This window comes from Camellia sinensis, chromosome 15, assembly GCF_055761805.1.
Source record: "Camellia sinensis isolate YWXY chromosome 15, ASM5576180v1, whole genome shotgun sequence".
NCBI lineage: Eukaryota > Viridiplantae > Streptophyta > Magnoliopsida > Ericales > Theaceae > Camellia > Camellia sinensis.
Window position 1 is genome coordinate 142539230 of NC_138975.1, and position 288358 is coordinate 142827587.

The 288358-nt window shown below is 35.7% G+C and overlaps 10 protein-coding genes across 24 annotated transcripts; 7 read left to right on the forward strand and 3 right to left on the reverse strand.

Annotated features, from left to right (window-relative positions):
* Nucleotides 1-5150: 5150 nt before the first annotated feature.
* Nucleotides 5151-16364, reverse strand: LOC114280806 (uncharacterized). 5 transcript variants are annotated; one of them, XM_082909438.1, is made up of 13 exons: nt 16093-16364; nt 15903-15969; nt 15179-15266; nt 14911-15060; nt 14520-14651; nt 11802-11952; nt 11689-11727; nt 11540-11614; nt 9645-9704; nt 7439-8841; nt 7249-7339; nt 6348-6469; nt 5151-5402 (listed from the first exon to the last, which is right to left on the reverse strand). In XM_082909438.1, exons 1-10 carry the CDS (start codon nt 16234-16236, stop codon nt 8725-8727), a joined length of 1023 nt encoding a protein of 340 aa, XP_082765564.1. In that variant the 5' UTR covers nt 16237-16364; the 3' UTR covers nt 5151-5402; nt 6348-6469; nt 7249-7339; nt 7439-8724. The 5 variants fall into 5 exon arrangements, with proteins under 5 accessions (XP_082765564.1, XP_028078994.2, XP_028078996.2 ...); XM_028223193.2 differs by having other exon boundaries at nt 8777-8841; nt 11802-11955; nt 16093-16302; XM_028223195.2 differs by having other exon boundaries at nt 5151-5761; nt 8777-8841; nt 11802-11955; nt 16093-16302.
* A 4167-nt stretch (nt 16365-20531) lies between these two features.
* On the reverse strand, nt 20532-27383 carry LOC145788699 (homeobox-leucine zipper protein HDG11-like). Its single transcript, XM_082909439.1, has 10 exons — nt 26852-27383; nt 26252-26369; nt 25800-25988; nt 24714-25199; nt 24404-24505; nt 23846-24079; nt 23114-23294; nt 22241-22509; nt 21764-21853; nt 20532-20956 (listed from the first exon to the last, which is right to left on the reverse strand). Exons 1-10 carry the CDS (start codon nt 26977-26979, stop codon nt 20546-20548), a joined length of 2208 nt encoding a protein of 735 aa, XP_082765565.1. The 5' UTR covers nt 26980-27383; the 3' UTR covers nt 20532-20545.
* Nucleotides 27384-49922: 22539 nt separating this feature from the next.
* On the forward strand, nt 49923-68100 carry LOC145813667 (dehydrogenase/reductase SDR family member FEY-like). Of its 2 annotated transcripts, XR_014356867.1 has the most exons (9): nt 49936-50309; nt 52129-52249; nt 52733-52850; nt 54286-54422; nt 61169-61270; nt 63270-63362; nt 66377-66449; nt 66686-66886; nt 67535-68100. XR_014356867.1 is itself a non-coding variant. In XM_082909440.1 (8 exons), the coding sequence occupies exons 1-8, from the start codon at nt 50044-50046 to the stop codon at nt 67795-67797; spliced, it is 1173 nt and encodes a 390-aa protein (XP_082765566.1). In that variant the 5' UTR covers nt 49923-50043; the 3' UTR covers nt 67798-68100. The 2 variants fall into 2 exon arrangements, 1 of the variants encoding a protein (XP_082765566.1); XM_082909440.1 differs by lacking the exon at nt 66686-66886 and having other exon boundaries at nt 49923-50309.
* Nucleotides 68101-94935: 26835 nt separating this feature from the next.
* On the forward strand, nt 94936-190587 carry LOC114280810 (putative cyclic nucleotide-gated ion channel 20, chloroplastic). 9 transcript variants are annotated; one of them, XR_014356870.1, is made up of 14 exons: nt 94941-95399; nt 97943-98459; nt 99999-100190; nt 101774-101872; nt 104378-104515; nt 106668-106916; nt 134765-135022; nt 136412-136557; nt 147006-147083; nt 163846-163975; nt 165599-165845; nt 171826-172026; nt 188350-188512; nt 190208-190587. XR_014356870.1 is itself a non-coding variant. In XM_028223200.2 (13 exons), exons 2-13 carry the CDS (start codon nt 97959-97961, stop codon nt 190332-190334), a joined length of 2328 nt encoding a protein of 775 aa, XP_028079001.2. In that variant the 5' UTR covers nt 94936-95399; nt 97943-97958; the 3' UTR covers nt 190335-190587. The 9 variants fall into 9 exon arrangements, 6 of the variants coding, with proteins under 6 accessions (XP_028079001.2, XP_028079005.2, XP_028079006.2 ...); XR_014356868.1 differs by lacking the exon at nt 171826-172026 and adding an exon at nt 176635-176765; XM_028223200.2 differs by lacking the exon at nt 171826-172026 and having other exon boundaries at nt 94936-95399.
* A 14303-nt stretch (nt 190588-204890) lies between these two features.
* On the forward strand, nt 204891-221701 carry LOC114280812 (uncharacterized). Its single transcript, XM_028223209.2, has 8 exons — nt 204891-205304; nt 205874-207124; nt 208774-210139; nt 213309-213588; nt 217563-217670; nt 217757-218035; nt 220120-220263; nt 221135-221701. Exons 2-8 carry the CDS (start codon nt 205927-205929, stop codon nt 221321-221323), a joined length of 3564 nt encoding a protein of 1187 aa, XP_028079010.1. The 5' UTR covers nt 204891-205304; nt 205874-205926; the 3' UTR covers nt 221324-221701.
* A 5161-nt stretch (nt 221702-226862) lies between these two features.
* LOC145813720 (uncharacterized) lies at nt 226863-229502 on the forward strand. The gene is made up of 2 exons (XM_082909612.1): nt 226863-227097; nt 228718-229502. Exons 1-2 carry the CDS (start codon nt 226914-226916, stop codon nt 229314-229316), a joined length of 783 nt encoding a protein of 260 aa, XP_082765738.1. The 5' UTR covers nt 226863-226913; the 3' UTR covers nt 229317-229502.
* A 2742-nt stretch (nt 229503-232244) lies between these two features.
* Nucleotides 232245-237774, forward strand: LOC145813721 (uncharacterized). Its single transcript, XM_082909613.1, has 8 exons — nt 232245-232419; nt 233087-233151; nt 233271-233313; nt 233404-233552; nt 234374-234505; nt 234587-234755; nt 235488-235714; nt 237393-237774. The coding sequence occupies exons 1-6, from the start codon at nt 232378-232380 to the stop codon at nt 234654-234656; spliced, it is 501 nt and encodes a 166-aa protein (XP_082765739.1). The 5' UTR covers nt 232245-232377; the 3' UTR covers nt 234657-234755; nt 235488-235714; nt 237393-237774.
* A 12641-nt stretch (nt 237775-250415) lies between these two features.
* On the reverse strand, nt 250416-264110 carry LOC114280616 (putative ADP-ribosylation factor GTPase-activating protein AGD15). 2 transcript variants are annotated; one of them, XM_082909443.1, is made up of 9 exons: nt 263516-264110; nt 262062-262120; nt 261051-261141; nt 260638-260692; nt 256090-256180; nt 255790-255988; nt 251931-252108; nt 251663-251758; nt 250416-250858 (listed from the first exon to the last, which is right to left on the reverse strand). In XM_082909443.1, coding segments are annotated over exons 1-8 (726 nt in total). In that variant the 5' UTR covers nt 263567-264110; the 3' UTR covers nt 250416-250858; nt 251663-251756. The 2 variants fall into 2 exon arrangements, with proteins under 2 accessions (XP_082765569.1, XP_082765570.1); XM_082909444.1 differs by lacking the exon at nt 260638-260692 and having other exon boundaries at nt 261051-261163; nt 263516-263890.
* Nucleotides 264111-271111: 7001 nt separating this feature from the next.
* Nucleotides 271112-275387, forward strand: LOC114280814 (F-box protein At5g49610). Its single transcript, XM_028223213.2, has 2 exons — nt 271112-271267; nt 273915-275387. Exon 2 carries the CDS (start codon nt 273918-273920, stop codon nt 275064-275066), a length of 1149 nt encoding a protein of 382 aa, XP_028079014.1. The 5' UTR covers nt 271112-271267; nt 273915-273917; the 3' UTR covers nt 275067-275387.
* A 2084-nt stretch (nt 275388-277471) lies between these two features.
* Nucleotides 277472-285044, forward strand: LOC145789360 (uncharacterized). Its single transcript, XM_082909445.1, has 7 exons — nt 277472-277647; nt 277775-277893; nt 278046-278116; nt 283142-283190; nt 283275-284093; nt 284255-284541; nt 284661-285044. The coding sequence occupies exons 2-5, from the start codon at nt 277845-277847 to the stop codon at nt 283400-283402; spliced, it is 297 nt and encodes a 98-aa protein (XP_082765571.1). The 5' UTR covers nt 277472-277647; nt 277775-277844; the 3' UTR covers nt 283403-284093; nt 284255-284541; nt 284661-285044.
* The last annotated feature ends 3314 nt before the right edge of the window (nt 285045-288358 follow it).

Sequence of the window (288358 nt, forward strand, 5' to 3'; positions counted from 1 at the left end):
GTAATCCTAAGTCCGTTGGAGCTAGGCTTCTATTGGGACTAGGATTATGTTGGCTATAAAAGAGAGGCACCCTCATGGGTCTAAGGTATGTCATTTATGCTTTTGATAATCTGGCTAGTGAGTTAAGAACTATTGGTTATCTTTAAGAGATATTGAGTACTGACTTGATCGTCGGAGTACCCCCGGGTGGACGAGCCACCGTCAGAAACTCTTCTTTCTGTTGCAGGTCGTTCGGGCTTAACCTATTTTGCCGGTGTTCTCCAGTTGAGTACTAAGTTGGCAGTGTGGTCGAAAATTGACACACACAACATCAATAGTTTATGAGGTCCATTTATATGTTTTTATAAGGGGCAAAGTGATACTTATCAATTATTTAGGAAGTCTGTTTATACACTTTTATAGTTGAGAGGGTCAAAATGATATTTTTTAATAATTTAGAATGCTTCATGTAAATAACCATTTTATAATAATGCGTCACATTATTTATAAAATGACACTAAATTATTTCTTGAAAATTAATAAAATCAATTAAAATCATATTAGAATGCCATTTGTATTTTTTTGAGGAAATCATAAAGCAAATATATTGATAGAACAGAGAAAAATAGCAAGTTCAATACAACATATCAAAAGAACCATCAGCAAACAAGAAGGGAAACAAAAATATAAAGCAACAACCTACATAACCACCAGTCACAGCAGAAAGATCCTGTAAAGAAATCAAAACAAACACATTCCAAAAGATAGAAAAAAAATAAACACAAGATAGAAATGACTAGGTCAAAGGGCTCTGCGACAAGATGGTTGAAAAAGACTTGGGTTACTGATACTATCTTCAATCTGAGGCTTTTTCTCGCGCTTGCCTTGACCTTGATCATAGGGTTGATGGGGTTCCATAATAGTTGCCATATCATTTGACCCCACATAACAATTTCTCGGGGCTTGGATACACTGGGAACTCCCCACACGAAACTAGAAAACTCGTTTAGAGACCTGTTCTTGTGGTGGCTCGTCATGAACACCCACAACTAAGAAGTGTTGTTCAGACATGGGAATATCTGTTATAGGCTGTGATAATGATTCAAAGATACTAAAGTGGGGTGCATCAAGCTGCTCCTTTGGATTATGAACATCTGACATGTCAACTTGTCCATCTAATAGGGAAATCTCTTGTGTTTGAACCTTGACAACTGACAAACTTTGTCAATAACTCAAATGAACCAGTAACTGTAAGGTTGCGACGCAAGGACTTCTACTCCCACTACATTTCGCATACTAGGGAGGTTAGGGATCCGACTTTAGTCAGTGTTATATTTGTACAATGTTAATAGAGTATCTCAAATATAGATGAATTGATTTTAATAAAAATGTATTAAATTTTGTAAATAATATCTTATATTAATTGTTTTTGGGCACTCGGTCCATAAATCCAAATATTAATTTCGTTTGGCTAAAGGTTCAAACGCTGAAATATTTTGTCCAAAAGGACAAGTTTAAGCAAAATGACTAAAATGACCATATATATATAAGGGGTATACACAGTGCTTTCTGTCAAACTCCTCTCTCTCCTCCTTTCTCTCTTTATCTTCGATCAGGAAAACCCTCTATCCCTCTCTTTCTCTACACTTCTTCATCAATCCACTGGCAATGAAGACACCAATCAACTCTGTCTCCATCGTCGATATGATCACCACCAACGTCCCTTACCATCCTCCGCGATCTCTCTCTTTTGTTCTCCTATCTTTCTTTTCCACTTCTCTCTCAAATCATTTCTCAAAACCCTAGCCAGAGAATAATAGTGGAATTATAGCCCGAGATGGCCATACCAACGGCAGCAAACCCCTCGTGGCGGTGACTTCAGCTGCCGAGATCCAGATGAGGTGGAGGATGGAGACGAACTTATAGAGTCCCTAAACGATCTCTTCTCCAATCCATCTGCTATCATCAAAGGCAAGCTTCAAGTTCTCTCTTTCTCTCTCTCTCTATCCATTTGCACTTTCATTCTCTAGCTTTTGTAGCCACGTCGTCTAGGGTTAGCCGTCAGACTTTGTTTAGAGCACAGTTACCTTATTATAGTTTAAATTAATTTATGCAAATTGATTATTTTATACAAAAACTATAATCTTCACACAGAATCTTAGTATCTTGGTCTAGATTTGAAGCCCTAGCCAAGATCCGACTTTGATCCGCCGCCTCCATCACCACCTTTGAAGATTCAAGCCCAGATCCGACTTCCACATTGTCACTCTCTCCCTCCCTCATCCACTCTTGCTCTCTTTCTTTCTCTCTATCTTGATTTGTATGTCAATATTTTGTTGTTGATTGTTGATTTTTGCTTCTGTTAGGTTTTTATTAGTGATCAGATTGAGCAACTAGGTCTTTAGAATGGACCTTTTGAATTCATTTGTTGTTGTTGTTGTTGTTGTTGTTGAGAATGATGATGATGAAATATATTGCAACAAATAGGGAGAAAGAGAGAGAAGAAAAGATTTGAACAAATAGGGTTTGGTTTGGCTTGGTATTTGTAACAGATAGGTGTTGTTTTGGCTCTATTTCAGCAGATAGAATTTGGTTTGACTTGTTATTTCAACAGATAGAAAAAAAAATTAAAAATGAACAGATAGAATTTTGATAGAGAATTCAGCGAAAAAATTGAACATATAGATTTCAACAGATAAGGAAAATCAAGACAGGTTTTAAACAGATAGAGAAAGAAATCCACAGATTTTAAACAGATAAAGAGCAAAATCCACATTTTCAATACATAGGGGAAAAAAAGTGAACAGATAGGGAAAAAAATTCAACAGATAAATATAAATTTGAACATATAGTCAAAAAAATTTGAGCAGATAGAAAATAATTTGAACATATAGATATAAATTTAAACATATAGTTAATGAAAAGTCAAATAGATAAAATAAAATAAAATAAAAGTCAAGGGGTAAAATTGAAAAAAAAATATTTTTAGGATTTCTCAACAAACTATTTTACAAAATATAGACCTCTCATCAACAAAAAATATCCCTTAGACCTAATGCCTTAGATAATTGATAGAGTGAATTTTTCACCCATTTTCTCTTCTTTTTGGTTTGTTTGTTGTATCTTTTTCTTGTGTTTGATGGACATTTGTTAGTAGGGTGAGTTCTAATAGTAAGTAATATTAGAGCTAGTGTTAAGTAGATGGTCATTTTATGCTGTAAGTAATGTTATATTGTGTGGTATGTAAGTTTAATTTCAATAATAACTAAAAATCAAGATAAAAATCTCTCATTTTTAATTAATGACTAGATTTATTTCTTATTTACATTTAATAGTTGAAAAACGTAATGATATACTAAAAAAAAAGGCTACAAATTTTTTTTATATATAATAATGTCAAATTTATATCTATTCATTTCAAATCAAAAAGTTCCTGAAAATAACTTATTATTTTGATGCATTATTCTAGTGAAATTTTTTTGTTTGTTTGTTTTTTTTTTTTTTTTAATATTTTAAATACAATTTATATGGTGTCTAGCTAAGAGCATCTCCAACTTACTAGACATATAATGCTTGTTAGTCAAAATGCCTAATATGACACATTTTTTTCAACTTCAATGCACTAAATATATGATTAGACATTTTAACTCGACTCACATTCACTAGCTACATGTAACTAGTCTTCAAAACTAGACAAAATATATTTAATCATTAGAATCATTTTCTTCTATCTTTGTTACTAATGTGACATTCTACAAAGTTAATAATATTTGGATGAATAGCAAAAATAAAGAGCATGGTTAGAGTAAAAAACATGAAACAGTTGATAGGCAAAATAAAATGCATACTTTATAGTAATGTTTAGATAAGTAAAATGCCTATTACTGTTGGAGATACTCACGATCTCCCCAAAAAAAAAAAAAAAACAACAACAACAACAACTAATAAAATAATATAATACTTAAAATATCACTAACTTGGTAATCATAGTTGAACCCTCATTCATCGGAGGAGGGCGGAGAGGTGCAAAGAAAGCACAATAGTAGGGATGGCAATTTGAACCCGGCCCGACGGGGACCCGACCCCCCGACTCCGATGAGAATGGTTTTTCCTCAAAAAATACCCCCGCGGGGACGGGGATGGTATTTGAAATTAAATCCCCAAAGTATTTCGGGCCGGGGACGGGAATAGCATTCACAGCCCCGGACCCGACCCGTCTCCGTCCCTGTATCTCCCCCAAAGTGATATTACTGTCCTACCCCTTTATATATACATGTTACATGTATAAACCAAACCTAAAAAACAAACCCAATAGCCTCACACGGCCTGTCATCTCTCTCTCTCTCTCTCTCTCTCTCTCTCTCTAAAAGCCTTCCACCTCCGTCGCTGTCCTCCTCTCTTTCACCGCCGGCGCCGATCTCCCTTTCTCAGCTGTCCTCCTCTCCCTCCTCCTCCGTTGCCCTCGTCTCCCGCCTTCCATCACCGTTGAACTCAAATCTACAAACTCACATATCTCTCATACGTCGATCTCTCATTCGACGATCTCTCATATCTGCAAACTCAGATATTCAAACAGAACTCAGATCCGCCAGGTCCTCTCATTCGACGATCTCTCCCTCCTCCCATCTCACCGAACTCGCCGAACTCACCGATCTCCCTCCTCGCCACCGACACCATCTCTTTGATTTTTCTCTTTTTTAATCTACTGTGTATAATGATGTTGATGATTTTGTTGTTGATCTGTTGTTGATGAGTTGATCTATTTGATGATTTTGTGATCTGCTATTTTTATTTTTTTTTTGGATCGGGGAGTTTTCGGGGTTGGGGAAACCCGATCCCTGTTGGGGAAGGGGATGGGAATGGTGATAGGTTTCCCGTTAGGGATTGGGACCGGGGATGGAGAAATTATCACCGTTGGGGATCGGGGACGAGGAGGGTGATCCCCGGCCCCGCCCCGCTACCATTCCTACACAGTAGTTATCAATTTTATGCACAGAGAGCATTCACAAAATTACTACTACTTTGAGCTTTAAGAAGAGATGAGATATTAACTTGCAATAAATAAAATAAAATAAAATAAAATAAACTTTTCTTAGCTTTTTGCCCTTACTTTTTTTAGGGCCAAACAAACGGGACACATGTTTCTAAGATGTCAAACTGATCAATGAAAAGAAGAAGAAATCAAGATTTTTGGCTTTTCTTTAAGGGAAAAAAAAAAATTAACCACACATACATGGAGTAGTTCACAGCATTACTTTCCACTCAAGCAGGGTATGAAAGATGCAATAAAAGAATATACAATTCTAGACCTTCAAAGAAAAAAAGAAAAAGAAAAAAAGAAAAAGAAAAACAGACAATTCAAGTGAATCTACAGATAGCTTGATCCAGAAGAGAGAGATTGAGAATTATCCGGTTGGCTTAGTCTGCAAGTACAACATAGAAAACAATACGTGAAGCATCAGAGAGTAATTTTAACTTGGACGAGATAGGTCAGATTACAAGAGTTGGACCAACCAACCAAAGCTTAGTTGTCAACCAGAATTCTGCATTAGTGTGTGTATGAACACTTGTATTGTCATCAGTAAGCACAGGTAGACATTGCAATTAAGATAGATTTGAGTGTAGAATAAGCAGGGTAAGGTACAAGTCCTGGGCTTCCCCTTGAAACCTCCTAACAACAGTACTGCTTGAAGATTTTAGCAAGCCAGTGGCAGCTGAAGTCATGCTTTGGCACTGGAGTTAGGACACCACTGAGAAATCAAAGCCCCGGTAACGGAATTGGCTGAGGGAGTAGCAGCAATACAAATGGTATCAGTGAAAGCTGCACTAACGATTGATGGTGTTTATGGTTTTTCAATCAACAATATGGATGCGGGCTCGGTATTTGTGGTGAGAACGGAAACAATAACGGGTGAATGAGATGATGGACATTCTTTCAACTGGTCTCTAATTAATAGATTGTAGTATAATAAAGAGAACTAGGTGCTCCGGGCAAGTTGATTTTGTTCAATTTCTTTGGTTTCTATGAGACCAAAGGCAATTGGTTCCAAGTGATGTCTAATAGCAGCTCCTGTGTATTGAGAACAATATTCCTGCACATTTTGTTTCTCTTCCACAAACTTATGAGAGTATCATTCATACATTTTTCCACCAAGAAAGCTCTGATATTATTTGCAGCAAAAAATATTAGCAGTTTATTTGATTTCTTTTACATTAACCATGATGTATTCAAACTAATACATGGAGTCTGTTAGTTAAATCTAAATGGATATATACACAACCGTGACCAAAGGATTATTGACAACCATTAAACTACTCTATTCACAATTAATTTAAAGAATTGGAGAACTGAAGAATTGGAGAAGTACCTCAAATACCCATTGCTGCTGAAGAACCAAAATGAAGCTCAAGAGTTTTGACTACAATGCTCAAAAGACTAATCTCCTTAGTTGATGTCAGACGGTAACCTATATGTACGGGTGATACGGATCTGAAGACAAAAAATTAATGTATCAAAAACTGAAAAGATTTATCCTTATATCTGCTCTGCAAAAATTAGATAGGTTGATTTACCAAAAGCTAGGTAACTAGATGTTCATGGCTTAAGAGATTACAATGTATCAGGATATATAACCAAGATCACACCATAGTAGAGCTACAACTTGGGTGGGTTCTAAGTCTATCCAAGCTCAGCCCAAAATGTAGTGGGATTTGCCCAAGTTTAGAAGAAGCCCAACCTCTAACCTGAATTGGTTTTCCCAAGCCTGAACTTAATTCGAAGAGCTCAGGTTAGAGCTTGGACAGTCCGAAATCAACACAAAAATTTAATTTCGATTGAGCATTGAGTTGTCCTAAACCAATTTATTTATATGACAACATCCCAAGCCAAGACTGAATCTAGTTTGGATTGGGAAATTTTAGCCCAAGCCCAGACCAAATTTGAAATTATACTGGCCAAAATCTAAAATTGGCAAGCAGAACTTGGGTTGCTAGGCTTAGGCCTGCTGGTGTCAAATCCCTACACCATACCATAGACTAAATAGAGTGAATTAAGGACAACAGTCACATCTCCTTTCTCTCTCTTTTACTTTCAATTGCTTTATGCTAATCATTCACATCAATTATAAGATCCAGGTAAGCCTTGTTCTTTCACCAGGACCAAACATCAGGGAGCATGATAAAAAGCAGGGCTGAAGATTGATACATATACCATTTATACTTCTTTTTTATTTTTTTATTTATGCTAAGGGTCGCAGGATGATATATTACCTGCGCAAATGCGTAAATTGCTCGTAGGATTCTAGCATAATCAGTTCCAAGCATTTGGATGACAACATCAGCCAGAAATGTCCCCCAGAGCCTGTATAAGATACCAATGAATCAAATAGATCATAGATCACATAACCAGAAACAGAAAAGTTAAAAGAAAAACAAAAAAAGACACAAGCTATACACTTACTGGCTGAGCAAAAGATACTGTTCCAACTTATTTTAATCAAAGTGATTCATTCAGCAAAGTCATTTAGATATGAGCTTAATCAGTGTTTACAATTTTTTACACTGAACCCAATACTAAAAGTATCCAAGCAGACTGCAGGTACATCTTATCGCTTTGTGTCACCCAAGTCCTGCAAAAAGATTTTCCAACTGCTTTGTTCAATTTGATCAGCCATTCAAGCAGAATAACCGGTCAGCATTGCTGGGTAATATTAACTTTGCCTATCCTCCCTCTTTAAGGTAGGTAATCTCTAAATCATATTATTTGGCAACACTATAAATAAGCTGCTTATTGGCTTATTTGGGTCACATCGTTGACTTATTTGGGTCATATCACTTCTCTGCTTTTCTACACGCCTTTTTGTAATAAGCAAAAAAGCCAACTTATAAGCCACACCCAAAACAATAAGCCACTTATAAGCCATACCCAAAACACCATAAATATGAGCTTTTGATTCCTCATAAACCTTGGCTGTTAGCAGTTAGGGTTTCAAGATCACCACATATTGTTTGGGTTCACCACCAATATTAACAACAAATTTAGAAGAGATATATCAGTAGAAAGTTTGGTTCATGGAATTTCATCGTTCTAAACCATTGTTCCTTAACAAGAATCTTCCTACTTTTAACATGTAGAAAGAACAACATTGTTAAGACCGAAACCCGGTACCCGGAGGTTCGGCATCGCAACAAGACAATAATTGAAGTCATAACAAATTAATAGTGCAACGAAGTAAAATAAAAAGGGTACCCAAAATTTAATTTAATTAAAATATATACATTGGAGCTTCTATTTAATTACATTGCCAGAACTGGACTATAACTATAAAGTGCCTGGTGCCTACCCCACGCAATGGTCCTGACACGTCACCTGAAAGTGATTAACAGCTATAAGCACATAATACAACTCACCTCAAACTTGATCCTTTACTCTCACTTCGGACTTCGGCTCACTCTATCATATACCCCTCTTTTGTTATTCTTGTGATTTCATTACCATGCAACTCATGAGAAGACCATTACTATGCTGCTATGTTGCACTATGCAGCACACCACGTGGTACCACATGGCACCACGCTTCCCATGAGGTCTCTTGAAAACTATGCACAAGTTCCCTATATTCTACTATGGCCCAGAAAATGTTATAATTACATTTTTTTTTTCTTCAAAGATTTAAGTACATATATTTTGGGGTGTCATAAACACGCTGGAAGCAACTGACACACAAAAACAAGATAAGAAGTAACTTCAAGTTACACATGTAATGTCCCAATAAGTTGCAGTGCATAACAGACAATACATTGGACCAAGTAAAACCATCATGCTCCTGAGCCCCAGATATCGTGCCGCAGCACCTGCAACACCCTATACAAAAAGAAATGGTCTTAGAAATCGTGACAAAGAAGCTGCAATCAGACAACCAATAATATTTAGGCGTCTTTCGAATTTTATATTTGAAATTCATGCACATATTTCATAGGCTTGTACTTTCCAATCAAAGCTGCTGACATAGTCTTCTGATCCTTTTACTTTGATTCAAATTTGAAAATTTTACAACATCGAAACAATTTTTCTAATAGGAAATATTGTGTAAAAACTCGTTCAAATTTTATAATTAAACAATTACCCTAAAATTAATCTTACATGCTTAATTATATAACTTTTATTATTATTATTATTAATTTTTTCCCCCTTATGGTGATTTGGAGGGGGCTATGTTACATGGCATATTTAAATGGGTGAATTCTCATATCGGACACTTAACACTTGGATAAGGAAATGAGATATATGTTTGACATGTGAACATGTGAAGTTGGACACTTGGATATGCACCTAGAAAACATATTCACTAATTCAAGTTCACGATAAAACTATGCACAAAACCCCCAAGTCCATGTAACATAGAGGGGGGATTTTAAGGAACTCTTTTGAAAAATAAAAGACAACAAAAGTGAATCCATAATGAACTGTTATATTGTAATTAATTTATATGATTAGTTTTCCTATAATTGATAATACTGAATTTTCCAATTTGAAAGCTTGTCAAGGATCCACTGCCATGAGTGACTCATTCCAGATGTACTTCCCACAGTTGCAGTTATATATCTCCAAAACTTTAGAAGAACAATAAATGAAAACAAAATCAATATTCATAGAAATAGAATTACCTGTTTTGCCACCAGCAATGCCAATCTGGACTCTAGGTTAACGGCTGCTAATTGACCACCCTTTAAACCAAAACATTACAAGAGACATGTTAAACGTTATAGCCAAGTAGCCTTCTAACATCCCCACTAGTAAGAGGAGAAAAATGTTTGGGAAGATTTTAGAATGAAAATCAAGCATGGTTTTCATGAAAATTGTAATCTATTAAACTAAATGGTAACCATGAGAAAAAAGAAACATTGTCAACATTGCTAAATGTATCAGTCATTTGTTGGAACTATATTACCACTTTCTAAAAACTGCATTACCTCTTAGTGCTTAAACAGTTTGGAGAATTGATTATTACATAATGCACATATGAAGTGTAACATCCTAGGTGCTTCCATTTACATAACATGCATACCATTTATTTTAATGTTGAATGCTTAGAGACAAATTGCTATATAGGGGGTGTTTGGGAAGAAAAAAAATAGCCTAGTTTAGGCTAAAAATCACAAAAAGACAAAATAGGCTAAAATAGCTAATAAGACAAAATATCACATTAAACCTATAATCATTTCACTTTTTCTCTCACAAACATCACATCCAACCACAAAAAAATCCAATCATCTTCCCAAACACAAAAATTTTAGCCTACTAAAATAGCCACTTCCCAAACGAGGCCATAGTTATATGAAGTGTTTGAAAATATGTTGATAACCATTTAACATGATTTAGAAATGTTGTTTCTTGAATAGGATGCACTTATTTTCTTTCTTATGAAATGCCTCTTAACTATGAATTGTCTATATGCCTCTTTGATATGAAGTGCGAAAAAACTTAGAGCCATGAAAGAAAAACTATCATTTTGAATATGATATGCTAACGAAATGGCCTTTGATAGGGCCGCGTGGAGAAGAAGGATTCATATAGCCGACCCCATTTGATGGGACTTAAGGCTTGATTTGGTTTGGTTTGGTTTGGTTTATGCTAAAAGTTGTTTCATTTCCTCAATTAAGGTGCTTAATTGTTTTGGTCTAATGTGCTTGACATTTTTATGTATCGTGTGAAAAACTTAACCGAGATTAGTTGTAAGTGTGATTAGTATGCTTAATCTAAATTAATTAATCCTAATCATAATTAATTAGGCTAATTGAGATTAAAGATTAAACTTAACTTAAACCCCAAGGGGTTGGCTTGGTGGCAAGGCGTTGGGTCTTGGAGGTGTGCTCCCTCTAAGATTCAAGGAGAAAAACCTAACAATTCCTTGGGGCCATCGGACTAGGGAAAACCTGGAATTAACTGTGGTGCATTTGCAGGAAACTCCTTGCCAAGGGCCTATGCACCATGGGGATTCGTCAAGCCTTGATCCAGACAGTCCAGTGCCAATCAAAAAAAAAAAAAGAAGAAGACTAAACCTAGCTTAATTAGTGTTGATATTGATTGACTAAACTAATTATATGATTAATTGGTTAGAGACAAGCACACATCTCGCTTAGGAGTGTGCCACCTCCTACTTGGAGGATAGGCATACAAGACAGAGAGAGATCTGAATTTTGTTGGAAAAGAGAGAAGAGAAGGGAGAAGAAGGAAAGGGGAATACTTGATTTCTTGATCTAGGCTTTTTCTAACTTGATTTAATTTCAAGTACATTTCTACATAATGTATGTCTGACGCTTGGACACGAACCAGCACCCGCACTTGCACTTGCACTTGCACTCGCACCTGATACTTGTATATGAGTCCATGTAACATAGCCTATAATAAACATTCTCACGCTCTTACCAATTTTTGAAAAAACCACCAAATATGGTTTCCAAGATAGTTAATGAAATAAACAGAAATACTGGTTCTATCGCCACATAATATTTCAAGTTATGACCATCCCTCCAGTAAATAGATAATTTCAATAACATACCTTTCTGATAACTTCCTTCTTTATCTGATACTTGGCACCCTCCAAGAACATCCTCCCCAATAATTTCCTTGCTAACTACCGCAACAGCGCAACTGGCTTAGGATTACAAACAAGGAACCAATACAAAGTCAAATAAATCATTGACTTACCAAGTTATATACTTTGCCCAATGTAAGCATCCCACCACCCTACAATACATAGTCATGTCAAATAAATAGAGTACTTTAAATACAACCAAGTTATTATGGTCAAACAAAAGTACCTTTAAGATAATTCTACGAAGCTCTGATGCCCCAACCCTTAAAGCAGCAATAGCTTGCACCTTCCATGGACTGAGTCCAAGTTCTAAACTACCATGGTTGTCAGGATTCTTAGAGCTTTCCCATGAGCTAGGGAAGGTTCCTGATTCATCCCTACTTAAGGTATTAAATTTTTAAGTCATGAAAGTATCTTAAAAAGAAATAACTAAAAAGAAGCAAAAAAATAGATAAAAATAGAGGTAGTATTGATAAGAATCCGTAGGGAGTGATCTGGTTGGGGCATTGCATATGAATGCATAGAAGAAAATGAAGATTAACCGATCTGGGTACAAATGAAAGAAATTTGACAATAAGCGAGGTTCACCCAACTAACAATAACAAGCTTTTAATTCTTATTTGAATAGTACCTTAGGACATTGGTTGAGAAACTATAAATGCCAGTATGTAATGGGCCAGAAGCATCCAACATAACTACTTAAGTTAGGTGACACCTGACTTACCATTAAAAAAGGGGACCAGGGTAGGTTAGTTACTACTTACTATTATATACCTAAATATGATATACATAAAGGGGGCTTTTGCCTGGATGTTTTAAGGCCTTGGTGGCTGCTCCACTATCCCAGTTCCTTACTTTTTCTCTTCTATGTTCCTTTCTGTTTCTCTTCATTTCTCTACTATGTGCTTCTCTGACTTCCTATCAAGCGCGGATACTTCAAATAGGGTGGCGTATCCGTATCGTATCCGTATCGGATACCGATGCTCCTTGGATACTCGCGGATACGTATCGGATACTTATTAAAAGTATCGGATACTTCTTAATTATTTTTTTATTAATTTTAGAGTATCGGATACTTAATTTTGAAGTATCGGATATTTCAAATCATGTTTACTTGTTTTAAGAAATTAGAATTGTAACATTTCTTGCATAGTAATATAATATAATATAATTGCAAGTATAAATATAAAAATATTTTTCTAATACTTTGTTAAGTTCTTCGATAAGAAGAATATAGTGAGTTAAATAATAGAATTTATCAAACTGATGTATCCTAATTATTTCATGCATGTCCCCTATAACTACATAGAAAGTAAGAATTAACAAGAGAATATAACAATGGTAAAATTAATTATCAATAAATAAATAAGCAAGTAAACTTGAATACAATATTTTTCACTAGTGTCAAAGGAAAAAGCATAGGGACAAATTGTGAATTGTTCTATTATTATAATATAAATATATTAAACTTGATCTTGAAATGAAATATTTGCAAAACCTATTAAAAATTTAAGAAGTAAACAAGCTACTAGCTTAAATTAATACAAATTCTTAAAAGTTAATATTTTGCATTATAAAATTACATTATGATTTCTCAACATTCTTTAGTTTATGTGTAACTCACTGTTAATAATTTTAAAAAATATATTTTTCACAAACGTATCATAGCCGTACCGGTATCCTATTTTTTTAGGTTTTGTCGTATCGCCGTATCCGTATCGTGTCGTATCCGTATCTCGTATCCGTATCTATGCTTCCTAGCTGACTTCATATTCCTGGTCATCTAACTAATATCAACTTGTTATGTTTGAAACTAGAAACTCCTATTCATTCTCACCCGTCCTTGGCCAAGGTCTTCCTTAAGTTATATCCTAACAGATCACACAGGATATTCTCCCTATTTACTTGCCTCACTATACCCAACAATACAATTTAATATTTCTTGGTTACAACAAAAACATATAGTATTGTTAAAGCATAGCAATTCACAAACAAGACAACCATAATGTTCTCAGGTCTAAGAATTACATGCACAACTTTCACGATGAACATCTATTTGACAGTTATGTAAAACTTCATACGACATTCATTAACTTGGTCACATCCAGTGTACACCAACAAGATTGGTTTAGTGTCCTCATATAAATGACTTGAGACTAGCCTCCATTCAACAACAAACATAACATGAACTAGTTTGTACGGATTACTAATGCCTAGTTAGTAATCCTACAACTAGGATCCTTTTAAGAATAAAGCATCGAGATTCTTAACTCTTAAGAGCATATGTTTTCAGCTTTAATTTCATGGCCTTATCAACTAAATTAATAATAACATAGAAAGTAAACATAATAAAAATGAACCTGTCTTTTATTAATTACAAAAACAAGACTACTTAACAAAAGTTTCCCTAATCCAAATCTCCCAAATTGGCTTTTAGAGCATGCCACTAACAAAAACAACCCTGATTTGAGCCCCTAAACCGTTTCCAACAAAGTCCTAACCAAGACCAAACTTTCCCCCCGCCTATTGGCCTTCAATTTAACAAATAAAACCATAAATATCACTTCTTAAGCCTTCCAAAAACTCCAATAATTAAGATTCAGCAACCTGCAACTTTTGCAATCGGACTAATTTACCCTTGATCTTTCTACAAAAACTTAAAATTTATCTTTGTTCCTAAAACCCTAAAGCTAAAATTTCTTCTTACCCTAAACCCCAACACAAATTCAATTGTGGGCAGCCTTAGGCTAAGTTTCTTAAAATTGTCCCCGTCAAGAAATATTTCATTTATCAGTCAGACACTCTAGAAACAGCAGCACCCTAACCATCCAGCTCAAACCCTGTGGGTAATTTTCAATTCTAACTCTCCCTTACCTCTACAAGGTCAAACAGTTAAAAATATCACGACACAAATGATTTTTTTCATGTTGTTGGGGATAACTACCTCGAATATTCCTGCAACAGATGAAGAAAAATCTCTGCTTCTAGGTCTTCTGTTGACAATTTGCTTGAACAAGGTATGTTTAATTTTTCCCTCACTCCAAGCAAGACATTTCTATATGATGGTCTCCAACCCCTACAAGAATACCAAATGAACTAATAAGAAATTTTAAAATTGGATTTTTTACAAGCAATCAGAGGAAGGCCAATGCTTAATCTGTACTTGTCATGAAAACAAGATTTAACAGCTTTAGTGATCAACATCTATAATCCAAAACAATTGTAAATTCATGTTCAGCTTTAGAAGTAGGCATAAATTAATATTAAACTAAATCTGGTAACTAAGCAGTAAATTATTCAATAACCAACCAATCAGTAGCTATTTAACTAACAACCTTAATGTGGACCGAGCATCAGCAGCAAGGAATAAGAATCGCGATTCAAGCATTGCTATGAAATCATCCCGCTCTTCAGCATCTTCTTCAATCATGAAGTAATCAACATCTGTTTGTTTTGTTATTGACTTCAACAAAGGACTGAAGTAACTGAACATAATATTCAAAATGTAGATGCCATCAGAAGTAGAAATACACAAAACAAAGTTGAAAAAAAAAGATTCTGAAGGATCGTTTAAGCAACAAAAGAAGCAAGGATTTTTATCACCTTGGCCCAAATAGAATTCTTTCAAGCTCATACAACTCGGAGTCCGTGGCAAGTTCAAGCACTGACCGAAGTTCAGGATCAAATGTACCTGTAAACTGAATCAGTAAAGGCTATGCTTGGTTGCTGAGGAAAATGAATGAAAATTTTTTTGGTCTCAAATTTCTCAATCTTGAAAACTTTAATTAAAAAAGCAGACCCCAACCCAACTTAAAAGAAGAGAATATGGAGGTGGAAAACTTATTTTCCACACAGTTTCCATTCTATACAATCTTGCCAGATGATTATATTTTACACATGCACAGAATTTACAAAAAAGTTGGGTAGTGATCAAAATGCAGGGAAAACAAAAAAATTGTTGCAAATTTCTAAACCTTAAAAACTTCAATTAAGAGCAGAACCCTACAATACAATTACAGTGGTGCTATACGCACCAATTGGTATGCCAATTAGTATACCAACATATTCTCTTGACATAGTCACTTCAACACGATGACCCCACCCATTATAGAAACTACAAAACACCCAAAACTCTAAAATTATGCCACATGATCAGTTAGTACCTATACCAATTGAAGCATATAACATTATTCATAGAATTATGGCAACACCCTCTCAATAATTGCTTAAAGGTTTCAATGAAACTCAAAATTGGGTGGTCTTTCACTTCTTTTCCAAATATCAAAAAGGCAAAAACGGAATAATTGTGGAGTGTGGAAGTATTAACCTTGGGGTTGTGCAGAAACAGCAGCGTAAGAAGGAGGCACGGGGCGTTTACCAGGTGACCTGAAAATCTGCGAACATATATATACATATATATATATATAATAGTTATATTTAGAGTAATGCTAATACGCTATGGTACACACAAATGTTAGAAATTGGGAATGAAAATTAGGAGAAGGATAGTGAAGTACCAGTAGTGAGTGAGAGATGGGTTTGGTTGTCGGGAAAGAAATTGAGGAGAAAGACAAGGTATTACACTGATGCTGATGATGATGATGATGATGGAGTAGGGTCAGTGACCTAGAATGTATTGTAACTGTGGCAGTAGCAGCCATATTTACCGACTTTTTCGAGGAAGAGAGCTTGCGCTGCACAAAATTCAATACAATACAATTGATTTGGATATAGCTAGCTATGACTAGTCTATATGACAGTAAAGTAAAGTCGGGTTTTTCTTGGTCAGCGGGTCTGGGTTTGGGTCTGTGGGTCTGGGGCTAAAACCCTTGTTTGTACTGCTCAATCCCAAACGACCCAATGGATCCAACCATGTGCCCAGTTTGGCCTAAGTCATTCACTATTAGGGCATTGATTTAGACCCTTTAAAACACTCACTCCCACAATTTCCTCACACACATGCACGTTGGGAATTGGGTGACAAGAAAAAAAAAAAAATTTGACCAATCAAAACTAAAGGGGTCAAGGGGGTCTCAACCTTTATTAGGGTTGTTTGGGGTGTCCTAAATAAATGTACTTTTTGACTTTTTATGAAATATGGGTTGGGTTTGAAATGATGTGATAAAGAAGTGATGTAACTTAAATAAGATGATGTGACTTAAATAGGATAGTGACTTTTTAACTTTTATTATGTAAAATTGATAAATTTTTTACACTTTTATTTTTTTATGTTTTTACCAAATTAATTTTATTATGTGTTTGGATGATGATAGTGGTTATTTTTATTTTCATTAATATAGTTTCTATTTTTTCAAAAGTCAAATATGACGATAACTTTGATATCATTATTAAACCAATCGATTAAATCAAAAAATCCAAAACTAAAAACATTTCATATATTAAATATATCGATTACACATTAAAAGCTTAACAATCACCCATTATATGATCATCATCCAAACACATAATAAAAATTGATTTGGTAAAATAAATAAATAAATAAATAAATAAATGCGTAAAAAAATTATCAATTTTATATAATTTTATCTTTGGAGGGTAGAAATAATTTTTAAAATTTTAAAATTATTTTTTTTGTGACATTTATTTTTATCAAATTAGTTTATATTTTATCAAATTGACGACTTTGCCCTTGAAATTGAGCAATGGTCCTTAATTGTCTTTATTTGGAATAAGATTTAAAATTCAAAATTAAATGTGTCACAATTAAAAAATCAAAGATCAAAATGACACGAGTCCTAAAATTATACTTTATTTCCAACAGTATTTTATATAATTACAACTCACATAAGGAAAAGATTACACAACAGTAATACTCTCAAGGGATCTCTAAAATTTAGATTTACTGCTTGTGTTACTTTTTCAATTTATGAACAATAATTTTTTTTATGTTTTGACATCATTTACAAATGATTAATCACTTCACACATTGATATGTATCTATTGTTTGGATGTTTTCATCATTTTTTTTCTTTTTGAGTTTAGATGTTATATGATTCTTTCTTGGTTAGTTTCGTCTTGAAATTTTTTTATATAGTTGATATTTTAATTTAATTAAGAGTATTTATTTTACAATTTTATAATTCAATATATATATCATATAAAATTATTATATGATAATCCAACTACAACATATTTATATTTAATTTTTTTAATAAATTTTATATAATTTCTGTTTCTACATATTTTTATTTTCCAAATAAATATAAAAGAAAATTAAATAGTTAGAATTGCTTTTAATTTTGTGTTACTAATTCTTCTTCTAATTTAATTATTATTTTTAATATCAAAATAAATATTTATTTTATTATTTTATAATTTTATATATATCATACAAAATTATTATATGATAATTACAATTTTATAATATGATAAAACTAAAATTATCAAAATATACAAATAATTTAACTAAAATTAATATATAAAAGTATTTAAGTAACAGTTTTATAGAACGATAGCGTCAATATTATCAAAATAAATAATTAAAATTATATTTTAATTTTAAATTTTAAATTAAAATTAAAATTAAAATTATTCTTTTATAACAAACATTGTCCCGTCAAATATTTTTTGAAAAAAAATAATACATACATTGCACAGATCAACTGTTAGTGAATAATTTATTGTGGGTCATTTTATTTTCAGGACTCCCCTTGCATTTTTGTTTTGATTAGGTTTTGAGAGGCCTATTTTTTATTTTTATTTTGACTGTATTTGATTTTGAATTTTAAATATTAAGCCAGTGTCTTAATTTAATTGTTTTGACAAGTTAGTTTGTTGGCCAAAAAATAAATAAATAAAACATTAAACAAAAAATTTATACACATGAATTATTCATATTTTTTCATATAATTAAAAAATTATTGTAAAAATATATTTTTTTCATCTCATAAAAAAATCACTAAAAAAATCAAACCCTACATCACCCCAATTATCTAAGTGTAAGGATCACTTGGGCCCATTTAGTTGTTTTCTTTTGTTTGAAAATTTATTAATTTTGAAAAATTATTAAGTAATCTCGAATATTACGTGGTCATATTATCTCATTAATTATTATTCATTATATCTCTTTGTATTTCTCAATTACTCAATATAAAAACGTAATGCCTCACCTTCTTTACTAACCATACTATCATGAAACACCACGGGACCGTACTCTCAAAATACTGAATAATTACCATTTGTCGTTACCTATTTTAAACCCAATTGTAGTTGGAGAAATTTTTGAGTGCAAATAGGGTAAGTGTCATGTGATATCTTTCTCTTCTCTCATTGGTTGAGATAGCAGGGGTTATATTTATGTGTTGGGTGATGGAAAAATAACATGGGAAGTCATGATATTTGTGATTGGTTGAAGACATCATGTAATCCTATCTGCACCCAAGAATTTTTCCAATTGTTGAGCCTATTGCTGAAATTTTACAAGTCCAATGTACAAATGGCGAACAAGTAAATGTTAGAAATTCCTAAAGTATCATTCTTAAATTAAATTAATCTATAATGATGTAGACTATCCAATGTGAATTATTAATTATTTTAAAAAGACTTAAGGCCCAACCATGTGCCACATCTGAAAGTTCGGATTATTTTAATAAGTGTTGGGGATTCAAGAACAACACATTAAATGGAGAATGTTAGAAGTAATTATTTGACTATCCAGCACCCAAATTTACTTATTGATACGGTTATTAATTATCTTTATAGTTATAACCATAGTTTAGTGTGAATAAATTATCTAAACTGTTTTCAATCTCTGCACATGGTTGATATGTTTGTACACTTATAAAGCATCAAGTACTAGAAAATTTTATGTACTTTGTAGAGAAAGAATCAGATCTAAAAAGACTCTTATTTTACCTTATATCTTGCAGCAGAAAAGTTCAGATTTATTATTGTTGTTCAAATCAAATATGACGTTTGGTTTGTATTTCTGAAAAATTTTTGGGAAATTTTCTCTATAAATAAGTTTTTAAAAGTAATCAAACCAAACAAATTTTCTCAAAAAAAATTCTCAAAACTTGTAAACCAAACAAGTTTTCCAAACAAATCTCTCTCTCACACACATCAAATCAATCACTTTTTCCAAAACTCTCTCTCAAAATAATTTCCCAAAACATCTTTTGAAAAAAACTAAACCAAACAACTTTTCGTACTTTTTATCTCTAAAACACATCTCTCAAACACAAACCAAACATACCATATTCTTGTTTCTTTGCTCATTTCTAAGGCTATTAAAATATCCCACATAACATAAGCCTAAACAAAGGACTGAATAATTTTAGTCTCACACATACTCACACATGAGATAAAAACAAATAGAAATGGAAGTTTATAATTCCATAGTAAATTAACCAAAAAAGAAAAGAAAATAAAAGAAATTAAAAGTCCAGAAACAGAAGTCAATGCCCGAACCATACATTATTCTTGCTGTGAAGAGAAAGGAATTGAAGAGGAGACCAAAAAAAAAAAAAAACCCACAAGAGAAAGCGAACTATGGGAGGGACTCTACGTGATGTCAAGGTTCGAGTCTTATATTTTTCAATTTCTTTCTTCTCTTGGCCCAAAAAGAGAAAGAGTATGGGGGGACTCACAGCAGGAAAGATACGCATGGTGCGTTCTTGACTCCCTCTTTTAAGGGAAAAAATGAAAAAGAAAAAGAAAAAGAAATTTTAAAAAAGGACAAAAAAATTAAAATTAAAATTAAAATTGAGGAGGGTTGAAATTAAGAAGTAAAGTTGGCGTAGATTGCAATGAACCAAACCACCGGTAGCAGTAGGAGGAGCAGTAGCACCAAGCAGCAGTAAGTCAGCTTCAGCAATTGATGATGGAGCATTCAAATTCCCAACTACCCCAAATTGTCCTTCAGTACTTCTCTCTTTTTATTTTTTTATTTTTTTTGAATACTGACCTCTGTGTGGTGTATTAAAAGATGGTTGAGTAGCTGAAGCAGATTCATAAGGAAGTAGTGCAATTCAAGGCAGCTTTAATTTGGTGGACAGTGGTGCCGATAAGATTATTAACAGTTGTAACCGACTCCGGGTTCATCTTGGCAGTTGGCAGGCTACTAACTAGAATTTGAAACACAACAGTAATTAGCGAACCTGCTGATGATGTGCTACGACTCTGTTTGCTGTCACTCGTGGATGCTCCTCCTCCGTCCTGTGATCTGACGGCCATGTCGCATTGACCGTCGGGCATAATGGTGAATCCTGACGGCAGGAGGGGTATGTAGGATGGATCCTCACCGCTCATTGCTATGTTGATGGCGGGTAGGTCCACCGGGCAGTAGACAACCAGGGATCCAGATGAGTCTATGCAGCTCTCTTGGAGAATTAACATGTTGTTCTGGCTTGTGTTGAATGCCTGGTCATGCATGCATGCATTAAATTATCCCATGTGATCATAAAAGAGTGCATATACAGTAATGTTGTGTTTGGTTGGAGGATTTGAGGAGGGATTTGAAAAGGGAAATAGAAAAGATAGGTGAAATGTGAATAAAATATGCCTATATTTTACCCAATTTCACACACATTTTCCTTTTTCCTTTGCAAATCCCTCCCCGAATTCCCCAACCAAACACAGCGTAAGTATTATTCATTAGAGTAATTATTTTTGGCAACATTGATCAAAATAAAAAGATAACGATTTCCCAACAAAGAATTTATACATAAAATTTCACCATAACAATGTTACTGTTACATTTTTAAAATAAGAAATAATTTATTTTAATGGGTCTTTTTGGTCTGAAATTAATGCTATTGTTTTGACAATATTAATCAAATGAAATTTGAAAATTAATTGTAAATTAAAAATATATATATATATATATATATATATTTTTTCATAGATGTGACAAGCACGAATGGAAATTTGAAATTTAAAACATGACACACTAATATAAACTTATGTGAGTAAGAAAATTTTGTAAAATTGGTTAAATTATATAGTATTATTTCAATAAAAATGTCAATAAATAACTTGGGAAGAGAATTCAAGGAACTGAATATATATACATATACCTAACAACACTATATATTTATCTCTGATGTACCTTTAAAAAAAAAAGAAGTAACAACACTATATATATTGGTGAATATATATATATTGAAAAAAAAATATTTTGTTTTTCAATAAAAATTTAGCAAAATCTTAGTGAGAAAAATTAATTACCCTGAGAACAGAGATACAGTTCCCTGGGTGAGACCCATTTGCAATGTGGGCAACCTCCTGGACCGCATTGCCATTGAAGAGAACATCCCACTGCATATAAGATCAAATTAATTGAATAAACACAAATTTAAAGCATCTCACAGTTCCAAATTAAATGTTGGATAAATCAAAATTTTAATCCCTATAATTTGACCCAAATTCACTTCAATTTTTTTGTGGCCTGATAATGAGATTGTGCTATAAATCATGAATTTAACATACGCGTTGAACAAAAAGACCAAATTAAAACAATAAAAGCGAAAACAAATTTTGGACCGTGTTGTCCGGACCCGTAAGACTCACCACAAATTCACTTCCATGGTTCAATCTATTACGCCTACATTATTTTATTATGTCTCCAAAAAAAAAAAATATACAGTCCACATGATGAAATGGAGATAAGTCGAGTCCTACATATAATGTAGGAATTGAATATACCTGAGGTCGAGTACGTTCATCCCTAAAGAAATTGAAAACATTTTGGGGAGAAACAGGGACCCAAATGGTTGTAGCAGCACTGAGGACCACACCACTGGGCTGGCCTGGATCGGTACTCTTGTGAAGGCTGGCTCGGACTTCAACTTCATTTAACCCTGAAAATGTGGTCCACTGGTGACCGTTGGATGGGTTGATGCTCCCACAAAAATTGTTTATCATCCTTTGTGCCAGTTTCATCATGCTTCTCTTTCCATCTGATGATGGAATCACTGCCAAAAAAAATTTATAATTGATTAACCAGCTATATTGAAGGAAGAGTGCTGGTACACTGCACAACTTAAAAACATTTAATGGGTTTCATCATTTTCATCGGTTATCAATGTAATCACAACATATGAGATGATAAATACAACACAAAAAGTGATAGATTAATACGATCATTCTAACATTATTATTATTATTAATAACTTAGAAAAGGTTGCGTGTCTTGATTGTGAAATTAGTAAAATACTATTGTCTTATAATCAACATCATTTTGATTCATAATTAAAACATTATATTGGGTCATAACCAAAACACAATGCCACAATTTAAAAATAAAAATAAAAATAAAACATTTTAAGTCATGATTAATACGCAAGAATGCATAAGTTTCATACTACATTTAGTCACCAAAATATCACTTTAAATCACGGATTTTGTTAAAGAGTGTCATAAAGACAAGATAGTTGGTAAGTATGAAATAATTGTATATTCTTTATGAGAGTACATGATATAAAGAATGTACAATTGTGTTTTAAATTTTGTAAATCAAAGTCTGTAAGACACTATTTATCTATTAACAAATAAATAAATAAGAGTATAAGTACTGACCACCTCCAAGGTCACGAGTAGAATTGCCAGTGACCATGAGGCAAGCAAATCTCTCACACATCCTTTGAAGAGAAGCAAGCCATCTTTCGGCTCCAAATGCCAACCCACTATGAATAAGATCTTTGAAAAGCCTATGTGTTGGTGTTTTGTCTTGTATCTCCACATGTTCCACCCAAGTCACCTGTACTTCCCAAATGCCACGCCAAACATAACAATAATTACTAAACTACAAATTAAAGGACAATTTTTGGATTATGACTCTATACAATAATTTTTTGGTTTAGGAAGTGGTTTTTTTAATATTTTTTTTTTACTAAAATATGAGGTCAAAAAATTGAGTTTGAGAATAATTTTTATGACTTTTTATGAAAAAATGTGCAAAAAAAAGTAAAGAGAATGAGAAGAAAAAACTAAAAGTGTTTGAGAATGGTTTTTATGACTTTCTTTAATTTTTTTGACTAAATTAGTCTATTGCCAAACAATCCCTTAATTTATATGGAAGCCACAATCACAAAATGATTAATGTTGCACACTATAGCTAGTAATAGCAAACTCAAATCAATTACAAGATCAGACAAAGAATACAAATGAAGAGATTAGATTTTACAAAGTTTGCTAGTGCAGTGCACTTTTAAAAATTCTTATCCATCTATATGCATGATTTGTCTGATCCTGTAATTGATTTCTATATTGATAGATTTATTATATTATAAAGTTGGAGAGAGATATAACCTTGGAGTAGCCATTAGGCATATCTTGGATGAAACATCCAGAAGGTAGCTTGTGACATCGATCTTGCAAAGAATGACTAGAAGAAGATAGGGAGGTCTCTTGAATTTGAGGGAGATGATCACATGAGACATTTACTATTGCCCAAGACCCTTGCTCTATTTGCTGACATAAACGTAGCACATAGAATTGCCTTGTTGCTACCAGTGGTGACAGCACCTGCACCTCTTCATACATCTGCATCCATGCCATGCCATGCCATGCATCAATCAGGGACGGACGTATAGGGGGACCAGCGGGGCACATGCTCCCCCTGGATTTGGAATTTGAGACTATGATAACTTAAGTTATATTATCTATGAAAATTTTATGTAAAAATTTCAATGTAACAGTGATGTCTATTCAAATTATAGAGGAAATAATAATTAATAGAATCTAACAATGATAAGTGCATAGAATGCACCGATGTGTTACAAAAGACACCAGTGCATTCTGTGTGTGCATTGTTGTTTTAGTAGAAATCTACTAACTCCATTATATATATGTATGTAAATAATTTACCAGCTGTAAGGAACCACTTTGGCCACCCAACACTCGAGATGATATTACTTCAAGTGTTCTTGCCTTGGAGATGATGGTGGGAAATAGCTCCACCCATTTGTTCTGCAAATTAACACTAAATTAGTCCTCCATCATATTTTATAGACTAATCAAGTATTCTCTGTTCTCAAATTCATTTTCATATTAAATAGTGTCCCAAGGCACTCATTAGCCTTTGCCATAAATTAATTACTGTAGTAAAATAAACATAAAAAAAAAAAAAATTAAAAAAATAAAAGAGGATGAGCAATTAATAAATTAATTAACTAACCGAATCCATAAACATTTCAACCAATGCCAAACCATTCATGATGACAACCCCTGAATCTCTTGATGCTTCAATTCGAACGTTGGGATTCTTATTATTAGCCCTGGGGAAGAGCCTCTCATAAGTATCGAGATTAAGAACATCTTTCCCGTCACTGCTGGACTTTATCCACAAACCATCATTGTTCTGCAAAAGCCTAATAAATTCCTCCATTGCATTCCCAGCAACATCTGCCATCAGGGATTTATCCATCTCCGAAATGTTTATTGCCTGAAATGGCAGGTTTTGAGGTGTTGTCGACGAAGAACTACCCGGTAGATGAAGAAGATCAAGATCAAGATCGAGTGAATGGTGGCCGCCCATCATCGCCTGAGCCCCGAAAGTGGCCATTGATAGATCCAAGGAGGAAATTTGAATTGGCTGCACAGGAGGGAGCTGTGAAACTGGCCTCCCTAGGTACTTGGCCGCAATGCTCGAAACTCTGTCAAGCTGCCACAAACAATTACTCTTTAAAAAAAAAATATATATATATATATATATATTAATAATAACAATTCTAAAGAAAACAAAAATTCAAATGTAACGGGTGGTCTAAGCCTAAAACACAATTAATGATTATTTAAGTAGATGGTTTAAAGCTCAAAACACAATCAATCTTGCAATAATGATTATTGGAGAAATATTGTTGCAGATAATCAAGATTATTATTTTAATCAATATTATCCCTTACAAGTTACACTCCATTTGGATTTAGTGATGTGGGTAGAGAAATATATTATTAATTAATCACCTATTTGAATTACTAAGGATGAGAGAAATAAAAACAAATAGAGTGAAATTTCTCTTAAAACTTACTTTTCAAATCTCTACAAAGAAATGAACAAAATTGGAGACAAATCACCTATTACCTTTTTTATGTCAATATCACAATTTTTTTACTTTTTTTTTTTTTTTTTTTTTTTTTGGTTTTCCTCCAACTTAACCAATTCTCTTTTAATTTAACTAATAATCATTTATTTTACTTACTCTGGATCCCCCAAACAAACTTTAAATTACTAGTTATTAGATTGAAAGGGATAATGAAGTAACCTCTTCCTTCAATTGGGCATTCTCCATTTGCAACTTCTGCTCGTCGAAATATGAATCTTCACTGACAGGAGGACCTCCGCAAGTAGGGCATATCACATTCTTGAGTGCCTCTCTGATTGCTATATTCTCGCAACGAATTCTATCATTTTCTGCCCTCAGTGCACCGTTATCTGCTCTTTCATGTTGAGCCTAATTCGAAACCATTAGAGCCGCATCACATCGATCGGGTGATGATAAGTGAAAAAGAAAAGATAAAACAAATCTAATTATTATGCATTAAAGTCATAAAAAATAAATAAATTAATTAATTAAAAAATGTAATGTAGAAAGAAATGTTACACACGAATGCAAAACATTCATTTGGGAATATTTTGTTAACAGAAATCTTTACTTTCTCAAGCATTCAATGAATTAAAAGTTAATAAATAAATAAATAAAATGTAGGAACATACCTTCATTTGGGTCCTCCTGTTCTGGAACCAGAACTTAATCTGGCGAGGAGCCAAGCCTAGCTCTCTGCTTAACTGCAACCTTTGCTTCTCGTCTGGATGAGGAGAGTCTTTGAATATTCTGGGTGTCAAAAACATTAATCAAAAATATATATAAAAACATTATTAATACTATCAAAGCAAAAGAAGAAAAAAAAAAAAAAAAAAAAAAAGTGAAAAAGAAAAAAAAAGAAAGAGAGATTCCCATTTTGAAAAACGGCATGTTCACATGCATCATCATTTACTAAAAACATAAACAAAGAAACAGAACAAAACTATGTGTGTGCAATCTTTGCTTCTTGTTTTTATCTTGATGAGGAAAGTCAACATTCATTCTTGGTTTCCAGAAACATTAAAAAAATAATAATAATAATACTATTAAAGCAAATCTTTTTAAAGAGAGAGAGGGAGAGAGAGAGAGAGAGAGAGAGGAATGATTCAAAGCTTCCCATTTTGCAAAACAGCCTGCCCATTAACTAAAAACAAAACCCAGACGTCTATTGTGTGTAGATTATCGGATGAGAGAGAGAGAGAGAGAAGAGATCATGAAATATGTGAACTTACGCTTCAAGCTTCTGAATCTGGTAAGCAGTGTGGCGATGGTATCGTTTCTTCCTCCGGTGAGGATCAGAGTCATCGTGGTGGTCTCCGCCGGACCCACCACTCGCTCCGCCGCCGATACCGTACTCCATCGGTGGTGGTGGTGGTGGTGAATAGCTTCAGCAGCAGTATCTCAGGCAAGACTTGTGCCGGTGATTGGGATTGTAATGACATTGGTGGTTAAAGAAGAAGAAGAAGAAGCAAAGAATCTTAGCCGAATCATGGATTCCCATGATATGATATATTGAGTGTATTAATAATACAAATATATCATTTAGTGTTTATTATTACAAAATCACAGGAAAAACAAGAAGAAGAATATATGATCATAAACGACAAGGATTAGATATGGATTTGGTGGGGTGTGGGATTGATTTTGAGAAGCATTGTCTAAAGAAATAACTGATTTCATTTCATTTCAAAGACGAGGCCGTCGTAACGGCTGGAAAGTCGGCATGAATGAATCCAGAGGAGAGAGATATTTGGGTGGGTGGGGGGAAGGGATTGTAAAGGGGGCAATGAATGAAATTTAGGGAGAGGTGGGGGAGTAATTAAGAGAGGCGTTGGGTTGGAAAAGATGGGTACGAACAAGAGAGAGAGAGAGCGCTAATCCAAAGTACCATTCTACCACTGCTCTCTCTCTCTCTCTCTCTCTATATATATATTTATATGATGATGCTCTAGCAACTGAGTGAATGTATGTTTGTTGTAACCGACGGATTTAAAGCCATTTTTGTCTGATTACACGGACAGACGAGAGAGAGAGAGAGAGAGAGAGTGTTTTTAATTGAATTGAATGAATTGCTCAACTCTTTCGAAAAGGAAAAGGAGTCTATTGCTCTCTCTCTCTCTCTCTCTCTCTCTCTCCTCTTTCAACTACTAGTAATGTTTGGAGTTAAAGAGTGTGAACCAGAAGAGAGAGAGAGAGGACAGATGCTCGCTCACACACAGCCAGGTGGACAGAGGGGGCTTTAAAGCAGGAGTAGCTGCCGGAAGTTAATTTTTCGACTGCCGGCGTTGGTGTGGCTCCCGGCTCACTCTCTGTCTATATTAAATTGACTTTATTGTTCCCTCTCTCTCTCTCTTTTTTTCAGCTTGGTACATTTACGTCAGTTGACTTGGTTATTTTGAGTAGATAATTAAGAATTATTTTTTAATTTATTTTGAGTTATTTATTTTTTAAATAATGATAGAGATCTTTTTTTGAGACTCCCGCAACCTTTATATTGATTCATACCCTTCATAATGGGGATCCCCACGTACATGAGTAGGCTCCACACATCATGAATGATGTGAATCACTATAGAGATTGTGAGATCCTTTAAAAATGGAGTCTCATTTATTTTTCTTATTTTTTATATATCTTACATTTTTTTAAGAAAAAATTAAAAAATCAGATTTTAACAATTTTTTAAAAATAATTCTCAATAACAAAAATATCAAGAATTTTAAAAAATTTATTAATATTTTTATTAAATACGTCATTTTGACGTGAGATTCAATCCTAAATAAATCTTTTATCTATATAAGATATTCAATAAAATATTAATAAAATATTTAAATTTTTAACATTAGTCATTAGTAAATCTTCTTTCTTCTCCCTCACTAATAAGGTTTATTTTGACGATTGACCTAAAAGTCAATTTTTTTATTTTTGGTTTTTTTTATTCAAGTCATTTTTTATATATTTTTTAAAAAAATTAAAAAAATCAACTTTTTACTTATTTTCTAAAACAATCCTAAATAATAAATACTCCCTTCATCTTAAAATATTATTTTTTTATTATCTTAAAATATTAATCTTTTTCAAAAATTAAAATAACATGAATTTTTTATTTTATTTTTCTTTTAAATTTATTAATCTTAATATTTTTAAAGTGTAATAATTATACTACTATCAAATGATAGTATCGAAAAGTTAATTTTTTAAATGTAATAATTATACTATAAAAGAAAAAGTTAATTTTTTTAAAAAGACCTAATATTTTAGAATTGAATAACTACGACAAATTATAAATACATCGGGAGATTTGATTAAAATACATAACCTTTGTTTGGGAACTTGGTTTGGGCTAAAATAGCCACAAAAAACAAAATAGGCTATTTTAGCCACAAAAAACAAAACATCAAATCCAACCCATAATCATTACAATCCTCTCTCACAAAAAAAGCCAAAAAAGCCAAAAAGCCAAAAAGCCCTTCCCAAACCAGGCTAAAATAGCCCAGGCTAAAAAAGCCAAAAAGCCAAAAAGCCAACCCACTTCCCAAACGGAGGCATAGTGATCCATGCCCTTCATAATGGGGATCCCTACATACATGAGTAGACCCCACACATCATGAATGATGTGAATCACTATAGAGATTGTGAGGTCCTCTAAAAAGGGAGTCTCATTTATTTTTCTTATATATTATATATTTTACATTTTTTTAAGAAAAAATTAAAAAATCAGATTTTAACAATTTTTTAAAAATAATTCTCAATAACAAAAATATCAAGAATCTTAAAAATTTTATTAATATTTTTATTAAATACGTCATTTTGACATGAGATTCAGTCATAAATAAATCTTATATCTATATAAGATATTCAATAAAATATTAATAAAATATTTAAATTTCTAACATTAGTCATTAGTAAATCTTCTTTCTTCCTCCTCACTAATGAGTCCGGATTCTCGGCCGCCCTACCTGGCAGCCGTTCCCAACAGCCCCCAAAACGACGTCGTTTTGGGGGTTTTTTTGGTTTTTTTTTTTCTTTCTTCTTCCTCGTCCGAACAGAACCAGAGGGGAGGGGAGGGGAGGGGAAGAAGAGAGAGAGAGGGATGGGAGGGGAAGAAGAGAGAGAGGAAGGGAGAAGAAGAGGGAGCCACCGGTGGGCCGGACTGGAGGAGGAGGAGGAGGAGGCGGAGGCGACGGCGGTGCAGCTGCTGCAACGAGCTAGATCGGGCGACGATCGGACGGCTGGCGAGCTCGACGACCTGCGACGGCGAGTCTTCGATGAATCCGGACCCCCTCCCCTCCCCTTCCTCTCTCCCTTCTTCCCCTCCCCTCCCCTCTGGTTCTGCGAAGAAGAAGAAAAGAAAAAAACGAAAAAACCCCCAAAACGACGTCGTTTTGGGGGGCTGTTGGGAACGGCCGCCGAGAAGGGCGGCCGAGGATCCGAATTCCTCACTAATAAGGTTTATTTTGACGATTGACCTAAAAGTCAATTTTTTTATTTTTGGTTTTTTTTTATTCAAGTCATTTTTTATATTTTTTTTAAAAAAATTAAAAAAAAATCAACTTTTTACTTATTTTCTAAAACAATCCTAAATAATAAATACTCCCTTCATCTTAAAATATTATTTTTTTATTATCTTAAAATATTAATCTTTTTCAAAAATTAAAATAACATGAATTTTTTATTTTATTTTTCTTTTAAATTTATTAATCTTAATATTTTTAAAGTGTAATAATTATACTACTATCAAATGATAGTTTCGAAAAGTTAATTTTTTAAATGTAATAATTGTACTATAAAAGAAAAAGTTAATTTTTTAAAAAAGACCTAATATTTTAGAATTGAATAACTACGACAAATTATAAATACATCAGGAGATTTGATTAAAATACATATTTTTTTATAATTTTAGAAATTTTGATACATCCTTGTTAGAATTTGTCATGTAAGAGTATCTCCAACGGTTGAACAAAATTTTCATCAAATTTGAGTAAAAAAAAGGCATTTGGCTCAATCTGATATCAATCACTCCAACGGTATATTGTAACTTTCATCAAAACGTACCAGACGTCCGGGGGGACGACCGGCCGGTCGACCGGAAAGAGCAAAATCTGTACAATTTTGTAATTGAATTTTCAAGCTTGAGGGTCATCCAGGGGGTCGACCCCGGGGTCGATCGGGTGGTCAACCTCCCAGTGTAAAATCTGTACAAAATTTTGCGCAAAATTGGTCATTCGGTAGAGAAAATACAACGGTAATGAATAGTGTTTTGGTGAAAGACCCAGCGCATTCTCAGTTTGGTTAAATTTTTATTTAATTCTCAATTTGATATCAGTTTGGTGAAACCATTGAAGAGAGAAAAAGTGACTTTTTCATCAAATTTCAAATCTGATGCACAATTTGATGCACTGTTGGAGATGGCTTAACAAAGTTTTGACATAAAAAATAAAATTAATAACCATCTTTATATATAATAATAAAATTATCAAAATTATTAATTAAAATATATTGCTGACTTCGTAGAAAACTATTAACTGACTTAACAATTGATTAATAAAAGTGATTATTTATTATGCGATTGCAAATTTTAAGGGGGAAAATGTAACTTTTAAAATCACAATAAATTATTAATATTTTAAGTAAATATTTAAAATATGTTTATAATTTACTCTAATAAATAATAAAATAAAATAAGATATTATTAGTTGCCTATGGAATAGAGCATGTTATGTGTTATTTTTCATCAGTTATAAAACATTATGTTTTCATATTGCCTTCCAAAAATTATTGTGAAAATGACAAATTCTATTATTTAATTCAACCACAATTAAAAAAAAAAAAAAGACACTACATCACAATAACTTCAAAGGTATGCAATAATTGCTCAAAGTAAAACACGTCGACGTAGTTTGATAAATTTATATTTATTTATTTATAAAAATATGTTTGGTATATAAAATTTCAAAAAGATTATTTTGAAAACATGTTAGATGGGTGCCTAAAGGTGAATGCAGATGGTGATTGTGGACAATAAGGTCTCGTTTGTTTTCAGAGGTAGAATGGAAGGGATTGATAGTAAGAGGATTAATAGTGAGGGGATTAAATAAAAGAGAAAATTGGTCTAAGGTCCCTCTTCCACTTTTCATAATGGAAGAGATCCACAAAATTATTTTTTGATGTCTAAGATCCCTAAACATACAACAGAGAAATTTCAGTCCTTTATATTATCTTCATCATCTGACCCACTGCCATCCCCAACAACCCGACTCTCAGTCCTCCTCATCTTCCAATACTTCCCAAAGCTTTATCCAGTGGAGATTCCCCGCCTCGTTCTCCTTCTCTCCTTTCCTCTCATCGCAATCGCATACATCTTCGTCTCCGAAGCCCTCGTGATCCAGGCGCTCATCTTCATCTCCTACGCCGGACTGAAGATCCGCGACATCGAGCTACTTCGTCGACTCCGGACATGTGTTTTGGTGCAGCGTTGATCCAGGTTTGCTTCCGACGGTGCTGGGTTATACTCTATGATATTTTTGATCGGTACTGGTTGCGTCAATAGTATTTCACTTAAGTTCACTTCTAAAGATTCTTCTAGGTGAAGTCGTCTTTGTTGAAGATTACAGTTTATATCTAACACAGTAATTATTTTGTTTGATGAACTTCCAATAAAGATGGATACCCGTATGGAGTCAAGTACTTGGTGTGGTTCTACTTTGTTCTAAGTTACACGTACAGTTCTGTGTATTTGTTCTCTTTTAGCATTTCCAATTATGTTTTGACAAAAAGCAATACATTGACTATTGAAATGTTGGTGTGCTGTTGTACTGGAGGATCTGAATCCTATATTCTTAAGTTCACAAAAATAGAAATTGAAGCCATGTGTAGATTAATGGGAAAAGTGATCTTCTGGTTGAAACTAGAGAAATTCTTTGATTTTTTAACTGAATTTGCTCTGGGTTGAAACCAGAGAAATTCTCTGGTTTTTGAACTCAATCACCAAGTTCTGTTCATAAAAATACAACTTTACTGTAAATAGAGAGAATTTCTCTGGTTTTGAACCAGAGAAATTTGTGGGTTTGTGGGTTTATTAGACATGGGCTTAATTGTAGTTAATAGAGCCAGAGAAATTTGTGAAGTCAAAGAAATTTCCTGGATAGCCATACAAATTTCCTTTCCACAATTTTCTCTGGATTTATTTGGTACTCAGAGAAATTTCAATTTTCTCTGGAGAGAATTTCTTTGGAATTGAAATTTCTCTGGATGTGTATTTGTTCTCTTTTAGCATTTCCAATTATGTTTTGACAAAAAGCAATACATTGACTATTGAAATGTTGGTGTGCTGTTGTACTGGAGGATCTGAATCCTATATTCTTAAGTTCACAAAAATAGAAATTGAAGCCAAGTGTAGATTAATGAGAAAAGTGATCTTCTGGTTGAAACTAGAGAAATTCTTTGATTTTTTAACTGAATTTTCTCTGGGTTGAAACCAGAGAAATTCTCTGGTTTTTGAACTCAATCACCAAGTTCTGTTCATAAAAATACAACTTTACTGTAAATAGAGAGAATTTCTCTGGTTTGTCTGGTTTGAAGAGAATTTCTCTGGTTTTGAACCAGAGAAATTTGTGGGTTTGTGGGTTTGTTAGACATGGGTTTAATTGTAGTTAATAGAGCCAGAGAAATTTGCGAAGTCAAAGAAATTTCCTGGATAGCCATACAAATTTCCTTTCCACAATTTTCTCTGGATTTATTTGGTACTCAGAGAAATTTCAATTTTCTTTGGAGAGAATTTCTTTGGAACTGAAATTTCTCTGGATTTCAATTTTCTCTGGAGAGAATTTCTTTGGGACTGAAATTTCTTTGGATTTCAATTTTCTCTGGAGAGAATTTCTCTGTGACTGAAATTTCTCTGGATCCTGTTAAGGGACCTTAGACATCATGAAAATATTTGATATCCTTTATACTATAAAATCATAATATCAGGGACCTTAAAAAAAATACCCCTAAATAAAATTGTGTTTGTTTTGATGATAGTTGTTAGTGTGGGGATTGTTAAATTATTTTTATATGAAATAATAAAACAAATAAAAAAATACAAAAACATTAAACATTAATGTTTTAAAAAAATGCTCAACATGTAAAAAAAAATTTAAAAAATAAAAATAAAATAAAAAAATTTCAAAAAAAATAAAATAAATAAAATAATATTTTTACTTAACAAAAAATTAAACATTAATGTTCAAAAAAAAATGTCCGACATGTAAAAAATAGTCCGACATGTAAAAAATAAAATAAAAAATAAAAAAATTTTAGTCCGCCGGACTATTTTTCTAATATTAAGTCCTACAGACTTATCCTAATCCCCTCTCGAAGGGGATTCGTAGTCCGAAGGGAATTACGAATCCCTTCTCCATCTCTCAAAACAAACATGATATTAGTGAGTTCTATCTCACTATGAATCTTAATCTTCTCCCTATAACTCAAAACAAACGGACCTAAGAAGTGGTTGATAATTGTCGTAGGCAGGAAATTTGTTTTGCAGTGACCTGAGGTGTGGTTGTCAACAACAGAAAATGGTTTTTAGTTGCCAAAAATAGGGAATTTAGTGGAGATTGGAGGTGGTGGTTGACAATGGTCATGGACAGTGCATAGGAGAAGGTGGAAATGAAAAAATATATATTTTTCAAAATAAGTTAAAACAACTATTTTTTGTTTATTGTAATTTAGGTCAAGTTTGGCATACTTGAAAAAAGATAAAAAGTCAAAAAGTCACTATCATATTTAAGTCATATCATCTTATTTAAATCACATCACCTCTCTAACACATCACTTCAAACCCAACCCAAACCTAACTCATATTTCATAAAAAGTCAAAAAATGTACTTATTTAGATCATCCTAAACAACCTATTAGTAAATTTTGTAAAATATTTCATATAAACAATTATAGGACACCAATGAACTTTGGCTGTCAGTATTCAATTTTTTTTTTTATTTTTTGGTTTAAATATGAACATTATGAAATGGGATCATGTGATTTTCAATTTAATTACAACTTTCTCATTCACTAAGTATATAAGCCCAATCTTGAGGGAGTTGACCTAGTGGGTGTAGTTTGAAATTTTAGAGTGTATTCCTTTCATATGTCAGGTTCAACTTCTATTAGGTGCTATCAATTCTTTGGAATCACGCCCGCAAGCTGCCCGATCCACATAGAGAGAGCGTTTTATATGGATTCTGAAATTAGTCGAGGTACACGCAAATTAACCCAAACCCAGTCATAAAAAAAAATTAAGAAGAAGTGTATATAAGCACTTGTTTTAAATCAATAATGCATGCCCTTAACTTCAAAATAGTATGTCATTTTTTGTTTCCTTAAATTTCTTATAAATTCATATTACTAACTTAAATTGTATGTTCAGCTTCAATTCAATTGCTTCTCAATATGAGAGTATGCTTTTTGGTTTTGAAAATGTAAAGAAAATGTAAGTGAAATATAAGTTCAATTTTTTCTCTATTTTTTTTTTTTTAATTCCTAATTTGAGTGTAATTTAGGCTAGGAGTTACAATGACACTTGGAATGGAATTTAGGGTAATTTACCAACCAATCTCCCTTTCTAGCCTTATTACCTATTAAGTCCTGACTTATTTTTATGTACTATTAAGTCCTTAGTTGCCAATAATACCCTCATTGAATTTATTACTCATTAATTTTCTCAATTTTTATTAACTTCTCTCTCTTGATCTTTTTTTCCAGAACCCTTATTCTTTCTCTCTCCATATCTCATTCTCTCTCTCTCTTTCTAGAAAATATCACCACCGTTGCCATGGCCATGGCCATCCACCCACCACCACCACTACTGTGACAACCCTCATCACTGTTTACTGATAAGACCACTGAGTAGTGCTAATCTATGATTAAGCATGTTAACTGACTAATTGACTGAAATCTTGAACTGATTGATTGAACGCATTAGTTTGAATGCATGTCTATCTGTTTGTCTGCTAAACTATATGTTCATGTGATATGTTTAAACTGCAAATTGAAGGCCTTATCGGCGGCCGAATCTGAAATTGATGGATGTTTTATACTAATTGGAATTTGTGTGATTTTATGCTATGTTTAATTGAAATTTGATTGGGTATGATTAAATTAGATTTAATAATGGTAATTTACAAGAGTTTGACTTATCTACAAATTTGCCACCTAATGGAGTAATCTAGGCTAACCTCTCTTCACCTTATACACTTTTGATACAACATTTCCTTCAGCCTTTTTGAGTGACTAAACCGACTAGAGAGAGAGAGATAGGAGAGATTGATTTCATCTAGGCATTTTGCTTGGAAACTTGAAGAAATTGTAGAGGATTTGTGCAATTGAGCTTATACCCTTGAGTTTAAAGACCTAAGGTTAGAACTCATCTTCTTGGTTGTGAGTTAAGTTGTGCCTTGCATGGTCTATGTTAATTTTGAAGTTTAGAGCCAAGATATGGCTTAATGTGTTGTGTTAAGAGTTTAATTCTTGCATGCATGTGCATATCTTGAAGTTTTGAGGTTGTTTTCATGGGAATTGCTTCATCCATGTCCATCTTTTGACCATAGCCCATGATTTCATCTTGTTTTTGAAAGAATTGGCTCTTAGGAGCATGAATTAGAAGTTTTGAAGTTGGTTAAATTCATGCATGTTGCATGTTCATCATGTTTTTGAATTATTGTTGAATTTGTGTTTAATTAAACTACCTTTGGGCTTTGATTTCTCAAATTGACCTTTGAAACATGTAATATTATGGGTTTTGAAGTGTTTTCTAGAAAATTAGCCCAAGAGGATCGATTTTGGTGCATTAAAATTGAGTTTTGAGCTTGAGATTCAAATTTGGAATTTCCAGATTTTGGACTCACGCTCGAGCGGGGGATTCCACGCTCGAGCGTACCTACTGAATTCATGCAGTCCGCTCGAGCGGGTAAAGTGACGCTCGAGCGTGAAATGCGTGTATCCAGTCCTTTACATGTTTTTACAGTCCGCTCGAGCGGGGGAATGCACGCTTGAGCGAGGACTTGTGTCTCACGCTCGAGCAGGGGTCGAGCGCCTATCGAGTGTGAATTTCGTGCATCCAGTACTTTTGCCATGTTTTACAGTCCGCTCGAGCGAGGAATGTGACGCTCGAGCGAAGCTCATTTGTCTGCATGTCCGCTCGAGCGTAGAAAGCCACGCTCGAGCGAGACCCCTGTTTTCTGAAAATTCTGAAAAGTGTTTTAAAGTGCATATTTGTATCCTCATGCCATCCTAGGCATTCCTAGGCCTAGTTTAAGGCATCTTAATGAGGATATTGATGTAGAACCACACCGAGTCAAGATAGGAATTAAGTTATTATTTCCCAACTGTGTAGCTTAGTGTGTGTTCACTCTGTAACTGTGTAGGGTTGGCATCTGAGGACGCGTACTAGCCTATCTGTAGCCCAAAACTCTGTGAGTAACAGTGTTGTAAAGATATGTTCAATTGAGATTATTTTTTGAACAATGACTGTACTGCTTTATGAAATGACACTGTTTACTGAATGAATGTTTGTCCTATTTGTGAACTATATTCGTGGCATCCATAGCAATTTACTGTTACTGAACTGTTACTGCTACTGTTACAGAGATCTCTGTCGGTTCCTATGTTTGGAACCATTACTGATGGCCATCATTGATTACTCGGTCTGTTAAGACCTACTGTACTGTTTTGCTATCGGATGAACCACGTATGGCTATTATATTTTCTGAATGACTGTTATGGCATGAATTATGAGCCACAAACTGAACGACTGATATACTGATGAATGACTGTTTTTAATACTGAAGGGACATTCATTCTTAACCTCTTTACGCATATGTTATTCATTGGGCTTTAGCTCACTGCTTATATATATATATATATATATATATATATATATATGTAGGTGTACAAGCACCAGACCGTTGCTAGGAGCGTCGGGCTAAGCTCCCGTTTTGTCAAAGCCAACCACCGTGCCTCACTGCGAGGTTCCAAGTTCTTCAAGCTAGGGCTTTTTGGGGTGTTTTAGTTTTCCCCATTTTTTGTATCTGGTTTTGTAACACTGTATAGACTGACATATGTACCCGTACTGTACTGTTATGGTAGGGATTTGCTCCCTAACCTGAACGCCTGTAAATGATGTATGTATGTATGTATGTATGTATGTATGTATGTATGTATGTATGTATATACTGTTTTGTTTCTAAATGTGAATATATATGAAAAGTCTTTTTGCATACAGATTGTCACAGCCCATTGGACACCTTTTAATTACTGTTTTGGCTTTCGCCAGCCCCTGTACACTGTATTACTGTTATTACTGTTAAGCAGGCCTTCAGTAATCTCGGATTACTGGCCGGTTACGGTGCTAAACCCATAGGGGCGGGTTTGGGTCGTGACAACTACCACCACCATAATCATCTATAACTGGGCACCACCACCTTTGCCAGCCATTACCACCACCATCATCTGTAACTGACTACCGCTACCCTTGCCAGCCACTACCACCACCATCATTTACTTTCCATATCTTTTTCTCTCTCTTTCTAGAAAATATCACCACTGTTGCCATGGCCATCCACCACCACCACCACCACCACCACCACCATCACCATCACCATTACCATCACCATCAGCTGTCACTGACCACCACCACCACCTCCACCTTTGCCAGCCACTACCACCACCATCGTTCACCAACTATCTCCACCGTTGTTGATTTATACTTTACCAACTTTGATTCACCGCCATTGTTTACCAACCACCTTCGACATCGCCGATTTATACTATGTTATCGCCGATCTATACTCTGTCCTAGATCTACATTGATCTAGTTATTTTTACTATGAAATCAACTTCAAACAACTATAAGCAACATTGATTCTTCAAATCCTCTTTCTCTCAAACCAAATCTGTTGCAAACAAGGGTTTAATATATCAGTGATAAATTTATCACTGATATATGTCTTTGAATATTGTGTTGATTTGTTACGATGATGATGAGATTTTCTTTTTGTAATTTTTTAACGAACAGTCAATGAGAAATTTATCAACGAATGTGTCTATCAGTGATAACAATTTATCACTGAATATACCTTCGAATCTTTGTGTTGATTTGTGACGATGATAACGATAATTTCTGTTACCCAAAAGACAACCTAAGAGGGGGTGAATTAGATTTTTACAATTAAAAATTAATAATGCCCTACTAAAATTATGACTAGCACAATAGATAAATATAGTTTATGAAATAAAAATAATTAAAATAAGTGTTCTAACAACTATATCAATTAATGATTTTAGCACAGTAAAAATATGAAATATAGTTATTGCAATTTAAATAAAATAAAGAGATAAGGGAGAGAGAGGCAAACAAATTTATAGTGGTTCGGCTTTAACTCGGCCTACGTCCACTCCTCAAGCTTCACTTGATATTTTCCACTATGCTCTAGCTTTACGGGGGTGCTAGCAATCTCTTTACAAATAGAGCAATCCTCTACGGATTTTACACAAACTTTCTAAGTCAAGAATACCGAGTGTACTACACTCTTACAATGTTGAAAAGAATGTGCTTTTGCTTTCACAGAAAGTTAAAAGAATTATCTCTCAAAGATAGATATAAAAATGAAACTCTGGATTTTCTGTAAATCTCATACAGGAAAGATATGTTTAAAGCTATACGTCTTAGTGTATAATTTCTGAAAGAAGATGTAAACAAAAATTGAAGAACACTTCTCAGAGAATTTTTCAGAGAATAGATGTGAATGATTATAGATCAAAGAATATTTTCTAATTTTTTTTGTAACTTGTTTACATTAGAGGCTTTGGTATATATAATGAAACTTATTGCCGTTTATAGCCGTTGTATTCATTTGAATATCTCTCACTCCATCATTACTAATTTGAATATCTTCCACTCCATTATTACTAATTTGAATATCTTCCACTTGAACCTTTTGGCCTGCTGCTGAGCTGGGCTGTTTGAACCTTTGTTTTGGACTGTTTGACCCTCTGATTTAATCAAATATTAAATACATTCTAACAACATTTAGGATAAAAGTTTTAGGTAAGAAATAATGGGACAAAATAAATTTTGATTCTATTTTTCTCTTTTAAATAAATCAAAACATAAAATCATCAAAATAAATATTGATTCTATTTTTCTCTTTCAAATAAATCATTAAAATAAATTTTGATTCTATTTTTTTCTTTCAAATAAATCATCAAAATAAATTCTGATTCTATTTTTCTCTTCCAAATAAATTAAAAACATAATTAAATAAATCATCAAAATAAATAAGTTTAACAATCTCTCCCCTTTTGATGATGGCACACAATGATGTTTTGATTTGATTTGGGACTAATAAAAGCTCCCCCTAAAGTCATGCTCCCTGAATTCATTTTTAAATACACAGATTAGCACATGTGTAATAAATAAGCTTTAATTAGAGACATGATATGAGACTAAGATATCAAACTATAAATACATAATCATCAGATTAGTTTTCAAATAATACCATAATTTGAAAATAATACCATAATACATAACATCATAACAAAATAATACCATAGTACATAACATCATATTATTTCTTCCCCTGTGACATTATCAAAAGGAAATCATGGGGCAGAATCTGGAGGAGGAGGAGGAAAATGATAGTGATAAATGGCATCTATACAATTCAAAACATATATATATATATATATATATATATATACGATTCGCGCACCTCTCTCTTTTCTGTCGAAATCGCATCGGACACGCGTCCTCGCTTTTGCGTCAGCCGACCGACAAAGCGAGACGGGTCAATCAACGGCCTCGGTTCTCTCTCCCTCTTGTCTTCTTTTCCTCCGCCTTCTTCTTAATCACTCTCTTCTCCTTCTTCTTTTTCATTCGCTTCCATCTCTTTCTTCTTCTACGAGAGAGAGATAGAACAGAGAGACTGAGCAGAACAGAAAGACTGCCAAAAATAACCCTCATGTTGATTACATCTCTCTCTTCTTCTTCATGGTCTCGTCTCATCCCCTTACTCTATTTTCGGACCTAAATGATCCTGTAAGTGCTGCTGGGTCGAGTGCCCTGGCTCCTACTCTTCCCAACCTTCCTATGAGGTCAATTAAGCAAATAATGGCAGCTCAATCAGACATTGAAGCGAATCATTTCACACTGACGTCATGTATGGAGACGGTGACTGCAGTCACAAAATTGGCGCACCGACTGTAGAACAGGACGAGTGAGCTCCACCAGGTCAACGGCCAACTCTCGCTGCTCCAGCGCATGTACAAGGATTTGCAAGCAGAGATTTGCGCACTAAAGACCGAAAATAAAGAGCTTAAATGGAAGAACACCTCCATGGCCTGATTTGGAACAACATCGTTCTTGGCCTTTGATAGTCAGCGGGGAGTCGTCGCTCTCGATGAAAGCACGGGGGCAGGGCCGTCAAAGGCCTCCCAAGGTGATAAAAAGAGGAAGAAAACGGTGCAAGAAGCGAGTAAGTAAGATCGGCGTAAAGCCGTGAAAAAAATAAAGGTTTTTTTTTTAATGTAAATATGTTTATTTTGATTGGCATTTGGCCGTAAAAAAAATGAATGGTGTTTTTTTTTTAATGTAAATATTTGTATTTTGATTTGTTTTTGTTTTTATGTTTAAGTACTGAAAAATAAAATTAAAAAATAGAAAAAAATAAGAAAGTTAAGCCCAAACAAAAAATAATAATGAGAAAAAAAATAAAATAAAATAAATTATGTCTAATAGCAAAATAAAATAATACCAGCAGAAGTTAAACTTAATAGGACGTTGGTGTTGCTGGAATGGTAATGCAAAAAAAATGCCATGAGGGTTTAAAAAAAATCAATGTATGCAAAGTTAATTTTACCTCAAGATGCAAAATTCAAAAAAAAATTACACAGTTGAGAATAGCAAACTGTTAAGAAGAATAAATGCATGAAGGACTTGAGAGCATTCAACTGATATAAATGTTTCCATATCAATGTAGCAATACACATATATCATTTTAACAAAAATTCAAGTTTCACAGTCATAACAAAACTTTTTAAGTAGAAATCGACGTTCCAAGCTCGCCACGAATAAAATTGAAACGATCCTCGCTTAGATATTTTGTGAAAATATCCGCCAATTGCTTGCCGGTGTTTACAAATTCAAGTATAATATCCCCTTTTTGAACATGATCTCTTAAAAAATGATGTCGAATTTCAATATGTTTTATTCGTGAGTGTTGAACCGGATTTTTACTTAAATTGATTGCACTAGTATTATCACATTTAATAGAGATATGATCATAATACAAATCAAAGTCCTCCAATTATTGTTTCATCCAAAGTATTTGGGCACAACAACTTCCGGAAGCTATATATTTAGTTTCGACCGTTGATAAAGCAACAAAATTTTGTTTTTGCTAAACCAAGATACTAATGAGTTACCAAGAAAGTAACAAGTGCCACTGGTGCTTTTTCTATCAAGATTGAATCTGGTAAAGTCAGCATTTGAGTAACTAATTAAATCAAACGCAACACCTTTAGGATAAAATACTCCCAAATTTTGAGTGCCAACAAGATATCTAAAAATTCTTTTAACAGCACTGAGATGTGATTCCTTAGGATTTGATTGATATCTAGCACACATACAAACACTAAACATAATATCGGGTCTACTTGCAGTTAAACAAAAAAATGAGCCAATCATACCTCGATATTTTTTTTGATCAATGGACTTACCTTTTTCATCCTTGTCTAACTTAATGGATGTGCTCATAGGTGTTCCAGCTATTTTTGAGTCATACATACCAAACTTTTTAAGTAGTTCTTTTGTGTACTTAGCTTGGTTGATAAAAATTTCTTCCTTACATTGTTTGATTTGAAACCCAATGAAATAATTTAGCTCCCCCATCATGCTCATCTCAAACTCACCTTGCATACACTTAGCAAATTCCTTACACAGGGTTTCATTAGTAGCACCAAATATAATGTCATCCATATATATTTGCACAATAAGTAAATTATCATTTTTAGTTTTAACAAAAAGTATTGTGTCAATCGTTCATCTAGAAAAATTATTTTCAATCAAAAATTTACTTAATCGTTCATACCATGCACAAGGTGCTTGTTTCAAAATATATAAAGCTTTTGATAGTTTAAAAACATGATTTGGAAAAGTATGATCTTCAAAACCTAAGGGTTGTTTAACATAAACTTCCTTATTTATAAAACCATTAAGAAAGACACTTTTTTACATCCATTTGATAAATTTTGAAATCTCTAAAACATGCAAATGCAAGTAACATGCGAATGGCTTCTAATCTACCAACCGGAGCAAAGGTTTCATCGAAATCAATACCTTTTTCTTGATTGTATCCTTGTGCAACAAGTCTAGCCTTGTTTCTTATAATTGTGTCGGATTCATCAAGTTTATTTCGAAAAATCCATTTGGTATCGATAATGGTATGATCTTTAGGTTTTGGCACAAATTTCCACATTTTATTTCTCTCAAATTGGTTAAACTTTTCATGTATAGCTATCATCCAATATCGAATTCGGCTTCTTGAAGGTTTTTAGGCTCAATCTGTGAGAGAAAAAACAAGTTACTACAAATATTTCTAAGTGAAGAGCGAGTTTCAATACCTTTTATAGGGTCACCTAAGATTAAATCCTTAGGGTAATTATAAACAAACTTCCATTCTCTTGGCAAATCATCATTGTTTTCTCCTTCTTATTGAGGTGAGATAATAGGTTGTTCAATCTCTTTATTCAACTTACATCGTTAGTTCTCTTCTTTGTAGATACTTGAATCTTGCACATTTGATTCCAAATCTATATTATCATTAACAATATGCTTTTGAGCGGAGATGTTAGTTTCATCAAATGCCACATGTATAGATTTTTCCACAACAAGAGTTCTTTTATTAAAAACACAATAAGCTTTGCTAGTTAAGGAATAGCCAATAAAAATTGCTTTATCAGATTTTGAATCAAATTTATCTAAGTTATCCTTACCATTATTATGCACAAAATATTTACAACAAAAAACATGCAAGTGACTAATGTTGGGCTTTCTATCATGCCAAAGTTCATAAGGAGTTTTTTTGAGAATAGGTCTAATTAATGCATGATTTAAAATACAACATGCGGTGTGAACGACTTCGGCCCAAAAATATTTAGGAATATTATTTTTGCAAAGCATTGTCCTACTCATCTCTTCTAAAGTTCTATTCTTCTTTTCTACTACACCATTTTGTTGAGGGATTCTAGGTGCTAAAAAATTATGTCCAATATCATGCTCATCACAAAACAATTCAAATTTCTCATTTTCAAGTTCTCTACCATGGTCGGTTCGAATATTAGTAATAAGAAAGTCTTTTTCATTTTGAATTCTACGACAGAGTATTGTGAAAGAAAAAAATGTTTCATCTTTGTGTGCTAAAAACATAACCCATGTGAATCTTGAATAATTATCAACAATAACAAGACAATAATGTTTACTACCTGGACTAGATGTCCTTGAGGGACCAAATAAATCCATATACAATAGTTGTAAAGGTCTAGCTGTGAAAATATGAGATTTTGATTTAAATGATGTTTTAGTTTGTTTTCCTTGTTGACAAGTACTACAAAGATGATCTTTTCCAAATTTAATTTATGGAAGTCCAATGACCAAATCCTTTCTCAAAAATTTAACAATTAAATCCATATGAGCATGACCAAGTCTTCTATACCATAACCAACTATTTTCATTATTAACATATAAACATTTAACATCACTAGCATAAAGATTATTAAGATGAAAAACATAAACATTATCATGGCAATTATCAACAAATAAAGCTTTATGATCATTTATGCTTTCAATTGTGCAATGTAATTTATCAAAAAATAACTCGATTACCATTATCACATAATTGACTAATACTAAGTAGGTTATACTTAAGTCCATTAACAAGTAAAAAATTTTCAATAGAAGGGTTAGGAGAAATACCGATGCTATCAAAACTGATGATTTTTCCTTTCTTGTTGTCTCCAAAAGTAACAAATCCTCCATATTTCGATGATAGTTTAGTAAAGAAGGATTTATCTCCGGTCATGTGTCTGGAACATCCACTATCAAGGTACCATTTCCATTCTTCAGCTTTGGACTTAAAGCAAACCTACAAGATGGCAATTAAGTATTGGTTTTTGATACCTATAGTTTCTTGGATCCTTCTTGGTTAGTTTTGTTAGATCCCTTAATAATTCAAATCTTTTTAATTCCCATGTTCATATTCTTTTTTTTATGAACAATAAGATATACAACGACCTTTCTTTCTACAATAATGACAAGTAATATGAGGGTGTGTCATGAGAGTTGCCTTTTCAAAAATTGTATTGAGATTCTTTTGTTTCTTAATAGGGTCATATCCAATACCCGCTTTATCAAAAACACATATTTGATTTCCAAGAAGCATGTTGAGATTATCTCTACCTTTTACAAAATTTTCAAGTGTTTTTGTTAAATCATCAACATTGTTTTTTAAAGTAGTTTTCTCATTAGATATAGTATCAAAATCATTTTTCAAAACAATTTTTTATTTATTTAATTCTTCTACATTAATAGATAAAGATGCAATAGATTTTTTAACACATTATTTTTTGCACAAACTTTTCTAAATTCATCTTGTAGTTCATGGAATGCACTTTCAAGTTTTTCATAAAGAGTAGTTACCTCATCTTGAGTAGAGTCTTCGTCTTCAAGAGCCATGAGACACAAGTTGGCTACTTCATTTTCAATTTCATCACTTGAGTTTTCATCTTCACTTTTTCCCCAAGCTGCTACCATGGCCTTTTTGTTTCTTTTGTAGTCTTTTTCATGGTTTTTCAATTTTGGACAATCCATCTTCATATGTCTAGGATTTTTGCACTCATGGTAAATAATAGGTTCTTTCTTGTTATCTTTGTTATACTCCTTTTTGAAAGGTTTTCTTCCTCCATAATTGTTTTTCTTGAAGTGCTTTTTGAGATTTCTACTAAACATGGCATAGCTTTCATCCTCACTGAAGTTTTCATGTTCTTCTTTATTTGATGAGACTTTGAATGCAATTCCACTTTTCTTTTTGTTTTCAACATCCTCATGTCCTTTCATGGTGATCTCATGAGTCACGAGGGAACCCATAAGCTCATCCAATCCAAGTGTGGAGAGATCTTTGACTTCTATAATGGCGGTAACCTTTGCTTCCCAATTCTTTGGTAAATACCTAAGAATTTTTCTCGCCAACTCACTGTTAGCATAAATTTTGCCAAGAGATTTCAAAGAGTTTACAATTTCAGTAAATCTAGTAAACATACTTGAAATAGATTCATCATAGTTCATTTTAAACAATTCATAACTATGAACAAGCATATCAATATGAGATTCCTTCACTTGGTTTGTACCTTCATACGTTACCTCTAGTTTGTCCCAAATTTCTTTTACCGAATCACAACTTAAAATTCTATTATACTCTTTAGAGTATAATCCACAAACAAGAGTGAGTTTGGCTTTAGCATTGGCTTGCAATAATTTGTGATCCCTCTCATCACATTCATATTCTGTTTTAGGTACACTAATATTGTCTACTAATTTAGTAGGAATTTTTAGACCTTTTGTGACAATAATCCACATGGCATAATCAGTGGCTTAAGAGTATAGGGTCATCTTATCTTTCCAATGACTATAGTTGTTTCCATAAAATAGTGGTGACCTATTGGTTGCTTGTCCTTCAGCAGTGCTAACTAAGGTTGCCATAGATCGAAACTCTCAGATGGTTAAATCTCAAATAAGAGTCTAGGCTCTGATACCAATTGTTACCCAAAAGACAACCTAAGAGGGGGTGAATTGGGTTTTTACAATTAAAAATTAATAATACCCTAATAAAAATTATGGTTAGCACAATAAATAAATATAGTTAATGAAATAAAAATAATTAAAACAAGTGTTCTAACAACTATGTTAATTAATGATTTTAACATAGTAAAAATGTGAAATATAGCTACAGTAATTTAAATAAAATAAAGAGATAAGGGAGAGAGAGGCAAACAAATTTATAGTGGTTCGGTTTCAACTCAGCCTACGTCCATTCTTCAAGCTTCACTTTAGATTTTCTACTAGGCTCTAGCTTCACGAGGGTGCTAGCAACCTCTTTACAAATGAAGCAATCCTTCACGAATTTTATACAGACTTTCTAAGTTAAGAACACTGAGTGTACTACACTCTTACAAGGTTGAAAAGAATATGTTTTTGCTTTCACAGAAAGCTATAAGAATTATCTCTCAAAGATATATATAAAAACGAAACTCTGGTTTTTCTGTAAACCTCATACAGGAAAGATGGGCTTAAAGATATACGTCTCAGTGTATAATTTCTGAAAGAAGATGTAAACAAAAATTGAAGAACATTTTTCAAATAATTTTTCAGAGAATAGATGTGAATGATTATAGATCAAAGAATATTTTCTAGTTTTTTTTTGTAACTTGTTTACATTAGAGGCTTTGGTATATATAATGAAACTTATAGCCGTTTATAGCCGTTGTATTAATTTGAATATCTTCCACTCCATTATTACTAATTTGAATATCTTCCACTTGAACCTTTTGGCGTGCTGCTGTACTGAGCTGTTTGAATATTTGTTTTGGACTGTTTGAACCTTTGATTTAATCAAATATTAAATACATTCTAACAATATTTAGGATAAAAATTTTAGGTAAGAAATTCTGGGACAAAATAAATTTTGATTCTATTTTTCTCTTTCAAATAAATTAAAACATAAAATCATCAAAATAAATATTGATTCTATTTTTCTCTTTCAAATAAATCATTAAAATAAATTTTAATTTTATTTTTCTCTTCCAAATAAATTAAAAACATAATTAAATAAATCATCAAAATAAATAAGTCTAACAATTTCTTTTTATAATTTTTTAACAAATAGTTAGTGAAAAATTTATGTGAATGTGTCTATCAATGATAAATTTATCACTGAACATGTCTTTAAATCTTTGTGTTGATTTGTGACGATGATGACGAGATTTTCTTTTTATAATTTTTTAACAAACAGTTAGTGAGAAATTTATTAGTGAATGTGTTTATCAGTACTAAATTTACATTGAATTTGCCTTTGATTCTTGTGTTGATTTGTGACAATGATGACGAGATTTTTTTTTGTAATTTTTTAACAAACAGTCAATGATAAATTTATCACTGAATATGTCTTTGAATTTTGTGTTGATTTGTGATGATGATGATGAGATTTTGTAATTTTTAACAATCAGTGAGTGGTTAAATTTATCACTGAATATGTCAATCATAATTTTTTTACTAGGTTTGTCTTTGATTCTTTGTGTTAATCTACAAATGTGAATAATTATTTTCTGGTACAGATTCCACATCTCTCTCCTTAATTTTCTTCTTCCTTATTCGTCTATTTTTCTCTTGTTGCCACATTGTTTGAGGAGGTACTGTCGGTATTGACATGGTAGAGATGGAAAATGGTCACACAAAAAAATATTTTCAAAGTTCGGAGGTAGTTGCTGGAGGTCAGCAATGGCTGCCGGCAATCAAAGATAAAAGCCAAAGGAGTCATCGGATGTCAATGATAGTCCGGCAATCAGAAGTGGTCTTCAGTGGCCGGTTAAGAGAGAGAGATATTCAAACAGTTGTGACAGAGAAAGAGAGAGTAGAACGGTAGAGTGATTTCTTTATTTGGATTGAATGTTAAGAGTAAATGGGAACACGTGCCAAATCTTTTTGAGTCAGGACTTCATAAGAATTAAGTCTGGTCCAAAGGACTGGCCCGTAACTCCCTTTATAATTTAATCCCTTGGTTGTCCAAAAAGTCCTAACTACACGTTGTTAAAATTAACCCAAATGGGTACTCTAAGAATATTATTGTCACTTTAATGCTGTGTTTGGTTGAGGATTTTAAGGAGGAATTTGAAAAGGAAAATGAAAAAAGTAGGCAAAATGTGAATAAAATATACTTAAATTTTATCTAATTTCACACACCTTTTCCCTTCCTTTTCCAAATATCTTCTCAAATCTTTCAACCAAACACATCATAATTGTATCATCAGGCGCTACATCTTGAGGATTAATAATTTTTCACTAAATTGGTGATGACCATTATTGAGATTTTTTTTTCAAAGTTTGCTCATTATGAATTTTAAATATGAGTAATCCATTGTTGAGTGTGACCACTTCAATCCCTTCAATTTTTCCATACCCTGTCAGCACATTACTTAACAAAATGAGGGAATGATTTATTTTCCAAAAATACCCTATAAAAGCAAAGTGTCATTGGGCTGTTGGGCTTCATGTTATGGTGTTGTAAGGTTCAAGGTTGTTTTGAGTGGGAGTTAGGTTTATAAAATAAAACAGCCCAGCCAAGATTTTTGGCCCAGCTGAAGATGCGCCATAATTCACAGGGACAGAATGAGCACCTCTGTATATAAACATAGGGACTGTTTGTTATAATTTTTAGGTGATTATACTTTATTTTAATTTGAAAGTTTGTATTAGACTCTTTAATAACTTATTAAGCAGTAATAATTTAAATAAATTGATTATTTAAAAACTAAGATAAAAATATTTTTAATTTTATTTTTTAATTATCAATTTTTAACTTAAAAAAAACTCCACCAACCGGCATAGTTATCATTTTCAATTGAGTTGAGAGGGTGACATACAGCCATTAGGCACAGCACGTGCCCGGCCCAATTTGTAACTTGAATAAGTTTTGTATTGTTTTGTTTTTTTAAAGGATTTGAATAATTTATTTTTAAATTCAGTGCCATATAGATAAAATTCAAAAGTTTGAACTAAATTTAGATTATGCCTGGCATGGAAAACTCAAACAATTAAAAACTTGAGTTGTATTTATAAATATGTAAATAATATTAAATATATTTATAAATTATTATATTTTAGATGATATTAAAATAATTTATATAATAGGACTGTCATCTGAACTGGATTAGAGAGAATTATTAGGTCTGTAGAATTCATCACGGCCCAATTTCAATAATTTAAATTGTTAAAAAATTACATTGATAGGATATTGATACTTATATGATCAAATTAGTTTTGTATAAAAAAATAAACAGTGAAAAAATAAACAATTAACTAAAATTTGATCCGATAAAATAACTATCAATATTCAATTAATATAATTTTATATATATATATATAATACTTGACACATTTCACGTATTAAACCGTACAAATTATCAAAAACAAAATCCGTAATAAACATCCACAGGCCTAACAGGCCCCCTTCAATTATTATGAGCCCAACCCAAAGCGCTCCCATTTGCCAGGTCCCAGAGAGAGAGAGAGATCTTTCCACTAGTGGAGTGAGAGAAAGAGAGAGAGAGAGAGAGAGAGAATATGGCTTCAACATCGGAGTCTGCGTTTTCTCGAGAGGGAAAGGGAGAAGGAAAGGGAGAGGGAGAGGGAGAGAAGGTGGTGAAGAAGAAGAAAGAGGGTTTGGGATGGATGGAGTGGGTGAGAGGTTGGTTGTATTTGGCATACGAGATGCTATTTCAGAGAATAATGGCTAGCCATTTGCAGAACCCAATGCCTTTGCCTCCTCTCCACGATCTTACCTGTATCATCACTGGATCTACCAGTGGTATTGGCCTTCAAATCGCCAGGTTCTCCTCACTCTTACACATCCCCATTTCACTTTCATTCTTCACTTTTACTATTTATTGTCCTCAAAATGTTTACAATTTTGGGATTTTTTTCCCTTTTTGATTCAATGATTATTGCGTTTTTTGTTTTCTGGTCTTAATGTTACTCTATTTCTCCCAAGTAGCTATATAGTTGCAGTGAGAGCACAGATTGTTTTGGATTGTTGTATGAACAGGAAAAAAAATAAAAATTGTTTGTTAAACTGGACGGCAATTAGGGTTCAAATGAACAGGGTCGTTTGTGAATAGGCTCGAGCTGATTGTTCACATTCGGTTCGTTAATGTTTTTTCTTGGGTTTGAGAGCTTGTTAAAATCTTAATAAATAAGCCTAAATATATTAAGTTATACTCGTTAGTTGGCTCATTTAATGTTTATTAGGGTGAATTACACTAATGGTCCTATAGTTTGGGCTTGTATAGTTTGGGCTTGTGTCATTTTGGTCCTGACTTTTCAATTGTGACACATTTGACCATGAATTTTGAATTTTGTTCTAAATAAGGACAATTGAAGATACTATTAGATTTTTCAAGGGTAAAATTGTCAATTTAATAAAATATAAATTAATTTGACAAAAATAAATGTTAAAAATTATTTTTGAATTTTTAAAAATTATTTCTACCTACTAAAGATAAAATTATATAAAATTGATAAATCTTTTAGATATTTATTTCTTTTTTTTTACCAAATTAATTTTTATTATGTATTTGGATGATGATCATGGAAAATTAATTTTTAAAAATTAATCATGTAATTTTTATTAATTTTGATCAATTTTACATAATTTTATTTATGGTGGGTAAAAATAATTTTTAAAAGTTTTAAAATATTTTTTTGACATTTATTTTTTATCAAATTAGTTTATATTTTATCAAATTGACGATTTTGCCCTTGAAATTAAGTAATGGTATGTTAATTGTCTTTATTTGGAACAAGATTCAAAATTCAGGATCAAATGTGTCACAATTGAAAAGTCAGGGACTAAAGTGACACAAGCCCCAAACTATAGGGACTGTTAGTGTAATTTGCCCTATTTATTATTCATATATTAAATAATGTAAAAATATGTATAAAAAATAAAATAAATATGTTATTTATATATTTTAAAAATATAAATGTAAATAATAGCTAATTAGTAACTATAGATAATACATTTATATAATAATAGTGGTGGTAGATATTATTATTTTGGTAAAATATTGACTTTTTTTTTAAGTATGTTTATATATATTATATATATAATTGTATAATCAAAGTTTCAATAATAACTTTAATCTCGTACGCAAATATGAATTTATAATTTTTTTGATTCGTTAAGGCTCGTGAACAGGCTTGAGCTTGAGTCAAACCTATGCCAACTCGGCTCGAGTTTGGTTCATAAAATTTTTGTCGAGCTCGAGCTCTAATTCATTAAAATCTTAATAAACAAGCTCAAACATACTAAAGTTCGGCTTGACTTTGCTTGTTTGCAACCAAATGGCACAATGGCATGTAATTTGATGAAAGATACGGACACTAGAGCCTTAGATACAGTATAATGGTGAACTCTCCAACAAAAGTGGCTAGTTCTGGACTTTGATGAATTTTTTGCCTTCTAGTAAAGAGAATGTCACGACCCAAACCCCATCCTAAACGGATTTAGGGTTTTTTGTTTGTAATTGTGATAAGATTTCATTGACATAATTTTGCATTCTTTTTGTTATAAACAAAAAAAGTTACTGGACATAAGGACATGTTTATTTTACTAGCTTCCATAATTGCGTGTTTCCTTTGGTTGGGCAGGCAATTAGCGGAATCAGGGGCTCATGTTGTAATGGCAGTTAGGAACACTAAGGCTGCTCATGAGTTGATCAGGAAGTGGCAGGAGGAATGGTCAGGAATGGGCCTTCCTCTTAATATTGAGGTATATAACACACTGAATCCTCCTTTAGGAAAAATGTTATATGTTTAAAAATTACAAAAATAGACAATATCAGGGGCATTCAGACGTCCCCACTGCAGGCAGAACAGCTCCTTTGTAATTCTACATCTATGGAGAATTGTATATATGATCTCTTTTGGTTTATTGTCAAGCATCCTTTTTCTTAACCTTTTAGTTTCTTTTATTCTTAAATGTTTTATAAACAATGATAATTTAGTATAGAGAAAAAGAACAGCAAATACTATAAAGATTATGCAGAATAAGAAATAACACAGGAAAAATAAAGTAGATCCCGACAACAAAAAGGAGTCCCAAAACTTCTCAAGGCAGAAACAATTATCTCTTTGCGATTCAAGAGTGGATCCTCTCTCTTGGCCAAACTTTCTGCTTCATCATTGACTATCTTTCAGATTACTGTTTTAGTTTGCAGGACTGCTAATTCACTTGAAATTGTGACTTCTTAAGGTGATGGAACTCGATCTTCTCTCCTTAGATTCTGTTGTGAAATTTGCTGAAGCATGGAATGCACGTTCAGGGCTTTTGCATGTCCTCATCAATAATGCAGGGATATTTTCAATTGGAGGTTAGTACATGTATTCACTCCCTGAAATGTTAGTATCCATCTTGATATTTCCGTTCTCAGTACTATGTGGGTCCTATTTTTTATCTTCTAATGAAATTATTTGTATCCGGTAAACACTTTTATCGTAATAATGGGAGAGCCCAAGTACTTGCTTTCGGATTTAGGAACTACTCTCAGAGATCTTTTTTTCCTTTTGGAAGATATAAGAGTCACAATTTGCTAAAGCTAAACTTCCATTAAAGATTGTTTCCATGGAGTAGAACCTCCTTAGGGATTATATGGCTTTCATGAGGCTGATCTTGGGCCACCATCTAAGCATGAATATACCTTCGTTTAAGAGAATATTTTAGTGTAGAAAGTCTCAAATTCAAGAAATTTGCAGTAGTGGCCTTTGGTGTCACCTCCAGTCAAGAGTTGGAGCCTCACAATCTCCAGCCAATATGCTTCTCTCATGCCTTCATTCATGGTTTGATTTTCTGGTGTCCTAGGTGTAGAGGAACCACACCAATCCATCTTTTAGTGGAGAATGGGTGGTCCTTTTCTCATTCTTTGGAAGTGTGTAGTTTGCGTGGTGTTTTAAGTAACTTAGTTGGAAAGAAATGCACAATTTTTTTTTTTTTTAAAGATGAGATTGAAGATATTGAGAGCTTATGGGATAAAATTTGCTATTTGACATCTTTGGGCTCAATCGCTCCATACTTCAAGGGGATCCCATTCTTTTTATTTTGAGTGGTTAGAGAACTATGGGTGATGTATAATTGTATTTTCTTTATTTTAATTTTCTTATACTTTGTTAGAGAACTATGGTTAGAGGACTATGGGTGATCCCATTCTTCTTCCCTCTTTTTTTATTTTGTACTTTACTTTGATCGTTATTAATAATTGTTATCTTGCTAGTTTCATTGTTTGTTATTTGAAATATGGGTACGATTGTAATTTTGTGATATAAATACATTGGTGTTGGGACAAGGTCATTATCTCATACCACCCTATTCGGTTTGCTTTCCATCTTTTGCTTCTCTTTGTTCTTGCCTTCGATCATAACTTGGTATTAGAGCCTACGGTCAAATACATTTGTAGCTCATACAGGCTAAAACTCACTGATAATCCTTTAGTTGCTTCCATAATTTTTTACTTTTTTATTACCTTTTGTTGAATATCTAGTTTTGCTTCTCACTTCATACTGATATTGTGCACTTGAATTGTCCACTCTGCTAGGCGCCAACTAGGATGTTATCTGTTGAGTTGATTGATTGTGAAGTACACTTCTTGTTATGGCCCTCAATTTGTTTTTCCTTTTGGATTGATTTGTCTGGTAAAAATATCTTTTTCACAATCTGCTTCTATCTAACTTCTTAATATAAACAAGCTGAGGTTACTTTTTATTTCTTTTCTTCATGGTTAAACTGATATCTCTTGTTTTTCCGTTCTTTAGAACCACAAAAATTCTCAAAGGACGGGTATGAAGAACACATGCAAGTGAATCATCTGGCTCCAGCACTCCTTTCAGTATTGCTTTTGCCCTCTCTTATAAGAGGTTCTCCAAGCCGAATTATTAATGTGAATTCCATTGTAAGTCTAATGTCATGGTATACATGGATAGACATATGTTTAGGTGTTTATATACTAATATGTTTCTGTTCTGAATTTTTTATTATCTAGTAGTTGAAATATTATTGTACTTCATGTCTCCTATCAATTTTTGTGGAGTTACCAATTATGTTTTTGGTTGAATGTTTGTTGACCCAAATTTTGAAACATGAAGTGTTTCAACACATTTCAAAGTTCATGTTACAAATGTCCACTGTTTAGTTTTTTTTTGGATTAAACAGTGTTGATTATTTGAATAGTAGGTTCCTATTTTTGACTTGTATTCGAGATCGTTAATTACACATTTTAATTGAATGAAATCTCCGATTAATGAAGAACGAAAAAAAGAAAAATAACGGAAGACAATTTAAGAAAAAAAAAATATTTTATTGAAGTTGTAGGGATTCAGAACCCTTAGATACAAGATACAATTGTTGGGTTTGGAACAATTTACCTATTGCTTGCCATTATATCAGATGTTTGCAGTGTAGTATAGGCTCTTGAATTCTCTTGGTTTCTCTGACTTTTGATTCCTTTCTCTCTCTGTGATCTCTTGATTTCTGATCCCCCTCTCTTGTGTGATGTGTTAGCATATTATATTAGCCGAAAGTGTTAGTATATTTTATTAGCCGAAAGTTACACTAGGGTCTGTAATCATTTTATGCCCTCAGGGATCATCTTGTAATCGTGTTTCTTGTAAACCCTAATCTTCATTTATAAATAGGGGGTGATATTCTATCATACCCCAAGCTGGTTACCCAATCTTCATGGTATCAGAGCTTCACCTCTAGGGTTAGGATTCAAAACATACCTAGTTGGATCATCTGCTGGGTCGATCTTCAGCCACCGTCGTCATTCTGCTTCGTCTTCGTCTCCGTCTCAGCTTCGTCACTCGTCGATCTCAGCTCCTCAGCTCGTCGATCTCAGCTTCTCCAGCGGTTCGTCGCTCGTCTCCACCCCCCCTCGTCGTCCTCTGATCTCTCACCCAGGTACATATAACTATATATATCTATCCTGATATATATATAAATCTAGCCTAATATATATATTTATATATAAATAACATGTATACATAAATAAATCAATATATATATATAATAAAAAAAAAAAAACAAAAAAAAACAAAATGGTTTCTTAATGTCTTTATAGTGATCATTGTGCCTGTTATCTCCCTTCTAGGTTTGTGATTGCCACTAGTTTTGTTGCGGGTTCGGTAGTATTGTATCGATGACAGATTCCACCAGTGTGTCCCCTTCTTCTCAAACACCAAAGAGCGAGAGTCCCATTCTACCTACTACCATGACTGAGAACCGCAACCCTAATCTGAAAATCACCACCTCTCTATTTAATGGTCAGAACTACCTCGCATGGTCTCAAAGTTTGACTATGTTCTTGAAGAGCAGAGGGAAGATGGGGTATGTTGATGGCAGGATACAGGCACCTAGTACCACTGACTCAGGTTATGATCAATGGGAGATTACCAACTCTTTGATTATGAGTTGGCTTATCCATTCGATGGTTCCAGAACTTGGTGAGAGCTACTTGTCTATGGAGACTGCCTAGGACGTTTGGAAGGCTGTGGCTGTTACCTATTCCCACAAAGGGAATTTTTCACAGGCATTTGAGTTGCGCCGCTCTATTGAGAGCTCACTTCAGGGGGAGCAGACTGTTCTTCAGTACTTCACTTTCCTCACCAACGGCTGGAAACGCCTTGACCACCTGGAAGATTATAAACCCGTTTGCCCTACTGATTCTGTCGGGTACAAGAAGTTCATCGCACAGGAACGGGTCTTTAAATTTTTGGCCGGCCTAAATGTGGAGTATGATCCCGTTAGGGGTCGAGTTCTGAGTATGGACATTCTTCCTTCACTTCAGGAGGCATTTGCCTATGCACAAAATGAGGAGAGTCGCCGGTCTGCTATGATGTCCCCTGTTTCTACTGACCGTTCCGCATTACTATCTACTCCTCGAGATAGCCTCAGCCTGCCTCCTCCGTCTGTTGCTAAGGAGTCTGCTTCTGTGATTATTGCAAGAAGCCGCGGCATACTCGTGAGACGTGTTGGAAGCTTCATGGGACTCCATCCGGGGGTCGAGGTGATCGGTCTGGTTCTCGAGGAGGTCGGTCAGGCCCATGTAGAGGACGTGGTTCCTATTCCCGGGCTCATCAGTCTAGTGCCGTTGATACCGTTGATTCTAATTCTACTTCTGTTACCCAAGCTTCTGATACTGAGCTGGAGGATGCTTTGCGCCAATTGTTGGACCGCCGATCTTCTACTGCTCTCAGTACCGCTTCCTCGTCCTTTGCCCGCTCAGGTAATTTAGCATCTTCTCCTTGTGCTTTCCTGTGTCATACATCTTTGCCTTGGATTATTGATTTTGGTGCCTCAGATCATATGTCTGGCTCTTCTGATCTTTTCTCTGTCTATAAGCCCTCTTCAGGTCAAGACAAAGTTAGGATTGCCGATGGTACTGTTTCTTCCATTTCTGGAAAAGGTTTAGTCCAAGTCACTCCTACCATACATCTATCTTCTGTTCTCCATGTTCCCAAGTTTTCTGTTAATCTGTTATCCTTAAGTCGTCTTACCCAGGATTTGAATTGTAGTGTGACGTTTTTTCCTAATCATTGTCTTTTTCAGGACCTTGTCACGGGGAGGATGATTGGCAGTGGTAGTGCAGAAAATGGTCTCTACTTCCTAGATCAACCAGACAAACTTGCTTATTCTTCCACCACGTCTTCTACTACCCCCGTTGATTTATGGTTGTGGCATCGGCGTCTTGGGCATCCCTCATTTCATTTGCTTAAGCATTTATTTCCTTCTAGTTTCGCAAATCATCATGTGTCTGACTTTCTTTGAGTCTTGTCAACTTGGAAAACAACATAGAGCTTCTTTTGCTCCCAGTTTGAATAAAAGCTTCGTTCCTTTTTCATTAATACATTCTGATGTTTGGGGTCCCTCTCGTGTTCTGTCTGTGAAAGGTCATCGCTGGTTTGTTACATTTATTGATGATTTTTCTCGTGCTACTTGGGTGTATCTCATGAAAGATAAGAGTGAGGTTTTCTCTGTGTTTCGCACTTTTCATAAGATGATTTGTACTTAATTTGGGGCCACTATCAAAATATTTCGTTCTGATAATGGCGGGGAATACATAGCTTCTGGGTTAGGACAATATTTATCTACTCATGGCATTATCCATCAGACCTCTTGCACCAATACCCCTCAACAAAATGGGGTGGCCGAACGCAAGAATCGACATCTTCTTGACATGGCTCGGTGCATGTGTTTTTTTATGCATGTGCCTCGGCCCTATTGGGGCGATGCTGTTCTCACCGCTGCCCATCTTATTAATCGTCTCCCTACCCAGGTCTTGAACAAACAGGCTCCGCTTCACGTCCTCCTCGGTTCTCCGTCCTTATTTTCTATCCCAAAATATTTGGTTGTGTCTGTTTTGTCCATGATCACTCTCCCTCTCGTGGTAAGTTGGACCCTCGCTCCCTCAAGTGTGTTTTCCTTGGTTACTCTCCTACTCAAAAGGGGTATAAATGTTACCACCCTTCTTTTCGTAAGTGGTTTGTGTCCATGGATGTCACTTTCTTTGAGTCCCAGTCCTATTTCTTGTCCTCTCCGGTGTCACCGTCCTCATTTCCGGGGGAGCCTTGGTGTGAAGTGAGTCTTGTGCCTCCTATGGTGGAACCAGTTGTTCTTGCACCACCCTCTACTACTGTGCTTCCTATGGTGGACCCAGTTGTTCTTGCACCCCCCTCTTCTACTGGGACTATAGAACCCACTGTCACCAAGAATAAGGACGGGCATGTTTATGTCCGGGACATAGACAGAAAACAAGTTAACTGGATACACGGGACCGTCTCTGCTACTCCACTGCCATCTTCTGCTTCTGATAAGAGTCTAGGTAACTTTGAATCTCTTGTGTCCATTGATCTTGATGTTCCTATTGCCAAGAGGAAGGGTGTGAGATCTTGTACTTAACATCCTATCTCACAGTTTGTATCATACTCTCATTTGTCATCCTCATATAGAGCGTTTGTGTCCAATATTTCCTCTGTTAGCATTCCTAACCATTTTCAGGATGCTCTTGCTACCTCTGAGTGGAAACTAGCCATGATTGAGGAAATGAAAGCACTTAGGAAGAATGGCACTTGGGAATTGACTGAGTTACCTACGGGCAAACGATCTGTGGGATGTAAATGGGTATATACTGTGAAACACAAAGCAGATGGGTCTATTGAGCGTTACATGGCAAGACTTGTGGCAAAAGGGTTTACTCAAACATATGGCATTGATTATCAGGAGACCTTCGCACCCGTGGCTAAAATGAATTCAGTCAGAGTACTTCTCTCTCTAGCAGCTAATCTAGATTGGCCGCTTTATCAGTTTGATGTCAAGAATGCTTTTCTCCATGGTGACCTCGAAGAAGAAGTATATATGGACATTCCTCCGGGTTTTGAGGATCATCAAACAGAAGGCAAAGTATGCAAACTTCGGAAGTCATTTTATGGTCTCAAACAGTCTCCAAGGGCTTGGTTTGAGAGATTCACTCAGGCTATGGTTAAATATGGCTTCAAACAAAATCAGGCAGATCACACATTGTTTGTGAAACATTCCTCACGTGGTAAGACTACAGCACTTATTGTTTATGTAGATGACATAGTTCTTACAGGCAATGATAGTGGGGAAATACCTCTGTTGAAGAAATATTTAGCTCAAGAGTTTGAAATCAAAGACTTGGGAAGCTTGAAGTATTTTCTGGGAATTGAAGTTGCTCGCTCTAAGGATGGGATATTTATCTCACAAAGAAAATATGTGCTTGACCTGTTGAAGGAAACTGGGATGCTTGGCTGCAAGGCATGTGCCACCCCACTAGAACCCAATCAGAAATTAGGGGATGATGAAGGAGGAAAAGTTGTGGATAGGGAGAGCTATCAACGATTAGTGGGTAAGCTCATTTACCTATCTCACTCCCGTCCTGATATTGCTGTTGCTGTCAGTGTAGTTAGTCAGTTTATGCATGCTCCTCATCAGATTCACTTTGAGGCTGTCATGAGAATCTTGAGGTATTTGAAGTCTGCTCCTGGTAAGGGTCTGTATTTTTCAAAGTATGATCATCTTCGTGTAGAAGCCTATGCAGATGCTGACTGGGCTGGGTCAGTAACTGATAGGAGATCAACTTCAGGGTATTGCACATTTGTTAGCGGCAACCTAGTTACTTGGAGGAGTAAGAAACAGAATGTGGTTGCCAGGTCAAGTGCAGAAGCTGAGTTTAGAGTTATGGCACAAGATGTGTGTGAACTTTTATGGATCAAACTATTGTTGAGTGATCTAGGTATTGATCAGACGGACTCCATGCGGTTATACTGTGACAATAAGGCCGCCATCAACATCGCTCACAATCCAGTTCAATATGACAGGACAAAACATGTTGAGATTGATCGCCACTTCATTAAGGAGAAACTCACTAGTGGTACCATTTGTACTCCTTTTGTCCAGTCTGGTGAACAACTTGCTGACATTCTCACCAAGGGGATTGGGAATAAACCATTTCATGAAATATTAGGCAAGCTGGGCATGAGAGATATCTTCGCACCAGCTTGAGGGGGAGTGTTAGCATATTATATTAGCCGAAAGTGTTAGCATATTTTATTAGCCGAAAGTTACACTAGGGTCTGTAATCATTTTATGCCCTCAGGGATCATCTTGTAATTGTGTTTCTTGTAAACCCTAATCTTCATTTATAAATAGGGGGTGATATTCTATCATACCCCAAGCTGGTTACCCAAGCTTCATGATGGTCCTCATATTTATAGAGGGTCATCCATGTGACAAGAGTGCTTCATCTTCAATTTGAATTTCAAATTGAATGATAATGCCGCTTGAATTTAGCGTCATCATATCTGATTAACCGTACTAATCCTTTGGGTTTTATCCTATATGGTGTCCTTGCTGTAGGTTGTACAAGTGTCATCTTTGTAGGCTTTACGTGTCATTTGAGTATCTTAAATAACGTCGCTAAGAGACAAAGATATTTTATTTATGCACTTCAACGGATCATATTGATCATTTTATGAAGTGATTACCTACAATATTCGTGTCATAGGCTCTATACGTGTCATTGACTGATTGATTTTAGGAAGTGATTACCTACAATATTCATATCATAGGCTCTATATGTGTCATTGACTAATTGACCATATTTGAAATCTTAACATAAATTTGGTTGAAATTTATGTACCAACAATGTTATATGTAAACTATGTGATTTCATTTAACACTCTTTTTTGAGCTATTTGTGCTTTCTTTTTCTTTTAATATATATTTTTTGTTTCCAATAAGTGGATGTGGGATTTTAAACAAATGGAAAGGCGTGAATGTTGAACTTATAATTTTTCCAAGCATACGAAAATTATTATTTTCTCTTTTAATTTTTTGGGGAGATAAAAAATTCGAATTAGTCGATATAAAACATATTAGAGCTAGAAAACGTTACCTCATAGTTCTGGAGTATGTTAATTCTTTCTTAATATTGCTTTGAGTGCAATCTTCATATAATACATGACCTATGTGATTCACCTGCAATCTTTGTTGATTGAAGACTTCAAATAATCATCTGTAAAGTGATAGTGAGTTTGATCACTTGTAAACCTGTTTCATGCTAATTACTCTCTTGTAACACATGTAAACCTGAGAACAGTTGTTCATTTATCTTTTGTGTAGATGCATTACGTTGGATTTGTTGACACAGAGGATATGAATGTTGTTTCTGGTAAAAGAAAATATACAAGTTTAGTGGGATACTCAAGCAGCAAATTGGCCCAGGTGCAATCTATTCTTTAGAAGTTACAATACTTGAAAAGGATTTTCTTTCCCTTTCTTTTTCTTATTTTAATTGAGCTATCGCCACGTATATTTTTTGAGGCAAAGAATAGTAAAAAACAGCTTCATGTGATGGCTTGCGTACCTGACCTTGCTTTCTCTTTTCCATTCATGCTCATCTTTGGTTTTTGTTTGTGTGTGTGGAAGAGGGTAGGTCTCTGTGTTCTAACTCGTGGATGACTGAAATGAACATTCTGCCTGGGTTTCCTTCAAATAATAAAGAATTGTTTCCTCCAGCTTTGATCATTTGTCCTCGACCTTCTAATTTTTTAAAAAATCTGAATGATTGCGAGGCCAATGAATTTGTGTTGTTATCAACTATCCTTGAGAGTGTTTCTTTATCAAGTGCTTCGGATGACAAAAGGTTGTGGACTTTTCGTTCTTCAAGGGTTTCTTCTTACTAATTCTTTTTTTGATAAGACCATCGATGATTTTAATGTTCCAATTTGTCCCTTGCAAGTTCATTTGGAGTGCATATGTAAAAGTGTCTGAGAAACTTAGTGGATTGTCCTGGTTGACCAGTGACTATTCTGGTTGACCAAGGTAAATTTCTTATTGTTAGTTTGATCTTGTTTACTCCTTTCCTACTTGCTAATTGTTGGTGACACTATAGATATTCTTTGAAGGTCCTCACCAAGCATTGCCTATTTTGAATGTTGATCCTTATATAGATAAAATCAAGTTTAGTATTCATTTGGAATCAATATAATCAATCAAGCATTCATCTCAAACATTCATCGCAAGATATATAAAGTACAATGCAAGGAATGTAAAGAGCATAACGACAAAGACTTATATTGGTTAGGCACACCCCAAGTGCCTACATCCACTCCCTGCCTTCCCTGCCGATATTATCTCCACTAATCTCAAATAGGCTTTTTTTAGGTTCACCCAAAACTCTTACAACTCTTGGTTTTTCCTAGGGCAACCTACACGTTTACAATCAACCACGAAAAAACAGTCAAAGGGTTTTCTTGGACTCACCCAAAGCCTTTAACCTACCCATCAACAAATAGCACACTTAGAAACGGAATTTTGTCGATGCCTTTCAAAGGCTGTGTTGAGACACCAAGTGTAGTTGTGTGAGGGTGACAATGTATACTACCGACAGATTATAATAGTAGGATGAGAATTATACCTTCAAGAGAGCTCCTAGGATTTCCAAAGAAGCAAGCTCTCAAGCACCAAAGTGCAAAGAAAGCTTTGGCCCACAGACACGTGGAGTTTAAACAAAGAATTATCATGGGTCGGCCAATTCCCTTGTGGGTTAGCCTATAGCCCATTGTTGAGCTATACCATGCTCTGTACTTCTCAATGAGTCTGCCTGTACTCTTGAATGGTCGATCCATACCAGACGGCCTAAAACTTGGTCAACCAACATATTTGGCTGGCTGCCTACGACCCTAATAGAACCTAGGCAACAAAAATGTTCAGTATTTGTTATGTCCTAATTTTAAACCTTCACTTCTCAATTATTTACCGTCAAAGAAATTACATTAGACTATTTGCAGTTTGCACATTATTTTTTTTTTTTTTGAAGATTATTTGTTTCAATCATGGGCATCAACACTACTCTACATGTTCTTTTCTACATCTACCGTTGAATAAAGTGAATTTAGGTATTCACCTTTTTGTTACTTTATTGTTTCCCCTTATTTGAAGTAGCTATTTTGATATCCTAGTTCTTGCTGATTACCTTTGTAATAGTTGATTATATTCTTTTAAACTATGGGTGGGTTTGGGCTGGGTCAAATTCGGGTTGCATGTTAAATTGAGGGAGCCCACCCATTCAGTTAGCAACTGCGTTGTATTCAGATGGGTTTATGTTCAACGCTACATTGTCAATGTCATGTTGGAAGGGCAAATATAAATTCACCTTTTTCTTTATATGCTCAGCTATAAAAAACTGAGGTTGGAAACTTTGGGTGGCATTTGAATGCAGGTTATGTTTAGTAGCATCCTCCATAAACGGCTGCCTGCTGAAGCTGGCATAAGCGTAGTATGTGTATCTCCTGGAATTGTCCAAACTAATGTTGTAAGTTCCATGAATATTTCAATTTCTTCATCAGTAGATGTCTTATATCTATTGTTATGTCTGCATATATTTTCGAACAAATTTGTATTTCTCAATGCGAAAAGAACTACCATAGCAATAAAAAGACTTGATCAGTGGAATCTCAGGAATCAGGTTGATAAATCTAGGGTAAATATATGGAAGCAATAAGCAAGAAATTATGGCCTTGTTTGGTTTGTTTTTAAGAAACAAATTTTGGAAAAAAATTTCTACAATTTTGTTTGGTTTAGTGATTTTAGAAATTTTTTTCCAAAATCACTTTCTTTCTCCTACACATCAATCAATCACTTTTTCTCTCTCCTCTCTTCTTCTCAATCACTTTTTCTCTCTCATACACATTTACTCAACTATAACAAAATATCAAATCATTCCAAACTCCTATACTCCAAAACTATTTCCAAACTATACAACTAAACAAACCAAAAAAATTTCTATACTCTTTCTCCAAACCAAACCAAACCAAACACACCCTACATCTCCATATATGCAACCTCATATGTTTTGGGCACAACAAATTACCAAAAGTCCATATATTCATATGCTCAGGTCTACCATCAGTAAGCCACTTGCCTAACATACCGATAGTTAATAATTAGATCTGTCATCCTAAGGAGGTGGGTGGTTTGGTGCGTAGAGTTTGGTGCAGTTTAATGTAGGGCTTTGTTAGGGAAGTGGTTGTGGCGGTTTGTTAGAGAGCGAGATTGTTTATGGCGGAGGGTGGTGGCTTCTAAGTTTGGGGTTGTTGACGGGGATTGGCGGTTGGGGAAGTGATGGGGCCGCATGGGAGGGGTTGTGGAAAGAAATTTGCTTGGGGAGGGGGGAGTTTTGGGAGAGGGTGAATTTTCGTGTGGGTATTGGAGAGAAGGTTAGATTCTGGCAGGATAGATAGTGTGAGGAGATAGTGTTGGAAGTGCGTTTCCCTTTGATTTTTATCATTGCAAGGGATCAGGAGGCCACGGTTGCTTCTTATTTGGGGGGTGGGGAGGTGGCGGTTTGGGATATTCAGCTTCGGCGTGAGGTTCAGGATTGGGAAGTGAATCAGTTGGGAGAGTTATTGGGCTTTCTATATGGGGCGAGCCTATCGGGTAGGGGGGAAGATGTGTTGGTTTGGAGTGTGGTGGGTGCTAACGGTCAGTTCTCTCTTTGTTCCTTTTATCGGAGCTTGGTGGGGGAGGTGGGAGATGTGTTTCCTTGGCAGAGTATTTGGGTGCCTTGAGTTTCTTCTAAGTTGGTTTTCTTTTTATGGACGGTTGCTTTAGGTTGGAATCCTACTATTGATAATCTGGTTTGTCACAGGCATGTGTTAGTGAATCGCTGTTTTATGTGTGGTGTTGATGCAGAGTCCGTTGACCACTTATTTCTCTTTTGTTCTATTGCTTCTTGCCTTTGGGGGTTGGCTTGTTCTCTTTTTGGGATTACATGGGTACAGCCAAAGGGGGTAGTGGACATGTTGTGGAGTTGGAGGGGGGCCCGTATTGGTCGGTGTCGGCGATGGGTGTGGTTGTTGGTGCCTTTTTGTTTGATGTGGTTTGTTTAGCTGGAAAGAAATAGGAGAATTTTCCAAGGACTTGAGCGTCCGGTGTTGTGGTTGGAGGATCGGTTTTAGTTACCTTGTATAGTTGGTTGGAATGTAAAATGGATCTGGATTTTTTTTCTTTCTTAGATTTTTTGGATGATGTAATTGGTTAGGCGAGTTTGGTTTCCTTCTATTGGTTGCCTTGTTTTTATTGCATCATCTTGATGCTTTCTCAATAAAATTTATTATTTATCAAAAAAAATAATAATTGGAGGTTGACTGGACTGTGGAGTGTCCTTTTAAATGAATAGGTGAGGTGATAAAAATCTGCTCACAAAGATTGGTGGAGAGTTCCAACAAGGAGATGGGTTTCATCTCACAAATTTGCAAAACAAAACACTATTAGTGCCATCCAACCAGTAGATTCTGCTGCGGGTGCTGCGATGAAGTTAGGGACTGATTCTTTTGGATAGACTAAGGACCAACTGTGTTTGTGTGGTGTGCAGACAGAGTCAGGAGGCATACCATTTCCTTCAAGGGCTGTCCCTTTTATATTGGTAGATGTTTTGCCCCAGTTAGATCATTTGATGGGCTTCTTGGTTGGATTGGGCTGATTGTTCCAGCTTGGTTGGGTCAGGCCCATGGCTATTCTGGGTGTAAAATTACCTCCCACAATTGCTCCCCAACTTTCACTTCCTTTGGTCTAAATAAACAGTGGAAGTTTTTTGTTGTTGTGACAGAACCATCTGTTGTTGTTTGGTCAGAGTGATATATGGATGTTGGGTATTGCTATCATGTGCTCCCCAGTTTCTTGGAGCAACTCTGGTTGGTTTGGAGTTATGTAATGTCCGATTGCCAAGAACCATGCCTAGTCGAGTTAGGACTTCAAGGAGTGCCCATTTTATATTGGTAGATGTCTAGTTAGATCATTTGATAGGCATGGTTGGATTGGGCCAATTGTTCCAGCTTAGTTGGGTCAGGCCCATGGCTATTCTGAGTGTAAAATTACCTCCCACAGAATCACACAATAGTTTAAAGTTGAAAGGTGCTAGATGGAATACATAAACCCTCCCCCCCTTGCAATGTGACGATGACATATCTAGCTTTACAATCCTCTCTGCCTTGCAACAGCGTGTACACATCTTAATGAGAGACAAAAACCTTAGCTGTTATCTTTTAAAGGTTATTTTTTAATTGAGGTGCTCATTTAAAAAGCTGGGGCTTTTGCCCTAGCTTTAATTGGGACCCCCGCAAGTGGACGGTGGATTAGTCGCCCGGATTGGTTGGTCCAATGGGCCGGATACCGAGTTATCAAAAAAAAAAAAAAGAGGTGCTCATAATGTACCATATTAATACATCTTCTGGAAACTATTAATGTCAGTAATTTTACTTGTCATTTTGCTTTGGTTGTTAATAAATGCATCATATATTTGACACAAAATAACTTCGTTTATTGCAGGCAAGGGATCTTCCCAAAATTGTTCAAGCTGCTTATCGCCTAATACCCTATTTTATCTTTAGTGCTCAAGAAGGTGAGGTTTCTTAAATGCTGGTGAATCTTTGAATTTGTTACGAGTGCAATTGTCTTGTTTAGTATTCAACTTTACAAATTTACCTCAATATGCATGATGTAAAGGAATCATCTTGCATTTACTTCCAATGGAATTGATCTAACTATTCATCAATAACTTCTGTCTTTTATTATTGTTATTTTTTTGTAATTTTGTAAAAAATCATGTTTATTAAATGTTAATATATGTTTACCCAGGAAAAGAATTGAACCTGGTAGCTCTACCCTTATGGATTTCAAGCTCGCTCCAATATCATTCTACAACTTTAAATGATGCAATTAGAGTTTAACAATCAGGAATTTTTCACGTGTTCATTCTCTTTTCATTTGACGATGACAATGGTCCTCAAGTCTTTGATTTCGTGCTAAATCATTAACACTTCACCAATATGCTACAAGGTAATTGGTGAACTACTTTCTTTCTCTTCCTCTTTCTTCATACAGTCATCCCCTCCTTCCCTTCTCTTTGCCTCTTCCAGGTGTAAGGATTCCAAACAAAACCATTGTACTCCGTTTGGTTCCATTTATTTGCAATTTAATTAGCTTAAAATTTGAAATCACATGCTTAAGTAATTGCACTTCAAAATGGTAGGGTGTTCTCGAGTTTTTTAAATTGGAAATCCTTGGCTGTCTGCCGAAAATCATACAATTAGACTAGAAGACATTTAATGTGATCTTAGAAGGCGGCAATGAAGGGGATGATGTTTCAGTGGTGGAGAGGGGTAGAGTAGAGGTATGCAGTTTCGTGCGTCCATGTATCACTTGGAGGTGAGATGGCTGGTTGAAGTAGAGAGAAGCCCAAAACAATTGTTTTGGAGCCTGAAGGCATACAGGACTGTTGTTTGGTTGGGATACTAACAATTTTACTAACACGATGTAGGTCCCACACGAAGTGATGGTGGCCCTACCAAGGCTTGAGAGTGCGTTAGCAATAGTTTGTTAGTGTTCTTAGCATTATTGTAAGAATTTTGATGTTTTTGAGAATAATGTCAAACATCTGCAAAATAATTGCCAACTAAGTAGTTTGATTTTGCTGCTGCACTGCAGGTTCTCGAAGTGCACTTTTTGCTGCCACTGATCCACAGGTTCCCGAGTATTGTGAGATGCTAAAAGCAGATGAGTGGCCCGTCTGTGCTTTCTTATCTGAAGATTGCCGTCCAACAAATCCTTCTGAAGAAGCGCACAACCTAGAAACTTCTTATAAAGTGTGGGAGAAGACATTGGACATGATCGGCCTTCCTTTGGATGCAGTGGAGACGCTTGTACAAGGGGATGAAGTTAAATGCCGCTATGGGGCTCATGAAGGGTAGCTTTTGTTTTCTTGAATCGTCAATTGTATTGTAGCTTGTATGAGCACAGTTCTGGATATGTGTAGCAAAATTGTTTTTTGGTGTAGCTTTCGTGCTATGGTGCCGTCACTGGTTTCTTCTTAAAGGGAAATTTCACTGTATTTTAGTTCTTAGCTATTTTTGTCAACTAATAATTTGTGATGCAAATGGATCACAATCTGGATCGAATGGATTTCCCTATTTACAGGTTCAACTAACTATTTGACAGCCCTTTGCGAGAATTTGAAAGCAAATGCAAATGCATAATATGCAGATATTGTATAACTTAAGGTTCTATGTGTAGCCATTTTGTGGGGTTTATTTATTTTCATTATGGCTGATTGTGATATTAAGTATGATTTAATTATATATATTGTTGTAATGTTGGTTATAATATTTTTTTAATTATGATTCAAAATATTTTTAGTTATATTTTATGTGATGTTTGGTTGTTATTTAATTTTTTTATGTTATGCCTACAAGAGCTTGTTTGGGAAGAACACTTGGGTTAAAATCTATATAATAAGGCAAGAGGCTTTTTGAATCCGGATGTGACTTTTATACCTGTGTCAAAATTTGGACCATTAGATTGATTTAATCTAAGGGCTCAAAATATCTCACCCCATTGTCTCTCTCATTTTTAACAGACCTCTCTCTCTCTCACTCCCACTCCCATTGTCTCTCCCATTTATCTCTTTTTTGATTTCAAATTTTGAAAACACAAAGTCCCCCCCCCTCTCTCTCTCTCTCTCTCTCTCTCTCTCTCTTTCCCTCTCCCTCTCCATCAGAGCCCAACCTTCCCTGTCGGAGCCCATTCCCTCTCATCATCTTCTCTCTTCCTCCCTTCATCTCTCTGCCATCCCAATCTTCATCAACAGTGGCTACCCCAAACACCCTTGAATATTGACGACGGCACCCCCTCTCTCTCTCTACCTCCATCGGAGCCCATTCCACCCAACCCTTGCTGGCGATTGATCCCCATACCCCGTATTACTCGCTTCATCTTCTCACTTCCTCCCTCTCTCTGCCAATCTTCATCAACAATGACGGAGCCGTTGCAAAAGAGGAACAAGGGGACTGCAAAAGGGAACAATGGTGTTCAACAAAGAAATAATCCGGTATACATATGGTTCAGGTGAGCAAACCTGGGCTTTTTCTTTAGTATTTATATTTCTATCTTTGGATGATCTTTACTCTAATCTTTAATTTTTGGATAATCTTTACTCTAATCTTTAGTCTTTACTGATAATGATCTCTACTCTAATATTTTGATTGAAACAATTAAGCCTGGTTTTATAATTAATTAATCTTTAATCTAATCTAATTTACTCTAATTAGTCTTTAATCTAATCTACTCAAATCTTTAATCTAATCTAAACTCTAATCTAATTTTATAATCTCTAATCTTTAGTCTTTACTAAACTCTAATCTAATTTTATAATTAATTAATTAATTTCAACATTAATTTTTGTGATCGAAACATTTAAACATTGATTCGGTGAAACATTGTCCAATTTGTGATTGAAACATTGTGTCTGATGTTTACAGTTTGTGATTGATCATTGTTTTGGTTGGTTGTGTAGAAAATTTATAAGCCTGATTTTTTAATTTTTTCTTACAATTATCATTATTTGGGTGGGGTAGGGGGAGCAAGAATCAAATTTTTTAGTCTGGTTTATAAAAATTTGGGTTTATTAAAATCAAATTGGGTATATTAAAATCAAATTTATAAGTATGGTTTATTAATTTTTTCTTACAATTATCAACTAAATTTTTTTTTTAATATATTTTGTCTTATTTAAATCTAAACCACATTTCATTTTTTTATTTCAACGAATAGGTTCTTAACAGAATTATAGAATTCACGAATAGGCTCTTCACAGTATCATACTATTCAAGCAAAAGTCTTTGGAATTGGTTGTTGAGAGTTTCATTGTTTTACATTAGTTTAATTGAAGTGGGTTTGAATCCCAATGGAACATCTATCCTATGGATTTAAAGGTTGAGATTGTTCATTTGACCGTTGGATATAGTTTGAAAGTTGAAAACATTTCAAACCCATTTCACTCCCCCTTCACGGCCTAAAACCCATTTCATCAACACTATTTCTCTCTCTTTCTTTGCCACAGTGGTTGTATTCAAACCCATTCATCATCATTGCTTCGGTGGTTCTTTGTTGCTTCATTGGCTCTTCGTTGATTCGGTGGTCGTCGTCGTATTCTTCCCCTCAAGGTCTCAGTCCCCCCACTCTCACTCTCACTCTCTTCATGTTTTTTAATCATTTATGAAAATTTTCTGAGTTGTTTTCTCTCATCTCATGAAATGGATTAATCAAGACAATTGTTTTCTCTCATTTAAAGGGCTGTGTTTGTGTTTGTGTTTGTGTTTCTAAGGGTTTGAAAAAATTTCTATCCTATTAGGTAAGAAACGCAGGAAATATTTGATTTGGTGAAAACAAAAGGGGCTATTTTACCATATGAAACAAAACCAATAAAGGGTATCCTATCTTTTATTTGTTTTGGTATGTATTGTTGCACAATCCTATCCCGTATTTTCTTATTTAGTTGCACAATTCTGGTAGTGAGCTTGATTTGGTGAAATGTGTTGTTTGTAGGATTTGGATTTGTAGGATTTGGATTTGTGTTTTTGTCTTAATTTTGCAGTTTGGTTGTAGTTTGATTTCACTACATTCTTTTTTATATACATTTTGGTTTGTATCCACCATATTGGTTTCTATTGTTTGTTTCATGAATAATTACAAAAAAAATAGTAATAATAAGATGTGCTTTAGAAGATATGTTTTAGAAGATGCTTCATTGAAATGTGTCAAGTTCTTGGATTTATTAGCTTTGTTACAGGAATTCACTCAATTTTGATTGGAGTCTGATTGTGTTTGGAAGTGCTATTAAGATATCTTTGGAGATTGGCTTTATTTGTAATTGTTCATGGTTAAGACGTTTTATATGGTTTGAATTGCCTCATCTTTTCCTTCTCTATCTCTCTCTCTCTCTCTCTTTTTTTTTGGGGGGGGGGGTCTCTTTTCCCCTAAAAATCATGTCCCGACGTATAAGAGAAGTAAAGAAAACTGTTGGTGAACTTATATGGTTTCATGATTTATATGGTTTCATGTCTCTTTTCATGATTTAAACTACAATCTATTAGTTGGTGAACAAGTCAAAGTAGGTTCGTTCTCCTCTGCTTTGGCCAGAAGAGCAATGAAAACTAAAGCAAATAGACAATCATAATATGGTTGTTTGCCATCTTCTTGAAGGGATGATTAGTTAGAGTATAGATTATATAACCTATGTAATCATCATTCTTGCGTTTTTCTTTGTTATGTATATCTTTGTTAGATAACCTGTCATCATTTTTGTTTATCCATCACTGTCCAAGAAGAGTGATTGAACAATAACTGAGTTGCAAGTTTAATTTGTGAACATAATCAAAGTTGAGGACATCACTTTCTTGCCTTAAAAAATTAAAATAAAAAATTAAACTTCTGACATCAGTCATGTATCTGAGTGCTTGACTGATCAACAATTTCTAAATTAAAAAATTAAACTCCTGACTGAGATTCTTTTTTTGTTTTGTTTTGTTTGTTTGTTTGTTTTTTTTTTTTTCCCCATATGCTTAGACTTGAATAAAATTTTAATTGGCAACCTCATCCCTACTCTATATTGCTCATCTTAGTTTTGTTTAATTTCAATTTATAGAAGAAAACCAATTTCGATAATACCAATCTTTTGAACCAAGAATTTTTAGTGTCTGTACATGATACACCCTAAAATTATATGAATGAAATATAATTTTACTTTTTTCTTCTTTTTCATTTAAATATAATTCCAATTTAATTCCATACCCACCTGTTGTGGATTGTGTTAAGCATGTTATATTGTTATTGTTGTTGATTGCTATATTGTTTTTGTTCATGCTTTTAAATTATTTATCCATAAATCTGTATTAAGCATGTTATAATTTTTGAATCATTTTGTTGTTCATGCTTTTGAAATTGATTGATTGATTTTAGGGATTAATCAGGAAATCAGACATTTTGGGATTGTTTTTCCTATTAATAATCCAATGATGGGTTGTGTTTTTCCTATTTTTTTCTTTCATTTTTCTACTTTCAAGTAATCAGTATCATTTATTAATTCGGTAAATTGGATTGTGATAATTGAAATGGATTGTCTTGCCTTTTGGCTTCTTATATAGTTGTGGCTTTTTGCTTATATTATTTTTTAATTGTAGTTGGTTTTCTATTTGGCTATATAAAACCCAAGTATGTATTCAAAAAATAGCAAAACTAAAGTCCTCTGATTTTAGCAACTAATATAACCTTAAGTCAAAATGATTTTTCAAGAACTGGATAAAACACCAAGTTTACACACAACTAGAGAACTATATTCAATTGTTTGGTCCAGTCCGATGAATGCATATTGCAAAATTGATCAGTTTCATGCTCCAAGTTAAAAGTGTGTCAAGCCAAAGGGGAAAACCAAATGAAGAGGTAGGAAAATATAGAGTCTTATATGACATTTAGCCAAAAAACTACTTCCCACCCCAACGGCTCTGATATGTAACTCCCTCGCTCGAAGCCCTCTCCTTACCCCCACCTTCAACACCCATCATTTCATTTCATTTCATTATTCATTCATATCTATTTTAGTTTGTTTTGAAGATTGATTGTTACATTCGACTTTTTTTTTTTTTTAAATATATTTATTACATTGTTACAGTGATGCTTAGTTTGTTGTTATGCTTTTGAAATGGATTGAGCAGGCTATAATTGTATCTTGAATCATTGTTGATTATGAATGAATAATGGAAATGGGTTGTTTTTCTTTGTTGTTTTCTCATCTCAGGAAATCAGACATTTTTGGGATGGGATTTAAATTTTTTAACATATGTTTTATGTGTTGTTGGAAATTGTTGTTTAGCGGATAGAGCTCTCAACTTTGCTAAATAGGAATTGTTGTTTATAGGCTTAGATAGTCAAATTTGTTGATTTTTGGATTTTTCCTATCATTACATTTTTTTTTTTCACTATGTGTTAATCTTCTATAATAAAGTGCAAAGATTCCTTACACTTCTCATATTTGGTTGATTAAAGGAATAATGAAAAATTCATTGCAATGGGCCTCATCATTTATCTCATTCCAGTGAACCAAATAAAGTATCAATGAGATTGAAGTGTTTCAAATATGATTAGTGTTTTGATAAATGATTTGGGTTATTTTGATAAATGTGTGAATTGAGTTTCCTTTTTTAACATACAAAGTAATGTTCTGTAATCTTTTGTTTTTATTTGATTGTTAAAAATTAGAATTATAGTGAGAAAGAAATAGCCCATTGTATTTAAATTAGACAATTAAAACATCTGTCTGAATATAGTTCATGAAAAGAATCAGATAAGATATGAATTGATAAAAAGGACATCATAAAAACTATTAGACTAATTATCTGACAATGCCTTCCTAAAGGTTTTCAACATAAAGCATGAAGCTTCACAAACAGATTACGTTTATTGAAAGCAAACAAGATAGTTTCATAAGTTCTCTTAAAAATTGGTTTCGGTTCCATACATAAGAATGCTAAAAAGAAGTAGAGCATAATGTTAACAAAGTTAGGCCAGTTTATTGAATTGAAATGTGTTAACACAATCTTATTTCAATTTGTATTTTTTACCTTCTAAATAATACAACTATCAAAATTGGCTCAAATGCTAATTTTGGCTATGGCTCATTCAAAATTATGATTCACCCAATATATATTATATACTCCAATCCAATTATATACATTCACAATCATGTAATTAAAAATAAATAAAAAAACACAATTTACAAATAAGATAGAGGTGATGTATTTTATTTTGTGTTGGTGCAGATACAAAATAAACCAACCATCTCTACTTCATGTTTAAAGGTTCGTTCAGAAAGCACTTCATATTTTTTTACTGGAATTTTTATGAATTGAGAAAGGAATGAGATGAGTAGTAGTGAGGTGAGGAAAATGAGGAGTAGTGGTAGATGGGAAAAGAGATGGGGGTAGTGATGGATCATGGTAAGGGTAGCAAATGATTGTCAACACCAAAATAAAGGGAAAAAAATTGTTAGACTGTTTAAATGGCCCATAGAAATGAATGGTTAGAATTAAAATAATTTCAAGTTATGATTGATTTGTTACTGAGGTCAAAATTTTGAAGTTTTTTTTCTTTTTTAAATTTCTCAAAAATCAATATATGAAACCATGAATTACTTGGTATATTTGTCATTTATCCTAGGTATGCATACAATTATTATAGGGCAGGCTCTAAATGCACTTAAAATTTTATGATGCATTTAAAGCCTCCCAACTACAGTCATATACCACAAATATAAATAATGTCATAGATGGAAGAAAATTTAAAGTACAATGTAACCAACTCCTTGCCAATTTACTGTAATTGACTCCTTGCCAATTCAAGTCAACAACAAGCACGAAGGCAGTGTAATTCTATGAACACAAAAAGTTAAAACATTTTTTGAACTGCCTAATAAAATGAAAGGAAAATTCTACTTACACAAAGTTTTAGCTCACTATACCTGTTATTATAATATTTTTATTCTTTTATAGGATTACTATTAAGAACTAAAAAACCTTATTGTTTTTCTTTCATTAACCTCTGATCATATATCCAGAGTAATAGAGTACTCATTTGTGTTTGTTATTGCCAGAAAAAATAGAATTTTTATTGGGCTTTGACTTTTAAGACTTAAGTAGTTTTGTTGGTGGGTTGCTGTCATTGGAGGTAATTTGGTGAGCTGGGTCTGAATTTGGAGGTGAATTCAGGCTTGGTAAGAGGAATTATATACATTTGGGTGTGTTGTTTGTTGGTGGAATTGAGGTCTATAATGGTTATAATAAATCTGTTTGTTCCATTTGATTGCTAATCTTTTTAGTCAAGTTGAGTTATTGACTTAGGTGCTGAAATACATGTGTAAGCTTGCATAGTTTTTCGGAGAAAAGCCCATTTCTACTCATATTATCATATCTGAGAAAAGTATTGTGAGTTTTGCAATTCTTAACTTAAACCTATTGATAGATAAGCTTATTTAGCTGCTCTGGTTTGGCTCCTCTCCATTTGTGCCAAGAAATGGAGATCTCAATTTCAATGTAATAAGTTGCAACATATCACCAAATATGTTGAAGATTCATCTAGCGTATGATGATCTTCAAGTTTAATGATTGGTGAAGCTCAATTCTGGCTTCACAGGTTAAAGATTTATAATAAATATATATTATGACAAATAATATATATTTAGGTATCTAACATTATATGTTTAGGCACCTAAATATAATGTTTCTGGCTTATTTAGGTACCACTGTAATATAATTTTTATAATGTTTCTAGCTTATCTAGGTACCTAATAATAGAATTGACTTCTTTAATTTTTAAATTACTAATAATATGATTTATCTGTTACTAAAATATGTGTTTACGTACCTAAATATAATGTTCAAGCAACCTGGTAAGAAGAATTGGGTTGTTTGAATTCTACTTCGAAGCTCTTGCAGGTTTGATGATTTTCACAATCTTCTCTTTGTTCTTTTTCTTTTTTTGTCCTTTTCATTTCGAAACTCTTGCAGGTTTGATGATCTTCACAATCTTCTCTTTGTTATGTATCTTTTTCATTTTTTATTTATGTAGCTTTCAATTTATTTGGATTGGTGTTTCTAAACCTTAAACTGATATTTATTTATTTTTCTTTTTTGTGTTATCAGGCATGGGTCTTGACAATATAATGTTTGTTTTTCTTATGTAGTTATAATTTGATTGGCAAGAGTAGCACTAACTGGTGTACATTTTAGTTTTAATTTCTTTTAAATTGTAGAGTACTGGCTGGTGTGCATTATTTGATATTTAATTTTTTTTATATTTGATTTGTTTGGAATTGTAGAGTACAGTCGGTTAAATATATTTTTATAACTGCATTTTAATCTTAATATTATTTATACCGTGTCTTTAGGCACGGATTCAAAAAGCCCCTTGCCTTATTATATAGATTTTATTCATATTTTATTTACTTTTTGCCTTTCAATTTTCAAATCCCTAACCAAACACAACATTAATATATGAAGGGCAAATTACAAATACACATCCTGATATTTGCTTAAAGTACAAATTATTATCTGTGATTTAAAAAATTATAAATACTCTTTTATTATAATTTTTTATTTAATAGAATTAATTAAAAAACGAAATTTATAATTACTCTCTTATACAATAATAAAATCACTTAAATTATTAATTAAAACATATTTTCATCATCATTAAAAAATATTAATGGACTTGATAATTTATTAATAAAGGAACGATTTTTTATAAAATTAGAAATCTCAAGAGGGTGAAATGTAATTTTCACAACTATAAGGACGATTAGTATTTTAATCAAATTTTAATGATATATTTGTAATTTAACCATAAATGAATATAGAAATATATATAATAATGTTTAAAAAGGGTAGTTTGTTTGTGTGTGGTGTGTATCTGTGTCCACGTTAACGCCTGCCTGCCAGGTGAACCTCCAGGTGTGGGAGTCCACCAATCAATCCGCTTGATGACTTCTCTCTAAAGTTCAAACTCTCTCTCTCTCTACGTACCAATCCAAGAGAAGCTTCTTTGTTGTTCCTCCTTTATTTCACTTCCTCAGATGTTCCCTCTCTATCTCTCTCCCCCTTTGAGTCAATGCGTTTACTGTCTCTCTCTCTGAAATTTCGACCGTTTCAGTCGTTGCCATTCTTCATAATTGATTGAATCGAACCAACCACCACTCTGTGTGTGTGTGTGTGTGTGTGTGTTTGGTTTCTGAGGGCAGTGTGCAATTGGCGAGGATGATGGAGTTTTAAGAGTTCATAACAAGGGAATTCAGCTGAAAGCGGGTTTGTTTGGAAAAAAACAAAAAAACAAAAACAAAAAAAACAAAAATAATAAGAATTTCTTTGATAAAATTGCTATTATTATTTGTTTATTTCTTCTTTAATTTTTGTCTTTGATTACTGGTTTCATTAATTACTAATCATCCTTAATTTCTCTCATTACCCTCTGATGTTTGTTGGTTGTATGGAATCTTTCCTAACTTCTACAGTGCTTCTACAATACACACCCTATTTTGGGTATTATGACTTTTTGTGGTTTTGATATCATTTGGCATTATAATCAAGGAACTTTCAATTGTATCTAGAAGGTTCACAATATATCAAAATTGAATATTATTTCAAGTATAACCCAATATTTTTTTGGCCATAACCAACGCAAGAAATGAGTCATAACTAACGTAACGATAGGTCATAATCAAACGTCACTTGAGACATGACCAAAATAACAATTTGACTAGGTCACAACTAAGTCATAATCAACTCAACAACTCAATAAGTAATAACCAAAAATCATAAAAATTTGATTGAAAGATTTGTAGAATGATTTAGAAAGGAAGAATTTCTGTGAAATTAAGTGAAATATAAGTATATTTTGTAACGCCCCAATAAATTGGACAGGGTATATCTATTTATACAACAAACCTACCTGATAGACAAATACATATATCTAGTTAACTATTCCATACATCCATTTCCATTTAATCCCAAATGCCAAATACATGCTGTTCACATCTCAAATCTCTAGTTTCAATTCCAAGCATGCATTTTACAACAAGTATGAAATAGAAGCCAAACAGATAATAAGTGCCCAATGGGCTTACAGATTTATCCAAGAACATTCTTGGTTACAAAAAATGGAGTTTCAACTCAATGCAATACAGCCCTGGACTTACATTCAACAAATAACCATAAAACAAAAATGAAGCCTCAGCTTCGAGTCCTTCCAAGTCAGTGCCTTGGCGGAGGCATAGCACCTGTACCTAAAATGGTTTCCCTTATAGAGTGAACCACAGCCTAGTAGAGATATACTACACAGCATATGGACCATGACAAGATTAAATAGGAGTATGCTCATGCCATGCTCATGATAAAACAATTTATCTCTCTTTTATAAAGCATGCAATGCTGAGATGCAACAACGGATATAAAATCATTTCTATTTTAAACCATATATGTTACATGAATACAAGCTCTGTGAATCTCTAGGTGAATGTCTGCAAGTAGGCCTAAATGCACTACCACTGTCATTTTTATCAGTAAACTAGAAAGCTCGACACCTAACCGCGCGGTTCTACACCCCTTATCCAGATTCACCAAGTATTCATCTTTTCACAAACAGATATATTTCCAAACATTTCTCAAAGAACAGATACATTTCCCAAAGAACAGATACATTTCCAATGAAATTAATGTAATGCAATGTCTAATGTAACAAATGAGGAATGTGGCTCAGTTTACCTAAGTCTCATGCATTTCTACAACCATCCTGGCTATCCTCCACCGATAGCCTTAAACAGATATTTAAACAATTAAATTCTAAAAATTCCGATAAATATAATCTATTTTACATCTCATCAAATATGAACAACTACACTAGTTTTCATATCACAATTACATCTGGTAACCTCTCAAGGTCCATTTCTAAATGTGTCGGTTTTATTCCAACAGATATATTAAGCAAAATAATACCGTTAATGCCCAAGAAAACATTATTTTCTTTCCAAACTCATTCTCCAAGCATTATTCAATTATGACATCCTATTATGATCCAAAGCCCCAAAAGTTAAACGTAATTCATTTGTTTTCTTTAAAAATGCTCTTTTGGTCACAAACCGGTAAAAATTTCAAAACCAATCGAATCGAAGTCCGTTTTTGTTCAAATTTAAAAAATAACTCTTTCATAACTTTACAAACATATTCCAAATTTACACTTTCACAATTTGGACATCAATTTTTTATTTTTCTCAAAATTTCTCTTTTAAGCAAATAAATTACAAAATTTTTAAAAATTCTAATTAAATTATATACAACTCTAAACTCCCTATAATCAAGTAAAAGTGCATAAAGAAGTATAGGAAAAATTCCTACCTTAAGCTAGAAGAGGAAACAAGCAAAAAAAAAATCAATTTTCGACTTTGTTGGATTTTTATCTCCAGCGGTTAAAATTGTCCTCTTGAATGCTCATCAATTTAACCTTAAGAATTATAGGCAAAAAGTTTATAGATTTTGCTAGATCACAAAAAGAAATGAGGGTTTGTGGTGGTGTTTAGAAAGAGATAAGAGAAATGAGAGAGTAGAGGGAGAGAATTGCATTATGTGTTCTGGGGTTCAAAGGAAAGAAATGAATCAAGGTTGATGGAATAGAGGCAGGCCCCTACGTGGGCTTGCTTCCTTTACTATTATTTTATTTTATATAGATATATATATATATATATATATGTGTGTGTGTGTGTGTGTGTGTGTGTGTGTGTGTGTGTGTGTTGATTTCTGATCACACTGTCAAATTAGTATTCAACTGGAGAGCACTGGCAGAATAGATGATGCCTAAATGACTTGTCACAGAAAAAAAAAGATTTCGGCGGTGGTTCGTCCACCCGGGGGCACTTCGACGATCAAGTCAGTAAAATATCTCCTAAAGATAGCAAAAGTGCTTAACTCACTATTCAGAACATAAAAACATACCTTCGACCCATGGGGGTGCCTCCCTTTAATAGCCAACATAATCTTAGTCCCAATAGAAGCCTAGCTTCAATGGACTTAGGATTAATGCTAATCTTGGACTCCCAGTAGGATTAGGATATACTCTCTAAGAGTCTTATCTTTACCCAAACTGAAGTCTTCTCCCATTCTAGGACTCTTGCCCCTTATCCGCTTATCCCGGATTCCGGTATTCTCGCAGATAACCTCGACCTAGCCGAGATCATCTCAGCATCATGACCAGGACACGTGACACCCCAGCTGGCACTTCGGTGACACCTCGGCCACGTGTCGTTATTCAAAATTTATGTCCCCACAACTGCCCCCTAGGTTCTATTATCTCGGCATCCTGAGGTGGTGGAACCTATATCATTTCTTTCATTTAGCACATTGGCTAAGTTAGCTTTATCCTTCATTACCGAGGTCATCATTCGTCGGCCCAATATGACCAAGACCTATAGTCTGCTTTCATCAGTGCCTCAGGACCATTTAACCAGGTTTGTCCAAGTTTATCAACCGAGATTATCCTCCAAGCCGAGGTACTGCTCCATTAAATCAAGAATTCCAAGAGCTCCTTCACGCGTATGAGCTGTCACGCACAACAACTCAATCGTTCTTGCCGCGCGTCTTTCTCCTTCTGGGCTGTACCCAATACGCGCCACTAAGTTGCGTTATTTTTTGCATGCGCCGTCTGACATGTACGCCGTCTTTGGCACATTAATTGCCTTTATGCCGCCATTTCGAGTTTTGACAAAACTTTTCCCTCTCTATTCGTCGCTTCACTTTTGCATCTTCATTCTCGTGCAAACTCTTTCCTTTTCCTCTCCCAAATCCGCCATTGCTTCAAACTCTTCAAGCTCTGTAACCACCGCCATTCACCTCCTCCGGCAAGGCTCTTACTGATCTTCTCTGTTCGCTGCCATCATCTGACTCTGGCATACTCAATACCGGCATCATTTTTCTTCGGTGAGTCATTGTTTCTCTCCGATATATCTTCCTGCTTTAGTTTTTTGTTCCTCTTTAATGATCTCCATGGCTTCACTCGTTGCCTATGCAATCCTGTTCATGTATTTGTATCTTGAATTCCACCAGATATTGAACATGTTTGTTCCATGATTCTGTTTTTGCCCAATCCATTCTTGAATATACTACTTGTATATTTAGTCGATTCTTGTCACTGTTTTTGGCCTTACACACCTGCACTAACTTTATCACTGTGTTCTTGATGATTTATCACTGTTCTTGATTCTGAATCACATTCCTGTTTCTGTTTGCAATGTTTTTTTCCAGATCCTTGCCTTAAACCTTCATTTGCCTAGACTTAGGTTTGAGTTTTGTCGTAGATTTCACAAATCTTAGGAAAAACTGAAACGAATTCCCCTTAGATCCACACAAATTCTTACCCCAGCACATATTTAGGTTTTAGCCGAGGTCCCTCAAACCTTCGCAAAAGTACTTCCTTTTGAACTCCAACACCTTCCCCCAAGTCGATATCATGGGTATGTGGAGGCATAGGGTAGACACCTCAACTAAGCTAGAATACTTCAGGCAGGAGTTTGACATCTCGGCCGATGTTCACCTAAGGTTGGCCGGGGAAAACCACTCCATCATGCCCGATGAAAACCTCATGCCTTTCCCTGTCGTTGCCTTTACAAAATGTGGACTTAGGTTTCCACTAGACATCATTTTCCGAGAAGTTCTCCATTACTACAAATTGAACTTGATGCAGCTTGCCATTAACTCTTACCGAGTTATCAATGGTATAATTGCCTTAGCCAAAAAAGAGAAAGCTAGGATTACCCTTGCCGACATCCAGTATTGCTACACCATGTGTGGCCTTAAATTAGAAAAAAGGCTACATCTACTATCTTAAACCGAGGTCCACAGAGTATAAACTTGTTACCGACCAACCAGACTCCAACAAGGGAGCCGGGGACAATTACTTCATTGTCTCGGGCAACTGGGAGTTCGCACCAGATGAAGACCTTTATCTCTACCCTGTTAGCCGAACAGTATTCGTAGAGGGTAATGGTAAGAACCAAGTTTTACAGAGACTTATTTTTCAAGTCGTTAAAACTTATTATTTCTATATGTTCTAACGTCTGTGTTTTTTCGTGCAACTCTTCCACAGCCACCAAAGGACTTTCGCAACTCTTTCTTTTCCAATAAGGACCTCAAGAAGTTATTGGATCTGCCAGTTCAGAGGCGGAGAGCTCCCTTACTGCTCAACTTCATCCCAACTTACAGGTTAGTGCTTCTCGACATTCCGAAGAAGAAGAAGAACAAGTTTCCTCCCACCGCCACAACTCCTGCAGCAACTTCATCATCTCGGCCAGATCAGGGATCGACTTCTGATCTAGCTGAGCAACCATCAACCTCGGCTTCATTTCTGATCCCTCCATCTCAACGCCAATGAAGATGCCAAACTGTAATTGCCGCTGATATGGGCCACAAGAAAGCAGTGGCAGAAGATCTTTTAGCGGACATCCCCGATACCGTCAACGCCCAACTAGCATAGTCCCAGCCACAACAAAAACCAAAGCCCAAAAGACTAAAGAGGGCCCAACCCAAGGCAACGGTGACTCAAATTGATACTGAGGACACCTTGCCAATTTCTAAGTTGGCCGAGAGTGAGAAGACCATTTCTGCCGCCGAGAAGAGGCCCGCCGAGGCCGAACCATCCCAATTAACTCGGTTAAAAAGGCCGAGGTCCGAGTCGGCCACGACCTCGGGACCCATGAAACCAATTGGGCTCCCTCGATCACCATCAAGGACAAGCCAGTAAGAGCGGGTGACAACGCCGATGACATTGAGGTCGGCGTTGCCCTCTCTACCGTCTTGCTCCTTCTAAATGATCTCAATTGCAGCGCCAGGATGAGCGAATACGAAAACTTCGCTTTGATGCTACAACATTCCGTTCAAGTAAGTTCCTTACACTTTGTATTCTTCTTTCTCTATTTTTCCATACTTAGAGGATTTTTACTAACTTTTGTTCTGTCCCTTTTCTTTCAGGCGATTCAACAAACCCACTCCTTCTCTATGCAAGCTTTTGAAATGAGGAAGGAGTTGGCCGACAAGATTAGGGAGGTCACCACTTTACAGAAGTCTCTCAACAAGGCCAAGGACAAGATGAAGACCTTGGCAGATCAGGCCGAGGCAGCTATAAAAGCTCAGGACGCAGCCAAGGAAAAAGCAGACGCTGTAGAGGCCATTAAAAAAGTTTTTGAGGCCCAAAAGAAAGAGGCCGAAGAAAAGATAGCCGAGGCCCAAAAAGAACTTCAAGATGCCTTGGCCACAAAAGAGGCCGAAATCAAGGCCACCGATGAAAAGGCATACGCTGAGGGGGTGGCCGATGTCACGGCGAACTACAAAAGTCAGGTGAAGCAGGCATGCAACAAGGGTTTCACCCTTGGTTAGATGGCTGCCCTCAAAAGACTTGGGGTTCGTTTGGTTTGTATTTTTGAAAAAATTTTGGGAAATTTTCTCTACAAATAAGTTTTTAAAAGTAATCAAACCAAACAAATTTTCCCAAAAAAATTTCTCAAAACTTGTAAACCAAACAAGTTTTCCAAACAAATCTCTCTCTCACACACATCAAATCAATCACTTTTTTCAAAACTCTCTCTCAAAATAATTTTCCAAAACATCTTTTGAAAAAAACCAAACCAAACAACTTTTCGTACTTTTTATCTCTCAAACACAAACCTAGCATACCCTTGATGTCCCCGAGGACTCCCCCCTCAAGAATGCCGACAACCTCCCCCTGCCATTCCCTCCTACTCCAAGACAATCCGAAGACGATTTTGAGTCTGAGAAGGAAGCTTTGGTGTGGAAAAAGAAGGAAGCTGCTGGGGCCAAGTCCCCTACTCTGAAGGAACAAGTCGTAGACTTGTCTCAGGATGAGGAAGGTAAGGTCTCTAAAGATGCCTCATCTCAGAAGACAAACTCCGAGGTGCCATCGCCGAGAAGAGCCTCGATCAAACTCTTCAGGAGATTGATGTTGAGCTCACGGCTGAGAAGGTTGCTGAGAAGTCTTCCCAACTGTCTTCTGGGGGTGAGACACAACCTGCCGCCGACGCTGAGTAGTTTATTTTGATGTTTCCCTCTTTATTTCTTGTACCTTGTACTTTTTTCTTTCTTTTTGAAACAATGTAAGCTTCAATTTAGTCGGCGTGCCATTTTTGTAATCTGAACAATTACTTTTCAATGTCAGGCCGAAGTGTCTTCTTTCCTTATTTGAGTGCGCTCTAATTTCTTCTTTCAATGTGTTTATATGTTTGTCTTCCTTTACTCTTGTATGACTCCTTATTCTTAGAATAATTTTCATGTCTTCAACATACACCTTGACTGTGTAAACTTCTCGGTGTAGAATACTATAGCTGTTCCCACTAACAGTTTATCTCGACTTTGTCTTAACACTTGAAAATATTTATAATATTTTCGCAAGTGTTATTTGCAAATTGCCGCTTTACTCAAGACCTCTGTCTTCTGTTATTGCAATATATCCTTGGGTTAACTTCAACTTGTAAATTTCTTTGATTAACTTTAACTTGTAAATTTTCTTAAAAATTTAAACAAGTGTTAAACCAACTCTTCCTAACATAACCTCGGCTTAACTTCAACTTGTAAATTTTTCTTAAAAATTTTCAAGTGTTAAACCAATCTTCTATGCATCACTCTCCAACCCTCTGCCCCCTAATGCGAATCTAAGTTCCACTTGGGTTCTCATTAAGCATGGGGTTTTGACCCTGCCGCTTGAGGTCAGATTTAAACAAAGTCTAGCCGAGGTTACCAACCTCGGTCTCTTTGTTAATCTGACTGACATGTACTCAATTCCATTTGAGTCTGACTCTGCCGATATGACAAGTCCAGATTAACCCAACTTAGTTCAACTCTATTATATGCAAGTAAAAGTTCTACTCTGCCATATAATAAGTCTAAGTTATTCGTCATGTTTCGCTTAGAAACATCGCTAACTTAGTTCAACTCTATGATATGCAAGTAAAAGTTCTACTCTGCTATATAATAAGTCTAAGTTATTCGTCATGTTTCGCTTAGAAATATCGTTAACTTAGTTCAACTCTATTATATGCAAGTAAAAGTTCTATTCTGCCATATAATAAGTCTAAGTTATTCGTCATGTTTCGCTTAGAAACATCATCAACTTAGTTCAACTCTATTATATGCAAGTAAAAGTTCTACTCTGCCATATAATAAGTCTAAGTTATTTTTCATGTTTCACTTAGAAACATCGTCAAGTATCTAGTCAATCACATTACACAATTTTGAAAATCAAACTAAAACTTTATTGTTACTTCGGCTAATAACAAAAAATCTTTAAAAACAAAAAACTCTTAATGATAGAAAAATTTCAAATTGCAAGTATTTCAGGGTCTTGGCAATTCTTTGCCTTCGCTGTCTTCAAGCCGATGTGCCCCATTGCCCAAGACCGAGGTGATTCTATAGGGTCCCTCCCAATTTGGGCCAAGCTTGCCCTTTCTGGGATCCTTCTTGTTGCCGACGACCTTTCTCAGGACGAGGTCTCTAACTTGGAACTCACGCGGGTTCACCTTCTTATTATAAGTTCTGGCAAGCTGCTACTGGTATGCCCCCAGCTGAATTGCTTCTTTCTCCTTTCTTTCTTCTAGCAGATCCAGATCTTGGGCTAAAAATACATCATTAGTTCCATTCTCCACTCCCTGGGTTCTGATCCCTGGGATGCCGACCTCCAGAGGAATGACTGCTTCTGTGCCATAAGCCATGGCAAATGGGGATTTCCCAGTTGATCTTCTCAGCGTAGTCCAATATGCCCAGAGCACACTGGAAAATTCATCTACCCACTTTCCTTTTGCTGCTTGCAGCCTCTTTTTAATCCCATCTAAGATAACTTTGTTGGATGTTTCTGCTTGTCCATTGCTTTGAGGAAAACTTGAGATGGAAAAATAATTCTTGATTTTGAACTTTGCACAGAAGCTCTTGATTAGCTTGTTGTCAAACTGCGTACCGTTGTCAGCTATTATTGCTCTTGGGATCCCAAACCTGGTGATGATGTTCTTTCATATGAAGTTTTTCACATCTACGTCCCGAATCTTGGCAAGGGGTTCAGCTTCTACCCATTTGGTGAAGTAATCTGTTGTTACCAGCAGGTACTTCCTTTGTCCAGTTACTTGAGGCAGTTTTCCAACAAGATCCATGCCCCATTGGGCAAGGATTGGACACCAGGTTCAAGTCTGCTGCTGGTTGATGTATCAAAAGTGTAAACCTTTGGAACTTATCACACTTCTTAACATAGGCTTCAGCATCCTTCTGCATGTAGGGCCATCAATACCCCTGAGTAATGGCCCTATGAGCAAGTGATCTGCCCCCAGCGTGGCTTCCATATACTCCTTCATGTATTTTGTACAGAAAATCTTCAACCTGTGCAGGATGCATACACCTCAGAAGGGGTCCAGTAAAAGATTTTCTGTAGAGATGCCCTTCTGCTGTCAAACTAAATCTTACAGACTCCAATCTGATTTTATGCGCCTCTTTTCGGTCGTTTGGCAGCTTTCCATCTCTGAGGAATACTATTATTGTGTTCATCCAACTTGGTCCCATCTCTACACACATTGTTTCACGCTCTGTGTTCAGTGGTTCTATGCTTGGACTTGACAAGTAGTCAACCATTATCGTTCTTGCCTCTCCAGGCTTCATTGCACTAGCCAAGTTGGCCAGAGCATTGGCATGACTGTTGTCATCTCGGCTGACCTGCTGTAGTTGGCAATTTTGAAATAAGGCTACCAATCTGCCTACTTCTTTTGCATAGGCCGACATCCTTTTATCTCGGGCTGCAAATTCCCATGTTGCTTGGTTGATTATAAGCTGAGAGTCACAAAAGACTATTACCTCGTCGGCTGCCATGGCTGCTGCCAGCTTTAATCCTGCGATCAGAGCTTTATATTCTGCTTCATTGTTTGAGGCCTTAAACCCCAAACGAATGGGTTGTTCTAGTATCTGCCCATCTGGTGATACTAGTACAACTCCTGCCCCCGCTCAACAAACAACTGGAAGGAGTCGCCGATGTAAATATTGTAGGGCCTGAGTTTTTCTTTGTTTCTTTGTTCTGCTGTCCCCTGCTAGATTTTTCCTTGCTCTTTTGGTTGTTGAACTTCTTAGCCCAACGGAGCTCGATGTATGATGGCGTCTGGTGTGAATTTAGCCACGAAGTCGGCTAAGACTTGGCCTTTGATTACTGTCTTGGGTCTGAATTCCAGGTCATATTGGCCCAAGGCCACTGCCCATCTGACTATTCTGCCCGTCAGATTTTCTTACTGCAATAGGGACCTTAAAGGATGTTCAGTTAACACCACAACTTTATGGGCTTGAAAGTAATGGTTCAGCTTCTTAGAAGCCATTACTAAAGCCAGTGTTAACTTCTCCAATGGTAAGTACCTGGTCTTTACATCTGTCAGGGTTTTACTCACGTAGTAAACTGCCTTTTGCTCCTCCTTTTCTTCTCTGACTACTACTGCACTCACTGCGTGCTCTAAAACTGCCAAGTATAAGAACAGCTCCTCTCTAGGTACTGGGTTTGAGAGAACTGGAGCTGTGGTCAAATACTTCTTCAAGTCAGTCAAGTCGGCTTCGCATTCTTCAGTCCATAAGAAGTCTGTGGCTTTTTTTACTAAGCTGAAGAAAGATTTGCACTTGTCTGAGCTTCTGCTTATGAACCTATTCAGGGCTGCAACCCTTCCAGTTAACTTCTGTATCTGTTTTGCCGATGTCGGGCTCTTCAGTTCTAAGATGGCCTTGATCTGATCTAGGCAAGCCTCAATGTCCCTTCTTGTCACCAAGTATCCCAAGAACTTACCAGATCCAACTCCAAATGCACACTTTGATGCATTGAGTCGGAGCGGATTTGTTTTTAGGATGTCAAAAACTGCTTTTAAGTCTTCCAGATGATCCTTAGGTTCCTTGGTCTTCACGACCATGTCATCTATGTATACCTCTACTGTTCTGGCAATTAGATGTCTGAACATCTTAGTTACCAGTCACTGGTAAGTTGCTCCTGCATTTTTCAAATCAAAGGGTATTACTCTGTAGCAATATAGCCATTTTGGAGTGATAAATGCAGTTTTTTCCTCATCTGAGGGGTACATAGCTATCTGACGGTACCTCCTGTAGGCATCCAAGAAGCTTATCCTTCCATACCCTGAAGTGATATCCACTAATTGGTCAATCTTGGGTAATGGGAAACTGTCTTTGGGACAAGCCTTGTTCAGGCTGGTGAAGTCCACGCAGACCCTCCACTTACCATTCTTTTTCTTCACCACCATTGTGTTTGATAGCCATGTCGGGTAACTTACCTCTCGAATGGCTCTGGCCTCCAGAAGTTTGTTTACTTCCTCTTCTACTGCCTCAACATGCATTAGTGTCGGCCTCCTTGCTCGCTGGATGACAGGTTTGGCCGACCTGTCTACATTCAGTCTATGGCAAGTGACCTCGGGGTCAATGCTTGGTATCTCGTACGGTGTCCATGTAAACACCTCAAGGTTTGCTCTTAGGAATGCCTCTAACTCTTTTTCCTCTTTCTCATCTAAGCCCGAGCTAAGAAGGAAGAAGCGTTCTTTATCTCCTTGCTGGACAAGGATTTTCTTCAGGGCTTTTTCACTCTTCTCGGCTGGCTCTTTGCCGACGTCATCCAGGACTTTCGTATTCTCATCCTCGACCTCTGCTGTTTCTTCTTCTCGTATGTTGCAGGTAGACTTCATTGCTGCCATGGAGCAATTTTTTGCTTGCAACTGATCCCCTCTTACCTCATCTATCCCATGCTCTGTTGAGAACCGCAATAGCTGATGCAATGTTGAGGGGACGACCCCCATTGCATGTAGCCATGCCCTTCCCAAGATAGCATTGTAAGGGAAGGGTGTGTCGATTATGGTGAACTCTGTTTTTATTTTCTTGGTGCTAGCCTGCACCTCTAAACTTGCTGCTTCCAGGGGCCGTGTCGGCGTTCCATTGAACCCAACGATTGGGCCGTTAGACTGTTCCAAGTCATCTTGGTTAAGACCAAGCTCCTTATAACATCTGACATACATGATGTCACAAGAGCTGCCTTGGTCAACTAAGATGCGCTTCACTTGGCACTCTCCAATCTGGAGGAATATTACCAAGGAATCATTGTGTGGATGCTACACCATCTCCAGGTCTTCCTCAGTAAAGGACACCATTGGTCCCTGACTCTTGTCTGCCCTAGGTCTCTTCTTCCCGACCTGATACACATGTTGTAGGTGTTTTTCTTTTTGGGTTTCCCCCCTCATCTCATTCTCATTTACCTTTGAGTGAATCACATTGATCACACGAGGTCCGTCTGCCTGCGGTTGTGGGGGTGGTGCTGTTAGTGCTTGGGGTAGTCTTGCCTGCTTTTCCCTTGTCCTGGCCTCGTCCACCAGGTCTCTTAAATGACCTTGTCTTACCAAGTCTTCCAAGTGTACCTTCAGGGCTCTACATCCCTGAGTCAGATGTCCAGCCTCATTGTGGTAAGCACAGTGCTTGCCAGGGCTTCTCCTCATGAATTCGCCTGGTACCCTTGCTGGTGGTCTGTAATAGGGCTGATTTTGAATTTTCTCCAAGACTTTATAGACAGGGATTCAGAATACAGTTGTGACTGCCTGAGCAGCCCTTAATCCTATCTCTGGTTTGTTGTAGCCACTATCACCTCGGCCTCGCTTCGGCGAGCCGTTTTTCTTCTCTAGTTTCGGCGCCTTTGTTCCCGGTGTATCCTTCTTGGCCCTGTCATACTTTTCTATTTTCGCCATAAGCTCCTCCATGCTTTTTGGCAATGTCTTTGCTAGCGATTTTTGAAGCAGGCAGTCATTTTTCAGGCCGTTCTTAAATGACACGACTGCTACCTCTTGGTTGCATCCTGGTATTCGGTTGAATACCTCATAGTACCTTTTGGCGTAGGCCCTAAGGCTTTCGTCCTCGCTATTTCTCAGGGCCATCAGGGCGTCCACCATCAATGGCTGCAACTTGTTTGTCACGAACCTGGCCACAAACATCTCAGTCAGGCCTTCTCAAGTTTTCAAAGTTCCTTTCGGTAACTTGTGAAACCAGTCTGACGCAATTTCCTCGAAGGATGAGGAGAACACCTTGCAAAGCAACTGCTCGTTCCCGGTATATAACGCCATCGAGTTCAGGTACAGACCGACGTGAAAGTTGGGGTTTGACTTACTGTCGTAGATCTGGAATCTCGACATGCTAAACCTCTTCGGGGCTTCGAATTTGTCCAATTCGATCGAGAATGGCGTTTTTGGTTTGACCGAGGAATTTATCTCGGCATCTTGTTGCTTTTTCTAGAAGTAATCCCTCAGATCCTCCTTAGCCCGTCTAGGAGCTCGGCTATCGACGGATTTCAACTTTTTTGGTGCGCTACTCCCAGTGTTATTATGAGTCTTCTTGGACCTTCCTCCATTAGTTGCGTCGAAGCATAGCTCATGCCCTTGGACATGTCGATGTTCTTTGGGGTCAGCTTCCTTGGTATGATGTGTCCTTCGTGAATCTCCCCTTCTTGACTCTCCTCGTCTGACCTTCCTAGAAGGCCGATGAGAGTGATGCTCGACCCTGGTGTGTTGGGGGCCTGTTGGGACTGTTTTCGACCCATCTTTCCGGGCATCTTTCTTGGCCGCTAGAATCGGCGTGTCCTGCAGCGAGAATGGTGGTTGTATGACATTGTTCTGCATCATGAAGTTGACGACCGTCTGCAGGTTCGCTAATTTGTTCGCCATTTCCTTTACTTCGTCGTCCCTCTGCAGGCATCTTTATTTCCATATCTGGAGGTCGTCCTCGTTATAAAATCTGCTTCGGTCTGGCTTTCTTGACGTGTCGCCCTCCTAGCTGTCACGACCCAAACCCGCTCCTATAGGTTTAGCATCGTAACCGGCCAGTAATCCTTGGATTATCGAAGGCCTCTGTATAGATTAACAAAATTAAGGGGCTAGAGGAAGCAAATACATGAATATAGTTGTCCATTGAGCTGTGCTGACTTATATAAAACAGAGTATTTAAAACTTTATATACATATCCGATAGTCAACCACACATTATACCCACACACATTACGGTATCTTAAGTACAGCCAACATAATCAAATCCAGTCTCATACATATACAGAATCAACAAGACTGAACACAGGACACTTCGGGAACCTCCACGTGAGGCGCAAAGGTTGGCTGACAACAGAAACACAGTTCCAGACAAAAGCCTTCGGGCTCGATCTCCATGATGCCCACCTATATATACATATATACAAACAGTGAGCTAAAGCCTAGTGAATAACAGTAAGGTAAAGGGGTTAGTGAACGAAATCCAAACATATCATAAATAGCGGAAACAGATCAGAGCATAATCATTCTCATATCAGAATATAATAATGGTACATCCTATAAAACACATCACAGAACGTCTTCCGACTAGAGTAATCGGTTCCGGATACCGATTAAACACATGTCACCACAATGAAGTGGCTAACGAGATCTCGTAATTACTTGTATGTCATGGACCCACATTTTCATGCCGTCCCCCATGACTTGGGACTATCTATGGATGCCATAATAGATTTCAAATATGGAATATTCGTTCACGAAAACAGATATCATTTCAGAAATAAGAACTTATCATATTTCATTTGGAACATAATTCATATGAACGTATCTTTACAATAACGTTACTCACAATGGTTCTTGCAAATGGTCAATCAATCCTCGGACGTTGACCTACAAACACAAAGGCACACAACACCAACAGATCTTATCATTACACAAGTACTTGACCACCACGGCTTAGCTTACATTACGTTGGTTCTTGTTAATTCTTAGCTCATTGCTTAAAACACACCTACTTGCATTCCCTTAACTTAGTACATTCTTTCCTTAGTGTGTTTCTAATCCATAACCTCATTACTATGGCTTAAGTAAGGCTTAGGAATGCCTAAGATGCAATGAAGATGCCAAAACATGCATTGGGACACTTAGGCAAAATTTCTGAAAATGAGGTCCCCGCTCGAGCGTAGCTTTTCTCGCTCAAGCGGACATGCAAAATGAGAGGGGTCGCTCGAGCGTGACTTCCTTTGCTCGAGCGACCTGTAAACTTGGAAAAAGTACTGGTTGGTCGTAATCCACGCTCGAGCGGATCGACAACATGCAAAGGGTTCGCTCGAGCATCTAAGTGGTCGCTCGAGCGGAGACCTCATGTCTGAAAAAAAATACTGAGAGCTCGCATTCTCCGGTCGAGTGCAGGTTTCCTCGCTCGATCGGACTGTGAAATTCTGGGTTTCCAAAAACAGAGTTCTGAGCTTCAAAATGCAATTTAATGGCTACACTCATGCACAGCTTGATCAAAACACTTGGAAAACTTTTCTAAAACACACATATATGATCATTTTCAAACCTTTAGCTCAACACTCGTGGATTTAGCAAATTTGAACTTAAAAGCTCATGTATGAAAGATTTTCAAACTATTTTCTTGATTTCTTCAAAACATGCAAATGGTTGGTATGAATCCATGAATTTCCAAAACATTATGCAAGATATGAACTCACAAGCTTGCAATGACTTCAAAACTCTAACTCAAAAATGATGGAACCAAAAGGTTAATCTCCAAGGATGCACATGCAAGACATCTACAAGCCCAAAGACCCACTTCTCTTGCTAATGTCATGAAAATGGTTCAAAGATATGTTGAAATCATGATGCATGGAAGTTAGCTGCAGAAAATATGCTCAAGACTCTTACCTAGAGCTTTGATTTCAAACAACAAGAGATGGTCTTCCTAGTTCCCTTCTTCTTCTTCTAACTTGAGCTCTCTCTCTCTCTCTCTACACAAGGACCACATGAGAAAAGGAATGGTACAATACTCCCTCAACTCTTATCAGAAAATACACAACACACACCTCACATTTGAATACACAACACGTGCACACACATGCATTAATCCAACACACTCACAAGAGTTTTAATCCTCTACATTCAATATCACCAAATGCCTTAGCACATCAACACTTAATCCCATCTTGAATCATGAATAGGAGTAGATTAGGCATAAATCATGCATCATCTTATTAAACACAAGTAACCTTAATTAATTATGGTTAGCACATGACTCAGTTAACCCCAAACTGTTCTAATTAAGGCTTAAATCAATCACATGTGATTTTACAGAACTGAATCAATTTTTTAATTAAACTCACCATAGTGTTCTAAAAATTCTAATTAGTCTAACCATGCGGTCAATTCCCATTTCTGACATCAATCAGGCTATCAAATTAATATTCTAAGCGGAAATTGCAACAGATGTTACTATGATTTACAGATAGAAAATCGAATAGCATGCAAAAATACACAATTAACATATAATTATTTTAATCACTTGATTAGTGCCCTTAATCACAGATTAGTAATTAATCATGGATCGGGGTTGTTACACTAGCCGACGTCCTTTTCTCTGTGATTCTTATCACGATTCTCTTCGTTGCAGTTGTCTTCTTTGACGTCAAGGTCAATATGTTTTCCACTCCCAGTATGAATGCCGTCCCCAACCTTCTCTTTATGTCTGTCATTGGTCATCTATTTTCCTTTCTTTTCCACAGACGGCGCCAAATTGTGTGTGTTGATTTCTGATCACACTGTCAAATTAGTATTCAACTGGAGAGCACTAGCAGAATAGATGACGCCTGAATGACCTGTCATAGAAAAGAAGAGATTCCGGCGGTGGTTCGTCCACCCGGGGGCACTCCGACGATCAAGTCAGTAAAATATCTCCCAAAGATAGCAAAAGTGCTTAACTCATTATTCAGAACATAAAAACATACCTTCGACCCATGGGGGTGCCTCCCTTTTATAGCCAACATAATCCTAATCCCAATAGAAGTGTAACTTCAATGGACTTAGAATTACTGCTAATCTTGTACTCCCAGTAAGATTATGATAAACTCTCTAAGAGTCTTTTCTTTACCCAAACTGAAGTCTTCTCCCATTCTAGAACTCTTGTCCCTTATCCGCTTATCCCGGATTCCGGTATTATCGCATATAACCTCGACCTAGCCGAGATCATCTCGGCATCATGACCGGGACACGTGGCACCCCCGCTGGCACTTCGGTGACACCTCGGCCACGTGTCATCATTCAAAATTTATGTCCCCACAATATATATCCATCTCTCTCTATGTATATAATTAAAAGTACAATTAACAACTTTGTGAGATTTTATGACCTAATTTATAAAATGATATCATTATTTCTTCACCACAAAATATATTTCGTTTGCTTGTACACGTCACAAAATATAATACTTTGCTCACCACGAAATATACGCCTATTTTATTTACTACAAAAATATATAATTTTTCACCATATGGTACACACCATAAAATCAACTATCAAATATTTATTATAATCCTATATAATAAATAATAATAACTCTCAAGGTGGTTATTACCAATCACATTTTAAAAGGACCAAACAGTTAAACGTGAGTCATTAAATAAGCTCAATTTAAATTAAATCTAAGTCATGGGTCTCACCCATAAGTCAAATATGGTCCAATTATATACTAAAATAAACCCAACAAATTTATCTCAAATCATGGTTCGAATACCAAAAACTCAATTTTAAATTATGTTATAAATTAAACTGAATACCAATCAGTCCGTGAATTTTCATAAAATAAATACTCATCATTAAATTCTGAAAATTTTATCTAACGTGCTAGACTCATATGTGAACAACATATAAAAATTTCATAATTTTCTGAGATCGTAAACTATTTTTAAAAAATACAAAACTGAACTATTTTCGCACAAAATTTACATGGCAATCAAATTCAAAAATTTGCTCAATTAAATTATGAGCTGACTATTTAATTTAATTTTTTTTTGGGGTCATTACAATTTTTTTTCATATTTTATTTATTTTTTTCCTTTCAATTTTCAAATTCTTAACCACACACAACATTAATATACGAAGGGTAAATTACAAATATACATCATGAGATTTGCTTAAAGTACAAATTATTCTCTGTGATTTGAAAAATTATAAATACTCTTTTATTAGAATTTTTTATTTAACAGAAGTAATTAAAAAATGAAATTTATAATTACTCTCCTATACAATAATAAAATTACTTAATTATTAATTAAAACATATTTTTATCATTATTAAAAAATATTAATTGATTTGATAATTTATTAATAAAGAAACGATTTGTTATAAAATTAGAAATTTCAAGAGGGTGAAATATAACTTTTACAATTATAAGGACGATTGGTATTTTAATTAAATTTTTAATAATATATTTGTAATTTAGCTATAAATGAATATAGAAATATGAAAGTTTCTATTTACACACACCTAATTTATTCCATGCACATACTTAATAATAATTATTTTTATTATAATTTTATTCGCAAGTGAAATTATTATTCTGAACATGACACGCAATTCAAATAAAATAAATTATTTATTAAGACAGATGTGAGTAAAATGTAATGGGTGTATACATACAGAAGCCTTCTACAAATATATTAAAAAGGGTAGTTTGCGGGTAGTGTGTATCTGTGTCCACGTTAGCGCCTGCACCGGGTGCACTTCCAGGCGACGGAGTCCACCAATCGACCCGCTGGATGACTTCTCTCTAAAGTCCAATCTCTCTCTCTCTACGTACCAAGCCAAGCGAAGCTTCTTTGTTGTTCACCTTTTCTTCGCTTCCTCGGATGTTCCCTCTCTATCTCTCTCCCCTTTTGAGTCAATGCGTTTACTCTCTCTCTGTCTTTCTCTCTGAAATTTCGACCGTTTCAGTCGTTGCCATTCTTCATAATTGATTGAATCGAACCACCCACCACTCTGTGTGTGTGTGTGTTTGGTTTCTGCTGGTAGTGTGCAATTGGCGAGGATGATGGAGTTTTAAGAGTTCATAACAAGGGAATTCAGCTGAAGGCAGGTTTGTTTGGAAAAAAAACAAAAATAAAAATAATAATAATTTCTTTGATAAAATTGCTATTATTATTTGTTCATTTCTTCTTCAATTTTTGTCTTTGATTACTGGTTTCATTTATTACTAATCATCCTTAATTTCTCTCATTACCCTCTGATGTTTGTTGGTTGTACGGAATCTTTCCTAACTTCTACGGTGCTTCTACAATACACCCTATTTTGGGTATTATGACTTTTCGTGGTTTTGATATCATTTGGCATTATAATCAAGGAACTTTCAGTCGTAACTAGAAGGATCACAATATATCATAATTGAACATTACTTGAAGTGCAACCCAATACTTCTTTGGCCATAACCAAATCAAGAAATGAGTCATAACCAACACAACGATGGGTCATAACCAAACGACACTTGAGACATGACCAAAATAACAATCAGACTAGGTCATAACTAAGTCATAATCAACTCAACGGCACAATAAGTCGTAACCAAAAATCATAAAAATTTGTAACCGGGGCATATGGTACCCCTTTCTTTGGGGTGTGCATTATAGAATTTCCCTATCATCTATGCTTATTGAAAAAATTTCTTCATATGAATCGAAGTTTACTGAACAAGAGTAAATTATACAAATAGTTCTTAAAGTATACTACCTATTTCATTTTGGTCCTCAATCTCTAATTTGTATGAATTACTGCTCCGTTTATTTCGATGGAAAACATTTTCCCATATTTGGTTGCGTCCTTGAAGCTAATGTACTAATTGTTGTATTGATGGCGGTGGTGGTGGCAACAGAGTGGAGGTGATGGGGTGGCAGCAATGATAAGGGTTCAGTCCGGTATACGTTTTTCACCTTTAAAAGTGAAATATTTTCTGTTGACTTTCATTTTTTGTTGTACCAAACGCCAAAAAATGCGGAGCGTACATCTCAAAACTTCACATGAATTTAATGTGGTCCCTTTCTATAATTTCTGTTATGATAAATTATGCTTTTCACCCTTCAACCTTCATTCAAATTTTACTTTAGCCCCTCAGTTGGTAATTGTAACAGTTAAGTTCTCAGACTTAAACTCTTGGACAAAAAGTGCTCATGTGGTTGCCACATGAGCACGCTTTAGAGGAAAAAAAATTACACCTTTTATCTTCCAACTGTCACTCAAATTTCGCTTTGGTCCGTTATGTTTCAACTTTTACTCAAATTTTAAATGGTGAAGTAATGGGAGGACTATATTGAAACTTAAGTTGAAATTTAAGGTCTTTGTTGAAATTAAAAGGTGAGGGTCCAAAATGAAATTCAGGTGAATGTTGAAGGATCAAAAGTGTAATTTAACCCTTTTGTTAATTTTAGACAAAAATTGATGATGACGTAATTATAGCGGTTTTATATTTGGCATTTGACAAACATTGAGAATAATTTATCCAATTTCTTGCCTAAAATGAATCATGCAACATGTAAAATGCACATTATTTATGAAATAAAAACATCCAAATCTTCCATTCCTTATTGCGACAGGTTAATTTTATGTCAATTGTGTTTCTAATTTGCTGAGGAAATCCCTGAAGTTCCCCCAAACCCCAATTTTTGCTTGTGACTTACTGCGTCCCTAAAATTGTAGAGAAGTAACTGCACTTTGTGTTTGGCTACTTTGGCTTTTCTATCAATTTTATTTGGCATAAATAGACTGTTCAAAGCCTAATAAAATCATGATGTCAGCATTTTCCATCTAAAGTTAACGATAGTTTTGGGAAGGGACCACATTGAATTAATGTATAAAGCTTAGGGATGTAATTGATACAAATTAAAGATTAATGACTAAAATGAATTAGGGACTATTTGTATAATTTACCCATTGAACAATTGTCTTTTATCTGTTAATCAAACTTAATTATCTCATTATGCTTTCTATATCGGGTTCATTTAGCAAAGGATGTGGTTTGTATAGAGCTAAGTAGATGAGTTTGGTGGCTGAATTGTTGGAATCAGGCCACTTTGCTAAGATGCATTAATTTGTATCGAATGAAAACTGGCTATTGAGTTTATATGTATTCAAATCAAATTAAAAAATCGTTTAGACCTTTATTTTTTCTTCCATATATGTGACAAAGAGAATGGTAGTCTTTTCCCTCTCATATCGGATAAAAATGGTATTCTCCTTTCATGAGAAAACTTGGATGGAGTCGTCTAACTGAAGGTTGTTTTTAGTTTAAAAGAACGTAAATTGAATTCTTCAAGTCAAAGGATAGTAGCTCTTCTACTTGTAGTTTCTAAAAAGTTGATTTCCCAGTTCAATTTATAAGCTAGACTGAAGAACTCTGCTTGATTCGAACATTTGTGGATGGATACTAGATTGGTATTCCATGTGATTACTATTTCAATTTTAACTTAATATTTTTATTTATGCCATTTTATAATTATCTTGAATTCTTTTGATTTTTGACCTTTCGGTATGTCTTTGCATTCCTTCATGCCTTATATTAAATTCTTTTTCTTATGGTGTCATCTTTGTCTGTTGATCGTCATCTTGCTATTCAACATGTGTCTCTTTCAGTTCTACTACAAGAGAGATGGTTGATTTTGAGAAGGATGAGGTACCAATGCTATCAGACATGTATTCACAAGGCGATGAACAAGAGGAAACCAATTTCCAGGGGTTTTCATCCAGATATCGAAGTGCATCAATGTCTATTTCTAGGAATTCCATGGAGCCCTATGAAAATGGAGATAATTTCATAGGTTATACTGGTCCCTTGCGGAATGAAAGAAGAACTTCATTCATACAGATGAGTGGTCCTTTATATATTAGCCGTAACCATGAGAACCTCTTTCGACCTACCCAAGGTACAATTGGGCGCAAGACAACTGAGCCTACAGTGGACAAATATCATTCTTTTAAGGGAATGGATCAGGATGGTTGGCCGGACAACTATCCTGGCAAAAATGAACATCTATTGAAGTCTGGGCAATTGGGAGTATGCAATGATCCTTACTGCACAACATGCCCCACTTATTATGATTTGAAGGGGCAAAAAAATAACTCAAAATCTTCTGTTATCTTTGACCCCAAGGTGTTTTTCTTACCCAAGTAGATAGATTTTTCCTTACAGCGGTATTGTCATAGAATATTTCTGTCATGAATCGTTTTCCCTTTTATTACTGCCTCAGTGTGTTTCAGATTGTTAGTTTCTCTATGATAGATCACTTAGCCACAGGCAACTTCCCTGTAATATGTGCTTCCATGCAGATGGTCTCTTGTCACATGACTAGCGCTGCAGGCTACAGCTTCCAAAACTAAGTGTTCTAGTTACTTGGTGACGTTTATTTATTTATTTTAAAACTTGTTTATTACTTTTTTCATGTATTGCTTGAAAATTGGAGTTAATGTTAAAGTTTTTAAGTGATAAATCTTTATGTAAAACCAGAGTTGCTTATGTCTGTTTTTGACATGTTTTGTGTCCTCTCTGCATCAGAGTATTAGCTTTTGACGTAGTGCAGTAAGATTTCTAAAAGTGAAAAATAGTTCTGGATTTATACTTCGACTCCTAGTTGCCTTTAGTGAGTGAATCTCTAGTACAGATCACAGAAATTGAGTAGAGTTAGCCCAAAATAAGTAACTGTAAGTAGATGACCCGTGCTATGTGGTCTGAGACATCCATGGTTTTCTTAACTTTTTTTCTACTGGATTAATAATGATAATTTCTTTTAATTTAATTCTTAACACTTCCCTCCTGAGTTTTGTTGAGGATTCTCATGTCCCAGCTGGAAAGTTAACAATTGGCATACTTTCAATGATTGATTCACTTGTGATGAAGATGTAGCTTGGTTTGAAGTGTAGTCAACTTACTTCTCATAATTGTGGTGTGGTGTGTTGTGGCTTTTCACATGGGTAATGGGGCCTGTCTTTGGGTTGTTCCCACTCCGGATGTCAGTTAAAACATCAGCATCCATGTTAAATCTGGCCATCTTTGAGACTGGATTTCTCAATCAGTATGTTTCATGCTGCAGTACTTTTATCCTGCTACTACAAAGAGGTTAACCCACTTAAATATTATGGTAGTGTAAGGAATAATTTTTTTTGTATACCTTGCTTTGAAGCTTACCTTAAGAGAAAAAAAGCGAGAAAACAGAAGGGCGCTAGCTGCAATCAAACTAAACCGCTAACGAGCAAGAAAATGGATGCACTAACTTGCTCCTTATTGAGAACTCAAGTTTTGAGGAAACCTTCGGTTCCCTTTGTTTGAATAAACGCTGCCTATTTTGGTTTACATTCATTACAAAATAAACCAAGCCCAACCAGTCACGACATGTTCTTTGTTTTTGTTCCCTAAAATTATTTTAAAGGTGCATTATTAAAAGATATTTCTTAAAAATATTTTTTAGGCAAGAAAGTTATATATGAGTTGCTACTTCATTGCACTGTGCTTTATTTATTTATCTTGGATTAGTTTAATTGATGTCACTAGAGCACATTTTATTTAATTTTATTCATTTTGTTACTTGATCTCCTATTCTTGTCTGTTTCATTGTCTACATTTAATGCGTCAATCAACAAATCTACTAATGCAGTTTGCATTTTTTGTGCTTTTTCTTTCCCTTTCTTTTTGCAGTTCCATAATATTCTTTATGGGGATGCAAAAGGTTGGCCAGGGAGAATTTTTTCTTTCCTGAATCCATATATTCCTGGAGTTATGAATCCTCATACTAAAGTTGTTCAGCAGTGGAACAAGTTCATTGCCATTTCTTGTCTGGTTGCAATCTTTGTAGACCCCTTGTTTTTCTTTTTGCTGACTGTCCAGCAGGTATGGCTTATTTTTTCATTTGATATTGTTAAGTTGGCTGAATCTAGAAAATTTACTCTTGAAGGGTTATCACTTGATTTGAGTTCTATATTATGTCCTCTTTAAATATTTAAATGGACATATTTTCTCTTTGTATTGGTACAATATTGGACTTCAGAACGTAAGAATCATGATATCATTTATCATTGCTAATGGTATGCTATTATTGTCAAAGAAATATGCACAGTCATACAATTCTACAGCTCTTGCAGGCTTTAATTATTATTTTTATTTTGTATGAATTATCTCTATTAGCTTAAAAAGTGAACTAGATGAAGAGAGTTTTCAACAAAAGGGAGGATAAATGGTCCAGACTCCAGACAGAGAGATTGGTGGCAAGTAAAATATTATGAACGTGAAAGCCCCCAGCTTAGGACCTTGTCTGAACAAGTCTTGGTTCAATTGAATCTTATATTATGTATGATTTAGGTTAATATGCCGCTGATGTTGTTCTTGATGAGTCTTATTGTAATTTAAGTTATGCCACAAGGATTCATATGTGGTCCTTAGTGGTTGTAGAATGAAGTCTTTCTAGAAGTTTCAAAGTTTCACCTCTTGGAGCTCTAGCTATCAGTAAAAGGTAGAAGAATGCCAATTTCTTAAGATGTCTACTTATTCTTTCAATTCAATAGAGTTGAGTTTTCATGGGAGAAGCTATTGAAGATTTGAGTTATCATTTGATTGGAGGGAACATCAAAGTGATTCTAGGTGAGATTTCTTGATGATTATTCTTTTCTCTTTGTTCTTCTTATTCTGTGCAATTACATTTGCTCTAAGTACAGCCTACATCTAATTTCTTTAGTTTTCGTTTCCAAAAACCAAACTTTATAGACAGTAACCTTTATCAAAAACCCCTAAATTAGTGTTTAAAATTTCTTGCCTTTTGATCCAACCATATTCTATCCCTTTAAAATCCATAGGGCCTACAACCTTCAGTCTACTATTTTGAAAAGGTCGTACCCAGTGCACAAGATTCCCCACTTACTACAGGGTAGTGGTAGTAGGTAGGCAACCTTGCTACCTACTGAATTATTCAAAGGGAGAGGAGAGAATTGTTTAGGTTTCTCAATCTCAATACTCTTATTATATACTGAATGAGTTCAAAGTGCAAAAAAAAACCCATAAAAATAGTATTGCATAAATTAACAAAAACCAAGATGGTTGATGGTGTTGTGAGGGTCCTAAGTGATGTCAGACTTGTTCTAGGACTTAGGAAGAATTTAATCTATTTGGGTGTGTTGGAATCTATGGGCTATGCCTATGTCAGACATCTCGAGCCACTTAGTTAAACTTCAACATATTCATATTTATTTTTATATTTTCTGCTCCATCTCCCACTCCTGCCTCCGTTATGTAGTTTACTGGTTATATCTAATTACCTTTTCATTCTTTTGATATGCTTTAGTAAGAAATATTCTTGTCTGAAGACATGACATTAGATTTTCACTATTCTCAATTGTCTAGATTTATTACAAATGATGTTCTTAATGTTTATTGCCACGTATTTTACTTTGAAATTTACATGTTCTTTTTGTTGGAAGCAGGATAATAAGTGCATAGTTATTAATTGGGCCCTGACGACAGCAATTGTGGTTTTTAGAAGCATGACTGATTTCATATACTTTATCCATATACTTCTTCAGGTAAACTACTCTCTTATTTTCCTTTGAAGGAAGCTGTCATTTGTGTGTGTGTGTGTGTTGCTATCACGATTATTTTGTAAGTGAATTGTAATTAGAAGCTCCATCTTTCTTGTAATTTTCATTTTTAAATACCCACTTGCAGTGATATTACTGATATGGTATTCTAATTAGTAAGAAGTCCAAAAATCGTTGATACTGTTTTGAAATCAAAGTAGACTGAAGAAGATATAAATAGAGAATAGAAAGAACAATGAAATTAGATTGATTTTAGAATTGTACATGTCACAACCCAATTCGGGACATAACCCGCTGTGGGCCATTGGGCCTTAGCTCAAGGTACATGTAAGCCTAAAGAACTGACTACACATATAAGTCCAACTGGATAAAGGAAGTGATTGCATCAACATGCAAGAGTCAAAGACTAGTGGGTCACAAACAGCCCACAATACAAAGATAAAACACATCCAAATGGGACACAACCAATCCATGAACGGAAGTCAAACAATAATGATATTTAGACTAATGAACTGCCTTAAAATGATAACATGATAATTATGGATGCAATCATAGAGCTCCGAGAAATGGGTTCCAACACAGGTCCACAAAGACCACACCTAGGTCCTCTCACCTGAAAATATTAAACATGTTAGCTTGACATCTCAACTAGTAGTATATTATAGAAATTAGACTGACAACCAATAATACTAATAATTTGTTCAAAGAGTAGGGTTCCACAATTTAGCAATTAAATATTTATCGTATCTCAACAAGCATAACGAAATACATGTCTCAACATAAAATAAGATAACAACATATCACTACTATAAACTGGGGAGATTGGAGCGGATGTGATCCACAGAATTAAGGCGGGATGGCTTAAGTGGAGGAATGCGTCTGGAATACTGTGCGAGAAACGAGTATCCATTAGACTAAAAGGGATGTTCTATGGAACGGTTATTAGACCAGCGATGTTGTATGGAACGGAATGTTGGGCAATTAAGAAATAACATGTAGATAAAATGAGTGCTGCTGAGATGAGGATTCTAAGGTGGATGTATGGCAAGACTAGAAGATAGAGTTAGAAATGAGTATATTTGAGAATGGGTAGTAGTAGTATTGATAGAAGATAAGTTGAGAGAGAATAGATTGAGATGGTTTGGTCATATACAACGGAGACCAACAGAGGTAGTAGTGAAGAGATGTGATACAGTGACGGTAGATGGTAGTGTTAGGGAAAGGGGTAGAGCTAGATTGATGTGGACTAGTGTAGTAAATAGAGATATGAATATTCTTAATTTGACTAGTGAAATGGCCTTGGATAGAGTTGAGTGGAGAAGAAAGATTTATGCAGCCGACCTCATTTGATGGGACTTAAGGCTTGATTTGGTTTGGTTTAGTTTACATGCCATATTTCTCTGGGCAACACAACTAGTGGATCCAACATCAAATAAAAAGTCATCCTCGAGATGTCTGTAAGCCTTTTCTCTAAGAAGATTAGGTTGAAGCTTACCCAACCTTACCTAGGTCTGTTCCTACAACCTTTGAGCGTTAGAGTCATCGTAGCCTAACTCGGAATTGTTCCCTGGTGGCTAGAGTGACCACACCTAGTGGAATAAGTTCCCTGGGCCTTTCACATATTGTTCCAATATAATCATAATGATCTAGTTCATTTGATGTTATGAACATGAAAACTTATTGAGTGAAAAGTAACATTTAAGAAAATTTGTAGCATGCAACTACTCACCTAGACAGAAGATGACATAAAATCAAGCTTAGTGATACCGAAGATCACAATCCTGAATCACAAAATACAACGGACTATAACTTTAAGGTTTTAGAATGAATTCCAAGATACAAAGAAACTAAGAGATGAATGACCCCAACCTAATGTACATACTCTCACATCCCGACCTACCCTAACAAAGTGTTGAAATGAATTCTTCAAACACGTCAAAATAAAGTTTTAGGTTCAATTTTCTAAGTGTTCAAATCCAAAAATCAAAATTCATTACAATTGAGAGCGTATTGGATAAAATTTGTTACTTGGCCTCCTTTTAGGTTTCTGTGTCTCCAGCCTTTATGGGGGATTCCTTTGTTTTTTATTTATGGTGATTAGAGAACGGTGTGATATGTAGGTTGAGATTTCTTGTTTCTCACTTTATTTTCCTTATTGGGTGGACTGCTTGTTCCCCTTTGTATTCTTCTTGTACCCTTTTTTTTTTCATTAGTAATAAATTCCTTCATGGTTTAGTAAAAAATTCCTGGTAAGTATTTTTTAAAATTCTGTTGCTAATCTCAGGAAGGAAATATTTGTTTAAGAAATGAAGTCTGGGAAAAGGAAACGATGACCAGATTTATATTTTGATCAATACATTATATTATATGTATCAAGTGAAATCAAATGCTTTTGTATTTGTGTTTATGCATGCATAATATGGTATGTTGTGCCTTGGTTGGATCTTGATGTTTAAAGTATTGCCAATATGTCTAATTTGCATATTGCAGTTTCGGCTGGCATATGTTGCTCCTGAATCTACAGTGGTGGGTGCTGGAGAATTAGTTGACCATCCAAAAAAGATTGCTCTCAATTATCTTTTTGGTTACTTTCTTCTTGACTTATTTATTGTATTACCTCTTCCACAAGTAAGCATTCTGTCTCACTTCATGGACTTGAATTTCTTCAGTTTATTTTCCCTAAAAAATTATTGAAATAATATTATACATTACGTACTAAATCACAAGACATGCATGCAAGTTGTTACATGCAAAACATATGACCTGTGTTTTTTTCCCTTCAAATTTCACCCCTGTTATTTTTTTCTTTTGTGGACTACCAGCTATCTATGAGCATCATTTGTCTTTGTTTGCTAAAAGAGAATTTTGTTATCTTTGTTTATCTTATCGTGTAGATGTAATGCCCTTCCAGTGAGAGTGGTGTAAACTAAGCATCTAGTTGTTTCCATGTTGAGTCTTTCACTTTAGACCTTACTACTATGCTTCACTCCTTAATGTTTCTGATTTCAGTGAAAAAATGGAAATCTTTTGAAATCTATATTGTTGTCAATTAAGCACATATATTTCTCTAAAGGTGTTGTGTTCACATTGGACACTGATGTAAGCTTAGAAAGAAGAAAATGATGATATATGACTCAATACACCAGACTTGACCAAATTATTTAAATGTTCACTAGACAAATGACCTAACCTAGAATTGACTTGAGTTCTGATCTAGACAAAATGAAGACATACTGGCTGATGAAAACTCCACAAGAATGTGTAGGCTGTTGAGTACGTGTAAGTTACCAACTCCACATCCGATCCCAATCTACTTCTTGGATGTTTGATCTTGAACAACACAACCATAAAAAGAAAAGAGAACTTCAAAACCAGAATTCGACAATTAGCTAAACAACATTCATATTGTTGGGTAGAGTCTTCAATAGAAGGAACTAATAGTTGGTAGAGAAGAACTAGGGTTCACGATTAAGATAACCAACAAAGGTCACGATTTTTGCTAGCGATGAAGACTGACAACCAATGACAAGATCACAACAACAATTGATGACGAGAACACCCTGGCTAGTGCTTGCGTCGAGAAGGAACCACAGGTCTTACGAATAGGACTCATGATGGTGGAGCCTCAGCTAGGGCTTGTGATGAAAGAGATCTACAGATCTCATTCATGAGTAAGGCTCACGATGGTGGAGAAGATTACAATGAAGCTTGCGATGGCGGATGAGGGTGCAACGATCAACAATGAGAGGAGAGCTGCAACTTCGAGGCTATGATTGCGGCGGTCATAGGGTTCTGTCTTAACACATGTCAGAGACATGTCCACACATGTCCTTCCATAATTTTTTAAATTTAGACATGGTTCACATGTGGGGAACACATATTGCGTAGACACACATGAAACACGTTACAATTTTGATAAAATAACTTGGAATCCAGTTATGAAAGAAAATTAATATAAATTTTTACCTATATACTCTTTTAGACTTGAGAAATTATGGTTACAATTGCATTTTATTATTATCTTTGAATTAAATATTCATACACATGACATACACTAACTATTTATTATTATATATGACATATAATAAATGTATAAAATTGTATATTTTGTGTTTGTCCTCCATGTGTCGTGTCCTACATTTTTTTTTGAAAATTTCTATGTCGGTGTGTCCGTGTCATGGCTGTGCTTCTTAGTTGTCAAGTAAGAACGGAAAGTGAGTATAAGTACAAGTCTTGGTGAAGAAGTTTGCAATCTGCAATGAGGAAGCAAAGGGCAAAGCAATCGCTGTTTTGAGCTCTGCAATACACCAGACATTAGAAATGGGAGATCTTGAGAGTTGTATCCCAAGTCTGTTGTTTGCTGGATGTCCACTCAAATCACCAGATGTCCGCAGCTCAAAGTCCCCCGGCCATGACAGCTGTTCCCTTTCGAAAATAGTTGATCTTCCCAATAACGTTAAGAATTCCTTACAACATGTTTTTTCATTTTCCTGACGTCCAAAATTTTATTTTCTTTTTGGTGCATGAAAATATTCTTCTTACTTTCTTCAATTTTTTCATACTTTAAATAAGCCAAATTAATCATTTTCATGAAAATAAATGCTTGAAGAACATCTGCATCCCATTCATATGTTAAACATATTAATTTCCATGCAATTTATAAAAATGATTTATCTGCATCCTCCAATCTATGTATGCCTATACTAGCAACTAGAAACTCCATTTTGTTGAATATCTGATCTACTGTTCTCATCATAAATTACCTTCTTCGATTGTGCAGATTGTTATATTATTGCTTATACCAAGGTTCATAGGATTATCTGGAGCAAATTATGCAAAGAACCTTTTGCGTGCAGCTGTTCTTGTTCAGTATATTCCCAGGTTGTATAGGTTTCTACCTTTGATGGTTGGTCAGTCTCCAAGTGGTTTCACATTTGAGTCAGCATGGGCAAATTTTGTTATGAATCTTCTCACCTTTGTGTTGTCTGGCCATGTTGTCGGATCATCTTGGTACCTCTTGGGTTTACAGGTAGGTGAAATCATTATAACTTTCAAAGTTGTTGAGCTCTTTTTTTTTCCAATTCTTCTTGCAAACAGTTTGCTGCTCCTTTTTTATTCTAAAGTTTATAGACTTCTTATACGAGTCATTGTGATATTCCTTCTGTTGTCCCTCATTCAACAGTTCATGCTAGGCTTCTCAACTCTTCTTTTGCCTTCTACATAATTTTAGTCAGGCGAAAGACTATGATGAATAATTTGTACAGAACTTAGCTTTATGCTTCTGGAACTAGTGTTTCATTCATTTTTCTTTTCTTTTGTATTTTTATCTGTTTGTAAAATATTGAAGATGAACCATGAGCTGATAAAATATATGCATTTATAAATAATTTACTAGTTTCTTGGAATGTCCAATCAGGTCTCTACAAATTCACAGGACCAGCTCCATGGTCCAATTGCACCCTAATCTCATTTCAGCACATCCTAAAATTTCATGAGGGGGGGAGATTAACCATCATAAATAGCCATCATAATCCACCAGGCGGGATTGTGGAAGTCCAGTGGAGAAACCAGCCTGCAAAAGCCTATTTGCTGTCTTCAGGCTTGTAGGTGCCTACTATATTGCCACGTGTCATGGATATGTAGGTAACTACAAGCTGTTAGAATAGGAATTATATAAGAATAGGAATTAAGGTAGAATAGGAAATAAGTGATTATGTGATTGTGTTTCCTTATATTATGCTCAGTATTATCAATATAAAAGGGAATGGAGTCTAACTCATTCCCCAACCTTTTGTCTTCTCTAAACTTTCATGATATCAGAGCCACAACCCTAGCCAATCCCTCCTTACCTCTATCGGCAGTCCTGTCTTGAGTCCAAGAGACCTGACAACCACTGTAGACCCTCAGATAGCCACCGTTGACCCTCCGACAGCCTAAACCCCACCTCCACCAGCCTTGCCCAGACCTTCGACAGCTCACCTGGGCTCCCCGACAGCCTATTAGGCTTAGTCGGCAGCTTCTCTGAGTCCCTAAGGGCCTGTCGGTAGTCCCTCTGACTGTCTAGGGGCCTGTTGGCAGTCCTCCTAGCCTTCGTGGTCCTTGTCGACAGCGTCTCTGGTATACGTGATTCCGGTTGGCATCTCTGAGTCTTCGTCTGCCTTCTTCATCTGTCTTGGTTGGATTGTTTGTCTGGGTTGTGTAGGTCAACACCCGTTCCTTTTCTTTTAATTCTTTTTTAAAACACAACCAGAAGAAAGAAACCAAAAAAAAAAAAAAAATCTGGCTTTTTAAATTCTTTATTTTTTTCTAGTTCTTCTTGTCCTGATTCCTCCACTCTCATCTTTTGGGTTTGTGATTAGCTTTGTGATTGAGGAGTCTCCATGGCAGATTTGACTAGTGAATCTACTACATCTCAGCCATCTCAGGGCGTGAGTTCGGTTATCCCTTCTTCTATGACTGATAACCTTAACCCTGGCCTTAAAATCACCACCTCTCTATTTAATGGTCAGAATTTCGTTACGTGGTCACAGAGTCTGACTATTTTCTTGAAGAGCAGAGGGAAGATGGGATATGTGGATGGGAGGGTTCAGGCACCCAGTATTACTGACCCTCATTATGACCAGTGGGAGATCACCAATTCTCTAATTATGGGTTGGTTGATCCATTCTATGGTTCCGGAGATTGGAGAGAGCTACTTGTCTATGGATACTGCCCAGGATATTTGGGAGACCGTAGCTACTACTTATTCCAAGAAAGGGAACTTCTCACAATCTTTCGAGTTACGTCGTTCCATTGAGAGGTCGGTGCAAGGTGAGATGACTATCCTCCAGTATTTTACCTTCCTTAGCAATGGATGGAAGCGCCTTGATCACCTTCAGGATTACAAGCCTGTATGTCCCATTGATTCTGCTGGTTACCGGACATTTGTAGCACAAGAGCGGGTCTTCAAGTTTTTAGAAGGCCTAAATGTAGAGTATGATCCTGTTCGGAGCTGAGTCCTTGGCATGAATGTGTTTCCCTCTCTCCAGGATGCCTTTGCTTTTGTGCAAAATGAGGAAAGTCGCCGCTCTGCTATGCTTTCTCCTGTCACTAGTGATCACTCTGCCTTGGTTGCTGCCCCTCCTTGAGATGGTGTGCCTCGTGGTTCTCGTCCCTCCTCTGAGAAGGATCAGCTTTACTGTGACTACTGCCGTAGATCTCGTCACACAAGAGAAACTTGTTGGAAGTTGCATGGCACCCCTTCTGGTGGCTGAGAAGACCGTCCTGATACTCATGGGGGTCGGTCTAGTCATTCGAGAGGCCGAGGGGCAAACGCACGAGCGCATCTTTTCGACATGGTTGAGCTACCACCTTCATCTCCAGTTGTCTCACCAGCTGCTGATGTTTCGAGGTTCTCTGCCTCGGATTTTGAGATTGTTCTTCGCCACTTGCTAGACCGTCAAGCCTCTCCTTCTGCTACAGGTGCACCCTCTTCTTCCTTTGCCAATTCAGGTAACTTGGCTTCATCCCCATGTGCATTGCTATCTCATACGTCTGTACCATGGATTATTGATTCTGGTGCTTCCGACCATATGTCTGGCTCCTCTAATTTATTTTCAGAGTATAACCCTACCTCAGGTCAGGAAAAAGTGTGTATTGCTAATGGTAACATTTCGTCTGTGTCAGGGAAAGGTTTAATTCATGCCACCTCTTTTCTGCCTTTGTCTTTTGTCTGTTCCCAATTTTAGTGTTAATCTTTTATCTTTGAGTCGTATTACCCGTGACTTAAATTGTAGCGTGACGTTTTTTTCCTGATCATTGTCTTTTTCAGGACCTTGTCACGGGGAAGAGGATTGGCAGTGGTAGAGAGGAACATGGGCTCTACATTCTGGATTAGCCAGACAAGCTGGCTCGTTCATCTATTCAGTTACCATCCACTAAGGAAGACATTTGGTTGTAGCACCGTCGCTTAGGACACCCCTCGTTTTTATTACTTAAGCATTGATTTCCTTTTGTTTTTGAGAAAAATAATGTGTCCGATTTTCAATGTGAGTCTTGTCAACTTGGAAAACAACACATGGCCTTTTTTGCTCCTTTACTTAATAAAAGTGCAGTTCCTTTTTCTTTGATTCATTATGATGTATGGGGTCCCTCCTGTTTTGTGTCTTTAACTGGTCACAGATGGTTTGTTACCTTCATAGATGATTGTTCCAGAGCTACTTGGATCTATTTGATGAAAGATAAAAGTGAGGTGTTTTCTCTGTTTCAAAACTTCCATAAAATGATTTGTACTCAGTTTGGGGTGGTAGTACAAATTCTACGCTCTGATAATGGGGAGGAATATATTGACTCTAGTCTTTTCACTTATTTCGCCACTCATGGCATTATTTACCAGACTTCCTGCATTAATACCCCTCAGCAAAATAGTGTTGCCGAACGCAAAAATCGCCATCTCCTTGATGTCGCCCGTTGTTTATCCTTTGAGATGCGAGTTCCTCGATCCTATTGGGGGGAAGCGGTTCTCACTGCCGCTTATTTGATTAATCGTCTTCCTATCCAAGTCCTGCAAAAACAAACACCTCTTCAAGTTTTGTTTGGGTCTCTCTCTTTCGGATTCTCTATTTCTCCTAAGACTTTTGGCTGTGTTTGCTTTGTCCATAATCATTTACCCACTCGTGGTAAATTAGATCTTAGGTCCCTTAAGTGTGTTTTTCTAGGTTATTCTACCACCAAAAGGGGTTATAAGTGTTATCATTCTCCCACTCGCAAATGGTTTGTATCCATGGATGTCATTTTCTTTGAGTCTCAGTTTTACTTTCCGACCTCCCCGGTCTCACAGTCACCCCTTCAGGGAGAACCTTGGTGTGAAGAGATTCCTGTTCCACTTCTGTCCGTGGTTGAACAGATAGAGGATGATGAGCCAGCAATTGTTAAGGAAAAGGAAGCAGGCAAAGTTTATATCCGAGACAAGGACAGACAGCGAGTCACTTGGATGCAAAAGACTGCTTTCCTTCCTTTACTGCCAACTTCTTCTTCTCCGGATGAGTGTCCAGAGTCAACCCCTTCTCTTGAGAGTCTAGGTAATTCTGATTCTAGTGCTCCTATTCCTGATTTTTTTTTATCTTGATGTTCCTATTGCTAATAGGAAGGGGGTTAGGTCATGTACTCAGCATCCTATTATTAATCATGTCTCTTATTCTAATCTGTCTTCTCATATAAAGTTTTTTCTGTCTAAAGTATCTTCTGTGAGTCTACCTACCAATTTTTAGGATGCTCTCTCTATTCCTGAATGGAAGCATGCCATGATGGAAGAGATGAGAACTTTCAGCAAGAGTGGCACTTGGGAGTTAGTGGAGTTACCTAGAGGAAAAAATCCAGTTGGGTGTAAGTGGGTGTACACGGAAAAACAAAGATGGGTCCATAGAACGGTACAAAGTAAGACTGGTTGCTAAGGGCTTCACTCGGACTTATGCGGTAGATTACCAAGAGACATTCGCACTGGTTGCTAAGATGAATTTTGTAAGAATCTTACTCTTTCTTGCTGCAAATTTGGATTGGCTACTTCATCAATTTGATGTGAAGAGTGCCTTCCTTCATGGAGATCTAGCAGAAGAGGTCTATATGGATATTCCTCCTGGTTTTGCGGATGCTAAGTCTAACGGTAAAGTTTGTAGGCTCTGAATGTCACTTTATGGGCTAAAGCAGTCTCTTAGGGCTTGGTTCGAAAAGGTTGCTCAAGCTATGCTGAAATATGGGTTCAAGCAAAGTCAAGTTGATCACATCTTGTTTGTGAAACACTCCTCACATGGTAAGACCACAGCTCTTATTGTCTATGTTGATGATATTATTCTGACAGGAAATGATGTTGAGGAGATTCCCCGTTTGAAAGAATACTTAGCCAAGGAGTTTGAAATCAAAGACTTGGGCTGTTTGAAGTATTTTTTGGGCATTGAAGTAGTTCGGTCCAAGGATGGCATCTTCATATGTCAAACGAAGTATGTACTTGACTTGCTAAAGGAAACTGGAATGCTTGGAGGTAAACCATGTGATACACCTTTAGAACCGGGCCAGAAACTGAGTGAAGATCAAGAGGGAGATCCTATGGACAGGGGGAGATACAAGAGACTAGTGGGAAAACTCCTATACTTATCCCACTCACGTCCAGACATTGCCATTGCCGTAAGTGTGGTGAGTCAGTTTATGCATGCTCCAAGAACTTCCCGCTTAGAGGCCGTTATGAGAATCCTGAGATACCTGAAATCTTCTCCTGGAAAGGGTCTCTATTTCTCAAAACATGGCTCTCTCAGTGTGGAGGCATTTGCTGATGCAGATTGGGCTGGATCCGTCACTGACAGGCGATCAACTTCCGGATATTGCACATTTGTTGGTGGCAACCTAGTTACATGGCGAAGTGAGAAACAGAATGTGGTTGCTAGATCTAGTGCTGAGGCAGAATTCATGGTATCATATGTATTCCATTTGTGAAGACTGGAGACCAACTAGCTGATGTTCTCACCAAGGGACTAGGGAGCAAGCCATTTCATGGCATTCTCAACAAGCTGGGCATGAGAGATATCTTTGCACCAGCTTGAGGGGGAGTGTTAGAATAAGAATTATATTAGAATAGGAATTAAGTGATTGTGTGATTGTGTTTCCTTATATTATACTCAGTATTATCAATATAAAAGGGAATGGAGTCTAACTCATTCCCTAACTTTTTGTCTTCTCTAAACTTTCACAAGCCTTATATGTTGGCATTAGGACTTACATGTGGTAGCTGATGTGTTTCAAATTCTAGTTGAGTTAGTTAATGTCCAGCTGTGTATTTAATGAATGCTGTCCAATGTCTGTAAATAGATGTTTAGGCTCCTAATATGTAGTTTTTGTCATTTTTAGAATTTTCTCCCTTGTCCGGTCTGATTGTTTGATTCAAGATAGAATTCTTTCAGATTTTAGTGGCCAAGTTCTATGTTACCACTGATTCGATGAGTGAATGCCTCTGGTTGAGTTCATAGTCTTGCACGCAGTTGCATATGTTGATTAATTGACCTCCAGAAGTAGTGACTGTGATTGCACTTTGGAAGCTTCGTAAGTCTTAATTGGAGTGTATCGAAGTCATACATCATTCTTTTGCTCTGTTTCGACTTTTCTACAGAGTCTTGCTCCTTCTGGCTCAAAATTGACGTTCTAAACACCTAAAATCATGAAATAAAGCCATAAAAGTATAGCAAAACTCCATAATATCTGTTTCCATGTAAATTTTAGGGCTTTTATCAACCAAAAACCTGAATTCATTTGAAAACAAGTCTCAAAGCCTAAGTTCTTTAATTCTTCCCTTAAAAATCATTTTAAAACAAAAATTAAACAATAAGGTCATAACTTGTTAAAGAAGCACGTGTTTTCCTCAATTTCAAGTCAGAACCAAGTCTAGACAAAAAATCAAGCGTTCCCATTTTTCTTCTTTCTTCTTTCTTTACCTGCAGATTTCCTCTTTCTCTGTCTATTTTTTTTGTTTTATTTGTATGAGAGACACTTGTCTGTATTATATATGTATATATATCTTCTTAAGTAGGAGGTGGCACACTTTAAAGCTGAATTTCTGTGGGTTTTGTAGTGATTTACAGCTGAAAATCAGTGAGAATTTTAAGGTTTCAATTAATGGATGGAATGAACTAGGTTCAGGGTTGATAAAACGGGAGAAAGGAGATCAAAGTAGGGCTGTTTTGTAGCTCGTGAACACTAAACTAAAAAAGAAAAGTAGAAGACGATAAGGAATCACTCCTAGAATCTCTTAGGCGTCACACCATTAGGGTTGCATCACACAAACCCAAAAGAGACTTCAAAGCTCTGAAAATTCTTTAAAATATCAACTCTAATAAATTAGAAGCATAACATGACTTTATATAGATTTTAGAGATCTCCCTTTCCAACTAGGACTAAGATTACAAACTAGGAAACTACTAAACTTTAAGACTTTTAAAACCAATTTAAGACCAAATAAGACAAATAAATAAAAACCAATTATACAGCTTGACCCACAAGACAATCCATGGTCAACCCGCACAACCCATATCCAGAAAGTTTTTAAATTATCAAAATACTCCTAACTAAAAACTAACCAGCAGCTTTCTTTACCTAAAATAAACATAAATAAGACTCTAGCAAGGCTAGAAACATAATTATAGTTGATTCCAATTGATCCCAATTGTGTTTGGCTCAAAATCAAGCAATTTCCAAACATGAATGTTTCTTTAATTTTGGTTTTCCTTGCTCCTATTGTGGACTGCATCATTCTCTTTTAGTTGGAGAAAACTTGACCTCGAGTTTTTAAATATTGAAGTATAAGAATCCACAAGTTCTAAAATTGCATCCATGAGTTCATATTAAAATCTGCAAGTTTTTGCATTTTCTTTGTTGGAGATAGCAACAAAAATGACGAGATTAATTGATGTAAAGTATAAGAAGCTCAAGGAAGGCTAAATTCAGAGAAGTGATGATACTTGGATATTGACATGATTTCATATAGAAACTGATAGGAATTTTATATAATTATATTTCTAGTATTATTGGAGTATTATTTTATGATTATTTTTATGTTTTGTAGGATTTTTAGGTCAGGGTATTTTGGTAATTGCCAGACATGGGCTATACCCCATGGGTCATCGTTTGAGTCTAGTTATTTAGTTAGGTTTTATTTATATTTCTTATTTGGTCTTAAATTAGTTTTGGAAGTTTAAAATATTATAGTAGTTTCTTTTTTTGGTTCTAGTTGCCATGTAATGCTATTAATTCAATAGACTTGATATTTTAGAGAATTTTAGAGCTTTTAAAGTTTCTTTATGGATTGTGTGATATAATCAAACCTTAAGTGTGATGCCTAAGGAATTTTAGGAGTGATTCTTAGACTTACCTTCTTCTTCTTCTTCTTTCTCTCTTTTATTTTCTGCACTTTAACAGCCTAAAACGCTGTTCACGGGTACTTTCACAGCCCCAGAATAGTTCTTACAGTGCTGTCCTGCATCAATTTTGGTATTAGAGCGAAAGATCCTATTGTTTTGTGGAAGTTCTGAAACATGTCTACATATCCTAGAAAATCTCTTGGAAGGGGAATATTTTCTAAAAACCAAAGAGATCAAATTCTTTTTAAAATTGTGGAGCAGTTAGATAGTTTTCAAGTTTGGCTTAATTCTTTGGAAAGAGGAACAGCCCAACAGAAGGTCGTAAATAGTTAGATTATAAGGGGGAAAAAATAATCTGATTGATGAACCAAAAACACCCCAAGGGGCACCAACTTTGAAGAAATTCATCAACCCAAATTCTCTGTGTTCCAAAATAGATTTTGTGAATGACAAGCAAACTTTTTCCATGGGGAAAGATGACCAAATTTTGAAGAATAAAAAAGCAGTTATTAATGATTCAGAAGAAAGCCAGAAATCGCTTATAAAAATTGTTTTTCAAGAGTCTCAAGAACAAGTTGCTGGTCCAAAACTAGATTTGTCTTTAGATGCTAATAAGTTACTGGCTGAGTCTAATTTAGAGCCAAGAGAGTTGTCTCTGGAGCCTACAGTTCTGGATATTGTCCAAATAAAAGATTCGGAGGCCACAGAAGATGTAGTGATTGAAGAATTACAGCAGCAAGTTGTTGATACTGACCCTAATAAGGCCTTACAAGTCACCAATTTGCTGCCTAAATTCTCTCCAACAGAGCAAAACAAGAACAGAATGCATGGAATGAATTTTGCAGCCCAAGATTTGGATCAATTCAAGAATGGTTCAATTCCTTCTATTGACTTTGTCATTCCTGACATATTTAGTATTATGAAGGATAATATCAATTTCTCAAATTTTTTGTTTGTATCTCCAATAAAGAAAAGGCGGCAACAACTTAAAGATTTTAACATGAAGTCGTGGATGCAATTTCGAAGCTTGTGGATGCTTATACTTCAACACTTCAAAGCTTGCGGTCGAGTTTTTTCCAACCAAGGGAGAATGATGTTGAGTATAAGATGTTCAAGGAAGGCTAAATTCAGAGAAGTGATGACAATTGCATATTGGCATGATTTCATACAGAAACTGATATGAATTTTATATAATTATGTTTCTAGTATTATTAGAGTATTATTTTATGATTATTTTTATGTTTTGTAGGATTTTTAGGTCAGGGTGTTTTGGTAATTGCCAGACATGGGCTATACCTTATGGGTCGTCGTGTGGGTCAAGTTATTTAATTAGGTTTTATTTATATTTTTTATTTAGTCTTAAATTAGTTTTGGAATTCTAAAATATTATAGTAGTTTTATTTTTTGGTTCTAGTTGGTTTAGGTGTCTCTTAATTCTATATAAAGCCATGTAATGCTATTAATTCAATAGATTTGATATTTTAGAGAATTTTAGAGCTTTTAAAGTTTCTTTATGGATTGTGTGATACAATCAAACCCTAGGTGTGATGCCTAAAGAATTCTAGTAGTGATTCCTAGACTTATCTTTTTCTTCTCCTCCTTTCTCTCTTTTATTTTCTGCACTTTAACAGCCCAAAACACTGTTCACGGGTACTTTCACAGCCCCAGAACAGCTCTTACAGCGTGTCCTGCATCATTAATCATTTCAATCATGCCACTAAATTTGTTGATAATAACAAAGTTGATTGGCGTAGACAACACATCATTGAATTGATCCAAATCAATTTCTATAAAGCTTTCTTTGATATCATGACCTCTAAGAAAACAACTGCTCTTTGATATCAATTCCTAGCAACAACCTCAATTCCTTTCTCTTTAACCACTTTTCCCAAGACAAGATCATCTTTCGATTCACTTTTGGCCACTTCACAGACTATGAATGGAGAAAATTCACTAGGTGACTTTGTGAGCACTACGTCAGAGAGCTCGGATTGCAATATCATTACTTCTAAAGGTATTTTGGACTAACAATTGCTCTTTTCGATTCATTGCTCTCAAGAAAATAGGAATAACAGTTTCTCTTATTTCATCCTTAGCCTTTTCAAGTTCAATACATGGGCGATCCGCACAAGCCATATCCATAAATTTTGGAAATTACCAAAATACCCCTAACCTTAAAATTGATCAGCAATTTTCTTTGCCAAAAATAAACATAAATAAGATTCTATCAAGGCTAGAAACATAATTATAGATGATTCCAATTGATTCTAATTGAGTTTGGCTTGAAACCAAGAAATTCCCAAACATGAATATGCTTCCTTCATTTTGGTTTTCCTTGCTCCTAATGTGGACTCCATCTCCATTAGGTGTGTGCTTGTCCCTAATCATCTAATTACATATTTAATTTAATTAATCAAGATTAACACTAATTAAGCTAGGTTAAGTTGCTAGAATAGGAAACAAGCTAGAATACAAAATATATGATTGTATTTTCTTCTTCTTTATTCCCTTGATTGGTGTAATGGGTTGACCCATATATTATGCCTTATGGCACTCCTATAATTACTCAGTATTAGTAATATAAAAGGGAATGAAGTCTACCTCATTCTCTAACTCTTTCTTTTCTCTAAACCTGCATGGTATCAGAGCTAAAACCCTAGCCCCTCTCCTTTGCTCTTCTTCTCTTCTCTTCTCTTCTCTTCTCTTCCCTTCTCTTCTCTTCCCTTCCCTTCTGCTGCCGGCAGTCTCATTTTAACAACCCAGTCACTGTAGACTCTCACCCAGCCACTAGAGACCTTTGCCTAGCCCATCTACAGGCCATCTACACCTCCAACACACCTACCCAAGTTGTCAGCAGTCCTCTTGGACTTAGTCGGCAATCCTTCTGGTTGTCTAGGGGTCTATCGGCAGTTCCTTTGGCCTTATTGGCCCCTGTTGGCAGCTCCTCTAGCTAGTTGGGCTCTTGTCGCTATCGCCTTGCTTCTGTAAGGTCGTCTCTCTTTGATTTTGTCATGTTCTCCATTTAAATATTTAAATAGTCCTTGTTTTAAAAAATAAAAAAATAAATACTGGTGATGTAAAAAAAAAAATAATAATAATAAAAATAAATAAATAAATAAGTCTCTCTTCTTAAATTCTTTTTGATTTTCTAGTTACTCTTGTGCTTGTTCCTCCACCATCTTCCGAGTTTGTGATTGGTCTTGGGTTTGAGGGTCGCTTGGTAGAATATTCATGGTAGAGTTCGCTAGTGAGTCAACAACTTCTCAGCTGCTTAAGAGCGAGAGTTCTGTTCTACCTTCTACTATGACTGATAATTTTAACCCTGGCCTTAAAATCACTACTTCTCTATTCAATGGCTAGAACTATCTAGCATGGTCGCAGAGTCTGACTATTTTCTTGAAGAACAGAGGGAAGATGGGATATGTTGATGGTAGGTTACAAGCACCTATCACCATGGACCTGAGTTATGATCAGTGGGAGATCACCAACTCTCTCATTATGGGTTGGTTGATACATTCTATTGTCCCGGAGATTGGAGATGGCTATCTCTCTATGGACACTGCACAGGATATTTGGGAGGCAGTGACTACCACTTATTCCCAAAAAGGGAACTTCTGCTAGGCCTTTGAGTTACGTCGCTCCATTGAAAGGTCGATACATGGTGAGATTACTATCCTTCAGTATTTTACCTTCCTTAACAATGGGTGGAAGCGACTTTGTCACCTTCAGGATTACAAACCTATCTGTCCCACTGATTTTGTTGGTTACCGGAAGTTTGTGGCACAAAAGCGGGTCTTCAAGTTCATGGAAGGCCTAAATATGGAGTATGTGAAGCTTGAGTAACCAGCTTAGGGTATGATGAGATATCATCCCTTATTTATAAATAAAGATTAGGGTTTACAAGGTAGACAATTACAATCCCTGAGTGCATAAAAAAATGATTACAGACTCTTTCGGCTAATATAATATGCTAAGTGACTTTCGGTGATTATAATATGCCAACACTCCCCCTCAAGCTGGTGCGAAGATATCTCTCATGCCCAGCTTGCCTAATATGTCGTGAAACGGTTTATTCCCAACTCCCTTGGTGAGAATGTCAGCAAGTTGGTCACCAGACTGAACAAAAGGAGTACAAATGGTACCACTAGTGAGTTTCTCCTTAATGAAGTGGCGATCAATCTCAACATGTTTTGTCCTGTCATGTTGAACTGGATTGTGAGCAATGTTGATGGCGGCCTTATTATCACAGTATAACCGCATGGAGTCCGTCTGAGCAATACCTAGATCACTCAACAATAATTTGATCCATAAAAGTTCACACACACCTTGTGCCATAGCTCTAAACTCAGCTTCTGCACTTGACCTGGCAACCACATTCTGTTTCTTACTCCTCCAAGTAACTAGGTTGCCGCCGACAAATGTACAATACCCTGAAGTTGATCTCCTATCAGTTACTGACCCAGCCCAGTCAGCATCTGTATAGGCTTCTACACGAAGATGATCATACTTTGAAAAATACAGACCCTTACCAGGAGCAGACTTCAAATACCTCAAGATTCTCATGACAGCCTCAAGGTGAATCTGATGAGGAGCATGCATAAACTGACTAACTACACTGACAGCAACAGCAATATCAGGACGGGAGTGAGATAGGTAAATGAGCTTACCCACTAAACGTTGATAACTCCCCCTATCCACAACTTCTCCTCCTTCATCATCCCCCAATTTCTGATTAGGTTCCAGTGGGGTGGCACATGCCTTGCAGCCAAGCATCCCAGTTTCCTTCAACAGGTCAAGCACATATTTTCTCTGTGAGATAAATATCCCATCCTTAGAGCGAGCAACTTCAATTCCCAGAAAATACTTCAAGCTTCCCAAGTCTTTGATTTCAAATTCTTTGGCTAAATATTTCTTCAACAGAGGTATTTCCCCACTATCATTGCCTGTAAGAACTATGTCATCTACATAAACAATAAGTGCTGTAGTCTTACCGCATGAGGAATGTTTCACAAATAATGTGTGATCTGCCTGACTTTGTTTGAAGCCATATTTAAACATAGCCTGAGTGAATCTCTCGAACCAAGCCCTTGGAGACTGTTTGAGACCATATAATGACTTCCGAAGTTTGCATACTTTCCCTTCTGTTTGATGATCCTCAAAACCCGGAGGAATGTCCATATATACTTCTTCTTCGAGGTCACCATGGAGAAAAGCATTCTTGACATCAAACTGATAAAGCGGCCAATCTAGATTAGCTGCTAGAGAGAGAAGTACTCTGACTGAATTCATTTTAGCCACGGGTGCGAAGGTCTCCTGATAATCAATGCCATATGTCTGAGTAAACCCTTTTGCCACAAGTCTTGCCTTGTAACGCTCAATAGACCCATCTGCTTTGTGTTTCACAGTATATACCCATTTACAGCCCACAGGTCGTTTGCCCGTAGGTAACTCAGTCAATTCCCAAGTGCCATTCTTCCTAAGTGCTTTCATTTCCTCAATCATGGCTAGTTTCCACTCAGAGATAGCAAGAGCATCCTGAAAATGGTTAGGAATGCTAACAGAGGAAATATTGGACACAAACGCTCTATATGAGGATGACAAATGAGAGTATGATACAAACTGGGAGATAGGATGTTGAGTACAAGATCTCACACCCTTCCTTTTGGCAATAGGAACATCAAGGTCAATGGACTCACGAGATTCAAAGTTACCTAGACTCTCATCAGAAGCAGGAGATGGCAGTGGAGTAGCAGAAATGGTCCCGTGTATCCAGTTAACTTGTTTTCTGTCGATGTCCCGGACATAAACATGGCCATCCTTATTCTTGGTGACAGTGGGTTCTATAGTTCCAGTAGAAGAGGGGGGTGCAAGAACAACTGGTTCTATCATAGGAGGCACAGGACTCACTTCTACCATAGGAGGCACAGGACTCACTTCACACCAAGGCTCCCCCGGAAAGGAGGACGGTGACACCGGAGAAGACAAGAAATAGGACTGGGACTCAAAGAAAGAGACATCCATGGACACAAACCACTTACGAGAAGGAGGGTGGTAACATTTATACCCCTTTTGAGTAGGAGAATAACCAAGGAAAACACACTTGAGGGAGCGAGGGTCCAACTTACCACGAGAGGGAGAGTGATTATGGACAAAACAGACACAACCAAATATTTTGGGAGGAATAGAAAACAAGGACTGAGAACCGAGGAGGACGTGAAGGGGAGCCTGTTTGTCCAAGACCTGGGTAGGGAGACGATTAATAAGATAGGCAGCGGTGAGAACGGCATCGCCCCAATAGGGTCGAGGCACGTTCATAAAAAAACACATGCACCGAGCTATGTCAAGAAGATGCCGATTCTTGCGTTCAGCCACCCCATTTTGTTGAGGGGTATTGGGACAAGAGGTCTGATGGATAATGCCATGAGTAGAGAAATATTGCCCTAACCCAGAATCTATGTATTCCCCGCCATTATCAGAACGAAATATTTTGATAGTGGCCCCAAACTGAGTACAAATCATCTTATGAAAAGTGCGAAACACAGAGAAAACTTCACTCTTATCTTTCATGAGATACACCCAAGTAGCACGAGAAAAATCATCAATAAATGTAACAAACCAGCGATGACCTTTCACAGACAGAACACGAGAGGGACCCCAAACATCAGAATGTATTAATGAAAAAGGAACTAAGCTTTTATTCAAACTGGGAGCAAAAGAAGCTCTATGTTGTTTTCCAAGTTGACAAGACTCACAAAGAAAGTCAGACACATGATGATTTGCGAAACTAGAAGGAAATAAATGCTTAAGTAAATGAAATGAGGGATGCCCAAGACGCCGATGCCACAGCCATACATCAGCGGGGGTAGTAGAAGACATGGTGGAAGAATAAGCAAGTTTGTCCGGTTGATCTAGGAAGTAGAGACCATTTTCTGCACTACCACTGCCAATCGTCCTCCCCGTGACAAGGTCCTGAAAAAGACAATGATCAGGAAAAAACGTCACACAACAATTCAAATCCTGGGTAAGACGACTTAAGGATAACAGATTAACAGAAAACTTGGGAACATGGGAAACAGAAGATAGATGCATGGTAGGAGTGACTTGGACTAAACCTTTTCCAGAAATGGAAGAAACAGTTCCATCGGCAATCCTAACTTTGTCCTGACCTGAAGAGGGCTTATAGGCAGAGAAAAGATCAGAGGAGCCAGACATATGATCTGAGGCACCAGAATCAATAATCCAAGGCAAAGATGTATGACACAGGAAAGTACAAGGAGAAGATGCTAAGTTACCTGAGCGGGCAAAGGACGAGGAAGCGGTACTGAGAGTAGTAGAAGATCGGCGGTCCAACAATTGGCGCAAAGCATCCTCCAGCTCAGTATCAGAAGCCTGGGTAACAGAAGTGGAATTAGAATCAAGGGTATCAACGGCACTAGACTGATGAGCCCGGGAATAGGAACCACGTCCTCGAGAGTGGCCTGACCGACCTCCTCGCGAACCAGACCGATCACCTCGACTCCCAGATGGAGTCCCATGAAGCTTCCAACATGTCTCACGAGTATGCCGCGACTTCTTGCAATAATCACAGAATACAGACTCCTTAGCAGCAGATGGAGGAGGCAGGCTGAGGCCATCTCGAGGAGTAGACAGTAATGCGGAACGGTCAGTAGGGGACATCATAGCAGACCGACGACTCTCCTCATTTTGTACATAGGCAAATGCCTCCTGTAGTGAAGGAAGAGTGTCCATACTCAGAACTCGACCCCTAACTGGATCATACTCCATATTTAGGCCGGCCAAAAATTTAAAGACCCGTTCCCGTGCGATGAACTTTTTGTACCCGACAGAATCAGTAGGGCAAACGGGCTTATAGTCTTCCAGGTGGTCAAGGCGTTTCCAGCCGTTGGTGAGGAAAGTGAAGTACTGAAGAACAGTCTGCTCCCCCTGAAGTGTGCTCTCAATAGAGCGACGCAACTCAAATGCCTGTGAAAAATTTCCTTTGCAGGAATAGGTAACAGCCACAGCCTCCCAAATGTCCTGGGCAGTCTCCATAGACAAGTAGCCCTCACCAAGTTCTGGAACCATCGAATGGATAAGCCAACTCATAATCAAAGAGTTAGTAATCTCCCATTGGTCATAACCTGAGTCAGTGGTACTAGGTGCCTGTATCCTGCCATCAACATACCCCATCTTCCCTCTGCTTTTCAAAAATAAAGTCAAACTTTGAGACCATGCTAGGTAGTTCTGACCATTAAATAGAGAGGTGGTGATTTTCAGACTAGGGTTGGAGTTCTCAGTCATGGTAGTAGGTAGAATGAGACTCTCACTTTTTGGTGTTTGAGACGAAGAGGACACACTAGTGGAATCTGTCATGGATACAATACTACCAAACCCGCAACAAACTAGTGGAAATCACAAACCCAGAAGGTGGAAGTGAGATATCAGGTACAATGACCACTATAAAGACATAACAAAATTACGAAACCATTTAATTTTTTTTTTTTTTTTTTGAATTGAGTTATTTATGGATACATGTCTTTATATATATAAATATCTCTATATCAGGCTATATTTATATAAATATTAGGATATATATGTATATATATATATTTATATATACCACAGTGAGATCAGAGTCTGAGGAAGACGAGTGACGAAGAAGACGAGGGACGAAATGGCTGGAGGAGATTGCCGAGATGGCTGGAGGAGATGACGGCTGAGTGATGATCGACAGAGGAAGGCGAGGAGGTCGACTGAGGAAGACGGCTGAGGAGATCGACTGAGTTGCGGAGATCGACTGAGGAAGATGACGGCTGAGTGATGATCGACTGATTGAGGAAGACGGCTGAGGAAGACGATCCACCCAGGTAAGCTTCGAACCCTAGAGTGTTGTTGGTGAAGAAGGTCTACCAACGAGGGTGAACCGAAACCCTATAAGTTCGGCTCTGATACCATGAAGCTTGAGTAACCAGCTTAGGGTATGATGAGATATCATCCCTTATTTATAAATAAAGATTAGGGTTTACAAGGTAGACAATTGCAATCCCTGAGTGCATAAAAAAATGATTACAGACTCTTTCGGCTAATATAATATGCTAAGTGACTTTCGGTGATTATAATATGCCAACAGTATGATCTTGTTCGGAGCAGAGTACTAGGCATGGATGTGCTTCCTTCTCTCCAGGAAGCCTTTGCTTTTGTGCAGAATGAAGAGAGTCGCCGTTCTGCAATGCTTCCTTTTGCTACTACTAATTGCTCGGCCTTGGTTTCTATACCCTCTCGCGATGACAACCGTGTGCCTTGTGGTTCTCGTCCTTTCTCTGAGAAGGATCATCTTTACTGTGACTACTGTCGTCTACCTCGTCACACGCGAGAGACTTGTTGGAAATTGCATGGAACTCCCTCTGGTGGTCGCGGAGACCGTCCTGGTACTTGAGAGGGTCGGTCTGGTACTAGAGGCCGAGGGGCCAATGCATGAGCCCATCTTTCAAACACTGTTGAGCCACCATCTTCACCTCCAGTTGTCTCCTCCGTTGCTGATGTTTCGGGGTTATCTGCCTCAGATTTTGAGATTGCTCTTCGCCACTTGCTAGACCATTGAGCATCCACTTCTGCTCCAGGTGCACCCTTTGCTTTCTTTGCCAATTCAGGTAACTTGGTTTCCTTTCCATGTGCATTGCTCTCTCATACGACTGTCTCATAGATTATTGATTCTGGTGCTTCCGACCATATGTCTAGCTCCTCTAATTTATTTTTAGAGTATAACCCTACCTCAGGTCAGGAAAAAGTGCGTATTGCTGATGGTATCATTTCGTCTGTGTTAGGGAAAGGGTTAATTCATGCCACCTCTTCTCTTCCCTTGCCTTCTGTCCTCCATGTTCCCAATTTCAGTGTTAATGTTTTATCTTTGAGTCGTATTACCCGTGACTTAAATTGTGGCGTGACTTTTTTTTCCTGATCATTGTCTTTTTCAGGACCTTATCACGAGGAAGAGGATTGACAGTGGTAGAGAGGAACATGGGCTCTACATTCTGGATCAGCCAGACAAGTTGGCTCATTCATCTATTCAGTTACCATCCACCAAGGAAGACATTTGGCTGTGGCACCGTTGCTTAGGACATTCCTCTTTTTTATTACTTGAGCATTTATTTCCTTCTGTTTTTGAGAAATAATGTGTCCGATTTTCAATGTGAGTCTTGTCAACTTGGAAAACAACACATGGCTTTTTTTGCTCTTTCACTTAACAAAAGTTCAGTTCTTTTTTTTTGATTCATTCTGATGTATGGGGTCCCTCCCGTTTTGTGTCTTTAACTGGTCACAGATGGTTTGCTACCTTCATAGATGATTGTTCCAGGGTCACTTGGGTCTATTTGATGAAAGATAAAAGTGAGGTATTTTCTGTATTTCAAAACTTCTATAAAATGGTTTGTACTCAGTTTAGGGCAGTTGTCAAAATTCTACGTTCTGATAATGAGGGGGAATATATTGACTCTGGTGTTGCCACTTACTTCACCGCTCATGGCATTATTTACCAGACTTCATGCACTAATACTCCTCAACAAAATGGTGTTGCAGAACGCAAAAATTGCAATCTCCATGATGTTGCCCGTTGTCTATCCTTTGAGATGCGGGTTCCTCGATCCTATTGGAGGGAAGCGGTTCTCATTGCCGCGTATTTGATTAATCATCTTCCTACTCAAGTCCTTCAAAAATAAACACATCTTCAAGTTTTATTCGGGTCTACTCTTTTCGGGTTCTCCATTCCTCCTAAGACTTTTGGCTGTGTTTGCTTTGTCCATAATCATTCACCTACTCGTGGTAAATTGGATCCTAGGTCTCTTAAGTTTGTTTTTCTGAGTTATTCTGCCATAAAAAAGGGTTATAAGTGTTATCATCTTCTCACTCGCAAATGGTTTGTCTCTATGGATGTCATTTTGTTTGAGTCTCAGCCTTACTTTCTGACTCCCCCCGGTATCATAGTCATCCCTTCAGGGGGAGCCTTGGTGTGAAGAGATTCCTGTTCCACTTCCGTTACGGGTTGAACAAATAGAGGATGATGAGCCAGCAGTTGTTGAGGAAAAGGAAGCAAGCAAAGTTTATATCAATGACAAGGACAGACAGCAAGTCACTTGGATGCAAGAGACTACTTTTCTTCCTCTACTGCCAACTTTTTCTCCGGATGATTGTCTAGAGTCACCCACCTCTCCTGAGAGTCCAGGTAATTCTAATTCTAGTGCTTCTATTCCTGGTTTTTCTGATCTTGATGTTCCCATTGCTAATAGGAAGGGGGGTTAGGTCATGTACTCAACATCCTATTAGTAATCATGTCTCTTATTCTCATCTATCTTCCTCATATAAAGCTTTTTTTGTCTAAAATGTCTTCTGTGAGTCTACCTACCAATTTTCAAGTTGCTCTCTCTATTCCTGAATGGAAACATGACATGATGGAAGAGATGAGAGCTCTCAGCAAGAGTGGCACTTGGGAGTTAGTGGAGTTACCCAGAGGCAAACATCCAGTTGAGTGTAAGTGGGTGTACACCGTAAAACACAAAGCAGATGGTTTCATAGAACGATACAAAGCAAGATTGGTTGTTAAGGGCTACACTCAGACTTATGGGGTGGATTACCAAGAGACGTTTGCACTGGTTGCTAAGATGAATTCTGTGAGAATCTTACTCTCTCTTGCTTCAAATTTGGATTGGTCACTTCATCAATTTGATGTGAAGAATGCCTTCCTTCATGGAGACCTAGCAGAAGAGGTCTATATGAATATTCCTCTTGGTTTTGTGGATGCTAAGTCCAACGGTAAAGTATGCAGGCTCCAAAAGTCACTTTATGGGCTAAAGCAGTCTCTTAGGGCTTGGTTTGAAAGGTTTGCTCAAGCTATGCTGAAATATAGGTTCAAGCAAAGTCAAGCTGATCACACCTTGTTTGTGAAACACTCCTCACATGGTAAGACCACAGCTCTTATTGTCTATGTTGATGATATTGTTCTGACAGGAGATGATGTCGAGGAGATTCCTCGTTCAAAGAATACTTAGCAAAGAATTTGAAATCAAAGACTAAGGCTATTTGAAGTATTTTTTGGGCATTGAAGTAGCTCGGTCCAAGGATGGCATCTTCATATGCCAGAGGAAGTATGTACTTGACTTGCTAAAGGAAACTTGAATGCTTGGAGGTAGATCATGTGATACACCTCTAGAACCGGGCTAGAAATTGAGTGAGGATCAAGAGGGAGATCCAGTGGACGGGGAGATACAAGAGACTAATGGGCAAGCTCATATACTTATCCCACTCACGTTCATACATTGCCATTGCCGTGAGCATGGTAAGCCAGTTTATGCATGTTCCTAGAACTTTCTACTTGGAGGCAGTTATGAGAATCCTGAGATGCCTAAAGTCTTATCTTGGAAAGGGTCTCTATTTCTCAAAACATGGCCATCTTAGTATGGCGGCTTTACTGATGCAGATTGGGCTGGTTCAGTCACTGACAGACGATTAACGTCTGGATACTGCACATTTGTGGGTGGCAACCTAGTCACATGGCGAAGTAAGAAATAGAATGTGGTGGCTAGATTTAGTGCTGAGGCAGAATTTCAGACTATGGCTCAGGGTGTATGTGAGTTACTGTGGATTAAACTATTTTTGGGAGACTTGGAAATCCATCAGTCTAACTCCATGAGACTATACTGTGACAACAAGGCCGGAATTAACATAGCTCATAACCCAGTTCAACATGATAGAACTAAGAATGTGGAGATTGATAGGCACTTCATCAAGGAAAAACTCACTAGTGGCATCATCAATGAAACACAGATACTTCGAAATGTCTCTCGTACGCGTATCGGATACGGATACGCGCCCGATACGGCGAGATACATATCAGATACGGGAAAAAAGTATCCTATTTTTTTAGAAGTTTTTTTAAATTTCGGATACGTTTGGGATACGCGAGGATACGGTCGGGATACTGTGGGGCAAAAAAATAATTTCAAAAACTTATAATGGGGGTCAAAGTATAAAATATCAAAATAAGGTAAAATAAAACAAAAAAAAATCAATCAACCAAACCCTACCTAGGTCGAACAGCAGCAGCAGCAAAGGAGGAGAGGAGTTCGTTGTCGTCTCTCGCTCAAGTTCGTTGATCAGGTTCGCGAACAGTAGCTCAACGCTCGTCGATTAGGTTCGTCCCTCACTCTCTCTCTTTCGCTCCCTCTCTGTCTCCCTCTCGCTCGATCTCACTCTCTCTCTCCCTCTCCCTCTTGCTCGATCTGTCTGGTCTGGAGATGGACAGATCGCTTGATCTTATCTCCCCCCCTCTTGGTCGATCTCTCCCTCTCCCTTTATCTGTCACATTTTTTTTTTGTTTTTTGTATGTATACTCTGTAAAATAAAATAAGATAAAATAAAATAAAATAAATCAAATAAGGTAAAATAAAATAAAATAATACACTCTGTATGTATTACCTATACAATTGCAACTAAACACCATAAATTAATTTCTTATAAGCAAATAAATAAATAAATAAACTTTGTAAATTTTTTTCCCCTTAATTTGAATTGCATTATAGTTGTTATGGGTGATGCTATATTATTGAAATTGCTGAAATTTAATTGAATTGATGAATTTTTTGTTATGGGTGATGCATTATGGTTGTTATGGGTGATGCTACATTAATGTTTTGTTTTATTTGTTTACCAAATTTATAAATTTTAGGAAATGAGTTCGGGTACGGGAAGTTTAGGTTCAACAAGTGGTACACCAATGGAAGAAGATGATCGTGCTCCTCTTTGGTGTTATGTTACAAAACTAGAAAAAAATGGGAGAAGGAGGTGGTAATACCAGGTTTAAATGCAATTACTGTCAAAATGAGTATAAGGGATCATACTTTAGGGGTCAAGGCACATTTGTTAAAACTTTCTGGCAATGGGATTAGAGTGTGCCCCAAAGTGACTCCGCAACACCTTGCTGAAATGCAAAGGAAAATTGAAGAAGCCGAGAAGAAGTTAAAGACGGCTATGCCTAAAAAAGTTCCTTTACCACCTTCCACTTGCCAATCTACTTCAATAGGTTCAGGGCCTTTAGATACTGGAGGATTTAGGATGGAGAGGTATGAGCCAGGAAAAAGAAAGGCTACTGGAATTTTTGCTCTAGAAAAGACATTCAACCCAGTTATTCGGGAACAACTGCATTCTGAGATTGCTCGCATGTTTTATTCAGCGGGGTTACCTTTTCATTTATCAAGGAACCCATATTATGTTAATGCTTTTCAATTTGCTGCTAACAATTCAATTCCTGGTTATGTACCACCCGGTTATAACTCGCTGAGGACTACATTGCTTCAAAAGGAAAGGGCTAATGTAGAGAGGTTGTTGGAGCCAACTAGAGCATCATAGAAGGAAAAAGGGTTGAGTATTGTTTCAGATGGATGGACTGATTCTCAAAGAAGGCCCCTTATTAATTTTATGGGAGCATCAGAAGCTGGGGCAGTGTTTTTGAAAGCTGTTAATTGTGAAGGTGAGCATAAAAACAAGTTTTTTATTTCCAACTTAATTAGTCAAGCAATTAAAGAAGTTGGACATCAGAATGTCATTCAAGTCATTACAGATAATGCTCTCGTGTGTAGTGCAGCTGGTTTACTTATTGAAAGTAAGTACCCGAATATCTTTTGGACACCATGTGTAGTTCACACACTGAATCTTGCTCTTAAGAATATTTGTGCTCCAAAGGAAACAGGGGGTGCTACTTTTGCTTATGATGAATGTCACTGGATCACACTTTGTGTTGATGATGTGATGTTTATTAAAAACTTCATCATGAACCATTCCATGCGGCTAGCTATTTTCAATGAATTCGTACCCTTGAAGTTGCTTGCTGTTGCAGACACACGTTTTGCATCTGCCATTGTCATGCTCAAAAGGTTTAAACTTATAAAGCGTGGCCTCCAATCAATGGTTATTAGTGACCGGTAGGTTTCTTACAAAGAAGACGATGCTGGGAAAGCAGCATCTGTGAAGGAAAAATTATTGAATGATGTGTGGTGGGATAAGATTGATTACATTTTGTCTTTTACATTGCCTATCTATGAGATGCTTAGGTTTTGTGACATTGACAAACTATGCCTTCACTTAGTCTATGAAATGTGGGACACCATGATTGAAAAGGTGAAGGCAAGCATCTTTAGGCATGAAGGGAAGCTAGATCATGAGGAATCAATCTTTTATTCCGTTGTGCACAATATACTAGTTGAGAGGTGGGCCAAAAGTAACACTCCTTTTCATTGCCTTTCACATTCTTTGAATCCGAGGTAATAACTTAATTCATACTCTTACTAATCAGATTTCTTTGTTGACATTTGTCTTTTAATATGAATAACATAATTTAATTTTGAAACTTTCTAATGTTGTAATCTAGGAATTATAGTTCAAAGTGGCACAATGAAAATCCCAATTGTGTCCCTCCTCATAGGGATGAAGAAAATTCAAGTATGAGAAACAAGTGCTTTAAGAAATACTTTCCAAATTTAGAGGAGAAAAGTGTTGTAAATGTGGAGTATGCCAAGTTTTCAGGAGGTTTGGATATGTTTGGAGATTTTGACTCAAAGATTGATGGAGGAGTATTGGATCCACTTATTTGGTGGTTTACACATGGGTCTCTTGCTCCTATGCTTCAATCTTTAGCATTAAAATTGCTTGGCCAGCCATGTTCCTCATCATGCTGTGAAAGGAATTGGAGCACCTACTCCTTTATTCACTCTATGAAAAGAAACAAAATGACACCACAACGTGCTGAAGATTTGGTTTTTGTGCACAACAATCTTCCTCTCCTATCAAGGAGAAGTTGACAGTACATTGAAGGAGAAACCAAGTTATGGGATGTTGGTGGAGATGCTTTTGATTCATTGGAGGGTGCAGGCTTACTTGAAATTGCAAGTCTTTCTCTTGATGAACTAGATATGGAAGCTGTGATATTCACTGATGAAGGGGAACAAGTTGAAGCTATTGACCTTGAAGACTCTTAGCTTTATAGGAATCTTTCTTTTTTTATCAAATTGTCTTTTGCTTTAAGTTTTATTTTTATGTATGCGACATTACTAAAAATTGTAAAAAAAATATTTTTTATGAACGTATCCCCGTCGTATCTGTATCCTACTTTTTCAAATTTTGTCGTATCGCCATATCCGTGTCGTATCGTACCCATATTCCGTATCTGTATCCGTACTTCCTAGGGCATCATATGTATTCCATTTGTGAAGATTGGAGACCAACTAGCCGATGTTCTTACCAAGGGGCTAGGGAAACCATTTCATAGCATTCTCAACAAGCTGGATATGAGAGATATCTTCACACCAGCTTGAGGGGGAGTGTTAGAATAGGAAATGTATGATTGTATTTTCTTCTTCTTTATTCCCTTGATTGGTGTAATGGGTTGACCCATATATTATGCCTTATGGCACTCCTGTAATTACTCAGTATTAATAATATAAAAGGGAATGAAGTCTACCTCATTCTCTAACTCTTTCTTTTCTCTAAACCTACATAAGTTTGTACTAATGCTTAGGCTACTTAATTTTGATTAGGGTTAATTAATCTTGATTAAGTCCACTAACCATGTTTAATTACCACTAATCCCGATTAATTTTTCTGCGTGTGACGATAATATATCACACACAAAATGATAGGCTTTCTTTCATGCCTTTAAATTTTATTTCATTTCATTTCACCTCAAAGAAGCATGCATACATAACAATTCAAAACTATAGTCATTTCATAACAAAACGTTTAGGTATATTCTATTGGAGGAATAATGTTTGTAAACCGTGTTTCAAGGATTCATCGAAACATGTCTCCAATCTTTCACATGACAAAGGTTATCAACCTAACTCTAAGCACTCAAGTATCGAATACGAATATGTATATGTTGTGTAATAACACTTAGCGTGTGACAATGTCTCAAAGAATTAGCAAAGCATGCTTTCAAACATTTCCATATAACAACGGAATAAAATTTAACTCCAGGCATTGAAGCATTAAAAATAGAGAAAATTGCTTTTATGAAGGAGCCGCACAAAGTAATTGCACTTTTATGGCGGTTCAAGTTGGAGCAAGTGAGAGTTGTCCCTTGCCACAACTTTCACTTGCATAAACACATGCTCACTTGCACCTCCATGAAAGTGGAATTATTTTAAGTTGTTTCCTTGTAAATGCATTTTTCCCTTAAAAATGATAGATATGCACATGTTATCCAAATGGATACACCTACGCCACATTTGATTGCCAAACTATTTTTTATGGGATTAGATATAATGGGATTATTAATAGGATTGTGAGGCATAAGTTATACCATGCGTTTAATGGAGAATTGAATATGTGATAGGATTATGGGGAATAAGTTGTACCATAGAATAATAAATGGGATAAATGATTGGATAGGAGTGATGCATTATATTTGGTTAGGATGTGATGAAAAGACGTAATTGTTTTTAACCTTTAGATGAAGGAAAAAAATAATTCGGAGAGGCCTAATTACCGCAATACCTATGGTATTTTTTAATCTCCCATTTTTCTCTATTTAATCCTCCATACCAATACTAAATTTATCTGGAATTTAGTACCATGCAAAACAAACAACGGATTGTACTATATTGTGGGACCCACATGTTCCCCACCTTCAATTGCTTCTTCCTTATCTTGCAATCAAACACAGGATTAAAAATCCGATAGGTACCACATGTTCCCTTCACTTTCAATCCCCACTTTAATACCCCAAACAAATGTGCCCCTAGTGTGTTACATCCTTCTCCCCTTGAAAAGTTTGGTCCTCCAAACTTAACTTACCTCATGGTTCAAAAAGAAAAAAGAATATTTCTCCCTCATTTCATCTTCCCTTTCTCAGTAGCTTATGTTTTGAAATGATGTTGCCATTTCACTTTAACCAATGAAATAAGCTTCTCATTACCTTCTTGCAGTGATGAAGAATTTGAATTGACCTTTCTTTGTATTCCAAATCCTCTATGATCGTTCGTTGATAATCCAACACATGAAACAAATCTTTCAGATAGTTTCTCAACATAGAAATATAAACACATTATGTACTTGCGCAATTCAAGTGGTAATGCCAGCCAATAAGCAACTACGCTAATATTTTTAGTATTTCAAATGGTCTAATGTAATAGGGTGACAACTTACCTTTCTTCCAGAATTGAGTCACACCTTTAAGAGGAAATATTTTAAGAAAAACATGATCTCCAACTTAAAATTCCAAATTCCTTCTTTCATCAGCTCAATTCTTCTGACAACTTTGTGTAGTCTTAAGTTGTTGCTAAATCCCTTTTGTCTTTTCAATTGCGTCTTGGACAATCTCTGGCCCCAATAATTTCTCATTTTCCACCTTGGTCCAACACTCTAGTGATCTACATTTTCTAACATACAAAGCTTCATATGGTACCATCCTGATAGATCACCTCTAAGAGAACTGTGCATGTTCAAGCACTCAACCAGTAATAGCTTTGTAGTCCAATAGTTGTACTCGAAGGCCTTCATTTCCTTATAAAAGCAAACTCTCCAAATTTATGATCAGCCTCTCCTTCAATGATCTTGCAAAGAACATGAGTTCTTCAGTAGTAAATTCCTACAGGGCAATCAATGAATTCCAGTGAAATCATATCTATCTTTTTTTTAAATCCCTTGCCTACCTAATTTAAATTATATGTTTAATCCATGAATAGGTGAATTAATTGAAGTCTATTGCTTAATTCTTTTAGTTAGATCAAGGGAGGCCCACTTGCACCTTAGTTTTTACACACTTTTGGGCACTAAGCATTGGGCCCATGTCTTTAATTATGGGGCTTTTGACTTGTCTTTTAATTCGGTAGAACACATTTGGACTGTTCTTTTATATTTTTTAACCAAACACATTTAGGCCAATTTTTTTCCCTCTTCTTTTTTCATTTTAATTTGAATAAAGGTAAATAGGAAGGTGTTAGAAAGTTCCTCCTCCTTTTTGTTTGGTCATCCATCCATGGCCAGTGTCACATAGGCCTTGTACTTTGTGTCATACACTTTACGTATATATGGTATGCAAGATTTTGGCTTTTCTCTCTCTTTCCTTTCTTTGGCCAATAGCAAGTGAACAAGTGTCCAAGCTAGGAAGACCAAGTGGTTAAGTCTTAAACTTTTAGTTTTGAATATATCCATTTTCACACACACACACACGTAAGAGACAGAGAGAGAGCCAAAACTTTCCACCCCCTCCCCCACAGTGATTTTCTTCAATTCTTACTCCATTATTACAAGAACCAAACCTTTATGTGATACCCCAACCTGAAACACTTAACCTATTACTTGGAGCAGTGATGCATTAGGAGACCATTTGGGTGGAGCTTCAAGTCTCTTGAAGCTCAAGAACTTGGTGGAGTTCTTCTCAAGTTGGAGGAGTTCTTCATCTCTCATTACCTCTCTTCATTTGTCATCTCATCTTTCGTATTTAAAGCTTCAAGAGGTGGGGTTTCAACTAGTTACTCCAAATGTATTAGGTGCCATGTTTAGGATTATTTGTTTTTCTTTGAAAAGCACATTACATGATTCGAGTTTCTAAAAGTGCTTTTCTAGTTTGTTTGTCAAGGATGAGAATGGTTGATTGAAGTAACTATTGTTCATTTTAAAGTTCTTGAAATATACAAATAACCTAGGGTTTCTTGAAATATTTTTGTTGCGAGAAAATTTCATCAAATCCTTGTCTCAACTTTGATGTAAGACTAATGCAACTTCATATATGTTGCTCTTATGTATTTCGATATGTACTTTGCCACACTCTCCAACATGACACCTCTGATGTATACTTGAATTTCTTGTTTCATTGATGGTGGTATGTATGTTTTCCCTTTCTGATTTTACATGTTTGTTGTCCTTGATTTGATTGTAAGATGTTTGACAAATTCTTATTATTGCAAGTTGTAAAAGTAACTAATTAAATTTCTTTCTAATGATTATTTTGTAGAGAGTAAATCAATGTCTTCGAAATGCTTGTCATGACTCTGGAATGAAAAGTTGTACGAAATTCATTGATTGCGGTCACGGGAATAATATTGGGAGTTTTAAATCAGATGCAACATGGACTAACTGGACGAACAACGATAACGCAACTGCTTGTTTTAATGGAGGATTCTCTTATGGAATTTATGTGCAGGCTGTCAATCTCACTACAGAACAAAGTATCATCACCAGATATATTTATTCATTCTTTTGGGGCTTCCAGGTATACTTTTATATATTTCTTTCCAAATTTTTTTTTTTTTATAATTTTTTTTGCGTTTAAATGACCAATTTATTCATGTTAATATAATTATGAAGGATACGTGATGCATGTTAAGCAGAAGTTTAGTCGTGACATTGCTTTAAACATCTGAAAAAAATTTGTACAAGGCAAGATTCATGAAAACAAATCCAGTGCAACTTCATAATCTTAAAATCCACTACAGTACTGTTAAGCTGGAGTCACCCCTCATGATATTTGCTTTGAAGGGTTTGAATTCAGGAAGTTTGGTTGTCCAAAGCTTGTTAAATATATGACAGTTTTTTACTCATTCTTATGGCAATTTGCATCATACTTTGTTTCATTTTTTCTTTTTTTAATAATAAGAAGAAAACATAGTGAAAGTTGTTGGTAGCATGTTTTCTGTATTGTCTTTTTCTTCTATTTTTTCTCTGAACTGTTTGAATATTTTTTTATAGAAAATATGAAGTCAACAAATTCTTGGTAGCCAAACTATCTAAGTCGACTAACATTGATCAACCATGCTTGTAATCAACATAAGGACATTATAAATGTTTTACGTTGTGGCCAAACCATGGACAACCATGAATTAGGTTCTGTTGCATCCTGTATTAAGGTATTATTCCTAGAAGAAGTGGATATGCAAGTTCACTCTGATACCACTTGTTTCAATCAATACTCTACTTTTTGTTAGAATTTATTGAATTGTTATATCCTTGTAAATGTGTAATACATATATTCTTTTTAGAAAGTAAGATTAATTAAGAAAATATGATTAACAGTTTTATTTATTTATTTTTTAGATTGGATATTTCAACAGTTAAACAAGCAAATAAATTTGTATATCACACATTCAAGTATGAAGGGGCAAAGTTGAAGGGTAATAAAAACAATTTTAGACTTGATATTGAAATGAATTTTTTGTAGAACATACTAAACAATAGTAAAGTGGTTGACCAATAGCTCTGAAACTAATATTTAATTCCTAAAGAATGGAAAACAGTAAAGTGGTTGACAATGGTCTTGTCACCATTTGAGCTTATATATAATATAATACTAAAAATTATCATGAAAAAATATATTTTTTTTATGAAAGTACCCTGGCTATAACTGCATCTTATTTTTTTAGGTTTTGTCATATCGATGTATCCGTTTTGTATCATAAATGTATCCTATATCTGTATCCGTATCTGTATCCATATCCATGCTTTATAGCTTGAGATAATTCAGATTCTACACTATGAAGGATAGTCTTTTGTATCATTACTAAATAATTAAGGGTTTCTAATTTTTTGTTTATTTATTAGTATTATTGTAACACCAATTTTACATGTTTTTTAACACCTTTTATCCGCTTTGGGATTTCAAAAGCAAATCAGTACACTGGCTGGAAATCAAATACCAAGTTATTTTGTTTGGGAGATCCTTTTCACTACAGCCATTATTGGCCTGGGGCTGTTGCTTTTTGCTCTTCTTATTGGAAACATGCAGAACTTTCTCCAGGCTCTTGGACGCAGGTATGACTTCTCACTGTGACAATCTTTTGTAGTTATACTTTTGTACATGCAATGACCATTGATAGGTTTGATAGGCACACAGTCTGCGGTGTGTTGAATTTTGTTAATTGTTATTAAGAATATTTTCAGTGTTCAATATTTCTTTTTAGTAAGCCTTCAAAAAATTATTGATGACACAACTGAGACTAGAGAACTTTGCACTGACATGATTTGGTTTTTTTGATTGGCAACAAAAAGAAATTTATTAAAAAAGTGAACAAGTACAAGAGGGGGACAAGAAGTCCACCTAAATCAAGAGAAGAGAAAAAAACAGGAAGGAAAAAGTTAGGGTAAATTACACTTACCTCCCCTAAGGTTTATGAAATGACTTAAACCTCCATTGAGGTTTGATTTTCAATTGCACTGATCTCCCATGAGATTTAATGAATTGTATAAACTTTTTCTAAAGTTTTTGAAATGCTAGAAACCTTCTTTGAGGTTTAGTTTTTAATTACACTTATCTCCCCTGAGGTTTAATGAAAAATTGCAAAAACCTCCTTTAAGTTTTCTAAAATGACAGAAGCTTCTCATGAGGTTTAGTTTATTATTATAATTTTTTTCTTTTGTTTCTTTATCATAAAAAAATAACAAAAAATGTTGACATCATTAAATAATTTAATTATATTTTTGATTTACCCTTTAAAACTATGTTGAATTACAAATAAATAAAAATATAAAATTTTTATTTTCTCTCTTTATTATGCCTATAATTACGGTTGATATCCTATACCCCCCTGCCTCGTCGCTCACCCCTTTAGAGGCTCCCAAGAGTCCACTGCGTACGTAGGAAGGTCACTACCTAGCGGTACAATTCCTTTTGATGCCCTATGCCCTCCGGGCAGCTCCTTTCGTGAACTTGTCGCTTGCTTATAGAGCCTCCATAGTGATTTATGTGAAAGAGGTTAGATATGGTGTGGTATATTGCTTCCATTAGGTAGGAAGCTATAGTCATTAAATAATGTGTTAATGTTTTTTATTTTTTTATTTTTTAAATATATATATTTATTTAAAGATTTTATATGTTTTATTATCTTATATATATATATATATTTTACTTATATATTAGGTATATATCGTGAAGGCCAGAAAGAAGGCAAAGGAGACGAAGGCAAAGACAAAGATGAAGGCAGAGGAGACGATCTGCGAGAGAGAAAGAGAGAGAGAGAGAGAGATGATCTGCCAAAGAGAGAGAGAGAGAGAGAGAGACGAACTGCGATAGAGACGAAAAACAGAGAGAGAGAGAGACGACCTTCGAAGTGATAAAAGAAGAAGAAAAACGAAGCAAAGGACATACCAGACACAACCTTCAGGTTCTTCTTCACTTTCTTTCTCCTCTCTCTCTTTGTTGACCAACAAGCTAGGGTTTTTGTTCTTCTTCACCAACGATCCCATCTTGGCCAGGATCGCGTTTCTCTCTACGGAAACGCAATTCCTACACGTTTCTTTCTAAGAAACGCGGAATCGCGTTTCTTATGAAGATTCGTCACCTGTTAGGATGATTCCTACAACTAAGGTATCTTCTATAACGAATCCTCACAGCCTTAGGTTTGTTTATTTTGAGAAGAGAAAAAGTTAGAGGTAAGAGTCCTATCTCATCCCCTTTTATATTAGATCATTAGCAAAATTATAGGAGCTCTCTAGGGCATAAATAAAGATACCAAATATGCATAAGGATGAAATAGGAAACATAGGAAACATTCCTAATACGTTCTTAACACTCCCTCTCAAGCTGGTGCGAAGATATCTCTCATGCCCAGCTTGTTGAGAATATCACGAAATGATTTATTCCCTAATCCTTTGGTGAGAATATCAGCCAGTTGGTCCCCAGACCTCACGAATGGTGTACATGTAGTGCCACTAGTGAGCTTTTCCTTAATAAAATGCTTGTCAATCTCCACATGCTTGGTCCTGTCATGCTGAACTGGATTGTGAGCTATATTGATGGCTACCTTATTGTCATAGTATAGTCTCATCGAATCAGTCCGATGAATCCCCAAATCCTGCAAAAATAATCTAATCCATAATAGCTCACACACACCCTAAGCTATAGCTCTGGATTCAGCCTCTACACTGGACCGTGCAACTACATTCTATTTCTTGTCTCTCCAAGTAACTTGATTTCCTCCAACAAAGGTACAATAGCTAGAGGTTGACCATCTATCAGTGACCAATCCAGCCCAATCAGCATCTGTATATGCCTCCACACTAAGATGACCATATTTGGAGAAATAGAGACTCTTTCCCAGAGAAGACTTGAAGTACCTCAGAATAAGTGAATTGCACGTGGAGCATGCATAAACTAACCATACTCACTGCAATAGCAATGTTAGGATACGAATGAGATAAGTAAATAAGCTTGCCCACCAGTCTCTGGTACCTCCCCCGGTCTACAAGCTTGCTTCCTTGATCCTTACTAAGCTTCAGTCCAAGGCCTAATGGTGTATCACAAGCTTTACTACCAAGCATTCTAGTTTCTTTTAACAAATTAAGCACATATTTTCTTTGACATATGAAGATGCCATCTTTGGACCTAGCAACCTCAATACCTAGAAAGTACTTCAAGTTGCCTAAGTTTTTTATTTCAAACTCATTGGCCAAATACTCCTTTAACCGAAGAACCTCCTTAACATTATCCCCTATAAGTACAATATCATTTACATAGACAATAAAAGCTGTTGTCTTACCATGTGAGGAGTGTTTCACAAACAAAGTATGATCAGCTTGACTCTGTTTGAAACCATATTGCAACATGGCCTGAGCAAATCTCTCAAATCAAATCCCAGGAGACTGTTTAAGTACATAGAGTGACTTGTGTAGGCAGCATTCTTTTCCTTTAGTTTTAACATTCTCAAAGCCTAGGGGAATGTCCATCTGCACTTCTTCTTCCAAATCACCATGGAGGAAAGCATTCTTCACATCAAATTGATGGAGAGGCTAGTCGAGATTAGCGGCAAGGGAGAGGAGGACTCTGACAGAGCTCATCTTAGCAACAAGTGCAAATGTCTCCTGGTAAGTCTACTCCATAAGTTTGCATAAAGCCCTTGGCCACCCATCTTGCCTTGTAACGTTCAATTAAACCATCGGCTTTGTGCTTCACAGTGTACATCCACTTACATCCAACAGGTCGTTTGCCGTTAGGTAACTCAGCCAATTCCCAAGTGTCATTTTTTGCAAGAGCTCTCATCTCCTCCATCACGGCATGTTTCCACTCAGGAGTAGAAAGAGCATCCTGAAAATTAGAAGACTCACAGAAGAAACTTTAGACAAGAAAGCTTTATAGGAAGAAGACAGATTAGTGTAGGATACAAAATGAGAAATAGGATGTTGAGTGCAAGACCTAACCCCTTTCCTATTAGCAATGGGAACATCTAGGTCAGAAAGAATAGAGTTACCTGGAGGTTCATCAACAGAAGAGGATTTTGGACACTCATCAGAAGGAGAAGATAGCAATGGAGAATCTGAATTGGTCTCTTGTACCCAAGTAACTTGTTTTCTATCCTTGTCCCTGACATAAACTTTGCTATCTTGCACTGTGGATTCCGATTCAGACTCAACAGTCTCAATAGCTGAGTCACCCTTAACATCCTGCTCAATCACTGATGGTAGTGATACAGGTAGTGATACAGGAATTGCTTCACACCAAGGCTCCCCTTGAAAGGATGACTGCGACACCAGTGAGGACAAAAAGTAGGACTGAGACTCAAATAAAGACACATCCATAGAGACAAACCATTTCCGAGAGGGTGGATGATAACACTTGTAGCCCTTTGGGGTGGCAGAGTAACCTAGGAAGACACACCGAAGAGATTGAGGATCCAACTTACCACGGGTAGGAGAATGGTTATGAACAAAGCACACACACCCAAAGGTTTTGGGAGGAATGGAGAAATTAGAAGAGGAGGACCCTAACAAAATCTGAAGAGGAGTGTGTTTGTGGAGAACTTGGGTAGGAAGACGATTGGTGAGGAAGGCGGCAATGTGAATAGCTTCCCCCCAATATGATCGAGGAACATGCATTTGAAAGGACAGACAACGTGCAATATCAAGAAGATGGTGGTTTTTACGCTCGACAACACCATTCTGTTGAAGGGTATTGGTACAAGAAGTTTGGTGAATAATACCATGAGTAGCAAAATAGCTGGCAAGGCTAGAGTCAATATATGCCCCCCATTATCAGAATGCAGAATTTTGACAACTGTCGCAAACTGAGTGCAAATCATTTTATGAAATTTTTGAGACACGGAAAAACCTCATATTTGTCCTTGATAAGATATACCCAGGTGGTCCTGGAACAATCATCAATAAAGGTGACAAACTATCTTTGACACTTTAAAGACATAAAACGAGAGGGACCTCATACATCAGAATGAATCAATGAAAAAGGGATTAAACTTTTATTAATAAAAAGGAGCAAAAGAAGCTCTGTGTTATTTTCCAAGTTGACACGACTCACAGTGAAACTCAGAAATATTATTTTTCAAAAAAACTTAAGGAAAAAGATGCTTAGTAACAAAAAAGATGGATGCCCAAGACGACGGTGCCACAGCCATAGGTCTTCCTTGGTAGATGATAACTGAATAGAGGAATGAGCCAGCTGGTCTACTTGATCCAGGATATAGAGACCATTCGCGTTTCTACCACTGCCAATCATCTTCCTCGTGATAAGGTCCTGAAATAGACAATGATCATGAAAAAAGGTCACATTACAATTTAAGTCCCGAATAATACGACTCAAAGATAAAAGATTAACACTAAAATTGGGAACATGTAGAATCGACGACAAAGGAAGGGAAGCAGTGGAATGAATTAAACCTTTCCCAAATACTGAAGAAATAGTACCATTAGCAATTCTAACTTTATCCTGTCCTTAAAAAGGAGTATATGCGGAGAACAAATCAGAAGACCCAGACATATGGTCTGAAACACCAGAATCGATAATCCAAGTCAATCTTTGATGCGATAGGAAAGCACTTGTAAAAGAAGCTAAGTTACCTAAATGGGCAAAGTTATCTGAAGATGAACTAGATGCCTGATGGTCTAGCAAGTGGTGAAGAACAACCTCTAGCTCAGAAGTAGAAAAACCAGAGATATCAGCGGAAGAAACAACCGGAGCTGGGGACGGTGGCTCAACTGTATCAGAATGATGGGCTCGGGCATTGGACCCTCGGTCTCTAGACTGACCAGAGTGACCCCCATGAGAACCAGAACAATCTCCACAACCCCCAGATGGCGGCCCATGCAACTTCCAACAAGTCTCACGGGTGTGGTAAGGGCGACGACAATAGTCACAGAAGAGGGTATCCTTCTCAGAAGAAGGACGGGAACCACGATCCCCATCTCTAGATTGTGCAGAAACTAGGGCAGATCGGTCAGAAGAGGTAAATGGAAGCATCGCAGAACGACGACTCTCTTCATTCTATACATAAACAAATGCTTCTTGGAGAGAAGGAAACACATCCATACCAAGCACACAACTTCGAACAGGATCAAACTCCATATTTAGACCTTCCAAAAACTTGAAGACCTGCACTTGTTCAACAATTTTTCGGTAACCAGCATAATCAGTGGGATAGACCAATTTGTAGTCCTAAAGATGATCAAGTCGCTTCCACCGATTACTAAGGAAAGTGAAATATTGGAGGATAGTCATCTCACCCTGGACGGACCGGTCAATGGAGCATCGCAACTCAAAAGTCTGTGAAAAATTACCTTTGTGAGAATACGTAGTGGCCACAGCCTCCCAAATATCTTGTGTTGTGTCCATAGACAAGTATCGCTCACCAATCTCTGAAACCATGGAATGTATCAACCAGCCCATGATAAGAGAATCGGTAATCTCCCACTGATCATAACCCGGGTATGTGGTACTGGGGGGCTAAACATGCCCATTAACATATCTCATCTTCCCTTTGCTCTTCAAAAAAATAGTCAAACTCTGTGACCACGCTAGATAATTTTGACCATTAAAGAGAGGCGCTGATTTTCTGGCCAGAATGGAGAGAATCAGTCATAATAGGAGGCAAAACAGGACTCGTGCCTTGAGGAGCAGGCTGCGAAGTAGAAGACTCACTAGTCGATTCTACCATGAATACTCTACTAAGGAACCCTCACAAACAAACACTGGTCTAACCACAAACCCGGAAGAGGGGATAACACAATAACCAGAACCAAAAAAAAAAATTTAAGAGTACATTTTTTTCCTTTTTTTATTTTTTTCAAGAAGACAGGAAAAAAAAAAAAAAGAAACGATTTACATAATAAAAGCAAAGAAGATTAAACCAGTTCACATCAACCCAGACCCACACGAGAGAGAGAGCAACAACCCAGCCCCATGAGAGATGGAGGCCCGACTGAACCAAGGCTTCGTCGAGTCTATCGATAGCCTGCGAAGGAAGAAATGACATTCTTGATTGGCCCTTCTATCCTGCTGACAGACCTGGGCTGGGAAAAGGAGGCCCCGACGAGCCCTAGGGTGTTGTCGAAGCCCTAGGGGCTGCGGCTAGGACTGTCGACAGTCTAGCTAACGACGACTGGTGACGTCGGAACCCTAGATGGCTGCAACTGGTGCTGTGGTGGTGAGACTGGGGTGTGGTGGTGCTGTGGTTGTCCGACTGGTGCTGTGGTTCCTAAGGTTTCAGAGAGGCTCTGATGCCGTGTTTATTTTGAGAAGAGAAAAAGTTAGAGGTATGAGTCCTATCTCATCCCCTTTTATATTAGATCATTAGCAAAATTACAGGAGCTCTCTAAAGCATAAATAAAGATACTAAATATACATAAGAATAAAATAGGATACATTCCTAATACATTCTAACAAGGTTCTGTTAGCAAACTCTCTTAGGAGACACACCGCCCTTTGCCTTACCTTGGATTTGAGATCCAGCTCCCTAACGTTGAGATAGAAGTCTTACTATACAATGTAGGGAGTATCTGGCTATTGGGAATGATTTACAATCTATGTGTGCCTCCTTTATCAAAATCCCCCTAGCATTATAAGAAAAAATAACAAAAAATATTGACATCATTAATAATTTAATTACATTTCTAATTTTACCCTTTAAAGTTGTGTCCAATACGCCAATGGAAGGCTTTCACGTGAAATTAAGGATATACATAAGGAACATAGCATCCTTTCATGATTTCCAAGTGCATATTATACAGAAAGTAAGCTCCCATACAAATCACTCACCTTGTTCCAAGGGTTCTGAAGGTTTGAAATGTAGTTTGCCAAATCCCACACCAAGTATGGAGTGAGGTATTAATGTCAAAAACTCAAAATCATTTAATTGTTTAGTACGTGTGGTTCCCTTCCTAAGGGTCTTAAAGGTCATTGGGGGTCCAAGGCGAAATCCCAAGTTATGGAAGTGGTTGAATGAAAACCAGGAGCAAGGGCAAAGTGGGCGTCTGCTGCAATGACCAAACGTTTGGCAGAATGTTCACTGGATATATCAGATGTTCGATACGGGGATACTCCAAGATATTTCAGGCTTGATTATGACGGCATGTCCTCTGTGATGTCTAAACTAGATGTCCAGTCTAGGGAGACCTAAGAGTGGATTTCCAACATTGAGTTTGGTTGGATGTCCGCAGCCTCTACCGGTCGTCTGCTAGATTGACCAGTCATGTGAATCGGACATCCAGTCTCACGTCCTCAGTTGAAATTTTCAGTTTCAAACTGAGTTTTCTAGAATTCAAGTTTCATATCCAGAATCTCAACTTCCTAAAGGCCTAACAACTTGTTCTAGAGCCAATAATGCATACATTAACATGGGTCTCTTCCACTAGGGCCTCCAAAGGTTCAAATTCCCCAACAATGGGGGTTTCCTTCTACAATTCATACAAAACACAAGAATTCAAGTTTAGGGTTCTCAATATTCATCATAAGCATGAAATTGGCAAGGGTTTCATAACTCGTAGAAAAATCCAATATTTCTAGGTTGATGTTGAAGAGTTCTCCTTCTCCTTCACTTTTTTATTTTTTTTATTTATAATTATAAATTCTTTCACTTTTTCTTTCTCGCTCTCTCAAACTTCTAACATATTGCAAAATCTCTCTCAATTGTAGTTGTCAAATCAAGAATCGTATCGTGAATCAATAATTTTTTTTTTTTTTGTGAATCATGAATTGAATCAAATCAATAGTAGTTAAAATTCAATACAAATTATAAAAAATAATGTCAAACAATCGTATATATGAAAAAAAAATTGATAAGGTCTAGAAATCAAGATATGCAAGAAGCACTTCGAGAAGAAATGATTTTTTGTTTAATGTTGTTAGAATGTGTTTATGTTATTTTCCAAGGAATTTGAGATTAACGATCTTGGTGCTTTACGGTATTTTCTTAGGATTGAGATTGTTGGATCAGACAAGGGTATCTTCATCTCTCAAAGAAAGTACATTTTTGACGTCCTTGAGGAAGTAGGGATTTTGGGGTGTAGACCTGTTGATTCTCCTATTAAGGCCAACCACAGACGTAGTAGTGATGGAGACCATGGAGACAAGGGAAGATATCAGAGACTTGTGAGGAGATTAATATACCTTTCTCATACTAGACCAAATATTGCGTATGCCGTGGATGTTGTAAGCCAATTCATGCACGATCCTCGAACAAGTCATTTGGATGCAGTGAATCAAATCCTAAGATATTTGAAGTCAGCTCTTGGAAAAGGGATCTTGTTCTCCAATCATGGACATTTGAGGCTAGAGGCTTTCACTGATGCTGATTGGGCTGGAGCAATTGATGATAGGAGATCTACCTCAGGTTATTGTACCTTTGTCGGAGGGAATTTGGTGACTTGGCGAAGTAAGAGCAGGCAGTTGTAGACAAGTCGAGTGCAAAAGCTGAATATCGGGCCATGGCAAACGACATTTGTGAGCTTATATGGCTTTAGACTTTGTTGACTAACTTGGTACTATTAAGTAGTGGGCCAATGAGATTGTACTGTGACAATAAGACTGCTATTAACATTGCCCATAATCCAGTTCAGCATGATAAGACTAAGCACATTGAGATTGACAGACATTTTATTAAGGAGAAAATCAACAGTGGAGTAATTTGTATGCGCTTTGTAAAATCAGCATATCAATTAGCTGATATATTTACTAAAAGGTTAGATAGTAAGGTTTTTCATCCTATTGTGTGCAAGTTGGGTATGAGAGATATCCATGCACCAACTTGTGGGGGAGTGTTAAATTATTACATGATGGGTAGTTTGGTAATTGTCACTAAGGTTCTTATTAGTATAAATAATATTGTGTTAGAGAGGACAAAACTGATTTTAGGTTTTGTGCCTCTTCCCTTCGTATTACTGCCTCTCATCTTTATTCTTCTTTATCTCTAAATTTCTTCTCCTTACAATTTTAACTGATACCAAGTTGAAGTGCAAAAGTATGAAAAACTTAGATTAGGGTTAAAGAGAGAGAGGAAGAATAAGAAGAAGCAGCAGCTTTATTCAATGTATGTTTTTAGGCTCATATATATATAAACCTAAACCATCAGAAATATTTATATGAGATACAATCTAATCATATGCCACAATACCCTTACTCAACGTAGAAAATAACATAAACACATTCTAACAAATGTTAAACACATAGTTTAGGGTATTGTCGTAATGAACTTCGATACAAAATGCCTTTCTTTCAAAACACATAGTTTATGCAAGATTCAAATGACAATTGTCACAACTAAAGTAAAATGACAATTGTCAAGTGAGTTAATAGAATTTATTAGAATTTTTCTAATTAAGTTGTTGTATTTTCTTATTTTTGATAGGGATGAAATTTAGGGGCTTAAACTGTTATTAATATTTTATTGGGTATGGATAGTCTTATATGGTTATTGTTTTTGTCTAGAAAATGCTAGAAGTGTGTGTAATGGAAAAGCTTAACTAGAGATGTGGCAAACTATATACAATAAGTAGTATACAAACATATTGATTGAATTCAGCAATTATGACACTGTTTTCCTTTAAAGCTTTATCTAATTTTTCAAGTGAAGTCCATAAATATTTGATTAGCAAGTTTTTAATTTGTTATTTCTTTATTTTCTATCCAGGCATTTAGTTTTAAAACAATCAATTAAATTTTATATTCCGAAGTGTCATCCCAATTCTGAGTGGATTTATTAGCTGCTCATTCCCAATTACATTCTCATAGTGAATGAAATAGAAACTTTAGGATTCATTTTATGATTCAGAGTGCAAGGTATCAATAACATGATTTTGATCTTTGAGTTTCAGCCTGATTGCACAGATGTATGAATAGATATTAAAATATTAATTCATCATATTGCTGTAAGTTCATGTTTTGAATGTAGTAACAGAAGTTCCTTTGGTTTATTGTCAGTAGAATTACTGTCTTCTTGAATTGGAAATTATTTGCTATTTACAATACTTGTTATTCTCTTCAGGCGGTTAGAAATGTCACTCAGGCGCCGTGATGTTGAACAGTGGATGAGCCATCGGCGGTTGCCAGAAGATCTAAGAAGGTATTACCAATTTCAATTTGTTTAATTTACATTTTCCCTTTGCTTTCATAAATGCATTGTCACACTTTTTGGGTAGAACTCAACCCCAAAAGCTAGCAATTAAGGTGACCTTTACACTCATATACTTACTACTTAAGTAATCAGGCAATGTGGGACTTCACTTCACATTACTACCCTAGCTATCCTTTATTAATTGAAATCAAACTAATTTCTCATAATTTTGGGACTTATTTTTTAACTAAGTAACTATATAAATTATGTATATCCTTGTTAACAAAATCGGACTCCCAGACAAGGCCAATCTAATACACTTGCCCAAATTACCTTCTTTTTTTTTTTTTTTAAGGTTTCCTACTCTAACATCTTTTACTATCAATGTGGTAGGGACATTATGGTTTGCATTTTTTTGTCTCCAATTTTTCATCAAACCCAAATATATAAAAAAAAAAAATAAAGGGAATCTTTTCCTTTGTATTCCGATTAGTTCCAATCCCATAAACATGGATTTCCTTTCCTTTTTCCAAATAGATTTGGTTCCACACTTATTTTATACAGAGATGGGATGGGATGGGGTGGGGTGGAGCTTAGAGTTAGTGATGATGACACAAGGAAACAACCGCAATGATGGATGACTATGAAGTATGGGTATTTCAACAAATATGTTGCACCCATACCGGCTACTAGTACTTTGCATGGTTCTTCTACATACATACATACTAGGTACATGAAACACGTACCTATATTTTTTGGGGCATTTCCCTAAATAAGCTAAAATAGTAAATCAATTCCCAAACTAAGCCTAGTTTTCAAAGAATTCCCAAAATAAGTTAACTCGCGGTTCACAATCGCGATTTCAACATATTCCGCCTGTTTCGCGTGAAAGTTAGGAAATCTTAAATTCGTGGTTACGAAAAGCGATTTTGATTAAGAAATCGCGGTTACAAAACGCGATTTTAATTAATTTTTTTTTCTTTTGAACTCGCTGTTACAAACCACGATTTCATCCAAAAAAAATTTTGTTCTGAATTTGCTGTTTGTAACCACGCTTTTAGGAAAAAAAAATTTGTGAACTCGTGGTTTGTAACCACGAGTTTAGAACTGCTACTCAACACATCACTCACACTCAATATATATATATATATATATTTTAATATATATTTATAATTTAATATATATATATATAAATTTTATTTCATAAAATTGAAACTAGTATAAAATAATTATTTTTTTATTTTAATTCTTAATTTTTTTTTAATTTTACTGTTTAGGGATAAAATTTATTTTTTTTGATTTTTGGGTTTAAGGTTTAATTCTTAAAATTTATTTATTTTTATTTTAGGGTTTAGGATTTATAAAAAAAATAAATTTTAAGAATTAAATTCTAAATTCTAAACCCTAAATTCTAATTGAAAAAAAATATTAAACCTTAAAAAAGTATAATTAATTAAAAAATTAATTAAAAAATTTTAAAAAAAATAATTAAAAAAAATTTTAAAAAAAATAATTAAAAAAATTTATGACAGTGAGATCACACATATAATTTATGTTTTAAAATTTTTTTAAACATTTTGTTCAAACCAAACACGTTTGTAATTTATGTTTTTCTAAAAATAAACAGAAACCAGTTTATAAAATTTTTGTAAACATAAACCAAAAACGTAAATGTTACCAACGCTACCTTAGTGTATAGGGATAAAATTTATTTATTTTTTATTTTAAGGTTTAGGGTTTAATTCTTAAAATTTATTTATTTTTATTTTAGAGTTTAGAATTTAGGGTTTAGAATTTAGAATTTAATTCTTAAAATTTAATTTTTTTTATAAATCCTAAACCCTAAAATAAAAATAAATAAATTTTAAGAATTAAACCTTAAACCCAAAAATAAAAAAAAAAAAATTTTATCCCTGAACAGTAAAATTAAAAAAAAAAATTAAGAATTAAAATAAAAAAATAATTATTTTATATTAGTTTCAATTTTATGAAATAAAATTTATATATATATATTAAATTATAAATATATATTAAAATATATATATATATATATATATTGAGTGAGTGATATGTAGAGTGTGAATGATGTGTTGAGTAGCAGTTCTAAACTCGTGGTTACAAACCACGAGTTCACAAAAAAAAAAATTTCTAAAAGTGTGGTTACAAATAGCGAATTCAGAACAAATTTTTTTTTGGATTAAATCGTGGTTTGTAACAGTGAGTTCAAAAGAAAAAAAATAATAATAATTAAAATCGCGTTTTGTAACCGCGATTTCTTAATCAAAATCGCTTTTCGTAACCACGAATTTAAGATTTCCCAACTTTCACGCGAAACAGGCGGAATATGTTGAAATCGCGATTGTGAACCGCGAGTTAGCTTATTTTGGGAATTCTTTGAAAACTAGGCTTAGTTTGGGAATTGATTTACTATTTTAGCTTATTTAGGGAAATGCCCTATATTTTTTCTTTTTACTTTTTGTCGTACCCCAGCAGTATCTAATATATACCCAAGCTATATCTCAATTAGAATGGTATTTTCTTCTATACAGAGTTGAAGCTAGTTTCATTGAACTTTCGTTTTTTATACTTATCATTAGGGGTGGGCAACTCGCCCAAACCAACCTTACCTGCACAAATCCAACCCTACCCGCATGCATAAATAGGGCAGATGCGGGTCTATTTTTCCATACAAAATTAGGTTCAGATCAAATCTGACCCTACCAAATCTGCAAACTGCCCGCAGATTATGTTTGAAATAAAAAAAAAAATCTCACTCGCACATGTTGAATTCATTTTTTGGTTGTTCTTTCTCTCTCTACACAGCTATTTCTCTCTCTCTCATTGGGGCCTTCTCTGTCTCTCTTTCTCTCTCCTCCCCATCGTCGTCACCACCACCACTACCATCTCTCGCCCCTTGCTCGCCATCTCTTTCTTCACCTCTCCGTCGCCATCTCTCTCCTCTCCTCTCCTCTACCGTCGCCGTCGTCTCTCGCAGATCAACCCCTACTCGATCGCCGTTCCATCACCTCTCGCACATCAACCCAACCACGTTGTTGGTTGCTTGCCGTTGTCCCCTCATCTTCTCCCTGTTATCGTCGCCCAATCGCAAACCAGATCTAGAGATACTAGATCTGGAAGATCTACTGCAAACAAAACCAAAGAAAAAAGAAAGTTTCATTGCACGAAGGTACCCAGATCTAGAATCCTCCTTTATTTATTTATGGTTTGTTTTGCTGGTTCTGTTTGTAACTTTTTGCTTTGTTTATTTAATAAAAGAAATTCTTTTCATTATTGTATGTGATAAAGCTAGGTTGAATAATAATAAAAAAAAAATTTGTTTGTCTTTTTTCTTTTGTCTTTATTTGTTATATACATATTCAAAGTGCAAAAAAAAATTATTTATGTTTGTTTTTTTATGGCTTCAGAAAGTGGGGAAGGCCCCAACGCCAAAGCCCAAAAATAAAATTTCAAAAAAAAAAGAGTCTAATTCACAAACCGCATGCACAACTGCATGACCCACCCGTTCGATCTGCAACCCGCACTGCAGGCAAATGCGGTTCCATTTTTTCCCAACCCACACCCTATTGGGTGGGTCTAACCCGTCATCTGAACCACACAGAACCAATCCGTGAACACTCCTACTTATCATGATTTTAAAATTAAGCTTTTATTTAATATAGACATTTAATTTAATTTATACCTTACTTTTGGCATCAAATGTGAATTGTAAGTTGGAATCTTAACGAACTAAACCATTTAACTAATTTTTGCATTACTCCAAATTCAAAATAAATATTTTTTACGAACGTACCAAGCTATACCCGTATCCTACTTTTTTTACTTTTATTGTATTAACGTATTTGTATCGTACCAATACTCATACCAACATGTGCACATGCTTCATAGATGGACGATGATGGTTCAAACCAATGAGGCTGTATCAAGAAGGCAACTATGCCGATCAAACAAAAACAATGGATCACAATTTTGGCTATGACACCAAAATTGATCTAGCACCAAGAAGAATAAAAGAAGGACAAGCAGGGATCTCAATCTCAACCATCAATATTCATATCAGAGTCTAGTCCTAAAACTATTACATAAGCCATAATATAAGGGTTAACAAAAAATAATATCTCAATCCCAAATCTTAGTTGCACAAAGCGGGAGCGGGGACGGGAGTGGGGAATCATGAGCCGATAGAAGTTTCTTAGGTTGGGAGCGTCTCGGGGAGCGGTAATATATATATATATATATATTTTAATGCACATTAGAAGTTTTTTTATAAATATTTTTATTTTAATATACATTAATTATTTTTTTTATTTGTTATATTTTTTAAATAATGTATTATTGTTAATTTATTTTTTTATTTTTAATTGATATATATTATAAATAAAAAATTATAATAAATAAGGAATAATAAATTATGTTAAAATAAATAAAAAGAAAAATTAGATATTTTATTTTATAATTTTTTTAATTATATATGGTTTAATTAGATTTCTTTTAAATAATTGGATGATTTATTTTATTTATTATATGTTAAAAAGTTAAGAAATAATAATTTACAAAAATTATTATTATATATGATATTTTAAGAAATAATAATTAAATATTTTTTTATTACATCTATAATGTATGATAAATTATATTTATTATAAATAATAATTAAACATCTTTTTATTACATATATAATATATATATATATATATTATATATGATAAATTATATATATTATATATTATATATGATCCATACGAAGAGAGAGAGTGAAGGCAACGACGAACAGAGATGAAGAGGGAGAGAAGTAGAGACCAAGAGAGAGAGAAGCACAGAGAGAGTGACGAAGACGAAGATGAAGACGATCGAGAGAGTGACGAAGACGATCGCGAGAGTGACGAAGATGATCGAAGCCCTTTCTCCTCTCATGTCGACATCGAAGGTTAGGGTCTCTCTCTCTCTCTCTCTCTCTCTCCTTTACGATCCCATCTTGGACTAAATCGCGTTTCTCTCTCCACAGAAACGCGATTCTTACATGTTTCTTTCTAGGAATCGCGGGATCGCGATTCTTACTCAAAATCGCCACCTAGTTGCACGATTCCTGCAACCAAGTCCCAAATCAATATTAGGTGTGTAAACAAATTGAACTCCCTTTAGATATGGCCAGATTTCAACGGATATGGAATTACTTAATCTTAGTCTAATACACTTGCCCAAATTACCCTCTTTTTTGTAAGTTTCCTACTCTTAACATCTTTTACAATCAATGTGGTAGGGACATATTGGTTTGCATTTTTTTTTCTTCCAATTTTTCATCAAACCCAAATAAAAAAAATGAAGTATATATTTTCCTATAAATCCAATTAGGTCAGTTGAAATGTCAAGTGCAAGAAGTTAGATTAGATTAGAAAAGAAAGAGTGAAGAGAAGGAAAGAAGAGAATATGATGAATAGGTTTTTGGAAAGCATCCAACTCAAAACCAATTTGCAATGGGTGGAGTGGCCTCTAGAACATATGGACCAGGCAACGATGTGGGACAAATCTCTAACACTCTCGCACATGATACCGTTAGAATAGGAAATTGTTATAATAGGAAATAATTGTATTATTCCTTTTTTCCTTTTTTGTGATTGCTCAGACTAGGCCTGTAATTGCTCAATTATCAATATAAAAGGGAATGAAGTCTAACTCATTCCCTAATTCCTTCTCTTCTCTAAACTTACATAGTATCAGAGCCAAAACCCTAGCTCCATCTCTCTGTTGCCTTTTCTCTCCTGTCAAAACAGTTCAGACCGACCAAAACCCTAGCCTCATCTCACTGTAGCCCACACCCAACCTACCTACAGTCAAACCCCAGTCCCAACACCTTTGCCCAGCTATCTCGACAACCTTTTAGGCTTTGTCGACCTCCTTTCCACTTTCGAGGGGGTTGTCAGCAGTCCCTCTGGCGTCATAGGCCTCTGTCGGCACTCCCTCTGGCCATCTGGGCCCTCGTCGAGACTTCCTCTGGCCATCTGGGCCCTCGTCGACCAGCTTTCAATCTGCGTAGGACTCTGTTGCCATTTTCAACTTCAACTCTCATCTTTGTTCATCTCATCTCCAGCCTCTGTTTGTTTAGTACACCTCTGTTAACTATTGTTTAAAACACTCACTAAAAAAATAAAAAATAAAAACAGGATTCTTAATTTTTTAGTGGTTATTGTGCTTGTTACTCCGCTCTTATCTTCCTAGTTTGTGATTGGCATTGTGTTTGAGGAATAATTAGTAGAGTCTCCATGGCGAATTTGACTAGTGAATCTACTACCTCTCAGCCATCTCGGGGCGAGAGTTCTGTCATCCCTTCCACTATAACTGATAACCTCCACACTGGCCTTAGAATCACCACCTCTCCATTCAATGGTCAAAATTACCTAGCGTGGTCGCAGAGTCTGACTATTTTTTTAAAGAGCAAAGGGAAGATGGGATATGTTGACGGGTGGGTTCAGGCACCCAGTCTCACTGACCCTCATTATGACCAGTGGGAGATCACCAATTCTCTGATTATGGGTTGTTTGATCCATTCTATGGTTCCGGAGATTGGAGAGGGCTACTTATCTATGGACGCTGCCCAGGATATTTGGGAGGCCATAGCAACTACTTACTCTAGGAGAGGGAACTTCTTACAGACTTTCGAGTTACGTTGCTCCATTGAAAGGTCAGTACAAGGTGAACAGACTATCCTTTAGTATTTTACCTTCCTTAGCAATGGGTGGACGCGGCTTGATCACCTTCAAGATTACAAGCCTGTCTGTCTCACTAATTCTGCAGGTTACTGGAAGTTTGTGACTCAAGAGCGGGTCTTGAAGTTCTTGGAAGGCCTAAATGTGGAGTATGATCCTGGTTCAGAGCAGAGTACTTGGCATGGATGTGCTTCCTTCTCTCCAAGAAGCCTTTGCTTTTGTGCAGAATGAGGAAAGTTGCTGTTCTACAATGCTTCTTTCTGCTACTACTGATCGCTTGGCCCTAGTTTCTGCACCCTCTCGTGATGGTGACCGCATGACTCGTAGTTCTCGTCCTTCCTCTGAGAAGGATAATCTTTACTGTGACTACTGTCGTCGACCTTGCCGCACACGCGAGACTTGTTGGAAGCTGCATGGTACTCCCTCTAGTGGCCAAGGCGACCATCCTGGTACTCGAGGGGGTCGGTCAGGTACTAGAGGCCGCGGGGCCAATGCACGGGCCCATCTTTCAGACACTATTGAGCCCTTATCTTCATCTCCGGTTGTCTCCTCCACTGCTGATGTCTCAGGGTTATCTGCCTCGGATTTTGAGATTGCTCTTCGCTGCTTACTAGACCGTCAAGCCTCTACTTCTACCACAGGTACACCTTCTTTGTCCTTTGCCAATTCAGGTAACTTGGCTTCCTTCCCATGTGCATTGCTATCTCATACGCACGTCCCATGGATTATTGGTGCTTCTGACCATATGTTTGGCTCCTCTAATTTATTTTCAGAATATAACCCCTCCTCAAGTTAGAAAAAAATCCGTATTGCTGATGGTACCATTTCGTCTGTGTCACGGAAATGTTTAATTCATGCCCATCTTCCTTTCCTTTGTCTTCTGTTCTCTATGTTCCAAATTTCAGTGTTAATCTTTATCTTTGAGTCGTATTACCCGTGACTTAAATTGTAGTGTGACGTTTTTTCCTGATCGTTGTCTTTTTTAGGACCTCATCACGAGGAAGAGGATTGGCAATGGTAGAGAGGAACATGAGCTCTACATTTTAGATCAGACAAACAAGCTGGCTCATTTATCTATTCAGTTACCATCTACCAAGGACGGCATTTGGCTGTGGCACCGTCGCTTAGGACATCCCTCTTTTTTATTACTTAAGCATTTATTTCCTTCTTTTTTTGAGAAAAATAATGTGTCAGATTTTCAATGTGAGTCTTGTCAACTTGGAAAACAATACAGAGCCTCTTTTGCTCCTATTAATAAAAGTTTAGTTCCATTTCCTTTGATTCATTCTGATGTTTGGGGTCTTTCCTGTTTTGTCTTTTACTCGTCAAAAATGGTTTGTTACCTTCATAGATGATTGTTCCAGGGCTACTTGGGTCTATTTGATGAAAGATAAAAGTGAGGTATTTTTTGTGTTTCAAAACTTCCATAAAATGATTTGTACTCAGTTTGGGGCGGTTGTCAAAATTTTACGTTCTGATAATGGGGCGGAATATGTTGACTCTGGTCTTGCCACTTACTTCACCACTCATGACATTATTCACCAGACCTCATACACTAATACCCCTCAACAAAATGGGATTGCAGAACGCAAAAATCGCCATCTTCTTGATGTTGCCCGTTGCCTATGCTATGAGATGCGGGATTCTCGATCCTACTGGGGGGAAGCAGTTCTCACTGCTGCTTATTTAATTAATCATCTTTCTACCCAAGTCCTTCAAAAACAAACACCTCTTCACGTGTTGTTCAGGTCAACCTCTTCCGGGTTCTTCATTCCTCCTAAGACTTTTGGCTGTGTTTGCTTTGTCCATAATCATTTATCCACTCGTGGTAAATTGGATCTTTGGTCTCTTAAGTGTGTTTTTCTAGGTTATTCTGCCACTAAAAAGGGTTATAAGTGTTATCATCCTCCCCCTCGCAAATGATTTGTCTCCATGGATGTCGCTTTCTTTGAGTCTCAACCCTACTTTCCGACCCCCCAGTCTCCCAGTCATCCTTTCGGGGGGAGCCTTGGTGTGAAGCGATTCATGTTCCACTTCCGCAAGTGGTTGAAAAGATAGAGGATGATAAGCCAACAGTTGTTGAAGAAAAGAAAGCAAGCAAATTTTATATCAGGGACAACGACAGACAGCATGTCACCTGTATGCAAGAGACTACTTTCCTTCCTCTGCTACAAGCTTCTTCTCCAGATGAGTGTCCAAAGTCACCCCCCTCTCCTGAGAGTCCAGGTAATTCTGATCCTAGTGCTTGTATTCTTGTTTTGTCAGATCTAGATGTTCCCATTACTAATAGGAAGGGGGTTAGGTCATGTACTCAACATTCTATTAATAATCATGTCTCTTATTCTCATCTGTCTTCCTCATATAAAGCTTTTCTGTCTAAAGTGTCTTCTATGAGTCTACCTACCAATTTTCAGGATGCTCTCTTTATTCCTGAATGGAAACATGCCATGATGGAAGAGATGAGAGCTCTCAGCAAGAGTGGCACTTGGGAGTTAGTGGAGTTACCTAGAGGCAAAAATCCAGTTGGGTGTAAGTGGGTGTACACTGTAAAACACAAAGCAGATGGTTCCATAGAACGGTACAAAACAAGTCTGGTTGCTAAGGGCTTCACTCAGACTTATGGGGTGGATTACTAGGAGACATTTGCACCGGTTGCTAAGATGAATTCTGTGAGAATCTTACTCTCTCTTGCTGCAAATTTGGATTGGTCACTTCATCAGTTTGATGTGAAGAATGCCTTCTGCTGGAAATTTGTGTTAATGTATATAATAAGATAGTGGCATATGATAGTGGTGTTGGTGGCATATGATAGTGGTGTGTTGGTGGCATGTATAGAATATGATAATGGTAGATAATAAGATAGTGGCATATGATAGTGGTGTTGGTGGCATGTATATAATATGATAGTGGTGTTGGTGGCATGTATAGAATATGATAGTGGTAGATAGTGGTAATATATAATATGTAAGTGGCATATAATGGGTTATAATGATGTTTGTAATATCTCCTATATAAGGAGTGTCATTTGGTCTTGTAAGATAAGAAGTTTTGAATATAACAGAAATATATTCCTTCTTCCTCATATTTTCAGAGTTCTTCTTCCTCATATTTTCTAAGTTGGTATCAGAGCAACAAAAAACACAGCAGCCCTAAAACCGTCATAGCCATGTCGGAAGTCACGTCCGAAACCACTTCAACCCCTGCCGCTGTCATTCCGGTGAAAACGTCCAACTCTCACTCTGTCCAAATCACCACCATCCGCCTAAATGGTGATAATTTTCTCCGCTGGTCACAATCTGTCCGGATGTATATCCGTGGGCAAGGAAAGATCGGTTACATCAGTGGTGACAAGAAGGCTCCTGCTGTTAATGATCCGCTGTTCGACAGTTGGGACGCTGAAAACTCCATGGTTATGACATGGTTGGTCAATTCCATGGAGGAGGATATAAGCTCTAATTACATGTGCTATACTACTGCACAAGAATTGTGGGATAATGTTAGTCAGATGTATTCTGACCTAGGAAATCAATCTCAAGTTTTCGAATTAACTTTGAAGTTGGGAGAGATTCGTCAAGGAGATGATTCCGTCACCAAATATTTCAATTCGTTGAAAAGGTTGTGGCAGGATCTTGACATCTTCAACACATACGAATGGAAATCGGTTGACGACTGCAACCACCACAAGAAAACTGTGGAAGACAGCCGTATTTACAAGTTTCTTGCCGGCCTCAACATTGAGTTCGATGAAGTGTGAGGAAGAATTATTGGCAGACCTCCTCTTCCATCCATTGGCGAAGTATTTGCCGAAGTCAGAAGGGAAGAGAGCCGAAGGAGCGTCATGCTTAAGAAAAAAGGTACTGGTGAATCAATTGAAATTTCTGCTTTAATTAGCGATGCTGCGGCCAACAAGGCTGCAAATTACCAGCGCAGGTTTGATGATAAGCCACGGGTCTGGTGTGATTTTTGCAACAAGCCTCGCCATACACGCGAAACGTGTTGGAAGATCCATGGCAAACCTGTCAACTGGAAAAGCAGCAAACAAGGAGAGAAGAATCGTGGCTTTCCTACCGCTAATGAAACCGATTCAGGTCCCTTCAACAAAGAGCAGATTGATCAACTCTTAAAGTTGATAAAATCCAACTCCTCATCCGGTACTCCTAGTGTTTTGTTGGCACAAACAGGTAGAAATCCTAAAGCCTTCTCTTGCCTAAACTTCTCTCCGTGGATCATAGATTCCGGTGCCTCCGATCACATGACTCGTTTTTCCCATTTATTTAGTACCTATTTCCCTTGTTCTGGTCATGACAAAATCAGAATAGCCGATGGTAGTTTTTCACCTATTGCAGGAAAAGGATTTATTAAACTAACTGAGAAAATTAATCTCAATACTGTTCTTCACGTCCCCAACTTAGCCTGTAACCTTTTGTCTGTCAGTAAACTATCTAAGGATTCTAATTGTCGTGTTACATTTTTTGAATCCCATTGTGAATTTCAGGACCAGAACTCGGGGATGATGATTGGGCGTGCTAGGATGCTTGAAGGTCTTTACTACTTTGATGAAGTACCTGTTAGTAATAAAAAAGCTCAGAGCTTTAATAGTACTAGTTCAATCTCTATTCGAGAAAAAATAATGCTATGGCACTATAGGCTAGGACATCCTAGTTTTCTTTATCTGAAACATTTATTTCCAGAATTATTTAAAGGGATTGATTGTTCTTCTTTTCATTGTGAAAGTTGCATTTTTGCAAAATTTCATCGCTCTACTTATTTGCCAAAACCTTACCAGGCTTCCAAACCTTTTTATTTGATTCATAGTTTGGGGCCCTTCTAAAATCACTACTCTTTCTGGTAAAAGATGGTTTGTTACATTTATTGATGACCATACCCGCTTATGTTGGATTTATTTGATGAATAAAAAATCTGACGTGAAAAATTTATTCACAAATTTTTATAATATGATTGAAAACCAATTTCAAACCAAAATTGGTATTTTACATTCTGATAATGGAACAGAATATTTCAATGAGCAGTTGGGTGAGTTTTTGGAAAAAAAGGGGATTTTACATCAATCTACATGTCGGGATACCCCTCAACAAAATGGCATTGCAGAACGAAAAAATAAACATCTACTTGAAGTAGCACGTGCTATAATGTTTTACATGCATATTCCTAAATATTTATGGGGTGAAGCAATTTTAACAGCCTCTTATTTGATAAACAGGATGCCTACAAAGGTGTTAACATACAAAACACCTTTTGATTGTCTCAAAACTTTTTTTCCTGACACAAGGTTGTTTTCTGATTTACCCGCCAAAGTTTTTGGATGTATTGCCTATGTTCATGTTCCCAGTCAATTTCGTTCAAAACTTGGCTCCCGTGCTATAAAATGTGTTTTTTTGGGTTATTCCTCAAACAAAAAGGGGTATAAGTGTTTCGATCCTCAAACCAAGAAATTTCATGTGAGTATGGATGTGTCATTTGTGGAAACAAAATCCTATTTCCCCAACACTTCTCTTCAGGGGAGACAAGTGGAGTAGAAGACCGTTTTTGGGATATTTCTATCCCACTCCCCAATGTCATTTATCCTACACAAACACCACATCTGTCTGATAATGATCACTTAGGAGAACCAAGTTCTATGGTGCCTAGTCAAGAAGATTCTTGTTTAGGGGGAGAAGTACTACAAAAAGATCTAAATCCTGAGCTTCAGGTTTATACTAGGAAGCGATTTCATCTGAGGAATAATGACCCGAATGTCCGTCCTAATGACCCGAATGTCCACCCGAGTTCTGGCATCGAAATTTTAGGTAATCCTATTCTTTCTATTTCCGACCTTGATGTTCCTATAGCAATTAGGAAAGGTGTCCGAAATTGCATTAAACATCCTATTGCAAATTACCTCTCCTATCAAAGACTGTCTAAAACCCATAGAGCTTTCACATCTAGGATTTCACACTTGTTTGTTCCAAGGAATATACAGGAAGCATTGGATGATCCGAATTGGAAATTAGCAGTCATGGAGGAGATGAATGCTTTAAGGAGAAATGGTACTTGGGAGATAGTTGATCTACCCAAAGACAAGAAAACAGTTGGGTGTAAATGGGTGTTTACGATAAAATGTAACGCAGATGGAAGCGTTGAGAGATACAAGGCGAGACTGGTGGCTAAAGGCTTCACTCAAACTTATGGGATCGACTATCAGGAGACGTTTGCTCCTGTTGCTAAAATAAATTCCATCCGAGTACTGTTATCTCTTGCAGTAAATTCAGATTGGCCACTACATCGACTTGACATTAAAAATGCATTTCTCAATGGTGATCTTGAAGAGGAGGTGTTCATGAGCCTACCGCTGGGATTTGAGCAGAAACTTGGAAGCGACAGAGTATGCCGATTGAACAAGTCATTATACGGACTCAAACAATCACCAAGAGCGTGGTTTGAACGCTTTGGGAAGGCAGTTATCAGTTGTGGCTTCTCGCAGAGTCAAGCAGATCACACAATATTTTATAAACATTCAAAAAACAGTAAAATTGCAATTTTGATTGTTTATGTTGATGACATCATTTTAACTGGTAATGATGAAGCAGAGTTAGCAGCCCTCAAAGAGAAACTCGCAAAAGAATTTCACATTAAGGATCTGGGAGCCCTCAAGTATTTCCTCGGAATGGAATTTGCAAGATCCAAGGAAGGTATATTCGTTAATCAGAGAAAATATGTTCTTGATCTCCTTGGAGAAACAGGTATGCTTGGTTGTAAGATGGTGGAGACTCCGATCGAGCCTAACTTGAAGTTACAAGCTGCTAAGGCTGAAGAAGTCAAAGAGAGGGAACAATATCAGCGACTTGTAGGGAAATTGATTTACTTGTCTCATACGCGGCCTGATATTGCCTTTGCAGTCAGCATGGTAAGTCAGTTCATGCACTCACCAGGGGCAGAGCACTTTGAGGCCGTTTATAAGATCTTAAGATATTTGAAAGGAACTCCAGGGAGAGGCTTACTGTTCAAGAAACATGGACATCTTCAAGTTGAAGTATACACAGATGCAGACTGGGCAGGAAGTGTTACAGACAGGAGATCAACATCCGGATACTGCTCCTTTGTAGGTGGGAACCTAGTTACATGGCGGAGTAAAAAACAGAATGTGGTAGCTAGAAGTAGTGCAAAAGCAGAGTTCAGAGCTGTTGCCCATGGAATCTGTGAAGTAATGTGGATTAAAAGAATTCTTGAAGAATTAAAGCTTTCTCACCCGACACCTATGAAGGTCTATTGTGACAACAAAGCAGCTATATCTATAGCTCATAATCCAGTTCTACATGATCGCACAAAACATATAGAAGTGGATAAACATTTCATCAAGGAGAAAATCAATGCTGGCATAATCTGTATGACCTACCTTCCAACAGGTGAACAATTAGCTGATGTGCTAACGAAGGGACTGCACAAGAAGCAATTTGTAAGCTGACTAGCAAGCTGGCTATGGAAGATATCTTCAAACCAGCTTGAGGGGGAGTGCTGGAAATTTGTGTTAATGTATATAATAAGATAGTGGCATATGATAGTGGTGTTGGTGGCATATGATAGTGGTGTTGGTGGCATGTATAGAATATGATAGTGGTAGATAATAAGATAGTGGCATATGATAGTGGTGTTGGTGGCATGTATATAATATGATAGTGGTGTTGGTGGCATGTATAGAATATGATAGCGGTAGATAGTGGTAATATATAATATGTAAGTGGCATATAATGGGTTATAATGATGTTTGTAATATCTCCTATATAAGGAGTGTCATTTGTTCTTGTAAGATAAGAAGTTTTGAATATAACAGAAATATATGCCTTCTTCCTCATATTTTCGGAGTTCTTCTTCCTCATATTTTCTAAGTCCTTCCTTCATGGAGACCTAACAGAAGAGGTCTATATGGATATTCCTCCTGGTTTTGCGGATGCTAAGTCCAATGGTAAAGTATGCAGGCTCCGAAAGTCTCTTTATGGGTTAAAGCAGTCTTTGAGGGCTTGGTTTGAACGGTTCGCTGAAGCTATGCTTAAATATGGGTTCAAACACTCCTTTCATTGTAAGACCACAGTTCTTATTGTCTATATTGATGATATTGTTCTGACAGGAGATGATGTTGAGGAGATTCCTCGTTTGAAAGAATACTTAGCCAAAGAACTTGAAATCAAGGACTTAGGCCATTTGAAGTATTTTTTGGGCATTGAAGTAGCTCGGTCCAAGGGTGGCATCTTCATATGCCAGAGGAAGTATATACTTGACTTGCTAAAAGAAACTGGAATGCTTGGAGGTAGACCATGTGATATACCTCTAGAACCAGCCAGAAACTGAGTGAGGATCAAGAGGGAGATCTAGTGGACAGGAAGAGATACCAGCGACTAGTGGGTAAGCTTATATACTTATCCCACTCACGTCTAGACATTGCCATTGCCATTGCCGTGAGCATGGTGAGCCAGTTTATGCATGCTCCTAGAACTTCCCACTTGGAGGCAGTTATGAGAATCCTGAGATATTTCAAGTCTTCTCCTGGAAAGGGCCTCTATTTATAAAAACATGGTCATCTCAGTGTGGAGGCATTTACTGATGCAGATTGGGCTGGATCAGTCACTGACAGACGATCGACTTCTGGATACTGCACATGTGTGGGTGGCAACCTAGTCACATGGCGAAGTAAGAAACAGAATGTGGTGGCTAGATCTAGTGCTGAGGCAGAATTTAGGGCGATGGCTCAAGGTGTATGTGAGTTACTATGGATTAAGCTATTGTTGGGAGACTTGGGAATCCATCAGACTGATTCTATGCGATTATATTGTGACAACAAGGCCGCAATCAACATAGCTCATAATCCAATTTAGCATGATAGAACTACGCATCTGGAGATTGATCGGCACTTCATCAAGGAAAAACTTACTAGTGGCACCATATGTATTTTGTTTGTGAAGACTGGGGACCAACTAGCTGATGTTCTCACCAAGGGACTAGGGAGCAAATCATTTCATGACATTCTCAATAAGCTGGGCATGAGAGATATCTCCGCACTAGCTTGAGGGGGAGTGTTAAAATAGGAAATTGTTATAATAGGAAATATTAGAATAGAAAATAATTGTATTTATTCCTTTTTTTTCCTTTTTTGTGATTGCTCAGACTATGCCTGTAATTGCTCAATTATCAATATAAAAGGGAATGAAGTCTAACTCATTCCCTAATTCTTTCTCTTCTCTAAACCTACAGATACCGTAATTGTTAGGAGAACAAGAGACAAATTAAAACATGCATTTGCCAGATGACGGCGTCCGTGCAGATGATGACACCATCATACGAATGAAGATATCAGCATGTTAAGGTCACCTCACGACGATTTCCAGACTTCAATAACACTTTCTAGGGTAATATCAAAGTGCTCTAATACCAAATTCAAGTGTAAAGTGCAAGAAATTGAGGGTAGGGTAACACTCTCAACAATTCTAACAAGTTCCAAACCCAAAAACATGGATTTCTTTTCCTTTCCCTTTTTCCAAATAGATTTGGGTCGAAACACTGCTTTGTGCGTACTGACTTGTGATGAACTGCAATGGAACTCGTCATGCTCCTTTGTATTAGTCATAGATAGAAATTAAGCACTAAATGTTCTCAAAGTTTCCGTTTGTGTTTAGGTTCTATTTGCCTTTATTTCTCAGTTCCACAACTTTTCTTTGATTCAAATACTATCCAAGTAGAGTGTTATTTACATAACATGGTTGGTGAAGAATTAGCACCCAAAAGTTTTTAAAAGGAAATGAAAAAAAAAAACTATGTTTTATGAAGTGATCTTTATTCTTCAATGCATAGTTGTGGTTATTGTATATGGTTGTGCATATTAATTACATAACATGATTCATGAAGGATTACCACCCAAGAGAGAGAGGGTAATCTATGTTTCATGAAGTAATCTCTGTTCTTCATTGCATAGTTGCAGTTATTGTATCTGTTTGTGCATAGAATATATGCTATGGAATGCTAATTAGCAAATCGACCCATATAATTGTTCTATAATGCAGGCAAGTTCGTCAATCAGAACGCTATAATTGGGCTGCCACCAGAGGAGTAAATGAAGAAATGCTATTGGAGAATTTGCCGGAAGACCTTCAGAGAGATATTCGACGGCACCTCTTCAAATTTGTAAAAAAAGTGAGCTTCAAAGCTTGGCCCATTTGATTACCATAGTATTGCTAGTTAGTTACTCATGTGTGATGTTTAATAATTAGAGTAGTGCATATTTTGTTGTTAGATCTTTTGGACTACGAATTATCCAAGTTTAGAAGACTTTCCTATAATGAACCATAGAGGATCCATTATTATATAATGATATCTTGATGTCCTTCATTGAATTTAGTGTCTAAATGTTAAATTATCTTCAATCTAATCTCAATTAATGTTGACTTCCATAGAAAACATATTCTTAATTTTTGTTGCAAATGTTAATTGTACGACAAGAAATACTTATTTCACATGAAACTCAAGAAATACTCATGTTTTTGAAACTCAAGAAAGCAACCTTTAAGGCTAGAAATTTTGCAAAGTGTGAATTTAAATTAAATCTGCTGCAATTTTGAGAAAGTTCACTGTTTGCTGTCCCAGTGATAAAACAGCACTGTTTGGGTTTTTTTGGGACTGTTTGGTGGTCAATAAATCAATTTTTCATAAAACTAGAGTCATACCAAAAATCCCTAAGGATATTCTGAGTGGCCAGGGAATCCATTTGACAACTTTTAGGGCCCTTTTCATCAAATGAGTAAAACCAGGGAGACTTATTTTCAAGTCTTTTCCAAATTATATTTTATCATTATTTTGCGCCAAATAAACTCAACTTGTTGGTCTTTTGAAGTTGGAACGATCATATACACACATAACAATTTGACTGTTCGAATAGAATTGGAATCTGGAATAAAAATAGTGCATTTTGGAATAAAACCTGAAAGAGTATTTGTAATGAGCGCAATAGACGAACGTTTCAGTGGATTTCTCATTCGGTATATTGGTTGGAAAACAGACTTTTTTCGGTTCTTCATAGTCAGGTTACGATGTCGGCGGATCCGGATGTGTTGGCCTTTGTAGATTTTGTGGATGATTTGGTTTCTTAGTCTTTGGCCTTTTGTGGGCTTTGGTTTTGTATTCTTTGCATCACCTTGATGCTTTTTAATAATATCTGAATTTTATTTATCAAAAAAAAAAAATTGTTTTCATAACATTGATTTTGTAGTTAAATATGTTGACAATGGCATTATCGTTTATCAAAAAAAAAACACTCCCTACATTTTGGATTCTGACCATTGCTTGGTCAATGTGTTCACTTTTTGCTAATAAATTAAGTTTTGTCATTTAATTACCATCACTGAATTAACTCCTGCCAGGTTTAGAAATCTGAGGTGTGACAATTGTTCACTCAGGTTTTGTGATATTGAAGATTTGATGAATTTGTGCTTTGTATAGTTTTTTCTTTTCCTGGGTGCATATCACATCCTAATTCCTACCTTATGTTTTAAGGCTTCTCATTTTATAGTGTGTATGCTTATCAGTTTTAAGGATGATGGCTCCCATCTTTATTAAATGGATTATCTGCTTAGTGGACGTTTACCTGTAAATGCTCTCGTAAATCAAAGTGAATCCTTTCAAACTTTTTGGTACCTCTGAGTGCACCCTAGAAGTAATTAATTGTTTCCAACTTGAAGATGAGATAATCAAATGATAATCTGTGTCTTTATGTTAACTATCCTATGTTCTCTAAGGACATTCAAATGTATCAATTTCCAGGTCCGTATTTTTGCCCTAATGGATGAACCTATCTTAGATGCTATTTGTGAGAGGCTAAGACAAAGAACATACATAGAAGGAAGCAAAATTTTATACCGTGGTGGTCCCATTGAGAAGATGGCTTTTATTGTCCGAGGGAAAATGGAGAGCATTGGAGAAGATGGTCTTCCAGTTGCCCTGTCTGAAGGAGATGTTTGTGGTGAAGAACTTCTTGCATGGTGCCTTGAGCATTCTTCTATAAATAAAGGTACAATTATGATTTGAAGATGTCATTTGCTTCTCTCGGTTCATGGACTAATTGCCTCTTTGATATCTCACTATTTGGGCTAGCTATGCTTGAACCTAGTTGTATGTTCTCAAATGTTTTCTGTTTGGGATGACTTGATCTCTACATATATTCTATGTTTGTTACATTCTATCCAAATTCTACTTTCTTTTTCTCTTTGTTTGCCAAAATTCTATTTCTACATATAAAGGAAAAGAATAAGAGGAAAGAGGAGAAATTGCATGGCACGGTACAACTAATAGTCTTTCCAAAGTTTTTCTTCATTCAATGCTTTTAAATATAACTAATGTGTCACTATAACACTACAAATACCGAGCCATAGCTTGTAACCTGTGGAAATTGTAAGCTTTTTGTATATATATATATTTTTTTTGATACATCGGAAGTAAGCTTTTTGTATATATTGTGTTATAATACAAAGAATACATCTGATTATATAGTAATCCTAACCCTAAGACTAAAGAGGAAAAGAAAACATCGCCATGTATATACACAATATACACTACCATATATATAAACCTAGCCTAATATTCTCACACCCCCGCTCAAACTTAAGGTGCTTTAGCAGAAAACACTGAGAGTTTGCCAAGAAGAAACTGAAACCAAGTAGTGGTGTGAGTCTTGGTAAAGAGGTCAGCAAGTTGCTGAGTCGAAGAGACAAAAGGAAGCGAGATAGAGTCAGACTACAGATGCTGACGGACAAAGTGACAATCAATCTCAATGGGCTTTGTTCACTCATGGAAGACAGTGTTATGGACAATTTGAATAGCACTACGGTTATCACAATAGAGGGAGGTCAGAGGAGACTAAGGGATGCCCAAGTCAGAGAGAAAACAACGATGCTAGACAACTTCAGTAGTAGTATGACCCATGGCACGGTACTCAGCTTTGGTAGTAGAACGGATAACAACAGTTTATTTCTTGTTTTTTTAAGAAATCAAGGAATCGCCAAGAAACATACAGAAACCAAAAGTGGACTTACGATTTGTAACATCACCAATCCAATTAGTATTAGCATAGGCTAATAAAGCTAAGGAAGAAGTAGCAGACAACAACAATCCTTGGAAGATAGTACCGCGAAGGTAGCGATGAATCCAAACCAAAGCAGCACAATGCGTAGAACGAGGAGCAGAAACGAACTGACTAACCACATGAACAGTATAGGTAAGATCAGGATGAGTAACCGTCAGATAGATTAAGCAATCTACAAGCTGTCGATATAAAGTAGGATCAGGCAGAGGAACACTATCAGTAGTGTTAAGTTTCACATTAAGCTCAATGGGGTATCAGCAATCTTAGTGTCAATAAGACCAGCACGGTGAATAACTTCATTAGCATACTTGGCTTGACACAGAAAATAGCCCGTGGGAGAAAAAGTCACCTCAATACCAAGAAAGTACCGTAATAAGCCCAAATCCTTCATTTCGAAGGTGCAAAAGAGATGTTGCTTGACCTCAGAGATAGCAAAAAAATCATAACCAGTAATAATCATATCATCCACATACAGTAATAAGACAACAAAACCAGCAGAGGTGTGGAGGAGAAACAAAGCAGAGTCCTGGGCAGAAGGATAACACCCAAGCTCAGTAACAGCAGTCTGAAAGTGATCATACCAAGCATGAAGAGATTGCTTCGGACCATATAGAGCACGCCGAAGACGGCAAACTTGTCTAGAAGAATGGTGGAAGCCATGGAGAGGACGCATGTAAACCTCCTTAGCAAGATGACCATTAAGAAAAGTATTCTTAACATCCATCTGATAAAGAGGCCAATGACGAACAGCAATGACAAATATCAAAGTACAGACAATATTTATCTTGGCAACAGGGCAAAAGTCTCCTCATAATCAATACCATACTCTTGTGAAAAACTCTTGGTAACCAGGTGAGCCTTGTATCGCTTAAGAGAACCATCAGAATGAGTCTTGACTTTGTAGACCCATTTGCAGCCAATCAGATTCTTACCAGCAGGCAAAGGAACCAACTCTCAAGTACTAGTTTTCTATAAAGCAGACAATTCATCCTCTATAGTTTGAATCTAATGAGGATGCTGATAGGCCTTCTTGTAAGACTGAGGTTCTGAAAAAAGAGTGAATAACAGACAAAAACGTACAGTATGAAGGAGAAAAACATGTTTTAGCAAAACCGAGTTTGATTACCTGTTTACAGATGCTAAGAGGATACTTACGGTTAGCAAGATTAGAGTCGTTAGAAGCAGGAGGATCAACACCAAGGGCAAAGACAACTAGTGAAGGGAGAGCCTTGCGACGAGAATAGACTAACAATGGAAGGCGAGAAGGAGCCAGCAGGGGAGAAGGTGGAAAGGATGTAATAGACTCATGGGGTACAATGGAGAGGGACTCAGTAGGAGGGGGTTAGGAGGAGAAAAAGGAACAAGCTCATGGAGAACAGTAGATATGTACTCATCAAGAGGGACATCAGAAAGAAATGGATCAATGTGAACCAAATCCTCTTTAGAAACTGAAGCAGTGAGAGGCAGAAGTTGAAACTAAGCTAGACGTTCCAAAAAAGCAACATGGCCGGGAGACATAAAGGCTACTGGAAACAGGATCATAACAGTGATAGCCTTTTTAAGTAAGACTGTAACCCAGAAAGACGCACAGGACAGACCAGGCACTAAGTTTTGTCTTATCTTTTCGGGAAAGGACAAAACACATAGACCCAAAAACATGAACGAGAGAGTAATTGGGAAGCTGGGAAAACAGAGCCTCATAAGGAGAACGACCAGATAGTAGGAGGTAGGCATACGGTTAAGAAGAAAAGCAGCGGTAAGAACGGCTTTCCCCCAAAAGAGAGCCGGAACAGAGGCAGAAAGAATGAGAGATCTAGCTGTCTCAAGAAGATGACGGCGTTTATGCTTAGCAATACCATTTTGGGCAGGTGTATCAGTATAGGAAGTTTGGTAAATGGTGCCTAAATTAGCTAGATACTCACAAAACTCAGTTTTAAAATATTCCCCACCCAAGTCAGACTATAACAATTTAATAATAACCCCAAACTATGTAGTTATCATATATATTTGGTAGAAGTCAGATTTGTGAGTCATAAAATAAACCTAAGTATAGCGGGTGCAATCATCAACAAAAGACACGTAATATGCAAATCCCTTTTAGTGAGAACAGCAGAGGGTTCTTAGACATCAGTATGCACAAGAGAAAAGGGAGAAATAGAAATAGTACTTTTATTAAATGGTAAAGCTGACATTTTGGCAAATTTACACCCCCGACATTCATCGATTTGACTAGGAGAAACTTTACCCAACACTCCTGACTAAGTTAAAGACTGTAAGCGGTCAACAGACAAATGATCTAGGCGAGAATACTATAAATAAAACTGACTCGACTGAGAATCTAACTGAAACAAAGAAAGTGCAACTGAAGGGGTGGATAGAGGAAAATGCAAGCTTTCTACCACATAGAGATCACCAACTCTACGGCCGGTCCCGATTTACTTCTTAGACACCCGATTCTGCACACAACAAACAGAAAAGGAAAAATTAATATCAAAACCAGAATGACTGATAGATAATAAACTGATAGATAGCTGAGGAACATAAAGAACAGCGGGAATAGTAACTGCAGATATGGCAAAGGTAAGACAAACCCAATAGACAACAGATATACCAAACCCATTAGCAGTATTAACAGTAATAGGAGAGGGGGATACAGTTTTGAAGTAAGGAAATGTGAGGAATCATATGATGAGAAGCACCAGAGTCTAAAAGCCAGACAGAAGAAGATATACCTAAAGAGGACCTAATCAAACCTGAATAAAGAGAAGTAAGAGCGGAGGCAAAAGGGGATGGCTGAGAGATAGACAAGATGTGCTGAAGCTAAGCAATCTCGGACTCAAGGAAGCCAAGTCAAAATTTGGAACTGGAGTAGATGCAGTATAAGTAACGGGAGACCGAAAGTTATTTTGAGTAGGAGCTCGGGACTGTGACTGAGACTAAGACTGAGACTGCTGAGAAGATGCAAGACCCTTCTTGGGACAGTTGTACTTCCAATGGCCCCTTTGATGGCAGAAAGCACACTCATTGGAAGCCAGGGGCCCTTTCTTGGGCTTTGTAGTGGCCGAACGCTGATGAGAAGGTGGGGTTGATAGTAGTGGAGGTTGGCCAGGAGCCAGGAAGACAGATGGAGATAGAGTCTAACTGGCTGTCTTAAGACGGGTTTCCTCGAAGAGGAGCTCACGAACAATAGCATCCACAGAGAAAATAGGAGACCGGTGAAGAATGCTACCACGAATAGCCTCATACTGAGGGGGGAGAGCTGTTAGGAATTGCACTAATTGACCCTGCTCCCGAAACTTAATATAAGCATCTAGAACCTTGAGGCTAGATGGTTCCATAAGAGCCAACTGATCCCAGAAACTTGTCATCTCAATATAGAAGTCCTGAATAGACTGATCTCAATGATGAGCACTCTGAATAGTTGTTTCCCAACTCATACCGCTCGGCAAAGTTGGACTGCTGATAAACACTTCGTAAATAATCACATACCTTTTTAGCGGTACTGTATTTAGAAAACATCATCCCATTACGGTCATCCACTGAATTATGAAACCATGTCAGAACTTGGGCATTATCACTGTTAGAATACTTATTTTATTTTTGTTCTTTTGTTAATATTTACGTAAGTTGAGGGTACATTTGAGAATATATATTGTATATATGTTATATTAGGAATTTGCAATTTTAGGCAATTCCCTTTTCTTTGTATTTCCTTTTTTCTATCATAGATTAGGGCTATATAATTGATGCACTCTTTGTAAACATACACAATTGAATGTGCAGTTTTATTTAGAAAACTTACATGGTATCAGAGCAAGGTTCGAAACCCTAGCTACTTTGCTTGTCGCCATCGTGATTCGCTGGGCCTCAGTCTCATCGATCTTGACCCCTCCTTGGTTCGTCTAGTTCGTCTCGCAAAGGCCTCTCTCTTTCTCGCGATCTCTATCTGATTCGCAACTATCTACTTCTGCTTCAGTCTCTCAGCTTCGCCTCTGAAGTTGTAAGTCGTGGGTTCTCCAGTCTGGTTCATAACCCCTCTGCGGTCAACATCCCTGGTTCCTCGCGATCGGCTTCAACTTCAACTCTTACCTCTCAGTCGCCTTCGACTATTGTCTGCTCCAGAGTTACTCTTGTCTATTAGTGTGTGTGACTCTTGACCCAGTTGTGTATTTCTATTTGGACCAAACTAGTTCATTATTATTATAGTTTGACCTCTCAGATTTTGATTATTACACTTGACCCTAGTTTGGCTAATTTGTTTTATCTTGGAGTTGTTACACTTATGACCCTCATCTCTCTGGTTATTACGATGTCTTTGGCCTTTGATGAGTGTGCCTTTTGCCATCAACGAGGCTATTGGAAGTATCATTGTCCCAAGAAGGGATGTCTGTCTGGCTAGTATTATCAGCAGTCTCGGACCCAGCTTTGCTCTTCTTCTCCAAGTAATCTTCAGGCTTCCGTCGGATCTACTGCATCTGCTCCAGCTCCTAATCCTGACTTGGCTTCCTTGAGTGCTCAAATTTGTCAACTTTAGCATACACTGTCTACCTCCCAGCCATTCCTGTCTACCTCCATTGTTTCCTCTCTTCATTCGGGTTTGCTTGGATCTTCTTCAGGTATTTCTTCATCTGTCTGGATTTTTGACTTTGGTGCCCCTCATCATATGACTCCCCATCTTCCCTTACTTCAAAATTGTACTCCTCCTCCTTTTCCTATTATTGTCAATGTTACTAATAGGTCTGGTATGTCTGTTATATCTGTTGGGTATGTCCTGCCATCTACTATGTCTGTTGTCTTTATTCCATCTGTCTTTTATGTTCCTTAGTTATCTGTCAGTTTATTATCTATCAGTCAGCTTGATGCCTTTGGTTTTGATGTTATCTTTTCTTCTTCTATTTGTTCTGTGCAGGATTGGATGTCTAAGCAACAGATTGGGACTGGTTGTAGAATTGGAGACCTCTATGTGGTGAAAGCTTGCATCTGCCTATGACTACCTCTCCGACTACCTTTTCTTCTTTTCAATTAGATTCTCTGTCTAGTCCTTTCTATTTGTGGCATTCCAGATTAGGGCATTTGTCTGCTGACTGTTTACGATCTTTAGCTTAATCAGGTATATTGGGTAAAGTTTCTCCTAGTCAACTTACCGAGTGTCGGGAGTGTAAACTTGCCAAAATGACAGCCTTACCTTTCCATAACAGTACTTCTATATCTGCTACACCGTTTTCTTTAGTTCATACTGATGTCTGGGGCCCTTCTCCTGTCCTCACCGAGGGGGTTCTGCATACTATGTGTCATTTGTTGATGATTGCACCTATTACACTTAGGTTTATCTTATGACTCATAAGTCCGATTTCTATTAGATATACCGTACCTTTAAGTCTATGATTACTACTCAGTTTGGGTCTACCATTAAAGTGTTATGGTCTGACTTGGGTAAGGAATATTTTTAAAATGAGTTCTGTGGGTATTTGGCCAATTTGGGTACCATTCACCAAACTTCCTGTACAGATACACCTGCCTAAAATGGTCGGGTCGAGCCGAGCGTAAACACCGTCATCTCCTTGAGACAGCTAGGTCTCTTCTCTCTGCCTCAGTTTCGGCTCCATTCTGGGGGGAGGCAGTTTTTGTTGCTATTTTTCTTCTCAACTGCATGCCTACTCCCCTTCTTTCTGGTCGGTCTCCTTATGAGGCTTTGTTCTCCCAAATTCCTAACTACTCCATTCTTCGTGTGTTTGGGTCTGCTTGTTTTGTCCTTTTTCCCCGCAAAGCTAGGACCAAACTTAGTGCCCGGTCTGTCCTCTGTGTCTTTTTAGGTTACAGTCTTACTCAGAAAGGCTACCACTGTTACGATCCTATCTCTCGTCGCCTTTGTGTCTCCCGTCATGTTGCTTTTCTCGAACGTTTATCTTACTTTCAACTTCTCCCTCTCACTATTCCAATTTCCAAAGAGGATTTGGCTTACATTGACCCTTTCCTTCTGAGGTCCCATCTGATGAGTACATCTCCACTGTTCTTCTTGAGCCCATTCCTACTTCTCCATCTGCATCACTTATGGCTCCTCCTCCTTTGGCTTCTTCTTCTTCTCCGCTGTTAGTCTATTCTCGTCGCCAGGTTCCTCCACTACCGGTTGTCTCTACTCTTGTTGTTGCTCTTTCTACTTCTAACGACTCTAATCCTGCTGCACACCGATATCTTACTCGTGAGCGTCGTCCTCCAAACAGGTTGAGTTGGTCTAATAAATGTTTTCCTGCTTTCTATCGTACTTTTTTGTCTGTTATTCATTCTTTTTCAGAATCACAGTCTTACCCAGAGGCCTATCAGGATCCTAATTGGGTTCAAGCTATAGAGGATGAGTTATTTGCCTTACAAAAGACTAACACTTGGGAGTTGGTTCCTTTGCCTGCTGGCAAGAATCTGGTTGGTTGCAAATGGGTCTATAAAGTCAAGACTCATTCTAATGGTTCTCTCGAGCGCTACAAAGCTCGCTTGGTTGCCAAGGGTTTCTCACAAGAGTATGGTATTGATTATGGCCCCGTTTGGTGAGGTATAGGAAAGTGATTATAGATTATAACTTAACAGATTATAACTTACAGCTATAAACATAAGCTGGTAACCTGTTTGGTGCAGCTGTGGGATTATGGATTTAAGCAGCAGAGTAGTGTTTGGTAAATAAGCTGTAAAATAGCTTTTTCTGTATAATTGTCATTTTTACCCTTATAAGATATAAAATTTGTGATTTCATTTATAATACATTTTTTTTTTCTTTTTCATTTTATTTTCTTTTCTTTTCTTTTTCACCTTATTTTCTTTTCTTTTTTTTAATTTTTTTTTCTTCTCTTCTTTCTTTGTTAATTTTTTTAATTTATTAATGCATTAAAATTAATATTCATGTTCTAATTTATATTAATGTTATGATTTCATTACATACTATCTTTCATATATTCATTATCAAAATTGTATTCTTATTCATTTTAATTATTTTTAGTAATATTTCATTTTTTCATTTTTAGTAATTCATTTATTCATTTGACAATCCTTTCATTAATAGTATCAATTATTTCAATTAATGTTGTGATGTGATTATATTTTATTACAATTAAATCTGTGATGTCATTACATATTATTTTATTTCAATTAATTCTGTTTAATTTTGTATTAATTCTGTGTAATGTTGTAATATCAATTTAAATTAATTATGTTTTTATTAAAAAAAATTCATTACAATTAAATTTTTTTTTTTTGAAATAAATTGTTTTTCATTTTATTTTGTAAAGTAAATATTAATTCTAAAAAGTAATTTTTTCTTTTTTAATTAACATTAATATTATTTATTTTTTTTCAATTTATTTTCTAGGGTTTGAAAACCCTAGCTCCAGTAGCACAGATCGATGACGGCGTTGACAGATCGCGATGGGCTTCGCGATGATTCCGACAGCGCTTTAGGCAGAGCTTCGCAATCGCGATGGCAACGACGGCGTTGAGAGATCGCGATGAACTAAGGCTTTGCGATGGTTTAGACAGATCTTCAGGCAGAGCTTCGTGATCATAATGGCGACAACGGCATTGAGAGATCGCGATGGTTCAGATAGAGAGACAGAGAGATAACAGAGCTTCGCGAGCTTCGCTGGAGAGAGAGAGAGAGAGAGAGAGAGAGAGAGAGAGATAGAGAGATAAAGAGAGAAATCATCGGAAATCACCAGAAATCATCGCCGGAAATCGCCTCTTAGGCCACCAGAAATCGTTTCACGCTCTTTCTCTCTCTTCGCGGATGTGAACCGTGTTTGATTGTGAAGTTTATATATTGGTAGTTTGGTAATTTTTCAATTTTTGAAGGGGCATTTGAGTCATTTTACCACCCACCGTGCAGCTTCCCGCTTAAGCTAAAAATATAAGCATCTCCTCAGCCACTTTTCAAATAAGTTGAATAATAGCTTCATTTGAGCTATAATTTAATCAATTAAGTTGTACCAAACAAAACCAAATAGCTTAAATTAAGTCAAAAGCTGAAATAAGCTAATTTTTAGTTTTACTAAACAGGGCCTATGAGGAGACCTTTGCCCCTGTTACCAAGATGACTATTGTCCGTACCTTGATTTATGTTGCTGTTGTTTGACATTGGCCTCTCTATCAAATGGACGTTAAGAATGCTTTTCTTAGCGGTTATCTCACTGAGGAGGAGGTATACATGTGTCATCCCCCTGGTCTTCTCCACTCCTCTGGGCAGGTTTGTCGTCTTTGGCGTGCTCTGTATGGTTTGAAGCAGTCTCCTCTGCTTGGTATGATCGTCTTCAAACTGCCGTTATCGAGCTTGGGTTTCGTCCTTCTGTTTCCAATTCTGTTTTGTTTCTGAGATATACCTTGGCTAGTTTTGTTGCTCTCCTACTCTATGTGGATAATATGATCATCACTGGCTCTGACTCTTCTGCTATCTCTGAGGTCAAGCAACATCTCTTCCGCACCTTCGAAATGAAGGATCTGGGTCCATTGCGGTATTTTCTTGGTATTGAGATTGCCTTTTCTCCAAAGGGCTATTTTCTGTCTCAAGCCAAGTATGCTAATGAGGTTATTCACCATGCCAGTCTTACTAATACTAAGGTGTCTGATACACCTATTGAGCTTAATGTGAAGCTCAACTCTACTGATAGTGTCCCTCTAGATGATCCCACAGTCTATCGCGAGCTGGTGGGTTGTTTAGTTTATTTGACTGTCACTCACCCTGATCTTGCTTATGCTGTTCATGTGGTTAGTCGGTTCGTTTCTGCTCCTCGCTCTACCCATTGGGCTGCTTTGGTTCGCATTCTTCGCTATCTCCGGGATACCATCTTTTAGGGCTTGCTGTTGTTGTCTACTTCCTCTTTAGACTTGGTGGCCTATGCTGATTCTGATTAGGCTAGTGATGTTACTGATCGCAAGTCCACCTGTGATTTCTATATATTTCTTGGTGATTCCTTGATCTCTTGGAAAAGCAAGAAACAAACTGTTGCTCGCTCTACTGCCGAAGTTGAGTACCGTGCTATGGCCCGTGCTATGGCTTATGCTACTGCTGAGCTTGTTTGGCTTCGTTGTTTTCTTTCTAATTTGGGTGTACCACAGCCTTCTCCGACCTCCCTCTATTGTGACAACCGCAGTGCTATTCAAATTGCCCACAATACTGTCATCCATGAAAGAACGGAACACATTGAAATTGATTGTCACTTTGTACGACAGCATCTGCAGTCTAGCTCTATCTTGCTTCCTTTTGTCTCCTCGGCTTTGCAACTTGCGAACTTCTTCACCAAGACTCCCACTACCGTTCGGTTTCAGTTTCTTCTTAGCAAACTCTCAGTGTTTTCTGCTAAAACACATTGAGTTTGAGCAGGGGTGTGAGAATATATATGGTACATTAGGAATTAGCAATTTTAGGCAATTCCCTTTTCTTTGTATTTCCTTTTTCTGTCATAGATTAGGGCTATAAAACTGATGCACTCTTTGTAAACATACACAATCAAATACACAGTTTCATTCAGAAAACTTACAGTACAATGGTCATATTGCTATGTTAGGGTTTATATATATATTTTGCTGATGTAGAGTTGAGAAAAGATGATTATTCAACATATATAAAATTTCTCTTTTCTTTTTTTTCTTCTTCCTCTTAAATCCCAATCCTAAATTCCTTCATTTTACATTCTAGCTTGGTATCAGAGCAATCTAATCTTCATTAGAAAGGTTTCTACAGACTCTGGAGATCGATTAGAGGTGATCGAGACATGCTGATGTCACCAGCCGTATGATGACGTTAGCATGACGTAAGCACTGCACGAACGGATCCTTCATCCCTAGATTCGAAATTTCCTCCTCAGATTTATGGTAATTTTTGTGGAATTTTTTTGATCATTCCTGATATGAGTTTTCTATTTTCGAATGTTTTTCAATTTTTTTTTTTTTTTGGTGTCAATCTTCAAATTTGAATTTGAGACTAGTTTTTGTTGAATCTGCCTGCTGAAATCCTATCTATAGGAGTCAAAATTCACTCCCCGACTGTTATTTGCTATTTTTTTGTTGATTTACTACTGTTGGGTTGATATTTGATTCGATTTTGGCCTCTTTCTGGACTGTACATGTTCGGCAGTGTTATTTTCCAGTTTCTACCTATTGAAACTTACTGTATAGGGGCCGAAATTTATCTAGTAAGGACTGTTTGATCTTAAAGTGCTGATTTGTGTAAGTGGGTTGGTGTTTTTTGGTTGAATTTGGGTCCAAATTTGTTTGGTCGACATGGGTTCTTTCCACTCATGTCTCTGTAGTCATGGATTCTTGTTGATTGAACTAGTTCCAGTGTCTATACTCATTGTTGTAAGTGCTGATTGGTGTCGGTAATTCCTATTTGCAAGGATTCTACTACATTCATACTCTTGTGTATAGTATTTTGTGTGATTGATTGTCATGGCTAAAACTGAGACTAAGGCTATGGTGGTTGGCAAAGATGATGACATGCCCAAATCTATTACTACCAAGAAATTGAATGGTGCCAATTATTTGGCTTGGACCCATGCTGTAAAAAATTTCTTACATGGTAAGAAGAAATCTTGCTTCATTAGCGAACTCCCTCCTACCACTAACCACAAAGCTTATGATAATTGGTGTAGTGAGGATTCCTGTGTTATAGGTTGAATCTGGTATAGCTTGGAACCACATGTTGCTACTACCGTGGAATTTTGTGATACCTCCAAGGAAATTTGGGACTCCCTTACTGGATCCTTTTCAAATCAAAGTAATGTCTCTCGGGTATATGAGCAGATTTTTCCTATGCGCCAATTTGGCCGGTCCTTTTCCGATATTATAGTAGTCTCAAGACCTTGTGGGATCAGTTATTGCCAAGTCGACCCTTCACTATTGATGTGAACAAACATAAGCAACATTAGGAGGAGTTTATAATGGTTTCTTTACTCTCCGGCTTAGATCCCGAATTGCGGGGGTTCAAAAATCAAATTCTTGCCAGTGAGACTTTACCTTCTACTGCTAATGCCTATTCTCGACTATTACGTTCTTCTTTGGGAAAGGCACAATCCACCTCTGGGTCCTCTACCTTGTCATCTTTTGCATTAGTCTCAAGTAGTGGTGATCGTGGGTCTACTCGAGAGGGGTTTTTTGGCCCATCTGCTCAACGGGGCTCTTATTCTGGTTCACGGGGCTCTCGTGGGGCTGGTCCCTGTGGTGGTTGTTCCCGTAGTGGGTTCAAGGGTGAAGGTAGTAGTGGACCTGGTTCTTGCATACGTGGTGATCGCAAGCATACTCATTGTGGTTCCCAAGGTCATATTGAACCTTGGTGTTAACAGAAGTATGGTAAACCTAACCATGTCCATCAGGTTATAGATGCCCCATGCTCACAGTCCTCCTTGCTTTCCACTGGTTTTGTTGCTTCTCTGGTTGATTCTCACGAGACACTCACTACTCAGATTAGTGAGCTTACCGTTCTTGTCCAATCTCTCTGGCCTAGTCTACCTTCATCGTCTACCGCTACTATGGCTAGTTCAGGTAATATTGCACGCGTGGTCATTCTATTTTACTTGTTGATGGATCTTCTCGACCTGTCAGTGGTCAAGGTCCTCTTCACCCCACTCTATCTCTTTTGTTACCTTCGGGTCTTTATGTTCCTAAGTTTCAATTTAATTTATTGTCTATTAGCCAATTGACTCAATCTCTCCATTGTTCGATAACCTTTTCTCCTACTTCGTGTGTTTTGCAGGACCTCTAGACCAAGAGGATGATTAGTTCGGGGCATGAGAAGGATGGCTTACACTTTTTGGACACGGAGCCCTCTCCCAACCCTCCATCTGCGGTGTTGAGTGCAACTGTATCTCCTCTTCAATAACATTTTCGCTTGGGTCATCCCTCCTTGGCCAAGCTCAAGTTAGTTGTTCCTGGTTTGAGTCATGTTTCTCAACTCGAGTATGAAGCCTATCAATTTGGGAAGCATCACTATAGTTCTTTTCCTAGTCGTAGTGGTAGCCGTATGTCTGAGTCGTTTGCTCTTGTCCATACAAATATCTGGGGTCCTTCTAGAATTTCCACTGTTAATGGTTTTTTTTTTTTATTTTGTTATTTTTGTAGAAAATTACTCTCTGATGACTTGGTTGTTTTTAATGAAACAGAGATCTGATTTGCCTTCTATCATCTCTAAGTTTTATAATGAAATCTGTACTCAATTTAGGAAACGTGTTAAAATATTTCGGTCTGATAATGCCTTAGAATATGTCCAGTCTATTGTGACTACGTTTTGTGATGCTTGTGGTATTATTTATCAAACTAGTTGTTCTCATACATCTCAAAATGGTATTGCAGAGCGGAAACACCGCCATTTGTTGGATGTTACTCGCACATTGATGTTTAATATGCATGTTCCCAAACAGTTTTAGGCGACACTGTTCTTACTGCTTGTTTTCTTATTAACCGCATGCCTTCTAGTGTTATTCGCACGTCTTCCTATCCTCTGTTATGTCCCACATTGTCTCTGTTTCCCTTGTTGCCTCGCGTGTTTGGTTGTGTGGCCTTTGTCCATGTTCTTGATCCCGGTTTGGATAAGTTATCTCCTCGTGCCCGCAATGTGTGTTCTTTGGCTATTCTCGTACTCATAAAGGGTACCGGTGTTATCATCTTGAGTCACGTCGGTACTTTGTCAATGCTGATGTTACTTTTTTTGAGTCTACTCCTTTTTTTTCTTCCTCTGGGCAACAGTTATCTACTGATCTTCTCTCTTGTCAGGAGGGGGAGCCAGCCTCTCTCACTCCTACTCTTCCCTCGTATGTTCCTTCCTCCTCCACTCCTATATCCTCTCCCTCTCATCTCGCTTCTAACCCTCTTTTATAGGTTTATTAGCGGTCTCAAGCTCGTCGCATTGTCTTATGGCCCGACCAGTTCATCTCCTTCGTCTGAGGTCCCTATTCCACTTGCCGATATGTCCTCTAATGAACTTCCTATTGCACTCCGCAAAGGTAAACGAACTTCTACTCAACATCATATTGCTAATTTCGTTTCGTATGATCGCCTCTCTCTTAGTCTTCACTCTTTTGCTTGTAGCTTGTCTAGTATTTCCATCTCCCGCTCCTATCAATAGACTATGCCCATCTCTGGTTGGAAGCATACCATGGATGAGGAAACGCATGCTCTTCATCAGAATCAGACGTGGGAACTTACCCCTCTACCGTCTGACAAATCTACTGTGGGTTGTCGTTGGATTTATACTGTCAAGTATCTTCCTGATGGAACTGTTGAGCGACTTAAGGCTCACCTAGTAGCTAAAGGCTACACACAGACCTATGGTGTTGATTACTTGGAGACTTTCTCTCCTATGGCTCGTCTTAACTCTGTTCGGATTCTTCTCTCCGTTGCAGTTAGTAAGTCTTGGCCTTTGTATCAACTTGATATCAAGAATGCCTTTCTTCATGGTGATCTCCAAGAGGAAGTCTATATGGATCAGCCCCCCTGGTTATGCTGTTCCCGGCCAAGAGCATCTTGTTTGTCAATTGCGGATGGCCTTATATGGTCTTAAGCAGTCCCCTCGTACCTGGTTTGATCGCTTCAGTGCTGTTGTGATTGGCTATGGATTTCACCGTTCCACCTTTGATCACTCTATTTTTGTTCGCCACTCATCTACTGGGAGTATTGTTCTTATTGTCTATGTGGATGATATTATCATTTCAGGGAGTGACTCCACTGGTATTGCTGATTTGAAGCAGTATTTGGGCCAACAATTTCACACCAAAGACATAGGCCATCTTCGGTATTTTCTTGGGATTAAAGTTGTCCGTTCTTCTCAAGGCTTGTTTCTTTCTCAACAAAAGTATGTTCTTGATCTTCTTACTGAGACTGGCCTCTTAGGCACTCGCCCTAGTGATACTCCCTTGGATTCTAGTGTCAAGCTTGATGGTGACACTGGGGATTTATTTCCCGATATTAGTCGTTATTGTTGGTTGGTTGGGAACTTAATCTATCTACTTGTCCCGATATTACGTATGCCGTGGGTGTGGTCAGTTAGTTTATGCATGCTCCCCGCCAACCCCATTTTGTGGTTGCGTGTCGTTTCTTGCAATACTTGAAGAGTGCGCCAAGTCGGGGTTTGCTCTATCACCCATCTTCCTCCTTGTCTATCACTGGCTTCAATAATGCTGATTGAGCTGGTAATAGGACGACCGACGTTCCACCTCAAGCTATTGTATCTTTGTTGGTGGTAATCTTGTTACTTAGCGTAGCAAAAAAATAGAATGTTGTTGCTCGTTCTAGTGCCGAGGTTGAGTATCGTGCCATGGCTCATACTGCTTCTGAGATGCTCTGGGTTCGGTCTCTTCTCCGGGATTTTGGCGTTTATGTTCCCACTCCTATGAGCATGTCTTGTGACAATCAGGCTGCTATCTTCATTGCCAATAATCTCGTGTTTCATGAACGCACCAAACATATCGAAGTTGATTGCCATTTTATTCGTGATCTATTACTTCGCAAGCAACTTGTGACTACTTATGTTCATTCTGAATATCAATTGGGTGATATTCTAACCAAGTCTTTAGCTCAGCATTCGTTTCATCGTTTATTTGTCTAGCTGGGCCTGTTTGATCTTTATGCTTCAGCTTGAAGGGGAGTGTTAGAATACTTATTTTATTTTTGTTCTCTTGTTAATATTTACGTAAGTTGAGGGTATAATGATCATATTGCTATGTTAGGGTTTGTATATATATTTTGCTGATGTAGAGTTGAGAAAAGATGATTATTCAACATATATAAAATTTCTCTCTTCTTCTTCTTCTTCTTCCTAAATCACAACCCTAAATTCCTTCGTTTTACATTGTAACTATCACAATCCCAAGTATCACAGGAAGTCAAACATCCTTCCTTCTTCAGATCCGATGGACGAGAAACTGAACCGGAAACATAACCCCATTTTTTTTGACCAAGAAAAAAATTCTTCATAACATTGGCCTAATAAACATAATTGGAACCAGTGAGTTTATAGCTGATAGCTTGGATTTTGGTGTTCGACATTATAATAAACCAGGGATGGATTAAAGTGTAATAAAGACAGAATTAAGAGGTCAAATAGTAATAAGCCGAGAGCTGAAGTTTGGGTCTATAATAAATGAAGAGCAATACCATGAACACACAGAGAGAGACTGAGAGGGAGACATACACACCAAATCTAGATGGAGTAGATGAAGAAACGGAGAGACCATGGTGATATATCGACCCAAGAGAGAGATCGAGACCAACGAACCAAAATCAGAGACCAAATCGCCATTCAAACAAACCCCGACGAACCACGATGGGTGTTTGAGTATTTGAACCAGGGAGGGAGAGAGAGAGAGAGAGAGAGAGAGAGAGAGAGAGGCAAAAGCCCTCGTGGTCAAATCAGAGGGCAACGAACCAAAATTAGAGACCAAACTTTGCTCGAACAGACCCAACAAACCATGATGGGTTTCGAGTATCTAAACTAGAGAAAGAGAGCTTCGAACAATCAAGGCCAGACCTAGGGTTTTGTCTCTAATACCATGTAAGTTTTCTGTATATTCAATTGTGCTATGATACAAAGAATACATCTAATTATATAGTAATCCTAACCCTAAGACTAAAAAGGAAAAGAAAATACTGCCATATATATACACAATCTCTCAGAATATATACACAATATACACTATCATATATAAGGCCTGTTTGGTAAAGCTTATAAGCTGCTTATTTCAGCTTTTAGCTTAATTTAAGCTAAAATATTGTGTTTGGTGCAGCTTAAGTTAATCAGCTTATAGCTTAAATCATGCTATTTCTCAGCTTATCTCAAAAACTGGTCAGGGGGTGCTTAAATTTTTTACTTAAGCGCACAACTGGTGTAGGGGGCTAAAATTACTTAAATGCCCTCGTCAATACCCAAATATTAATATTGATTAATATTAATATTAATTAAAAAAATAAAAAATTGTATATTTCTGAAAAAAAAAAGAAAAAATCAATATTAATTGAAAAATAAATATTAATTGGTATTAATTATTAATAAATTCGTATTGTATATTTTTATATTAATTAAAAAATAAAAAATTGTATATTTCTGAAGAAAAAGAAAAAAATCAATATTAATTAAAAAAATCAATATTAATTGGTATTAATTATTAATAAATTAATATTGTATACTTTTGTAATGAATTAATTATTAATTGATACTAATTAATAACAATTGTTGATTATTAATATTAATTGATACTAATAAAAATTAAATATTAATATTAATTTATACTAATTAATAATTTTTGTATTAATTGAGACTAATTAAGCCATTAATTGATACTAATTAATAATTTTAATATTAATTGATACTAATTAAGCAATTAATTGATACTAATTAATTTATAATGAAAAATAATTGTGACAATAATACTTCCATTACATTTTTAGCAAATGTGTCAATTTTTATATTAATTGATACTAATTAATACTAATTATATTAACTTTTATTAAAGAAATATTTTTTTTAAAATTAAAACTGAAAAAAATGACAAAATAATTATTTTTATATCATATAAGGGCAGAAAGGACAATTATACAATAAAAAGTTATTTTACAGCTTATTAACCAAACACTACTCTGCTGCTCAAATTCATAATCCCACAGCTGCACCAAACAAGTTAACAGCTTATGTTCTCAGCTATAAGCCATAATCTGTTAAACTATAATGTATAATTACTTTTCCACAACTCTACCAAATGGGGCTATATAAACGTAACCTAATATTCTCATAGAAATCTGGTGGCCATCTAATCTTGGAAGCTAAGTAAGACTAGACTTTCACATCTCCTTTAGAATGTGCCTAAAATACAAATGTATCATAGTAGCCCACTTTTTTGCTCAATATTTAAATTGTAGCCATAAACTTGAGAAAACATAAAATATCACATGAAAAATTACAATGAAAACCAAAAATAATTAGGCTCCGTTTGGTAGAGCTTTGTAACTATAATTTGAGAATATGAGTTGTATTTTGAGTTTGTGTGTTTTAGAATTATGATTTGAGTATAGAAAATTTGTTTGGTTATGGTTTTTGAATAAAGTGTTGAATTGAGTGTGGAATTGAGTGTAGAATTGAGTTTTGAAAGTTTGATTTGACATGTGAAGTAAGAAAATTTGTTTGGTTATGAGTTTTGAAAAGTGTTTTCAAAACTTAATTCAAATTGTTATAACTCATAACAAAACACATTATTTTCACATTATTGAAAATTTTGATCAGCACTCATAACCAAACTCTTTTTAAAATTCAATTAAAAAAATTTATTATTAACAAAAAATAACATTAATCAATTTTTTAATTGAAAATACTACAAAGGAAATAATTTTTTTTCAAAATAAATATTCAAAAAATTTAAATCATAAATATTTAAATAATTTAAATAATCTAAAAAATTTAATAAGTAAAAAATTAAAATAAATATTCAAAAATTTTAAATCGTAAAAATTTAAATAATTTAAATATTTAAAAAATTAAAATAATTTAAAATTTTAATATTTTAAATTTAAAAACAACTCTACACTCAAATCGTAACCAAACACATAAAACAAAACTCAATTAAAAAATTATTTTTAAAACTCATAACCAAACACATAACTCGAAACTCCATACTACTTTCACAACTCTACACTCAAATCGTAACCAAATACATAACAAAAAAAATTAAAATATTTAAAAATATTTTTATAAAATAGAGTTTGAATTTATTTTTATAAAATATTTTAAAATTTAAAAAATTAAAATCGTAATATTTAAAAATATTCAAAAAATTAAAAAATTAAAAAATTAAAAAAATTGTAACATATTTAAATATTAAAATATTTAAAATCTTAACAAAACTAAAATATTTTTAAAATATTGATTTGAATGGAGTTTTGAAAAGAGTTTTGAATTATGTGTTTGGTTATGAGTTTTGAAAAGTAATGATTATGTTTTGAATTGAGTTTTGAGAAATAAATGTAGAATTATGATTTGAAAATCCTAAACAAACACCACACTCAAAAGTGAGTGTGGAACTAGATTTTGAAAACTCCACCAAACGGAGCCATAATCTTTTGGGGCTAGTTCTACAATGAATCTTTGATATAAACTAATGAATTGACCCATGCAGAAGCCCAAATGAAAAGAGTTCATATAAGGTCTCATTTTGAATGACTTGCCAATCATGGGGTGGAGGCTTTAAATGCACCCCAATATTTTGGTTGGGCACCTCACTATATCCCCACCCACCCTAACCACTCACTGGCCACTTTTTGTTGCTTCCGTTGCTAGTGCCGGCGCCTCTTCCGCACCAGCAGCCAATCCAACCCCACCCTTCTCACCTCTAGCCACCATTCCTCACTCCACCTTCTTACGCCGCAGCTATCTCTGTCACTGCTGCAAAACCCCAACCTAGGCTTCTGCCCTGTCGCAAACCCCCCTCCCCCTTTCATTTTTCTTCTTCTTCCTCTTCGCCTTCTCCATTCTTCTTCTTCTTTTTCTTCTTCTTAGTTTTCAAATCTAGGATTTTGGAGGAAGAAGAAGAAAGAAGGAAGAGGAGGAGGGAGGTTCACGATGAGGAAGTTGGCCTAGGTTGGGGCCTCACAGCAGTGGAGAAGGAGGAGGAGATGGTGACGATGACAGGGAGGAGGTTGCGGCAGTGAAAGAGGAGGTGGTGGCAAGGGGAGTTGGGGCAGTGAGCGCCAGGGAGGTGGCGACGACGTGGAAAGGGCTGTGAAAGGCTTGCTGGAGCTAAGAAGACTGGCTGGAGATCTCACTACAGTTAGTTAGGGAGGGGATGCCGGAGCTAGGGTTAAAGATTTGGCTATTTTGGTAATTTAGTTGAGCGGTAAAATGGTATTTTAAAACAATTTTAAGTTGGGGTGTCTAGCCTAATAAATGTGGTGCATTTAGTGCCACCCGCCAATCATGTGATTCCTACCATGCCAGCAGCCATTTTCATTTTGAATCTCCAAACCATAATAACTTGGAATGCTCATGGAATCAAGCTAAATCCTAAGATTACAAACTCAAACTATGAATGAAATGGCCAACACAAAAATGATCAAGGGAGTAAGTGGAGAAGTGCGTCTAGGGTACTGTGCGATAAATGAATACCCACCAGACTAAAAGGTAAGTTTTATAGAACGGCTATTAGACCAACGATGTTGTATGGGGCGAAGTGTTGGGCAACCAAGAAATAACATGTAGATAAAATGAGTGTCGCTGAGATGAGGATGCTAAGGTGGATGTGTGGCAAGACTAGACAAGATAGAGTTATGAATGAGTGTATTCGAGAATGAGTAGGAGTAGCACCGATAGAAGATAAGTTGAAAGAGAATCGATTGAGATGGTTTGGTCACATTCAACGGAGACCAACAGAGGTAGTAGTGAAGAGATGCGATACTATAACGGTAGATGGGAGCGTTACGGGCCGGGGTAGGCCTAGATTAACGTTGGCTAGCGTTGTAAATAGAAATATGGATCTACTTAATTTGACTAACAAAATAGCCTTTGATAGAGCCACGTGGAGAAGAAGGATTCATGTAACCGATCCCATTTGATGGGACATAAGGCTTGGTTTGGTTTGGTTTTGATAAATAAAATAAATAATGGGTAACATTGGGGAAAAATTGAAACAAATAAGTTTTAAAAAAAAAGTAAATTTTTTTTTGAACCTTGAACTAACCAAGTAGGCTATGCCAACAAAAAAACTAATAGTCAGTTTAAACGTTTTCCAGTTCAGATAAAAAATTTCAGAGCGTTTAATTTTTAGTGAGCAGTCTTTTCAGGTAACAGATCAGATTCATCTTTGGCTAGCCTGTTCTCCTGGTTTTCCAAAAAAAACCACTATTTGTTTTGTCTACTTTACTCTACAAAATGTGCTTACTCTATTTGATTTACATACTTTTACTGAAAAATTTTGTTAGTGTCTTTGAAAATTGGGATCACCTTCATTTAATACTACTAGTGACCAGCAAGTGTTATTGAATAACAATACTTTTGTGCATGATTCAGAATTTGATAAACATTGAATGAAATAAAATAAGGAAAATTACAGTTTCAAGTTTAACAATAAAAGCAGAGAAATGGCTCAAGAACCCAGAATGCATGAGCGTCATAGTTAATTAACAAAGTATAGTTACAGCAGACATTGACACTAAAATATTACTTACTCCCTCCGTCCCAAAATATTAATCTCTGACTCAGTTGAAGAAGTATTTGGCAAGTGAGTTTGAAATAAAGACTTGGGGACCCTAAAGTATTTCCTGGATATTGAGGTTATCTGATCCAAGGATGAAATTTTTATCTGTCAATGGAAATATGTTCTTGACCTATTGAAGGAAACTGTGATGCTTGGCAGTAAAGCTTGTGACACACCGCTAGAACCCAGTTAGAAACTTAGTGATGATAGTGGGGGAGCTATTGTTGATAGGGGGAGATATCAAAGACTTGTGGATAAGCTCATTTATTTATCTCATTCTCATCCTGACGTCGATGTTGCTGTCAGCATAGTTAGCCAGTTCATATGCTCCTCATGAGGCACACTTGGATGTTGTTATGCGCATCCTTAGGTGCTTGAAATCTACCTTTGTTGGAGGCAATCTGGTTACTTGGTGGAGCAAGAAACATAATGTGATAGCAAGGTCTAGTGCAGAGACTGAGTTTAGAGCCAGGGCACAAGGTTTGTGTGAATTCTTGTGGATCAGGTTGCTATTGAGTGATTTGGGAATTGCTCAGTCTAACTCCATGAGATTATATTGTGATAATAAGGCTGTTGTCAGCATAGCTCACAATCCAGTTCAACATAACCGGACAAAGCACGTTGAGATTGATCATCACTTCATCAAAGAGAAACTCACTAATGGCACCATTTGTACTCCTTTTGTGAAGTCTAGTAAACAATTGGCAGATATTCTCACAAAGGGAGTCGGGAGTAAATCATTCCATGATGTTCTTGGCAAGTTGGGAATGAGAGATATTTTTTCACCAGCTTGAGGGGTAGTGTTAGCATTATTGTATTTCCTTATTTACTATTATTAGTTGTAGTGTAGCTGTATTTCCTTTCTTGCCTAAAAGACTTCTATTGTAAGTTACCTATCCTCTAATATAAAGGGGGTAATATCCTAATCACAACCCTAAGTTTGATTTTTCCCTAAAACAAACAAAATCATGTTAGATTGCCAATTGTCTCCAAAGCTTTGGTTGTTACAAATTGAACCCAACATTGTATATCGAACCATCCAACTCGTTGATAACAAGGAGTCTTAAATGTGACAGGCCAACTTGTTAAACTTCTTAAATTATGGCTGTTCTATTTCTTGATTTTGAAATTTATTTATTTATTTATTTATTTGGGGGGGGGGGGGGGGGTGATATATGAGGCCTGAACATGAATGTTAAGAACATTAAGGCTTAAAAAATTATCTGCAGGTAGAAGAAAAGGCAGTATTCCAGGGCAAAGATTGCTCAGCAATAGGATGGTAAGATGCTTTACAAATGTAGAAGCATTTACACTCCGAGCTGCTGATATTGAAGAAGTCACCAATCTTTTTTCAAGATTCTTGAGGAACCCACGTGTTCAAGGAGCCATAAGGTGAGTAATATCAAAACTGAAATTTGGGAAATGGTTATGATTTTTAAGTCCATGGTTGTGTGTTAATTGTGTCAAATATATGGCAAAGCGTGTTGAAATCTTAATTAACTTTTAAAAACTCAAGCTTCATAGCTAAAAGAAAAAATAGACATATGGATGCTTTGAAACAGGCCTCCAAGCATAAAAAACGCATGATTTGTCTCTTTGCTCAATATGGATCCTAACCTTATGGGAAATGCCTAACCTTTGCATTCTTTTTCTTTCTTTTACTCGGTTCCTTGTGCATTTATCAATCAGTGAGGACGAGAACAATGCAACATGTCCCAATGGAAAATCTGTTGAGATTTTGTTTCTCTAGAGGCTTGAATATATGTGATAGAAAAAATAAGAATTGTAAACAACATAATTTTATAAATTGATTTGATCAGAAAAATAAAATTCCCTAATGCTTAGTACTTGGTCTGCGTGAAATCTTTTATTGTTTTTTGTCTGGAGAACTTGAAATGAAAGTCGTTCACTTTTTTCTTTTGGCATACCCATGTCATGAGCAATTTGCTGTCATAGCACATCTCAAGCTATGCCAGTGCCCTGCTCTCCTGAGTTATTTTTGCAGAATTTTCCATCCATTCATATGTCTTATTGTCAATCATTGTTGGAATAATTGTTCTTGTCGAAGACATTCCCTGCACAACCAATTTATTAATGATTTTGGCCTCTTCGAAATGAGGCAATGTGGTGATGTTGAAAAAGTTATTCACGATCTCCAATTTTGAGCAGTCAACCCAACCATATTACTGCTTGAAATAGCCAGTCTATATGTATCCAAAATTAAACCACAAAAAAAAAAAAAATGTGCATTATGAACATTCTTGGTACTTTTCTGTGATTTAAGTTTGCATATGTAGGTAGACTAAATCAAATTATATGCTTCATTGGATTTTATGCAGAGATAAGTGTACGACTCATCTTTGTGGATAGGGACACTGAAGAACATGGAAGCTGACATTATGATTCCCGAAACCATTAATTTGATTCCTTTATTTGTGTTCTTCAACTTTATGCATAATCCCTACTTTAGATTATAGATTAATTTGACCTTCATTTCCGTGGAAAACAAGATAGACCCATTTTATTTCTGTTGATGTTCAAAATGTGCAGTAGATAAGTTTAACTTTTAACATTGTGAAATTGCTTCGGTTTGTAGCATGCATGCCATGTTAATATGTTTTGCAGTTATCTTGGGTATATTTGCAATAGAGAAGCTTTCCATGAGCTCTGACATCTTATTAGAAGCAATCAATGAATTTCTGTGAGATCTAATTGAGTACATCTTGAGTTTGTAGTTTGTTGTCATGTAATGTTCCCAACACTTCAATGAGAAGTGAGTCCGTTTGAATAGAGTGCAAAATAGGATGGAAAGTGAATAATAAAAAGTGAAGTGAAAGAAAGCAAAGTGAAATGAAATTTTATTTTCTAGCATGTATTTGGTGAAGATGATTTTTTATTTTTTTTATTTTTTTGGGGTGAGAGAGTCAAGTTACTATGGGTTGTACATAAATTTCAAGTTTCTGGCATTTTCCTCCATTTTCATGCTAAACAAAAGCAATATTTTTTCTCTTCTGACACTTCCTATCATTTTCATCCTAATCAAAGTCAGTCTTACTGTACTTCCTAATACGTGCTTCATCATTGCAGGTATGAATCGCCCTACTGGCGAGGCATTGCAGCAAGACGCATTCAAGTAGCATGGAGATATAGGAAGAAGCGTCTAAATCGTGCAGACACTGCCAATTCTGAACCACCCACCCAATCATTCATCTAGATAGTGTGTCTGATTTGTTGTATGTAATCTGAGTATGTAATCCTGGTAAAATATTCACTTGCATAGTTTGAACACCATTTAGACCAAAATTTCAAATGTCAATTTCTGTTGTAATTTTTTTTAACTCAATCACAATATTTGAAATGGTTGCCATGTTGAGACACTCGTGTGATTGTATGATTCTTTATTGTTGTCCCACATTGGAAAACTGACACAACTTGAATGGTTTATATATAGAAACTTACTTATTACACCTGACTAGAATTCAAAAAGCACATCATGTACCCCAAACTTTAAATGTGTACAGTGATGTTGAATTATGAGCATAAATTTTATGCAAATTCTAATGTTGTAGAGACAGATGTACGGGGAAGTTTGCCGGGTTGTTGAAAAGACAGAAAAACTTCATCCCTTGACAGAGAATGGAATCTTATAGATTACCATGATTTTGATTGTTGTGATAAATACAAAGTCTGGACTCTTTCAAAATCAAAAGATGAAGGTTTTAGCAAGTTTCGAATTTACAAAATTGAAGTTGAAAATCAATTGAGCAAGAAAATTAAAAGGTGGTTGTTTGGTTTATTTTTCAAATCACGATTTGGATGAAATATGTTAACCAAACATATTTTTAAAATATAATTCAAAATTACTTTCTCAAAATCAAAAGCTGAAGGTTTTAGTAAGTTTTGAATTTACAAAATTGAAACTGAAAATCAATTGAGCAAGAAAATTAAAGGTATTGTTTGATTTATTTTTCAAATCATGATTTGGATGAAATATGTTAACTAAAATATATTTTTAAAATCACTTTCAAAACTCCTCTTTTTTCATTTTTTTTTTATTAATCAATCAATTAATCACTTTTTCTCTCTCATCTCTCCTCTCTTCTCTCACATTCCCTCACATTTTGTACATCAATTAATCAAAAAAAAAAAAATTACAAATCATTTTTAAAATATTTTCAAAACTCATAACCAAACAATTTTTTTTTTTCCAAATCATGATTCAAAAATGCAAAACTCATAACATAATTTCACACTCAAAATAATATTCTAAAATGAAGCCAGACAGATCCAAACTTTTTCATATGTTACAAAGAGTTGGAAAAATTGTAATACAATATAAATGGTAAATTATATGACTATGAATGCATTGAGTGCCTTTGAGTTTGTGGAGTAAAGCTTTGTTTATTGCATATTGTTTACATAATTGAATTATTGAAGACCCAATCTTTGTCCATATGAATTGTCGAAGGGCAGAAAGCTCTCCAACTTTGGGGAATGGCATTTGGGTTAGCCAAAAAATATAGCTAACTTTTTGTGTTCCCTACATAATAAAATATTATTAAAATTACAATATTTATCTCTCTTTTGTTTTTTTCATGTCATAATAAGAGTTGGAAAAATATTTTTGAACAATAAAAAGTAATTGTTCAAAAAATATGACATTTGAAAATGATATTTTTTTATATGAAAAAACATATATAAAATTATTTGTATAATATTTTTAGGAATCGCTATTCTCACTTCACTTTACTCTAAATACATTCTTTTTTGCTCCAAATACATTAATACTCTTGGAATTTTAATTTTTTTAGGAAGTGTATTTTGTGTAAAAAGGATATTAGTGTAAATGTATAATTAAGGACAAAGAAAGGAGTGTAATTGGAGTAAAGTGAAGTGGGAATAGCGATTCTCTATTTTTAAAGAAAATATATATTTTAAAAATATGATCGTATTTTAATTTACCGTTGTGATTAGATTTATTTTTATATTTAAGTTATAAAAGAATTGAGAAATAACTGGGAGTATTGTTAAAGTAGTTTTTGTGAAAAAAATGAGTTCCTAAAATATTGCATATACTTTTTAATTAAAATTTGAAGAAAAAATATGGAGCCTTGATGGAGTTGCTCTTTGAGAACCATTGAAAATTGCAAATTTAAAAATAATTAATTATTTTATCAAACGGACATCATGTAAGTAGTGCCATGATGCCATCCCATCCCAGACTAGAATATAGTGATGACCGACTACTACTCACAAACTACCGAAGGCCTAATTGAAGAAATATATAGTTCTCTTATAATATTTGGAATATAATTTGGTTAGGTAGCAATAGCATTGAATTTCATTAACATGACTGTCATACAAATATTCATTTACACTTTATTTGTGTGGAGGTCAAAAAGAGGTTACACTTAAAATGACAAATAGAGCATCTAAGCCCATTAAGATGGGACGAATAAAGTCAAAACTCACTGGACTGAAAGTCATTGTCGAATTGACATGAAAGGATCAAGGGGCGTCGAGTTAAGGGTACTTATGCTGAACGACAAAGCAGAGTATGTCAGGAAAATCGGCATGGTCCCATTAGGTGGGATCAGACTGTCCCTTTCAAAAAAGTATAGTATGAGCCCTGACAGAATGATGATGGAGTGTTAAACTGCATCGATAAAATATCAAAGAGAGTGAATCTATAAAAGGAGGAAGAAAGCTGAAGGAGCAGGTATGCGCTAAAAAACCTTGGACCTTAAGAAACCAAAAAAACACCAATTATTTTACAAATACTAACTTGCCCGTGAGAGTGCTAATTCCAGTACCACCAACCGGAGTTTTATTTATGTTTTAGATGATAGCTGCGAAGATCCTACAAAGGCTTGTTTGAATTGAAGGAGTATTCCATAACCACTTTATCATAGTTTGAATGTTGAGGAGAGGTAAGAAAAGAAATGATTGTGGTTTTTCACTTAGATGAAAAAAGAAAAGAAATAATTATGATTTCTCATCATTATGTTTAGATGAATAAAATAGAAGAATATTGTTTCTCACTTATCTTATTTGAATAGAATAAATAAGAGAAAAGAAAAGAAAGTATTGTATTTTATCAACTTTCCATATTAACAAGTTATGTTTTTTCATAAGGGTAATTTTGGTATTTTAGAAAAAAATTATTAAATTTAATTCATTTCGAGTGATTAGCACCTCATGAATTATTTTGAAACCCCCATTTCTTTGGACCCCCACTTATAAATTTTGGAACCTTTAAAAAAATTTCCCTCCTCCAAATAATATTCATTATGAAAACATTACACTCATTGAATGCACAACCCCCACACCTCTATACCCCGAAAAAACTCCATCTAAAAAAAAAAAACCTTAACAAAGCCCATGAAGAAGAAGAATAAGAGGCAATGTGATTATTGTCTCTGCTACCTCATCCACCATTGTCACAGTTGGTATGCTCTCTCTATATATATACATAATTTCTTAGTTTTCTCATAATAATTTCTTCTCTTACAAAAAAAGTTATAATAATTGGTTTAGTTTTCTCAGTAAAACATGTTTGAATTTATGAATAATGTTCGGTTACCTGTTTCTGAACAAATATTAATTGTTCAGTTACCTATTCTCGAACAAATAAACAATGTTCGGGCCTGTGCTACCAAATTTCGGTTATATGTTCGGGAGTTCAGTCACAAAAAAATGACAAACATATTTTATTATTTTTGCCATTTTTTCAAGAAACTTACCCTTATAAGGCGAATCTTCTTTGAGCTAAGAACAATATCAAAGCTATGAACCTCCTTTAAGCTTTTATTTTTGTGATCCTCTTGTCATATGGAATTATGGCTGCCAGAAAAACTTTCACTCATTGTCATTGCCAGAGAAGTGTAGGTAATCAAATTGTTGTCACTGTTACCACCGGATAATGCCGCCAAAGGGTTTTTAAGGTTTTGAGGGTGGGTAGGTTTTGAAAATGAGATTTGGGATGGATGGGTGGTGATGGAAGTTGGTGCTATCATAAACCTTAATTTATGATGTAGTGGGCGTGTAGGTTTTTTTTTTTTTTTTGGTGAATGTGTGTAGGTTTAATTGCGAGATGGGTGTCCCAAAATTAATGATATCTGTTGTAGTAATTTTATTTGAGGTTGTTATTGTAATAAAAAAAAAGGTAAATTACAAACACACCCTCTGAAGTTTACCTAGATTATAAATTACCTCTGTGGTTCTAAAAATTACAGTATGCCCCCTAATGTTTGTAATTTCATAACAAATAGGTCATTTTATTAATAAATCATCTAGTTAATTAACAATTTTTAATAATATTAAAATTTTATTTCAATTAATAATTCAGATAATTTTATTATTGTATAGGTGAACAGTTAAAATTTTCATTTTTTCAATTAATTCTATTAAAAAAAAAAATCTGACAGCGAGGTATTTGTAATTTTTCAAACCACATGGGACAATTTATATTTTAAGTAAACTTCAAGAAGGTGTATTTGTAATTTACCTTAACAAAAACTAAAAATTGAGGGATCCAAAATAATTTATAGGATGCTAATAGCAGCACTCTTCATTTCTCATCAAATCTCGCCACTTTTGGTGAGAAATGAAATATAAGTTTGGTGAAAATCATTTTCTCATCATCCCTCATCATTTCTCATATACTTAATCATCCAAACAAGTGAAGGGGTTTTCTATTCTCACAATTTCTTTTCTTTTCTCACCAAATCCCTCCATCCAAACAAAGGATTAGAGCAAATGCACAAGTAAATGAAATAAAACGTTCATTGACTTCTTATTGTATTTTCCCAGACACAAACACAAACAAAGTACAAGGTTTTATAAATAAAAGAATAACTCGATCATTCCAAAGCTGAATGTGTACAAAACTCTCAAACATTTCCATTAAATAACTTGGCATACAAGCCTCCATGCCTATTTGAATCTGCACATAATTTTAAATATAAAATCATCGTGCCTTATCAACATCACCTACATATATAGTATCGTTACATCCACACAATTTTCTCCACTTGAATACACATAATTGGGACTTTTATCGATAAAAGTCTCTAAAATACGATGAATCATTAATCCTACATATATAAGAATAAAGGGTAATGAACAGTGATACATCAAAACTATTTATAGTTAAGGATATCTCCTTTTTCTCAAATAACTATAAAAAACCAAAAGCTTAATAAAGCCTATCCAGCAGAGAGTGTGCATCATATCAATATATAATCGGATCGGCTCCAAATATGTCAAAACTCCAATTATCATCGTATCAAAACTATTAGTATATTTAATATCTCATAATAGTCCTTGGGACTAAAACGATAAATACCATCTTTATACATTGAATATAATAAACATATGATATCTTTGAGTAATAGATATTTCAAATTTGAAAAACAAACTAAAATATATTACTACCATAAAAATAAAAAATAAAAAACTAAAATTCATTACTACTCACCTCTTCCTCCTCAAACGATAAGTTAATCCAAGTATAATAATTTAAGCAAGGTATATAAAATTCATTTCAACACAATTGTAGCAATTTGATTCATTATAAAATGGGTGCTCAGGGCTAAAAGTCCAAAATTATATTTTCTTTGGCCAAAAGTCCAAGTGCAAGAATAGTTTGTCCAAAAGGACAAACTAAAGCAAAATATCCATATATATACCAATCAGACCCTACATCTCTCAAATTGAAACCATATCTTCCTTTCTCTCTCTCTAATCCTTAGGTGTGCCATCAACGCCTCCACATTCGCTATCATTGCCTCATTGCCGCCACCACCACCCTCACCGTCGCCGCCCACCGCCGTGTCGTCATTGCCTCGTCTCTCATCCTCTCTTCTCTCCATCTTCTCGCAGTGGAGAAACAAACCTTAAATCAGCATCACCATGTAGTAACAAACTCCTTCAACTCATCTGTAACCCCAAATTTCTCCAGATCCACCACTTTCGCCACTGTGGCCAGTGTCTCCGACGATGCTTCAACAAAAGATAACAGTGCCGCCACTAGAAATCTAGGGACAACCAATGTTGCGATGTAGGGATTGCAATCGTTGTGGATTGTTCCTATAGAGAAGACGTAGCTGCATCATTATTATCAGCATCATGATCTACTCTCTCTCTCTCTCTCTCTTACAGACAAGGTTAAACTTCTTTGTTTAAAATGTGGCAAACTTCTTTGGATGATGATGTGGTTGTTGCTGTTGAAAAAATTATTATTATTATTATTATTATTATTATTATTATTATTATTATTATTATTTGTTCTTTGGTTTGAAACAATGATTTGTGGAGAGTTTGTGGTGATGGTGTCACGACCCCATCCCACCCCAACAGGATAGTAGTAGTGACCGGCCAGTAGCCTTTGACTACCAAAGGCCTGACAAGACTGGATTATAATCTTGGGACTTGAGTAAAAGCAACCTATTCATTATATTAATTGATATCCATTCAAAGCAAGTGCATAAATAGGATGAGAATAAAACAAGCATACATTTTATTTAGTTCTTGATATTTACATGTCTACACAGCAAAAAGGAAGAGATACAACTACAAAAGTCACTCTTACAAGGACCAAACCACAAAGGTAGAACTCTAGTTCCAAACTACAACTTCTCCAAAAGACAAAGTAAAGAAAAAGGTGCTAGTGCGACTCATCTTTGTGTCCTTGGTTCACATCTTCACCTACATACATTTAAGGGATAGGGGTAAGCTATTGCCCAATGAATAGTAATAAAGTAAGGTAGTAAATGAATGAACATTGTGAGCTTTTAAAACATTATTTCAAAATAACATATATATTTATACAAAACATAGCATAGCTTGACTTGCAAATAAAATACACAGCGATGACCATTAAAGGAAAACATGGGTTTAATCGACCTGGGTACCGGCTAAACAAAATATGATGAGCTTGGCCATAATATATGATTAGACATACCCCCAATTGTGGGTCCGGGTCCAAGAATGTTATCTAGGTAGATGATACAAAAGTGTAGAATGTTCATTCATAGAAAAATATAATAAGCTTGTAAACATAATCATGTTTGGCATTGAAAACATAATTTGTCAAACATTGCGTTGCTAAATTACTACTCACAATGAGCTCCGTGAATGAGGGTTTAACCTCCTCAAGCTTGAGCTATACAAAACAAGAACAAAAACATTGAAGCACTTAAATAATCCTTAACTCCCTATATCAATTGGTTATGTTATTGAACTTAAATTCTCTTTTCTATTTAAATATGTATTAAGTGGATTTGTAATTATGTTATCCTTGTGTTTAGATATCAAAACATACGTAAAAGTGTCCAAAGAAAACAAGAAAATCAAGTGGAACAGGATACAAAAACTGTGCTGAAAATGACCAGTTCGCTCGAGCGGTGCCTTCACCGCTCGAGCGGTAATTGAACCTTCCTAGAATCTCAGGTCTGCAAAAGTGTACTCAAGCCACCTTTCAATTGCTCAAGCGGTTAACTGACTTAGCTAGGTTTCAAGGCGGTCCACCTGAGCAGTCTTCTCACCGTTCAAGCAGTGAGCTACAGTGCAGACTCATACAGTTCAACCTGCTATGCTTTAGGCTATTCTAGGACTTCCAAACTCACTTTTCAAGCTTTCAAATCTCAAATTTTTGTCTATAACATCTTAATAATCATATATATGATGAAAGAGTAATAAAAACTTGGTATTATACATGAATTTAAAGATTAAACAAGCAATAGATAGTCTTTATTCAAGTTTCTTAAGCTTTTCAGTTCTTTTTTTTTCTTTCTTTCAATGATTTCAATCTTCAAAACTAAGTTCTAAAGCTTCTGAATCATAAATAAAAGGTGTCGGTTCATGGCATAATACTTGTTTTACTCAAATATTACATGAAACTAGTTCAAAACATAGTTTTCCTTTGATTTCCTCAACCTCTTTCCTAGTTTTCAAACTTTCCTACTTTCTTCTTATTTCAGTCTTCCAAAACTTATTCCTAATCAAATTTTTGGCTATGTTTTGACATGAGAACATGTAAGAGGGTTAAGTTTCTCACCTTGCAGTGACTTTCTTGGAATTTCTAGGCTTGAATCTTTAGCTCGTTGAATTTTTCTTGCCTTTTCTCTATTTTTCTTTTTTCTTCCTCTTCTTCTCTCCCAATTATTCTTGAATTCTCTATCAAGTTTCTTTTTTATTTTGCTAAGAACAAGAGGCTTTATATGGTGTAGATGGGCAAAGGTGATAGATTTACTTGATTGGCTAACTTTCTTGTTTTAGCCTAGTTGACCAAGGTTAAAACTAAAAAATCTAATCTTATCATAATCATATTTATCCTAATTAATCCTAATTAGCAAAACATCAAATAACACGGAACGAACAAGTTCATTAGACTAAAGTCTTTAAGCTTCTTAATTAATGCATAGGGGTTATCCTATGATTCTCAATTTCTAATCTAAACCATTCCCTAACTCCAAGCTTGGAACAAACAATACCTCTAAGTTTAGGTTTCTAAAGCAACTTCTCCTTCTCCTAACCAAGTCCTAGTATAAGCAAATAAGCGGAAAATATGAAACTAATATGCACAAATGTCATGATATGCATATGCATGAAGTCTCGGGTGTCATAGATGGCTTGTTGTTCTTTCTCTCCTCTTTTTTTTTTTTTTCCTTCATTCATACAGATAGAGTGAAAAAGATCTATTATTATTGTTGTTGATGATGATGATTGCAACAAATAAACAAAAAAAATTATATGACAGATTTTCAATGGATAGTGCTTCAATATATAAGAACAAAAAGAAACTCATAAAATTTGAATAGATAAATTTAGGGAAAAAATTGAACACAGAGATATAATTTAGGAAAAAAAAAATCAACAGATAGAAAAAAATTGAATAGATAAAAAGAATTTAAGGAAAAAATTAAATAAATAGATATAATTTAGGGGAAAAATTTGAACAGATGGACAAAAAAATTGAACAAATAGATATAAATTTGAATAGATAGACAAAAAATTTAAATATATAGAAAATAATCTGAAAAAAAATTAAACAAATAGTAAATGAAAAGTCAAACAGAAAAAAAGTCAAAGGATAAAATTGAAAATAAAATGTTCTCCATAACTTCTCGCCAAACTATTTCACAAAGTATAGATCTCTCATCAACAAAAAATATTCTTTGAACCTAATGTCTTATACCCTCTTTAAATTAGATTTATCACCAATTAACCCTTATAAAATTTATTTTCCTAAATTCACTTCTTTAGGATATGTCAATGTTCGAGAGATGTTGCTTAACCCTTCTTTCAAACATATTGGAGTTAAATTATGTTTAGTTGAGATTGAATTAGATGAAGCAAATAAATTTAATATCATCTTAATTCAATTTTAATTGTCCAGGCAGCATTGACACCTTTTAGTAAAGATAACATATTTCGCTAAAAAACTTGAAATCAAGCTCCACGTGATAGATTAGAACTTAGGCTCGTATATGTTTCCAATGGTATAGGCCAATAATTTGTTATTTTCTAATTAAAACATATTTGCACTCAAAATTGACAAAAAATTGTTGTATGTGCATTGTTTTATAGCAAAAATGAGAAATTTTCAAACGAACATATGTCTTTCGTTTAGACTCAAATTCGGGCAAAGTTTGAGTTTAAACTAAAGCCCCATCAATCAAGTTTCTAATGGTAATAATTTCACATCAAAATTTATATATTTTATGAAATTGGTCAAAATAGTGCAACCTGGTTAGACAACACTTCCAAAATATTTTGGAGTTGTCCAACTCTAGAGCTTGTATTCAATAAAAATAAGTTTCAAAACTTTCTTTTTTAAAAAAAAAAAATTCTTCAAAATTTCATTTTCAAACAAAATCAATCAATTAAAAATTTATAATTTGGTGTAAGAATATGAATTTTATCTTAATTTAGGCTATGAACAAATCTTACCCAATAATTAGAGCTTCTTTTTCTTTCTATTATTCTTTTCTCTTTTCTCCTTTCTTTCTCTCTTTTCTTTTGTTTTCCAACCAATGAACACTTTAGACCTTTTGCACGAATTTTTCTATAAAAGAAACCTCACCCTTAGCTTTTACATACAAGAACACACATACAAACACTTCATCCAGCTGAGAGGAAGAGAGGGGAAGCGGGTGAGTTTGGTGGAAGAAAAGAAAAAAAAAGAAGATCTTGTTAGTTAACCAACCAAGCCTCAAGTAAGCCACAACGCAACTCTCTCTTTTATTTTCCTTTTTCAAATACATGTTATTAGATGTTTAAAATCATGTTTTCAGATGTGTTGTAATGGTGTTCATATGTTCAAAGTTGATGAATTGGGCTTTGATCCTTCTTCTACACATTTCCTCTTAATAGATACAAAACTACATTTTTCTTCCCATATCTCACATTTTTTTTAAAGGCATACCATCACTCTAAAAATCTGAGTTATTAATACATTATTTAGTATGTTTTCATCACAAAAGAAGTGAAAAATTTCCTTTAGTTGGCCTATTTTCTCACCAATCTTCTTATTTTGAGTATTGTGCATGAAAAACCTATTTTACAGCTAACTTTTGAAAATTCTAGAAAAATCTCCCAAACCTCAGTTTTGTGTCAAAAACTTCCTTATGGAGTTATCTTTCAAGGAAAATTGGTTTCATTGAAAATAAGTGAGCGATTTGAAAGAAAATCTGATTTTCGTAACGATCGACGAATCTGGACAGCGATAGAACGTTTCTTAAATAACTAAAAATCAAGAAAAGGTATTCCATTTTTGAAACATGTTTTGAAAACTAGATTTAATTCTCTACGAACCATAGGAAGGCCAGGTTCGGAAAAAATCTAAAATGGTCCTTTTGACTTTAATCTTTAAATGGTACTGAATTTGGAAATTTAGTTTTGCATTTGTATTTTAAGCTCTGGCCTTCATGAATATGCTTATTAGTATATGATCATGTCTTGGTATGATATTGCATGCGTTATGGTTATGTTCCTTATCTTCTTCAATTGATAATGTTCATGCTTATGTGGATATTGCTATCTTGTTAGGTTGTTTTAACTTTATTTTAAGACATTTAACTCAACTGAAATCTTAATTGGAGTGGTATTGGGTTTCCGATCACTTAAATAATGAAGAGATGATAATGTGTTAAGTATGGATTGATAGGATATGCTCCCTAATTGAAGCTTAAGTCTGGGGTAAGTGGTTATCGTGTAAACCCCAAAATAAAACGGATGTATTCGAACTTTTTGCGATGGTTTGAGTGGTGAAATAAGGTTGGCTCTAGATGGGATATTCAGGAGGATAATTTTTTTTTAGAAGGATAAGGTTGGATTCAGGGTAATAAAAACTTTTTCTTTTTGCAGTCCTTTTTGAGGCCCTGCGGTTGGCGTTACGCGATATATAACCATTGGTAGGCATTTGAGATAAGTTATGCAACAAAGTAGCAAAAATGGGAGTTTCGAATAGTCTGGTGTCCAATTCTTGCGGTTGAGATGATGAAATCTCTTTGGGAGATTTATAGAATACTAACATCTAACCTTGTAATCCTTGTTATTGACTTAAATATCATGCTTCATTACTTACTTGTTATAAATGTGATGGTGTATTGGATTAGCAAAAAGGGACGGGGTGTGTATGCATTTACTGGGCATTCAAAACTCATGGCATTTCATACCAAGTATTGAAGACTATTAGATCGGTCGAAGACAAAACTGAAGCATTTGAGGACGTACAGCTACCCTAGGAGGATTAGAAACTAGTTTGTAAACGTGTTTTGAGATTGTAAGTGATAGACCCCATTTTGTATTTAAGACATGATTTTTGTAATTATTATATATCTATACATATCTTTTATATTACCTATTCTTTTTTTCTTTTTCTTTTTTTATCGTCGACTCATGTAGACCTTGTGTTAATATCTTGTTAAGATCTGTTAAAATGGTAGCTTTGCTATCTAACGTCATTGAACTTTGAAGGGAGGCTATATTGACTCCTCTGACCTTCATGGGATCTTACTTAGTTATTAACCAAATGACTCATTGGTGACGTTTCATATTTTGTAATCTTAGATAAATCCTATATTTATTTGTTAATATATTCTCTGATGTTCCCAATTTTTTGTGGTGTCACACATATGCTTCTGAAATTCAAAATAACTTGATTAATGACAATATCATATATAAAAAATTCAATGTTACCATAGATTGTGATCATATCTATATAGTTGGAAATTTAAATTTTAAAACATAAATGTAATATGTAACATCTTAAACCTTATGTAACATTTCTAAACCCAACATAAATGTAACATGTAACATCCCAAACTCACTGTGACATTTCCATATGCTTCTTATCCCAAACCCAAAGTGACATTCCAATACTCCAACGTTGAATTATGAATAATGTAACCTCCTAAATGTAACATCTAACATCTAACATCCTAACCCAATCCATGTATTAAATCACCATCACCCCCAACCTAACGTAACTTCAACATTGAGCAATGGGGTTCAATCCACATTCAATTACAAACCCAAATCCCTAATAATTTTGTGCAACGTAGTGTGACATGTATGTAAACACTAATTACAACTAAGGCTGTGCAAAATACCGCTCAATTCGCTAAAATCGCACTGATCCGCATCTATCCGTATCGCTCTACCCGCTAACTGCGGTTTAAACTTTAAAATTTATAATCCGCCAACCGAACCGCTTCGCTCCACTATAGTTAATACATATATATTTTTTAACCTCAAATGAAATATCAATGTAAAAATGAGTGTGAGAGAGATTTAAGATATGAAATTTATTACAAATTAGTGGTTATATATATGAAACTTATTATGTAAAATTACTTTGTGGTATATATCTAAAAAATATTATACAAATTAGTGCTATATATTATGCAAATGTATGATAATTAGTTAGAATATTCTTCAATTCGCCAATCCACTAAAAACCGCCCAAACTGTAATTTGTCAATCCACTAATCCGCCAACCTGCCATTCGGTTTGTAAATTTACTCTCAAACAGCCTGAACCGCACCGCGCACACCCCTAATTACAACAAAGACACGATACACATTCAAACACATACATAATCGAATAAACGCACAAATATCAACTACATGGTATATGTAGATTAATGTTACACACTAAATGTAACATGCATCGTAATACGATCATTCAAGTCCCAATGTACAATTGTTATTCTACGACGTGGTTTATATTCGACATCCAATTAATAACCAAAACCAAACATCCCCAACCCAACCTTTAAACCTATACACACCACTATACACATTGAACATACCAAAACGTATCAACTATCAGAATGTTAAATACACATATTCAATTAGAACATTGGCCAAAGTATGCATATCAATGAGTATGATAGATTGTTAATGCCCTATTAAAGATGAACAATCCATACTTCAACAAACAATAACACACTTCAATTTTATTTATTTTTTAAAAAAAATACATTTTCTCCTCAATCGATTGGAGTCGAAATCTGTCAAAGAAATCAACACACAACCCTCAAACTTCATTATATTATCGACCATATCCACATCCATTTAAGCAACATTTTGAAAATACATTAGAATCTGATCAAGGTGAGAAAAATTCGTACAGTCATTACCTATAGATTTATCTTTCTGAAAAGTCTTCTCAAACGTGATATGATGAATAAGAAAATAAAGTACAATATGAAAATAAATTATGGGTATAATAATACACTAATATCATTTATTTACAATTTATAGCACCCTATGGAACACATTTAATATTTAGGGATAGTTTGGGATGATTTAAATAAGTGTACTTTTTAACTTTTTATGAAATATGGGTTGCGTATGGGTTGAATTTGAAGTGATGTAGTATAGAAGTGATGTGACTTAAATAAGATGATGCGAATTAAATAGGATAGTGACTTTTTGACTTTTTTAAGTTATGACAAATAAAGCCTTAAATATATTATCAAACTCAAAAAGAATTTTATAAGATTTTATGTTAAATAAGTTTTCCAAATAGTACTTAGGCCTCGTTTGAGAACAGACTAATTTAGTAATTTTTTGGCTATTTAGCTAAAATATGAGTTAAAAAAAACTAGCATGTTTGGGATGACTTTTTGACTTTTTACGAAAAGATGTACAAAAAGTAGAGAGAAAAGAGAGTCTTTGACTTTTTGATATGTGTTGTTGACTTTTTGGCTAATTTAGTAACTTTTTGACTTTTTGACTAATTTAGTAACTTTTTGACTTTTTGGCTAAAAAGAAGGGTTCCAAACGAGGCTTTAGCATTTGTTTGTCATAAGTTAAAATGAGACTTTTTTAACTAAAATAATCACAAAAAGACTGAAAAAAGACAAAAAGTCAAAAAGTCACTATCTTATTTAAGTCACATCATCTTATTTAAGTCACATCACCTCTCTAACACATCACTTCAAACCCAACCCAAACCCAACCCATATTTCATAAAAAGTCAAAAAGTACACTTATTTAGTCTTCCCAAACTAGGCCTTAATCTACTTTTTAGCCAAAAAAGACAAAATATACTTTTTAGTCCAATAAGATACAAAGTCACATCGAAACCATAATCATTTTATTTTTTCTGAAATAAAAGTAAAAAAAATAAAAAAAAATCTATCTCAAACAAAATTTTTTAACCTCAAATTAAAATAGTCAAAAAATCAATCTACATCTCAAACCAACTCTTAACTTATTTTAAAAAATGATTAATATATTTTAATTTATTAATAATTAATAATAAAATTATTTTATTTGTTTTTCGAGGCCTGTGAGGCTGTGATGTGAGAAATGCCTTTGCAGGCCGAAGGAAAGAGAAAACGCAGGAAAACCAAAAACCAAATCACACAAAACCAAAACCAAAACCAAAACCAAAACCCAAATTCACAAATCCAAAAATCACAAATTAAAAAAAGTCAAAAATCGAACCCTGCATTTGGTCGAGGATGTGTTCGAGAATGAGAGATGATGATTTTGTTTTCATACATCATTATTATTATTATTGTTGCTTGTAGTTGTTGTTGTGATGGCGATTGAGACGATGATACCCAACCACACACCCACTGTTTTCTGTTTGGTATCAGAGAAACCGCCTTTCGATTTTCTGGCCTCTGAATCTAACTCCAACCCCTTCCTTTCGATCTGTAACTGTAAGTATTTCGATCACTTCAATTTTATATTTTATTATTCTTCTTTGTTTGGTTTTGGTGTCAAATCTATTGCATTCATTTTCCATCTCTAGGGTTTCTGTCAGTATTCATGGATCTTCAAATCTGATGTCTTTTTTGATTTGTTTCGATTAACTAGCTTCCAAAATCACTCTAGGGTTTTCTATTTTCTTGCTCAGAAATGTGGGAAAAAAACGAAAGCCAGAGCTTGGTTTTCAATCTAGATTTATTTAGGTTTATTGGGTTTTTTTTTTTTTTCTTTTCCTTTTTTTTTGGGAGCTGTGAAGAGAAACATTCACTCCAGCTTCGGTGTTTGCAGCTGCGACTCGATTTGGCTTCAAATTTTTTTTCTTGAGTTTTCTGGGCCAGAGATACTCTTAATAGATCATTTATATCAAATAAAGAAAGGGATTTGTTGACTATATGAATAGTGGTTTACGACTTCTCTGTCAGCGAGGAGATTTACATGTCATTTATTTTGTTTTATTTTTATACCCTAAATAAGCATTATATGTGTTCAGAACAAGCTTTCAATTCTTGGGCTGTTTCAGGTTTTATGAAGTCCTCTTTCTAGTACCTGCTCGTTAGCTTGTACCAGTTGACAATGGCAGAATCTAGTTCAGTTGATGTCATCCTAGAGTTTTTACGAAGGAACAAATTTACAAGGGCCGAGGCTGCTTTCCGCAGTGAGCTCAATAACCGCCCTGATTTGAACGGTTTCCTTGAAAAACTCACCATTAAAGAGGAATTGGGTAAGTTATTGGAGGAAGAGAATCGGGGCAAAGCAACTACAGAAAATCAAGGGACAAGTAATCAAAATACTGGTGAAGTTTCAAAGGAGCTTATTGTCATGGAGATAGAGCATGGGTCGGGGAGAAATGGGTCTGAGAGCAAATGGAAAAACTCTGCCTCCGTTGGGGAGCGAAATAAACTGAACGAACCCATTGGAACGAGTGGCAAGAACTTTACTTTCTCTAAAGGTTTAGAAGACACCGTGCTTGATTTGTACTCGTGGAACTTCAATCCTGGTAATGGTCCTGTGGATCGTTATCGGAATGACCATAGCATCAATACAAACAACTTGTCTGAGTTCCAGGTTACTGGTCAGTCAAAGTTCCATTTGGCTGAAGTTTCAGATGCTGGCAAAGCCAATGTGAAATCTGGAGAAGAGAAAAGTTATGCTGGTGAAATGAGAACATCATGGCTTGGAAGTACCAGTAAAGCCAGTGCAGAGTCTAAGAATGAGAGGAACCAAGCTAGCGAGCTTAAGGAACTTGATCAGCTACATAAGGCAAGTGGTGCCCCCTCTAGAGACAACTTTGTGGATAACCCATGGTCTAGAAGCAATGAGCCTACAAATTCAGCATCAGAGTTGTGGAAAGATTGCTCAGTCAAAACTGTATTTCCATTCTCCAAACCGGATGCATCGACCAGTTTTGAATGTGCTGCAATCGGTGACCAGAAAGAAGGCAAGAGAAGAGCGGAGATCAGTGACATTAGGGCAGCAATCAAAGAGCAAGTGGATGAGGTTGGAAGGGCTTTATTTTTTGGAAAGACCCAGGAGAGTTCTGAGCAAAAGAATGTCAGCAGCTTAAGCTTTCCTCATGCATATGAGATTCAGAAAGAAGAATTACCTAGGTTGCCACCTGTTAAACTTAAGTCAGAGGACAAGGAATTAAGTGTCAATTGGGAGGAAAAATTTGATCGTGATGGACCTGGGTCGAAGCTTACTCCTGCTGACAATACATTCCTTATAGGGTCATATCTTGATGTTCCTGTGGGACAAGAAATCAGTTCTGCAGGTTTGTTTATTTCAATGTTTTATGTTCAGCCCATACTTACAGCTCAGTCAAATGTTTGTGTGTGTGTGTTTAATTAATAAATTAACTCAGGGTATGTTTGATAAAACTGAAAATTTGGTATGTTACAATTTATTGCTGAATTAGTTGTGCTAAAGACTTTGAAGGGCTGATTTATCACTAAAAAAAAAGAAGACGACTTTGAAGTGCTGAATTTGCAGAACTCAAACTATAAAGGGTAAATTTGTTAGTTTAATTTTACATCTTCCACTTAAGCCATTCAACACTTCGTGATAAGACAGACTTATATAATCAATTCCCCATTTTTAGTAGAATTTACCTTTTAAGTGGTAACAAATTACGTGTGATTAAATGTACTTAGAGGAAAAACTGAAATTTTCTGATCTCAGTTATCAGATAGAACCACATTTCCCTGTCAATTACGTGGCTTTCTCCAATTCTAGTTCTACTCATTGCATATTCTTGACCTCTTACCTGATTTGGCATTCCTGTGGTTTACTAATTCATCTCTCTCAGTGAACATGTTTCTTGGGTTGATTTATTTGCTGCCAATTCATGCCATTCTAACATAAGGCATTCATTTGAATTGTTGATTTCTCACCTCAAGTTATAATAATATATTGCATATTTTTAGAGGTGTTTTGTGTCTGTAGAGAATCCCCTTTGTTTCCCCCTTCTCTTTGTGTGCCAACATTTTTCATCGAGGTGCATAATTCTACACCAATCGGAATTGTACAAATTATCTCCTGAATACTTTGAGTCAGTACATCCCTGTCACAAAGTTGGTACAAGCTTATTTCTTATTGATTACATTGTCAAGTCTTATTTTGGATAATGGTGTGGTCCATGGGATTGGTTTACAAGTCAATGTGATTAATGAAGTGATTCCATTTAAATATTTCATCATTACTTTAAAATTGTATTATGAGGAATCTCTACCTTTTTTTATTTAAAGAACAACTTGAAACTTTGAATTTTTAACATTTGTCATTTTATGGTGTACAAAATTGATTGTTTTTTCAAGTTCCTCTTGGTGGCTATTGTATTACATGATTTCTCCGCACCCCTCAAAAAAAAAAAACCTCAATCATAGTCCCCCAAGTGAAGATGTTGATTAATATACTAAGAATATTATGCATTTTAATTTTATAATAAACAATTCATAAGCTCTACAACCTTTAAGACTTCTGGGGCATGTGTCTTCTTTTCCTGCTTATTTGTTCTTGTTAATATTTTAATATATATATTTGTACTATTCAGTTCCTTTAACAATATTCCTTTTTTTTTTTCCTCAAATAACTGGAAATTAATGATCATTGTTATTATTTTTGTGAAAGTTGACCTCTTTGAGTCCATCCTTTGTTTCGCCAATGTACCTTAATGATACTAATTGGTGTACTTGGCCATTTACAATGGTGTGATTATCCATAAACATTTATGTAAATGTATCTAAGTTTGTGATTAATTGTTGGTAGAAAAGAACAAGCTAGATAATTTCTGCTGTGGACCTGTTAGTTTCCTTACTTTTTGGTTCTTTTTAATCCTTGCTTTACGGTCCGTTTCATCTATCGTTTTGGCCGATCTTCTAAAACTTGAAGAAATGGCCATTAACATTTGAAATGATGATCTAGGTGGAAAAAGGGCCGGAGGAGGGAGCTGGCTGTCTGTAAGTCAGGGCATTGCGGAGGATACTTCCGATCTTGTGTCTGGTTTTGCAACTATTGGTGATGGATTGAGTGAATCTGTTGACTATCCAAATGAGTATTGGGACTCTGATGAATATGATGATGATGATGATGTGGGCTACATGAGACAACCTATTGAAGATGAGACCTGGTTTCTAGCTCATGAAATCGATTACCCAAGTGACAATGAAAAGGGAACAGGACATGGGAGTGTGCCGGACCCTCAAGAAAGGGGCCCTGCCAAAGATGAGGATGATGATCAGTCATTTGCAGAGGAGGATTCCTACTTCTCTGGAGAGCGGTATTTTGAATCTAAAAATGTTAATCCAGTTACAGCTTTAGATGATCCTATAGGCCTGTCAATGACTGAAATGTATGGGAGGACCGATGAAAATGATCTGATAGCTCAGTATGATGGACAATTGATGGATGAAGAGGAACTGAATTTGATGCGTGCAGAACCGGTCTGGCAAGGTTTTGTCACTCAGACAAATGAATTCATCATGTTAGGGGCGGGGAAAGTTCAGAATGAATGTGGAAGGCCTCGTCTGGATGATATTTGTATGGATGATGATCAGCATGGTTCAGTGAGATCTATCGGTGTGGGGATCAACAGTGATGCTGCCGATATGGGCAGTGAGGTTCGAGAAAGTTTGGTTGGTGGTAGTAGTGAGGGGGACTTGGAGTACTTTCAAGATCATGATATTGGTATCAGTGGATCCAGGCATTCCGTGCATCTCTCAGATAGGAAATATGTTGAGAGATCAAACAGGGATAAAAAGAGAACAAATAAACATGACTCTGACAAGTATGTAATGGGTAATGACAAGGGTGCAGGGAAACAGGAAAAAAATCATACAGATGGAGGATTTTCATTCCCCCCTCCGAGAGATGGGCAGTTGGTGCAGACTGGATCTAGTAAATCTTTATGGTCGAACAAGTGCAATGCTGTTATTGGTGATGAACTTGATGGCTGTTTGAATACTGAGATTGGGGCAGATGACATGCTTGCTCAATGGAGGCGGAAAAGCAGTGATTCTTCACCTGTCAAGAGTTCAAGGGATGAAAACAATGCCAATGCTGTAGTATCGGAAAATTCTTCCCCATCGACAATCTCCGATTATCGTTATGCTGAAAAAGATCATGACAAGAAAGAAGAGGATGAAAGAGCTGCTTGTACAAGAGAAGAAGATTTTGGGGCATCACTGGAGGATGAAGAGGCAGTTGCCGTGCAAGAGCAAGTAAAGCAGATAAAGGTTCAGGAGGAGGAGTTTGAAACTTTCAATCTTAAGATTGTCCACAGGAAAAACAGGTAAACCTTTGTTCATATACGAATTCGTTTGAACTAAAAAATAATAACTCCTGGTTATTATTTTGCAATTTTCTGCTTTTGTTTTGGACTTCTATAATCTGAAAGATTTAAGCAACAGTTGAACTAAAAGATATACATCCTCTTCATTTAGTTTCACATTAAGCTTTGGGCTTCTACTCGTTGAAAAGTTAAAAATTAGTTTATGGGATGTGTATGAGATTCTGATAATTTTGTTTGTTCTTGTTTTAAACAAAATACGTTGGCTTTTTCTTGTAGAAGGATGAAAACTAGGACTGCTTAGCTAAGCATAACCTATTTCTCTATTGCATTGACTTAGGTGAGGTATTGGTTGTGGTTATATGTCTCAGAATTGGATTGATCTAATTCTCATGTCAAGGACACTAGGACACGGCTACGTTTCATATTTCTTAAATGCTTACTTTCATTTTTTAAGGGTAAAATGATGGCTACAAACTAAAATATAGCATTGAATATGTATGTATGTATATATATATTAAAGTGGAAGTCTTATGCGTAGTTGTATAGTAAACTTGACTACTTATACATACTTTTTGGGTGCATTTCCAACTAGGCATGTCAAACACATATCCTATACCCTCTTACCCAATTGTTAAGTTTCTGACATGCTAGAACACGAACATGGACACGGTCATGGATACGAATACGGATACAGATTTGATGATACAATAAAACCTAAAAAATAGGATACCAGTACTGCTAGGGTATGTTTGTAAATTTTTGTTTTTATTTTTAAAAATTATTAGGTAGTGAGTTACACGTCCGCAAGTCTCCAACGAGTATCGGTATTTGATACGGATACGATGCAGATACATCTCCCTTTTTGAAGTATCCGTGCTTTGGAGTATGTAAGATAGACCTATGAAGAATATGTTTTAGCTTGTTCACTAGTCAAACTTTGAATGTGAAGTGCATTTAGAAGTGACAGGTATTGAATCATTCGTTTCCCATGTCCTTTGGGCCTCAAGCTAGCAACTAAAGTGAGCCTCGTATTGGGCACCAGAGGCGGAATAAAGGTGTCCTATGTAGTTTCATTCTCTTTATCAAACTCCAAGAGTAACAAAATGAAGCCGGATTTTATTCTAAATTGAAATACAGTTTCTCTGAAGTATTCTAAATGAAATACAGTTTCTGTGAAGTACTGATATTTTTTACTTATTAGTTTGACACTAGAGAAAAGTGGAAGTGCAGGCACATGATTAATCTAATTAAAAAATTGGAAAATAATGTGGTTATAAGATTTTCCCAATGAAAGAGGGAGCGAGAAGGGGGGGGGGGGGGGGGATGTACTTCTATACACAGAAAGAAACAAAAAGTATACACATAAAAGGGGGTTGAGATTGATAGACTGAAGTATAGAGAGAAAATTTGTACAGTGGAGGAGGAGATTTGTACTTTCATGTGCTTGAGAAGCCCACTCAATTTTGCCAAAGACTGAAAGTATAACAAAAATTTATAAATGAGAAGGAAAACTGAGGGTACTAGAAAGTAAAAGACACATAAAAGGGGGGAGAGTGATAGATTAGCATTAGCTACAGTACAATGATATAAGTCTCATTTGTTATTGCATCATTGTTCTCATTTTTGTTTTTGGTTTTCATCTTTTGAGTCTTTGGAAATAAAAACAATCAGAAGCTTCAATATATAGTGGGTGTTTGGAAAGTTGCTATTTTAATAGGCTATTTTAGTAGGCTAAATTTTTGTGTTTGGGAAGATGATTAGATTTTTTTGTAGTTGGATGTGATGTTTGTGACAAAAAAAGTGAAATGATTATGGATTTAATGTGACATTTTGTCTTATTAGTTATTTTAGCCTATTTTGTCTTTTTGTGGATTTTACCCCAAATGAGGCTAAAATCTCACTTCCCAAACAGCCCCATATAGTCTTCTTGAACTTTTTTTTTATAATCAATTTCATATTTTTATGACTTTGAATTTTTTTGAAGTTGGAAGAGAATTTAAACTACTCCCTTGAAATGACCTATTTTTAGGAAATGCCTTTCTTGTATCTTTTTATTTTTATTTTTCTCCTATTCAAGAATAAAAAAATACTTTTCAAAGATGATACCAAATGGGCTCTAAATTCTTATTAGTGCAAAAGGGGAAATATAATGATCATCCCATACTTTAGTAATCTGTCAAAAGGCTTTAAAAAGGTGATTATATGCTCCAATGAGGTTCAAAATGGTAAAAAAAATAATTTCCTCAAAAAAAGTTAAACGAAAGGGAACTGATTACAAATATAGATTATTTTTTAAAGCTACGATGTCAATAGGTTATTTCTCTATTTTATTATTGCCGCCCTAATCTATATTCTTCTATTATTTTATTTTTCCAAACAAAACTATTATTTTATTGGGTAAATTACATCGACATCCCTTGAGGTTTGGTAAAAATACAATAAACCCCACAGGTTTTGAGGATTGATAATTAAGGAAAGAAAATTAAGAGGAAGGGGAAACAAAGGCTTGACACAAAATAGAGAAATGGAGAAGTGAGGAGAGGGAAATTGTAAAAGGGGGAGAGGGACTAGAAATATGAGATGTGGGCCATGGAGAATAAATAAAGAGGAGCTTGAAACAAAATGATATTTGCCTAAGAAAGCCATAGGTTTAGAGGATTTTGTAACTTAGCTGGATGGTAGAAAGGTCCAAAAACATTACCCCGACAAGTTTGTCAAACAAAAGGGAGTATCAACTCCCTTTTAATTTGAGTATAGTACTATACATCCACGGGAGGATTCTGATTGGTTGTGATTTTGAGTTTAGGGTTATCAAGCTTGAGGTATTGCATGAGTGGTGGTTATGTTCTATAGGAAGGTTTCCTTTGCATATTTAATGTAATAAAATGTGATTAGTAATTTGTTGTGGATATATGTTGTTTTGTTAGTGGCAGTACCTTCGATTTTGGATGATGAATTTCCCTCATCAGAATTTAGCTCTTGTAGTTCCTTAAGCATATGTGTAGACTTTCTTGCGCATCTTTTTTTCCTCGTTTTTTTTTTTTGTTGTGTGCGCGTGCGCTGCCAACAAGAAAAGATCCGCCACCTTTTCAACTCATCATTCTTTTCCACCGATTTTGTTTGGAACTTAAGCTTGTTTTCTTGCCTGATTCTTGTCTTTGTTGCTCAGAACTGGCTTCGAGGAGGACAAAAATTTCCATGTTGTTTTAAATTCAGTCATAGCTGGGCGCTATCATGTTACTGAGTATCTTGGATCTGCTGCATTCAGCAAAGCCATTCAAGCTCATGACCTACATACTGGCATGGATGTTTGTGTGAAGATAATAAAGAACAACAAAGATTTCTTTGATCAGAGTCTTGATGAGATAAAGCTGCTTAAGCTTGTCAACAAGCATGATCCCGGTGACAAGTATCATATTCTCCGATTGTATGATTACTTTTATTATCGAGTAAGTAAATAGCAATTGGCATGTTCCTCTGTCTCGGTTATTTATTCTTTAAATAGCAATTGGCATGTTCCTCTGTTCTTTGCTAGTTTGATGTAGTTTCTGTACTTTATGTAGTTGTTCCATCCTTTTCCTGTCCTGGCAGGCAATTTAGGCTGGGTGGCTTGCATCGTTACTGTTACTCACCTCGATTTAGCTCCACCATAACATCTTGTTCCCTATACAATAACTGTCTTGAATTTTGGGAAGACTTGACAGTCAGTATGCACTGCTACTTTTAGAGAGTATTTATTTAGTGAGAGCAATATGATAAAGCAGTGCTTGGTTTGTTGTTGATTTGCAATGACTTGATGAATTCTTAAGTAAAAAGAACACATCTTTGGCTAGAATTGTGCTTCATGATGGGTTTTTCTAACCTTTCAGTGCAGGTTACAGTGGAGATTTCATATTATTCTTAATATTACTTGTGTGACTTCCATAGTTTTGGTTTAAAATCTGTTGCTGTTTTTAAATTTTATTTTTCTAGATTATTTCATTTTCTTGTACGTTGTGATTTCTACTTTCTTGTTGAATTTCTCCTTTTCAGTTGTTTCTCTTGATGAAATTAAGGGGGTGTTTGGCAAGAAAAAATTTAGCCTTTTTTAAGCTAAAATACACAAAAAGACAAAATAGGCTAAAATTGCTAATAAGACAAAATGTCACATCAAACCCATAATCATTTCACTTTTTCTTTGACAAACATCACATCCAACTATAAAAAAATCCAATAACACAAATTTTAGCCTACTGAAATAGCCAAAAACTAAAATAGCCTACTAAAATAGCAACTTCCCAAACACCTAATAAGTTCCATCAGAATATATAAAGCATGAAAATATTTGTATCCTCTAGATTTTAATTTTTTCACACTTTTTTTCTTAGTTTTTTTGAACCAGACTTTGAGTTGAAAAAGTCCTTTTGCATATTTTGGGTTATGCCCTTGATGTTTGGAGAGTTTTTGATTTTACTCTTGTTATAGCTTCCAGGCCTAAACAAGTTTGAGTGTGAGGAGGACCTGAATTTAGTATAGCAGAAGCATAAGACTGTGCAGTGCCAATATCAGAGCATATGCCTGAGTTGTCCATACATCTCTTATATCCAACCCAGTAACATCCAAATATACATAAGCACATATGATACATAAATGGCTGTGGCAAAAAATCCTATACAAAGAAATACACATCCACAAGTGTTTGATGGGGATAAAAAAGGCATTGGATAAAGATTTAGTAATTTATTTTGGCATTGTTTTATATTTATTGAATTTTATTATTTTTTTAGGTTTTATTGAGATTTAATTGTTGTAGTGTTTTATTTTTGGTAAATTTAATTTAATTAGGGTTTCCTAGGATGCGTATATATGGCTTTATGAAATAGCTTTAGGTTGTGTTTGGTTGGAGGATTTGGGAAGGGATAAGGAAAGGGAAAGGGAAAGGGTGTGTGAAACTAAGTGAAATGTAGGTAAATTTTATTCACATTTCAACTACCTTTTCCCTTTCCCTTTCTGTTTCCAAATCCCTTTCCAAATCGCCCAACCAAACACAGCCTTAGGAGATTAGACTTTTATGAATATTGATTGTTTATTATTGAGATTGAGATATTATTTTGGGATTTTGTTCCCTGTTCTTCCTCCTACTTCTTGTCTTCCTTTTGGTGCTGCATAAATTTCAATTTTATAATATCAGCATCACAGGAACCCCAAACACGTGACATGATGAAGCAAACCACACCAAACAAACAAACCAAGCAAAGCACATATGCCAACAGTGTGTGAAAACCACTTATCACCTTTCTCGAGAGTCACCATGAACATGCAAGAAAGCTTAGACCTGCCAAAGCTTGTTTACAAAACCACAGCCTTGCACCCAGGCACCACTTCCAATCAATCCAAACTGAAAGTTGTGATTCACAATGGCAATCCGAGGCTGAACCCCATATATAAGCATCACTCGTCCCCGCAGCCGTGATCACAATGCACTAACTCAAGCTATGAAGAAGGGAAAAAAGGGCAACACTAGTGTAGCCAAAGTCTGAGAACCATGTAGCCTGCAAGGATAAAAGACAATGGCCAACATCAACCTTCATTAAGCTATCTTGATCCAAAGATACAATATCATAGCCTTTTTGGACCAAGAGAAGCAACCACAACTTGCAAATCACAACAACCTCCATTACACAAGAACCACTCCTCGATCTCATAAATAACCCAAATGAGCATCCAAAAAGAGATAGGAACCGCATAATGTGAAGCGAAGTCCCACGTTGATTTGCTACTAAAGTAATATGCAATGTAAAAGCGTGAGGGCACTCTCACCTTTTGAGCTAACTTTTGGGGTTGAGTTCTACCCAAGACTGTGTAACATGGTATTAGAGCCGAAGTACCAATGATGGGTAGGGTGCATGTCCCTGGCTTGCACGTCCCAGGTGTTGATGAGTGAGAATGCTGGGCATGAGGGAGGGTGTGAAGCGGAGGCCCACATCGCTTGGCTACTAAAGTAATATGTAGTATAAAAGCATTAGGGCACCCTCACCTTTTGAGCTAGCTTTTGGGGTTGAGTTCTACCCAAGACTGTGTAACACATAGACCCTCAAGTTTAAGCAAGAAGTAGAGTTCCCAAGCCTAAATCAAACGTTTCTCACATTGAAGCCCTTCATCAAAAGATTGAGAGTATCAGTCCAAGCTTGCCCAAACATAGCCTAAAAATCGACAACGAAGGATAAGAGGGCTAGAACAAAGGAAAGTATAGACACAAAAGCGTCCAACTAGTACAAACACAATAGGGATTGAGGGCACATAGAATAGCCTAGGGTTGAGAGTGTATATTTGAGCATATATTGTTAGAAATGTATGTTTTGCTTAGTTGTGATAGAAATGTTAAATTAAAGGGTAAATTACACTCCTATTTTTTAGAAAAAAATATAGCAAGCCCCACAGTTTTGGCATAATTACATTGATCTCCTTTTTAGTAAGGCTAAAAAGACCGAAACTAATGCAGATGTTGTGAAGACATAAAAATAAATACGGTAAAATATACATTTTAGTGTAAAAGAGATAAAAACGTAATTTTTCTATTCATATAACTAACAAATTTATGATGAAAATGGGGCCAGGTGTTATGTAAATTAAAACATTAAGGGAGCTCAATGTAATTATGTCAAAGGTGTGGGACTTTCTATGTTTTGTCCAAACCTTAAGGGGGGTAAGTATAATTTACCCTATGTTAAAATATGAACAAATATTAGAGATTTGTGTCAATTGCAAAATATATTTTTAAATATAAAAAAAAAAATATTATTTGAATACAAAGTTCTAGAATAAATATGATTTAACTTTTCCTATAATCGATGAATGTCACAATTTTTCTCTTACTTGGTAGCTTTTCTTTTGTTTCTTTAAATTCACATGTTCGAGAGGTTCCATTCCACTTTCTCAATGGGAATGCAGTTCTAATGAGATTCTTACACTGAATTGTGGAATTGCGGTTCCTGAGTAGGAGGTTCTTGCAATTAAATCCTAATTTTCAAAGTACACTGATGTGTCACCCCCAGTAGGAGGTTCTTGCAATTAAATCCTAATTTTCGAAGTACGTTGTTAGTTTGGCTTCTGCGCTGTTAGTCTGTTACACATAACGATGAATGTGTTTCTTTTTTCTTTTTCTTTTTTCGCTATCTTTTTTCTCCTTGTTCAATGAAAGCTGCATTTACTAGAGGCTTAGTTTTTATTTTTCTTCTTGAAGGAGACTGGAGAGTGCATATCACGTATGTTCACAAGTATGATAGCATGTTTTCTTATAAATACATTTGCTTGTAATGCATGACCCTTGGTGATGTCATGTGAATGTCTCATTTATGTTGTGTATGGATTTGGTCTTGCATTTTTTTTTTGGGCGTCCAGAATGATCAATTCTTAGTGCATGACAAGTGATTTTTGTGTGCAGGAGCATTTATTAATTGTCTGTGAACTTCTCAAGGCAAATTTATATGAGTTTCATAAATTTAATAGAGAATCTGGAGGGGAGGTTTACTTCACAATGCCAAGACTGCAGGTTTGTAGGGTGACATTGTTCTGAGGGCTTTTCATCCCACTAACAAGCTACTGGTTAATTACTTGTTTTTCAATTTTTATGTGTAGTCTATCACCATCCAGTGTCTGGAGGCACTACAATTCTTGCATGGTCTTGGTCTCATACACTGTGATCTGAAACCTGAGAATATTTTGGTGAAGAGCTACAGTAGATGTGAAGTGAAGGTCATTGATCTTGGAAGCAGTTGCTTTGAAACAGATCATCTCTGCTCATATGTTCAATCTCGGTCATATCGTGCACCAGAGGTTATCTTGGGACTTCCATATGATAAAAAGATAGATATCTGGTCGCTCGGCTGCATCTTGGCTGAGCTTTGTACTGGCAATGTGAGTTCTTTGATCCATTATTTATACTGCCTCCTTTTCACATTTTACCGGATTTACAGTGACTGGGTTGTCTCCTTTGTAATGAAATGTTATTCTTAGAATTTGCTTAGAAAGTATCTTTTGAAGGTTCGGAACATCATATGTTCTTATTTGAAGAATGAGTGTGCTCACCCTCCTATAAACATAGTGAAAGAAAACTTACGAGTTAACTTGAAACTTGAAAGAGACGTCTGCACTTCAATAACATATCCTCAGTTCTATTTTAGAATTAACTCGGTTTCCTTATCATAAATTGAAGCTAATGATAATGTGCTGGTGAGTAACAGTTGGTTGTGGAACTATCTACAGCTAGAATTTGAGAACTGAACAACAGTGGAAGTTAGTATGCCTAGGATGATGTGGTCTTTCTGATTGTGGTAACATTGACAATTGCATAGGTGTAACTGGATCATCCACTCACTTTGATTTCTAAGAAATTCAGGACTACTAGAATTTCCTTTTCTACTTGTTAGAGAGGTCTTGGAGCACTTGCTTGTCATATTTCTGTTTTATTTCATTTCGATTTCTAGAGAATAAAGGATAGTAAGATATTGAAAGTTGAAGTTGTATTTTTTGCTTATTTGTTATTTATAGTGTAGTATATGGGTATTTTAGACGTTACAGCTAATTAGGATTTGTTAGCTTTTATTTGGTGTAAATCAACTCTCGTATTTTTTTAGATTGTGGGTTAGGACAACTCTCTCTCTCTCTCTACACGTTGTATTTGCTTTTGTGGTATCAGAGCAATAGATTCCTCTTCGGAGCAATCACAGACCAGTATAGTGCAGCACCTAGTCTTCTCCCTCTCTGTCAGCAATCGCAGCTCATCACAACCCTTCATTGTACTCTGTTGCATTGCATGTTGCCTTACCAAGCTCGATCATTGTAGATGAACTCCTCGACCTCCCCTGCAGTGGCAACAAGTTTCTCTTGCTATTACAAGTTGCTCTTTTGCAACCCCTAGAAGGAATTTTAACAATACTAATGTGACCAATAAATACTAAATTTTTACAAGTGTGTCCCATTACAAATGTTTGCGAGCCTAATGAGGCAGGTTGGGTCTTGTTTGAACTTGACTCATTTATTAAATAACCTGAAAAACTAGGTTTGAGCTCATTCGTTAAATTATTAAACGAGCTTGGTATTGAGTCAAGCCCAAACTACTCTGTTCATTTGCAGCCCTTATTTACATACTATCATTGTTTGCTTCACATAAGATATAAGTACCTTCATACACATAATAGGTTTTTAATTGTACAAAAAAATAAAAACGGAAGTCAAGGTAAAAAAATCGGGCACTAGATTAAATAACTTGTTATGTAAGCCTAGTATAGATATAGAGTATTGGTGCTGGAAAATACTGATATTATTCTATAGGAATTGAAGTTTGTATCTTCTGGTTCCCATAATCAAAATGCATGAGATTCATTCACTGTGCACATCGTAAAAGCAATAAAGTGGGAATTATGAAAGGTTCCAAACGGGTGTTTTTTATGCTGTATATTAATTCATTGCAATTTTCTTATGGCCACGGTGGTCACAATATGGATGATTAAAGCTATAGGATTTCACTTGAGATTAAAGATATGTGATGTTGAGAACTAGCTTGCTGACGTTGAATGTTATACAATGTCATATTGTTGTCATCTATATTGTAATTTTGGTTTAGTTATGCATCCAACGTATTGACTTGCTGATTAGAGCCTAAGATAGAGTAACTGAAATCTACAGGTTATGTTCAACTTCAATGTGGTATTTATATTTCCTTTGTCAATAATGATACTTATCTAATCACTTGTAATCTTGTACATTGAGTTTCTTCCTGCCCTTCTCCTTTGTTTGAGGAATAATACATTTGCCATTTATGTGCAAGGTATGTTGAGTGTCTTTGGAACAATTTACCTGCATCTATTACTCCAACAAAAAAGAAAGAAAGAGAAGGAAACTAAATAATCTTATCTGCATCTTATGATGATCAGTTTTCCTGGCATTAATTTTTTGTGATCGTCAGTGTATTACGGTAAATGAATTTCACTGTGGTGTAGGTTCTCTTCCAAAATGATTCACCTGCCACGTTACTTGCTCGGGTGATTGGGATCATAAGTCCCATTGATCAGGACATGCTTGCAAAAGGACGGGATACATACAAATATTTCACCAAAAATCACATGCTTTATGAACGAAACCAGGTAATAGTCCTTTTTGCTTGTTTTATGTTTTCCTCTATATACTGTCTTTTGGTTCACTTTAGGAGTCAACTAGCTTATCATCCTTAAAAGTGCATTTGATTTTGATTATGGAAAATGTTATAGGCCCCAAATTTTCTACCAAATAAATGTGGATTCCACCCCCATGTGAGACATTTGGTAATTTATTTGGTAGAAATTTTGGTATTCCTAGCATTACCCTTTGATTATGCTTGTTTGATAATCTATCTAAGAAGAATGTGTGGTTGAGTTGGTGTTCAACAATGGGACAACAAAACTTGTCTGGCAAGTGTTAAATTTATTGAAACAGACATTATGTTCCACTTCATACTTTTTTGACTCACTGCTGTGAATAGGAGTGTATTGTTTTATATGTATGCATGTGTTTCTCTGTGTATCTCCTATATTTTTGTGCTGAACACATTGGGGATACTTCATGGACATGCATGTCCTGTCTTGACAAGCCGATAGACACCTTGAAGGATTTTTATTTTTCATAATAAATCTAATTTAGGATCAAAGTAAAATATATGGAAATAAAGAGTAGGGAAAGTTGGGGGGGGGGGGGGGGGGGGTGGAATACCCCTACATATAAATTGGTTCCTCTCATATCTTTGTGCCTAAATTTATATTCATATTATACATAGGAAAATAAGTCAATATCCTAATTTTTTGAAAATCATTGCCCCGCGTCTGTATCTGTTTTCATGCCCATATCCGTGTTAGATTGTGGCAAGAGGTAAAATGCACAAAATTTATTTGGAATGAAATGTGGATGTTACTCCTGATGCAGTTGGCACACTGTTTTCACTTAATGACAGTGGTGCATTTTTTTTTTTTTTTATTTCCTCAGGACACCAACAGACTGGAATACCTAATCCCCAAAAAGACATCCTTAAGGCACCGGTTGCCAATGGGGGACCAAGGCTTCATCGACTTTGTTGCTCATCTGCTTGAAATAAACCCTAAGAAGCGCCCTTCTGCATCAGAGGCTCTGAAACACCCATGGCTTGCATACCCTTATGAACCCATTTCATCCTGAACAGTGATTTCCTCGGTGCAGATGGCTGTTTTGGGTGGTGTTATGAAGGGAAGGAGGTCCCAGTTGGTTCTCAATTGAAATTGGTTTCATTAAACTAATCTTCAGTGGAATTTACTTGTACCTGTGCTTGCGAATGCATTGAAGGTGTGATTGGTTTTATTGGTGGTTAATCTCACTCTCTTTCCTTCCCCATTATCAGGTTGTATTCCAATTAACCACAACCGAGAATGTAATTTATTTTTTTGCACGCATTGTGTAATTCTAGGGGTTTTTTTCTTGGTCATTTGCTTTGTGTTGTCTCTGGTGGAAGGGAGATCTTCAATCTTGTTGTACATGATGTGATAATTCTTTTAGGTTATCTAGTATTAGCTTGTGAAATAGTTGCTTATCCAATTTTGGTCGACTCACGACGCTTTTGCTGCAGTGCATCAGATTGGAGCTTGCTTAGTGAGAGTGTGTGTTGATTTGTCATGTGGTTTTGATATATTGTTGCCATGTAAGGGGTCCTGGGCTTTTTCTATATTCAGGCGCATGTCATGGTTCCAACCTATTTGAGTTAGGACTTAAGGTTCTTTTTTATCTCTTTTTTTTCTCAGAGCCTTGTATTATTCACTTCATTCTGGTTTCGTAATTTTATTTGGATTGTTAGGTGTGATACCTCCTTTTTAACTTTAGAGATCTTAGAGCATCTCTAGGTGGTTGATTTCAAAACAGGGAGTCTGAGTGTTAAATTTTCACTTGCATTAGGGCAGAAATAATGTCTCATTTTGTGTTTTTCACTTGTACATTTAGACTGATTCATTCGACTTCATCGCCACCATACAAATTCATAGTAAAGATGTGTATAGAATTGGTATATACAAAAATACTTAAAAAATTATTGTATATTTCAGATTTAACTTATATATTGTAAGATTTATATATAAAATGAGTTTAAGCATTACAACAACTTTGCTTAGAATATTTTAGATGTTATTGGTATAATGTTCCATATCCATCATTAATCCTTGCATGTTGGTAAAAATATGGCTCGAATTCTTTTGGGTTTATTGGTATTTGATGGGCTCACTTTGGAGTCTACCACTGATAATTTTAAACACACCCCTAAAAAAAAATAATCAATAATAATAATATTAATGATAAATTACCACAAGTCCTTTTTGAAAAGTGTGTATTCTATTTAATTTTAAATTTTTTTTGGTAGTTTCAAAGGTCTTGTGCCTATTATTTTTTTTTTCCTGCACTTTATTTATTCTTTTTATCCGTCTCTCTCTGATATATGGCGATGACCGCACATTTTTTTTTTTTTTGTGGTCTCTTTTTAATCTATCGTCATCGGTGATCACTATTGATTGGGATTTACTGTCAACAACTGAGCATCGACTCCTTACTTCACGCTCATTGATAGTTAAAGAGATGAGTTTCCGACGAAAAAGATGAGTATATCTGCTCAAATTTAATGTAGAGAGCCAAGTTGTTAGTTGTTAGTTGCTTATTGGTCAGTTATCTTTGATTAATCATTTTGTTTCTAATTTTTGTAAATTTATTCAGTCTTGTCTCTATTCGTTTCTAACTAGAGTGAAATCATTTAATTTTTGTAGCCACTCAATATTCGTCCCACATTCTGTAAGTCCTCAAGTGTAGGAGTAAAGAATATAAAGAGTTCCATTTAGGGTATAAGTGAACACATGGTACATGAAAAATGATAATAAAGAATTTAGGTCCTCTCGAATTACATTTATAGATTTTAGAATCATGAGTTGTTTATTCAGAAGTAACACTTCAGTCAGTTCTAGAATTTCATTTGCTTGTACCTGATCCAGTGAACGAAGAAGAACATGAATTCTAAGATTTGAAAATAGATTTAGGATGGAATATACCAAAAATACCAATTAAAGAAATTTATAAAACAAGTTTTCTACAATCCGCTTTTAAAGTTAATCTACAACTTAAAATTGTTGAATAAGTTTATACTGTAACTATGATACATGAAACATGTCATTTATTAACCAAAGAATCTATAAAAAAAACATAAATATGAAGGTCACAACTTTATACATATAGGATTAATACAAGTTGCTGTCAAACCATTAACCATTCAAGGCATAAATTCATCTATTCTTCTATGCTTAAGAGATCGAGTAGATCTATATTAGATCTGGCTAGATCTAAATTAAAAATAATTGTCGGAGTACAAATATCTTTCTATATCTATCTCTTTTCTTCGATCTCTCAAAATTTTTTTTTTTTACTTTTTCTGTACTACACATTTCTATTTCTCTATTATAATGGAAAAAAATTTCAAACTCTGAACAAGTTTTTGATTTTTAGTTACAAGCGGTAAAAACTGTAAAATTTTACAGTTTTAGTTGTTTTGGTGCTGAAATGAATCATTTTTTTAAATTATAAAATTTTGTAGTTTCATAACTTTCTTTAAAATTATAAAATTTTGTAGTTTCATAACATGTTAAAATTTGATTAATAGGGATAAATGCTTAATAAAATCATGCTTGCTCTTCAATTTGATCAATATTAGAGATTATTTACTTAAACGTTACAAAAATTAAGAATAACATATATATATATATATATATTTTCATTATTGCTGTTTGTTGTTCTTATATTTTTTTTCTTCTTCCAGTTTATCAATATTTAACACATTTTGCTATGTTTTTTCACTCTAATTTCTTAATTTATATTTTTTTTTCCGGACAATATTCTAGACATTTCAGTTAGTTTTCAGCAATATTTTTGACATCCAACGAACATTCTAGACATTCTGACGACTTCTAGTGACGTTCAGAACACTCTAGCGACACTTCAGCGAATTTTCGGTGATACTCCAACAACTTCCCAGTGATGTTAAACATTCCGACAAGTTTCCAGTGACCTTCTGGTAGAAGTTCAAAGGTGATGGGATATAGCCGAGTCTTTAATTTTATTTTATTTTTTTAAATTTTTTGGTAACAATTAAAAATATGTAAGACTAATTGGTGAAAGTATTTTGTTTTTAAACTTTGCGTATGGACCTATTGGTAAGTTCCACTAATAATAATTAGATATTAATACTCATATGATTTTATTACATTTTTGTTATAAATAAATAAATAAAATTATTTTTAAAATTATACTTAAGTCAATTTTTTAAAAATAAATATAGTTCGATCATATAATTATTAATACCTTATTACTTAGGTCTCATTTAGAAATAGATTATTTTAGTAACTTTCTAGTTTTTTTGGCTAAAATATGAAGTAAAAAAAAATTAGTATGTTTGGAATGACTTTTTAATTTTTAATAAAAAGATGTGCAAAAAGTAAAGATAATGAAAATTTCAAATTTTTGATATAGATTATAGGCTTTTTGATTTTTTTAGTAACTTTTTAACTTTTAAGCTAAAAGTGTTGCATGTCAAATGAGACATTAATTTTTTTTATAAATGATTTTTTCAATAAACGTTGAATAATTTGGTTACCTAGGTGGATCTCAAAACGGGTATACTGGGTCCTAAAAAAAAAAAAATCACTATAAAAAAAACCAACTGTTCTCTCTAATTTTCTTCATATATTTTATAAAAAATTAATTAAAATAATCAATTCCTAAAATAATCCTAAGGCTTCGTTTGGGAACAGGTTAATTTAGTAACTTTTTGGCTATTTGGCTAAAAATGTAGGTAAAAAAAACTTGTATGTTTGGGATGACTTTTTGGCTAATTACGAAAAGATGTGCAAAAAGTAGAGAGACTTTTTGGTATGGGTTGTTGGCTTTTTGGCTAATTTAGTAACTTTTTGACTAATTGACTAAAATAACCTCTTGCCAAACGAGGCCTAAATCTCACGACACTTCTTTAGTTAGATGCTCAACTAGAGTGAAATCATCCCAATTAAAATATTAACACTAAAAAATATTAGCAAGTTTGGGAATTAGTTAAAACAACCAGAGAGTAAAAAATTTAGGGCAAATTACATATACACCCCTCCAGGTTTGACAAAATTACAGATACCCCCCTGAGGTTTGAGAAATTACGAATTCCCCCCTGAATGCTATATTTGCATAAGAAATTAGGGGGTAATTTGTTATGAAATATAAACCTCAGGGGGTAAATTGTTATGAAAATACAAACCTCAGGGGGCGGGATGTAATTTCCGAAACCTCAGGGGGGTATCTGTAATTTAACCAAACCTGGAGGGGTGTATATGTAATTTGCCCAAAAATGTATTACAAAAAAATCAACTACTCCATTCTTTTTGTTTATCTGTACATTTTTTCAAAATTTAACTAAAATAATTGATTTTCAAAATAATCCTAATGTCTAACACTTGAGCCATATACTCATAAAAAATATTTAGAAATTATCTAGAATTTAAACATAATTATGGCCCACAAACCACTAATTTTAAATCTATATATACTCTACACATCACTTTCATAGTAGAATTATCAACAAATTTTCATGATTTCTACGTTTAAATCAATATCTATTAATTTTGAGTACGAAGTGTATTAAGGTCTCGTTTACCAACTCAATCTTTTAATTTATAAGTTAAAAAAGTAGCTAAAAAAAAATTAAAAAACAAACTATCTATACAAAAAAAGTTAAAGGTTTAATTTTCTTTTATTTTTTTCACATCTTTTCGTAAAAATAAAAAAATTATTCCAATCAAAAAACTAATTTTTTTTTTTGAAATAGCATGTTCCAAACAAGGCATAAGTTCAGGAGTACCCAATAATTTCATATGCAAATTAGCAAGCTCATATGGTATATAAGGGCGATACAGTGGTCGCTACAATCTCATAACAACTTTTTACAAATTGTTCAGAAACTGGTACTCTCTCTCTCTCTCTCTCTCTATATATATATATATATATATACACATATATGCACACACACAATCATAGATTAAGAGACGCGCACATATAGATATGGAAGCATCTTCTTCTGATCAATCTTAGTACTGAAATATGGAAATGACGACGCTGTTACTGCTTGAATTTGCAGTTGGAAGTAGTAGTAACTACTAGTATATACTGTTTGGTGCATTCTATACCTAACAAAGTCGGAACGATATATCATCGAATATCAATTTGGTAATCTTCTCACTATATTTATATATATATGTGTGTGTGTGTGTGTATGTTTGACTCAGATGAATCCATTCTTTCAGAATTAAAGTATCTTGTGCATATATATATATATATTTGTAGTAATGCGTACATTTCCTTTGAAGTTTCTCTTGCTGTTCTTATATCATGAGCTTTCAAGAATTTTTTGATATACAATACAATAAGAAAATGCATGAGAAATCGAGTTGGCAACAACAACTTAGACGAATCTTGTGTTCGTTATATAGATGTGAGTGTTTGATCTTCAGCCATACATAGCAAGCTTTTCTTGGGGCAAGCAATTCATTGTTTCTCTCTGATTTCATTAGCCCTAACAGTGTTTTTTTTTTTTTTTTTATAGTTTTCTTCATTGTTTTTACACGTACAAGTGTGTGTATATATATATTGAATTCGGATATCTATATTGGTCGGTCAGGCGATGGAAGTATTGAATTTCGAATAGTGTTTGGTTAGGAGGAAATTAAAAATGGAAGGACTGAGACCAGGTTGGGCAGTGAAGGCGATCATAGTGATCGTGATATCGTCGGTGTTGTTCCGTTGCGTCTCTGCAACCACCAACCACTCCGTCGGAGGTCCTACTGGTTGGGACCCTCAATCCGACCTCCCTGCTTGGGCTGCTGCCTTCACATTTTACGAAGGCGACAATCTAGGTTCTCTCTCTCTCTCTCTCACTCTCTCTCTCTCTCTCTCTCTCTCTATATATATATATATATATATATGAGAAAAGTTCGGGATCATAAAATTTTTTTCATGAAAATGATTATGAAAGATTTATGATTTTTGAATTACCTTGATTAGTGTCTGGTGTTTTATTGTAAGTGTAATTCAAGGGTCACAAAACTTTTATGATTATTTTCATGAACGGTTTTTCATGATACCTAGCATATATGTGTGTATGATCAGAACCATCAGAAATGCAATCAAGAGAAAATTTAGGGATCATGAAATTTTTTTTCATAAAAACGATCATGAAAGAGTTAGGATCCTTAGATTACCTTGATTAGTGTGTGGTGCTTTATTCTAAGTGTAATTCAAGGGTCACAAAATTTTCATAATTATTTTCATGAAAGATTTTTCATGATACCTAACATTGCTGCGCTCAATGCACAGCTCGTTCAATTTCCAGCAATGCTAGGTATCATGAAAAGTCTTTCATGAAAATGATCATAAAAGATTTGCGACCTTTGAATTACACTTAGAATAAAGCACCACAAACTAATTAAAATAATGTAAGAATTACAAATCTTTCATGATCATTTTTATAATTTTTTTTTTTTATCATCCCTAACATTTCTCTTCGATTTCATTGTAACTAACTGCTTTATTAGTGTTCCGTTATTGCTAAGATGCGCATAGGTTGACATGCTTGGTGGTGTGGTGTTGGAGATCCTATAAAGGAAAATATATAATTACAAGAAAGCCCCCATTGTAAACAATGATGTATTAATGTTTCGAAGGGCAAACTTGGTGTGTTGTGAAAACATCTTACTTGTTATAATTGTTGAATAATGTTATATGTACTAATTGATATATCAATTAATATACTAATAAATGACATGACATAATTTTAAAAATTTTAGATCTTTGTAATTTATATAATGGATGGAGTCATAATTTTAAAATAACAATGTCATAAGATAAGTTAATACACTGATTAGTATATTAATTAGTACATATAGCACCACTGATAATTATCTATTTCGAACTACAAAATACACAACTAGCAAATTTCTATATGAAAAAAGATGACATACAAGTATTTATGAAGAAGATTTTTCAGTGTATACTTTTTATTTTAGAATAAATATTTGTAATTAAAGTTTTTTATTATTATTATTTTACAAAAATATACTACCACATTATTGCTTGTCAGATTTTTTAAAATATAAACACCTAATAAATTGCTCCCTAAAGCCCAATCCCCATGCGTGGCCCAAAAATTGTTGGGCTCCCTAGCTTATTGGAGTAACGAAAATGTAAAGGACTTGGGTTTCTTTTTTTCTTTTTTTTTTTAAGAAAATGAGTTGGAGCCCGAGGCACTTCTTTTAACTCTCTCTTTTTTTGATTGGCTAATTTTTTTTTTTTTTTTTTTTCTTTCTTCTCCAATCACCACTTACTATGTGGGTGTGGGGTTGATGAGGGTGGTTGGAAGGGCTCTCAATCACTTTTTTCTTTTTTATTTTTTCTTTTTTTTTAAAGAGGGATAAGGACTTGAGGTTGAGGGGGGCATGTATTTATTTATTTATTTATTTTTGTGATATTTGTGGCAGTGTTCAGGTACCGGCCTACTCATGATGTGCTGGAGGTGCACGAAGCGGATTATCCCACGTGTCGGATAACGGACCCTATTAGAGCGTACAGTGATGGGGAGACAGTGGTCCAACTGGAGGAAGGTGGGATAAGCAGGTACTTCATCTGCGGCCGACTCAACTACTGTGCCAGGGGACTCAAACTTGAAGTCCAAGTCCTCCTCCGCCTCTCTCCTCCGCCCTCCTCATCTCCACCCAACCCCAATCCCAATCCCAATCCCAATGGCACAACAATAACACCCTCCGCCGGTGGGGACGGCAGCACAATAGACGGCCATCGACGAGGCAGACCGAGACCTCCTGACCATGGCCGCCAAAGACATCCTCCACCTCCGCTGACATCTAATTCAACCAAATCATCTCCTCGTCATCATGATCATGACCATGATCGTGATCTTCCGCCGTCAGTTGATGATCATGGTCGTAATGGTCATGATAAATGTGCTCCTGCTCCACATGGCCAGTGTTCCGGAGGAGTTGAACTAGGCATTGGCTTCTTTCTTCGCTGCTGCTTCTGCATGTTGCCACTGATTGCTGCACTAGCTGCTAGTATTTTCTAAAGACCTAGTCAGTACATTCTCATTCTCTCTCTCGCTCTCTTTTTCATCATTAAATTCACTTCTTCTTGTGTGAATTGAATGAATCAAGAATGATCATCATGTCCTGATCTCGTACTACTTACTTACTCACTCACCCGACCCCATTCACTTCACAAATGTTGATGTAATAAAACATTCTGCTGCTTATGAGTTGGTGTCCTGGATTGCATATGCCGTAATTTCATTGATCAGTCTACTTTTAATATACTAGTGGGTGGCACACACGATGTGTGTGCAATTTAAATAAGTAGGAATAAAAAATAATAATAATGAAATTAATATTATAATGTGTACTTAACTTAAGTGGTATGAGTTCTCGTACTTCACTACAAGAAAACACATTTTTGCCGACCATTTTTGGCTACCAAAACAAATTTAGTCGCCAAAAGTGTGGGAATTGGCTACCAAAATTAATTTTAGTCGGCAAAAGTCAACCTTTTAGCTACTAATTTTTTTTAGTAGGGGAATGTTGATTATTGGCGACTAAAAAAAATTTAGTAGCTAAAAAAAATACAATTGGCGACTAAAAGAATTTTTAGTCGCCAAAGACCTACTTTTGGCTACTAAATAGTTTGGTAGCCGAATGAAAATAAAAAAATTATAAAATACCTTTGGCGACCAAAATTTTAGTCGCCAAAAACAAGGGATTCACCGACTAAATTACGTTTTAGTCGCCAAAGGACTACTTTTGGCTACTAAATAGTTTGGTAGCCGAATGAAAATAAAAAAATTATAAAATACCTTTGGCGACCAAAATTTTAGTCGCCAAAAACAAGGGTTCACCGACTAAATTACTTTTTAGTCGCCAAAGACCTACTTTTGGCTACTAAATAGTTTGGTAGCCGATTGTTTAATAATGGTAAAGTGTTCCTTTAGGTAATGGAAATTTATGTGGGGTTGTAATGAAAAATTAATATTATTAAAATGTAATATTATTAAAATGTAATGAATATTTTTAAAATCTAATAATTTATCATTTAAATAAAATTTTCAATTTTTCAATATCATTATCAAAACGAGGGTTAAGTGTGTAAAAAAAATTCACTCATGACTTATAAGTAAATAAATCTGATTTGTAAGACTTATTGATATTATTTCATATTTTAAAATTTTTCTTAATTTTTTAATAATTAATTTTTTCAACTTTTTTAAATATTTTAAGCAAATTTGTTTATTTTTTAGACTCACTTAATTTAGATATATTTAAAAAAGAAAATATTTGTGATTTTTTTAAAATACAAAGTAAGTACTCACTTAATTCACTTAATTTAGATATATTTTTTTTTTAAATTTGAGGGATCTATAAAAGTAATTGGCGATTTAATGCTAATTGAACTGAAGGCCTAAACTGGGGCTGTGCGTATATATTTTTTAGTTATGCGTTAATGATTTTGACTGCTTAGATATGCTTGAGAAAATGATTTTGACTGCTAGTTACAACTGAATAATAAATTAATTAAATTCACTTGACACATGATTTCTTCATCTATCGTTATCTATGAGAAAATATACATATTGCATGTTCTAAAATTCTAAAAAATTGATTAGTGCCTAGTTAGTCATGCAGGAGTCCCAAAAAAAAAAAACACGTGTTGAGTTGGCTCAAAATTTTTTATTAAAAATATAAGAATATAAGAAAATATAAGAATATAAAATTTTAAAATATATTATTATATTTTTCAGTACAAAAAATATTAGGACAAATATTTAAGATAATTTAATTTTTGCCTTTTTTTAATTTATAATTTTATTACTTATATTTTTATTTAAATATAATTTTAATATATTTGTTACTTTTATTTTAATTTTTTTTGAAGTTGTTATTTTACTTTTACCAACTAAATATTAGTCGGCGATTATAATTACAAAATTTAAAAATTGTGCTTCATATCTGAGGGAAACTTCGAAGGGAAACTTTATTACTTCTTTCTTTTCTCTCTCTCTCTCTCTCTCTCCACCATTTCACAAAGAAACAGAGTAAGTAGTGTTTTCTTCGTATTCTTTGCGAAACTCTGAATCGCGAGACCACAAAATCGAACGAAGACAGGTCCTCATTGGCCGACGAATCTGCTGGGCAAAACCCTAGATCTGAGTTGATCTGTTTTCGATCGGCCTCAGCATTCTGAATATTGGATCCATTGGATCGGAGACCATGCCAGTGGCTGCTTCCGCCATATACTACTTGAATCTCCACGGCGATGTCCTCATCAATCGTCTCTACTGCGACGACGTTGGGTTAGCTCCTCTCTCTCTCTCTCTATACATATATATATATATATATATGTATATTTATTCAATTATAGGTTTATATGCTTGAAATGTATGAATTACATATGAAGAATAACTTGCATTGAGTATATATTTGACTTCCTTGATGTGGATTGACATACATATATATATTTTTTTCTTTCTTTCCTCTTTTGCATAGTAACTCGAGGAATTTTGCTGCTTAAGTACTTTAATTTTTTCAAGGACCAAATGTATTTTCCTTAGTTATGGTTCGTTAGTTTGTTCCACTCTTTTGACTTACCCTTCTTTAACTGAAGCAGATTTATTGTTATTTATGGATCAAGTTGGGATAATACTTAAGATTTTTTTTTCTTTAGCAGACGGTATAAAGAGAAAAAGGAAGAAGTGGCAGAGACGGAGGTTGATCCTGAACGAGATCAGCGGATGGTTTTTGCTTATGAACTTTTTATTGCTGTATCAATTACATTTTATGTCTTGGGTAAACCTAAATAAAATCCAAAATTTGGGAATTTTTTAACTGTATTTTTATACAAGAAATTGGAACTTGCCATATTTTATTTAAAAAATTTCAAAGGGTGCTAAATGAAATTCAATTACTTAGTCTTTACTGTGTTTGAACTTTGAAGATCTATTATTTTATTTTATACAGGTAAATGAAGCTGGCCAAAATGAATCAATTTTCACATTGATTTTAATTTCTATTATCTTTAGCGTACGATTTATAAGATTTTGGTAGGCAATCAAAGCCATCTATTGAAGACCCACTTACTCTATGCATGCTTGCCTTGCAGCTGCCACCACCCTCACGCGAAAGGTATGCTAAAATGGGCAACTTGTTATTGTCTGTTTGTCGATAGTTTTACATTGCAAAAATTTAAAGGCATAGTTACAGGTCAGTCTGATGAATTTAATTTTTAATATTAAATTTATTATTTTTAAAAAGTACAATTAAACTATTTATTCTTTTTACATCATCATATTTCAATAACACTAATAAATTAAGAATAAATCAAAATTCACAAATAAAAGACAAAATATCCCAATTATTTATCATTTTAATAAATTTTTCAATATTATTACCAGTACTAATGAAATAATCATTGCACAGACACAAAACATATATTTAAAAAGTTTGAAAAAAATTTCATTATCAAAATGAGGGCAAAGTGTGTAAAACAAATTCACTCATGACTTATGAGTAAATTTATAAAATTTATAAAATATATTATTATATTTTTTAGTAAAAAAAATATTAGGGCAAATATTTAAGATAATTTAATATTTTTAATTTTTAATTTTATTACTTATATTTTTATTTAAATATTTATTACTTATATTTTTATTTAAATATAATTTTAATATATTTGTTACTTTTATTTAAATTTTTTTTTGTTAGTTTTAATATATATTTTTAATATATTTTTTACCGACTAAATTTTAGTCGGCGATTATAATTACAAAATTTTAAAATTGTGCTACAGACTTCGGAGGGAAACTTCGGAGGGAAATTTCATTGGCGACTACAAAAATTGGTCGGGAAAGAAAGGTTTAAGATTTTCGATTTCATTGGCTTCAGATTTCAGATTTCGTTTTTCTATCTCTCACTCTTTGACTCTCTCTCTTTCTCTCTCTTTCTCACTCTCTCACATCTCTGCCCTCCTCCAGCTCTCTCTCTCGCCTTTGTCTCCATCGTCGTCGGGTACGGCAGGTATGTCCTCTCTCTATTTTGTCCTCTCTCTATCTTTCAGTCTCTCTTCCCCTAATTTCAGCCTCTAGGGTTTTCGTCTTCCATTTGCAGCTCTGTTCTGATAGCAGCTCTGTTCTTGACACTGGCGAGCTCGGACGCCCCTTGCTCAGAGGGGTCCAGTGGTGTATAGATTTGGGAATTTTGCCTTCTTCCTCCTCCATCGATGATCTTTGCCGAGTCACCACAGATTCACGTCGGAGGTATAAATGGATGTTTTCTTGATTATATATATTGGGAATTCTATAAACGTATATATATATATATATATATATATGTCTTTGTAACTTGGAGGCATAATTTGTTGTTTTCTTGAAATTACTCTACGTAATCGTTTGTGTTTTGTTAATGGGTTGAAATGATCACCTGGGTCAGCTCCAAAATACTTGAAATTTGTTGTGAAAGTTTCCATGATGAGCTCGTTTTAGTTTATAGAATTTCCTTATCAATTTGATTCCGATTGCAGTTTAGTTATTTACATGTGAGTGCATTTATAGTGTGCAGTTTTTTATCATTACGGTCCAGTGGCGTATTTTATTTATGGAAATTAAGGATTCAATGTCCTCCGGGTATAATCTTTTAGTGTATGTGTTTGTTTATATATGTTTTCGTGCTCCTCTTAGCTCAAAATCAGGGCAGACTGTGAACTTTTTGGGGCCCTAAGCAAACTCTCAAGATGAGGCTCTCTCTATATTTTCGTTCACTGAAAACTAAAGTTTGCTTGACTAAAATTACTAAAATTTGCTTACATAGTTTAGCAAAGTCTACTTTACTGTAAATATATATATATATATATATGTATGTATGTATATATAAAGCTATAATAGCAAAACAAATTGATAGCACCAAATTCAAATGCTCTTGGTAAACACTAATTGATAGCACATTTTGGGGAAGAATTATGCATTGAGCTCATTGAGCTCATGTGATTGGAACACTCTTCATTGCTCTATGGAGATGCAAACTGTGCTCTTTATTTTTATTATAGTTTCAGATGCTATCCTCTGATTGTATTTTGGAGCAGGGGGTCTTCCATGCAAACTAGAGGGTATAGTCGAATCACCATGGTAAATGGATACCGTAACAAGTGTGAATTTTCAGTTGGATATTCTGTACAGGGAAAACCAACTGCGGGGTTTATGCTTGGGAACTTCAGGTAGTTATTGAATTTACCTTTTGGGATTCACTTCTTTACATTTTTCTCTTGTTTATCATAAAGAATAATTATTTATTTCAGGGAGGGTGTGACAGCTGTTGAAGAACCTACGAACTGCCAAAATGTTTCCACATTGCACATTGCACTTTGATGATGAGTTAGTAACAGTGAATTTGAGAGGATGGCTCAAGCATTTGCTGTGGGACCTTCTGCTGATTCTCCTTTGCCTCTAACATCATTGGTAGTTCAGGTACTAACTCTAAGTACATGTACTTGTTTGGGTCTGATATTTTAATTTCTTTATTAGATGGGCAGTTGTACTCTATAATCTGTCTGTTACAAGGATTCATGAAAACCTGAGCTTTTAAAGACCCAGCATGCAATGGAAAAATAAATGTACATGTATGGTGGAACCATTATTCAATCAATTCTTTTTTTTTTTTTTACATTCTAAGATTATATACTGTGTACTTCATAATATACTGCTTGGATTTCTTGGATTGAGTCACAGATGAAAATTTTATACTATGTACTTCAAAATATGTGAAGTGTGTATTTTGTTTCCATAGCCACATACTTCAGAATAGGATGGAGAATTCTTTGCATTTCTTGTTAATTGGTTACTTTATTGACATCATTTTTCATATTTTCATTGTTACCACCAAGTGATAATCTGGTTGAACAACAGAATATAGTAGTGTGAATTGTAGCTTACATATTCTTCATGTAGAAAATGCTACATTGTGAAGCTTCTTTATGATGTCAAATTCTAATCTCTTTGAAGCTTTTTAGACAAGAATCTGGTTGCGTTTTTTGAGTGCTTTTGATATAATAATTTTTTTCCCCCTAACATGTTCTACTGTCACTTCTATTTTTAAATTTTAAGTCATTTTGATTTTTCTCAATTTGCACTGTTTCACTTCTCTCCCCTAATTTGGTGTTAATGACTATAATTGATATGACTTAAATTTTCTTTTTTCAGGGCAGGTGTATAAGTTGAGGAGTCCTAGTGCAAAATACTTGGCCTCCTTGTCAACTTATGATTCCTCAAACCCAACTAAAGATTGGGGCTTCCCAGAATTGTCAATTGATGGGAAAATCCAAGCCCCACCCGGATCGGGTGGAAACTGTGAAGTGAAGATGATAAAGGGTGCCCCTGTTCACAAGGATTTGCCTTCATTGCCAGGTCAACTCTGTGCATCTAATAATGTAAGTTCTGCAGCATAGAAGCTTGGCAAGCTGAAACTGTACCTTCTTGTGCATAGTCTTATTTATCCAGGCATATGAAACAGTAATATTAGAGAAAAATATAGGAGAGAATTATAGGTCTAAGCTGCTTTACACATGATATAGCACTGCATCGATCAAATTTGTTTTGCATCAAAAAATCTTGCTTTAAGTTTTTGTTATCAAATCTGATTTTAGCAAAATTATATGGGCATCAAAATTATATGAGTCTTTCATATTGGTTTGGAATTGTTTTGCTTCTGCTACTATAAATCATGGTGTAGTCATTTGTAAAAGCACACAATTTCTGCCTCCAATCTGGTAGGTGTAGTTTTTGTACCTCCTGTTATATCAAAAATGGGAAATAATACATCACCTTCAACAACACCATACATGTTATTGATAATGTGATTTAACCAAAATAATCATGAAAAAAGTATCTCCAGTCTCATAAACCAAACTTGAGGCAATCATCCTTAAATTATTATTCATCCTTAAATTATTATTGAACAGCAGTTGTTGCTCCAAGAAAAAAAAACTGCCGCCTAAATCATAACAACTAAATGTGGAAAACCACTAAATTTTTGTAAGAGAGAGCCAGGATAAAATTTTTGTAAGAGCATGTGGATTAAAGAACTAGAGTCCAAAGATGATGATCGGAAGTACGTGTTCATTTGTGTGCATGCTTATTTAAAGAAGTAATACTAAAAATATTTTTTGTTTTGGTATTTGAAGAAATAAAGAAGAAAGATGAAATAACAAGAAAGATATCACTTGATTACAAATTTTGATATCACTTGATATAATCACTTGATATAATTAGTTACAAAAAAATTTGATATCACTGTTGCCCTTGATATCACTTGATATAATTACAAATTTTTAAAATTTAAGGATGATTAGTTATTATAAAATTTAATCCACAAATTATATCATCAAAATAAATTACCATTGTATTTTAATCTTAATATTATTTACGTTGTGCCTTTAGGCACGGGCATACGCTAGTATATATATATATATATATATTATCATTTTTGACTATACAAAACAAGAGGTGAGGTTGGGTTGGTGTCCATATTGCCAGTGAAGTCAAAAAGGAGACAAAACTACAAGCATGAGAGTTAGCTATCATTTACATCATTATCAGTCCCAATGTGACGTAAATCCAAATACACTTGGTTTCAATTACAAAATTTCTTGAAGCTTGTTCAATGCTTTTAATGTGATTCTGTCTTACCTTAGGAAGCAAACTGCAAATGCTAAATTGTTTGCCTTCTAAATAGAATATTTCTGGCCTTTACTATGTTCATCATTACCAGCTTGAATATTATGGGAGTGCAAATGTCGCTTGTTTCTCATATGTTAGTTATTTTTTTTCTCTTCACCCACCTATATATAAATCTCCATTTTTATTTATGATTTTTGTGGGTTGTTGTTGTTGTAATGCTCTTCATTCATTAAACCCCTCAAACTGGGGTAAGTTGACTTTATCAGACTAATTTAGTGGATGTTGAACCTGTTTACTATTTTTATGCATAGAGATAGGCTAATTTAGTGGATGTCAAACTGGGGAGTGCAAATGTCCATTTTTATTTAGTGGAACTAGCTTCACTTGGTATTAATCTTATTAGTTTTTCATTTTATTTATATTATGCAGGATGTTTACATGTACTTCCGTGGCAGTGGCAAAGCAGCAGAGATGAAGCGTGAGGCTGCAAAACGGACAATGATGGCTGCGCTGCCATGATTCAGAAAGATTCTTTGGTTTGATAATGCTGAGAGAAATCGAAACATTCACTATTTTTTTGCACTTGTGCCTAGTCTAGTATTTATAAGCCTTCATATAATCTGCTTAAAATATGTATGTAAAAGATAGATTCTGACAAACAAGTTTAAGTTAGGACATGTGGTACATATGTCCTTTTTGGAAATTAATTTGGTTAGTCCTGTATTATGTATGAAATGAAATTATTGACGTTGGATTAGACTTGGTTCGTATGGAATTTGTATTATATATAGAATTGGACGTTTATTTTTAATGTTTTGGATGGTTGGAACTAGAATGTGTGCACGTTGTTGAATGCTTGATAATATATTTAGCGTTGATGGGTTATATTGAATCCTGGGTTATGTACGTACATGTTGTATTAAACATGGATGTAGGTTGTTTAGAATTTTTTTGGAAAATAAAAAAAAAAAAAATAGAAAATATTTGGCCACCAAATATTTTGGTAGCCAAATACATAGTTGGAATTTTTTGGCTACTAATAATTTAGTAGCAAAAACATTTGGCGACTAAAACATTTGGTAGCAAAAAGTAAGGAATAGTTGGTTAAAATTTTCATGTAGAACTTTTAGTGACTAAAAAATTAGTAGCCGAAATGTCACTATTGCCGACTAAGTATGGATTTGTAGCCAAATGTTAACTTTTAGTGACTAATTCTTTCGTAGCAAAAAGTAACACATTCGCCGACCAAACGAATGTTAGTAGCCAAAAGTCACATTCGGCGACTAATACTTTAGTGGCGGAAACATATCTTTTGCCGACTAAACTAAGATTAGTAGCCAAATGTGTACACTTTCGGCGACTAAACAAATTTTAGTCGCCAATACTATCGCCGACAGGGTAAAGGCGACGAGCTTAGCGACAAAAAATTTTGGTCGCTAAATGGTTTCGGCGACCAAATTTTGGACTTTTGGCGACCAATATTTTGGTAGCCAAAAGCGACATTTCTTGTAGTGCTTAAACCCATAGTCATGGGTTCAAGTCTTGCCCATCTCTTTGTTTAAATTTTTTTCAAAAAATAAAAAATACTGCCACATGACATGAAGAGAGTAAAGTTTCAGGACACCAAAGTTCCTGTTCACTTTATAATAGTATAGATAGATGTTTAGAAACACACAAACAAACCTATCACACAACAGACCAAAAAAATATAATGTAGCAATTTCAACTCCAGCCATATATGATTTGTGCACATAATTCATGCACAATAACATACCTAAAAAATTAATGTGTGCTTGAATTTTATATTGTGCATTTTGAATTTACACATTCAAATATTTCATTTTGAAAAAAAAATTTAATTTAATTTACCCTCTTCCTGGTTTGACTCATATGTGCATAAGAAATAGGGAGTTACATGTTATGTAATATTATTAATTTATTGGATAGAATATGAAGGCAAAAAAAAAAAAAAAAAATTCATCTAGCCGCGGGTCTTTGGGTCAAATGATGAGGCTTACTTTAGTATGTCATTTAAGGATAATAACGAATACATTTTTCTTCAATATCCCACCATTTTAGGACCCCCAATCAGATCCTAATGACGTTGACGAACACATTTCAAAGTTCAGCAATGAACGAATCATGTTTAGGAAAGTGGGAAAGTTTTAATAGATTGATATGAGTGATTAGAGAAGATTATTGGATATATTTTTATTTTGTAGCTCTTAGCACGGATGATAATGTTGAATTTGTATTTTTTATATAATCGCGAGTCATTGTACATTGTTAGGGGCCAAGCTTAGTTTTAAAAGTATTTGATCAATGTGAACTAATTAACGAAGCATCGATGAATATTATGAGTGATGTGTTATATTAGGTGGATGTTGATGTTGTCTCCATCCACTACCCACATGGTAATGAGCCCACCATTCACATAGTGTAGGTAGCACCATGTTGTAAAAGAAGGTGGTGGAGGGCTACACCAACTCACTAAAGGAAGATAGTGAGGGTGGCACTACCTTGGCCAATTATGGCTAGCACTTCACCTACTCCTCCTCTCTTGGTTATAAATTGAGATGAGTGAGGAGAGGTTTGAATCATCAGAAATTGAGAGTGAGAGCTGTGAGTTGAGTGAGTTTCATCTCCTCCTCTGTATTTGTATTTTTGCTCCATTTTAGTGAAAATTCTCTTTTCTGTCCGTGGATGTAGGCATTGGGCCGAACCACGTAAATATTGTGTTCTCTGTATGTGTGAGATATTTTTCTGGGTGTGTTTGATCCTAACAAAGTGGTATCAGAGCTAAGTTGTACGTTTTTCGGAAAAACAGAGTGTTGTTTCGAAACTGCCCAGAAATCGTATTGCTCGAAATCAGATTTTGAGCATACCAGGAGCAAGGGCTCGACGAGAGGAGTCCAGAAATATAAAGTAGACACCCAACGGAGGCCGGACGCTCCCTCACGCGCCCCTGGAAGTTGGCGCGTGAGTCCCAGTCTCGACACGCGCCGTTCAGGCCACCGGCGCGTGGTCCCAATCTCACCCACGCGCCCCACGTGCGGCGAAAGGAGGACGACGACTGAGGGAGCAGCGCGTGCCATACACGCGCCATCAACACGCGCGCGCCAGCCGAGTCTTCAGCCGCTAACCGAGCCGCTGACTGAGCCGCTGACGTCATCCCGACGCCAGCCGATCCGGAGAAATAATCTGGTGCTTCTCAGGCGCACCAGATTCTGCCGATCTGAACCGTTAAAATTGTTTTGGCTTGATCTAAGCCATTTGAGGTCCGATTTGGGTGAGCCAATAGTGTTTTCAAACTATTTGGAATATTTCAGACACATCCGTACGGTCAGATTTTGCAAATAAGCTTTCAAAAAATTTGCAATTTTTATTTTGGCAATCCGAATTGCTTTTTCGGCTAATTTGAGCAGGCCGGACTTCACAGCAAAGCCTATTTTTCAAACAGAGATTATTTTCTGGATGATGGAGGAATCCACATCAGTTTCAGGGCTGATGATTCGGTTGAACGCTTCTAATTATGCGATATGGAAGCCGCGGATGGAGGATGTCCTGTATTGTAGAGATTTGTTTGACCCTATAGCGCTAAAGGGGGTCAAACCAGATGGAGACAAGGATGGAGACTGGATAAAAACTAACCGGAAGACTGTCGGTCAAATCAGACAGTGGATTGACCACAGTGTGTTCCACCATGTTGCCCAAGAGACAGACGCCTATGCTCTATGGATGAAATTGGAGGGCATGTACCAGTCCAAGACCGCACGGAACAAAGCCTTGATAATGAGAAGGCTTATAAACCTGAAGCTGAAGAATGGTGTGTCTGTTGCTGAACACACCAGTGAATTCCACAGCCTTGTGAACCAGCTTGCATCAATCAAAATGGAGTTGGAGGATGAGATGCAAGCATTATTATTACTCAGTTCCTTACCTGACAGCTGGGAGACGTTGGTGGTTTCTCTCAGTAATTCTACACCCGAAGGGAAGCTGACCATGGGGATGGTCACAGACGCCTTATTCAACGAGGAGGCAAGGAAGAAAGAGATGGAAGGAGAGCATTCCCATGCCCTTGTCACAGAAAGTAGAGGCAGAGATAGAGAAAGGGGCAGAGGCAGAGGAAGAAGTAAAAGCAGAGGGCGTTCACAGTCCAGACAGGACAACACGAGGAGGTGTTTTTACTGTGATCAAGAGGATCACGTAATAAGAGATTGCCCAGAGAAGAAGGCGGACAGACAAGCCAAAGAGAAGGCTAAGGGACACGGAGGTCCCTCAACTACAGCAGTTGCAGTGCATTCCTCTGACGATGAAGAGGTGATGCTTATAATCTCGTCAGAGTTGGAAACACCCGGCTAGATTTTGGATTCAGGGTGTACGTTCCACATATGTGCGGATAGGAACCTTTTCTCCACTTACCGAAGAGTCAGCGGTAGCATTATCCGGATGGCCAACAACACAGTGAACAGAGTTGTCGGCATAGGGACAGTGCGATTCCTTACTAAGGATGGAAGAAAAGTAATTTTATCTGAGGTCCGACATGTGCCAGGAGTACGGAGGAATCTAATCTCCCTGAGTATGCTAGATCTAAAAGGAAATTGTTTCTCATCTAGTGGCGGGGTTCTTCATGTACACAGAGGTGATAAAGAATTGTTGCAAGGCAAATTGTGCAACAAATTGTACAGACTGGAAGGAGAAGTTTTGACAAAGATGAGTGTTGTCAAATGCCAGTCGAAGGGTACAAAGAGAGAACATACGCAACCAAAGCGTATGATTGAGCAAGGCTTTCATCAGGAATGACGAAAACGGTGCACGGGAACGCAAGGAGGCAGTTCAAAGGTGCACAGAGCTGAGCCAGTGAAGTCAATCTTGAAGAAAGTTCAGAGCAAAGAAACCAAGTCTGTAGAGACTATACCGGTGAAGAAGAGAGTTTCTTTTGCTTCCGTGTTAGAGACATTTTGCAACCTCTCAAAAGATGCATGGAAAGGAGGGATGCAATCTCGAGTCGCAAAGTGAGCGTTGCAATGCACTCCAATAAGGGGGTGCGAGCACTATGCACAGAGTTGCATAGTGATAACTTGTACAGACCGATGGAAGTTGTCTTGGCAGAAGGGCTAACTGTCAAACATCAGTACGGACGTACAAGTGAGACTGAACCGAACATCAGGGATTGCAGCACAGACAACGGGCGTATGAGATCGCTGGGAAGTTGTTCTAAAGTGCAGAAAGCAAAGGCTGGTTGTTCAGAAATAAGCTCCGAGCAAGGAAAATTGAGGATGTTGATGTGTCACACTCTGAAGTTTTCTAGTTGCTCCCGTGTTCATCATGCAAGGAGTTGCACGGTAATGCAAGGGTATCCCGAGCAGGGGGTACAGGGCATCCAATCAGGGGGAGCTGTGTCTTGGCAGTCCAAGCTGAGAAGTCAGTTGTCCATGTGGGCGTGGAGGGGGAGAATTGTTGGCTCCATCCACTACCCACATGGTAATGAGCCCACCATTCACATAGTGTAGGTAGCACCATGTTGTAAAAGAAGGTGGTGGAGGGCTACACCAACTCACTAAAGGAAGATAGTGAGGGTGGCACTACCTTGGCCAATTATGGCTAGCACTTCACCTACTCCTCCTCTCTTGGTTATAAATTGAGATGAGTGAGGAGAGGTTTGAATCATCAGAAATTGAGAGTGAGAGCTGTGAGTTGAGTGAGTTTCATCTCCTCCTCTGTATTTGTATTTTTGCTCCATTTTAGTGAAAATTCTCTTTTCTGTCCGTGGATGTAGGCATTGGGCCGAACCACGTAAATATTGTGTTCTCTGTGTGTGTGAGATATTTTTCTAGGTGTGTTTGATCCTAACAGTTGATTTATTATAATATTCTTACTTCACACCGTTTTGTTTAGGCTGCCGCCTATATTTTCCTTGTATGATCAGGAGTGAATTGTACAAGAGATGAAAATAAGACAATTTGTGAGGAAGACAGAGAGCCAATATGTTGAGAAATGTTTAGGAATTGGATTGATATAACCTTATGCAGGGTCCATGGAGAGTCCACATTAATTAGTTGATATTATATATTTAAATAAAGGAATTTTATCTATAAGTTTGAAACAAATGTTGTTAAAATATCTCTACAAAAATATGTTTTTCATTTTTATGATTGAATTTCTCTAAAATTGCCATCACCTCACCAGTGCCTTGGGATAATGTTGGTAGACTCATGACATAATTTCTGGTAGTAAACCCATAGAAAAAGGTGTCATTACAGATAATGGATGGATTTGTGTTCATTTGTGGGGGGGAGTTCATAATCTAACCACAGGATCTAAACTTAATGGGTAAAGTGTTAAATCCGCAACATGGAAATTGGAATCACACACCGTTGTGTCTCTCTGGATGAGCTGAGATGAGAATACTAATAGAGATGGAAATGGTAGCGTAGCGGTGGTTAAATAAAGCTAAACTCCGCGATTAATCATATCTAAGAAACGCTGCTCCGATTCCTGTCTCTGTAATCGGATCTGGTGGTTGAAATTCTGGATAAACGCTTCCACTCGGCTGTTCAACTCGTCATGACTCAGCAAATTAAGGTGGTGGTCTCTCGTCAGCCCCCTTTGTCGCCACCGCGCTGACACCGACGACACCCCTGCATCATTGAACGTCTCGGACTTCCTCAGCTCCTTCTTCCAAGCTGTCAACGCCTCATCATTTGCCTGCGCTTTTTCCACCGAATCCAAATCCAGATCCGAAAGTGGTCGTGGTCGTGGTCGTGGTCGTGGATGTGGTCGTGGAAGAACGACATCAAAATCGCGGTGGTCGCTCTTCCTGATGAGTCGTGGACTGCTCTGTCGTGGCTTCCCTCCTCCTTCCGCCATAATTGCTTTCCATGTTCCCTCCAATGTATCATCATCATCGCTGGTGGCTTTTATGAAATGGCTTTGCTTGTGGTAATGTTGTGTTGGTAGTATTGGTGGTGGGCCTGGCGGTGGTGGTGATGGAGTAGGAATCGGAGGTTGTTGTGAGGCGACATCACCACCGCTATCCTCCTCCTCCTCCTCCTCTAAGTAGGTGTAGTTGGGATTATTGTTGTTGAGGAGGAGGTTTGAATAAGGGTGATGGCGGCGGAGGAAAGAGAGAGGAGAGGGAGAGGAAGAGGAAGCGGCAATGGAGAGAATGATGAAGTTGAGAAGGAGGTAGATGTAGATATAGGGTGGTGGAGATAACAAGCTCTTTAATGAGGAGACCACCCCCCACAGTCCTTGGAATGACCCTTTGAATAGGAGAACTGTGGAGGATGTGATTCCTGCGATCCACACCAATACTACTACTGCTGCTGCCACTACTACTACTATTATAAGAAGAACATGAACATGGATGGCTCTGATCATCCCTGTTTTTCTTTCTAGCTCCCCCACCTGGCTAAGCATTCATAGATGATGATGATGATGATGATGATCATCTGCCATTGGTTTTTCTTCCACTTCCTCAATCAAATTTCCTTGCTTCTTTTTCAATTGATTTTGGGTTTTCTTTGTATGGATATCCATATATCGAGACAGAGAAACAGAAATGAGATTTACATTAATGCAGTCTCGATCACTCCCACACAAGTCTTTATATAGCAGAAACCCTTGGCTCGAGCATCTCCAACGGTAATAGGCATTTTACCTATCTAAACATTACTATAAAGTATACATTTTATTTTGCCTATCAACTGTTTCATATTTCTGCTCCAACCATGCTCTTTATTTTAACTATTCATCCAAATACTATTAATTTTATAAAATGCCACATCAGCAACAAAGATGGAGGGAAATAATCCTAATGATTAAACACATTTTGCCTAGCCTTGAAGGCTAGCTACATGTAGCTAGTGAATGTGAGTTGAGCTAAAATGCCTAATTACATGCCTAGTGCATTGGAGTTGAAAAAAGTGAGTTATACTAAGCATTTTACCTAACAAGTATTATATGCCTAGTGCATTGGAGATGCTCTAAGCAAGCATGATTGATTGATATCCTACTCCAATTAGGTAAGTGGATTAGGTAACCACTAATCAAGCGAAGGTTAGAATTATTATTATTATTATTTTTTTTTTTTTGCATGCAATATAACAGAGGTTAGAATTCGGTACACTAGCATTGCTGTTTTTAGTAAATAATACTAATCGTTGGCATAATTACCACCAAAAAAAAAAAAAAATATGGGCAAAATGATAAACTTCAACACTAGTGTTTTAAATGTGATGTGGATAATATTTGAAATAAATTTCAATTACATTATATTTTTTTGTTTACATTTTATATTCTAATTTTGCGCACTAAACAGTGTTTTTTCTAAGTCAATTATTGAATTCACAAAGTTAAAACATAGAATGAATTAGTTGTCCAAGATATATGATGGCAGTTCATTTTTTTTATTTATTTTAGTATTATCAAAATGCACTTGAGACTTCGAAACTGCATAAAGACACATTTTGAGGGTCCCGTTATGATACATCTCCTAATTTTGTAATTCTAATGATGTGGTAGGAATTTTTTTTTTAAAAGAAAAAAAGCGTTAAAACATTACTATTACTATGAGGCTCACACACTTAAAGCTTCTTTAAAGTTCTCCATTTAGAACTTCGAAATATTTTTCTTTTGAGGGTCACATCGCTAGGGCTACCGGCTATATATATGAATAATTAGATTTCACCACTACACTGCCTCACACTACACACCAAATAGCTCGATCAAATATCTGTTGGTACATTGAATTTCATAGTTTGAATTTAAATGATCCAGGCAATTGCATTGATGGGTAATTATCATGTGGAATTATTTATATATACATAATTAAATTTTTTTTATTAGTGCAAAATAAATTTATTTGTCTTTGTTCGTTAGTCAAAAAATAAAAGATGACTCATTTAGTATATGTTACAATTTTTGTTTGTCAAGAATACTACTACATACACTAACACGTAAGTTTTGCAAATATTTACAGTAATATTAGAAATCAAGAACTCATATATAAAAATAAAAAAAATTTATCAAAAAAAATAATATGTGATCGAAATTTAAATTATGAAACTCACACTTATAATGTATCTTAATACTTTTCTGTGTTTGAATTGTGGAACCTAGCAATAATGATTTAACAATTTTCTTGCATTGCTTCCCAACATTATGAGTAATACTATATGCATTAATTAGTGTATTAATTATGATGTGATATAATTTTAAAAAAATTTAGTATTTATAATGTGATTAATGAGTGAAGTCAACAAAAATATCATAACTAATATTAATACATTAGTTAGAATATTAATTGATGATGTATGTAATACCACCACAAATTATTAAAGAATATATTTTTTTTTCCAGTTGAGTTGAGTGGAGTGGGGAACAGACTTTGATGCCACGCCAAGCCTTCCGGGAGTCACGAAGGTTTATGTGCGGCCCTTTTTCATCATACTGACTTGAAGTTGACACCCATTTTCTATATCTCCTTGTTATTTTTTTCAAGTGCCGTCCCCTTTAGCTTTTTTATTTTCAAAAAAATATTATTTGTCATCATAGTTATTTTATCACTTTAGTTTATTTTATGAAGAAAATTATTTATAAATCCTATTAAGGAGGCTTATATTACATATGGTCTTATTAAAAAATTTATGTTCTCATAAGTCCTGTAAGAAATTTGTTAACACATTTACCCTCAATATTAGTTGTTAATATCATAAATAATAGTAAAACCATATATAGGAAATTGAATGTTATCATAAATCATATCTATATAAACGTAACGTAACCTGACACCTACATAAACGTAACGTGACACGTATGATCTACGACAACATTTAATTTCTTATATAGGAAATTGAATGTTACCATAGATCAGATCAGATCATATCTACATAAACGTACCGTAACGTGACACCTACATAAACGTAACGTGACACCTATGATCTATGGCAACATTCAATTTCCTGTATAGAAAATTGAATGTTACCATAGATCATATTTATATGAAACGTAACGTGACACCAACATAAACCAGCAACATTTTCACATTTAATTTTAAAAAATAAAAACTCATTAAGTTTGCAAAACGTAACGTGACACATTACGTTACGTTTATGTAGGTGTCACGTTACGTTTATATAGGTGTCACGTTACGTTACATTTATATAAGTGTCACGTTACGTTATGTTTATGTAAGTGTCACGTTATGTTATGTTTATGTAGGATCTTGTGAATACATTTCTATCTAAATAGGACTTGAGACTCTATAAGAAATTACACAAGATTTACCCTAGCATAAGTGTCTGAAAAAGGACTTATAAATAAGTCTCCCTATTTTTTATATATATATATATATATATATATATTCATGCAATTTTTTTTTGGAAAATTTACTAATAAATTCTATTTTCTGAAAAGGTGGACCATTTAGTCCTAAAAGTTTTCTTATGCACCATTTAGTCCCATTTATACATCATCATCAAAACAACATCAAACATCATCAAACATCATCCGATATTTTTGATGTTTGTAGGTGTTTCAAACATCAGATTCATTTAAAAAAAAATTACCATCATCAAGAAACCATTAAAAATCGACAACATCACAAACATCATTGTAATTTAATTAATTTTTTTCCCTTGAAAACCTTATCCCCGCCATAACCTGGTTCTGGTTCATCATTCATTGTCACATATCTTCATCTTCCTCTCTGTAAGAATCTCTCTCTCTCTCCAACACATACACGCAAACCCTCCTGCTTCGGTTCATCTCTCAAGCAACATCGCAACATTTCAACATTAGCAACATCTAAAAAAATTGATGAGAATTCTAAATCGCGAAGAAGAAAAACATCGTCAAACATCAAACATCGCGAAGAATAAGAAAATGAAAAATAGAGAGCCAGTAGGAGAAGAACAACATCGTCAAACCCACAACCCAATGGATCGAAGATTTCAGAAATCTCAAAATATTCTGAGAATTCAAATCCCAATCTCACAAGCCCTAGTATGAAAGTTTCGAATTCACCAGCAATTAAATCTACTTCAAAGACCCAAAAATCGGCCTCCAAAAACCCTAGCCCAATCGTTTCACCGCCGCAGTATGAAGACAATTTGTCTCTCCTTCTCTTGATATTCGAACTACACATTTCGCCCAATTGCTTGATCTACATTAGCAACATCATCAAAAACATCAGCAACATCAATCCTCTTCCTTTCTATTGGTTCCAATCATTCTGTTTTCTTCGCAGAGGATGATCAGATAACAGAGATGGATGAAGATCAAGACGTCTCCGGAAAGGACCAACTCGACGCCTTTCTGCGATTACCGGTGGGATCTAAACCCAGATTCGATGATGTTTTGTTCATGATGTTCTGATGTTGATGTTCATGATGGTAAACATTAGTTTATTGAAATCTGATGTTCATGATGATAAACATTAGTTTATTGAAATTTGATGTTCATGATCGTAAATGAATCTGATGTTTCATTCTATAATTTCAAACATTATTAAAATATGATGAACATTAGATGTTTGAAGTCTAATGTTTGAAACATTATTGTAATTTTTCACGATGTTTGAAATCTAATTTCAAACATTGTAATGGAACCTTTCAGTCGATAAGAAAATTTTTAGGACTAAACAGTGTATAAGTTATTAATTTTGAACTTATTGGTACATCACCCTTTTTTTTTTATACATATATATATATATATATAATTGTTGTGACAATATTTCAAAATAATGAGACAGACTTGTCATGGCACATAAAAAATCACATAGGAGGCATTCCAATTATTTTATACATACATGTATATTTAAAACATTATTTAGAATGTCTTTTCTTCTTAACTAATTGAACACATCATTTAGCCTCCGTTTGGGAAGTGGATTGACTTTTTGGCTTTTTGACTTTTTTGGCTATTTTAGCCTGTGCTTAAAAGCTTGGTTTGGGAAGAGCTTTTTGGCTTTTTGATTTTTTTGAGTTTTTTGTGAGAGAAGAATGTAATGATTATGGGTTGAATGTGATGTTTTGTTTGTTATGGCTAAAATAGCCTATTTTGTTTTTTGTGGCTAAAATAGCCAAAAAAACCTGCAAACTTACTTGCCAAACACAGGCTTAATTAGTACAGTCAGTGGCACTTCCAAACAAGTTTAGTAAATAAATGGTAAACGGCACCATCGGCGCCACAAAGAACAGCCAATTAAAAAGGGAATTTAAAATTTTCCTTTGAAATAAATTAAAAAATGTAAATAATTTTTTTTTTCTCCCTTTCGGGTCAAAGGGAATCTCAAAACTTTGAATTAAAATTTTTTAAGTTGTGTTTAAATTATTAATTTGGGTATTAGGTAGAGAGTTTAAATTATTAATTTGGGTATTAGGTAGAGATTTTAAATAAAAAAGGAAAAAGTAAGAAATATGCTAATAAAATAAACAATAATGCTAGGAATATTAACAATTTTACTAACATACCTACATGTTTTATTAAGATCAACTATCACTAGGTATAGAACCACATCAACTTGTGAATGTATTAGTAATATTATTAGTAAATATGTTAGTATTCCTAACATTTTTCATAAATTTAGATAAAAATTTAGCCCTTTATTTCCTTTCTAAATATTTATCTAAATTTATAATGCAAGCTCAATTTAAAATTTTATATTATTTTTCACTCTAAAACACCCCCCAAAAAATAATTACGTATAACAAGGCTATAGATATTTTGAACTTTACTTTTTGAATTATTTGTCGAACAATTTCAACTTTTGCAAGCTCCACAAAACACTTATACAACTTTTTAAAAACATTTCAAGCCAAAAATCGAGAAGAGCTATTCTTAAAAGCTAATTTTAAATTCAAAAATGATTGGGACCTTTTTTTTTGAGATCCCCACGATCCTTTTTAGATCTCAACAATTAATGCATATGTGAAATCCACTCATATATATGTAGAGCCCACACCATCAATGGTTGAAATTCAAAAAAGACTGTGCCCAAAAAAAAAGAGGTCTCAGTCGTTGTTGTCTTAAATTCTAGGGTAAACTACCAATAGATCTTAATAGTTAGACTTAATTTCTATTAAGTTCTATTGAAAATAAGTCTTAATAAAATTATAGCTAAAAATAATTTTTTTGTCATAATTTTTTACATACGTCGCTAAAAATTAACAATTAATGACTTTTTTTTGTCATAATTTTTATAAATTATCACTAAAATTTACAATTAGTGATTTTTTTGTGACAAATTTTTCCTATAAAACCTATTAAACGATTAAGTTCACTTATTAGAACCTCCACGTAAGTACCCTAAAATTTTAACAAATGAGTAAAATACATTCTATAAATTCTACCTCCATAATTCACAGGGTAGATGAGTGAAATCATCCCATGGTCCCACGTAGACAAATTTTGAACCAACTCAAATTTCATTTTTCAACCAGATGTGACTAAAAAAAACCAGATGTGACTTTTTTTTTATCCTTCATCTTCTGTTACAACTTGTCCCTTCGAATCATGAAAATGCATCAGTAAGCAAAGAATTCATTGTCAAAATATTTCTATACTTACAACCCGAGATAAACATAGCCGAAAAAATCAATGCAAATCAAGATTAAAAAAACAAAACCAATTTACTTTACAGTTTTCATAACATAAATGAGTGAAAAACAAAAGAAACATTTCAACGCAGCCTTATATTTCTCAACCTAGTTAAGAACTAACCTATCAAAAATGTCAATTTCAAAAAACTGAAAGAGCAGAAGATGAATTTGATTTGTCTTTTCTATGGTTTTAAACGTGGCCTTCCATATGAATATGATACCGACATCCAGTGAGTGCTTGCTGAAATTACTAATGCGGTTCCTCAACTGGTTATCCGAGTACCTAGCTACCTGCAATGCAGAATAAGAAGATTAAAACCATTGTCTAGCTTTGGTTTCAGTCATACACAATTCGTTTGTTGTAGTATACACTGCAATATATTTGTCAATGTTGCATGACTGTCTCCCCAGGAAGACAATTCCTCCTTAACTAATCTTAGAGAGAAAGGAGACGTTGACCAGTGGCCTGCATGCCATGATATGCCTCCCAATATATCATACCTACCTCATGTTTGAACCCACAATCTCAAGGTTGATAGACCTGGTTAACTAATCCCAAGATAGGAGAAGTCTTTTTGGTGTTCATTAATGAAGGTTATGTGAGGGCATGCCTCTTTATATTCTGCTGCATGATACAGCCTTCCCAAAGTCTAAATCATAGGATGCAATGCAACAGTAGGAATGATGTCACCATTTTGTCAAGTCAAGGAGAACTCACCGCCTGTCCATAGGTGGTTTAGGTTCAAATACTTTTGGAGTTTATAAAAGGGTATCATGCAACCAGACACACAAGACAACAACACCTGCATAGCTTGTGCCCACAAACCCCCCCATAACTCAGGTGTTCAATGTCTCTCACTGCCACCCTCTCTATCTCTAAAGCTACCTTGGTCTTCTCCTCCGCCACCTCAGGCGATCTTTGGCCATTGAAGTGCCGGCCAGCTTTCCAGAGTTCCACAACTGACCATCTCTAATACCTAACACCTACACTCCGAAAAACAAGAGCTTCTATCCATGCATTTTGACTAATGACAATGGAAAAGAAGCAGCATTAAGGTGGACAATGATTGAAAAAGCTAATTTGAAGCAGCATACCTTAATAAATCACCTTCTCAATTTCCACCTATGAACTGCAACTTCGACTCCAATGGATATTAACTCTGTTAAGGCTCAATCTCTGTGGATTTCCTCCTGCAATCAGAACATTTATTTAGAAATATAGACATCAGAAAATTGGAAGAAACGTCTTTTGCACTGAAATTTTCTTTTAGTGGCCATTCAGTCTGCTTCGTAATTCACCAATACTCTCATAACTTTATGAACAGTTCACATGATATGCTTTGCAATAATATCTTAAGCTTACATTCAAATGTGGCCCAACGGGAAGGAACAATAAAAGGATCAGGCTTTGAGTCTTGGACATAGAGCAAGCTGAAGAGATCTGTAGTTCCGTTACCATTCTGTATGGAGGTATTGTGTTCAGGAATCATCCCCCTTGGTGGAGCTGAAGTCATAAGCCTGTTTGTCATATCTAAAGAACCCTGTCCAAATTTAAATCACCTTCAATAGTCAGTGTTAAATATATTCTAATTTAGTAAAGTAAATGGAACCAAAAAAAGAAATTTAGTAACAAAACAAGAAACTCAAATAAGCAGCAGATGAAACAAGAAAATGTCAATCTCATCCAGCCAATTTCAAAACTTGCAAACCTTTGGGCTAAAAGCCATTTACATAATCATCCATAAGAAAAATTCCAAGGAAATTATAGGTAACTAAGCAATATAATGCAACAAGAAGCATATTCGCTTTCTTTCTTTCACATGCCATGGCACATTTACTACCCTTTTTCTCTTTCAAATATTTTTAAGTTCAGGTCATATGGACAAGAAACCTCCTAGTCACTAAAAGTTGAACTTTTGTTCCTTGCTCATGGCTAAACTTGTAAATCAAAGACTATAAAAGTTAGGGTCTTTCCATCAATTTACAATTTTACATATAAAATATTATTAAAAAATTATGAATTTTAGAAGATGATATCGAAAGAAAACTACAAAAAAAAAAAAAAAAAAAAATTAAAATTAAAATTAAAATTTGAAAAAAGGTACCCCCAGTTTAGTCTCCATTAGATGGGGGTCTAGGAGAGGGAGATTGGATACAGACATAACATTTGGTATAATTTGCACAAAGTGATTGCCCTCAAGTTTGAACCCACAACCTCAAGGTTAATAGACCGAGTTTTAAACACTGAACCAGTGGTCCCCATTAAACAAATTAAAGGGCTGGGCTATGTTGGCATTTATACTACCATCCCACCAATGCAAACGGAGGGACACTCACGCACACACCAAAGAGAAAAATAATCACATACAGATTTATGTGATTCGGCCCAAATTACCTACATCCACAGGAGAGAGAGTTTCCACTACGAATAAAATAGAGAATACATGTGAGATGGCCAAAACACTCAAAACCCACACCACTACTTGAACTCCATACTCAAGGGTAGTTGAGCCCTTACTCACCCCGGTGCCCACCCCTTGCATCTCTATTTTTTCCCTCACTATTCTCTCAATCTCTCTCAGAGAAACCCTATAATCCACATGACTATTTATAATAATCTACCTGTGAGAATCATAGTTCCATACAACTAGGTAACCAAATCCTACACATATTAGGTTTCCTAGTAGATTTCAAACTCTACTATCCCACACCAAATACATGTATAAACCACCCAAATAATTATATAGAACCCACCTTTATCACAAAGGTGGACTAATCCTAACAATCACCCCCTCCACCCATGTGGAGTAAATGTTACATGCACTCTCCAACCTAGATGCCCTGGTTTGCGCGATACACTCGATCTTCATCTAGAAGATGTTGCACCCCCTGAACCAAATGCGCACATTATTTGTGTCATGCTCGAGCCGGTGAGATCCGTTGCACCTCCCTGATATGTCTCCATTGCCACGAACCAAACCTTCATAGAAAAGGGATTCGCGTCCTCCTTTGGTGCACACCATCTTGTCGCGAAACCATCTCAAAATCTATGCCCGAAGCTTCCTTCTGTGAACAATCTAGCAACCCGTTGTCTTCCTTTTGGTGGCCACCAAATATCCTTGCAACTATTGCTCACCACTGTTCACCCATGACTCATACTACTTGTCTTATGTTTGACGGCAGCTTCTCTCTTGTCACAAAATACTCCACAAGCCTATACAAGTTGCCAATCATGATGTCCAATCAAACGAACACCATCTGATTGACCCCGCAATGACTGGACTTCCTTGTTGATTGAATCAAATTTCTCCTAGATCACCTAGATCACATGCTATCACCTTTGATCACCCTTGAATCTGTCTAATCCCTTTAAAACTGTTCAGAATCTGAAAATTCTGACCGCACTGATGAAACCGCAATCTTTGAAAACCTTGAGATCCACTTTTGAGGTGAATTTTTCTGCTATGTTTCTTCTTGCGAAAGTCTTCAGCAGATTTAAACCTTTTTTTTTTTAAATTTTCTGTGTGTGCATGAGACTTCACCTTGCTTTGTTCAAGTCATCGTCAACTATCCCGTGGATCAATAACCTTTAGCTCTGATATCACTTGTTGGGATTTATACCACATCCCACCAACGCAAACAGAAGCACAGTCACGCACACACCAAAGAGAAAAATAATCACATATAGATTTATGTGGTTTGGCCCAAATTACCTACATCTATGGGAGAGAGAGTTTCCACTATGAATAAAATATAGCATACATGTGAGATGGCCAAAACACTCAAAACACTCAAAATCCACACCACTACCCGAACCACATGCTCGAGGATATTTAAGCCTTTGCTCACCCCGATGTCCACGGTATTTTTTCTCTCACCCCTTACTACTCTCTCAATCTCTCTCAAAGAAACCCTATAGTGCACATGACTATTTATAATAATCTAACCGTGAGAATACTAGCTCCATACAATTAGATAACCAAATCCTACACATATTAGGTTTCCTAATAGATTTCTAACTCTACTATCCCACACCAACTACATGTATAAACCAACCTAATAATTATATGAGACCCACCTTTATCATATGGGTGGGACTAATCCTAACAGGCTAATCATGCAATAGAATATAAAGAGGGATGTCCTCGTAACATTCATTAATGAACACCAAAAAGACATATGATAGGATGATAAGAAAGCCTTCCCAAACAACATGGTGTCTAAAGAATGCCCCTTACAGATCCTGGAATTTAACTCCCATTTGGACCATGAAATGTCCCCAGCACTATCCTCCAAAACTTATTTCTGCTTTAACTTCAAACCATTAATTTCCAGGCAAGATGCATGTCCATAACAAAATCTCATAAAATAAAGTGAAAAATCATTTTGAACCATCAAATCATAACTTTAAATAAGTTCTTAGTCAATACCCTGGCTCCTCCATGGCAAAGCAGATTCGCCATTCACATGAAATTATGCAGCCTAAGGTTCCTCTACAAAAAAGGAGTACTATTCACATAGAATTACAATCTAAGATTAGCTAATCCCAACTGAAAGACTAGCTTTGCAGCCCAAATGATTTGGTGGTAGTTTCTTTCAAGTTATTTCCTACAGATAGAGAAAATTGCAGAAGAAAATCTGTGAGGTTTCCCTTTGGATAACAAAAAATATGAATACTAATGACATAGTTCTCATAAAGTCACCACCTCCCAAGAGATATGAGGTTTCAATGTCACCCAATGAGAAGGCACATGTTCCAAATTTTGCCTGTGCTCCAATCCTAGAAATCCTAAAGATAAGTGTGGAACCAACGCTAGGAACATTAATAACAGTTTCCACCAAAAGTAGCAGTAATAATAACAACAGCAACAGCTACAACAAAATATATAAACATACATATATTGATCACAAATTGAAATCAAATACCCAAAAAATTTAAAAATAAAAGTAGGACTAGATTCTACTTAGAAACTAAACTTCTTATTAAGGAAAGGAAACAGTGCATACTTTTCTCTGGAAACTAGAAAGAAAATAAACAAATAATGCCTTCATATCAGAATCCTACCCTATGGAAAAAAGGCTATAAAGAACATACCAAAAAAATATTGAGCAATATAAAGTATAAAATGATCAAAAAGACGAATATTTCTGCATGAATTGAAATTCGCAAATAGATCTTTTATCAAGCACAAAAATTAAATTCAATTGAGTATAAACATTACCCCATGAGTTCTTGTAATAGGAGCTACTTGTGACATATGTTTAGTAAGAATCTCTTCCTCCAGAGAAAATTTTCTTATTTTCTTTGGAATGCCAGCTTTGGCTTCGCTGTGATCTAATTTGTCAAATCTAGAGCTGTTTTCCCCTAATATTGGAATTGGTTGTGTTGCTTTCTTCGAAACCCATTTTTTCTCTTGATATCTGAAGAAATCCAAGAGATTCACTTAGAACCAGAAAGAAGAAGAATAAAACTGTACTATTCACTATTTTATAATGTAACACAGTATAGTTGTGCAACTTACTTGGCACGGATAAAGTTTTCAGTCCCGCTTTTGTCAAGATCTGGTGATGCTTCTGCTTCCCAATAACTGTTAGCTTTCTCATTGCCCATAGCTACACAATTAAGCATTTTGACAATACAAAAAATTTCCATAATAGTTTTAAAAAAATATTGGTAAAACAAAAAAATCAAACCTATTTAGCACAACTTGAGGAATGACCAACTATTTTTTTCTCACTGATCTCTATTAAATTCATCGCCAGTCAGAAAAGTCAAGTGACTAAGATAAACAGCTAGTCATCCATAAATTTGCATCAGCAAGGGATCACATCTTGCAAGATAACGGCTATCTTTTCTGTGCCACATGTGGAGCGTGATGCTATAGGCCAATCACTTGTATAATTAGTCGAAAGGGAATTGGGTACCAATTTCTCCAATTCATAGGGGGAAAATAAGAAATTAAAACAAAATTAAACTTTGTGCGAAAGCAATCTTGTTTTGAGGTCTGCAATTAGCTAATTCATAAATTTTATGGACTCAGGTACGAGTTTCAGGTGCGGAAACTTACCCAAGCATTAGAACTTTCATAAACCTAAATCTTACATATTGGGTTGGGATATGGAACCAAAATTTGGATATGGGTATGGGAACGTGTCATTGACACTTACATATTGCATAATATATAATATTCTTAGACAAAAAAATGTAATTAATTATTGTAGAAATTTAATGTATAAAGAGAAATGATTGTATTATTGATTGATCTAATGTTATATTTATTACAATGATTCATGATTCCTATATATAGAAGAGGGTGAGTATGTAGTAGGTAAGGAGTAGGTGAAGTGGAGGTGGTAGTGGTGTAGTAGGTTAGGTTTAGTGGAGTAGGTGAGGTGGTAGTGGTGTAGTGGGTTAGGTTTAGTGGAGTAGGTTTAAGTGGGTGAAGTAGGTGATAGGTTTTAACAGCCCCCCGCAAACTCAAGGGGGATAGGAACTAACCAACTTGAGTTTGGAGAGAGTAACAAAACAAGAAAATACATAAAAATAAACGAGGATAGGAGACACTGTAGGGTCGTGTCAGACCGTTGGTGAAGACACTGGATGGTGGTGTCATAACGTTGTAGAGGACACTGTATGGTGGTGTCATAACGTTGTAGAGGACACTGTATGGGGGTGTCATAACGTTGTAGAGGACACTGGATGGTGGTGTCATAACGTTGTAGAGGACACTGTATGGTGGTGTCATAACGGTGTAGAGGACACTGGATGGCGGTGTCAGACTGATGTAGAAGACAGTTTATGGGGTCATGTCGGACCGTTGTAGCAGACAATGTTGTGACAGTTGTTGTGACAGTTTACAGAGTCTTGCTGGACCCTTGTAGAAACTAACCGGAATCAATGTCGGGACAGTTTACAGAGTCTTGTCGGACCCATGAAGGAGCTAACCGGAATCAATGTCGGGACAGTTTATAGAGTCTTGTCGGACCCATAAAGGAGCTAACCGGAATCAATGTCGGGACAGTTTACAGAGTCTTGTCGGACCCATAAAGGAGCTAACCGGAATCAATGTCGGGACAGTTTACAGAGTCTTATCGGACCCATGAAGGAGCTAACCGGAATCAATGTCGGGACAGTTTACAGAGTCTTGTCGGACCCATAAAAAGTCGCACCCTCAAAAGGTGTGCCCAATCTGTCAAAAAAGGCGTGCCATCAAAAGGCGTGCCCAATCTCATAAAAAGGTGTGCCGGACATGATGGCGAGGCGCGTCACCACATTGGCTTGCGCGCCCGTTTTGTCGTCTGGCGTCAAGTGGCGCGCGATGCGCATGTCTGCCTTGGCTATTTAACCAAGACGGAGGCTAAGGCTGAGGCTGAGACAAAAAACTGCTAAAAAACCTCTGAAAAACTCTTTGTGTGCTGAGAGAGATACTCTGTAACACTCTGTTGCCCAGTCCTTCTCTGAAAGTACCAGTCGGAAATCGCTGCTTCGCTGAAACACTCAGCAACCCAAAAACATGGCCTCTTCTTCCCGTCCAGCTACCCAGAACATGGCCTCCTCGTCCCGTGGTCTGCTCACGCTCTTTCCAGACCTGAACGAGTCCACAAGAGAAATAACTGGTGCGGTGGCCCTTGAACCGCAACCAAGCGCCTCTAGTTTTGCGCCGTTGAACTTCCCTATGCGGTCGGTGGAGCAAAAAATGGCAGTGCAAACAGATATTGAGGCCAATCAGTATACTTTGAAGTCATGTGTGGAGACCATGACGGCGGTCACAAACTTGTCGCATCGGCTGCAGAGTAGGACAAATGAGGTGCAGCAGTTAAACGCCCAACTGGCTCTGCTCCAACGCATGTATCAGGATGCGCGAGCAGAGATAAGTGTGCTAAAGGCGGAAAATAAGGAGCTGAAGCGGAAGGCCACCGTTATGTTCCGATTTGGAGGTCCGCCATATGCTGCAGTAGAGGAGCAGGGAGTAGTGATCGTGCCCAGTGGAGTGGGAAACACGGAGGCAACACCGTCAAGGGCCGCCCAGGACGGAGGCAAGAAGAAGAGACCGGCGGCAGAGTAGAGAAGAAAAAAATCCCGCCTGTGGAGGTGGTTATGTTGGTTTGGTTTGGTTGTTTTTTTTTTTTTTTTTTTTTTTTTTTGTGTAAAATTGTGATCGGGGTTGATCCCGGAGATGAATAAAATATGGGTGTTGTGCAAATTTGTAAATTTTTTGGTTTTTTTTTTTTTTTTTTTTTTGGTATGGGAATAAAAATAAAATAAAATAAAAAAAGAGAATGGAAAAAGGATGATACTCACCAACTGAGTTGTAGAATATTGAAATATTGATGAAAAAGAAAGATAGAAAAAAATAAAAATAAAATAAAATAAAGGTTTGTGAAAAAATTATTATATAGATATATTGATGAATCAGTAGATATAGGGTGAGTGAAGGATAATAGTGTGGGTAATATATTATAATAATAAAAGATATATATGCTTTGTCCCCTGAATCGGTAAAGATATGGTGAGTGGAGTGCAAAAGGTGAAGGAAGGGGTTGGAAAGTGGACAAAGTGGTGGATCCTTGAGTAGAGAGAGAGAAAAAGGAACCATAGAGAGAGATAGTGGGTTGATTAAAAAAAAGAATGTGGAGTTGAAAGTGGGTTCATTCATCAACTTCATGGCCTCAATGATGCAGAGAACCTGTCCCTTTTGTACTTTGTCTCCAACCTTAACAAGCGGTGGTTCACCAGGTGCTGGACTTCGGTAGAATGTCCCTGCCATGGGGCATTTAAGAGGTGGAAGGGATGAAGACAAGGGTTTGAAATTGGAGGGTTTGTGTTGTCCTTGTTCGTCGGATGTGATGAAGATTTGGAGGTCGGAGGCGTGGCGGAGCTCCTGCACATTTGTTATCCCAACTGAACTCCGACACTGCCTGACTCCAACCTTGGTTGCTCGCGACATAGTTCAAGTAGCTGCTTTCTCCACTTGCCTTGTATAGCCATGCCGCAGCCCATAACAGCTCATCCTGATAGCCAGAGTAAGAGCAATAGAAAGAGCATGAACCCTGGTAAGACCCTCTATACTTGTCTGCAAACCCAAACAGCTGCATTCAATGTCATCAATGGGGGTTCACATGCTGGCAACAAATTGGCAATGCAGGAGTTTATGATTCTTCCTGTTGGGGCTTCTTTTTTCACAGAAGCCATGAAGATGGGTGTAGAAGTATATCATCACTTGAAGGCGGTGAGGTTTAGGCCGGAAAGCGACCTGGTTTGGCGGCGGCGGAGCTGTGGAGATGGAACTGGAGTAGGAGGAAGAGGAGGAGGAAACGCATTTTTCTGGGTTTCTCTCTCTCTCTCAGCAATGGATTTTAGAGAGAGAAGAAGAAGAGAGTGACTGAGAGAGTTCAGTATGCAGAGGGAAAGTGTGAATTGAAGCTTGAAGAAGAAGGGTTGTTCTTGTGATTGGAAAGAGTGGAACAAACTTGGTGGGTGTGTAGAGGTCCGGCGGGCGGCCAAGGTGAGCTGCCGCCCGCCGGTGAAGCAGGATTACTAGCTTCTTAACCTTGCTCTGATACCATGTAGAAATTTAATGTATAAAGAGAAATGATTGTATTATTGATTGATCTAATGTTATATTTATTACAATGATTCATGATTCCTATATATAGAAGAGGGTGAGTATGTAGTAGGTAAGGAGAAGGTGAAGTGGAGGTGGTAGTGGTGTAGTAGGTTAGGTTTAGTAGAGTAGGTGAGGTGGTAGTGGTGTAGTGGGTTAGGTTTAGTGGAGTAGGTTTAAGTGGGTGAAGTAGGTGATAGGTTTTAACAATTATGTACAAACAATACTTTAAATTAAATAGGATTTATGAAAAACATGGAGTTCCTCCCTCTCATCCATGTGAGAGGCTAGAAATGTTTCTTCACTACCAAATGTGAGTATCTTCTTCTTCAAACATTGTAAAAGTTTAGAGGATCCAAGTGTTTAAATTGGGTACGGGTGTTGGACACATATCCGACACCCTTATCCTTGTCATATCCATTGAAGAGTCCATGTAACACAAGAATATACAAAACATATTCTTACACTGCATAAAAGCAACCTGCTCCGGTAGCCATGTATCCAAAGTTGTAGACCGTACCTATTTCAAAAAATCAAAAGAATTTCCCATCATTTGAAATAAGGAATAATTGAAGTGCATTCAAGCAAGAACATACATGTAATCGAACTCAACAAACCTTAATCCTAATTAAACAAGAAAGTATAAGTTGCTGGAGATAAGATTATATTATTAAAGATATTAGAAGATATGAAATATATCAGAATATAAAGAGATCCCATGATTTGTGCTTATCATTATTTTTTGTATTTTTGATTTATTTCAATCCCTTAACTGAAGGGATTTTAAGTGATTCTAAAAAATAATAACAGACTCCATCAATCATATGAAAAGAAAAAACAAAAACAAAAAAAACTAGTGAAGAATGATTAATGCAAACCTTTGAGATATGAACTCCAAGACTCCGATGTATTCCTGAGCATTGCATGCATATAAATACCCCCAGGTTCACACTTGCCCAACGTGGAGCCCTGAAATAAGTACGTCATAACACTAAAAAATCGCATTAAATTAATAGTTGTTGACCTGAATATCACAACTTTATCTACTTTTGGTAGGTTAAATAAATCATTGATTGAAAACAGCAATATGTACAGAAATGGGGAATACCCCTTAGCTCAATACAACTTCTTTGAATACAAACATCAGAAGAAAAAAAACCTGAGCAAACCCACAAAGAAACATGGGACTTACCTCTAACGTATCTACAACCACTTAACAGAACCATCAACCTATTGCCTTCAAAGCAACGAGAGGTTAACCATTTCTAAATTTGTAAGAATCTCTAGTCAATTAAAAAAAAAGAAAAAAAAGTGTTTTAAGTTTTAAAATTTTGCAAAACTGTGATTTTTACGGTAGGAATTTGCCTAATCAGATCCAAGAACCCGTTAGATTGGTTTTACAGATAGGAAATATGATTCCCTAATCATATTAATACTTGATCAGATCAGAGTCAATTGAGAAAGTCTAATGACTATCCAAGAAGGTGGTTGTAGGCCTCCTCACCACCAGCCTCTAGCTTAGTTGGTACTTGGCATGAAAAAGTTGGCTATAAATACTGTTTGTTGAAGGCCAAAAATTTCATGTGGCTGAAACTAGTTTAAAATTCATATATTAATAGACTTTTTGATATTGCAAAATTCTATATTATCAAGAAATAACAGAGAAAAAGAAACCAGAGTAATTCACAAGAAGCCATCACTATGTGGGACTGACTAGTGCAGCCCACGATTAAGTGCACCAGAAGGTGAAGTATCATCTCGAAATGATTAAGGCATGACCCAAGACCACCAGGTAGCAGATATGATAATAGTTTTTTTCCAGAAAAAAATATTTTAAAAGAATAATGGTGACATCACAAAATGCATCACAAATCAGTTCTGAAGCGTACTTGCATCGACAATCAGCACATTCCCTATTTTCTGGCAGCTTGAGAAGACCCTCCAATATCTGCAATACAAGGAAAAAACAAAACACAATAATGATGTTTAGAAAGTAAAATAAAGGTGACACCGACTCTACCAAAACAATGGAAGTCTTCTATCCCATAAAATAAAATTAAAAAAATGTATTATTCTTACTAATTAATGGTTCCTCACAAATTATCTCATGAAGTAATGCCAAAGTCAATGGAAGATGCTTTTTCACTTGGTCCTCAGTAAATCTTCAGACACCCTACTCAACATCCATTGATCTAACGATGGTCTATGAGTGATCCATCATACTTGATTTCAGAATGTGTCAACCAAGTAGCCTAGGTTGGGAGCAAGGCCAAGCATCTCCGCTCGGGATCACTTGAGTACTTGTTGTAGTGAGTTCTACCACAGCCAATTCATTCTAGTGCATGTTATATTCCATTGATTGAGCATGCAGCGTGCAAATTTTCAGTTTTACTACATTAGGGATTCCTAAGAAATTCATGCTTAATCAATTAATGTAATTTGAATTTTGACCCACTTTTGGTTTTTCTTAATCAAGGTGCTCAATTGACAGGAGTTAATATTGTTGTCTATCATTTCCCACTTTATGTAAAAGTTAATCATAATTAATTAAGGTTAAGTATGGTTAATTAAACTAGTAATCATGATTAATTAAGACTGATAGTATGATAAGTGGTTTAACTATGATTCATTAGTGTTAGCCTCAATTAATTAAGGTTAATTAATTAATTAACCAATTGGTTAGAGATGAGATGAAGCACAAAACCTCACTAGGGATGTTTGACACCTCCTACCTGGCTTATATGACTAAGAGAGAGAGAAAGAAGCTTGTGTCTCTCCTAGATATATCCATGTTCTACATTGGAACTGCCCATATACAAGCATGAACGATGGATCTAACCAGAGGCAGTGCTACAAGAATATGGGGTTAGCTGACCCCCCAGAAAAAAAACAACTAGATATATGTAATGTATTTACAAGTATTGGGTGGATATTCTCATGTGGCCCATAAAAAATGAAAGAAAATTTAAGTAAAAAGTATGATGTTGGGGTCAATCTTGTCTTTAGTTTACTAATTGAGGTCAATATGATCTTTCTGTTTGCCAAATTGTAGTCAAACAATTGAAAAAAATAATCACAAATTAAATTACTAGTTTGTTGAAATGAAGGGAAAATTGAACATATTTTACAAATAATTTCATTCAATAGAGGTGGTTGGTTTGATGTAATTCAAATTGTAGGGAAAGAAAAGAAAAAATAAATAAATAAAAATAATCTATGAAGGAAGGAATGAATGAGATTGAAGCAAGCAAATGAGGAAGCAGATCAAAATTATGAAGAAAATGAAGGAATAGAGAAGATTGAAGGGGGTAGAGAGAGAGAGAGAATGAGATAGGAATAATACTTTGGTGTGTTTGGCGTTGAGCTCCTTGGATATGGTCGCCTTCTCGTTCATGTTTGGTCGATTTTGTTTCCTATCTCTATCCTTTTGTTGTGGATTCCCAAAATTCCCTTCTCTCAATTTCGCACAGAGAGAGAGAGAGAGACAGAGAGAGAGAGAGAGAGAGAGAAGAAGAAGAAGAAGAAGAAGAAGAGAAGAATGGTGTACCCTGTGTTTGTGTGTGAGGTGCGCGTGAGAACAATGGGGGAATAGTAGGACTGGTGGCAGAACAGATTCGAAGGAAAACGGTTATATCTTATCACTTCCTCTAAAATCCCGGGTTTTTCTTCTCTTTCTTCGTGTTTGTAATTGACCTCCGCCGCCTCTATCAAGGCTCACAACCTTTTAGGCTCTATACCACTGAAAAATCTTATTTGGGTTGAATCATTCTTTTGCCAAGGTACGAACTTGAGTTGAGTAAAGGCCTATCAGGATAGATTGCAAGTCTTTAATACTGTCAAATGATAATCCCTTACGCTTCCTTTAAAATTAGTTAAAAACTAACTTATTAAATCATGTTCCATATAAACTTATTTTCTTATCTTTTTTCTCCTCACTCCAAGATATAAATAAGTAAGTTCAATATGCATTTGTGTGAGTGATTTTCTGATCACACTGCCCGTTTAGTAATCAGCTAGAGAGCACTGGTAAAATAGATGGCTTCAGCTAACTTGTAACAGAAAGAAAAGTCTCCGGCAGTGGTTCAACCAACCGAGGGCACTCTGACGATCAAGTCAGTATATCTTTCAAAGATAATCAAGTGCTAAACTTACTGCTCAAAGCATAAAATTGCGTACCTTAAACTCATGGGGATGCCTCGCTTTTATAGCCAACATAAACCTAGTCCCAATAGGAGCCTAAATTCTATGGACTCAAGATTACTGTTAATCTTGGACTCTCAGTAAGATTAGGATAAACTCTCTAAGAGTCTTATCTTAATACAAACTGAAATCTTCTCTCATTCTAGGACTCTTGTCCCTCATCCAGGTTGAGTTCCTTCTTCATTCTAAGACTCTTGTCCCTTATCCACTTATCTCGGATTCCGATATCTTCGGAAATAACCTCGGCCTTGCCGAGATCACCTCGGCGTCACGACCAGGACACGTGGCACCTCGGCTGACACGTCGGCGTCACCTTGCCACGTGTTGGTATTTAGAAAATACATCCCCACAACTGCCCCTAGGTTCTATTACCTCGGTATTCTGAGGTGATGGAACTTACACTGTTTGTTCATCTGTGCCCCTCTGTCCGAGATCAAACTCGCCGACCTCAAAGTTCCCTGGACTTTATTGTCCACTGGTGTCAAGAATCAAGTTTCATGCTTTCCAAGCTGCTTGAAATCGCACCTGCTAGCCGAGGTTCTGGTTCCATTAATTTGTAAACTCCAAGAGCTTTGCAACTGCTCCACTCACACTCTCTGGTGAGTTTCCTGATTTCCAGTCACCTATTTGACTCCGGCGATCTTTATATCGGCGTTCATTTGGTAGGTTCATAAATTCTCACTTTTTATTAAGCTCAATCTTTCATAACTCTTCTGATTCTGTTTACTTGCCATCTGTTGCCTTCTATTTTCGTCTGTCTTCAAGTTTTTGATTTCTTATTGCTAAAATGCCTGGAACTGTTCTTGTCATATCCGCTTTCTGTTGCTAGTATCATGTCTGGTTCATTACTTTCTTGTTATTCACATACTTACTTAGTGCATGTGCACTTGGCTTTATTCTTTGAACTTTGTCATCTTCTTGACTCTGTTTTTCTCTTCTTGTTTTTCTTCAATCCCATGTTCTGTTAGGAACCGCAGTAGTTGATGCAATGTTGAGGGAACTGCCCCCATTGCATGCAACCATGATCTTCCCAAGATTTGTAAGGAGTGTCGATGATGGTGAATTCTGTTGTGATCTTTCTGGTGTCAACCTGCATCTCCAAGCTTACTGCTCTCAGTGCCCACGTCGGCGTTCCTTTGAACCTAACCATTGGGCTATTGGGTTGCTCCATATTGTCTGGATGAAGGCCGAGCTCCTTGTAATATCGGACATATATGATGTCACAAGAGCTTCCTTGGTCAATCAGGATGCGTTTCACTTGGCACTCCCCAACCTGGAGGGATACTACCAAAGCGTCATTATGTGGGTGCTGGACCATTTCGAGGTCGGCTTCGGTAAAAGACACTACTGGTCCCAAGCACTCATCTGCCCGATGTCTCTTGTCCCCGTCTTGATAGACATGTTGCAGGTGCTTTACCTTCTGAGTCTCTCCCTTAATTTCGTTCTCGTTGACCCTCGAGTGAATTACATTAATTACCCGAGGTCTTTCTGCCTGAGGTTGTTGTACTGGGGGAGGTGGAGCTGCTGGCGCCTGAGGCAGTTTTTCTTGTTCTTCCCTTGTTCTGGTCGCATTGACGAGGTCCTTTCAGATCACCTTGCCTCATCAGATCTTCTAAGCGTGCTCTTAGTGTTTCTGCAAACCTGAGTCATATGCCCGCCTTCAATATACACCTTTAACTGTGCAATCTCCTCGGGGTGTAACACCTTTGTTGTACCCATTTAATCAGTTTATCTCGGTTTTTGACCTAATACTTGAAAAATATTTATCATAACATTTCCACAAGTGTTATTTACAACTTAATACTTCACTTTTAGTAAGACTTCTGTCTTCAAACTTCTTCCAAGTCTTGGCAATATGGTAATCTCGGCAAGTATGTAGATACTATTTTCAGCATAACCTTGATTTAACTTGTAAATTTTTTCTCGTTCAACTTGTAAATTTCTGCTCAAAAAATTTCAACAAGTATTTAACCATAGTCTTCAATCTTGTAAACTCTTCTCAAGTTTCAACAAGTGTTTGAGCATCTTCTCGGTTTTAGCCTAACTTGTAAACTTTTCTCAAGTTTCCACATCATCTCGGCTTAACTTCGGTTAAGCATTATCTTAGTTTAACTTCGATTAAACATCATCTTCGGCTTAACTTTGACTAAGCATCATCTCGGTTTAACTTCGGTAAAACATCATCTTCGGCTTAACTTCGGTTAAGCATCATCTCGGCTTAACTTCGGTTAAACATCATCTCGGCTTAACTTCGGTTAAGCACCATCTCGGCTTAACTTCGGTTAAGCATCATCTCGTTTTAACTTTGGTTAAACATCATCTTCGGCTTAACTTCGGTTAAGCATCATCTCGGCTTAACTTCGGTTAAACATTATATTCGCTTAACCAACTTGTAAATTGCTACAAATTTCAACAAGCGGTAAACATCATATCGGTTTAACCAACTTGTAAATTACTACAAATTTTAACAAGCGGTAAACATCATATCGGTTTAACCAACTTGTAAATTGCTACAAATTTCAACAAGTGTTCAACAATGATCTCGGCTTAACTTAACTTGTAAATTGTCCACAAATTTTAACAAGTGTTAAGCAATATTTTTCGTTTTAACCAACTTGTAAATTGTCCACAAATTTCAACAAGTGTTAAATAATGATCTCAGCTTAACTTAACTTGTAAATTGTCCACAAATTTCAACAAGTGTTTAAGCAATACTTTTCGGTTTAACCAACTTGTAAATTGTCTACAAATTTCAACAAGTGTTAAATAATGATCTCGGCTTAACTTAACTTGTAAATTGTCCACAAATTTTAACAAGTGTTAAGCAATACTTTTCGGTTTAACCAACTTGTAAATTGTCTACAAATTTCAACAAGTGTTAAATAATGATCTCGGCTTAACTTAACTTGTAAATTGTCCACAAATTTTAACAAGTGTTAAGCAATACTTTTCGGTTTAACCAACTTGTAAATTGTTACAAATTTCAACAAGCGTTAAACAATGATCTCGGCTTAACTTAACTTGTAAATTGTCCACAAATTTCAACAAGTGTTAAGCAATACTTTTCGGTTTAACCAACTTGTAAACTGTCCACAAATTTCAACAAGTGTTGAACAATGATCTCGGCTTAACTTAATTTGTAAATTGTCCACAAATTTCAACAAGTGTTTAAGCAATACTTTTCGGTTTAACCAACTTGTAAATTGTCTACAAATTTCAACAAGTGTTAAACAATGATCTCGGCTTAACTTAACTTGTAAATTGTCCACAAATTTCAACAAGTGTTAAACAATATTTTTCGGTTTAACCAACTTGTAAATTGCTACAAATTTCAATAAGCGTTAAACAATGATCTCGGCTTAACTTAACTTGTAAATTGTCCATAAATTTCTACAAGTGTTAAGTAATACTTTTCGATTTAACCAACTTGTAAATTGTCCACAAATTTCAACAAGCGGTAAACGTCATATTGGTTTAACCAACTTGTAAATTGCTACAAATTTCAACAAGTGGTAAACGCATTCTTCTTCTCTGCGCCCCCAATGTGAACTTAAAATTCACTTGGGTTCTCATCATACGTGTAGCTTCGACCTTGTCGCCGAGGTTGAATTCAAGCCGAGGTTGTCGGCCTTGGTTTCTCTATTGATCTTACTTGGCTCCAACCTGAGTTTGATTTTTGGCCTCGCATCGGCGAGCCGTTTCTCTTTTCTTGTTCCGACGCCTTTGTTCCCGGCATGTCTTCCTCGGCCCTAGCATACTTCTCAATTCTGGCCAACTTTAGTCTGATCTTGTGTGTTTCCTTTTTATCTTCTGGGATCTGAGATCTGCTCATTGTGCTCTTCTCTTCTCGAACTCAGGTGCCGAGATCTTATCTTCTGGAATCTTGGATTTTCTCACTTAGGTTGAGCTCTCGTCTTCTCGGCCCTACTTGTCTAGGCTGAGATCATGTCTTCTCGGATCCGGGATCCAGGATCTGGAATCTGGGATCTGCACACTCAGGATGAGTTCTTCTATACTTGAATGTTATCTCCTTGGGAGCGCTCATGCCCCCTGTCTTTGCATCCCTTCTGGAAGGGTCTTCGTTCCTCCGCAGGTATCTATCCTTCCATACCTGGAGGTCGTCTTCGTTGCTTCGATTTGTTGTCTTTGGTGCGTCACCTTCCTGGTCGGCTTCTTTTACTCCGTGACTCTGGTCACGAGTTTCTGTGTTACTATTGTCCCCTTCAACGTCGAGGTTGATAGATCTCTCATTCCCAGCAGGAGCGTTGTCTCCAGTCTGATCCTTTTGTCCGTCATTGGCCATCTATTCTTCTTTCTTTCCCACAGACGGCGCCAAATTGTGTGAGTGATTTTCTGATCACACTGCCCATTTAGTAATCAGCTAAAGAGCACTGGCAGAATAGATGGCTTTAGCTAACTTGTAACAGAAAGAAAAGTCTCCGGCGGTGGTTCAACCACCCGGGGGCACTCCGACGATCAAGTCAGTATATCTCTCAAAGATAATCAAGTGCTAAACTTACTGTTCAAAGCATAAAATTGCGTACCTTGGACCCATGGGGGTGCCTCTCTTTTATAGCCAACATAAACCTAGTCCCAATAGGAGCCTAACTTCTATGGACTCAGGATTACTGCTAATCTTGGACTGCTAGTAAGATTAGGATAAACTCTCTAAGAGTCTTATCTTAATACAAACTGAAGTCTTCTCTCATTCTAGGACTCTTGTCCCTCATCCAGGTTGAGTTCTTTCTTCATTCTAGGACTCTTGTCCCTTATCCACTTATCTCGGATTCCGATATCTTCGGAGATAACCTCGGCCTTGCCGAGATCACCTCGGCGTCACGACCAGGACACGTGGCACCTCGGCTGACACGTCGGCGTCACCTTGTCACGTGTTGGTATTCAGAAAATACATCCCCACAGCATTTATGAGTGTGAGTCTCGTTATATTTTGTTTAGAAGTGACAAAATGAAATAAGAAATGAAATTACATATACCATTGTTCTTTTATTTTTTAAATGACCTTTTAGGATGATTAAAGTTAACTTTATATCAAAAATTGTGTGCGTCAAGATGACCTAATGTTTGTTTATTTATTTAACAAAACAAATTCTTTAGCTAATAAACTAGCTTTTAGAGGGTTGCTACGGAAGCTTTAGTATTATTTTGTATATTTGTATGAACATTGTTAGATGTTAATCATTCGACAATGTTTTCATATTTCATTAATTAACACTCACTTTTTATGTTATTTTCAAAGTACAAATATAGAAATAAAAATAAAACTCTGTGGTAAAGACAAATACGTCATATGCAATTGACCCAAATTACTCTAGATGATTAAAATTAACCTATACAACTGGTGATTAAACAAGTTGCACTATTGAAATATAATATAATCGTACATTTTCAAAATTTACATGGTTGGAAAGGAGGTAAAAAAGTGAGGGATATGCTTAATTAGAAATGCTGAGATAGTAAGAATAACGAGGCTCAAGATAGAGAACAAATTGGAAGGGCAAGGGCACTATTACATCGGCTGAAAATGGTGGAGTAGGTGTGATGGTAGTAAGAGAAAGAACAATGGCTCCGTTTGGTGTAATTATTAAAACAGTTTATACATTATAACTTAATAGATTATATATTATAACTTTAATCAGAAATTGTTAATCTGTTTAGTGTAACTGTTGGATTATAGATTCAAGTTGCTGAGTAGGGTTTGTTAAATAAGCTGTGAAATAGTTTTTTCAATTAACTTTTATTTTTTGTTTGTCTACATTTCTCATAAAAAATAATAAGGGCAAATTACATATACCCCCTCGAGGTTTGGCTAAATTACAGATACCCCTGAGGTTTGAGAAATTACAAATTTTTCCCTGAATGCTATATTTGCATAACAAATTAGGGGCTAATTTGTTATGAAATATAAACTTCAAGGGGCAAATTGTAATGAAAATGCAAACCTCAGGGGGCGAGATGTAATTTTCGAAACCTCAGGGGTATCTGTAATTTAACTAAACCTCGAGGGAGGTATATGTAATTTGCCCTAATAATAATAATAATCTATAGTCCATTTGAGTCTTTTTCTATTTTTTAAAAAATAAAACATAAAAAAATTTAAGAGTATAACTATAAATTAAAAAGTAAGGGAAAAGCAGCTTCTCAGAATCAATTTTTTTGAGTTAAAATAAACTGTTAAAATCAGAAACTATTTGAAATAAGTTTAACCAAGTCATAAGTTGGCTTTGAAAAGCTGAACAAATACTCCCAATATCAAGCCAAACTCCATCAACTAATATATTTGTTATCTCCCCTAGGACATATTCTAAGAAAAAATAATAAGGTCGTGGTTGGTTAGAGAATTTGAGAAATAAGTTAAAAAAAAAAATTTTAAAAATAGGTGAAATATAAATAAAATATATTTATATTTTATTTAATTTTATATATATATATTTTTTTCTATTTTTAAATTTCTTCTTAAATTTTTCAATCAAACACAGCTTAAGAGTTTGACTCCTTAAGAATTTTCATTATTATTATTATTATTTTGTAATATTTCTTGAACTCATTCTATTATATTATTTTTCATGTAAAACCACCCAAGTTTAGAGTTAGATATTAATCACAAACTATCAAAATATGTGAACAAAATAAAATTGTACATTTGATCAAAAACATGAAATTTATAATTTATTTTCGAACCCAATTTTAATAATTTCTCATCAGCATTTTACACTCCGGAGTGTATTTGTATTTACCGAAACTGTTTTGTACAGTAGAAAATTCTCATTCGTTAGTGGTAGTAGTGCCACTGAAGGGAACGACAGAGTAGAGTAGAGTAGAGGAGCGAGAGAGAGAGCGCTTGCTTGGTAGATGTCAGCTGCTTGAAGCTTTTTCGGTACATGTCTCTCTCTTGAATTTCTTGCATTTCGAATGGTATATGATGATTTCACTGTGATGTCCATCTTTACTTTGAGCTTGAGTTCTTTGTTCTATCAAATGAGGTTCTTCAGCAGCTTTAGCTAGCTAAAAATGGGTTTCTCATTCGTCATTCTTCTTTTTTCTACTATTCTTTGAAGGGTTTCAACTGAGTTCTTGGAAGTTTGCTTAATTTGTTGTTGTTGTTTTTGTTTTTTGTTTTTTTTTTCCTAATTAATTTGTTCTTTGAAGGGTTTCATCAGTTGAGTTATTGTAAGTTTGCTTAATTTGTTGTTGTTGTTTTTTTTTCTTCCCTAATTAATTTGTTCTTTGAAGGGCCCCATAAGAGTACATTCTTAAATTTTTTAAAGATTATGGAAACGATGAGCTCAGCAGATCCATATCTGTCCAGATGCTTCATTGGCACAGATTGTTTGGATGCCAGGAAACCCTCTTTATTTTCTCAGAAAATTGGGCATAGCAAGCTAAAGGGTTTGGCCATTTGTTCTGATTTTCTAAAGGATTTCATTTAACTATTGCCTTGATAATGTATACTTGTATGTATGCATATATACCTGTATATATCTATGTATGCATGTATAAAATTAAAATGAAGGAATACAGCAAAACAGTTTTTGTACCATGAAGGAAGATTGAATCACTGTACTTTCCATTTCTTGGGTTTATGGAATAAAGAAATATCAACCTAACATTAAAGAGTCTTTTTCACTCTATTTTCATTTTCTTTTTCTTAGTTTCCCTGATAGCAACAAAAGAAATATATACATATTTGAGACAAAAGAGCATACATGGATTCCTTGAATCTCTGTTTTTAATTTCCAAAACCATATTTGAATTTTTGGTCCAAAAGTAGCTACAGTTTAGCTCAATTAATTATGGAAAAATAGATTGTTAATAATCATTTAGGCCTCTTTATAAGTGGTGTGTTACTTGGATATAATGGTTCTATTTATTGCTCATCCCTAATTGTTTAATTGGTTAACCTTTTTGGTGTTCAATTGTCTGATTCATGTGTCCCCAAGTTTTATTGGAGCTGATTATGCATTCTTTTGTCTTCTTTCAATAGAACAAACAAACGATTCTAGTTTCAACATCGATGAAGGAAAGATCATTACTTAATTTGGCTCGTGATTTTTTTCTTTTTATTTTTGTTGTATCTGTCATCTCATTGGAATCACAAGGATTTTGGTTCCTTTTTTTATTCTTCAGTTTTAAGGTGGAAAAAAGATGATAATAAGGTAGAACGCTTGTGGAATGGTATAATATAGGTACGGGAGAGCTAATACTTCTGACTATATCCCTTTAGAATTTGATTATAACGCTATGTTTGGTAACTTAGGAGAGAAAAGAAAAGAAATGATTACTTAAGTAATAAGAGAAAAGAAAAGAAATGAAATGATTGTAATTTCTCTCCTTTTTGTTTGGATAAGTAAGAAATAAAAGAAAAGAAATGATTTTGATTTCTCTCCTTCTTGTTTGGTTAGATTTCATTAAGAGAAAAGAAAAGAAATTATTTTATGTTATATTACCAAAATAACCTTTTTATATTTTCAATCATTTTATTTCTTTTATTTTTATAGGGGTAAAATTGGTATTATGAAAATATAAACATTTGTGGATTTCTTTTCTCTCCCAATCTCTCCACTTTTGGGAAGATTGAAAATAAGGGTTATGAGAGAAATGAGTTTCTCTCCATTTCTCTCTATTTCTCCCCATTTCTCTCCACTTAAGATAACTAAACATGGAAGAGAAATACATTTCTCTCTATTTCTTTTCTTTTCTCTCCAAATCACTCAATCCAAACACAGTGTAATTTATTGCTGCAATGTAATGTGTCCAGTGTTACAGCCTAGCTCACGTTGGGAAATAAAAGAACTAGAACACACAAGAATTAGCCATGTAATAGAATTCTTAATATGGATATGCCTCTAAATGTAGACATATATATATATATATATTGCATGTAAGCCACATTTTACAAAAAGAAAGAACATTAGCTGCATGCAAGTATTCTTGGTTTATTGTCTCTTTTTGTGAGTCACTAAATGATCAGTCTACAATCATAAATACTGTTCCATAGCTAGTAATTAGTGCATTAACATTCTCTCTGTGGCCCAAGTGTCTTTCTGGTTGCTTCAAAACAGAGACTGTACCTAGGGAGTCAACTGATGTTTTTCAGCAGAAAATGATTATCCTGGGAAGCGCTGATGTAGAATTCTGGTGTTTTTGTTTTTTTAAAACTTTTTAGATCCTTCTAGATTAGAAAGTCCCAAAAAGTAATTAAAAAAAAAAAAAAACACAAAAAAACACAAAAAAATCACTAAAGACAAAAAGTTCAGGAAAAGAAAAGAAAACAAGTGGTTTTTTTATCTGTTGCCAAATGAAATTTTAGTTAGTGTGAACTTAAAAGCAAAACTATGTAATTCTAATATACAAGGGGGGTGGAGGAGAAAGGAGGAAGAAAATAAAACACGCCAAAAAGATTATATAAAATAAAACCCTATGTTTCATGGGAAGATCTTTAATTTATGTACTCGTACATATTCGACATCCATATTTTGTTTGAAGTTTGTAGATTGTTAACTTAATCCAATCTTGAACTATAGGAAATGGAGGAGCTTTGGTTTGCAAGCAATGACATTCTGATTGATGTGCTTTGCCGATTGCCAACTAAAACTTTGCTTGGCTGGAAGTGTGTTTCAAAAGAATGGCATCACCTTATTTCTGACCGCTCTTTTATCAAGCATCAGTTGAAGAGGACAGAACCAATTTCTGGATTCTTCTTCCAGGAAAGGTTCCAATGGTGTGACAATGATATCAAGTCTATTAGCTATATTCCAGTTAAGACAGAAGGCACTGAATTGCAGCGCACAATCTTTGATTTCCTCCCTGAGAACGTTGTGCTATTGGCTGTGAGCAATGGCTTGATTTGTTGTAGGAGTTGCTTTCCCTCTCCACAGCCAGTAATATATATCTGCAACCCCGTGAACAAAGAATGGGTGAAACTTCAGTGGCCTGCACCTGACAGACGAAGCAGCCTAGGATTGGCTTTTGATCCCTTTAAGGATCCAATAGATGAATCCATCAATTTCAAAGTGGTTAGGGTTCATCAAACTGTGACTGACCCAGACGATTCATACTTCTCATTTGATATATACTTGTCAAAAACAAGTACGTGGAGGAGATCAGGGGAGATTTGCCAATGCAATCACAATTTGTATAAGAACAAAGCCATTTTTATTGGAGGGATATTTTATTGGCTAACTGATGGTGACCAAATCCTCATGTTCGATATTGAAAACGAGTTATCATGGTTGGTTACAATACCAGTACCCCTTGTGCAGTTTGATAGCATCACCGAAATGTGTATTGGGGAATCTGAAGGCAAACTTCACTATGTTTTGATCTCTGAAGATGGACTTCAAGTATGGGTACTTGATGATTACTTTGACTTCACTTGGTCACTCAAATACTCAATAGCTCTGGATGAGATGGAGAGGGAAAATTTGGAGTTCCTCTGTAATGTAAAACAGAGAGTAGCGAGCCGGTTGACCATTGATATGACTCCATGGATGGACCCTTTGGCCTTTAAAGATGGTCTTTTGTTCATTAGAGTAGGGGCAACGATCTACTTGTTGAAGTTAGGGATGATGAAAATGGAAGAGCTCTGCACTCTTTCCACGTTGGGGCCAAACTCCATGATTTCTCCCATTGTGCTTCCATATTCCATGAGTTTGGTGCCGTTGAGTCAGCCCTAAAGTTTGGATTTCAGAGAGTTCAGGGATCTTATTATTTAAAAAAAAAAAAAAAAAATTATGTTCTCTGTTTCCTCTGTTGAGATTATGGCTTTAGGGGTGTGCATAGTTGTATGCTTTTTTGCTAGGCTTGTGAAAGGTTTATGCTGCTGCTTTTTTTTTTTTTTTTTGCCTAGGCTTGTGCAGAGGTTCTTATGCTAGTAAGTAAAGATGTGAGCTTTTAATATGTAGGTGCTTGGATAGCTAGAAAACTGCAACTTTTTTGTTTATGGATTTTCCTTTATTGGATACATATGTTGAATAGAGAATGTTGGTTGTTCCTGTTTGTAGTTTGTTGCCTGCTATGCCGTTGGTTATTACTGGCTTCGCCGGTATTGCTGATTTCATTGTACTAATGTTGTTGATTCATCTGTTGATGCAACTTGCTATTTGCTGGAAAAAAAAAAATAAATAAATAAAAGAAGAAAGAAATAAAGAAAGAAAGAAAGAAAGAAATTGAGCTGTTTGTTGTGCTGCTTGGTGCTATGTTCTGTGTAATGCTAATGTCTGTCTGTGGTTAGCTGTTAACTGTGTTTGAAAAGCAAGTCTTGTGGGATTATTTTTGTTAAAATTGGACTAGTACTGGGTTTGGTTGGAGAGAATTGAACATTTGAATTGTTGTTTTGGTTTGGTTTAATTTTTTAGTTCCTTTTTTAAAAACAAAATGTATTGAGTTTATGAACTCAAACAAAAGTCCAAAGACATTTATAAACTTATATTTACCTTCAAGATAACAAAAACAAAATCATAAAAAACTTAATGAATCAGAGAGAATCACAGAGAAATTTAATGCTAACTATTAAGCACAATTATAGAAAAAAATCACACAGAAGATCTGTTTTGAAATTATAAGTTTTTTTGTGATTTTCACTGGACTACAAGTTTACAATTCAAATAAATCAAAATTCAGAGAAATTTACAAACTTGTATACACCTTCAAGATAACAAAAAACACTGCACTGTATGAAAACTTACAATTTCTCTGTGATTCTATCTGCATTAGAAATTTACAATAATATGTCCATATGAACTTATAATTTTCTCTGTGATTTTCGTTGAATTATAATAACAAACTTACAATTTTCTCTGGATTACTAACAAAAGTGCAAAAAAAAAAAACAGAGAACAAAACTTAGAGAACAAAAAATGATAAGAAATTTACACTTATCTCTGGTTTAAAGAAATTTTTCTAATTTGAAAAAATAGAGGACAAAACTTATCATTAATAAGCATATTGATGAAAAATAGAACACGAAAAATGAACTCTAAAAATCGAAATCAACTCCATTGTCAACTCTCCTTGAAATTGATCAAAAACAGAAAATGAAAAATGAACTCCAAAAATCAAAATCAACTCTATCAAGCTCTCCTCTCTCTAAAATTGATCGATAACAGAGAATGAAAAATCAACTCAAAAAATCATAAACAACTTCATTGAGTTGACCTCTCTTTTAAAGTGATCAAAATTAAAAACAAAAACCTAATGCAAAATACACTCGAAAAACTAATATAAAATCGGAATCCTTACATACAATTCAAATCAAAAATCAAAATTCATATGGAATTTTCATCGAAAACATACCTTATTTAACTCCATTGAAAAACCTACACGATCAACACCACTGCAACACCTACACGATCATAGCAATCTCCATCGTCAAGTCCACTGCAACAGTTGCAATATCCCTACAAAATCTCCTACGAAATCTCCATCGTGAAGTCCATCCTCATGAAATCTTCTACAAAACAGTAATAGAATATTATATTTGTCAAAATCCAAACAAACATAGGTTATAAAGAAAAATAAATTAGGTATTTTACAACTTAACATAAGGTTGAGGGACCTTAGGCATTAAAAAAATATTATTGTAAACCTCCCCTCTTACCAAAAGTTTAGTAGGAATCTTAAACCAATTTTCTCAATATTTTATATATATATATATATATATATGTATGAGCATCTTAATAGGAGCCTATTTCTTGGTGTTTTGCTTTTTACTTAAAATAATATATTTAAAGATTTTTTTTTTTAAATATACCAAATGTGAGTCTTTTTAAAAATTATTTATCAATCCCATGTGTTTTTAAAAATAATTTTAAAATTCACATTCAAATATTTCCTCTCACTTCTTCTTCCATATTATTTTTGTAATAAATTCATACATTCAATTATTTATATTCTTGCCACACGAATATATATTGTATATCAGGTGGTGTGTCACCAAATCAACATATAATCACATATTTATGATTTTAATTAAAAAAACAAATTAAATATACTATTTTATTAAATAATTTCCAAAATTTTGCATATAAATTATAATTAATTTTTAAAATTGCTATATTCAGCAAGAAAAGCTCTACGAAACGAATGTGTATTGTAATATTACATATTCATACAAGACCATCGAAACCCCTGCCCTGTTCTTTTGCCTCGGACTCTTTCTTTCTTTCTTTCTTTCTTCGTCTCACTCTCTCTCTCTCTCTCTCTTTCTCTCTGTCTCATCAAGAAAAGCAGTTAGGTTTTACATCCGGAGGAATACAGGTTAGTTAGGTTATATATATATATATATAAATATATGACAATGGAACCATCGAATTGATCTTCTTCCCCCAATTTGGGTGGTTTTTTTTTTTTTTTTTTCCTGGTTTTTGGGGTGTCTTTTGACAAGTAACAATTTGGATGAGACATTTGTGAGTGCCTCAACAAACAACAAACGACAACGACAGCAAATAAATAACATGGCTGGAAGAGAAGTTCGAGAATACACCAATCTCACTGATCCTAAAGGTATGTGGTTATACTTGCATACACATATAAATTCACAAAAATAAATAAATAAATAAATAAAAATTAACTACGTTTGTTGTTATTATTAAGGATTTATCTATAATTTTGTTATATGAGTGGGTATTTTTTGTGTGTGTGTTTTACGTTTACAGATAGGAAACTGGGGAAGGGGAAGGATAGGATAGATGATGAAGACATCACTTTCCAACGCATGGTTGCCAAGGTCAGTCATTTCACTCTCTCTCTTTCTCTCTCTCTCTAATGCGTTGGTGTACTTCTTCAGGTATTTGAAATTGATAATTGTTGTTCATAACTATTTAGATAAAGAATTTACAAAAAGAGTTCACAGAATGATTGACAAATATTGGTATTAAATCTTAATTTTTATTTTTCTGAATGAAACAGCTCAATGATTCAATCAATTTTCATTCATTTATAGTAGTAATAATAATAACTAGTTAAAGCACATGTGTGCTGCACAGAAGAATTCCAATGTGCCCTTTGTCTGTCCACAGCTATGTTACCTGGAACATGGATCATTTCGGTATGTGAAACTGGAATGGAAATGGGAACCCGGTCCACCACACACTCTAAAATGTGAATATGATAGGGTTAGATTTGTTTATATTACACTTAAAGAATTTAAGGTATTTCTACAGTAATCTTCTTTTGACTATTATGCATCCAATAAAATGTTAATTTTGTTTTGGTCATGTAGCAAAACATTTCTACAAGCATTTTGACCATTTTTTTATTTTTTGTCTTGTCAAAACTTAACTCACCTTAGATTTTAGTTCATTATATTTAATTTTTTTCTTCCTAAGGTAATATTTAAGAAAATATTTTGAACAAATCCTTTTGGGATCGCTAAATTTACCCGTTTTGGAACAAAAGTATATCATGTTTCGGAATGTTCGTACCAATACGTAATTCGTTAGGGTATTGGCGTTTCCAGCAGCACAAGTCCATAGTCTACGCTTCATTGTCCATTTCAAACTCTCTTAAACCCTCTCTATAGTTTCCTCTTCCCAAGGATTCTTTTAAGATCAACTGTGATGCAACATTTGAAAAACGATCATTTCTTGCTGATATGGATATTGCAGCTTGAAATTCTCAAGCCGCTCTAGTTAACGGAAAAGCCCTCACTGTGTAAGCCTCCTCCCAATCTTTGCTGATGCACTTGCATGTAGCAAAGGGATCAGACTTGCCAAGTCCTGAGACCTTCGACATTTGGTGGTTGAATCTGATTGCAAGGCCTTAATATCTTAATTATCTCTCAATATATCAGGCTTAATGGAATTTAAGGAACCTCCAAATGTGTTTTTCTTGTTTCCCTCTCCACATCTTGAGCTTGACAAATCTGCCTTGTGGTTCTTTGTAATTGTGATATTCTATCCACGAAAAATAAGAACTGAACTAATTTGTGTATAAATGATGTCCACGTTGCATAACCCAAGTTTAGGCAAACTATATAGAATTTCTCACACAATCAGCTAAAAATGTATTGAAACATGCACATATATTAATACCAATCTTATGTCTTACAGTTCTAAATTAAATGCAATGTGAAGAACATGTCACAATTGTGCAAAATTACGCAAAATTCCAAAACAACGTATATACTCATCCACGTACTTCAGTTCTACGTAGGCTTCACTATAAGAGATGAATAAGAATGGGGAAATGAGCCTCTTCAATTTTTTTCCTTATCTCAATTATCTTAGATTGTGTTTGGATTAAGGATTTGAGGAGGAATTTGTGGAGGGAAAAAGAAAAAAGAAGGGAAAAGTGAATGAAATAGAAGCTAATTTTTTCTTCACTTTTCCTTTTCCTTTCCCTTTTCCTTTCCTTTCACAAATCCCCCTCAAATCCTTGATTCAAACATAGCCTTATTGAATGCAGGATATAATATTTTTAGTAATCTAACAATGTGCATACAAAGGAAAATCGCAAACTAATAAAATAACAACCCTCATTGCATATACTATTAGTGCAGAAAAATAAGGGCAAAGGCACTCTAGCTGCTATACTTTTCTGATAGCATCGTGGATTAACTACATGCATTCAATAAGCACTTAAGCAGGTTTCATTAAATAAATGCATTTGTTCCTCTTTACCCTTACATTAATCAGATCTGCTTCATGATTGTGCCCAGGTTTCATCAATCAAGCAATACTAATGGTGTAACATTGATCTCCATGTGCTCTTTTAGAAATATTTCCCTTGGAATTCAAGCAGCATCTTTAAATGCCAAAGATTTTTAAGATTTCACACTTTTCCCCTTCTAAAATTCTTCTTTGTTTTCAAGTTATTTGGTGAAACTGTCCAATAGCTATGTCATTACTTATTAGCTTAATGTAACATCCTGCCAAAGCACCTGACAATCCTTAAATGAAAAGTTCTTGACCCAAATTTATGAACATTTTGATTTTTTTGGTCCTCTTCATACGGTGGGTCTAAGATGTTTGCAATGTGAAGGAAGCTCATGAGAGAGAGATCTGTATAGAGTCTTAGTATTATGAAGTGAGTATCACTTCTTTTATGAAATTTTTAATGATCCAAAAGAAGTTTTGTGGAGTCAACATTGGCGTGTCAGAATTTAGTGTAAAGTTTCAAGTACGCAAGCTCTCCTTAGATAATCTTAGGTTATTGTGCCTATAGGAAACTGAAGTTGGAAGGGGTTGATGAGAAACTAATGAGTTGGGTGGTTTGTCAAGTCTATCGAGAACACGGAGGAGCTTCAATTGCTTAGAGTGGTTGGTGAGATTTGTTGGATACAAACATGGTTGAGGGATCTTGTGAATACATGGGATGCCACATTGTCTTTGTTAGATTCAAATTTTTGGAAAGATCTCGGAATAGATGCTTTTTGCAGCTTATGAATGAAATGATTCTTGGAAGAGAGTCAACGTTTGGGAAGAATATAGGAATTTGTATGTTAGAACTAATGGCCTTGTATGGGTGTGCATCTGTACGTTTTCCATTTGAAGGATCAGGGAGTAGAATAACCTAAAGCGTGAGAGGCTTTCATGTATTCAATAGCTTTTGTTAGCTAAACGATCTAAGCTTGTGGAAAGCAATTTTTACTTGCTCCAATGTGCAAGAAACGCTGCAGGTATAAATGATTCTTTTTCCCATTTTTTGTTAGAGATTCTTACGCTTTTATGAACTTGCCATTTTGAGAACTGCACCTGTTAAATAGCCTATATTATTGTGTCATGCTCTGTACCACTTTGAGTGTTTTGGATGTTTGGGATGTTGGCTTTTTTGGCTAAAATAGCCAAGAAGCCAAAACACCCAATCACATCACTCTCTCTACTTTTTTACACGTCTTTACGTGAAAAGCTAAAAAGTCAACTAAAATAGCCGCGTCCCAAACGAGCTCTTGCTTGCCCATAGATGAGTTCAAGTTTTGGTGGAATCTTTTGATAAGTGGAGGTCCTAGAGGCACAACTATGTACAAAATGTATAAGAAATTAGAAATGCTCAATGCAAAAATTGAGCTCCCCCCCCCCCTACTTAGGCTTGCTTTTGGGTTCATCTCGAAGGATAGATGGTTTGGGATTCAATGGTGGAGAGAATTCGAAAAAGGTTGACGGAGTGGAAAATGCAACCTCTTTCAACGGGAGAGCTTCTTACTTTGATCAAAAGTACTCTTTATAGCTTGCTTATGTACTTATAGGCCTGTTTGATAGAGCTTATAAGCTGTTTATTTTAGTTTTTAGCTTTTAGCTTAATTTAAACTAAAATATTGTGTTTGGTGCAGCTTAAGTTAACCAGCTTATAGCTTAAATCAAGCTATTTCTCAGCTTATCTCAAAAGCTGGTCAGGGGGTGCTTAAATTTTTGACTTAAGCGCACAATTGTTGTGGGGAGGCTAAAATTACTTAAATGCCCTCGTCAATACCCAAATATTAATATTAATTAATATTAATATTAATTAAAAAAATAAAAAATTGTATATTTCTGAAGAAAAAGAAAAAAATCAATATTAATTGAAAAATAAATATTAATTGGTATTAATTATTAATAATTCATGTTGTATATTTTATATTAATTAAAAAATAAAAAATTGTATATTTTTGAAGAAAAAGAAAAAAAAATCAATATTAATTGGTATTAATTATTAATAAATTAATATTGTATACTTTTGTAATGAATTAATTATTAATTGATACTAATTAATAATAATTGTTGATTATTAATATTAATTGATACTAATAAAAATTAAATATTAATATTAATTTATACTAATTAATAATTTTAGTATTAATTGAGACTAATTAAGCCATTAATTGATACTAATTAATAATTTTAATATTAATTGATACTAATTAAGCAATTAATTGATACTAATTAATTTATAATGGAAAATAATTGTGACAATAATACTTCTATTACATTTTTAGCAAATGTATCAATTTTTATATTAATTGATACTAATTAATACTAATTATATTAACTTTTATTAATGAAATATATTTTTTAAAATTAAAACTAAAAAAAATGACAAAATAATCATTTTTAATCATATAAGGGCAGAAAGGACAATTATACAGTAAAAAAGTTATTTTACAGCTTATTAACCAAACATTACTATAATCCCACAGCTGCACCAAACAGGTTAACAGCTTATATTCACAGTTATAAGTCATAATCTGTTAAGTTATAATCTATAATCACTTTTCACAGCTCTACCAAACGGGGCCATCTTTTTAACCATCCGTGCATCAGTAGCTAGAAGGCTTGAGAAATTACAAATAGATTTTCTTTGGAGTGGTATGAGAGAGGTACTTCAGTAACTCTTGATTGATTGGGACAATTTGTTCGCTATTGAGAGAGGGTGCTGTGTGAGTATTAGAAGGCACAGAGATTTTTACTCATGCTTTGTTGGGGAACTGATTGTGGCATTGTATTTGCAAGAGGGAGAGATTTTGGAGGGGTGGTAGTTTCTTGGGTTGTTCATCCTTGGGGGTTTCCTCATCTTATGATTGGAGTTTTTAGAAAGGAATTCAGAAAGGTTGGCAAATAATTAAGTATGCATGTTTTTCTTATAATCACTAGCAGCAATTTCATCTATCCCTCACTACTCTTCTAGATCAAGGGATGGAGGTGTCAATGGGCTGCATGAAATAAGGTTGTGTATTTACTTATTTTCCGTGTATTTTGATGTGAAAATGGTGGAGTTTTCTGATAACATGCCCCGACAGGGATCATGGCTTCTCCTACCGGATGGTTGATGCACACAGATGCAAGAGGTTGCTGGAGAACGTGGAGGCTACCTTCATGGACGTGGCGGTATTTATATATTTCATTATATAAATATGTATTGATAAATCTAATCTACTGGTTCTTATCCTTTGGTTGAGTTTAAACATGCAGCATTGGACAGTGATGATCTGCTCTATCTCAAGGAGCAGATGGAAGCTGAGGAAGATGCTGAACGCCTTCTACGACGCACTGAGAAACGTGCATTTGCTGCATTTAAAATATCCTTTCATGAATATTGAAGCATATAATTGTGAAGTGCAATTATAAATTATTGCCGCCCATTTGGATTTTTGCTACTAGATTTTATTTATTTAAAGTTATAGGCCATATCGTTGTTTTTGTTTTCCTGAGCTTTTTACACATTCAATTGAAGTCATCTGCTTCTCCCCTTCTTTTCTTTCTCTTTCTCACATGTTATGTGCATGCGTGTGTATCTTTGGTTGGAAGGGTGCAATGATGTAAATTTTGGAGATTGATATGATGTGAATGGAGGCCGGAAAATATACAAGCGGTCAGCAATCGAGTTTTGATCTTCATCTTGTTCAAGCACAGTAGTTCTATGAGATCTCTATGATTACTTATATGTTTCAGTTTTAACTTTCTGCCAATGAAGTCTCATGTATTACTTTGTTTTAACCATGCATTGAAGCTGTGAAATTCGTATTTGCCAATTATCAGTGGTCTGTGTCCACCAAGTTAGTAAGATATGTTGGGAAAATAGCTTCTTGTTGAGTGTAGGTCTTGCCCTTCACATCATATGGGGTATGTAACTTCTTACGATAGTGCAATTTTGACTCTTTCCCTCCTTTTTTTTTTTCTTTTTTTTTTTTTCTTAACAAATTGACACAAAGCTGCAAGTTTAGCTGATTCTTCACCTGCGTCAGTTCCCTTGGCCCTTCGTGTCGAGTCCAAGCCAAAGAGTGGAATAAGGTATAATTCTCTCTCTCTCTCTCTCTCTCTCCATACCCTTTTTCTTTTTTGTAAGCAAGAAATTATATAAACAAAAGAAATACAAGATACATGAGGCATTTTCCAAACCATATACCTAACAAGAGACTCTCTGGGTTTAATTGGATTTTTCTGAATTTTAGACAGCAAGATTTGCTGAAAAAGGTGGTGGAAATCAAACCTAAGCGGCAGAGAGTTTCAAGCCAGTCTGATGTGAATCAGGCCACCCCAAATTCAACGGAACGTGCTTTAGCAAGTCTACTTGAACGCGAGGCAAACCAGGAGGAGAAAAAAGTGAGTCCGCTGTCAGAACCGACCAAAGCAGAAGATGCCACTCAAGTGGAGAACCCTGTCAAAAGCTTACTAGCAGCATATGAGAGTTCTGAGGATGAAGACGATTGATGCAGATTTACATGGATATTACTTGCTGGTACAAAACTGCATATGTTTGTTTGTTTATCGATAATTTTGATATGTGGCATTTTTTTTTTTGGCACAAACTTAAAATAGTCTATCCAGCTTGAAGAGAACTATTTTCTGTTCTTTCAGCCTGCATTGTGGGAGCTGTTATGTGATTATCTCCTTGCAGTTTTTAGATGTTTACGGCACGATAGAAGGAAAGCCTGAGAACCACGTCAATGACCTCACAGATCTTGCATCTGCTACCAGGATTGCTCGAGATCTCATCTATGGATATAGTGTGGCTTTAGCATCACCTGTTTGAGAGAAAAAGCTCTGATTTTGTTTCGAAAACATCCTTTACTGATTGAAATTTCAGGACTTTCCTTTCCCATACATCTTGCACATTAATTGCCTGTTAATTATTTCATTGATGAGTCTGTTTTGCTGACATGGAAAGTCAATTGCTCCTCACTGATCTTAGCTCAGACAACTATCTTTATTGAGTTTTCAATGTCAGTTTCTGTTATGCAACTCACTAGTAGTATTCTATGCTTTCATATCCTTGGTTCTGTCACGTTGAACTGGATTATAAGCGATGTTGATAGCAGCTTTATTGTCACAACGTGATTTCATAGGTCCATCACCGTATATTCCAAATCTCTTAACAAAACCTGGAGCCATTGAAACACAAATTCCACGAGTCGTAGCCCTATACTGTGCTTCTGCACTTAGCTAGCCACAATTGTCTATACTGTGCTTCTGCACTTAGCTAGCCACAATTGTCTGTTTGTTGCTTTTTCAAATAACTAGATTCCCTCCTATAAACTTACAGTAGCTTGAAGTTGATTGTGTTTTATCAAGGGACAGTTTCACTCTGCACCCCACCATGCATACAATATTTTGTCATGGATGTGAGATATAACAGTCTCCATAAAAGTCTCAGGTACCTTTCCTTATTCCCTAAATCAACAACGAACCTAGTGGGATATCCATTTGTTTGTATCCAAAACAAACCTCAACACAACCTTGAGAAATCTATCAAACCAAATTCTAGGAAACTGATTCAATCTATAAAGTGTTTTCTTCAATCTGCATACCTTCTCTTCAGTTAATTGAGATGAGAACCCTGTGGGATATCCATATACACATCTTCGAAGTTCCCATGAAGAAAAGCATTTTTTATATCTAATTGTTACAACGGCCAATCTAGATTAGTAGCACAAGAGAGGAGTAGTGTGATGATTCAGGTAATTCTATTTATGTAATTATGTTATTTACTTTGTGCACGTGTCAGTTGGAAGGGGCCCAATGATGGAAATTCTCATTCTATTGAGCAGTTTAACGGTTTCTATTCATCACTAGCCTTTACAAATGACCATTAGGGGTTGTTAGTGTAATTTTCCCTTTTAAAAATCTCAGGGATGTCGATGAGTTTGAAAGGGAGAGTCCTCAGTGAGTGTGCGTGTTTGCTTGAGTTTGTTTCACTGTTGGTGTCATCACTCGAGTGGTGGTCTAATACATTCTGGAGTTCATCGCTCAAGCTGTGAAATGAATGTTTTAGCGATCTATGCGGCTTTAGTCCGTGAAGAGTCACAATTTTGTGTGGCTCGAAGGCATCCTTTGCTTAACCTATGTAGTTTCATCTCACTTTTCTCTCTATATATTTATACACATTCAAACATTTTAGTTTAATGACGAATTCAGAAGCTTTGGAGTGGGATTCTTGCAAGAGAGAGTTGGAGTATGTGATGAGGGCTTTGAATCTATCATACCTCGACTTTTGAAGACGGGGTTGCTTTCTACTTAAATCTATATTTAACGTTTTCAAGCATAAAATATAAATTGGGATAATTTTTTAGATTTGGAAAATTTAGGTGGTAGTTTTGTAATTGTGAAAAAAATATATATATAGGAACATTTTTGTAAATTCAATGAGTGGAGGATATTTTCCCAATCTTCTGACTTAATTTTTAATAAATGAATACTTTTTACCTAAAAATATAAAATTGGAGTATTTTGTAAATTTGAAAATTGTGAAAGTGCATTTGGCATTTTGTCAAATGGGCAAGCTTTCTTGATAAAAAATGGGGTAATTTTATTTTCACACACTATTTCCTCTCTTTTCACACACTTAATATATATATATATATATATTTACATTTTTGTCTTAAAATTAAATTGCCAAAATATTCCTTTCTCAAAACCCTAATTCTAACTCTTTCAAATCATCAGTTTCCATCATCATCCATGGCCGCTGCATCTCCTCTTCTCCACTCTTCCCATCGCCTCTTTCATACTACTGCGACCCCCTTTTGCCTGAGAAAATGGTCGGCGCACCACTGTGATCTCCCTCCGCCTTCAAGTTTTGATGTACCAGTGAGCTCTTCAGTCATTAACAATGACGACTTCTCATGCATTCTTCCAAAGAGCACGCTCAGTCAAGTTGTGTAAATACTTCTGCTGTCGAAAAAATGAACTCATATCATGATTGTCAAACTCCTGCTTATAACTAGACGAACTCTTGATCTCTTCATCGAAGCAATCATATTCTTTTCTATCAACTTGTACTCTTTGCATGCACAATTTTACAAGTATCATTGTTAGGCAGATTAAGTGATTTTCAAGAATCTTTAATCCTCTATGACACATGATAACATAGTGTGTCACATAGCGACAAATTGAATACCTTTCATCCCAACCAACCAACCCAGATGGTAAATTAGTCTTTAAAAATGCTTAATAACATGTATAAATTTTCAGTTTCAACATGATCTATCACATTGTTAAACATATTGAATTACTACAAAAATGAAATTGTTAAACATATGGAGGTCACGGAAGTGGCGCTGGCGAGTGAAGGGAGGGGTGGGGGTAATGACTGGAAGTGAAGGAAGAGGAAGAGGTGCTGCCGCCGGTGGCGGCGACAACAGCGGTGGTGGCTTCTTAGGGTTAGGGTTTGGAGGATGAAGATGGCAAGGGTATTTTTGGTACGGATGTGTATTGAGTGAAAGTTGATAATTTAAATTTATTTAATATGTATATTGAGAAAAGATGTGAAAAGAAAGGAACTAGTGTGTGGAAATAGAATTTCTCTAAAAAATGCTAGAGACTTTAAAAATTTTATGAAAGTTTTTATTAAAGGTCTCACATGAGTGTGAGATCCACACCAATGTAGGCCTCACACTCATGTGAAACATTTAATAAAAACTTTGATAAAACTTTTAGAGTTTGTAGTATTACTCTTTCTTGATTTAGTATTTTGGCACTTGCTTGGGTGTTGTGCTGACATTTTACCTTATGATATTCATAAACGTTGTTATTTATAGGAATTATTCTTGTTGATGTCAAAAAAATAATGTATATATATATATATATATATTAGCTTATAATCACCTACATTCCTTGTCAATTTTTAGTCAAAATAATGTCTAAAATTTCTTAAAAAATGATATGCAAGTCCACATTTTAGACCCAGTAATACGTAAGAGATGATTAACTGATAATTAGAGAAGATATCAAAGAAGAAATTATCTTAAATATTTTAATTAATTACCACATTATTTGAAAAATAAATCTAACTTTTAAGTTAAAATAACAATCCTTTGTTTCTGATGTACCAAAAAAGAAAAAACAGAAAAATACTAGGCATATTAATAATCTTACTAACACGCTCACAAGTTGATGTGGGTCCCATACTAAGTGATGGTTGTTCTTATTTAAATTTGTGAGTGTGTTAGTAAGATTGTTTGTATCTCTAACATTGTTGATAAAAAAATTAGAATAGCAATCCGATATTTTTTTATGGGCTATTTTACGAAAGGTGATTAAGAATCTTGAAGTGATTC

Coding starts and splice junctions, on each gene's coding strand:
- LOC114280806 (XM_028223193.2), bottom strand. CDS start 16,236: ATGGCTGCTACTGCCACAGTTACAATACATTCTAGGTCACTGACCCTA. Junction 15,267..15,902: donor TGTTTCTGCACAACCCCAAG/GTTAATACTTCC, acceptor TTCAGTTTACAG/GTACATTTGATCCTGAACTT. Junction 11,728..11,801: donor TTCGTAGAATTATCTTAAAG/GTACTTTTGTTT, acceptor TATGTATTGTAG/GGTGGTGGGATGCTTACATT.
- LOC145788699 (XM_082909439.1), bottom strand. CDS start 26,979: ATGGAGTACGGTATCGGCGGCGGAGCGAGTGGTGGGTCCGGCGGAGAC. Junction 25,200..25,799: donor ATGCCCAATTGAAGGAAGAG/GTTACTTCATTA, acceptor TGTTTGTGGCAG/CTTGACAGAGTTTCGAGCAT. Junction 22,510..23,113: donor TACTCGTGACCTTGGAGGTG/GTCAGTACTTAT, acceptor TTTTTTTGGCAG/TGATTCCATCATCAGATGGA.
- LOC145813667 (XM_082909440.1), top strand. CDS start 50,044: ATGGCTTCAACATCGGAGTCTGCGTTTTCTCGAGAGGGAAAGGGAGAA. Junction 52,250..52,732: donor GCCTTCCTCTTAATATTGAG/GTATATAACACA, acceptor TGACTTCTTAAG/GTGATGGAACTCGATCTTCT. Junction 63,363..66,376: donor GAATTGTCCAAACTAATGTT/GTAAGTTCCATG, acceptor CGTTTATTGCAG/GCAAGGGATCTTCCCAAAAT.
- LOC114280810 (XM_028223200.2), top strand. CDS start 97,959: ATGGTTGATTTTGAGAAGGATGAGGTACCAATGCTATCAGACATGTAT. Junction 98,460..99,998: donor CTGTTATCTTTGACCCCAAG/GTGTTTTTCTTA, acceptor TTCTTTTTGCAG/TTCCATAATATTCTTTATGG. Junction 147,084..163,845: donor TTGCCAGAAGATCTAAGAAG/GTATTACCAATT, acceptor TCTATAATGCAG/GCAAGTTCGTCAATCAGAAC.
- LOC114280812 (XM_028223209.2), top strand. CDS start 205,927: ATGGCAGAATCTAGTTCAGTTGATGTCATCCTAGAGTTTTTACGAAGG. Junction 210,140..213,308: donor ATTGTCCACAGGAAAAACAG/GTAAACCTTTGT, acceptor TTTGTTGCTCAG/AACTGGCTTCGAGGAGGACA. Junction 218,036..220,119: donor CTGAGCTTTGTACTGGCAAT/GTGAGTTCTTTG, acceptor ACTGTGGTGTAG/GTTCTCTTCCAAAATGATTC.
- LOC145813720 (XM_082909612.1), top strand. CDS start 226,914: ATGGAAGGACTGAGACCAGGTTGGGCAGTGAAGGCGATCATAGTGATC. Junction 227,098..228,717: donor TTACGAAGGCGACAATCTAG/GTTCTCTCTCTC, acceptor TATTTGTGGCAG/TGTTCAGGTACCGGCCTACT.
- LOC145813721 (XM_082909613.1), top strand. CDS start 232,378: ATGCATGCTTGCCTTGCAGCTGCCACCACCCTCACGCGAAAG. Junction 232,420..233,086: donor CCACCACCCTCACGCGAAAG/GTATGCTAAAAT, acceptor ATTGTGCTACAG/ACTTCGGAGGGAAACTTCGG. Junction 233,152..233,270: donor AAATTGGTCGGGAAAGAAAG/GTTTAAGATTTT, acceptor GCCCTCCTCCAG/CTCTCTCTCTCGCCTTTGTC.
- LOC114280616 (XM_082909443.1), bottom strand. CDS start 263,566: ATGAACGAGAAGGCGACCATATCCAAGGAGCTCAACGCCAAACACACC. Junction 260,693..261,050: donor TTGGAGTTCATATCTCAAAG/GTTTGCATTAAT, acceptor TTTTTGAAATAG/GTACGGTCTACAACTTTGGA. Junction 252,109..255,789: donor CTATTACAAGAACTCATGGG/GTAATGTTTATA, acceptor AAATTTGGACAG/GGTTCTTTAGATATGACAAA.
- LOC114280814 (XM_028223213.2), top strand. CDS start 273,918: ATGGAGGAGCTTTGGTTTGCAAGCAATGACATTCTGATTGATGTGCTT.
- LOC145789360 (XM_082909445.1), top strand. CDS start 277,845: ATGGCTGGAAGAGAAGTTCGAGAATACACCAATCTCACTGATCCTAAA. Junction 278,117..283,141: donor TCCAACGCATGGTTGCCAAG/GTCAGTCATTTC, acceptor TGATGCACACAG/ATGCAAGAGGTTGCTGGAGA. Junction 283,191..283,274: donor CTACCTTCATGGACGTGGCG/GTATTTATATAT, acceptor TTAAACATGCAG/CATTGGACAGTGATGATCTG.